We start from the raw sequence: 288358 nt of genomic DNA on the forward strand, positions 1-288358 counted from the left end.
CAGAGCTGGGTTGACCAGGCCGCAGATTGCCATGAACGCTCATCTGCCATTATTCCGCTAAATATTCACACTGTTCATTCCAATCAGTACCTCAGAGTAGGGATTGAATAGCCCGAATGCTATGATGATCCAGTGTGTTACGTACCAGTAGTATCAGAAAATTTATAAACCAGGGGAATGGCATGCTAAAGAAGAAAGTTATCTAACTCCCCAGCTACTTCCCATCAATATTCAGACAGGCTGTTACACTATGTACGACTGGGCGAGTTGACCGTGTGGTTAGCGGTGCGCAGCTGTGAGCTTCATCCGAGAGATAGTGGATTCGAACCCCATTGTCGGCAGCGCTGAAGATGGTATTGCGTGGTTTCCCACTTTCACACCAGTCAAATGCCGGGCCTGTACCTTAATTAAGGCCTAAGGCACTCCTAGCCCTTTCCTATCCCATCGTCGCCATAAAACCTATCTATGTCGGTGCAACGTAAATTAAATAAAAAATACTCTGTACGCAGCAGTAATCCTATCTACCGGAGATGAGGGGCAACAGAAAACACAAAGCACATCACGACAAACAATGGTCAATATAATGTTATTGTTGATCAATGTTATGAGCTTTCTATATTGTAGGCCTTCACATTTAGTTTTCCTTCGACTCTTTGATTTGTAAAATATTTTATACCATAAACTGTAGTTTCTTATTCTTCGACTTTACATACCGATTTTCATTAAACACTGTTTACCCATTTTCTCGTTACTCGGCGCTGATATGGACTTAGTAACAAAAATCCAAATACATGAATATCTTTGTGATCATAGCCAGTACGGTAACAGTGAATAAGACATGAATAATAGGAAATGTAATACCATATAACCTTAGTTATGTAGCATTCATCGATTACACCTCTAATAAGAAATTTTTGTGAATTTCATTTTAGGCCTTCCCCTAAACTACCATTTCACTCAGCGTGAATAAAATAATTTACAGCCTAGACTATAGCGACTTATTTCCTGACTTTGCATACCGATTTTCATCAAGATATGACTACTAATAACAACAATATTTGAGAATTAAATTTTAGGCCTTCCCCTAAACTACCATTTTTCTCAGCGTGAATACAATTATTGATAGCCTAGATTATAGCAACTTATTTCCCAACTTTGCATACCCATTTTCTTTCAAATACGACCACTAATAACATAAATAGTTGAGAATTCAATTTTAGGCCTTCCCCTAAACTACAATTTCACTCAGCGTGAGCAAAATGGTCTATAGCCTAGATTGTAGAGGCTCATCCCCCGACTTCACATACCGATTTTCATTAGACCACTAATAACATAAATAGTTGAGAATTCAATTTTAGGCATTCCCCTAAACTACCATTTCACTCAGCGTGAGCAAAATGATTTATAGCCTAGGTTGTAGAGGTTCATCCCCCGATTTCACATACCGATTTTCATTAAATTCTCTTCAACCGTTTTCTCGTGATGCGTGTACATACATACATACATACATACAGACAGACAGACAGACAGACAGACAGACAGACAGACAGACAGACAGACAGACAGACAGACAGACAGACAGACAGACAGACAGACAGACAGACAGACAGACAGAAATTACGGAAAAGTAAAAAGTGCATTTTCTTGTTACTATGGACATGACCGATACAGAAATACCATTATTTTCAAATTCTGAGCAATGCACAGAAAAAACTCTTATATTATATATATAGATATATATACATTTTAATCCTTTGTTTATTTTACTGTTTTCTCACTCAGTTTTCGTTTTATTGAACCAACAACAACAAGTGCTGCTATCTTATGAGCAGCTGAAGCATTAGGTAATAACACACACACACAGCATAACTTTACGAAGCAGATTTTATCAGCTACACGTCTTAGTTTAGGATTGTTTTGTCGACGTACTCTTTGCAGGCAGCATGTAACTACGTGTCAGGCGAACGTGTTCTAGGGTCGCAGGGAAGATGAAGCTCAAAGAGAAGATCAGTCACTTTATAGATGAGCCCATGCCCAACATGCTTCCTCATCTTTTTCCCAGCAGGTTTCTTTACGTTTTCCTTGTTTACTCTCTTTGCAGCCATGATAAGTGTTTATAAGCGAAGACAACTCGTTAGTATTAGGTCCGTCATACAGCAAAACAGGATCTTGAGTCCACTCACGAGGCTCCTTATCCCAAATATTCTTTACAGCTTTCGCAGCTACATTAACCAAAAATGCCTTTGGTAATGCATTTAACCCTTCTTCAGTAAAAGTGTTTAGTTTCTTTTTGCATGCATAAAACCTTACGATTGCATTTTCAACTGCGTTACACTTAGTATCTGTTAGAAATGACATGATGTCTGTAGTCTACAAATGTTTCTTTTATACTAAGGTTATTTCGACACCGCAGATTACATATGTTGTTCACTTCCCGGCATGCACTGCAACACAACCAATCAAAGAGCATGCATACATGTTGTAAAGACTGTTTACTTGTTTCTCTACTATGCTCTTTCGGAAGAGTTTTAAATGATGGACACCCTAATTCATGCATGTCGATAATTTCACACGATGATGGTAGATACTCACGCAACCATTCTTTCTCTTCACAACCCTTTAGAAGAACAAGATCTGCTCTTGACAAATTTGCATTCATCATTAAAGATAAAAAACGATAAGGTATTCCTTTTTCATCCCACTTCATACCTAAATTGTTTTCGATCCATTGGGTCTGCTTTTTATCATCATCTATTTGCAAACAGTAAGGGATTGGTAGGCTAAATACTAAACTAACAAGTTTTGGTGCCCACAACACACTGCAATCTAACACAACCACCTCTTTAACCACAAATTTGTTGCCGTTTACTTTAAAGCCTTGTACATCAACTATTAATGTTTTCGTCATGTTTGTGCTCCACTCTCTTTCTCTGTATCTCGAACACTAAAGCTTTTAGTCAACGAACAGGTTTAAACATGCACACCTATAATAACGTCATCGCTGCAGCACATGCACACTCTTGCTTTTATGATGCATACTTATTGCATTCCTTACACTTACTTACTCTTAATAAAACGATCACGTCTAAACATGCACAATGACGTCATCACTGCAGCACGTGCTTACTCTAGCTATCCCTATGCATGTTTAAACTTGTTCGATAAAGCTATGCCGTAACAGAGGAAGAGGCTATAACAGCCACCGCTATCTTGTGTAGTAGCCTCTAAGTGCTAATTAGCGATGTAGTAGCCGTAAAGATAGCAGCATGGTACTCTGTTGAATAAAGATGGCTGCTGTCAAAAAAGCACGTAGAATTTTTTTAATTGTCCGCCACCACATTTCACCCTAAACTAGCACCGAGGTAAGCGATGTAAGATGACAGTAGCTAAAGATGGCAGTACGGTGCTGTGTTGATTAAAGATGGCAGCTGGTCAAATAGAATTTTTCATATTATCCGCCACCACATTTCAACTAAAGAGTGCAGCAGTGAGGTTTGCGATGCAAGATGGAGGATGACAGCTGTTAAAAATCATGTGGATTTTAAATTACCAGCAGCGTCGTAAAGAGGGCAGCACTAAGGTTATCGATGCAAGATGGCGGATGACAGCTGTCACGTAGAATTGCCCGCCACCACCTTTCAAAGGTATGTAGCTCTATTGATTAAAGATTGCTGCTGTCAAGTAGAATTTTGCAAATTGTCCGCCACCGCATTTCAAATATAAGTAGCTAAAGAGTGCAGCACTGAGGTTTGCGATGCAAGATGGAAGATGACAGCTTGTCAAATAGAATTTTTCAAATAGTCCGCCACCACATGTTAAAGGTAAGTAGCTAAAGAGGGCAGCACTAAGGTTAGCGATGCAAGATAGTGGATGACAGCTGTTATGAAGAATCTACCCACTACTACGATAAAGATAGAAGCACGGTGCTCTCTTAATTAAAGATGGCAGCTTGTCAAATAGAATGTTTCAAATTATCCGCCACCACATATCAAAGGTATGTAGGTAAAGAGGGCAGCACGGTGCTCTGTTGATTAAAGATGGCAGCTTATCAAGTAGAATTTTTAAAAATTGTCCGCCACCACTGTTAAAGGTATGTAGCTAAAGAGGGCAGCACGGTGGTCTGTGGATTAAAGATGGTAGTTTGTCAAATATAATTTTTTTAAATTGCCGCCACCACATTTCAAAGGTCTGTACCTAAAGAGGGCAGCACGATGTTCTCTTGATTAAAGATGGCAGCTGTAGAATTTTTTCAAATTGTCTGCCACTAAATGTTAAAGGTATGTAGCTAAAGAGTGCAGCACTGAGGTTAGCGATGCAAGATGGCTGATAAAAAAATTACGTACCTTTGTTTACTAATTCAGCTAGTAGCTAAAGAGTACAGCACTGAGGTTTGTGATGCAAGAGGGCGGATGACAGCTGTCAAAAAGAACGTGAGTTTGTGAAGCACGTGGAATTTGCCGCCACCTATTTCAAAGGTAAGTGGCTAAAGAGTGCAGCACTGTGCTGTCCTGATTAAAGATGGCGGGTAACAGCTGTCAAAAGAGCACGTGGATTTGTCTCCAAACAAGAGCACGTGGAATTTTTCAAATTGCCCCCACCACATTTCAAAGGTAAGTAGCTAAAGAGTGTTGCACGGTGCTTTCTTGATTAAATATGGCGGATTACAGCTAACGGAACTCTTCAAATTGCCTGCTACTACGTGCTTAAGGTAGTAGCCATAAAGAGCTCAGCACGGTGTTCTGTTGATTAAAGATGGCGAATGGCAGCTACGAAATTACCTGCAAGATAGCAGCACGGTGCTCTCTTGATTAAATATGGCGGATGACAGCTGTCAAAAAAGCACGTGGATTTGTCTACCGACTCAAATCTCGCGCTAGTAAGGTTAAGTTGGCAGCATTGGAGTTTAGGCCCGTCAAGATGGTATCGCTGAGGTTAGCGATGCGTTGTTGTCGATAACAGCTGTCAAAAAGCACGTGGCTGTCAAAAAAGCACGTGGATTTGATTACCGATTCAAATCTCGCGCTAGTGAGGTTAAGTTGGCAGTATTGAGGTTTAGGCCCGTTAAGATGGCAGAACTGAGGTTAGCGATGCGTTGGTGTCGATGATAGCTGTCAAAAAGCACGTGGCTTTGTTTACCAATTCAAATTTCCCGCGGAAGGAAGAGCGAGTCCCTGGGAAGGCCTCCCGGGAGGACGAGCGGGCCTCTGGGAAGGCCCCCGGGAGCCGGAGGCGGAGGCGGCGGCAGAACCATCCACTATACCTACTTCCAATTGTACGACATAAGAAGGCTCCCTGACGTGTTTGCATTCTGGAAATTTTTGGTAACCTCTTTGCAGAATATCTGGAAGAAAACAAATTCAAAACATGTAAGTACGAAAACTTGGAATAGTGAAACCTTCTCTTAATACTCCACCTCCAGAGCAAGAATGTGCACGTCCAACTCACCTCATTAGTTTAGCCGTGTTTCTTTTCCAGTTAGATTGATCTCTACTCCTCTTCCGACCTCTTTCCTCTGGAGAACATGATTTCACACTTTCTTGTATTTATAACCCTTATTTTGGGGAACTATTTATCTTAATTCAACAACTGATGTTCAGATGAAGCCTTCACCTAACAATATGACATAATCTGTAGCCTAATGTAACCATGGGGTACCCACAATGCACCCGGAATCAAGTATAGCAACATGATTGGTGTAACCGGAGAGTGTGACTTATGCTTAGTGCTGGGAAGTGGATAATGTGAGATTTGCAACTAACCCTGAATTTCAGAATGATTTTATACAAGTAAAATGTTAATTTCGCTACGAGTGTTTCATTGGATATTATGCCCATTAAGGTAGAGAACATGCCTTCACACAGAACTCAATAGGGAAAACATGGAGAATGTGAGGTTTCCTTCTATAACCCCCACATGCAAGAAGCAGGAAACAACTGAAAAACTGCTACAGGATTATGCAATGAGCACTCCTTCTTACACAGTAATGGGTTCCGTTGTAAAGTGAATATTGATTCTGCGAGTCTTGGTACAAAGTTGTTGCGAATTTTTAACCATCCGATGGAAGTACCACACAAAATAACTGTGGAACATATTAGTAAATCTGGGACCATTTTTTCGATTCAGGATGAAACATGGAGCTCAGGTTTCCGGTACAAGTTTCATAATGGTGTATGAGAAATTCGATTAATGTTAAAGCAACATATACCATCTTGCTTAGATATTGGTGGCCATAAAGCCCTAATTATTTACGAAAATCAGCCTACTACGTGTTCGTCTTTTAATGCAGTGGGACACTTATGGGGCCAATGCCCACGACGTAAACAACCCATCCAGCTAACCGAAAAGCTTGCTATTCCCACTTTGGCCAGTGGGAAACTGCCGACACAGCGCTTTCCGCTGCAACCTACGCAGTTGACTCCTGAAGAAAACTCAAACAGATCGTCACCTAGTGACTCACATGAAGCTACACAGGCAACACAAAATGAACACCAGAACTTTATGCAGGCCACTTCTCTGACGCACAGGGAGACAGAATGGTTAGGTCAACAGGTGAGGGATCAGATAACCGAGAACGACAATTCTCATGGGCGCCCGCAAGGGGGGGCAAGGGGGGGCGCTTGCCCCCCCCCTGGAATTCTAAAAAGTTGATGTTCAATTGTTTAATATCATACCAGATTATTTCATAAACTGAATTTACTGACAGTCATCTAGCATCTGTTATATTCGCAAATTTCTGTAAACAATTTAATGTTGCTGACGTTATATTGGTATTTATATTCAAGAAAATTGTTATTGTGCCCCCCCTTGGAAAAGATCCTGCGGGCGCCCATGACAATTCTGATATTAATAATCAACTGCCGCAACCGGAAAGGCTACCTAGGACTGAGTCGGATGCATTACTGCCACCACAGCTACCCTAAGAAATAAATCATAATCAGTTACAGCCTCCACTAAATCAGGATGTGAAAACAGAGGGCGGAGGTGTATTGACACCACCAACATCCGTCAAAGACGGTAACATGCAAAGAAAACGAGTATGTCGGTAGAAGAAATGGAAAATACCGAAACAAAACTACCTCAAGTTAGCCACATGGATCCTAGGATAAAGCGGCCGGGAGATGACAATGGCAAAAAGAAAGGCACTAAAATTATCAAACATGTTCCGAATAAATAACATCAGCACTCGTCTCCACCTCCAAACTCACCATTATTATTGCCGCTGTGTTATTTTCCTTTACCATTCTACTTCTTAATTCTGTAGCATCAGTTAATGTTAACTGCGAGAGAAGTCGCAGGAAACAGGTTCGATTACAAGGTTTTATTAGAGGTTATGATATCCTTTTTCTGCAAGGCGTTAACGTCTTTACTTTGCCTTGTCTTGGGAATAATTACCAATATATTGCTAATCCTGGTGAAGACTCGAGAGGTACTGCAATTATATACAGATCTAGTTTAAACATTACAATTTGTGAAACACACCCTAATGGGAGGATCACGTCAATATTAACAGAAGACAACACGCTGTACATAAACATTTACCTGCACTCTGGAACACATCGTCAAGAGGGAGAGGAATTTCTGACCACACAACTACCATTCTAATTAAGACATAACTACAAAGACGTAATTTTCGGTGGGGATTTGAATTGTGTTTTACACGCAAAAGACCAGAGAGGAGAATTCAACCCTTCTCCAGGCCTTGAAAGGCTATGTCAGGCCTTAGAGCTTCGCGATGGATGGGAAAGTAAACACGTCAACTTCGTACAATTTACATTTTTCCGAGGAGCATCTGCATCTGGAAATGATATATTTTACGTGAACAGAGATCTATCACCCAATGTACATGACATCAGTGTTAAAATAATACCATTCAGTGATCATCACGCTGTCGTACTGAAGATTGAGACCACTAGGAGAATTCCTGTTATCGGGAAGGGATATTGGAAACTAAATAATGCGTTGCTAGATGACGAGCAAGTGAAAGAGAACTTTCAACAGATGTGGTCAGATATGCTCAGTCGTCTCACCAAACAGGGACTTTTAAATGTACACAAATGGTTGCATAAGGTTAAACCGGCGAGTCAAACCTTATTTTAAAAACATGGAGCAGAAAAGGCAATTAACAGACGGCAAGCTCTACACTCTTACTACACTATACTAACTGACCTTCTGGTGCGACAACAAGCAGGTTACAACGTAACCAGTCATATAGCCGCAGTTAAACGAAGAAATACAGTAATTTAGGTAAAAATCCTACAGGGTTCCTTCGTTGGTTCGTGTTCTCATTCACCTTTAGCAGAAGAAAAAGCACAGCTTTATCATGTAGCCAATGGAAAAAGCAACGGGAAGAGCAAAATCGTATCTAATCTTCATACCGATGACAACGGACGACTTTCCTCTACTAAAGACTGTCTAAATGAAACTGAAAAACACTTTAGGGAAACATTCCGGGACTGTGAGAATTCCCCTCTAGATCAAACGACCATTGTGGCTTTCGGCGAAGAGTAACTCAACGATAATGACAGGTAACAGCTCCTGCGTCCAATTGATGAATAAAGCAGATATCAATCAATACCGATCTGCATTTAGGACAGTCGCACAGTGGCAGATACCCTCTCTGTTGTTTCCAAGCTTTTTCTTAAATGATTTCAAAGAAAGTGGAAATTAATTGAACACCTCCACTGGTAAGTTATTCCAATCCCTAACTCCCCTTCCTATGAATGAATATTTGCCACAATTTGTCCTCTTGAATTCCAACTTTATCTTCATATTGTGATCTTTCCTACTTTTAAAGACGCCACTCAAACATACTCGTCTAATGATGTCGTTCCACGTCATCTCTCCGCCGACAGGCTGGAACATACCACTTAGTCAAGCAGCTCGTCTTCTTTCCCCCACTTCCTCCCATCCCAAACTATGCAACATTCTTGTAACGCTACTCTTTTGTCGGAAATCACCCAGAACAAATCGAGCTGGATTTCTTTGAATTTTTTCCAGTTCTTGAATCAGGTAATCCTGGTGAGGGTCCAATACAATTCAACCGTACTCTAGTTGGGTTCGTATCAGAGACATATATGCCCTCTCATTTACATCCTTACTACAACCCCTAAACACCCTCATAACCATGTGAAGAGATCTGTACCTTTATTTGCAATTCCATTTATGTGATTACCCCAATGAAGATCCTTCCTAATATTAACACCTAGATACTTACAATGACCCCCAAAAGGAACTTTCACCCCATCAACGCAGTAATTAAAACTCAGAGGACTTTTCCTATTTTTAAAGCTCACAACCTGACTTTTAACCCCGTTTATCAACATACCATTGCCTGTTGTCCATCTCACACCATTATCGGGGTCACTTTCAGTTACTCACAATCTTGTAACTTATTTTTACTCTATACAGAATATTATCATCCGCAAAAAGCTTTACCCCTGATTCCACTTGTTTACTCATATCATTTATATATGTCATAAAACATAAAGGTCCAATAATACTGCATTGAGGAATTCCCCTCTTAATTATTACAGCGTCAGATAAAGCTTCACCTACTCTAATTCTCTGAGATCTATTTTCTAGAAATATAGCAACCCATTCAGTCCATTTTTGCCTAGTCAAATTCCGTTCATTTTTGCTAGTAGTCTCCCATGATCTACCCTATCAATCGCTGTAGACAGGCCAATCGCGAGACAGTCCATTTGACCTTCTGAATCCAAGATATCTGCTATATCTTGCTGGAATCCTGCAAGTTGAGCTTCAGTGGCATAACCTTTCATAAAACCGAACTGCCTGCTATCGAACAAGTTATTAATTTCGTAAACATGTCTAATATAATCAGAAAGAATGCCTTCCCAAAGCTTACATGCAACGCATGCCGAACTTACTGGGTTGTAATTTTCAGCTTTATGTCTATCACCCTTTCCTTTATACACAGTGGCTGCTATAGCAACACTCCATTCAATTGGTGTAGCTCCTTCAACCAAACAATAATCAAATAAGTACTTCTGGTACGGTACTATATCCAAACTCATTGTCTTTAGTATATCCCCATAAATCTTATCATTTCGAGCCGTTTTTCTAGTTTTCAACTTTTGCATCTTATTACATGTCATTGTTATCCTATGTCAATTTTAATACTTCTTTAGTATTAGCCTCCTTCTCCAACTGGACATAATCCTTGTAACCAACAATCTTTACATACTGCTCACTGAATACGTATGCCTTTTGAAGATCCTTACGTACACACTCCACTTGTTCATTAATTATTCCTAGAATGTCCTTCTTGGAACCTGTTTGTGCCTTAAAATACCTATACATACGCTTCCATTTTCCACTAAAATTTGTATGACTGCCAATTATTTTTGCCATCATGTTAACTTTAGTCGCCTTCTTTGCTAAATTCCATTTCCTAGTAAGATCCTTCAAATTCTTCTTACTTCCACGGACATTTCTATTTCTTTCCAATCTGCACCACCTTCTTAATCTCTTAATTTCTCTATTATAATAATGTGGGTCTTTACCTTTAAAGGTACAAACCTGTTTTCACATTCCTCAACAATTGCTTTAAACCCATCCCAGAGTTTTTTTTACATTTTTATTTACCGTTATCCACCGGTCGTAGTTACTGTTTAGAAACTGCGCATGCCTGCTTTATCTGCAAAATGGTACTGCCTAATAGTCCTATTTTTAAGACGTTTCTTCCTACCACATTTCATTTTTAACTACTACAAGAACACCTTCATGGGCACTAATACCATCTATTACTTCTGTTTTTCTATAGAGCTCATTTGGTTTTACCAACACCATATCCAGTATATTTTTCACTCTAGTTGGTTCGATCATTTTCTGAATCAGTTGTTCTTCCCGTATTAACTTATTTGCCATTTGTTGCTTTTGCTTCCTGTCGTTCGGATTTCCTTCCCAATTGACACCTGGTAAATTCACATCTCCGCTACAATCACATTCCTTTCCATGTCGCTTCCCACATAGCTAATTATCTCATCAAATAATTCTGAATCCGTGTCAGCGCTACCCTTACCCGGTCTGTACACTCCAAAGACATGAAGTTGCTTACTTTAGAAATCAGCCTTACACCTAAAATTTCACGTTTTTCATCTTTAACGTTTTCGTAGCTTACATATTCTTCTTTCACCAGAATGAATACTCCCCCACCCTCCATTCCTTTCAAACTCTATTATACACACTCCAGCGCCGTGAGAACATTCCTGCATCCATTATATCATTTCTCAGCCGTGATTCAACTCCTATTACAGTATCTGTTAAGTGTATATCTATTAAAATACTTAATTATATTCCTTTCTTTACAATACTTCTTTAGTTCAACACTAATATTTTATACCATCCCTACTTGATTTACTATTCCCTGTTCCCATATCACCGCTCCATAGGCCACCCCGTTTCCCTGAATATACCTTCCTATAACCCTTCCACAAAAATTTTCGAACTTATATGTACTACTGCGGTTTAAGTGAAGGCCATCTGAGCGCACATCCCTATCTCCTACCCCACATAAGGATCTAGAAATTTCACTCCCATTTTCCCACATACCCACTCCATAGTCTCATTTAAATACCCAATCACCCTCCAGTCAGTATCCCTCCTACACAGTATTCCACTGATAATAATCTCCGCTTCTTTAAACTTCACCCATGATGCATTTGCCAGATCCCACACATCTCCAACTACGAGGGTAGATCAGAAAATAAGTTGTACTTCCCAGTTATGGCCATTTATTACACCACCTATACAACAGCAACACGACTATAACGGCATACAATGTAACGTCAATTTTCCACATAGTTTCCAAGAGACTCCGAACATTTCTGCGAACGCACAACCAACTTGTAGACGCCGGATGCGGAACAGAAGTTTGTCGGACTTCTACAGTCTTCCTACTTTCTTCCCCCGCGGGAGAATGCTCCTCTCTGACAACGTTTACCAGAGTGGGTTGGTCGGTTTTGGGGGGACTGCCCCAGTTAACAATAGGCTAACCTTACTGGACAAATCAGACAGGTTTTCATGAACAACACTAGCTTCTTTCCTTTGAATGTCATTCAATTTAAGAGACAATAGATCAGTGACCCTATTACAAAAATGAAACAATCTAGCTTGCACACGTTTAAATTGATTTGGAGAAGGATCGTTTTTTCAAAAAATCTAACTACAGATGCTAGCTCAGTAGTATTGTCAGTGATCGTGGATAGAGCGTCGTCAATCTCTTTTTCTCCTAAGGTTGGGATAGTAATAGGCAAATCAAGGGAATCTTTAAGCTTATTGGTGTCTATCGCAACCGTGCCTCCAGATTGAACATTTCTAATCGTTAATTCATAGATCAATTCCTTCTTGCGCAAATAGCCGAGATGGAGGACGTCGCGAGGGCCGGACATGATGACAGAACATTTTTAGAAAAAATAAAAGAAATGCCAGCAACTGAGAAAATTGTTAGAGTTCGAATCGAAAAGCTGGAAAATTTATAATGTCCAATAACGGACCTTTATATTGGTATTATATTGGTATCGAAAACAATGTTTAGCCATCAAAAGGGGCTAAATTGAGACCCATTCAACCACGCTCTGCTACCACTTGTTCCCGTGTTTTGGTGGATCAGCAGAGGTGAAAGAAAGTGCGGGCTGGAATAGGTCTCAACTACAGAATTAAAGTTAATTTAAAACATTAACAAAGGTTATATTTTCTTTGCAAAAGCAACAAATAACAGATAGCAACATTCAACAATTTCCACTAGGTGAAATAACAACGAAAGGCAGGTACAAAATAATTTTTCCCGTTCAGGGTTTTTTTACCAGGTTTTGGGCTTCGAGGCCCACAATCACAATACTTGTGCGATTAGCCCAACTTTACCAAGGTACCAAAATGAACAAAGGGGCAGAAAACCCCATCATGCCAAGGAGCACTTGTTCCTAATTACAATTTTAAGGAAAAGAGCAGACCCGCTCTCAATTTTACAAGCCTATCAAAGGTTACAACAAACTTCACTTCTATCTGCCCTTAAGGCACACAAGGAAACAGGGGTAATTAATACCCAACCTACGGGGGCCTTCGCATGAAGAAAACAAAACATCAGGTTAAGTTACTGGCCCGAAGCAAAGGGGACGGAGGCGTAAATTTGCACTCCTAACTCTACATATTAAAACCTAGGAGGCTCTAGGCCGATATACAGGGGCTAGTCCCAAGCTAAGGAGGTGACTCGTCTGAAAGATTTAAACAATTTAAGGAAGAGTAAAAACGGTTAGAAAAGCGTAGTCACCTCAATTTCAAAATGAAGGGGAGTTCGAAAGGGTGAAGCACTCTCTCTCCCCGAATTACAGTTCAAGAAATAGTAGTTTTTACATAGACAGGAAAAGGGATTTACATATTAAGGAGATGGATTACATATTAAAGGTTTCGAACCTTCTCCGAGAGTTAAACTGCTGAGCTAGCGGAAAAATAAAGAAGTTAAAAGGCCATTACCTTGTAGAAGTGTCGCTGCCCGAAGAACGAGGCGCTTCCCGCCCCCTGCTACATATTCACACACACAGAGTAGATGTTATACTAGTGGCCCCGAGACCAGAGAATCAGCAGTTTTTATACCCTCGTGGAAAATTCGAGACCTTTCAAGAATGAGTAGACACACCCACCCGACTTTATTGGTAGACTAAGCATTACACATGGAAATTTGAAGAAGAAAGCTATGATTGGTGGAAAATTAATTACAGAAAGTCGGGATTGGCTCAGTTCAAAACTGGCGGAAAGAAAGGATTAATATTGCCAACCCATAAACCATTGAACAAAATTTAGTAGAGGAAAAACTTAAGCATACAAAATTTCTGCAAGGGAGTCCATTCCATTGCACCAGAGTGCATTATCATAGTTTTTGGTAGAGATATCTGTTAGAGTATGTCCAAGCTTCTTGATACAAAGACAAATCGAAGTAGACACAGTTCAGAACACTTCAAAATTACAAAATTTACAGTAGTGACATCTTCTGAATAACCGTTGAGTTAATACAGATTTTCAAGTTCAGAGTTTCTCCTGTAGGGGAGTTTCAATTGGCGCAATATTTGAACTCGCGTCGCGCAGGTGTACCGCCCGGTACAATTATTATTATTATTATTATTATTATTATTATTATTATTATTATTATTGATGGTCTGGAACCCACAACAAGATGCAAGACCGCTACTTGGTGGAAAATTACATCCTCTGCCATTGTCATTGCTGACAATGTGACCAGCACCATCGTCGCGCGTAGGAAAGTGCGCGAGATTTCTGGCGACACGAATGATATACTTCCGTGAATTATTTACCTTATTATAGAGGTGATAAATTGCACGGTCAATATCATTCATATGGTTTATTTCAAATGTGTTTAAATTTTTATTTATATGGCAGGAGAATCTACTGTAATCTATCTTTTTGTACTCCAAAGGAAAAGATGGTTCTTGAAAACGAACCCAGGACAGATTAAAAATGATCAGTTTATGATCAGAATAAGTACATTATGAACAGTAAAATCAATTGGTCTCAATTCCTTTTTCACCCCACTGCCGTTAAGTTAATTACACCCCCCCCCCCCCCCCCCAAAGAAAAGGCATGTTTCCTTATGTTTAAAGGAGATTCCAAATACCAATGTTCACGTCTGTTAAGTTCAGTTCTGAGATATAAGTATCCCCATAATGATTAAAAATACTTGTCTCCTTAATAGTAAAGGATCTTCTAAATACCAATCATCACGACTCTAACACCTTCAGTTTTTGAGATATGTGTCCACATAAAGGGAATTCAACTCCTTTTCACCCCGGCCCCTCAATATGATTTCGCCCGAAAACGCTTTATTTTTTGTTTTTAAAGGTGATCCAAATATCAATTTTACGTTTGTAACAACTTTAGCTTTTATTAGATGTAAGTATCCTCATACAATTAATTCCATTAATTTTTCAATTTTTCACCTCCCCCCCCCCCTTCGTTGGATTTTCTGAGAATACGTGTTTTTTAAAAATTTTAAAGCAGATTTCAAATACCAACTTTCACGTCTGCAAAATTTTCCGTTTTTGAGATAATAGTATCCTCATACAAATAATTCAATTAATTTTTTCAATTTCCCTCCTCCCTTTAGGTGAATTTCCGAAAACAAAAAAAATACGCATTCCTTTATTTTTAACGGAAGTTCCAAATACCAAATTTCACGTCTGTAACATCTTCAGCTTTTGAGATATCAGTATGCTAATTAATAGAATTCAACCCCATTTTCAGTCACTTTCACCCCTCCACCCCAAGTGGTTTTTTAGAAAACAAAAAAGTACATGTTTCTTTATTTTCAATAGAGATAAAAATACTATATTCCACTTCGGTAACATGTCAAGTTTTTGAGATATACTGTGGAAATGGTCATTTTAAAATTGCACCCCCTTTTTAGTTCCCCTTAAGTGGAGTTTCCAAAAACAAATCACATATGTTACTTTACTTTTACAGGAGATTCCAAATACCAATTTTTACGTCTGTAACATTTTACGTTTCTGAGATAAACTGTAGATATAATTTTTCTAAAAATTCGCCCCGATTTGTCACTCCTGTTTAAACCCCATTTTGCAGGGAGACTGAAACATGGATATAGAAGAGGGCCTACTGTAAAGTTTGACCTTTTTTTTTTTTTTTTTTTTCTTTACGTCGCTTTATGGCGACAATGGGACAGAGAAGGCCTTAATTAAGGCACAGCCTCAGCATTTTCCTGGTGTGAAAATGGGAAACCACGGTAAACCGTCTTCAGGGTTGCCGGATGCGAGCTCACAGCTGCGCGCTCCTAACCGCTCAGCCAACTCGTCTGGTGTTTGACCTAATAAATACGAATATTTGAGTTTGTAATCGTGTTGCGTTTGGCTCCTCTTAAAAAATCCCTGGCTACGTTCGTGCCCTCAGGAAGCAAATTTAGGCTGAATATGATTACAAATGTGCATTTTAGTGTGGACTAGATGATCTCGACTGAGGAAGACAGCGTTAAGATAAAATCATTTCTTTTGGCTGCATATTGGTTATGTTGGTGACCCTGATTTACAGTTTCCTCTGTCTTCCAATACTACTTATAAAACAAGATGATATATTTAAAGTGTAATTAAACTGTATGGAAATGCGTGTATGTATGATTATTATGTAATTGTTTACGTCTCTATCAATCAACATTTTTATTTATAAGTATCACAGTTGCTCCTTTGACTTAAATAGTCGTGCGCAATACAGATTAAAAAAAAAAAAAAAAAAAAAAGTGACACTTGACATTCAGTTAACAGCAGTTAGCAGTGAGTTGTGATCCTTGTATGTAAGTGGTGTATTTGTGTTGTGTTTGTCGTTCATTCTGAAACTGGTGCATAATGTTAAATGTTAACGCATTTATATAGATTGTGGCTGAATGCCACATGGTTGAATGTGGTAGTGTGACGTGATCTCGATTCGTGTGTTGTGAATTTTCGTGATTTGATAGAAAAACAATTTTGACAGAAGGTGAGTCAACACGGAAGGAACTTACGGGATTCTTCATTTTTATACAGTTACACTGAACAACTTGATTTCTACTGTAATTAGTGAGAATCATATAATTGTCACGATGCAGATACATTTATTTGCAACGTTATTACCGTTGGGAATACTTGTGGCCTATATACAAATGTTACTACAACAGATGTTTCGCGAGACCTGTTTGGAGGATGTTCTGCTGTGTGTTTGCGTAAAAGGTGTTTGCAACATCCTCTGCGTATATTTACACACATTTGTAATTGTATCGGACGCGAGGCAGTTTATTAAATTAATGCATACTGCCTAGATGTGTAATAAAAATTTAGTGAATCTAGGAAATACAGGTAGCATGTTAGGACTTAAAATTGTTAGATTTCTGGGGTATTAATATCATAGGGATGTCCTTTTTGACTGGGAACTAGAATTGTGTACAGACCTAACCTTTTTTTTGTGTGTGTTATATTCTGTTATCCTTTGTGTTTTTGTAGTTGATTTGATGTGAGACAACTTTTTATATTTCAGTTTATGATGAGCACTACGGTTAGCAGTGTCAGTGACACTGCGGCATCAGCATTGCCAGCATCTGTACCTAATTCAAGTGGTAACATTCCTGAGTCTACATCAACCCAGTCACCACCAGCTGAAGTTGTTCAAATATTTTTACAAACGAAAACTGCGCAAGGCATAGCTGGAGCATTTGTTTGGGTTGCCCTCTTCTTGACCTGCCAACAGGTTTGTTTTATTTCTCATTACACCACTTAGTGTTTCATTGTCCAGGTAAAAGGAATAACCATTTATTTATTATGCAGAACTGTAAAATTACTTCCAGTAGATAGGTCTGCATTGAATTTTTACATTAGCCTCAATGAATCTTTATAGCAATTGTTTCTGTAACTTTAGGTTTCATTAGCTGTGAATGTCTTGTGGTATGGGATTTGTTTAAATGATGTTTTTGCCATGTTATAGAAACTGATTGCAGAATAAACGTGGGAAAACTGTTTAACATATTTTTGGTGAATAACATTATCTTTTTGAGAAATTTGTAAATCCAGAGAAAGCTCGCATACCTAGATCGCCTGCTGTATGAAAATTAGGCTAGGCCTATTGCTTCTTGCCATGAAGTACTGTGAGTGAGTATCCTCTCTGTGCGATTAGGGCATGCAAGTGTAAGCTTACATTCAGGAGATAGAAAGTGGGTTCTAACTCTGACTGTTAGCAGCCCCGAAGATAGCTTTCCGTGGTTTCCCATTTTCACACCAGGCAAATGCTCGAGTTGTACCTAAATGAAGATTACAGCCGCTTCCTTCCAACTCCTTTCCTATCCCATCATCGCCATAAGACCTATCTGTGTCTGTGCAACATAAAGCCAATTGTAAAAAGAAGTGTCCTTTCTAGTGAGTTGGTATAATCATTTTTAATGCAACTAAATATATTTTTGTATTGTACCGTAATGATGTTACCTGTCAAACATGTGTACACCAAGATACTCAGATTTGCTTGATAATATAAGATCCAGCGAGTTGAGTTTGCGGTTTGGGTCAAATATCTGTTAGCTTGCATTCAGGGGATATTGGGTTTGAACTCCACTGTTGGAAGCTGTAAAGATGGTTTTCCATGGTTTCTTACTTTCACATCAGGCAGATGTAGTGGCTGTAACTTAATGAAGGCAGTACAATCCTAGGACGGGGGCACCAGAAATTAGAGAATGAGGCTTGGTGTAGACATATGCTCTTTTGTAGTTACCGTACTTCATGAGGGTTAAAAATTCAATTCAGGGTGATGCTCTTCTGTTGTCACTTCACGATAGTGCTGATAGGAGCTTCGATAGGTGCTACCAACTGCTGAAGGAAACGTATACAGCTTTTTATTATTGGTTCGCTCACGTCCTTGCTAGTGACAAAGAAAACATTGGCCTAACAGGTCAGGGGTGTCTAGCACCAAGCCTGCATAGAGGGGGCTTTTGTGTCAGCCTTGGTCCATATTGGTGGCGAATAAAACATATTTGAGGTTATAACTCTCGTGTTGGGATCTGTTTGTGAGGTGAAGTCGGCTATTATATTATAACTGCGTTGAATTATGGGGTCATAAAATGCATCCCATGGTAATGACTGTTGAGCGAAGGGTTGTGGGTAATGGTGTAAGATTTCTGGTAATAAAGATAATTTTCTTCTGAGGCAGGATGGTAGAATTTTAGGTTTGGCAATGAACACTTCTCTCCTGTACAAACATTTTTAGGTAACATTCATATATTTCATCACACAAAGTAATGTGGGCCCTCATTGTAAGACTGTACTGTGTATGTTTTTAATGTTTCTGTAATCAAGCTTAGGCTGCACCTAAAAAAAAGGGGGGGAAAAAAGTTTGCATTACTGTCAGATTAGGCACATTATGTGGTAGGGCATGTGTAGCCCTGTTGTAAATTGTAAAGATTACTGTAGGCCTATACACACCAGTAATTTAATTGCTTGTTTATAATACAGCAGATGTTGCTGTCTGCAGTCTGTGTGGAGCCTGGGGTGAACTCTGCTATTTAGGTGAAGACTGATAGAGTGCAGTACAGGCTTCAATTAGTGTTTACATTTCTTGTGGAATGTGTATTAATGATTTTGACCAAGTTGGAATTGTGTGGCATTGATTCAGTGTGGACATTCACAAGCAGATCTCACGCATCAAAGTGCAGTGCCAAAAACGTGAAAAATGTACCATGAAACCATAAAAGTTGTTGATGGACAGAGGGTGACAACGCCACTTAATAGCGCAGAGGAGAACAACTTCGACTGCTCAACAATTATAAGATGTTTTCTTGAGGGCAACCGGTGTCCGTGTGCATGCACACACTGTATGCATTCGGCTTCATAGTGCCTGATTAAGATCATTTCGACGAGTTCCACTAGAGAATTGTCGTGTTAAAGAGAAGGTGGCCCATCCAACATCTTAATTGGGGGTTTGATGAATAGCGTAATGTCATGTTTGCAGATGAAACGTGGATATCACTTATGCCAGATACACAACGTCAAAAGGTGTGGAGACGTAAAGGACACGGTGGAAAGTACTAGCTTGTTCAAGAGATGCAGGCATTTGGAGGTGCTTATGTAACGTTTTTGTCTGAGATTGTGCATAGTCATTATACATCTTTGATACCAGTCAGGCGATATTAACTGCTCAGCGGTATACCGATGAAATTCTTGTACCATTTGTAAAACTCTGTACAGATGAATATGGTGCAGAACTTATTTTCGTCAATGACACTGCTCGCCCTCATTGAGGTGCATCGGTGAGGAACTCCATGAGAGAGGCAAGTACCAACCAAATGATTTTACCAGCGAATCCACCATACGTGAATCGCATTGGGCACGCACAGGACAGGTTGATTGTCCACTACTTCCACAGACCTTCCGAGGCATCATTAGAGTTGCCTAGATCCAATGGGACCTCCTCCAAGATGACGATGTGCTGCTCGCAAGCATGCCACAGACTTGAACAGTGCCACAGAAGGCCATACACAGTACAAGGCAGTGTGAAGAAGGGTCAACCTTCACTAAAAAAGAACAAAAAAGACCTGTAAACTTTTCATTATTACTGTTTATTTGTGTTAGATATTGGAAGAAAAACATTTCAGTTTGTAAAAGTCTATATTTCTAGGCTGTGTGTCTGATACAATAAACAGCATTTTGTTACTTAGTAATTGCAACATTTTGTAATTTAATGATTGCACAGCATCCTTGACATTTCAATCTTCTTTTTTGCGGTGTATATTTCTTCTCAGCCAGCGACGAGCATGTTTACTTACCAATGTCATCAGGATAGTGTGCTTCAACACTGCAGAATTGCTGAGTAGGTTCTCTCGTTCTCCAAAAAGGATTGTTTGTCTGAAGTAAGGGTCCTTTCTGCTGCCATTGTACATTATTGCATAAATGTGTACATTTTCATTAATGGCTGTACGGTTAGGGTCACGCAGCTGTTAGCTTACATTTGGGAGATAGTGAGTTCAAACCCCACTGTTGATAGCCCTGAAGATGTTTTACCGTGGTTTCCTATTTTCACATCAGGCAAATGCTGGGGCTGCACGTTAATTAAGGCCACGGCCGCTTCCTTCTCACTCCTAGTCCTTTCCTACCCCATCTTCACCATAAGACCTATCTGTGTTGGTGTGACTTAAAGAAAATTCTGAAAAAAAATAATTCTCCTCCAGAAATGCACTCTTCTTTTCAGAGTGGTTCAACTTGCAGCCTCATTTCTAGTCCACAAAAATTAATTTACTTTCTCAGACTTTAACTTCCAGATATCTGCCACAAACTCCATGATTCAGTCACTTAATTAACCTAAGAAATTGATTAACTTTGCTCCGTGGGTACCTAATATATTAACATCGCGCCGGGTGAGTTGACCATGAGGTTAGAGGCACGCAGCTGTGAGCTTGCATCTGGGAGATAGTAGGTTCGAAGCCTGCTGTCGGCAGCCTGGAAGGTCCGTGGTTTCCCATTTTCACACCAGAAAAAATACTGGTGGCTGTATTTTAATTAAGGCCATGACAGCTTCCTTCCCACTCCTAGGCCTTTCCTGTCCCATCGTAGCCATAAGACCTATCCGTGTCGGTGCAACTTAAAGCAAATGTAACAACTATTAACCTTGCAGATTCTGTAGTTGTATCCAACACGCTATCACACGTTACCTTCAAACTTCATAGAATGTGGCAGCTCTGGGCACACACGATGCGAGCTCTGTTGGGGGACAATAGCAAACTGCTTTGCAGCCAATAGGAATACAGATTGAGATACTCTCTGTTTTAATTTTTCTACATAAGTACAGTGTGCTCCTCAGAAATTTTTGTCAGCCGGGTGGCAGGAATGAGTACTAGGTGGGAAATAGTATGTAAAACTTCAGTATTAAAAAATTCAATTAATTCCCCTCAGGACCTTAACAATAATATCAGACAAGTAAACTTTGAACTATCTTAGCGTTATCACGAACAAGACATAACAGAATATTTTTAACTTCTAGTGTTCTATTGCTCGTTCCAAATCATATAACAGCAGGCTTAGGCCTACCATTCGGTTGCTGTGGACATGTGGACTTCCATACGGGTTTATAACGTCGTGCGGAATAGAAGGCTTGCATGCGATTCAACGCTAATCCAGACCCCGCTTGTGCATGACACTATGTGGTGGTCAAGCTAAACTTTTGATCTCTGATGTAATTGATGCGATTATACTGGCAATAATTATTTATAATTTAAGTTAACAGTTTTACAGTACAGTATTTACATGTTAATTTGGAGCACCCAATGACTTAAACATGTATTAATATTATGTAACTAGCACATAATGTGTAGGTTATATTAGTCGGGCGATCTGTAAAAAAGGCAGGGCCCATTAAAAATGTCCTAGGGAGAACACTGAAGTAAGAATACTTTTTGAAGTTGGTTGGTCCCTAGCACTCATAAAAGACAGATATCTCCTCTGTATTGTTTCACATCATTTTTGCATGATATTTTCCTTTCTAAAAATCTGTCCCCACTAGTAAAGTGTAAAGGAACTAAAGGTGATGATGATTTTCATGTTGTGTTATTTAGTTTTTTAAAAGAAAAGAATTTCTACAAGGAAATTTTTGTTGTAAGAATTTATTCAGTATGGAACAGAAATGAAATTAATTTATTGTAATGTTATTTAGTGCCTGAAATGTAGTGCCACAGCCACTACTACCTTCCCAGTCCTCTCTCATCATTGCCAAAAACCTCTGGGAAAAGAATGATTGGCTATTATTTTGCAATTAAAGGACATGAAAAATTTCTGAAAATTAGTGATTATTGTGTTAAGTTTATAGTACTTTTTGTTTGGGATAGTATTGTGAAGTTGTAAATTGATATAAACAATGCACTAAAACTTTATCCAACTAGTATACTTTACAATAATGTTCATTGTAATTTTAGGGTTCCAAAATGAATTCAGCATGTTTATTTAGACTTACTCAGCTACTTCTGGGTTGGCAAGCAACTTTGGATTAAGGCCCAGCGGCCACAGGTGTCTTTCTATCCGTTTAACTGCCGTGGTTTTCAACCTCTTTTATGTAATGCATTATGTTAAGTTGACATGAACATGCAAAGGAATAATTTCCTACGGTAGTTTTAAAAACAGAACGTGTTCCATTTTGTAAGGACAGCAATGGCTGCAGTGTCACATGAAACACATGTTATGACTTGCGACCACACACAAGAGTGACTAGTACAGAAGAGTATTAGCATCTAATGCTGGGTGAATATTTTGGCAGTGTAATATTGTCTGTAGGAAAAGGCCAGCAGTACAGCCTGAAATAGAAATTTTAAATGACTGCAATAACTAGATATTAACACAAATCTCGTTTGGCTCCATGGCTAAATTGTTCTTCGTTCCAAGGAGTCCCGAGTTGGTCACACCATCCACCTTTGCGTGATGCTGCTGACATGGCTTACAACAACTTAACGCTGTGAAAGTTTGGGAATGACTGCTGGAAATACAATAGAATGGATTTATTTTGTCTGGCAAGATTAAGGCCATTAGGCCCTCTCCCCATCTAACCAAAAAATACAGTATCTATATGTGCAAAATAGAAATAAATACACTTACAATTGAAACATCTTGCAACTACTTAACAATACAATATTATGATAAAAAATAAAAATACGAGAATGATGATGAAGATGATTATTTACAAAATTATGACATGATTAGCTAAATTCTATTATCCTTGGTAATAACATTGGGATTATATAAAGTCTATAGTTTGAGGAAGGCTAAATCTACAGTATTTCCATAACATTACTTAGTAGGTAGCGGTGACAAAGTTGCCTAAAACTAGCAGGTTAGGCTCCTCTGACAGAGACTGGTAGTGCATTCCATTGTCGTGCCGAAGAAATAACAAATTAGTTTGTGTATCGTGTGGTGCGGTGAGGTGGAATAGATAAGAGTGCATCAGATTTTGACCGTGTTCCAAAATTGTGATTGGATGAGAGATGATGAAATTGACTGTACAAGTAGGGAGGTGAGCATGAGGGGAGTATTTGACGAAGAAGGCGTAAAGCTATAGCTCATCTAAATGTACATTCATTGTCTGCCCATTTCCACAAACTTAAAGAACTTGTCCCGGATGTATTTGATGTTTGCCTTCTCACTGAAACCTGGCTTCATGATCTGATCCCTTCGAAGACTTTCAACATACCTGGCTACTGTTTACTTCGGAACGACAGAGCTGGAAAGAGGGGAGGAGGTGTAGCAGCGATAGTCAAAACCAGTTTAAAGCCTAGGATAATTGCGTGTTCAGATAACGAATACAATAGACGACCCAAGTTCCTGCTCTTGGAAATAATTGTAGCCCATCAGAAATGTGTGGAGGATGTAGAGAACGCATTGTTACGTGTACTTCCGCAATATGAACATGTAATTGTCATGGGCGACTTTAACACAGACACCGGAAACAACAATGCCGAGGGTCGGCAGCTTATAAGCATGACTACATCTTGCGATATGAGCATTTTGCAAACACTCCCTACTCACCACACCACCACGTCACACACAACAATCGACTTAATGATTGTCAAGAATACAGACAAAGTACTACAACACGGACAGACATCTGTACCAGGAATTTCAGCTCGTGACCTAATACACATATCCTAATCCTTAAAGACCTGAAAGACAAAACCAAGGACTATTACATTCAGAGATCTCTCTAAAATTGACTACAGTAAGTTCACTGAAGACGCACTAGATGTTCCATGGCACAATATACTGACAGTTGACGACATTGACATTAAAGTAAACATATTTAACGAATATCTGACAGCGCTCTATGATTGACACGCCCTGCTGAAAACAGTACGGGTAACGCAAGCCCCAGCACCGTGGCTAAACTTAGAGCTAAAGGAGTTAATGGCAAGACGAGATGCCGCACATAGAAAGTTTAAGCGACAACCAACACAAGACAATTTTGACGCGTTTAAACTGCTACGAAATAAAACATCGCAGGCAGTACGCAACGCTAGAATTAGACATGCACATACCCTGCTAAAACAAAATACTAGACCTGCTATGGCTTGGAAAGAACTAAGACACATGGGAATAGGTAAACAAAGAGACGATCATCCTATTGACATTTCCCTGGACTCCCTCAATACATATTTTACCACTCCCGGACATACCATTGACAGAGAAAGGAAACATAGAACACTATACAGCAATTACAACTCCCCTGCACCTGACAGAGAAAAATTCTACTTTTCACATGTGACACCCTCGCAAGTTAAACAAGCCATATTTAGAATAAAATCGAAGTCCAAAGGGATAGACAACATAGAAATAGAAATTAAGACAATAATTGATATAATTTTACCTACTATAACTCACATATTTAACCATTCACTAATGACTGGCACGTGTCCCTCCTTATGGAAAGCTGCCGTTGTCGTCCCACTCGCTAAAAAATCACCGCCTGAAGACGTAACTGACTACAGACCTGTGAGCATACTGTCGGTCCTTTCAAAAGCCCTAGAATTCATTGTACACCAACAAGTCTCCAACTACTTGCAAATACACAATATTCTTGACGAACACCAGTCTGGTTTTCGACGTAACCACAGCACTAGTACAGCACTACTTAAGGTTACAGACGACATTCGCAATGCGATGGACAAAAGACAAGTTACCATCCTAGCTCTTCTTGACTTCTCTAAAGCTTTTGACTCAGTTGACATAGATGTACTACTTTCTAAACTATTTAAACTCTAGTTCTCGACAAACAGTCTTCAGTGGATGGATTCATACCCCGTGTTCGTCTGCAGTGTGTAAGAAATAACAGTAATGAATATTCATCCTGGCGATCTGTAGAGGTTGGTATTCCACAGGGGTCTGTCCTAGGACCACTTCTATTTTCTGTCTATATCAATGATATATGATATTTCAGTAGAGACTTACAAGAAATCTGTAACTGGACTGACATGCATGGACTTAGACTAAATAACGTAAAATCTTAAGCTATAATAATTTCACATCCTCAGCTTTTTTCAAAAACCATAAGCAACTTCACTTTACAAAAACTCTACCTACAAAATTCACCCATTGATTTCAGTGAATCTGTCAAAGATCTCGGTGTTATTATAGATGAACATCTTTCTTGGAAACAACAGGTTACCAGCATCTCCAGGGAAGTATTTGCGATGCTTAACTCACTTAGAAGATTCCGCAACATATTTTCGTGTATTAAAAGAACGCTTCGTTTGCACTATTACCTCATTTCGACTACTGTGACGCCGTGTACAACGGCTTGACTGCTACTCGAAACGACAAACTACAACACGTGCAAGACGCCTGTGTTTGGTATATATGTGACCTACGTTACTGTGACCATGTTCAACAAATCTTCAACAAATTTATCCCTTCACAACATGTTTTATGATGCAGAAATTGCTAGTGGATTTCATTTACCGCGCAGGCAGTGGATCACTTTGAACAGAGTTCGGACAGGCCATGGAAGATGCAGGAACTCACTCTACAAGTGGAACCGCATAACATCATTAGAATGAGACTGTGGTGCTCCACGGCAAACAGTTGCCCACATTGTCGGCAGCTGCAAGCTACGTGCTTACTTGGGTAGCTGGGCTGATTTCTTGATTCCATCAGAGGCAGTGTTAGAGTAGATGGAAGGGTTGGACATCCTGATATGAAATTGTTATCTTGTTATTGTAATATATTCAATTGTATATATGTACATTTGATTCCATACGCTAAGTAAATATCATTAGAATTCATCATAGATAGGGCCTCATCACAGACATGGTAGGTTCCTATACGGTGTCGACTTGAAAGACCTGCACTAGGCATCTTCGCAGGCCACACACTATCTATATATAATACACAATTGTTTGTATAGTTTATGAAACTGTCCTTTGGCTTAATATAGTGTGAATCCATATTTTCTCCAGGAAGGTCAAGCCATTTTTCTCAATAGCGCCGTTCTCACTCTTGGGTATTTGCGTTTTTGTGACCTTATTGAATTTATTATTATAATGTTATTGTTTTTTGTTTTTCATAAGTTTAATATATATAATCCATTGTTGAGACTTTATTGAAAATAGTTTAACATACATATGTAACACTGAAAGTTTGGCACAACTGGAATCTTAAACATGTTCATTACTAAACAGTTTTGGTCGAAATAAACAGAGATAAGGAAAACAGTAATGGAACCAATGTCCTGTTAATATATTTCAACAGAAATGTCACTAAAGGATATTGGTACAAACAGTACAATCAAGCTGTGATAATATCTAATATAGAAGAGACAACATTCACAGAGACGTTTTATTCCCGTGATGATTTATATTGAGTCCTCTACTTAAACTACTCATTAGTTACTCAGTAGCAGACTCGTTGTTGAAATACTCATCAGTAATATCGGACATCATCTGTATTCCAATAAATTTCAATAAAGAACTATACACATGATGTTCTGTGTATGAATCCTCTGATTCATCAATATTCCCTTGGCATATATGCGCAGGAACATCATCCGTCTCTTCAGACAGCCTCTAATCTTCTCATCTTGAGCCATCGTTCACCACTAAAGTTTCAAGAATCAACAGTAAAACATAAAATCTTTGCCAATAATTGTTGTAAATATATACCATAGTTACATCGTAGGTTGAGGGTGAGCTCAGAGCTCTTTCTTAGTGTACTGTTGACAGAAACATTGTCTTGCTGCTACAAAGTCAACAATGTCACACACCACTGCCATTACTCAACTTTTAAAACCCTAAGTCAGTTACACGGTGATTCAAAAGTTTACCTGCATTTGACTTCATATTACGGAGAATAATATCAAATTTATCCCTTCACAACATGTTTTATGATGCAGAAATTGCTAGTGGATTTCATTTACCGCGCAGGCAGTGGATCACTTTGAACAGAGTTCGGGCAGGCCATGGAAGATGTTGAACTAAGATTAAAGTCCTCTTCTCTGTTGATGTCGATAGAGGTATAGATCAAAGTCCAGTTGTCTATGTTGCTTAACTGCGGTGATCCGTCGAGAACCGGTGTGTTCAACATGGTATGGCCATTGGACAGTTGTCTATGTGATTAAGGTATTCTAGTGGTTGTTTATAACCGGCACGTAATAATTGGGGGATCAAATGTGGTTTTAGTTGGGCTCAGGTTATCTCAGTTTAATGTGGATAGTGAAGCCTAAAGCGAAGAAAGAAGGCTAGTTAGATGAGTACATTACTTTGATAGGGCAAGACAAATTTGTGGCTGTGTGTAAAGAAATATGGGACTCACCTTGTTCATCATGCTTTATTTGTTATAGGGAGAGGAGATGCGGACTGAGCGTGTGGGCATAGATAAGTCAGGTATATGAGAAGGGGAAGGAGAGGGTTGGGGGGTAAAAGGGCAGTGTTTAAGGCGGGGCAGGGGTCTGATATGGTGGTGGCATGCAGCGCGAGAGAGTATTGTGCAAAGCAGAAAAGATCGATCGCTTATTCGTGAACTTAAAACATCACCATATATTTTACTTACCCCTCATTTTTAAGTATGAAATTGTTCTTATATATATATTTTGTATCATCTTGTATGTAGCCTACATTGTTAATTGCAACATAATATGTTACTTGCTCATTTTGCAATTTTAGGCTGAAGATGACACTCTTACGTGTTGAAACTCGTACCATAAATAATAATATGGTGTAAACTAATATTTACATATATTTTGTATTGAATAGGTGGAACCTTGATTCAAATTTTAACATTGTTTTGAATGAATAACAGTAATGCACATTTCATATTAAAGCTTTTTCTTGTGTGTGAACATGTGAAAATTTACTCCTAAAGTCCCTGTATGCTGAGCATATAACTCGTTGAATAATAAAGATGATGATTGACTTTCTCTCTGCTTGTGTGTGCTCAAATGCCAACAGCTGTAGACTGACCATTGCCGCTGAATGACCGCGCTGATAGGAAACCACTAGTGTGTGTTAGGGCTAAGACTGTAGATGGAAATGAAAATCCACAGCCTGTTTCCAGTCATTCAACTGGGTCAGGCACGGAATGAAGCGGCGAGGACAGGAATTGTGCCAGCTGCCGAAGCCTGTCACACTCCTCTGGGGCAATTATTAATGAATGACAGATGAAATGATATTGGATAGTGTTGCTGGAATTAAATATGACTGCAAAAACCAGAGTACCCGGAGAAAAACCTCTTCCACCTCCGCTTTTTCCAGCACAAATCTCGCATGAGTGACCGGTATTTGATCCACTGGAACCCAGCGGTGAGAGGTCGGTGGGCTGCCGCCTGAGCCACGGAGGCTCCACTGTAAATGGATAGAGGTTTATTTATCGGAAACTTTGAGGGAATATTAACGCCAACATTTGATCAGTTCAGTAAGCCAGTAGATGTCTCCACAGTTCGGAATTGAACGTTGTACATTAATGTCTATTAACATGGAGAAAGTGATTACTGAAAATGCGTGAGGGGCACAGTAGCATAGCATGGCTTTCCATTGACACTGTTGAAATATCATGTGGCGTGGTGAATGATCTGGCTTTAAACCTCTGTCCAAAACCTAAATGTGTCAGTATGATTCCAGCAACCTTAGAAACTAGCTGGGATAAGCTGAAGAAAGTTACCTTATTATGTAAATGCAGATTTTTTTTTCTTTTCATATAGTATCAAAAGTAGAACAAATTTTTTGAATGTTATTTCGTTCCATCTGTGAAATTTTATGTAACCTTTGCAGGTATATAAATGATATATAAATACACTATCTGAGCAAAGTAAACACTAGTAAACAACAACAAATGACATATTGTACTTGTATAACAGGATGGTAGGGAGGTTTGTGTTGCTCAGTTCAACTACGGAACAGTAACATGGATGAGTCAGGTGACTATTAACATGGAGTAATCTGTAAGGGACGTTTCTGACCTTATGAAGGTACGCAAATTGACTGTTACTGATGTAATTGTTAAGTGAAAATGTGAAGGTACAGCCACAACTTAACAGAGAACTGGTCGGCTACATATTATGACACCCAGAGACCAGCAAACATTAAAGAGGATGATGTGAGAAAACTGACTGTTGTCTGTAGAAGGAATCCCCAGGGAATTTGAAAATGCTGTGCAACGTTCAGTCAGGAATTACCTAGGGTTTCATGGTCAAGCAGCTGCTGCAACAATTTTGTGCTGGTGTGCTCTGGGTACATAGAAAGGGTTGATGGTGAAGCCAATGGCGTATCTTAGAATGATCAGATTTTCATCAACTAAGGCACTTTCCGCCATCAATCCTCAAAGAGCAAATTCACATCACCTTTGTGGAACACCAGATTTATCATGCAGAAATTGAACACTGTGTATCCATAGTATACCAGTAAGCACAGAGGAGACCAGATTCATAGTAACTGACAGGTCTTAGATTGATCACAAGAAATTAGTAGTTACACAAAAGGATAGAGATAAAAGGAAAAAAAAAAAATCATTGCAATACTTCATAAATAAAGCAAAGTGCAGAGTGAGATTGCAGTGGAAACTTAATGATAAATGCACAATTAGTACTATATAATTCATGGAGTCCAATCCAAAAAGGTTCCATGGATATTACAAATAAAGGTTCAGAAAAAAAGGAACATTTACATTTAAAGATGGATCTGGAATAACAATATTTCTTGATTTATTAAATTAGTGATGTGCTTGAGCCCGGCTCGAGCTGCTCGAACAGATGACGTCAGAGCTCGAGCCTGTTCGAGCTTTGCTCGAGCTTTTGCGCGCGCCGCAACCTAGCGCCTTGCTGTTACTAACACCCAGCAAACTTGAGAAGGATATGTAAGAGTATTTATGCTGGACAGTACCGGTTCGTCCTCTCTACTGTTACTTCCGTGTATTTTGTACATAATATAATTTCGACCCATACCTATATATTGGAGACAGTCAAAATTTATGTTTGTGCGATGATTCGTTACACATGCCTCCATCCGAATAAACCAATTCTCTACTAAAATGTGTTGTTTGGGCCGTATAAAGACAGAAAAAGGAAACCATTCACGTGTCGCAATAGTTACATATTTAAATGGTTACAAGACTAAAAATGTATATTTTACCTGCAGTTGTTGACACGTTTCTCGCTCGGGTGCATGGCTCAATGGTAAGCGTGTTCACCTTTGGTTACAGGGGACCCGGGTTCGATACCCGGTAGGATCAGGATTTTTAAAACCATAAGATGATGTCTTGTTTTATTTGTTCCAGATGGGCTCGAAAACTACTGAACCGTTTGACCTGAATTATTGTAAATGATACAGCTTGAAATAGCGAGTCACGTTTGAGTTTCATATAGCCTATATTTCACGCAATCAGACAGTAACATTGCTGCATCATAATAATATACATGTATTTGGGTATACGATTGATGACATGTCAATCCTTTCTTACTCAAAGTCTTCTATACGAGCAACAAGGGTAATACTCTCCCAAGGAGTGGATTCAAACCCCCCAACATTGAGGACAGAAGGAGAACCTCGCCTGAGGCGCTGCCAGCTGTCTTAGCCGCCCAAAGCATCGCATTGTAAGAATAATATTAACGTATTCATAATTTTGCACGGTCTAGAAAGCCAAGATTAACAGACGAGAGGATCTGTCGTGCTGACCACACGACACCTCGTAATCTGCAGACCTTCGGGCTGAGCAGCGGTCGCTTGGTAGGCCATGGCCCGTCGGGGCTGTTGCGCCATGGGGTCTGGTTTGGTTTGTTAATCATAATGTTGCGTCCAACGTGCAGTTGTTACACGGCACACAGGTACTGCCTTGGGAGGAAATACTTCTGTTAATACGGGGGGAATATTACGGGTACATCCGTCGTCATTTTCATTGCATATTATCATAATCTAAGCCTTCTAATTTTATGGCCAACCTTTATTCCTCACCAGATATACGTCAATGACTGAATGTAGTAATATGTGAAATCACGCACGTTCGTTATAAATATTATACACACACATGTGTGAAAGGTGCTTCACTTCATATGCTGTTTGCTAATTTGCACGTTCTATCTGTAGCCCGAGACAGACTCCGCCTTCGATCACGTGACTGCTCGAACTTCCTTCGAACCTCGGCCCGTAACGGGTCGGCTCGATCCCGCTCTCTACGTGTGTGATGGGCAAACGATACCCGTGTTCAAGCGGGATGGAGCCGACCCGTTACGGGCCGAGGTTCGAAGGAAGTTCGAGCAGTCACGTGATCGAAGGCGGGTTCTGACTCGGGCTACAGCTAGTGATAAGCAAACGATACCCGTGTTCAAGCGGGATGGAGCCGACCCGTTAGGGGCCGAGGTTCGAAGCCAGCTCGAGCTGTCACAAGACCGAAGGCGGATTCTGACTCGGGGTACAGCTAGTGATGGACAAACGATACCTGTGTTCTAGCGGGATCGAGCCGACCCGATACGAGCCGAGGTTCGAGCCTGTTTGAAGCGAGCTCGAGCAGTCACGTGACCGAAGGCGGATTCTGACTCGGGGTACAGCTAGTGATGGACAAACGATACCTGTGTTCTAGCGGGATCGAGCCGACCCGATGCGCGCCGAGGTTCGAGCCTGTTTGGAGCAAGCTCGAGCTGTCATATGACCGAAGGCGGATTCTGACTCGGACTACAGCTAGTGATAGGCAAACGATACCCGTGTTGTAGCGGGATCGAGCCGACCCGATACGAGCCGAGGTTCGAGCCTGTTCGAAGCAAGCTCGAGCTGTCACATGACCGAAGGGTGAGTCTGACTCGGGCTACAGCTAGTGATAGGCAAACGATACCCGTGTTCTAGCGGGATCGAGCCGACCCGATGCGAGCCGAGGTTCGAGCCTGTTCGAAGCAAGCTCGAGCTGTCACATGACTGAAGGGTGAGTCTGACTCGGGCTACAGCTAGTGATAGGCAAACTATACCTGTGTTCTAGGGGGATCGAGCCGACCCGATATGGGCCGAGGTTCGAGTCTGTTCGAAGTAAGCTCGAGCAGTCATCACGTGACCGAAGGCGCAGTTGACTCGGGCTACAGCTAGTGATGGGCGAACGATACCCGTGTTCGAGCAGGATCGAGCCGACCCGATACGCGCCGAGGTTCGAGCCTGTTCGAAGCAAGCTCGAGCTGTCACATGACCGAAGGCGTATTCTGACTCGGGGTACAGCTGGTGATGGACAAACGATACCTGTGTTCTAGCGGAATCGAGCCGACCCGATACGAGCCGAGGTTTGAGCCTGTTCGAAGCAAGCTCGAGCTGTCACAAGACCGAAGGCGGATTCTGACTCGGGCTACAGCTAGTGATAAGCAAACGATACCTGTGTTCTAGCGGGATCGAGCCGACTCGATACGCGCCGAGGTTCGAGCCTGTTCGAAGCAAGCTCGAGCTGTCACATGACCGAAGGCGGATTCTGACCCGAGCTACAGCTAGTGATAAGCAAACGATACCTGTGTTCTAGCGGGATCGAGCCGACCCGATACGCGCCGAGGTTCGAGCCTGTTCGAAGCAAGCTCGAGCTGTCACAAGACCGAAGGCGGATTCTGACTCGGGGTACAGCTAGTGATGGACAAACGATACCTGTGTTCTAGCGGGATCGAGCCGACCCGATACGAGCCCAGGTTCGAGCCTGTTTGAAGCAAGCTCGAGCAGTCACGTGACCGAAGGCGAGTTCTGACTCGGGCTACAGCTAGTGATGGACAAACAATACCTGTGTTCTAGCGGGATCTAGCCGACCCGATACGCGCCCAGGTTCGAGCCTGTTCGAAGCAAGCTAGAGCAGTCACATGACCGAAGGCGGATTCTGACTCGGGGTACAGCTAGTGATGGACAAACGATACCTGTGTTCTAGCGGGATCGAGCCGACCCGATACGCGCCCAGGTTCGAGCCTGTTCGAAGCAAGCTCGAGCTGTCACAAGACCGAAGGCGGATTCTGACTTGGGCTACAACTAGTGATGGACAAACATACCTGTGTTCTAGCGTGATCGAGCCGACCCGATACGCGCCGAGGTTCGAGCCTGTTCGAAGCAAGCTCGACCTGTCACAACACCGAAGGCGGATTCTGACTGGAGCTACAGCTAGTGATAAGCAAACGATACCTGTGTTCTAGCGGGATCGAGCCGACCCGATACGCGCCGAGGTTCGAGCCTGTTCGAAGCAAGCTCGAGCAGTCACATGACCGAAGGCGGATTCTGACTGGGGCTACAGCTAGTGATAAGCAAACGATACCTGTGTTCTAGCGGGATCGAGCCGACCCGATACGCGCCGAGGTTCGAGCCTGTTCGAAGCAAGCTGGAGCTGTCACATGACCGAAGGCGGATTCTGACTCGAGTTACAGCTAGTGATAAGCAAAAGATACCTGTGTTCTAGCGGGATCGAGCCGACCCGATACGCGCCGAGGTTCGAGCCTGTTCGAAGCAAGCTCGAGCTGTCACAACACCGAAGGCGGATTCTGACTGGGGCTACAGCTAGTGATAAGCAAACGATACCTGTGTTCTAGCGGGATCGAGCCGACCCGATACGCGCCGAGGTTCGAGCCTGTTCGAAGCAAGCTCGAGCTGTCACACGACCGAAGGCGGATTCTGACTCGAGCTACAGCTATTGATAAGCAAAAAATACCTGTGTTCTAGCGGGATCGAGCCGACCCGATACGCGCCGAGGTTCGGGCCTGTTCGAAGCAAGCTCGAGCTGTCACAAGACCGAAGGCGGATTCTGACTCGGGGTACAGCTAGTGATGGACAAACGATACGTGTGTTTTAGCGGGATCGAGCCGACCCGATACGCGCCGAGGTTCGAGCCTGTTTGGAGCAAGCTCGAGCTGTCACATGACCGAAGGCGGATTCTTACTCGGACTACAGCTAGTGATAGGCAAACGATACCCGTGTTGTAGCGGGATCGAGCCGACCCGATACGAGCCGAGGTTCGAGCCTGTTCGAAGCAAGCTCGAGCTGTCACATGACCGAAGGGTGAGTCTGACTCGGGCTACAGCTAGTGATAGGCAAACGATACCCGTGTTCTAGCGGGATCGAGCCGACCCGATGCGAGCCGAGGTTCGAGCCTGTTCGAAGCAAGCTCGAGCTGTCACATGACTGAAGGGTGAGTCTGACTCGGGCTACAGCTAGTGATGGGCGAACGATACCCGTGTTCGAGCAGGATCGAGCCGACCCGATACGCGCCGAGGTTCGAGCCTGTTCGAAGCAAGCTCGAGCTGTCACATGACCGAAGGCGTATTCTGACTCGGGTACAGCTGGTGATGGACAAACGATACCTGTGTTGTAGCGGAATCGAGCCGACCCGATACGAGCCGAGGTTTGAGCCTGTTTGAAGCAAGCTCGAGTTGTCACATGACCGAAGGCGCAGTTGACTCGGGGTACAGCTAGTGATGGACAAACGATAGCTGTGTTCTAGCGGGATCGAGCCGACCCGATACGAGCGCGAGGTTCGAGCCTGTTTGAAGCAAGCTCGAGCTGTCACATGACCGAAGGCGCAGTTGACTCGGGCTACAGCTAGTGATGGGCGAACGATACCCGTGTTCGAGCGGGATCGAGCCGACCCGATACGCGCCGAGGTTCGAGCTCAAATACGTCAACCTCTTGTCGGTAGATTTAATGGCACGCAAAGAACTTCTGCTGAACTAACTTCCGGCACCTTGGCGTGTCCGAAAACGGTAAAAGTTGTTAGTGGGACGTAAAGCCAATAAAATTATTATTCTTTTCTTGGCCCTTATATTTTTCTAGCCCGATTTTCCCAGCGCTTTAAAACGAGGATGTAAGGGGTGTTTATTTCCTGTTTGGGGCCATAACCATAGAAGTAAAGAACCCCATTGTTCGTTATTGGCTTTACGACCCACTAGCTACTTTTTCGGTTTTCGGCATCGTTTTCTTTAATTGCCCATCTTCTTCTTCGTCTTAATCTGCTTACCCTCCAGGGTCGGTTTTTCCCTCGGACTCAGCGAGGGATCCTACCTCCACCGCCTCAAGGGCAGTATCCTGGAGCTTCAGGCTCTGGGTCGAGGATACAACTGGGGAGGATGACCAGTACCTTGCCCACGCGGCCTTTCCTGTTATGCTGAACAGGGGCCCTGCGGGAGGATGGGAAGATTGGAAGGGATAGACAAGGAAGAGGGAAGGAAGCGGCCGTGCCCGTAGGTTAGGTACCATCACGGCAATAGCCTGGAGGAGAAGTGGGCAACCACGGAAAACCACTTCGAGGATGACTGAGGTGGGAATCCAACCCACCTCTACTCAGTTGACATCCAGAGGCTGCGTGGACCCCGTTCCAGCCCTCGCACCACTTTTCAAATTTCATGGCAGAGCCGGGAATCGAACCCGGACCTCCGGGGGTGGCAGCTAATCACACTAACCACTCCACAACAGAGGCGGACTAATTGCCAATCAATTAATAAATTGATGGTTTCATAACGTAATGCTTACGCACGTAAAATCGGTATAAAGTGTATACCTCAACAGTAAACTATGTAGACCCTGTCTAGGCGGACATTCTGAACCTTTCGCCAGTCAAATGCGAGCGGCCGTCCACTGTGCTATTCATGAAAAACAAAACGGAACCTATTAAGAATATTTTACCTGCATATGTCGACGTCGTTTACGTGGAGGTGTCTCCCCCTCATTTGGAATGGTGTCATTCGACGAAGGACGAATATTATGAATTTTTAAGTATCTTATCATCGTCGATGTATTTTTACTATCGTTTTAATATTTTATCACATCGAGTGCATTTTACTCGTTTGTCTGGAAGCTCTTCAAAGTAGTCCCAAGTCCATGACCTTTTTCTACCGGCCATTGTCTGCTCTGTCTGAAGTAATAACAAATTCGTCTATTATAATAATGTATTTTCTTTCTTTCTTAATCTGCATACCCTCCAGGGTCGGTTTTTCCCTCGAACTCAGCTAGGGATCCCACCTCTACCGCCTCAAGGGCAGTGTCCGGGAGCTTCAGACTCTGGGTCGGGGGATACAACTGGGGAGGATGAGCAGTACCTCGCCCAGGCGGCCTCACCTGCGTAGCCTTAAGTTAGGTACCATCCCGGCATTTGCCTGGAGAAGGAGTGGGAAACCACGGAAAACCACTTCCAGGATGGTTGAGGTGGGAATGGAACCCACCTCGACTCAGTTGACCTCCCGAGACTGAGTGGACCCTGTTCCAGCCCTCGTGCCACTTTTCAAATTTCGTGGCAGAGCCGGGAATCGAACCCGGGCCTCCGGGGGTGGCAGCTAATCACACTAACCACTACACCACAGAGGCGGACATAATAATGTATTATTGGGAGATAGTGGGTTCGAGCCCCACCGTCGGCAGCCCTGAAGATGGTTTTCCGTGGTTTCCCATTTTCACACCAGGCAAATGCTGGGGCTGTACCTTAATTAATGCTACGGCCGCTTCCTTCCCAGTCCTAGCCCTTTCCTGTCCCATCGTCGCCATAAGACCTATCTGTGTCGGTGCGACGTAAAGCCAATAGCAAATAAAATAATAATGTATTACTAATTATTAATGAGAAAATAATAGCTCGTAGCATACGAAAAACATGTTAACTATCGGTACTTGAAAGTAATGATTAACAACATTAAGCCTGCAAAACACGACAAAGTTATACAGAAACGTATTTCTGAAGACTGGACAAAATGTAAAATGCAAAGGTACATATTAACGAAATAAATATCACCAATCTGTTGTTCGTACTGCCAGAAAGACTTAACCAAATGCTCTTTCCGTTCACTGAGAACGTTGTGTTCACCACCCCCCCCCCCCACACATAAATATACTGCGTGTACCTAGTAGTAATCTAATAGGACGAATTTTCCGTCCGCGCTCCGCTTAGTCGATGTGTGGTGTCGCCTGACAGTTCGAACAGGTTCGAAACGGCATCGAGCCTACGTAGCGTATCGGGCCGACTCGAGCCTGCTCGAACTTCCGTATCATTCGCCCATCACTATATTAAATTAGGTAACAATATGAGAAGAACCTATACAAATAATGTAGCATGCAAGGTAAATCACTCCAAATGAGAAAGTCCTCAGCCATAGTTTCATTGTGGTTCGCCCTGCGACGCTGCTTGGCGGCGAGGCGAGGGAGCGTTATTTCAAATCCAAGCTGTGTCCTCAGCATCTACCATTATTCTTTGAAAGTGGGTAATTGCGTCTGATCGTTGCTTTTTAAAAAGGTCCAGTAACAACAAGATATGTTCTCTAACTTTGAAGAACTCCAGTCCTTCCGCTTGAAGGGAGTTTGTTACGGGTTCTAAAATACCACTGTATTTTGCCATTGCGTCATTGCAACTATAAAGGCAGAGTTCGATGCTGAACAGTGAAGGTTATGTGCACGTTGCCTGGAATAGAAACTTCGCCAGTTAGACATATTTTCGAGAGCCTTCATAATTCTGGAAAAGTTTTCTGAAAAGAGCCTAATGCTTTTGTACTTTGAGGACCATCTTGTTTCACAGAAAAGAGGTAAATTGCAGATCTGCTTTTCTCGGAGTGGACTTTCACGAAAAAAGTTAATTATTTCTTTGATGGTACCTGCTGCATTATTCACAACAGAGTTCGTTAAGGTCGTTTATTACCAGATTAAGTTTATGACTAGCACAGTGACAGAAAATAGCCTTTTGATACCTATCTTGTATTAATTTTGCAACTCCACCTTCAGGGCCTGCCATAGTAGCACAACCGTTGTTTCCTTGACCACATAGTTTGGTTAAATCCAGACCAGAGCTTGTTAAAAATTCAAAATTGAATTTGCTATTTACTTGGCATTCATTTCTTCCAAAGGCTGAAACCCAAGGAATTATTCACATACTTTAAAATCATCACTAGATGTATTCTTGACGAACCGAATTCCAATAGACAGCTGCTCGGTTCCAGATATGTCAGTTGTCTCCTCAGCAATAACAGAGAAAGCATTGCATGAATTTGCTTCCATAACCAGTATCTCTCGTAATTCCTGTTTGCACAATCTTATTTCATTTTGAATTCGATGAGAAGTGTACTTGGCTTTGTGTGTGTGTGTGTGTGTGTGTGTGTGTGTGCAGAATTTGAGGTGTTCTTGTAGTAGAGCATCTTCTGCCTCCGAGCGGAATTCCAATAAATCATGGAAAATTCCGCTGTCTGACGTTTTCCCTCGAAGTGAGATATCATGGGTGCCACAGAAAATGGTAGTTGACAAAGTTGGTTTCACTTCTTTTCATTTTGTTCAAATGGTGGTGGAGACTACTATTTATTTGATCAGCTAGGCCTACCGTGAGTTGCCTTCCTTCATAGATGTTCACAAAGTTTTTCGCCTTTTCTGATGATTCTCTATGCCAATTTGGTTTTATATGGTCTTTGGCGATGGCATTGAAGTCCTTATATTTTGTGAAATGTTTCGTAATTAATGAACCTTGAAGACCTCTTTTAACGCTCGGCTTAAACAGAACACACGTTCGGCATAAAGCGCCCTTCAGTTCACGAGAATAGCATAGCCACGTACAATAATCCTTGAACCACTGCTGTCTGAAAGCGCGGCTGGTTCCAGCTCGCAAATCAACTTTAAAATCATAGGTTACTTGTGGGACCCATGGTTTTAACATTAATTCATTCTTAAGTGTCACATATATTTTTCTGCATTAAGAACATGCCATTGTCTTTTCTGTCACTTTCATCTTTCAGAAACACTTCGTTAATAATCCCCCCTTTAATTTCCGCTTTATCACAGCATTGTTTTATATGTTGTGACGATTCCAGTTCGCGAACACTGCACTCTTTGTTCTGTTAAACACTGTCACTTGACACTTCCAGCCCCTTCACTTAAGTTACTAAGTTTAGCCTTTTTGTAAAACCTTCTTATATCCATTCCTAATGCATAAACGCCGCAAAATCGTTTGATTGTATTAGCAATAATTTATAACCGCTAAGTTAAATAGATAAACATTACTAAATCACTTCTCACTATAATAGCCGCTTTCATAACAACACAAACATCCCAGAATCAATGAACTATTATACAATGATTCGATTGTGGATGATTTAACACTACAAGTTAGGAACCTACTGTACAACAACAATGGCAGGCTGCCATTCTCTTATAGCAATCGTCACTTTGTTCACAAGAAATTAGCCACCGTATTATTGCACGCCTTAAAAATAACAATATACAGAATTTCGCAGCACGAACAAAGATTGCGGTAAGATGAAACGGCGTAAAATTAGGCGAGAGCACAATAAATAATCCGCTTTGTAAGCACGATCTTACGGGACTCATGTCTTACCAGTCAGCAAACACGACCTTAGTTTAGGGGTTGAGCTTCGCTAGAGGTGTGGTAATGTATAAAAATATCCCCAGAACGTGCTTTCCCTTATGGTCATTGCCGAGGCCAAATTCCTAAGGTACCGTACGAGAGGTGGCAAAACTAGTTAGTCGGCACTCATGATGATGGTGATTAATGTAATGGAAACATACGGTACCTAAAACTAGGGTAGGCGTAACCATATTGGAAGCTGAAGCAATGTTTCCTTTAGTAGCCTATTGTATGACATTATTAGAATATTTTTCTTGAATATAATAAATCAATATAACGTCAGCAACATTAAATTGTTTACAGAAATTTCCGGTTATAACAGATGTTAGATGACTGTCAGTAAGTTCAGTTTATGAAATAATCTGGTATGGTGTTAAACAGATGAATATCAACCTTTTCAGAATTGCGGGCGACCATGCCCGCGATATTAATTCCGTCCGTGAAAACATCTGCCTTGCCGGTATGTTCAGACAACACAACCGGATATCTTGGTATTTACCGTCTCACCATGATAGGACGCTGTAATATTATACTCGTATTAAACACTGGAAGACATGCATGTCCTTCTAGATCGTATGAATCTGAGACGCCGGCGGAGCACTAAATTGATTTTGGACGGAAGTAAACCTAATACGTGCTATAAGCTGCACAGCATGCCGTACAGAATCGTAGCTTAGTAAAGCCGCGGCGGAGAAAGCTTACGTGTGAGTGGGAGGTTCGAGTCCGGCGCGAAGATTCCATATTTCTGAAATATTTGTTTAATATGTACCGCACGTAATGTAAGTTCAGTACGCGCTTTCACGAAAATTGTGTGTAAATAAATGTGTTTGTGGTCATAAGAACGGCCGATTAGTTAGCAGGCCGGACACATGCGGACCGGAAATAATAGGAACACAACTGCCCTGATAATGTTTTGTCGCAGCAAGTGCTCGATGTGATGGCCGTTTTGGTTTATGCACATTCGGGCCCACTGTCCAATAGATCGTCTTGCGCGCTGAAGCATTCCATGCGCGATTGCTCGGCAGGCGTCTGTGTTGCCGGAGCTAGTCGGGGTTTTCCGGCACTCGGGTGTAACCGGCGTTCTTCAAATGCCCCCCACAAGAAGTAGTCTAACGGCGTACAATCCGATGATCTGACGGGCCAATAAACAGGGCCTCCTCGACCTATCCATATCCCTGGCAGTTCCTCGTTCAGATGGTTATGAATGGGTCAAGTCGAATGTGGCGGAGCTCCATTCTGTTGCAACTATATTGTCAAACGATCCTGCAAGGGCACATCCTCCAGCAGCAGTGGGAGGTCCTGACGCAGAAAGTGCAGGTAGCGTAGGCCCGACCAATGGCCCTCAAAGAAATAAGGTCCAATCAGGCGATCCCCCAAGATTCCGCAACCACACATTCACTCCCCATCGTACTTGATGGGCCACCTTTTGCACGCGGTGAGGATTGTCTGGACATCAATAGCGCATGCTATGGTGATTGACGTTCCCATTATTGTGGAAGCGCGATTCGTCCAAGAACAAGTTGTGCGATACGAATGCTGCATCATTGTCAAGCCTGTCTAATAGCCACCGACAGAACTTCATTCGAGCTTCGAAATCCCGCCCATGGAGCTCTTGCTGTAGCCCAAGATTGTATGGGTGAAATTAATGTTCATGCAGAATTCGCCAGACGGACGGCTGGCTAGTGTTCGCCTGTTATGCAGTCGCTCTTGTACTGATGTGTGGATTATTACGAGCTGCTTCCAGAACGGCCTCTTCTGTTTCACCCGATGTAACGGGTCTATCGCGGACTGGTGGCTGCTTGAAAATCACGCCTGTGGTCCTTAGGCGTCTTTCTACACGGCGGAATGTCGTAGCAGCCGGGTGTCGCCTGTCGGGATACCGTTCCTGGTACAGGCGTAGTGCCTCGCGTGCGTTTTGTCTTGCTTCCCCCTAAATGCGGAGCTTGTCAACACATTTCTCTGTGGGAAACATGTCGAATGACAGCAAAGATTACAGTACATTCGGGCCCTAACCAGCGAAGTATGCACGGGGCACAAGATGAATAACGGCGTCGTTGTACTGTTTGAATGTGGCAAACTTGGGCCTAATACCGATGCAAAAATATTCGAACGATGCAGGATTCGAACTGCTGATGACACACTCCGTCGATTGCCAGGCTAACGCCTAACCACATCCTCTATACTACACTGCTGGGAGCATGCTGGTCAAGGATCATATAACAGAAATAGATCAGTCACTCCTGTATAATAAAGTTCACTGAGAAAACGGGTCATGTAAGATATAGTGGCCCCCTTTTCTCCGCCATTATAAGGAAATAAATACCACGATAGTACCTCGTAATAAACTTGATAATGACAGTTGTTATTTTGTTAACATTTTAATTGTGATAGAGATAATGATTGCCTTTCGGTAGGAAAGTTGTATCACGAGCTTCTCTCGTGTCTTTGACGTGAAAAGTAAATTGAGATTACCGTATTGTATGTTGGCAATCCTGTTATTACGTTAGCTTGTATCGTTGTTTCACCATTCGCATTTTAATGTAAATTTACATCTATAAAATAATAAATGCAACATTGATACTGTAAAAGTTAATGCAATTCATATAAAACCCCAAAACGCCCATACTTACCTAATCACGATCTGATATAACCTCATTCTTACGTTCGTTCGTTCGTTCGTTGAACCCTTCTCGCGATTTTTATGTATGGAAATTGAAAACAGTAGAAGGAAAGGAAGAAGTAAAAGGAAGTAAAACACAGCATAATGCACGCAGTTAATATTTTGAATTTATTTATTTCAAACAGCAGGTAAAAAGCGCGCGCGCGCACACACGCACACACACACTACGTTTACTCGCAACAGCTACGTAGTTCAATTTGAAGTAACCGAGCTCGATAGCTGCAGTCGCCCAATTGCGGCCAGTGTCCAGTATTCGGGAGATAGTAGGTTCGAACCCCACTGTTTCGCAGCCCTGAAAATGGTTTTCCGTGGTTTCCCATTTTTCACACCGGGCAAATGCTGGGGCTGTACCTTAATTAAGGCCACGGCCGCTTCCTTCCCACTCCTAGCTCTTTCCTGTCCCATTGTCGCCATAAGACCTATCTGTGTCGGTGCGACGTAAAGCAATTAGCAAAAAAAAAAAAAAAAAGAAAAGAAAAAAGTTCATGATCATAATACTAACTGTCCCTGTGGATCAGCGGTGGAATGTCGGCCTCCGGATCCCAAGCTAGCGGGTTCAAACCCGGCAGAGGTAGTCGGATTTTTGAAGGGCGGAAAAAAGTCCATTCGACACTCCATGTCGTACGATGTCGGCATGTAAAAGATCTCTGGTGACACATTTGGTGTTTACCCGACAAAATTAATTAAATCTCAGCCATAGACGCCCAAGAGAGTTTCGGTTTACTCGGTCTGCCCTCTAGTGGGGGCCTAGAGTAAAACGGAACGTCGAAATTGACGAGCAGGCAGCCAGATGGCATCAAATTGAAATGTCTGCACACGGTAGCTGAGGCCATACGATTATTATTATTATCATAATTCTATTACTTCACACTAAGAACGCGTATGATTCTAATTTCACTCCATACTCTCAAGCAACTGGATCAAAAATCTCGTTCAATGCGAAAGAATCTCAACAAATTTTCGTCTAACAAGCACTATTACTTGCCGTACGACCAAGTTCCCTTCGCGCGCAACGATAACGGTGTTGTGTTATGAATTTGCTGTACCGCGCAACTGCATGTGTAATGCCAACCACTGCCTTCTAAATTAACCCTCCAAAAGGGAATTTTAGTTTTCACTAGTTGGCGGAACTACTTGGGACGCTCCCTATGAAGTGTCACCCCCTTGATGCTGGTTGTACGACGAGAGTAGAGTACATACGCCATCCGGTTCTGTGTTTAAGCTGTTAATTACTGCACTGTAGCCTAGCTTTATGCATTGATTCCTCTCTTCGTTACACCCGGTCACGAGGCACGACACATGGTCAAGGGACGTCGCTACTTGATTTCAAGGCGTCATGTTTTGCGAGCGAACGAGAAGCTGTCGGTAGGGTTCAGAATCGTGTGCAAAACGTGCTCACAGTACTGCAGGGGAATAGCCACCTTATAACAATGTCGCACGTCAGTTGGGTTGCATAAAGCTACAAAGGAAGGGGCGGCTGAATCACACGGTATAGTTGGGCCGACGAGAGTTGGAGTCTGACATTTGAACGGCGAAAGCAGTGACTGGGAAGTACGCTGCGTTGTCATAGTTACCTTGGCTAAATGGTTAGCGTGCTGGCCTTTGGCCACAGGGGTCCCGAGTTCGATTCCAGGCAGGGTCGGGAATTTTAACCTCAATTGGTTAATTTCGCTGGCGCGGGGGCAGCTGTATGTGTCATCATTTCATCCTCATCACGACGCGCAGATCGCCTACGGGCGTCGAATCAAAAGACCTTCATCTGGCGAGCCGAACTTGTCCTCGGACACTCCCGGCACTAAAAGCCATACGCCATTTCATAGTTACCTTCATCTGCGGCATCTCGCCCTTTCATACAGGCTGAGTGTTTAATAAACATGTAGGCCTAATGCAGTTCAATAAACTAAGCTCGTGCCAATAATTCTAGCATTTAAGACAGAACACGTCATAGCCGATAAATGAGATTTCATTATCACCAAAATCAACAATATGCACGTGTTAAATACAGAATAGAACTGTACAACTAGCCACTGATTATTTTACATCACAAAGAAACTAAGGACGAAAATAATATTCAGAAATCAAGCACGTAAATACTAACACAGTACCACTCCGAAAAATATCACAAAAGTGACTGAGAGAAAGCTAACCCACGTGGTGATAGCTTTCGTAAATTTGGCATCGCTGGTATCTTCGCCATAGCAACAGACCATTTTCGAGCAGCGTTAGTTAACTTTCTCTCGCCGATGGCGCTAAACGTCGGACTCAAACTCTGGTGGTCCTTAGTATAGGAATTGTTTTTTTGTACTCGACCGTGTGCCAACAGTGGTATATTTGAATACGAAGAGCAGCAGTGGTCAAAAGCAATACAATGACAGTAAAATGCCGTATTTTCTCTTGAACTCCTTTTAAACAGAATTTATTATCCTATTATTTGTCAAGAATTATCACCTCCGTTACATGTACTAGTCAATGTAAATTGAAAAAAATATATATGTGTCACTAATTCTTGATCACTTCTACACACACCAAACGCACCGCTTTCCCTGGCTGGCATTTGCCTGGAAGTGAAAACGGGAAACCACAGAAAACCATTCTCAGGACAGCCGACTGTTTGCAGATATGTGACGGCAAACTGCGTGGCCAGCCTGCTTGGTAAAGGAGTAAATTGACAGTGCCATGTTTATTATTCCTCGTGGTTTGTTTCTACATTCACAACGGTGCTTGGTGAGAGTTGGTTCTCACGCACAATTACAGCAGCCTGCAATTGTTTTCCTTGAGAATTTAGGTCGAATTACTGTGGGTAAGGCCAGGACTTTCGTACAGGTCTGCCTGCAGTATTTAGTATTCAAAGTCAGAGGTGTATTTAAAACATAACCCGTTAATCCAGTGAGACTGAACTTGTGGGATTTCAACAAGAGGTAGCAGATATTTTAGATTCAGGTCAAATGGGCTGTATCACTATTGACCTATCCAAGGCTTTTGATAGGGTATCATGAGAGACTGCTGACAAAAATGAGGGCAAAAGAATGGTTGAGGAGGTGGCTAAGTTTCTGGAAGATAAAATTCGGAGAATTATTGTAACATAGCATTATCTCATCCTGTAATGATTAGGGGGGTGGGACCGCACAGGAGAGTATAGTTGGACCTGTTTTCTTATCTATATATATATATATAAAAGTCATTGTATGTATGTGGGTGGGTGGGTGGGTTTGTACCACATCTCCTCCCAAACCATTGGAGCGATTTCAACCAAATTTGATACACTTATGACTTGGTATCAGGAGACAAACCGCGTGGGGGTAAGACATCCCAAACACCCCTGGGGGCGGGGGGGGGGGGCGAGGTGGTCATATATAAAAATAAATGAAAATATTGTCGAATCCATACTTTACGGGGTCGCTGAGGTGAATAGTGACACTCTATTTTTTTTAAAGTCCAAGTTCAGCCCCCCTTTGGGGTGGGGGCGAGGGGGGAGTGATATATACAAATAATCGAAAATAATGTCGAATACATAGTTTTCGGGGTCGCCAAAGTGAATAGCGACACTCCGGATTTTTAGTATCAGGAGACAAACCACGTGGGGGTAAGACACGCCAGGAAGCCTTAGGGGCGAGGGGGGTCATAAATAAAAATAAACCAAAATAGTGTCGAATCCACACTTTTCGGGGTCGCTGAGATGAATAGTGACACTCCGATTTTTTAAAAGCCCAAGTTCAGCCCCCCTTTTAGGATGGGGGCGAGGGGGGAGTGATATATACAAATAAACGAAAATAATGTCGAATACATAATTTTCGGGTTCGCCAAAGTGAATAGCGACAATCCGGATTTTCAGTATCAGGAGAAAAACCACGTGGAGGTAAGACACGCCAGGAACCCTTAGGGGCGGGGGGCGAGGGGGTCATAAATAAAAATAAACCAAAATAGTGTCGAATCCACACTTTTCGGGGTCGCTGAGATGAATAGTGACACTCCGATTTTTTTAAAAGTCCAAGTTCAGCCCCCCTTTTAGGATGAGGGCGAGGGGGGAGTGATATATACAAATAATCGAAAATAATGTCGCATACATAGTTTTCGGGTTCGCCAAAGTGAATAGCGACAATCCAGATTCAGTATCAGGTGACAAACCACGTGGGGGTAAGACACGCCAGGAACCCTTAGGGGCGGGGGGCGAGGGGGATCAAAAATAAAAATAAACGAAAATAGTGTCGAATCCACACTTTTCGGGGTCGCTGAGATGAATAGTGACACTCCGATTTTTTTTAAAAGTCCAAGTTCAGCCTCCTTTTAGGGTGGGGGCGAGGGGGGAGTGATATATACGAATAATCGAAAATAATGTCACATAGTTTTCGGGGTCGCCAAAGTGAAAAGCGACACTCCGAATTTTTGGTATCAGGAGACAAACCACGTGGGGGTAAGACACGCCAGGAACCCTTAGGGGCGGGGGGCGAGGGGGATCAGAAATAAAAATAAACGAAAATAGTGTCGAATCCACACTTTTCGGGGTCGCTGAGATGAATAGTGACACTCCGATTTTTTTTAAAAGTCCAAGTTCAGCCTCCTTTTAGGGTGGGGGCGAGGGGGGAGTGATATATACACATAATCGAAAATAGTGTCGAGTCCAAACTTTTCGTGGTCGCTTAGGTGAATAGTGACATCCCGGGAATTTTTAAATTCCAAGTTCAACCCCCTTTAGTGTGGGGTACAAGGGGGGAGTGATGTATAAAAATAATCGAAAAGAATGTCGAGTACTCTTCGGGGTCGCTGAGATGAATACTGACACTCCGGATTTTTACTATCAGGAGACAAACCACTTGGGTTAGGGCACCCCAGGAACCCATAGGGGCGGGGGGCGATGGGGTGAGATATAATAATCATCGAAAGTAGTGTCGAATGCATACTTTTGGGGTCGGTTAGATGAATAGTGACACCCCGGGATTTTTTTAAAGTCCAAGTTCATCCCCCTTTGGGGCGGGGAGCAAGGGGGGTGAGATATAAAAATAATAGTATTTAGTGTCAAATATACAGTTTTCGGGGTCGCCGAGGTGAATAGTAACACTCCGGAATTTTAATATCGGGAGACAAACCACGTGGGAATAAGACACCCCAGGAACCATTAGGGGTGGGGGGCGGGGAGCTTGAGATATGAAAATCATCAAAGTAGTGTCGAATACATACTTTTTGGGGTTGCTGAGATGAATAGTGACACTCCAATTTTTTTTGGCGTGGGGGCGAGGGGGAAGTGATATATACATGTAATCGAAAATTGTGCCGAATACGTAGTTTTCGGGGTCGCCAAAGTGAACAGCGAAACTCCGGATTTTTAGTATCAGGAGACAAACCACGTGGGGATAAGACACCCCAGGAACCATTAGGGGCGGGGGGCAAGGGGGGGTCATATTTAAAAATAAACGAAAATAGTGTCGAATCCATACTTTTCGGGGTCGCTTAGATGAACAGTGACATCCCGGGAAATTTTTAATATCAAGTTCAGCCCCATTTAGGGTGGGGGGCAAGGGGAAGTGATATATAAAAATAATCGTGATTAGTGTCGAATCCACAGTTTTTAGGGTCGCTGAGGTGAATAGTGGCACTCTGGACATTTAAAGTCCAAATTAAGGCCCCTTTTGTGGTGAGTGGTTAGGGAGTTAGATATAAAATAATCGAAAATAATGTCACATCCATGGTTTTAGGTGTCGCTTAAATGAGGAGTGACACTCCGGTTGTCGTTTAAGTCCAAGTTGATCCCCAATTGCCAGGCGGGTGAGAAGGAGTCAAGAACAGAAAATATCCAAATGACCGAGATTAAGGATGTTTTTTTGTACGTTCCAGTATAACTGTCAGCAGAACTTAATACAAATATTACCTACTACCTGAAAAAAATACTAAGGGGGAAAGACACCCCTTGAAGCCTTAGATAAGGGTACGAAATGTAATTAAGACTGAAAATGACCGATATTAGTGTTGAATCCATACGTTTCGGGACTACGGGAACAATTTCAAACAAACTTGGTCACTTATGACTTATTATCAGGAGACAAAGTGCGTGGAGGTATGACAACCCTAGCACACCTACGACGGGATGAGATGTAGAAATAATCGAAAATAGTGTCGAATCCATTCTTTTCGGGGTCGCTGAGATGAATAGTAACGCTCCAATTTTTTAGAAGTCAAATTTCTGCCTCCTTTCGCATAGCGGTGAGAAAAAGTGAAAAACAAAATTTCGAAAATGACCGAGAGAATGGACGCATGTGTGTATACTGGACCTACTGCCTGGAGAAATATACGCTAGGGGTAAGAGACTCCTAGCCTCTAAAGTAGGGGCGAAATGTAAATATTAACCGAAAATGACCGAAATTTGTGTCTAATCCATAGTTTTCGGGGTCGCTGAGATGAACTGTAACACTCTGGATGCCGTTTAAGATAAAGCTCAGTCCTACTCGGCAGGCGGATGAGAACTGGCAAAAAATTGAAAACGTCCAAAGGGACAGAGTTTAAGGATGTGTGTATGTTTTAGCATATCTCTCAATCAAACTTGGTATACACATGACTTACTATATAGAAAACATTACTGTGGGGGTCAGATACACTTAGCCCCCGCTGGTGTTGGAGAATGAGAGGGGCTGACTTGCAAAAATAAGGAAAATAACCAATATTAATGTCGAAATCCATTGTTTATGTGTCGCTGATACGAACTGTGACGCTGTGGATAGCGTTTAAGTCCACGTTCAGCCTCCATCGAGGCAGGAACTGAGAAGGGCTTAAAAGTAAATAGTATAAAATGACCGAGATTAGTGTCTACTCGAAAATTAAATAATCTAAAACTTGAAATCAGATACATCTAAATAACTATAAAACTACATGATAAGTCGTAAAATCAACATCTCAAAAATAATTCTATAAGCATTCACTTCACACTCAACTAACTGGTTATACAAATATTAAAGGTAAACATTCAAAGACTATCCGGGCAACGCCGGGTACTACAGCTAGTATATATATATATATATATATATATATATATGATATGGGTAAGGAACTGGAACCACAGATAAGGCTTTTTGCAGGCGATACGTCGGGCTGAGTGGCTCAGACGGCTGAGGCGCTGGCAAGACAGGTTCGGTCCTGCTTCAGCAGTCCGATAGTATTTGAAGGTGCTCAAATGCGCCAGCCTCGTGTCGGTAGAGATACTGGCGCGTAAAACAACTTCCGAAAACCGTAAAAGTAGTTGTTGGACGTAAAAACAATAACACATTATTGCAGGTAATGTTACAAGATTGTGAGTTACTACAAAAGGCCTTGAACATGGTTATGAGGGTATTCAGGGCATGTAAGTCTAACCAGGATTACTTGATTCAAGAAAAATTCCTAAGGAAAGTAGCTCGATTTGTTCTGGGTGATTTTCGACAAAAGAGTAACGTTACTGTGGGGTATGTTCCTAACTGTCGCCGGAGAGATGGCGTGGAATGATATTAGTTTGTGTTTTTAAAAGTAGAAAAGATCATAATATGAAGATGAAGTTGGAATTCAAGAGCTCAAATTGGGGCAAATATTCTTTTATAGGAGGAGGAGATTGGGATTGGAGTAATTTACCGAGGGAGAAGTTCTTTGAAATAATTTAAGAAAGCACTAGGTAAACTATTCAGTGTTCATTTGATTGATTGATTGATTGATTGATTGATTGATTGATTGATTGATACCGACAGTGATCAACAGATGTGCGACGTTAACATTTTTCTCCTCTTCTCCATAAAATAGAAATTCGGCTAGATTGAAATGAAAAACCTCTTTTAGGATAGTCTTCCCGAGGAGACTCGTAGTCATCGCGACGGGTCCTCTCGGTCGTTCTTGGTTTTCTAAGTAGGGACCGCCATCTCACCGTCAGATACAGTAGCTCCTCAGATGTAATCACTTAGGTTGAGTGGAACTCGAAGCAGTCCTCAGATTCAGATAAACATATATCCATCATGGCCGGGAATCAAACCCGAGCTGAAAGGTAGGCACTTCTTTAATCACAATCAGCTATTTATTGTGATCATCTAGTGGTAGAACTCTTCAGCATTCAGGCTAAATGGTCAGTCAGGGCTTATCATTGGGCTGAACTGCACGAGTTAGGGCTAAGCCCAGCTCGGACCATCTAACCAAAGGCCTGATGGCTTCGGACCTTGAATCTGACTGAATAGCTAAACTTATATTAATTTGTGGGCTAACTTCGGCTTTAATTTGAAAAAAGTTTGTTGCCTTGTTGACTAAGTCAATTAGAATTAATAATAAGAACTTTAGCTATAAGATACCCTCAGTTAGCTTTTGGGGGTAGGCCTGTCTGTTTTTCTGTGATTCATTTCAGGTAGTGCTATTGAAAGCTATTCTTATGACATTTCTTGAGGATGCCGACATAATAAAGACACAGTTGCCAACGGATACTCATCATGCAGTGGATTTGTAGCCATAGAATATACAAAGATTTTGGGTTTTCGTGATATAATGGGAGGCAGTACTTCAGCAAGTAAATGGTTTCAGAACTCTTAGAAGAACTATACTCTTCAGTCAGGAGATATTGACAATGAGGCTGGCTTTTGTTTAAAGTAGCTTCACATACCTGGACCAAAAACTGTTCGTAGCCTTCAAGAAAGCTATACAGATTCTTATAAATCACGATAATACCTGAAGGACCAACAGTTCAAGAAACGGTGTCGATGAAAGAGCAAGGGAGAGGAGTGACTCTGTAAGCAGTTCACACCTCCAAAGATGTGTAATGTAGCTGCAATCAGGTCTGAGCAAGGACTATCGCCGTTGCGATAAGAAGATCGAAAGTCAGCTCTGTGAAATGCGGCGAGATTCATCCTCTTGGGTTTGCATGCACACGAAGAAGTTTCAGGATTAGCAACGTGTGGAAGTTCCAACCGCGTCGACATTATTACTTACAAAGAGCATGGAGAAATCTTCCTCACGAACAGTCGAGATATTCTTCTGAAGACGCAGAGCAATGTTCTCTGCGAAACGTAAAGAATTTCACCTTATTTCTTGACACGGTATAAGCCCAAGAAGCCAATATCACGTCTATAAGTACGGGCCGTGAAAACATCAATGGTGACATCTGCAGCATAGCTCAGTAAAAAACATTGTGAACAAATACAAAGTTTTCTGATAATTCCGCTGTGAATATCACACTAGTTTTAACAGTCCATTTCTTTGCTGCCACTATTTTTATTGAAGACTATTGTTGTATTTGAAGTGACCGTTCTTAGCATGCCTCTACATTGATATAATTTAAAGATGATGGCTGTTTGACTTTGTTAAAATTTATAATCGAAAATGTTGGTATTCAAGTATATGTACACCCTAATTTACCAAATACCTGGTAGGCAGTATCCAACAAACTTTTAAATTTATCCTGATCCAGAATAGAATAAACTCGTATACCTTTCGGTAGTTCTGAGATCATTGTTTTGTTATGGGGTTTCTCACATCGATACAGATAGGTTCTATGGCGATGATGGGATAGGCAGGGCTAGGATTGGGATGGAAACGACCGCGGCCATAATTAAGGTACAGCCCCAGCATTTTCCTGGTGTGAAAATAGGAAACCGCGGAAAGTCTTCTTCGATAGTGGGATTCGAATCCAGCACCTCTCAAATGCAAGCTCACAGCTACGTGACCTAAACTCACTCGGTAGTTTTCAGAACAATGGAAATTAATAACTACCACCTGGAGTTCGAAATGTAAATAGCCTACTTCGACCCAAAATGAATCCTCGGTGATGTACGCAGACTTCGTCTCCTTATTTCGGTCCCCTTGTGTAAAAATAGAAAGCATTGCGGGTCGTACGTTGCGGAATTCTGCGTTAGTGTGTGTTCAAAGTTCAACTATGATTAGAATCGTTACTATGGCTGGTGTTTTGCTCAATCAACAGTGCTCTCGCGTTCGTCGATCACTTCGTTGGAATCAAGTGAACGTGAAATGTGTCCCTCTACCGCAGCGTGATCTTCAATATTCAGTTTTCAGAACACTTCACAGAAACAGCTGGTGACTGGGATTGTAGAAAATGTTACTACAGCTTTATAACACACCCTGTAAATTTTGTGTCGTCCTATTTTTACCAAGCCACCGACACCATTCCTTTAAAAGATGTGAACTCGCCATAAGCACAGTGACAGATGGGTCGTGTTATTTCTGTTGATAGGTCTTCACGTTGCACTTTCAAAGCTTTAGACAAAATCTCTGTTCAGTTTGGTTGTACTTTATTCTAAAAATGGCCGTCGAGGTGACTATGTTCAGGCAATTTATTTTTACTTATTTTTTAATGTTTGAAGCTTTAAGCCAAAAATACCCCCGTAGCTACGCCAATGATGGTACATACAAGTGGTGGTCCTAGAAGCGATCGCTTATTACAAATAATGCTTTTAAGGAAGAAAAGAGGGAGACGTTGTGATTACGTTTCCAAACACTTCGAAAGTACATGTTTTCATTCTAATGTTTTAAAATTAGGGCTCGGATCTGATCCTTATCATGTTCTGATAGGAAACTCTTCGATTTTATTGCTGTTCCGTTTGCCGGCTAGCATTGGGTCTTTCTTTGTCTGGAACTCCGGTTCGCCCTTACGGGATACGTAAGGCAATTTCGGCGGTTGGAATCAAATATACTGCTTCTTTGAGCTGACATATTTCCATGGATGTACTAGGAATAAATAATATCCGGGTAAGGCGAGATAATAAGAAAGAGATTAGGAGATAATAAAGTGTATTTTACGGGTGTTAAAAAGGGAAGTGCAGAGTGTGGAGTAGGGCTGTTCATCAGGAATACTGTTGCCCGCAACGTAGTTTCTCTTAGGCACTTAATGAGCGAATGATGTGGGTAGATTTGGCAGTTGGAAAAATTAGGACGAGAATTGCCGCAGTGTATTCACCGTGTGAGGGTGCAGATGAGGATGAAGTTGACAGTTTTATGGAGCATTGAGTGACATCGTAGTCATGGTCAACAGCAGGGATGAGAGATAGTGCTAATGGTTGATTTCAGTGCGAGAGTTGGAAATACAGTAGAACTGAAGGATACGGAATGGTCGTTGGTAAATGTGGGGAAGATATGGAAGCTGATAGGAATGGGAAGCGTTTGCTGGACTTCTGCGCTAGTATGGGTTTAGCAGTTACGAATACGTTCTTCAAGCATAAGGCTGTTCACAGCTGCACATGGGAGGGTAGGGGTACCAGGTCCATAATAGACCATATCTTAACCGACTTTGAATTCAGGAAATCTGTTAGGAATGTGCGGGTTTTACGGGGATTTCTCCATGATACAGACAAGTATCTGATCTGTAGTGAACTAAGTATTTCTAGGCCTAGGATAGAGAGAGTGAAATTTGTGTGCAGACGAATAAGGGTAGAAAATCTCCAGGACGAGGAAATTAGAAGTACATGGATAAGATTAGTAAAAATTTCCAAACAGTGGACATCAAGCAGGTCCCGGTTATAGAAGGAGAAAGGGTGGCATGCAGGGATGCTGTTGTGGAAACAGCAAGGGAATGCCTAGGAACAACGGAGTGTAAGGATGGGAAAAAGCGATCATCATAGTGGAATTATGAAGCGAGAGCTGCTTGTCAACGTAAAAGGAAGGCGTATCAGAAATGGCTCCAAACAAGGACTGATGCAGATAGGTAATTGTGCGTAGATGAAAAAAAAGCAGAGCGAAAAAGTAGTTGTTGAATCCATAAGGTAGTCGTGGGAAGATTTTGATAATAACCTAGATGGGCTTCACGTTTATTGTTCATAGTTTACATGGATCAGTGCTGAAAGGTATAAAGTGGTAGGGAGGGATTCAGTTAGGCGGAAAAGCAGTCTGGCCTATGCTGACGACTTGGTCATAATGGCAGATTGTGCCGAAAGCCTCCAGTCTAATATCTTGGAATTTGAAAATAGGTGCAACGAGTAGGTGTGGTATGAAAATTAGCCTTTCAAAGATTAAATTGATGTCAGTAGATATGAAATCCAACAGAATTGAATGTCAGGTTGGTGATACAAAGCTGGAACAGGTAGATAATTTTTAAGTGTTTAGGTTGTGTGTTCCCCCAGGATGGTAATATAGTAAGTGAGATTGAATCAGTCTGCAGTGAAGCTAATGCAGTGAGCTCGCAGTAATTGCGGTCAACAGTATTCTGTGAGAAGGATGTCCGCTCCCGGAGGAAAGTATCATTTTCACATAGACCAACTTTAGTTTATGGGAGTGAAAGCTGGGTGGTCTCAGGATATCTTATTCATAAGCTAGAAGTAAGAGACATGCAAATAGCGAGAATGATTGCTGGTGCAAACAGGTGGGAACAATGGCAGGAGGTTACTCGCAAAAAAAGAGATAAAGGCTAAGTTAGGAATGAACTCCATGGATGAAGCTGTACGCATAAACCGGCTTAGGTGATGGGGTCATATGGAACGAATATAGGAAGATAGGTTACCTAAGAGAATAATGGACTCTGCTATGAAGGCTAAGAGAAGTAGAGGTAGACCAAGACGACGATGGTTAGACTCAGTTTCTAACGATTTAAAGATAGGAGGTATAGAACTAAACGAGGCCACAGAACTAGCTACAAATAGAGGTTTGTGGTGGCGTTTAGTAAAAATACAGATGCTTGCAGACTGAACGCTGAAAGGCATAACGGTCTATAATGTGTATGTATGAGATAAACACTGAATGCGGATTCGATCAAGAACTTTGCGGGCCTATTCATCAAGATTGCGAAATCTTGATCTGGAAACTCTAGAGTAGAAGTCAACCAGCGCTTTTTTGTTCATGTAACGTGCCGTCATTTTCTTTTCGTACTCAAGATAAATAGTTTTTGTTTTGCGTACCTGTTACGTCGAGCAGAAATTGCATTTGTTTGCTCGATTGTTTATTATTATTATTATTATTATTATTATTATTATTATTATTATTATTATTATTGTTATTATTATTATTATTATTATTATTATTATTAATTTTATTACCGAGCTCGATAGCTGCAGTCGCTTAGGTGCGGGCCAGTATCCAGTAATCGGGAGATAGTGGGTTCGAGCCCCACTGTCGGCAGCCCTGAAGATGGTTTTCCGTGGTTACCCATTTTCACACCAGGCAAATGCCGGGGCTGTACCGTAATTAAGGCCACGGCCGCATCCTTCCGATTCCTAGGCCTTTCGTATCGCATAGTCGCCACAAGACCTATCTATGTTGGTGCGACGTAAAGCAAATAGCAAAAATTATACATACATACTATTATTATTATTATTATTATTATTATTATTATTATTATTATTATTATTATACATACATTACATACATTATCATTACAGACTGGTATGCCTTTCAGCGTTCAGCCTGCAAGCTTCTGTGAATTTACTAAAAGTCGTCACAATCCTCGATTTGCAACTAGTGTTGTGGCCTCATTTAGTTCTATACCTCTTATATTTAATTCGTTAGAAACCGAGTCTAACCATCGTCGTCTTGGTCTCCCTCTACTTCTCTTACCCTCCATAGCAGAGTCCATTATTCTCCTAGGTAACCTATTCTCCTCCATTCGCCTCACATGACCCCACCACCGTAGCCGGTTTATGCGTACAGCTTCATCCATAGAGTTCATTCCCCGTAAAACCCGCACATTCCTAACAGATTTCCTGAATTCAAAGTCGGTTGAGATATGGTCTATTATGGACCTGGTACCCCTACCCTCCCATGTGCAGCAGTGAACAGCCTTATGTTTGAAGAACGTATTCGTAACTGCTAAACCCATACTAGCGCAGAAGTCCAGCAAACGCTTCCCATTCTTATCAGCTTCCATATCTTCCCCACATTTACCAACGACCATTCCGTATCCTTCAGTTCTACTGTATTTCCAACTCTGGCACTGAAATCAGCCATTAGCGCTATCTCTCAACCCTGCTGTTTAGCCTTTATCTCCTCATTCCGAGTACCCTCCTGCCATTGTTCCCACCTGTTTGTACCAGGAGTCATTCTTGCTACTTTCATGTCTGTTACTTCTAACTTCTCATCTTTACACACAGTCGTTCCTAGGCATTCCCTTGCTGTTTCTACTACAGCATCCCTGTATGCCACCCATTCACTTTCTATATCCTGAACCTGCTTACTGTCTACTGTTCGAAACTTCTCACTAATCTTATCCATGTACTTCTGTCTAATTTCCTCGTCCTGGAGATTTTCAGCCCTTATTCGTTTGCAGACAGATTTCACTTTCTCTACCCTAGGCCTAGAGATACTTAGTTCACTACAGATCAGATAGTGGTCTGTATCATCGAAAAATCCGCGAAAAACTCGTACATTCCTAACAGATTTCCTGAATTTAAAGTCTGTTAAGATATAGTCTATTATGGATCTGGTACCCCTAGCCACCCATGTGTCGCGGTGAATAGCCTTATGCTTGAAGAATGTATTCGTAACAGCTAAACCCATACTAGCACAGAAGTCCAGCAAACGCTTCCCATTCCCATTAGCTTCCATATTTTCCCCACATTTACCAATCACCCTTTCGTATCCTTCAGTTCTATTCCCAACTCTCGCATTGAAATTGTCCATTAGCACTATTCTATCCTTGCTGTTGACCCCGACCACGATGTCACTCAATGCTTCATAAAACTTGTCAACTCCATCCTCATCTGCACCCTCACATGGTGAATACACGGACACAATTCTTGTCCTAATTCCTCCAAATGCCGAATCTACCCACATCATTCGCTCATTTACGTGCCTAACAGAAACTATGTTGCGTGCAATGGTATTCCTGATAAAGAGCCGTACGCCAGTCTCTGCCCTTCCCTTTCTAACACCCGTCAAGTACACTTTATAATCTCCTATCTCTTCCTCGTTATCTCCCCTTACCCGAATATCACTTACTCCTAGCACATTCAGATGCATCCTCTTTGCTGACTCAGCCAGTTCTACCTTCTTTCTTCCATGAGCCCCATTAATATTGATAGCTCCCCATCGAATTCCATTTCGTTCGCCAAGTTGTTTCCAAGGAGTCCCTCGCCTGTCAAATGGGAGTGGGACTCCATTACTCCCATTGGTCCGAGGCTTGTTTAAAATGTTCTGAGCTCGGTAGATTCATGAAGCAGGATGCTACCCTACTTGCACATAGTCCAAGTGAGGATCTCTCCTCTAACGGGTTATGGACCACCGGTGGATTGTATAGTTCTAGCCGCCTGAGCACACGGAGGACCAGTACTCAGAATTTGTCCGAGATGCCCACTCCCATTCCATAGCAACTGGTATCCCGACTCTCAGGACCACTTACTAGGCGACTCAGCCGTTGCCCATGGATCACGAACTAGGACGTGACTACAGCAACCCACAAACATGAACCATCATTATTATTATTATTATTATTATTATTATTATTATTATTATTAGTAGTAGTAGTAGTAGTAGTAGTAGTAGTATCTGATTCCTGACAGGCAGGATGAATACACTTTTTTGCTTGTTGGAAAGCTTTTGGGGCTATGGGTATTGAGGTTACCTGAATTTCCTATAGATAGATTCGCCCCAGACAAACCATAGTTGGGACGGGGGTTTCCACTGCCGTCCAGCTCCTCGTAAAATGGTGGCCAGGTAAAACACCAGCCATGCCATTCACGTATTACTTGATGGGACCGGTAGCTGGAAGTCAGTCAGTGAAGAGTTTCGGATGGAGATTTTCTGCCGGCTAGCTCTGCTATCTGATGACTATAGAGCCCGGAAGTTCAGGCATTTATTTCTACTAAAGTGTTCAGGCAAATAAGCACTTCACATTTAGGAAATAGGTAGTAAAATAATTAAACTAGGCATTTATAATGTCTAAAATGGGCACTAAAATAATAAAGATGCTTTAATGTAAGCTACGTAACACACATCTGCATCACATTTTAGTACTTAATCTTGCATTCCTCTGTGGGTGGGGATTATAGAATAACGTCAACGATATCCCCTGTCTGTCGTAAGAGGATGTGACTAAAAGGGGGACAAAGGAGTCCCCTTAGCGGCGTCTTGCGTTGTCTTACCTCTCTTGGTCCACTCTTATTCTTTTCCGATCCCGACGGTATTAGATTTACGAGGCCCAGGGAGCCTTTCATTTTCACTCTTCGTGTTCCTTCCCTTTCTTTTGCCGATAACTTCATTTTTCGAAGTATCGGACCTCTTCCATTTTATTTCTGATTAGAGTTAGGAGACGACGGTTACCAAGTTGCTCTTCCTTTTAAAACAATAATCACCATTACCACTTAATTTTACGTAGGAAGGACGGAACCTAACAACCCTCTCGACCATTTGGCTTGAGCAGTTTTCGGTAGAGGTTCTGTATTATAAAAGTATTGTTTGTGTAAATGTTATATTTTATCTATTATGTTAACATGATATTTGTCGTTATTGATGATGCAGTGCAGTGGAATTGTATATTTTTGTTTCATGGATTAATTTTAATACATAAATAACGACAGAAAATATCCACAACAACTCAAAAAGGCATAAAAGGCATTATACTATCAGATACACTACGGAAGGTAAAACAGGCAAAAAGAGGCAAATAATACCGTAATTAGTCCTACCGTTCCTAAACGTACGGAAACTTGTTTGCCTCTATGTGACACTTTGTTACATCCATCTAGGTATTTTGCCTAACTTCCGGACTCTACTGACGACTGGAGTCCATGTCTTATTTCGCCTCTTTCTCTAACGTTAGCGCGGCATTACTACGGTCGGAAGGGGAAAGTTCTCCCAGCACATAAGGGAAAAGTGGTGTGACCTTGGACGAAAAGAATGAGAGTTGACCAAGGGAGGTGGGATAGGATAGATGAAAGTGACGAACCTGGCACAACTAAGTCGAGACAATGTCAGGACTCAGCTAAGGATCCCTTGGTCGCCACCCCACGCTCCAAAGTTAAGAGCCTCTGGGGCCCCTTAGTCGCCTCTTACGACAGGTAGGGGTTACCGTGAGCGTTTTTCTACCGCCCCGACCCACAGAGGGTTAGGAGTACGGTACCGTAAGTATTTCATTATGATGAATATACACTGAAGAAAATGGAAATTGCAACACCCAGAAGGAGTGCTGCTACATTGCTGCAATTGAACATGCAGGACGAGTGTTCAGTTGTGATTCGATGATTACACTTTCAGGTCCCTCTGACCGCAAGTTTGGACAACAATCAATACAGGATGTGCGTGTGTCATTCCTTGATATCTCCTCTCAACATGAGGGGAAAGGTATGTGCTGTGTTTGGCTGCAGTAACTATGAAGTAGATAGGAGAGCTAGCCGACATAAAATCTTCACTGACTGATTTCCAGCTACTGGTCCCGTAAAGTAATACGTGAATAGCATGGCAGAGGATGATGATGGTGGTGATTATTGTTTTAAGATGAAGTACAGTTCGGCAACCATCCTCTATATAACACTAATCAAAGAGAAAAAATGAAGGGATCCGACATTTCGAAAATTGATGATATCGGCCAGAGAAAGACAATGACCACGAAGAGCCTGAAAAAGGCATAGAGTGCTCTAATACCGTCGGGGTCGGAAAAGAACAAGAGTTGACCAAGGCAGGTCGGATAGGATAGATGAAGGTGAAGAGCCTGGCACAAGTAAGTGGAAGCAATGTCAGACTGAGCTAAGGGCCCTGTGGTCGCCAATCCACGCTCCCAAGTTTAGAGGTTGCCTAGTTGTACTTCCTCTTAAAACAATCACCACTACCACCACTTACGGTACTTCTGTCTTGCTCCTAAAATACTGATCGCTATCATTTTGGGCCACAGAGAGCGATAGTACCCGACTGGAAGGTCAAAGAACAGAGCGCTGTGTGTTGAAGTTCATAAACATTTAATATGAATAAGTTGTGTCTTAATTTGTCTCCATGTACTTGGACGGCGGAAACGAAGACTACTTTCACTTCTTATCGTTTCCTCAATCCTGAAGATCGTAATCTGTGTATCACGGTCCTCTGTCCAGCTCGTCCACTCTCCCTCTTTCCTGGCATGTGACCGGAGAGACGATACTGCTTCTTTTTGGTGCATTTCCTAATTTATTGGAGATACTAGGTTTGGCCGAGTTTTACGGCCGGATGTCCTTCCAGACGGCAAACTCATTTGTGATGGTTAGTGAGGTTTGTTGTATGTATATGCCGAGAAAGTGTGTTGAGACGAACACTAACACACAGTCCCCAAGCCAGAGGAATTTACCATACGTACCGGCAGGGAATCGAACTCAGGGCCCCCTGAACCGACCGTTCAGCCTAGGAGCCAGACATCAGAGACTACTAAATTATAAATTCCAAGTGACTAACCCAAATCGAGGTGAGGTATTTAAGTCTGCTTGGTAATAAATAGTACCCGGGAGTTCAGGCATTGTTTTGGTCAAAATAAACAGGCAAATAGGCACTTAACATTCATAAATAGGGAGAAAATGATCAAGATAGGCTCTTATTAACTCAAATATGCAGTAAAATAATCAAAGTACTGTAGTGATCTAGTATAGGCTACTTAATACACACCTCTATCATATTTGAGTATTTCCTCTTTATTTTCTTGATTTCGTGCCTCAAATTGTTTCTTCAAATTGTTAACCTGTCCGAGAGACGTTTTTCATTTTAAAAACCCGACCGTACCACTTCAACTAAAGTGATTGGAGCATACTTAAAAAAAAGTTTTTTTTCGGATGGACTCATATCACTAACAGATTTCAGAACATTACGAATATTTTTAGGGTTTTCTGTTCACCAACAGTCGACCCTATGTCTCTTGGTACTCTCAGCAGCTGATTTACTGTATCTTCAACGAATCCATAGATGTCACCAGCCTGTCATGACTTGACTTCGAAATTGCTTCCGTTACCACTCCACAATGTGCTGTTCAGATAAAATTGTTGCGCAGATCCAGGTTCTCCCACCTGGTCAGAACCGGTTGTGGAGGTAAAGAGAGTTCTGGTGTTATGTCGTTAAAAAAATCCGGATTCGGGAGAGCGATTTTAGAGAGATTTTCTTTGTGTTGGAAATCAACGTGTCAGTATGTGGATACAACTTTCTTACTTCGGCAGTACCGAGCAGCCCGTGGGCCAGACATGAAATGGAGCATTTTAGGAAAGAACGGTTCCAAGGCTTGGCCGGCTTTTTTCATTAAAAAAGGGACATCATCATAATATTCTAGTTACCTTGCATCATATCGTATTCCATGTGGCCAGAGTAGCGTTAAGGAATTAGCGAACAACTGTGCCATATTTACTCTCTCCATCTCTTCCGTTGTCGTCGTTGCCGTAAGACCTATCTGTGTCGGTGCGACGTAAAGCCAATTGTACAAATTAAAAAAAATCTTCCGTTGTTAAAATAAATAGGGGAGGGTCATTTTGCATTGCTTCCATATTTTTGATGACGACGTTGGCAATATAACGTCCCATTGCACCCGTAGTTTCGTCAGTGGAGATTCAGATTTTCTTTCCCGTAACTTCGGCACGAATCCTCTGCAGGACTTCTTCATAGCAGCCAGTCAAGTAAGTAATAATGTTGTTTTTACGTCCCACTATTTTTTTACGGTTTTCGGGAACGCCGAGGTGCCGGAATTTTGACCCGCAGGAGTTCTTTTACGTGCCAGTAAATCTACCGACACGGGACTGACATTTGAGCACCTTCATATACGACCCGACTGAGCTAGGATGGAACTGCCAACTTGTGGTCATAGCTGATGGTATGGTTCGGGTATGGTCCGGGCCGATGACCTTCGATGTTAGGCCCCTTTAAACAACAAGCACAAGCGGGTATGGTCCTTGAAGCCATGGACCCCAGTTGTCAACAAGGCACCATACAGAATGGTGGTAGCTCCGTAAAACTGTAGGTTGTATTCACGTGGCATGGACTGGATCCGCTGAACAGATCGTGTGCCAGTGACTGCTGCGTTGAACTGCTGGGTGACCTTAATGGACTTTTCGTACTCCTACAATGATGAGACCTCCCGTGATTAGTACACCTAGGTGAGGAACACCATGGGTTTGCGTTGCCAGTGGGTGGCGCCATTATATGAGAAACACCATAGGTCTGCGTTACCTCTGCGACGTTCAGTACTTTGAGTAGTACCATAATGTGTGGAACACCGCGAATCTACGTACTTTTGATTAGTAACGCAACATGAGAAATAGCATGTTACTACTTTGCTAGCGACAAGTATCGTTGTTAGAGGCCGTTGACCTGGATTTTGGACCCCTTTAGACAACAAGCATCATGGATTTAGGATTGTGCTTTGAAAGTGGTCCCTTGGTCAGTAAAACTATTGTTTTAAGGCAGTTTCTGGGACCGAGTGAGTTGGCCGTGTGGTTAGGGGCGTACAGCTGTGAGCTTGCATTCGGGAGCTGGCGAGTTAGAACCCCACTGTCGGAAACCCTGAAGATGGTTTCCTTGGTTTCCCATTTTCACACCAGGCAAATGATGGGGCTGTACCTGAAGGCCACAAGTTGGGGCATTGCGGGTCGAATCCACTGATTGTTTTAAGTTCATAATCATTGTTCATGGTCGTTATTTTTAATTCTAGGTGGTATATCCATTTTGGTATTTTTTAACTTTCAGTGTTGCGAGTTGGATCCGCGGATTATTTTAAATTCATACTCATTCTTCATCACGTTCTCAATTCTGGTCGGTGGATGAATTTTGGGCTTACAAATTGCCATTCCATTTCTTACCATAAGGGGCCAATGACCTAGATGTTAGACCCCTTTAAACAACAAGCATCATCATCACAATGATGAGATATTTCTGCATGATAATTAACCGTGTTGTCGGTTCCAGATTGTCCAGAATTGGTTCGAGGAGCGTCCTGAAGAGTTTCAGCAATTGCTGTTGCCACCTCGTTCGTCTGATGGGTACCCTATTGAGCATGTATGGGACGTGATGGTGAGGTCTGTCTGCATGTACAAATAGCAGGACGCTGTGGGTAGCTCTCCAAACGGCATGGGTCAGATGTTATTCCATTTGTAGAATCGATACCACGACGAGTTGCCGGACTTGGCCGAGCTAGAGGGGGGGGGGGGGAGCACGTGACACTAGACCCCTATCCCGTGACTTTTGGCATGCCATTTTAAGCTCACCCCTGGAGAAATCACTACAAGCTTCTTTTAATACCGTGTAACTTCGTCTCTGGACTTGATACCTGGCTGGATTCAGTTAGGAAGCCAGTCCACAAGGTTGTGAAAGTATTTCGCATCCAGGTTAAGCCACTCGCTGAGGATTTGATCGCTCAATTCCACCAATTTGGGGGCGGGGATGCTGATGTCGGTGTTTTACCCGCTGTTCCAACGTGTCCTACAAATTTTCTATGAGGATTCAAGTCAGGTGATTTTGCAGGCCAATCGAGATGTAATAGGGTCGGGGAGTGTTCATAAAACAGTCACATGTGTGTCCAGCCCGATGAACTTTGCTGTTGTCATCTTGAAAACCGGGGTATCAATAGCATACTCAGCGTGCAGATGTAGACTGAACGGCAACACGTGATCATCCATAATGCTGCTGCATGTTAGTGGCCATCTCATTGAGCGGGCTCTATCCATGATACGAACACCTCCCCCTCCAAAAACAAACAGCACAGACCCGCCTCCGGTTTGAACCTGACCTTGCACAGATCCAGGATGAAATACTTCGGTGCACTCGACGTACGCCATTGGAATACAGACAAAAACGTTATTCGTCAGACCACATTACGTTCCGCTAGTCAGCTACTGTCCATGTTCGGTGATTTCTAGTCCATTGAAGATGTACAGCTTCATGTGGCTGTGAGAGTTATGGCCGCTTGTGAGGTGACAGACTCCCGATGTTCATTGCATGCATTTCCCGTCGCAATGTTCTCTCGCTAACCGGTTGGGATGGACCTTCATTCATTGACTGTAGCAATTCCTGTCGGGTTTGGAAGCGATTTTCATTCACAAGCCGTGAAACGCGTCTTTGGTCCCCCTCGTCAGGATCTTATTCGAACTACAATTCTGACGTCGTGTTTCGTGACCACGTGTAGTGCACCACTACTTGTAGACACGTTGAATAGTCCGCAGCGAAACACCAACAAATCCAGCAACTTCACTCACCGTATGGCCATGGGCACGGCCAAACACGATTGCCCCTGTATACCACTCTGTCACATGTTACCGTACATTGTCCGCTAGAAACATCAATGTCTCACTAATCGCTACTGCCGTAAGTTCACGTAGAGGCAGTGCGCGTGCAGTTGAGCACGGGACTCGTTCGCTGCTACATCTCTACAGGCTTAACGATCCATCTGTGCGTGCGCACTAGGGTGACAATTCGTTTTTCCCGGTGAGCTTCTTTCTGCATTAAAATTCTGTGGTACTGGTTTTTCAGTTTTCAGAAAGGAATTTCCAAGTCTAAGAAAGCTCTGTGTAGATTCCGAGAAAAGTGACATCTGCTGGATGTGAGAACCGCTGTCGATATTATTGATTTTCTGCCCGGCCATTTTTAAAATTTCCTGGTTCATGTTTGGGTCTTCCGAAATGTTGAATTAAAAAGTACTTTTTTCGTGGTAAAGATATTTCTCACACATCTTACAGAAGAGAAATGCGCAATCAATAGCAAGCGTGTCCAAACCGAACTCGCGGACGTAACATTGTAGTTTATTACTCAATTTCGGCATGATAATCTTAGTGTACACTTACACCCTATATGTGTTTAACAAGTTCGACAGTTATTCCACTTGTCAGAGTGCGGTGTGAGAAGAGACTGAGCAGCGACACAGGAATGTGGGTGCGAGGGACAATATTAACGGGACCTGCCTTGACATTCTTCCTCATCCCTTCTCTTTCGCTGGTTAAACGTCGGTCGGGTTGGCATGAGGAAGAGAAATTTAGAACTTCTTGGAAAAATATAAACACATGTATTTGAGGAGAGCAAGACTCCCAGACTGGTATTATGCGTGGTCTGAATATGTCGCTTCATGCGTGTAACTCTTTCCTTTATGTTTGATATATTGAAATTCTTTGTTCTGTTTATTTAAAATGTGTAAATAGTAACAGGAATTATCCACAACAACGCAAGGAGTCCCTCCGTTACTCGCATAGGTCCGAGGCTTACTTAAAATGTTCTTGAGCTCGGTAAATTCCGTGAGGCAGAATGCTACCCTACTTATACATAGTCCAAGTGAGGATCTCTCCTCTAACGGGTTAGGGACCACCTGTGTATTATATAGTCCTAGCCGCCTGAGCACAAGGAGGGTCATGACTCAGAATATGTCTGAAGTGCCCACTCCAACGAGCTAGAATAACATAGAGAGGCGGAAGCGCTGCCTGGGTGAACCTAATAGAACGAACGTCCGCCATGTTTCCTGTTGTCACACAAGCAAATAGGCATGGCCTTTAAATGACGAAAAGTGTAGAAAATGCGCATTTTAGAATCGCTGGGGGAAAATTAAAGTCCGTTGCCGAAAGCTTGAAGCATGAAAGCGAATACCGCCACTTCATCCTATTGCGGCACGAGGCCAACATCACGATCAGTTGATTGTAGGGTAGTTCGAAATCATCGCACACTGACATACGAATAGGCCTCGAAATCGGAACAAGAGCGTTACCCTGCTTGGCTGTTGTGGTTAAGCGTAAATTAGAATAAAAACGATGGACATAAATATTTGACAGGAAACCTTAAAATCATAGGGACCTATAATAGGTTACAACCTCATTCTGTTAATATTTTTAAAATTATTGCATCCTCGTGAGTACTGTGTTCTCTTTTTACCCTCCCGGGTTGGTTTTTCCCACGGACTCAGCGACGGATCCCACCTCTACCACCTCAAGGACAGTGTTCTGGAGCGTGAGACATTGGGTCGGGGGATACAACTGTGAGGGAGGGCTGCACCCGATATGCTGAGCAGGGGCCTTGTGGGGGGGGGAGAAGGAAGCGGCCGTGGCCTTAAGTTAGGTACCATCCCGGCATTTGCCTGGAGGAGAAGTGGGAAACCACGGAAAATCACTTCCAGGATGGCTGAGGTGGGAGTCGAACCCACTTCTACTCAGTTGACCTCCCCAGGCTGATAGAATCCCGTTACAGCCCTCGTGCCCCTTTTCAAATTTCGTGGCGGAGCTGGGAATCGAACCCGGGCTTCCAGGGGTGGCAGCTGCTCACGCTAACCAGTGCACCACAGAGGCGGCCCATGAATACTTTACCACAATAATCGTTTAGTGAAATTATTATTTATTATAATATAGGGGGGATATCATGTTTCTCCCATTACCATATCATACTGGGATTACTAGCGTGAAAGTTGTCCATTATGAAGTGTGGCGTAGTTTTAAAAACCAAGGCAACAGACATCTACAATAAAGGCTGTATACATTTCAAAAATAGCAGTAAAATGATGTATTTATCATACTTGGTGTACGTTTGAACGAAATAAGTGATTTTTTGTGGTTACGTTTTCTTGGTGGTGGGCGTTCCATTTCCTTTATTTGTAAATGTGAATGAAAATTAAATAGGGCTGGAAATGCACAGAGCATAAGCAACGGAATTGAGTGGGATACCATTTATCTCGTTTCGCCCTCACAGCGCATTGTTCAGTTAATTCCTTGTTCTTTAAACGAAATCTGAAACAAAATTCGACAAATAATTATCGTGGCTATCCGTACTTTCGCTAAGTAAACAATAAAATGGATTTAATTACAAACAGAAATTACAAAAAGGAATCTCGGCTATAATTCAGTAATACTTACTTAAAGTACGATATATCCTTGGTTTTATTACTCCGACTAGTACAACCATACGCTGAGCTTACGGCTGGCATTCTTGAAAGCGAGAATCTATCTTTTCACTTCTTAAAACTTAGGGAATTAAATTGGCATGCACGATCTCCCTGTCACCTCAACATATGCTCTCGCGCCAATTCGCTTTGTTTTGACAACCGTTAACATGGCTGCCCCTTATCAACTTGCTTCAAGCAGGGAGCGCTGATCTCAGGTATACAGCCCCTCTATGTTATTCTAGCTCGTTGGCCCACTCCCATTCCGTAGCAACTGGTATCCCGACTCTCAGGACGACTTACTAGGCCACTCAGCCGTTGCCCATGGTTGACGAACTAGGACGTGACTACAGTAGCCCGCACCATGAACCATAGAGCCAAAACAAAAAAGAGGAAAAACAAAAATGGTCCCTACCATTCACAAATATACTGAAACAGTTTATCTAATTTCTCTTTCATACATCAGCGCAGTATTACAGTATAAAGAATGATGCGTAACGTCCAGACTCTAGTAATAAATACAGTAACATAGGCTTTCCGAAACGTGTACAACCTGCACTCGGTCAAACTTCACATTATTTGCATTGTGGACTTCTTTTGCTTACAGAACCGTGCATCAACATATCAAGATATCGGACACACGCCATATCCTTGACCTAGTCCAATATCCTTTATACGAAGACACATTCTAGACGAATTTTGGGATGCTTTTGATGCTAACTCTAACAAGATATTAATATTATACATTATCGTTTGGATTGATGGCTTGTGAAGGAAACAAACTGCTGATAAACTTTTCAGTTTCTCGTTGACTTATGCTCCGCCGTGCACCCCGAATGACCTTCGGAGGATTGCCGGGGAAGTGGACGTTGACACACTCAAGCTCGATGTGGACATTGCGTCATGAAGAGCACGGCGTGAGGTGACTTCACATTGAGAGGCGTACAGGAACAGAAGTTGACGGATGCAGCTTCTCACAAACTATGTTCTCGTTATATTTTTGTTCATCATTTACAATGATTGCCAGGAGATTTGTACACGCATGTTCTGTCCCTGTTACGCCTAGAGTTTCCTTATTTCCAGATGACAAATAAATCGAATCTTCTCTATCTCGCACCGCAGCCATTTAATGAATAAACGAAGAGTCCAAACATATATTAACTAATAAATAACATACCAGTGTAAAATGTGTGTTACAAACTGATAGTATAAACATACGTTTCAAAAGTACTTTCCATTTGAACATGCCATGTAACATTTTCCTATTCAATCAACTTTACAGTTCTCGTCATAGTTCAATGATTTTTTAAAATTAAATCCATACAACTCTTGTTTATTTCATTTCTCCATTTTATCGCCGTTATTGGAAATATACTTCTCGTATATGCATATTTTGGGACAGTGAAAGAGTATACCTACCTCTTGCATATCTTAATTTTGGAGGGCTACTGTTAGTTTTTCGCCATCCTCTCCAGAAAGCAAGATTTGATCAAAACCGCGCACGTTTTTAACAACGGTGCTATGGTCTAAAGCAGGAGATTTTGCTGTACAGAATCCGTTTTTTTTGTTTGTTTTTTAAATTAATCATTGGGCGTTTGGTTTAAACTGTAGCATAGTCCAATAAATCAATCAATACTGATCTGCATTTAGGGCCACGATCAGCCGATGACGGGGTATAGTTCCAAGACGATGCTAGAACATACTGAAGGTGCTAGTGCGTATATGGTGTCTTTAAGGACACTGATACAAGTAAACTATGTTGATATTCAGATTGCAGTATCGGTATACCACAACATCTTACATCAAAATACAGAACAAGATCGATATGATCAAGGTGAACAGTTTTACAGCGAATGGCATGCTCAGATTACAGTCTAAAACCCAACTTTCGAGTCTTCTTAGAAAATAGATTCAAGAGAACTGTTGCTCTTACAGTTATATATCTGCGAATGTTCAAAAGAGGAAACTCATTGAGTCTACTTTCACTTGTTTATTGTCATTTTATTTTTATAAAACTTCCATGGGGGGAGGGGGTTCTAACCCCTAGTAACGTTCACTTGGCTACGCCCCTGGGTTTGAAAGATGCACTGTTCACAAAAGAAAATGTGATAAGGGGGAATTGCTCCGTAAGGAGATCGTAGGCAAATAACGTGTCCGTTTCCCCAGACAATAAAGATGTTTCACTTTTGTGATTCCAACGCAATATTTTATTTATGTTATTTATTAATGACTTTCTGTACATGGCGTGGCTCAGGCTGTGAAGCCTGCTATTGTGTCAAACCATATGCTGTAAGTATACACCTGCATGAACATAACATATTGAGCGTTATAACTACTTAAAATTAAAAGCAAAGTTAACGTAAATTATAATTTAACTGAAATTGAAGTTACCATAAAAACAAATTTTAAAATAATTATCTAAATCTTGAAAAATGTAAACTATAATGTTCCTAACGTTACATTTACATGATATTTAACAATCTAATCTCAATGTAGGTACAAATTCCAACACTTCTGAATAGCTTTAGGTTATTTTAAAAATGCTGTTTGACTTATGAAGATCTTTTGCCCCTACTTGCACCATATGCGAGGAACCTGCGCGTATTATGTAAATGGCGGAAGTGTAAAATGTTGAATGTGAAAACGTTAAGGACGACACAAAAACCCCTGACCCTGCCGGGAATCGAACTCGGGGCCGCTGGATGGCAGGCGGGCGCGTTGTCCCCTACACCGCGGGGCCAGACTAGCTTTAGGTTACTTATGTCTCTAATTTCAGCCGGGATGGAATTCCAGGAACGTGTGGTCCCTGGTTCAAATGAGTTGTCTACTCCAGTGATGAGTGGGGATGGACAGCATATTGATGACCTTGAAGGTGCCTGAGGATGTGTGTGTGTGGGGGGGGGGGGGGTAATTGAAATCTATTGTGAGGTAATCTCGTTTACATGTTTGCAGCATTTTATGAAAAAGAGAAACAGCGTGGCACTTACGCCTATCATATGGCAGCTGTTGCGGGAGTGGGAATGTTTGGATGTTATATTGCTAAGATAACGAATACACGAGGGGAAAATATAGGCCTACTTTCGCATTACAGTCTAGCGGAGAACTGTGAACTCTCGAAGCAACATCAAGCACGGAAATTGTAGGACATTCACTGAAGCATGTCTCTTTTTTAATCTTCTACTTGTTTAATGTCGCACTGACACATCGGACGTTTTCTGCGATGGGAGGATGGGAAAGGGTTAGGATTGGGAAGGTAGCGACCGTGAAGTACAGCCCCAGCATTTGCCTGGCGTGAAAATGGAAAGCCATTGTCAGGGCTGTCGACGGTGAAATTTGAACCTACTATTTCCTGAATGCAAGCTTACAGCCGTGCGGTAAACTGGTCGTGTTGATGTAGTCGTCGTCCACTGTTCTGAGTTCAAATCTTCTCTTACGTTTATTTTTATTTCTTTTAGTTCAGAGTTATTCAAACAGAGCCCATGACTGGGGGCTGGTTCAGAGTTATTCAGACGAGGACTGAGTACGCACGTACAAACTGATGGTCTGTATTTTAAGGCATTCGGTTGAGATGAGTGGCGTGTGGGTGCTATCCTAATATTTTCTTGCACTGATGCTGAAAAGCAACAGACACTCCGAAGAGCCGGTATCTAACCTCGATCTATGATTGGTGTCCATTCTCAGTACGACTACAGCGCGGAACTCATTCGTTCAGCAACGATAAGGTTGTATGAGCAAATGTAACAGGTCAGATTGTAGTAAGATGAGACTGATGGTCGACCCAAAAAATGATGGATGATCAATTTGGGGGAAATAAGGTAATGTAGGAAAAGAGATATCCTTTTATTAAAAATATATTCACAGTATTCACATATTGTCTCTGACGAGAAACAGTGGCGTCTTCACGAAAGCTCTGTGCTATCCACCCCTGGCGTGTTAAGAATAGCCAGGACGTGCGCAAACTAATAGCTTCAGACACTGAAAATTAAATGGAGCCTCGAAAGTGGCCGTTGTTCTTCGTATTACTTACCATCTAAATTACACAGGTTAGGCCATATCAAAATTACTGTAACTGAGGGTAGAACAATAGGACGGATAAGTAAATGGCCATTGGTGCAATTCAAACAATCTCTACCGTTGGTGCAACTCAGGAACTGTGTTCATATGCTATGAGTTCAAACCCATGAAACCCCCTGCGGGTGGGGGACGCAGATGAAGAATACAACCACGGTATCCCCTGCCTGTCGTAAGAGGCGACTAAAATGGGCGACCAAGGGATGATTGTATTAGAACCATGAAAATACTTGTGATTAGTACCACCACGCGGAGAACACCATGGGTCGCTTTTACTGCGCGTAGTACCACTGTGTTAGGTACCAAATAGGTTTGTGATCAATGGCACGCAGGGGCACCGTGCGGTCAGTCCCCCACTTAAGAGTGAACTGTCGGCTTTTACAGTACCTGTGATTAGTACCACTATATGAGCGACACCATGGTTCTGACTTGCCTATGATTAGTACCCACTATATGAGGAACACCACGGGATAGTACGAGTCTCTGTGGTTAGTACACGTTTGCGTTGCCTGTAAATGGCGCCACAATGTGCGAAACACCATAGGTCTGTATTACATGTGCGAATTTCATTACCTGTGAGTGGTACCATAATTTGTGGAATACCGCGAGTCTACGCTACTTTTGATTAGTACCGCACCATGAGAAATACCATGGTTCTACTTTCCTAGCGATAAGTACCATTACGAGGGGCCGATGACTTTGATTTTGGGCCCCTTTAGACTGCAAGCATCATCGATTCAGTATTATCCTTTAGAAGCAGCCCTTGGTCAGTAATACTATTGTTTTACGTCAGTTTCTGTGAATGTGAGGCACTGCGGGTCGGATCTGCTGATTGTTTTAAATTCATATCCATCCATTCATTCTTCGTTCTCACGTTTTGAATTCTGGTAAGTTGAGGATTTTGGACTTTTAATTTGTCATTACATTTCGTGTCGATTTCGTACCATTAGGGGCCGATGACCTAGGTGTTAGGCCCCTTTAAACATCATCATCATCAAACCCATGTATTTCTATGTCTCAAGGATGCTATCATTCACCTTGAGAAAGGCCGACAACTGCCATCGTCTTGGACGAAATAACTATGACCATCAGGGAGCTCAATTTTTATTCCTGTGATGGATCTACGTGGCGACTCGCTAATGCTACATCTCTCATGCTACATGGACGGTTTTTGCTGTGTGCTTAAAATATCTATACTATACGAAACATTAAAATAAATATGACACAATATTCAAGCTCACAGCATATATCGTAAATTCGCAAGCGAGTCTAACATGAAAGTATTAATCTTATCAGCTGATTTTGTGGAAATTACAATAATTCTGAGTTTTTCACAATTACGAAGATATTGAGACCCAGAAATCATTAAGTACTCTTAATGAAGTATTCACATAATAATGGCTGGCAACATTTGTGATATATATACTAGCTGACCCGACAGACGTCGTTCTGTCAAAAATGAATGACAATGGAACGAACTCAAATTCAGTCTGTACTGCACGCAAAAATCAGAATAATGCACGTGACTACATCATCAACATCAAATGAGTTAATTTTCTGCTGCTACCAAAAGTTAGTAAGAAAATACTGGAAAAAAACGTGTTTTCATTACCTGTAATATTAATATCTTGGTTGTGAATAAGGAAATGCTCAAATAGGTCACAGCTTATCACTACCCAGAAATAACCCTGATGAACTGTAACGTATATGTGAAATGTTCCGCGGGTCTTCAAATCCCTCACACAGTCGTAATTATCCCCCGTTGCAAATCACGTAATTAGATAAGCTGATGGCGTGAAGATAATGTGGCAAAACTTACTCCTCTTTCTTCGTAGGAAATAGCTATCATAGAAAACACTGATTCCAATCAACACTATGAAGATATTTTTCATTGTAAAGCTTTAAGGTACACGATACTTTTGTTTGATTACCTGGCGCGTAAGCAAACAAAGTTGATGGTTTTTCCAACACGGGAACAGGCAACATACAATTGGCCATGCGAGAAACATGAGTTTTCAAGATTAATGCCGCAAACACTCAATGACTGCCCCTGGGATTTCTTTATGGTCATAGCAAAAGCGAGCCGCACTGGAAACTGCAGTCGTTTAAGTTCAAATGGTATGTCAGTCGGAATCATAGGGATGCGTGGTATCAAAATGTCTTCTCCTTTATACTTCCCCGTTAGAATGGTTGCTTCGATCACGTCGTTCAGTAATGTTTTCACCGCTAGCCGTGTGCCATACAAAGACGCGGTTGGTTGATATTTCGCAACATTATGACCACTGATCCGACCTTTAATTGAAGAATGTGAGGTGGCAATTCTGGCAAATCCAGCGAGTTCAAAAATTCGGGTGGATAGTTGACGGCATCATCTTGGTTAGTAGCGGAATCAACTGATTTGTATGTCCTCAGTTCACCGGCAGTTTCATTTTGAATTTTGAAATTTAATTCATTTACAGCTTTTTTTTTCAGCCAATATAACTCGTTAACTCAACCAAATACACTGAAGAAAATGGAAATTGCAACACCCAGAAGGAGTGGTGCTACATTGCTGCAATTGAATATGCAGGACGAGTGTTCGGTTGTGATTCGATTATTACACTTTCAGGTCCCTCAGATAGCAAGTTTGGACAACAATCAATACAGGATGTGCCCACCACGAGCTGCAATACATTGATGAATTCGTCGAGGCATGGAGTCAATAAGGCCCTGGATCGCTTCCTGAGGAATTGTGGCCCATGCTTGCTGCACTGCACGCGTCAGTTGTTCCAGAGTTGTGGGTTTCTGAGGACGGTTGGCCAGTTGTCGACCCATCATGTCCCACACAAGCTCAATAGGACTGAGGTCCGGGGATCTGGCGGGCCATTCTAAGGTTGTGATGTAGTGGGGAGCTTCTCTGGAGATGCGTGCAGTTTGAACCCGGGCAGTGTCCTGCTGAAACATCCCATTAGCAATGTTCGCCATCATAGGGACAACCACTGGATTGAGTACCCTATCAACGTACTGTCGAGCAGTCATAGTGCCCTCAGCAAGCACTAATTGTGATTTCACATTAAAGCCAATAGCTCCCCAGACCATAATGCTTGGTGTTGGCCCTGTGTGCCTCTCGACAAGAAGATCTGGGCGGCCTATCTCCCCGATACGTCGGCGCACACGATTCCGGTGATCACTGCGGGCAAGACAGAAGCGCGATTCATCACTAAAGACGACCCTATGCCATTCGTCGACCCACGTCGATCTTTCTCGACACCAGGCCAGCCTTACACGTCGCTGTTGTGGGGTCAATGGAACACCTTCTGCAGGGACACGGGCTCGTAAGCCAGCCAGGGGGTGCCACAGCTGCTCGAATTTGCGCTGCTGTTGCATGGGGTTCCATCCGGGCAATCCGAATGATGCGGCGATCCTCTCCCACAGTTGTCTGTCGCGCTGGGCCTGTGCCTGGTCTACGAGTGTGGGTACCTTCATTTGACCACTGCTGTAATACACGTTGTACTGTAGATGCCTGTCGGCCAACACGTGCAGCGACAGTCCTTAGCGATAATCCGGCCTCATACAGCCCAATTATCCGGGCCCTCTCAAACGGCGACAGTTGTTGATAGCGTGCTCTTCTGTCGTCGAGGCATGTTTGACGGGGAACACGTCACTGCACAGACTGCAAGTCAACTACGCTACGCCAGAGTCCATATACTGGAGTTCATTCCTTCGCGACCAATCACGTGGGGAGACCTGTAGCAACAATCCAATGGGTCTGAAACTTTGATCGTTTACATACCTACATGGCATCGTTCCATATCTTGAAAATCAACACAGACGACCAATGCCTTCATGGTGTTGCAATTTCCATTTTCTTAAGTGTATGATTTCTGTAATTTTGAGCAATGTTTGGGAACACCTCTTGAATGAGTTTGGTTTTGGATTCAGTAAACTGACAAAAATTGTCAGGAAAAGTAATGCAGCCAGTCAGAACGTTTGAAGGGAATTTGCCATTACCAATGTCAATTAGTTGTTTTGAAAATATCTCTTCAGATGGATCATTTTGCAACTCGACACGCATATTCTGGCTAAAATTTGATATTTTGACATGTTTCCACAAAACTGATGATTTTAAACATGCATTAAATTCATCAGCTGGCGTTGGCCGTGGAATCACTGGCAATGTTTGACGAAAATCTCCTGCTAACAAAATTATCGCTCTACCAAATCGGTTTTGATTGTTCTGCAGATCTTGCATGATTCGGTGTAATGCCTCCTAAGACCTTTTATGTGCCATGGTGCATTCATCCCACACTATCAATTTACATTGCTGCAAAACCTTTGCCTTTGCAGAGTTCTTCGATATGTTGCTGGTCGGAGTTTCGTTGCTTTGCATATTCAACGGGAATTTTAGCGCTGAATGGGCTGTTCGACCGCCTTCCAACAATGTGGCTGCAATGCCTGATGAAGCAAGTGCGAGTGCAATTTCATTGTGTGAGCGAATTGAAATTAAGAAATTTTTTCCTGTACCCCCGAGAGCGTCCAAGAAGTAAACCCCTCCAGTTCCATCATTTACAACTTTCATTAGAGTATCAGATACATAATTTTGCTGTTGGTTCAACAGCGGAAGATTTATTCGAACTGATTCTCTTAAAGCATCGAGATCGTACAGTTTTTCGCATTGCAACTCTTGATTAAAAGCGTTGTGCATCGGGCGATTGGGCGCGGCTATGCCTAATTGAGATAATACTTTGTTTGACATTATCAAGCACATGTTCTCAATTGATATCAACGCCTCGTTGTTCATTACTTCTCTGATTTGTAAATTTGGATTTCCTGTTGTGATGCGCATTTGATGCAAGATATCATCACACATATCGTCTTTGTATTTGATCCATAAATCAATTGGTTTTGATGGGCAGCATGTTGATACCATTATAGAAAACAATGCTCGTGTTTGATGAGGTTGTGAAGAAATTACAGCATCATCGAGAGTTTGATTCCATTGAGTGTCATTTTCTAACAGTTGCAAACGTAGACAGGTTTTTCTGTAAGAGCCACGCAATTCACAATTAACAGTTCGTAAATAATGGAATGTTGTTTGGCCTCGAATATTGGTTAGTAGCAATCTATATAAATAAAAATGAATCGCTAAATGTGTTGCTAAGCGCAAAACTCGGGAACGGTTGGACCAATTCGGCTAATTATTTTTTTCAAATAATCGTCGAAGTCCGAGTAAGGTTTTTACGAAGAGAAAAATTGGAAAAAATGGCAGGAAAAAACGTTAAAGCCCCATTTCTCTTTTTTCCATTCAACTGTTCGTCTCTTTCCTTCTCCCACGTTTGCGCTTAGCGCTGTCCTCCTCTAATCCAGCGCATTTGCCAAATGTCCGTAAATATGAATGTTATCGGTTAAAATGGGTGAATATCAGATTATGTACAAAATTTCAAGCCGCATTTGATGCCGTTAACAAAAAAAAGTTCACAAAAATAGTGTGAAAATGTTAATATAATGGAATGTTACCTCAAATGCAAAATCTTCATTGCATAGAACTCATCATGTCATAACTCCTATTTTATATTCACTATATTTGTAATTTTGTCATTGCTGGTAAAGTAACATTTCAGCTCGGCGTAGGTAAGTTTGTTTTTAAATTTAAATGATAAGAACATGCACTATTTGTATTTCTTTTCAGTCATGTTCAGAGATTTTTATGTGCAGGCACGGAAAAGTCAGTCGCTTGCCAACTTCTTTGCTATTGACTTTGCATGGGGGGGTCAAAGCGAGGCAAATGGTCTTCAGGTATGGAAGTTATTTTTAAAACAAACCCCAGGTTCTTATTTCGCGTAGTTCTCAGTTTGTGACAGGAAGAATGTCTCCTTGGGTTTTGGTTTCGCGCGTGAGGCAGGCTGGCTGGCTGTCTGGCTGCCTCGACTGCCGGTACGGATCTCCCAAACATACGCTCTCCAGACAGTCGCATGCAGTGTTGTGTTTTGTTATAGTTTGGAGACCTTTGTCTACCCTGATTGTTTTTAAATCTTCGCCTCTCAACAAACAAGTTCGTCGATTTCTTTGGTTTATTTTGTGTATGCTTCCATATACGGTACAGTATACTCATTTCAAGACTCATGCCGCCTATAAGACGCGGGCGGAGCAACTTCGGTCGAAGAACTCGAAATGCTACATGTCAAGCTAATTTTCAGTCTAATCGGACTGCACACCAACGTGAAGAGCGAAATGAAACTGAAAGGATTCGAATATCACAAACCTGTGGAGCGCGTCGTTCAGCTAATAATCCTCCAAGTTTGAATCGAGCTGCTTTCAGTTACGATGTTTCAATTGACTACAGTGCCTACTAATGCGTTGCTATTGGATCTATGAACTCAATTTGCCAAAATTGTAAGGCATTGAAATACAAAAATGAAGCCGCTGGATTGTGTTGCGCAAATGGCAAAGTGAAATTATTGGTTTCAGGAACAGGAACAGATTCCATAGATTTCCTTACAAATATCCAAAAATATAACAAATACTTTCAAATGGCTTCATTTGGGGCAACAAATGTACTTCGGGACAATTTCATGCCAACTTTCAAGTTTTATTTTTTAGTTTTTGTGACAAAAATAATAAACCTGTCCTTAATTTACAGGTACAAGGCCAAATATATCACAGAGCAGGTTCACTGTTGCCGGTGTTAGATGGCGACTACAAATTCCTGCAAATTTATTTCATGGGCAATTCAATACAAGAAATTGATCTGCGTTGTGCACATAACAGTTCAGTGAAGAGGTCTATTGTAGAACAATTCGCTTGATATTTCTCCATGATGTAGTTGGATATTGGAACGTAGACTGCCTGCTTCTCGGAGTGTACATCGTGCGGCCTGATTATAGACGTACTGATGGTTCCAATATTATAGAATGATCTCTCCCTTTATCGACGGCTAGAATATCTACTTCCCCTGTGGGTGGGGGACGCAGGCGAAGAATACACCCACAGTATCTCCCGCTTGTTGTAAGAGGTGACTAAAAGGGGCGACCAAGGGATGATCGAAATAGAACCATCAACCTTACTTGTGATTAGTAGCAACACGCGGGGATCACCATGGGTCGCTTTTACTTGCGCGTAGTACCACTATGTTAGGTACACAATAGGTTTATGATTAGTAGCGACAGTATGTGAATCAGGGTGTGTTTTACAGTACCTCTGATTAGTACCATGATATGAGCGACACCATGGGTCTGCCTTGCCTATGATTAGTACCCAGTATGTGAGGAACACCACGGGATAGTACAAGTGCCTGTGATTAGTACACGTATGTCAGGAACACCGTAGGTTTGCGTTGCCTATAAATGGCACAGCAATGTGAGAAACACCATAGGTCTGCGTTACATGCGTGTATTTCATAACCTGTGATAGTACCATCATGTGTGGAATACCGCGAGTCTACGCTACTTTTGATCAGTACCGCAACATGACAGATACCAGGTCGCCTATGTGCGTCAGATAGAAAGACGTGCACTTGGCAAGCCGAAGATGTCCTCGGACACTCCCGGCACTAAAAGCCATACGCCAAAAAAAAAAAAAAAAAAAAAAAAAAATCATCAGAATATCTACTCTTCTCGTGCTACCGTTTTCAGCTAAGCAGTTCACTTCTTCAGACACTTCCCACCCGTTATCGCGAAAGGCTTTTGCGGTAAGGCCGCGAATTGTGTGTTGAGTATTGTTAAGCAACGAATCGAATGGACAGTAGCCGAGAACCTGTCCCAGAGTTTCAATCTCCTGGCTTCTACCATACAAGCTTCTTACTGGAGCCACGTCTGCCATCATTTTGATGCTTTCAGTCCACTCTGATGTTGAAAGGCCTACCTTTCCTGCGAACCACTTATTTCCTTGAGGGTGCTGTGCAAAGAGGGCATTTCTTTTACCTTTTTTTTTAAGGAAGGGTGCACCATTTTTTGAACTCCTCATTTGTTAGCCTTTCCCTATAGCTTTGCTATTTGTTTTTGTTGTTTATCCCGCAGTAATGTTCAAATTACGAAAGCAGTCGTCGGCCTTTTCTTTTCATTATTTCTTCCAAAGAGTGCATATACGTTGTTATTAAATTTTCCAGAATGTTCACCACGTTAAGATGTTGAATAAATGCATCCCACTGGGCCTTAACTAACCTTAAACCTTTGTATTTTGTAGGTGAGTAAATCATGGCATCCGGAGTATCAGTAGGAACTGGAAGAATTTCTTTGAGCGCGCTCTTTAAAACTGGTCTACGTCGTTAAGGAATCCTCTTGGCAATTACCGGTATTGTTCGAGCGGGGCATTCTGCAATGGATGCACAAGCGTTGCCCATATGTGCTTATTTAATATCTTTAATTTTTGATCAGCTTTCAGAAGAGGAGTGACGATTAATCTCTCCAGTTTATCTTTTAGGTTATTAATAACTTTATTACGATTTATGCTGATTGTCTTAGAAAAATCCACTTCCAAATAGTTCATTGTTTCGCCATTGGCAATGCTTTTGATCGTTATTTTTCAGATATACGGAGATTTACTTCTTCAAAATTTCCTTTATCTATTATAACGCCGGAACATTTGGATTCGTTGACTTCCAACCCAGTGTTTTTAATAATGAAATACAAAAGAACATGCCTTATATTTTCACGCTACCAAGCATTAAGCGGCGATAGTGCCTACGTGTTTTAGAACACACTCTGTAACACACTGCATAGCCAAATGACTATTCAAGTTTAATATGGAACATATGTTTTGTTTTTCTAATAGTTCAACTTTCCACTAACTCGTAGGTTTTCGGCACCACAAGGATGGGAAAGGTGGTGGTGATCATTGTTTTAAGAGGAAATACAACACCGATAAGAGAGAAAAATGGAAGGGATCCGACCAGTGGCGGCTCGTGACAAAATTTTCAGGGGGTTCGCAGCAACAAATCAGTACAAAATAACTAAAATCATTTCACTAAAGTTTCTTGTACGGTTCCTTCTCCACTCGTAACATGGTACAACCCCTATAACCGAGGATGCATTTTTCCGAGACTAATCAGTGATTGCACAACAAAACTAAATTACGACTGCCGGGCTGAGTGGCTCAGACGGTTGAAGCGCTGGCCTTATGACCCCAACTTGGCAGGTTCGATATTGGCTCAGTCCGGTGGTATTTGAAGATGCTCAATTACGTCAGCCTTGGCACTACGGGACTCAATTCCGAAAACCGTAAAAGTACTTACTGGGACGTAAAAAACAATAACTTTACTATTATTACTTTTAAAATTACTACAACTAAAATGTTTTCATTCCGTACCCTGATGCTGGGCCTCTGAGAGAGCGACGTCCTGGGGGTTAAGAGTAGCTAGTTTTAGGGGCCGAAACGGTGACTTCGGTAGCGTTGTTGATTGCACGAAATCCCGGCGCTGTCGCGTAGATATAGACAAGTCTTCCTTATAGACTTTCAGCGTCGAGTCTGCAATCTTAGGTGTATTAACTAAACGCCTCCACAACCCGCTATTTGAAACTCTCTCTGTGGCCTCGTCTTTTTCCACATCTCTTTTAAATCATTAAAAACTGGCTGGTACTATCGTCGTACTTCTCGTACCTCCCATGACTTAGGTAACCTATCCTCCTCCATTCGTCTCACATGGCACCACAACCGAAGCCGGTTTTATGCGTACACCTTCATCCATCGAGGTTATTCCCAACGTAGCCTTTGTCTCCTCGTTTCGAGCACTCTTCTGCCATTCTGTACTAGTAACCGGTATCGCTACTTCCGTGACCGTTACTTCTAACTTATGAATACTATATCCAGAATCCATCCAGTTTTCACTCACGTGCAAGAATTTCGGCCTGAAAACAGACCGATGTAAAGATAGTTTCGCCCCGGAGCTGACCTACAACTACGCTACCATCCGGGGTGAATACATATCCTAACGTTAAAATAGCCTCACAATATTCGTGCACGCCAGACGCTTTGAAGAACAAGAGTACATTATATAAAGAGACTTTAAATGTATTGTTTCCTGTGGCTTTTTGCTGGCGTGTAAGGCAGACCCTCCGACGAGGGTGAACGGCATCTTCATTGTATGGCAAACTGCGTGTTATTGTGATGGGAGATTGTCTTGTGTGGTGTGTGAGTTACAAGAATGTTGGTGATAGTTCAGACAAGGAAATTAATCGTTTTAAGATAAAAATACCTCCATCCACTGGGAATAGAACCCGTGGCCCCTAAGACAGTGACCACTAAGCTGTGGAGCACATAAAGTGAGGCGTATAGTTTCAAACACGACCAAGTCCATCTTTTTCACGTTCTGATGTTTTGACAGCGGGAACGAAAGTGGGTTTTAAATCCGGCCAGATCACATTTAAAATTGCAGCAAAGAATAAGGTTTCATATCAAAGTCGGCCAAGTCCGTGTTAACCCGCACGGGCCAATAATCCTGCGCTATCCAGTCATGTTTTCTTCCGGTAATATGACGGCCTGAAGTTTGTTCGAGTCACATGTGGTGGTTTTGTTTGCGTGTATTTTAATCAATATTTTATAAATAATAAATATGTACATAATTAATTGGTCGTTTTTAATAGTATTCATATTTGCTGTGCAATAAAATGGAGGAAATTAATAAACGCCGTACCAGACAGCGGCAACGTGATCTTTCCACCTTGAAGCGCATGAGGGAAAAACAGCTGAGAGGAGTACAATCAACAACGTGTTGTTAATGGTGATTTAATCAAGGCTTGGTGATATGTTTCGAAGGCGCGATGGCATTGAATAGGTATAATGTGAAGAATATACATTGAAGTAGCTACATGAATCCATATATTTGCAAAATATACACTATTTAAATGTTAATTAGCCTCTACATTGGTTACAATGTTGGGTAATTTTACACAAACATAATGTTTAAAATAATAATCTTTAAAGAAATTTCTCTAAATCGTATATCATTTTTAATCATATTTGTTCTAAATAAAGTCAAGATGAACACAGTTGGAAAATAGACTTAATCTAGATTTCTTTTTTCTTTAGGCATTAGGCCAAATTTTCTAATCTAAGTTTCAAAGATGGCCAAGTCCTCTTACGTAAGTTTCAGAATCGGCCAAGTCCCACAGTTAGTTTCAAACATGGTCTAGTCCAAATTTGAAATACATTTTTCGATTCATGTAATACATTTAGACTGTAAAAATTGTATGGTAATGAATCAGAAGCCTCTGCTAAGCAACATAAAGATTAAAGTGTCTGAATATATATGAATTAATAACCTAAACGAGTTTTTTGCTTCTCCTGAAAAAAAAAAAACAGTTCAACGGACTTGGCCATGTTTGAAACTGTACGCCTCAAGTGGTCGACATCGTTTCTCTCTTCAACTCCAGGATCCTTACCGCTTTCTTCGAAACTCCGTCAGTCAATTACTATTAGTAAATACATTCTTGATCAGATGTCACCGGTGCCGGTATTAGGTAGTGTGCATACCTTGATCTGACATGATGTTGCCTGACTTAGCCTATACTTGGTTTCATCCCAAGGTGGTTTTGGCATTTAGAGGATGGCCAAATACTGGTCCTCCAGAGCATGTTGGAAAGAGAACCTCTGTTACTGATTGCTTGAATAATAGATTTCACCTTTCCTATTAGTGAGTAATTCTCTACCCGGATCCCTTCTATTCCGGAGAGAAGTTACGAAACGTGACTGGTGTGTAGTTTAGTCAAGGGCACAAAAACTGGTTTCCCACGTCCGCATTTCTTTCAATCGAGCCGCAGCACAGCTTGACTTTGGCATATTTTCCTGTACTTTGTTATGTAGTATGTTGTACGTGTAGCTAGACCGAGCGAGTTATTCTGAAGATGTTTTTGCGTGGTTTCCCATTTTCACACCAGGCTATACATTAAGCTGCGGTCGCTTCCTTTTCTATTCCATCGTCGCCAAAAAACCTGTGCCCTTGCGATATCAATTTTTTTTAAAAAAGAAATATGAAATCAAATTAATTGTGGCTCTCAAGAACGATAGTGATATTATAATATATATATTATTATTATTATTATTATTATTATTATTATTATTATTATTATTATTATTATTATTATTATTATTATTTCGTGTGGCTGTTTCTAGCCTGGTGCAGTCCTTGTAAGGCAGGCCCTCCGACGAGGGTATGCGGCATCTGCCGTGAATGGGAACTGCGTGTTATTGTGCTGGATGGTAGTGTTGTGCGTGGTGTGTAGGTTTGAGGGATGTTGGGGACAGTACAAACACTCAGGCCTCGGACCAAGAGAATTAATCACGTAAGATTACAATCCATGACCCTGCCTGGAATCGAACCCAGGACTCTCCGAACGGAAGGCCACTACGTTGAACATTCAGCTGAGATGCCTGACATCATCGACTGCCTACTTCGTTCTGTAGTTACCTGTACTGCAAGTACTACTTTTGCCGTTTCGCGTTGGAACAGGACTTGAAGGTCGTGTTTTTATAGCCGGTGCATTGCTTCCGGTATCAGCTGTCAGATTGGGTTATCAGTTTTGCACTTCCTATAACTTATTTGTCGGTTTCCTGCATGTTGCTACTGTTACTGCTGCAATACTTTTAGTTTTATATGAATCAGGCGTGTTCAGTGGGTTTAAAATGCGAATATTAGGAAGTAATTAAGAACTAGAATTTGGAATAGTTGGTTCCAAATGGGATTAAAAGTGAAAATGTCGTATTTACGTTCAAGTGATGCTCTTGTCACGGAAGAGTCGTGGAAGTGTTCTGGTAGATGGTTGAAGTGACCATATAGACTGCACAGTTTCATTAAAATTTCTCATACTGTACGAGTTGGCTGCGGGGTATGAATCATGTGACTGTGAGATGGTGGGTTCGAACCCCACTGTCGGCAGCCCTGAAGATGGTTTTCTGTGGTCGCCCAGACAACTAGCGCTGTGCCTTATTGAAAGCCAATCGACGTTATCAAACAATTTGAGATCAGCAAATACTATATAGCATGCCTGGTTGGAATGTATAATAAAATCAAAATTAATATCTTGAAGTAATAGAAATAATCATTAGCAGTTTGGTTCTACAAGTAGAAAAACTCAATGATTTTTGTTTTTATTTAGCTATTTTGCTTTACGTCGCACCCACACAGATGTCTTTTGGCGACGACGGGTTAGTAAAGGCCTAGGAATTGGAAGGAAGCAGCCGTGGCCTTAATTAAGGTACAGCCCCAGCATTTGCCTGGTGTGAAAATGGGAAACCACGGAAAACCATCTTCAGGGCTGCCGACAGTGAGGCTCGAACCCACGATCTCCCGATTACTGGATACTGGCCGCACTTAAGCGACTGCAGCTATCGAGCTCGGTAAACTCAATGTTTCTTTAATACCTAATACACCTCGATATGCGCATCATCAGTGGCGCGATAGGCGTGCTTAGTGTTGTGGCCTGATATCGAAAGCGATCTGCCATTTTCTCGAAGGTGTCTGCGCCATTTCCTGACTGATATGTACATGGGGAACATCGCCACTAAACATCTGAGTTGCCTAACCTTCAAAGATGGACAGATGGGACACTTTTCTTGCAGGCTTGCTGTATGTTGGGATGCATCCCTAATTAAAAATTCACACTTTAAATGCAGTTTTCACATTTAAATGCAGTATTCGAGCAGCTGTCGCAAATGTTAGATCTGCAATGCAACAAAACACATGGATAGAGGTGGAGTGGTATACAGTTTCGACGTCTGTCACACCATTAACTGTGCGCATATTGAGGTGTACTAGATATGTAAAATACATTTTGAGTTTCTCTACTTGTAGAACCAAACCGCCAATGCTTATTTCTATTACTTCTCAGTATATTTTTATTTTATTATGCATTCAAGTCGGATACCCGGCATAAGTCTACTTGGTCTTCTTTATAACAGACCGTATAATACCAAACATAGGGTCTGTATTGTTTCCCATGTTCCTACATTTCCTCGGAAGCAAAACTACTCCCAGTACAGCTTCCACAAGTCTGTCCTGTCCTCTTTATCAGTAATAGGGAACATGTATGATCCGGGGTTTTAATTAAAAATATGCTAATCTGATTCAAAATTTCACGCAGAATTCAAAAATGTGATCAGAATGTACAAATAATAACTCCAAACATGACAAAAATCTAAATTAAAGTACGAAAATGTCACGTCACGCAAGTACGCGATCTCATTGGTCTGACGTCATCGTACAGGTTGACTGAATTAGCAGACGAAATAACACATAGTGTGCTGTGAGAAGCAGGATACACTTAGCGTATTTCAACTTTATGTTAGTGTCTGGTTTGGTTAAATTCGAAGTCTATATATTGGATAATAATCTGAGTGGTATATTTTAGACTTAAAATGAATCCTGCGCAGACAGTGAGGCAGAAAACTTATAACTTAAATGGTGTATAGTTCCGATGAGCAATAGCACATCGCATACCATCCCAAACAAATTGTTTATAAATGTTCCAAAGACGCTAAAACTAGGGAGAAATTGATTTTGGCGAGCCGGAGAAATGCTGGTGATATATCGGAAAAGTCTACAGTTTATTTTTTTAAAGATCATTTTAACGTAAGTTGAATTTGTTTGAATTTTCAATCACTTTTCCATGTCAGCTGTTCTAGTGGTAACACTTTGAATTTTAATGTGTGATGCTTTAGTTAAATGCTTCATTTAGATCTTGGAATATGAAAGTAATAAACAGTGCATTAATTAATGCTGATTATTAAAGTATTCTCCAAACCTAACCTATGTTTTGGGTGATCCATGTCTAGGTAATAAACCAAAGTATCTTGGCATGCGACAGTTATTTATGTCTTTATTGAAGAGCTCACATTTGTAAAGAAATTTAGGCTATAGCTAAATACTCTATAATATAACAAAAAATAGGCGTGTACGTCATGAAAGAAAACAACGTGAATTTAACAAATATGTATGAGGCGTCCAGAAGCAAAATGCTGTGAGTGCACCAGAACATTTTTTTCAGGAAACACGAAAAACGTCTTACTTCCTTTGGCTCGCAGATATGCAAAATTCCTTTTCATTGTAGATTTATATTCACTTACGGACTATTTTTATGACAATCTTTAAAATATTGGGGTTTTACATTTTTAGTTATTACCTAAAATTGTTTGGATTCACCGAGTTTTGCTCCTGTTTTCATGGATCTAGGTAGGTTTGCTTCTGTAGAGATATTATCACAACGTAATTGGAAAGAAGATGCCCTAATGCTGGTTCAAATGACAAAAGAAATTATTTATTGACTACAAGTAAGTGTGATTACATAGTATACGACATCAAATGAAAGTCTAAAAGAAGTAAAAAGGCCGCAAACTTGCAAGTCCTGTCCTGTTCCATCGAAATTACACAGGCAACTCATTGTTTTCTGGATGAATTTCAAACTCTGAGTCCTCCTCTGCATTGTTCACAGCTGTTTGAGAATCCATCAGATTCTTATAGAAAACAAGATCTTCGTTTTCTTCCCAAGTCTCCTCGAAATGCTTTCTAAGCAGAAAATCAATGTCCCTAACTTTCACTTCCTTTAAGGCTCTTCCAATCTGGATAACATTCGGCTTCATAGACGAGTAGGCTTTGCCACGTCTGCATATCCCTCTCCCTTCACCAGCGTCCATCCTGTAGGCCACTTCATCTCTTACTAGTGCGTTTCCGTGTTTACTCCTGGTGATGACAACCCTTTTTACAGAGTGCCACTGACCACAGGGCTTGATGACATCAGCAACTGCATCTTTCCAACACCGATTGACGACATCTGCTCCCAGCTGGAAAACTATTCCGTCATCCTTGAATACTTCATGGTACTCACTCGGTAATATGACAGTAACTTTCGACCTGAGAACTTTTTCTATTCGAACAAAAATTCTATCGGGTGGTAGAAAAGAATGTCCAACCATTGTATAGAAGATCTTCACTCGTTTCACACTGACAGGAGCCTCCTGTGTTAGCCAAAAGCACAGCATACCCAGCATTGTCTGGTTCTTGTTTTGCCCTCCACAACTGTCCGACATTAGGCGGATGGTGTGGATGCCATTCAAATCTGTTGATGTTAACCTGTGATGCACACAGGACAAAATTTCATTAGATCCCTTTGCAAAATCGGTTTCTTTCCAAGTGTAAATAAATGCATTTCCCTGGATTTAACACGCACCTGATGGGCCTTGGCAGATCGTAAAATTGTACACATACATTTTGCGTGTATAATAAGCACTTTGATCTTGCAACTTAGGCAATGTAAGGTATTTCTGGCAATCAAATGTGAAGGTTATTTCACCATTGTCCTCAACTTTCAGTTCATCATAAAAAGCTTTTGACCGGGCGAGTTGGCCGTGCGCGTAGAGGCGCGCGGCTGTGAGCTTGCATCCGGGAGATAGTAGGTTCGAATCCCACTATCGGCAGTCCTGAAGATGGTTTTCCGTGGTTTCCCATTTTCACACCAGGCAAATGCTGGGGCTGAACCTTAATTAAGGCCACGGCCGCTTCCTTCCAACTCCTAGGCCTTTCCTATCCCATCGTCGCCATAAGACCTATCTGTGTCGGTGCGACGTAAAGCCCCTAGAAAAAAAAGCTTTTGTCTTATTTTTGTGCACAAGCTCAGAACTAACATCCACGGAGAAAAAAGCTTGTAAAATAGCATTGTTCAAACGCAGGACACAGTGTTTATTAAGCTAGTTTTGCACCTGCAGACCACCTTAAGTAATGACGCTTGGTCAGGATACACCAAGTTCTGCTTCTTTATGATAAAAATTGATTCACTCAGTTTTGCTTTGCAAACACATGTGGATACACACACTTTTGCATCTGTAGGCTGTTTTCTGGGTGCGATTTAAAGCAGACGGAAGCAGTTTTGCTTGAGTTTTAAGGGTCTAATCAACACACGACAGCATAGAGAACAAAATGGTGGCAACAACTCATTTTCGAGCAAAAGTGGATTTACTGCATTTTGCATCTGGACGCCTCATATGTCTACACAAAACTAATGTTTGTCTGTTGGAGTCTTATAAGTTAACATTGCTCAATTATAATAATTATCGTAATATTAGTGAAATAAATAACATGATTGCACACAGGTAGGGTACACAAGCCAAGTCAATAAACCGAAGGATAAAAATACCGGGCGAGTTGGCCGTGCGGTTAGGCGCACGCAGCTGTGAGCTCGCATCCGGGAGATAGTGAGTTCAAACCCCACTGTCGGCAGCCCTGAAGATAGTTTTCCGTAGTTTCCCATTTTCACACTAGGCAAATGCTAGGGCTGTACCTTAATTAAGGCCACGGCCGCTTCCTTCCCATTCCTAGGCCTTCCCTGTCCCATCGTCACCATAAGACCTATCTGTGACTGTGCGATATAAAGGAAAAAAAAAACAGGTAAAAGTCACAGTACCCAAAGACATTCCTGTATTGAACGACTAAAATGTCACCAAGACACTTTTCTTGCATGATATGCTCAGCTTGTTAAAAGCCAAATGTAATTAATGTTATTGGCATTACGCCCGCTAACTACTTCTACGGTTTTCGGAGACGCCGATGTGCAGGAATTTAGTCCTGCAGGAGTTCTTTTACGTGCCAGTAAATCTACCGACATGAGGCTGACGTATTTGAGCACCTTCAACTACCACCGGACTGAACCAGGATAGAACCTGCCAAGTTGGGGTCAGAAGGCTAGCACCTCAACCGTCTGAACCACTCAGCCCGACTTGTGAAAACTAGATGAAGTCATATTTATCTTTATCTTTATCTTTATCTTTATCATGTTTAACTTTTTCCCTCCACGAAGATATTTAATGTTTCTCTTTCATGGGCCCCGGAAGTGGGTAGGCCAGTTTCCCCAACCATAAATATTTTTTTTCGGGAATGATAGATTATAGACCTATAGTACTATGATCTTTCTTTCTTTCCTTCTTTCTTTTTTTCTTTCTTAATCAGTTTATCCTTCAGGTTTGGCTTTTCCCTCGCACTCAGCGAGGGAATTCACCTCTACCACTTCAAGGGCAGTGTCTTGGAGCCTGAGACTTTGGGTATTATGATACAACTGGTGAGGAGGGTCATTACCTCGCCCAGGCGGCCTCACCTGCTATGCTCAACAGGGGCCTTGTTGGAGGATGGGAAGATCGGAAGGGATAGACAAGGAAGAGGGAAGGAAACGGCCGTGGCCTTAGGTGCCTGGAGGAGAAGTGGGAAAATACGAGAAACAAATTCGAGGATGGCTGAGGTAGGATTCGAAACCCCTCTACTCAGTTGACCTCCCGAGGCTGAGTCGACACCGATCCAGCCCTCGTACTATTTGTTTTCAACTTATAATGCAGAGCCGGGAATCGAAACCGGGCCTCCGGGGGTGGCAGCTAATCGCATTAACCACTACACCACAGAGGCGGACTAGTACTATAATGCTACCTATATGTTTATGTTAGTGCTGAAAGCCCGAAAATGTAATGTTATCCTTTAGTATGGGAATCAGTCTAGAAGGAAATGTTGAGAGTGATGTGATTTCTATCCAGGTTCGTTGTTATCCTAATACTATGAGTTACAATACATTGCACGTATATAAAGATGCCACTTACAAACTTGCTTTTTATCCGCGAATTTCTGAGGCCACAAAAGTCACTATTTTTCAAGAATGATGACATCTACACATGATAGATTGTCTGACTGTGCTGTTTTGAACCTTTCTTCTGTCATTTTGAAGTTATTCGCGATTACGAATAATAAACAATCGGCTTTTAGTAACGGCTGATGCACAATGGCTGGTAGAGCTGCATGCGGTACTGGATCGTGACGTCACAGCGCGCCACTTACGTCAGAGGCCGTTTCACTCGCCTTGCGGAAAAGCACTTTTGAACATTTTTTTAATGGTAGAAAACAAGGCAATTTACCTCATTGTAATACGTTTACGTACTATTTCATTGGTGTACTTTTCAAAAAAAAATATTTTTGAAAATTGTGCATGTTCCCTATTGTGTTAACATTTTACACATGTGAAATACTATAGTGCAATGGTTTTAATCATTTGTTAGTACCTGCTTTTTTTAGATATAGACACATTTCTTTTAAATTAAGGACTATTTTTCCTATCGCATGTGTCAAACATGGAAATATTTCTTTTTGTCGCGTCGGTTTCTCCTGAGACAGATATTAATTCTGATTGTATATCCTCAAATTCAGGTATCAATCAATCACTATCACTACTGATCTGCATTTAGGGTAGTCGCTCAGGTAGCAGATTCCTTATCTGTTTTTTCCTAGCCTTTTCTTAAATGATCGCAAAGAAATTGGAAAATTATTGAACATCTCCCTTGGTAAGTTATTCCAATCCCTAACTCCCCTTCCTATAAATGAATATTTGCCCCAATTTGTCCTCTTGAATTCCAACTTTATCTTCATATTGTAATCTTCCCTACTTTTAAAGACACCACTCAAACTTATTCGTCTACTGATGTCCTCCCACGCCATCACTCCTCTGACAGCTCGAAACATACCATTTAATCGAGCAGCTCGTCTCCTTTCTCCCAAATCTTCCTAGCCCAAACTTTGCAACATTTTTATTTATTTATTTATTTATTTATTTATTTTATGCCTTTGTATGTGGCGAAGTTTTTTGTAACGCTACTCTTTTGTCGGAAATCGCCTAGAACAGGGATTTCGGTGGCACACCACACGCATATTAACGTTTGAATGCACGTCTTGTTCTACAGACTATACATACCTCATGCATCATATATTCATAATGTTTCAGGTTTAAAAAATAAGTACCGAAAATCTAATTTCAAGTTCCATTCAGACGTGCATTATGGCAACACTGATAGAGATAAATGTCAGATGAATTCGCTCACCCACATCAGTCAATTACTGAAGTTTGGCTTGTGTTAGCATAAGTGTTTATCGTTTTGAATTCCGTAAGACAAATAGTTGCTAAGAGATTATCCCTATTTTTAGATTAGGAAAATCTATCGCACTTTATTTCAAAGCCTGATATTGCACACTTGAGTGATATTAAGGTAATTTTTTTTTTTTTTTTTTTTGAGTGGCAGTTTAGAAATGGAGCTGACTGAATTTCAAGATACCAGTCATGGGTGAACAAATTCTTACTGCTTAGTAAAGCATTGGTGAAAATCGAGTATGCTTTTGATGGTGAATACTCTCTCCAGAAACCGGAGAACTTAATACTTGAACAGTGGAACAGCCTCGGCCATGAAGAAACTTGCTACAGCGCTACTTACCCATACACCTGCGAGCTACTATTTTCTACAATGAACGTTGTAAACAGTTAGAAACTATCTTGGTTCAGACCTAAGTGCTTCTTGCTTGTTATTGAAGACAAGAAGTTATGAACCTAACATAAATGTCATCGCTACTAAGATTCAGCAACAAGTTTCACGCTAAATTTGAGAATGATATTTCACTGAAAGTGCTTTGGCAATACTAGTCATCTTGATTTCTATATATAACAATACTTAATGACGAAGTGTGTTACAATGGACACTTAATATATACTTTTTAAAATAATGTTAGGTATTCTTAAATCGTACACATTTAAACATGTATATTTGTAGTATTGGTAAAATACGACCACGGAACATGCAATCAAATGTAGTATTTTACAATGTAATTTACTGAGCTAGAAATCCATATGTAAAAACATATTATGGAACATAACTTGGAATTAGGGATGGAAGTCGGGGAATGTGTGGTCGCGGGTTGTAACCATTCGAAAGGAAAATAACAAGTGGCACAGTAGACAGTTGAGAATAATAAATCAGACTTAAAATGGCACACCAATTGGAAAAGGTTCGCCATCCCTGGCCTAGAACAAATCGAGGTGCTTTTCTTTGGATTTTTCCAGTTCGTGAATCAAGTAATCCTGGTGAGGGTCCCATACACTGGAACCATACTCTAGTTGGGGTCTTACCAGAGACTTACTTGCCCTCTCCTTTACATCCTTACTACAACCCCTAAATACCCTCATAACCATGTGCAGAGATCTGTACCCTTTATTAACAATCATATTTATGTGATTACCCCAATGAAGGTCTTTTCTTATATTAACACCTAGGTACTTACAATGATCCCCAAAAGGAACTTTCACCCCATCAACGCAGTATTTAAAACTGAGAGGACTTTTCCTATTTGTGAAACTCACAACCTGACTTTTAACCCCGTTTATCATCATATCATTGTCCACCGTCCATCTCACAATACTATCGAGGTCACCCTGCAGCCGCTCACAATTTGTAACGTATTTATTACTCTGTACAGAATAACATCATCTGAAAACAGCCTTATCTCTGATTCCACTTCTGTACACATATCATTGATACATATAAGAAAACATAAAGGTCCAATAATACTGCCTTGAGGAATTCCCCTCTTAATTATTACAGGGTCAGATAAAGCTTCGCCTACTCTAATTTTCTGAGTTTTATTTTCTAGAAATATAGCCACCCTTTCAGTCACTCTTCTTTCTAGTCCAATTGCACTCATTTTTGCCAGTAGTCTTCCATGATCTACTCTATCAAATGTCTTAGATAGGTCAATCGCAATACAGTCCATTTGGCCTCCTGAATCCAGGATATCTGCTATATCTTGCTGAAATCCTACAATTTGAGCTTCATTAGAATAACCTTTCGTAAACCCAAACTGCCTTCTGTCAAACCAGTTATTAATTTCGCAAACATGTCTAATACAATCAGAAAGAATGCTTTCCCAAAGCTTACATACAATGCATGTTAAGCTGACTGGCCTGTAATTTTCAGCTTTATGTCTATCACCCTTTCCTTTATACACAGGGGCTACTATAGCAACTCTCCATTCATTTAGTATAGCTCCTTCAACCAAACAATAATCAAATAAGTATTTCAGATATGGTACTATATCCCAACCCATTGCCTTCAGTATATCCCCAGAAATCTTATCAATTCCAGCTGCTTTTCTAGTTTTCAACTTTTGTATCTTACTGTAAATATCATTGTTATCATAGGTAAATTTTAATACTTCTTTAGTGTTACTCACATCCCCTATCTGGACATTATCCTTGTAACCAATAATCTTTACATACTGCTGACTGAATACTTCTGCCTTTTGAAGATCCTCGCATACACACTGCCCTTGTTCATTAATGATTCCTGGAATGTCCTTTGAACCTGTTTCTGCCTTAAAGTACCTATACCTACTCTTCCATTTTTCACTAAAATCTGTATGACCACCAATTATGCTTGCCGTCATGTTATCCTTAGCTGACTTCTTTGCTAGATTCAATTTCCTAGTAAGTTCCTTCAATTTCTCCTTACTTCCATAACCATTTCTAACTCTATTTCTTTCCAGTCTGCACCTCCTTCTTAGTCTCTTCTCTGTTATAATATAGTGGGTCCTTACCATTCCTTACCACTTTTTGAGGAACAAACCTATTTTCACATTCCTCAACAATTGCTTTAAACTCATCCCAGAGTGTGTTTACATTTTTATTTACAATTTTCCAGCGATCGTAGTTACTTTTTTAAAATCTCCCTCATGTCTTTTTTTATCAGCCAGATGGTACTGCCTAATAGTCCTAATTTTAATACCTTCCTTTCTTTCACATTTAATTTTAACTACGACAAAAACAGCTTGATGATCACTAATACCATCTATTACTTCGGTTTCTCTATAGAGCTTATCTGGTTTTATCAGCACCACATTCAAAATATTCTTCCCTCTAGTTGGCTCCATCACTTTGTGAATCAGGTGCCCTTCCCATATTAACTTATTTGCCATTTGTTGGTCATGCTTCCTGTCATTCTCATTACATTCCCAATTGACATTTGGTAAATTGAGATCACCTGCTACTATCACATTCCTTTCCATATCATTTCCAACATAACTGATTATCTTATCAAATAATCCTGAATCAGCGTCAGCGCTACCCTTTCCCGGTCTGTACACTCCAAAGACATCAAGTTGTCTATTATCTTTAGAGAAGAGCCTTACACCCAGAATTTCATGTTTTTCATCCTTAACTTTTTCGTAGCTTACAAATTCTTATTTCACCAGAATGAATACTCCCCCTCCTACCATTCCTGTCCTATCTCTACGATACACACTCCAGTTCCGTGAGAATCTCTTTGCGTCCATTATATCATTTTTCAGCCAAGATACAACTCCTATTACAATATCTGGTAAGTATATATCTATTAAATTACTTAATTAGATTCCTTTGTTTACAATGCTTCTACTGTGTAGCACTAATATTTTTGTCATCCCTACTTGATTTCCAGTTCTCTGTTCGCCATCTTCTTTCGTAAAGCTTTGTCAAATACATTAGTTCCTAGTTTTCGGTTTTCTATTCCTGTTCTATCTATTTACCTGCGCACGATGTGATATTCCTTGGGTCTATCCACTCTTCTTTATTGTATTTCTTTCAACCTCTAGACATTGTGCAACACGTTGTTGAGAAGGAAGCCATCTTTAAATAATGTTATTGTTTTTACGTCCCACCAACTACTTTTATCGTTTTCGGAAAAGCCATTCTTTTCCAGTGTCGACTTAATTAACCCTTTGTTGCCTGACAGTACTTTAAAGTACCATCTCATATTTCATGGCTTTGTAATTATTCAGTAAATCCTATCCTTGTATTTTCCTCATGGTTCTTTCAAGTACCTAATTCTTGAAACAGAGATATTTCATTTTTGAGGGTGGTATTGATGAAAAACGCGGGAGATCGTTTTATTCATAGGAGTGTAGTCATAGTGTTACCACTGTAAACAAATGACATTTTGATTGATTATTTCTTAGCTCCTATTGTTACATTCGACCTGCAAGTGATCTTAGTACATGTAAGTATGCTTCTGTAATGCAATAAAATACTCAAATTGATGAAATTTGCAATTGGTGTGGATATATAGCTAATAAATGGCGAGGTACTTAGAAGTACCGTCAGGCCATATGGAGGGTCTCATGTTAGTCATATCCAAAACCGAAAGTATTGCTTTCCTTCGATGGACATCGGTGTTCTTCTATGGAAAGACAGTAAAGGTGTGTGCTTAGCATCTAATTTCCATGGAACAGAAGCCACAACTGTTTCTAGGAAACAGAAGGATGGAAGTAATGTTACTGTTGATTGCCCGGTTGTTGTGCAAGACTACAATGCACACATGGGTGGATTGGACCGTGCTGACAGACTTCTAGGCGTATATGGTTTAGACCGTCGATCCAAAAATGGTGGCATAGATTATTTTGGGGAATGATTCAGATAGCATTTGTCAATGCCTACATCATATACTGTAACGTGCATGAAAAGTCCCTCTAATGGCATTCCGGAGTAATGTGGCCCTAGGACTGATGAACCAGAAAGAAATTCCTCTTCCAGGAAAACTTTCACATGATATGAGGTCACCAAAGTCACCAGAGCAAACTTGTCTACCAAAAAGGAGGAAAACAGAATATTCTGTGCCCAGTGATGTCAGACTAAGTAATCGTGGAAATCATTTTGTTGTTTTTGTTAAAAAACGTGGTCGATGTGAGGTGTGTTCGAGAAAGAAGGTGCAGTCAAGACCGCATTCAAAGTTTACTACATGTAGTGTTTTTCTTTGCTGCAATGAAAAAAAGAACTGCTTTGCAGAGTATCATAATGTGTCAACTGTATAGGATGTATGCAAGATGTTCTACATATGAACAATAATATTAGGAAACTTCAATCTTATTACACATATTTGCTTTAAATTTTGCTTTTACATTTTTGTAATAGTTTTAGGTATGAAAAACATGTTCTAATAATATTTTGAGACAATAAATGTGATATAATTCCAAAATATGAACATTCTTATCTACCCAAATATGGAGCCTCCTATATGCTTGACGGTACTTAAAAGTACCAGGCCCCAAAAACATAGCAAAAATTAAAATTATGATTTGAAAGTATTAGCATTTTCTATTTGAACATATTCCATTAGAATACGGTGAAAAAATCTAGTATACTTATTATTTTTCACTATTCAGGCAACAAAGGGTTAATATAACTTCTAAGTATGTGAATCTGTCGAAGCACGAATTATAATATTAGAACACTGTGGCATACATGTTAACAGCAGAATGGTATGGTTTCGTTCTACAAGAATATCCTCAATAATTTGACAGTATCTGAGGATGTTTTTTGTAGAACGAAAAGTGTCATTCTGTTATTAATACGTTCTTTTACCGGTATGTTAGTGTTCTGTTTCGTGTTTTGACACACTGAAAAACTGAAGTTATATTAACACTTTTAAAAATAATATTCCTTTATCTTCTTTTTCTTTAACTTCTCTTCGTCCCATCTCTTTGCTTTCTTCCCTTTCTTTAGTTAACTCAGTGAACTTTTCAAAACCGGTAATTTGTGATTGGGAGTCCACATCTGTTACTGGGTTCGAACACACTATTTTTGAATCTGGTATCTTCCGGCGTTTCTTCATCTTGTTCTTGTATACATCTTATTTAAGCCAGCTGAATTCTACCTGTGGTGTTATTCCCTAGAAAAACCGCGACATGTTATTTCAGCTTAAAACTCCGACCAGAAAGGTTCAGTATTGCATGAATACAATAACGAATTTTCGTTCTGAGTGATACATGTGCTGCGGGTCAGTATTTCTCCCCTGAACATTGTCACATAGCGGTATTTCGAGGCGCAATTAGGATATACTCCTTGAACGTAACGTAACCTTATCTTTTTCCATCTAACACCCCATTCCAGTCTCCCATCTCAGTTTGGTTTATTTTCTCCTTTTCCAGTTTTTTCGATCTATTTTGCGTCGCACCGACACAGGACGATGATAGGAGTGTGAAGGAAGCGACCATGGCCTTAATTGAGGTACAGCCCCAGAATTTGCCTGGTGTGAAAATGAGAAAGCACGGAAAACCATTTTCAGGTCTGCCGACAGTGGGGTTCGAACCCACTATCTCCCGAATGCAAGCTACGTGATCCAAACCTCACAACCACTTGCTCGGTTTTTACCGTTGTATTAAATCTTCTATTTCTTCTCGTATTCTTCGACGGATGTCGAATTCGTAGACAGATTGACCCACATTTTTGTAGTGATTGTTTTCTTTTTTTTTTTTTTTTTGCTAGGGGCTTTACGTCGCACCGACACAGATAGGTCTTATGGCGACGATGGGATAGGAAAGGCCTAGGAGTTGGAAGGAAGAGGCCGTGGCCTTAATTAAGGTACAGCCCCAGCATTTGCCTGGTGTGAAAATGGGAAACCACGGAAAACCATTTTCAGGGCTGCCGATAGTGGGATTCGAACCTACTATCTCCCGGATGCAAGCTCACAGCCGCGCGCCTCTACGCGCACGGCCAACTCGCCCGGTGATTGTTTTCTTGACAATCCATTCGTTGTATTGCTGAAAGTGACTTACCTACCTGTTATCTTATTTTCTCATTCATTGAGCCAACTTCACAATTTTCCCAATTTGATTTTGTGTTGATTTCTGTTGTCGCTTGACCAAAAATCCTGCTTTTCGTACGTTCACATCTCACACTAACATCTAACTTTAGTCCTTCCATTTCATATTTCTGATTCTCTAGACTTCCAGGACGATACAGATTTCTAACATTCCACAGTGAGTAGATACATAGACTCGCAAAGCTCATTTGAATTCGCCTATGAAATGATCTGAGTGGCTAACTTCAGCAGGTGATGAAATGAAAACGGTGCAGATATCGAATTCTTTTTTCAAATTATTTATGAGCATGACCAACTGTCTAACGCTCATGCATTCGGTTCACGTTGTTTCCCAGCGTCTGTATATATGCTGTTTTCCATAGTTTAGCTCTGAGTGAACTACGTACTTCGACGTGCGAGCAAGATATCGATGTCAGAGTTTTATAATGTTTTGTCGTAAAATAAGTATGTTGGGAACCGTACTTGAGCCGATGAGCGCCACTAAAAACATGAAGAATACTATTTAGACAGCGCTTGCGAGAACAGTGTTTAACATCTCATTGTAAAGAGGAAGGACCAACGTACGTAGCAGCAAGAATCTGACCTCAATAACACTGCTATCTTGGTACTAAAATCGCCGTTCCACGCGGCTATCAGGTTCGTTCACGTGTCGTTTGATACGTCTCTGTGTAAGTACACGGTAAAATAATCAAATAGAGAACGTTTGAAAATGTCGTGATGCGAAAAAGAACGATAATGCTTTTCTTTCGCAAAATGTCGTAACGTATGAACAATACATGGTACAAAATGATCGAAAACTCATTCGGGAGGTTTCAAAAAAGTTCAAAATCTCCAGTGCAGAGCATTAAAAAGCGTCTCATATTAAGGCGGGCAAGCGTCGTAAAGAGTTCCGCGCTTCTGGAGCCGCAGTGGTGGAAATCTGAACTGACACGCTGTAAGCTTCATGCATGACATTGTCAACAAACATGATTCGCTGTGTACATGCAATCTCTAGAAGTAAAGCTTGATTAAACTGCGACTGGAGACAATTGCATTGTCAGGTCAGAAACACCTTATGTAGCAGAATGTGTCGCTGTCTGAGACTTCCGTTTGTTTTAAACGTGCGGTTACGGACCTGTGTGAGAATCGGCAGGAGCATTTTGAATATGATCTTCATCTGACATAATTTGTTGGTGGTATTAACGATCATTAGTGACTTTGACTCTCTGTCAGTGAGTGAAGGTTGACATATGAAACGGATAACATTTTTATGTTTGTATGTCATTTTCACAATCGAAAGATAATACTAGTAATCAAATTGAGATGCTGTTTGTTGGTTTAGTTGGTTGTTTCGGATATGCTCGAAAACTGCTGATATTTGGTAAGACTATAGCTTGAAATCCTGAGTCACACAAGGGGATTTTGATATATTTCACAGCTTTGAACTAGTGTGAGTTTTACAAGGATATGGCATCACATTTAGGCAATTTTGTCAAACATCGACGAAATAACTTATAAACAGTTGGCCCTACAGAAAAATGAAGTGCATTGTGTGGCCTTGAAATTCAATTTCCTGTAAGATACATCATAAGCATTTTCCTCATAACTCTAACGGTTTTCGAGACAATTCAGCTTTCCTTTGTTTTTGGTTGTAATCGCCTTCGGCAGTGAATAGGTTAATTATTTCGCGCGTAATTAGACATTAACGTGAAGCCATGTTCGTCATCATTCGTGTAAGGACGTTCGTTAACACGCCAGCTGAAAAATGATCATTTACAGTCGAACCTCGATACGAGCCTCCATTACTCGAATTTTCAGTATCTCGAAGTAACTTAAATTTCCCGGCCGATTGTCCTATTCTTCACGTGTATTTATTTCTATTGCTCGGAATTCGGTTTCACAAATTTCTCGATTTCTCGAAGCAGACATTTCCTCCCTTGAAGCAAATAATACTCTAACTCGAATTTTGTGCAACATTAACTGTGCAATACGGCATTCGTGGTTTGTAAGGAACAGTTAGCAAGTAAAGAAAGGTTGACGGTAATGTTGGGAGCTAATATAACGGGAGCCGAAAATCTAGAACTTCTAGTGATCAGAAAATCGGCGAAGCCTCGCTGTTTCTCGGGTGTGAATTAATTACCGGTCACGTACGAAAGCAACCCCCGAAGTCGCGGATGACAAGCTCCATTTAGGAATCTCGGCTGCGTGGTGTTGACAAGAAGTTTCAACGTGAAGGTTAACAGTAACAAACAGAAGAGACTAACGGATTTTTTACAAACATGTTAACGGAGGTATGTTTCTTGTTTCACTACTGTATCCTGTCTTCTAAAAAGTAAGGGTTAAAGTGATGCTGTAAAATAGTTTGTGTATGCTTCGAGTATGTGCTATACATGCTCTAAAACGGTATTTTTTATATCTCAAAATTTCGATAACTCGAACTAAAATTTAGCTCCCGAGGTGATTCGAGATATCGAGGTTCCACTGTATATTGCCGATAACCTCCTGCGGCTGAAGAGGGTAGAATAACACCCACGGTAGCCCTGCCTGTCCTACGAGGCGACCAAAAGGTTTCCCAGGGCTCTCAGTTTGGGAGCTTGGGTTGGCCCTTTAACTGAGTCCTGGCTTTGCTTCCACTTACCTGTACCAGGGTCCTCATTCTCACCTATCGTATCTGACCTCCCTTGGTCAACTCGTGTTCTTTTCCGAACTCGACGCTATTAGGTACCGAGGGTAGGGAGGGATTCTTTCATTTTCACGCCATTAATGGCTTTTATCTTTCTTAAGCCCATACCTTCAATTTTCGAAGTGTCTGATCCCTTCTATTATTTCCCTCCGATTAGTATCATATAGAGGATGGTTACCCAGTTGTACTTCCGCGTGAAACAACAATCACCACCACCACTTTATTGTAGATAGTGCAAAGCGTTCTTACGCGTATTTGAGAATTACTGTGGGCTGTATTTATTAAGCCATTTTCATTATCAGTCATCGTATTGTGTCTCTATCTTTCTAGTATTGTGTGGATTTAGTGGGTTTATAATTAACATTTCACTTAGCGTCATTATCATCGTTAAGGTTCGTCATAGAGCTGGGAACGGTAGGAGCGGAGCGGAGTGTTGTTTCCGCTCTTCCTGCGGAGACCTCCAGTAGTCCTCCGATTGAATTCACTGGCGGGAAATTCAAATGCTCTAATGTGGGCAATATTGTAACGGTGATCTTGGGTGGAATTACAATTTAGTTTTCAGTACTAATTCCACAGATGCATGTGTTTTCCTATGTTTGTCATTCAAATGCTGCAGTCGTTTCAAGATTGTGCATAGTTTGTTATGCTGTGAATAACAGATTTTTATCTGTTGAAATTCAGTTTGCAATAGGTGCAGGTGGATAGAACAATGCAGATTTAATATTGCCATGTATTGTACCCTTGTAAATGCATTTAATATTATTAATAGTAACTGTTACGGGGTTACCTGTGGATGCAGAGGTAAAAGAAGGTGCCGGGGTGAACGGGTCTAACTACAAAGTCAAGAATGGAATTTAAAACTTTAACCAAGGTTATATTTTCTTTTTCTTTTTTAGAATTTCAAACTTAACAATCTTTCACTAAGTGAACGCAATAATATATCAGGTACAATGACAAATTAGAAACAAGACAAGAAAGATCCCAATTTTATTGATTTTTACACTCTTGGGCTACACGCCCCTAATTTTACAATATTGAGCTCTTAGCTCAATTTTACCAAAGCACAAATTTTAATGCAAGGGCAGAAACTCCCCAATACATGGAGCACTAGCTCCAACAATGACAATTTCAGGCCTCCCAGAGGTACTATTACAACACTTGAAAAAGAGGTAACGTGCTCTCAGTTCACAAGCCTACTCAAGGCAATATCAGACTTTACAATTACTTGCCATCAAGGCACAACTTACACAAATGAAACGGGGGTATCTCGTACCCAACCTACTGGGCCTTAGCAGAAAAAGAGCAGGTTAAGTAAATGGCCCAGAACACCAAGTTAAATGGAGGCGTGTACTTGCACTCCTAAATATGCATTCTTGAAACCTAAAAGGCACTAGGCCGATGAAACAGGGGCATTTCCCAAACTATGGAGGTGACTCGTATAAGAATAATTTAAGACATTACAGATAGGAAGAAAACCAGTTACAAAACGTAGTCATATCAAACCAATATGAAGGGGAGCTCGAGAGGGTAAATCACTCTCTATCCCCGAATTACAGTTGCAAATTTTATGAAGTTTTTACATAAGCCGGCTGAAAATTACATTTTTAGAAAAGTAGGTTACATGGTAAAAGTTTCGGACCTTTCCCGCGGGTTAAACTGCTGAGCTAGCAAGAAATAAAGATGTTAAACGGCCATTACCTTGCTGAAAACCTGCTGCCTGATGAAAGTGGCACCTCCCGCCTCCTGCTTCACATACACATACTTAGTTAGATGTTGATCAAGTGGCCAAGAGCCGTGAAAAACCGCAGTTTATAAACCCTCGGGGAAAGTTCGAGACCTTTTATGAATAATCAAGACACACCCACAGAATTTTATTGGAGGATACAAAATTTACACTCAAAATTGAAGGAGAAATACATGATGGGTTGGAAATCAATTACAGAAATTCTTGATTGGTTAAATTCAAAACAGGCGGAAAGAAAGGATAAATATTGCCAACCCAAAAATGAATGAACGAAATTTAGTAAAGGAAAAACTTATGAATACAAAATTTCTTCGAAAAAGTTCCTTCACTTCGCACCAGGGTGCATGATCATAGTTTTTTTTGTAGTGACCTCTCTGAGAGAATGTCCATATTTCTTGATGAACGGAGAACAAAAGAAGTTGAAATTCACACAGTACTGGCAACTGCATAATCACAAAATTACGGTAGTGACATCTTCAGAGGAAACGTTTAAATAGGTCTAGTTTCAAGTTCAGTGTCTCTCCTGTAGAGGAGTTTTAATTGGCGCTAGATTTAAAAGTGCGGCGTAGAGGTGTACCTCCCGGTACAGTAACAATGTTTAAACAATAATTACATTCCATTGCATGTAAACATGTATTATATACGATGCTCTTGCATGAATTATACTCGTAGTTCATTTATTACTGAAGAGTAGGAACCGATTGGAATTGTTTATATCCTGTACTGGACTGAGTAGCTCAGACGGTAGAGCGCTGGCCTTCTGAGCTGAAGTTTGCGGTTTCAGTTTTGACTTCGCTCGGTGGTCTTGAAGGTGCTAAAATGCGACAGTAACATGTCGGCAGGTTTACTGGCACATTAAAGAACTCCTGTCGGACAAAATGCCGGCACCTCGGCGTCGCAGAAAAACCACAGAAGTGATTAGTGGGTCGTACAATAATAATAATAATAATAATAATAATAATAATAATAATAATAATAATAATAATAATGAAAGTCCACAGCCTGTTTCCAGTCATTCGACCGGGTCAGGAATGGAATGAATGAAGCCCCATCTAGCGGCGAGGATGGGAATCGTGCCGGCTGCCGAAGCCTGTCGCACTCCTCTGCGGCAATGATTAATGAATGACGGATGAAATGAAATAATATTGGAGAGTGCTGCAGGAATGAAATATGACAGGGAAAACCGGAGTACTCGGAGAAAAACCTGTCCTGCCTCCGCTTTGTCCAGCACAAATCTCACATGGAGTGGCCGGGATTTGAACCACGGAACCCAGCGGTGAGACGCCGGCGCGCTGCCGCCTGAGCCACGGAGGCTCTGATGATAATAATAATAATAATAATAATAATAATAATAATAATAATAATAATAATATAATTCTGTCCGTTTGCCCTCCAGGGTTGGTTTGACCCTCGGACTCGGTGAAGGATCCCACCTCTACCGCCTTAAGGGCAATCTCCTGGAGCGTGAGACTTTGGTTCGCGGATACCTTTTTTTTTTTTTTACAATTTGTTTTACGTCGCACAGATAGGTCTTATGGCGACGATGGGATAGGAAAGGCCTGGGAGTGGGAAGGAAGCGGCTGTTGCCTTAATTAAGGTACAGCCCCAGCATTTGCCTAGTGTGAAAATGGGAAAACCACCTTCATGGCTGCTGACAGTGAAGTTCGAACCCACTATCTCCCGGATGCAAGCTCACAGCTGTGCGCCCCAAACCGCACGGCCAACTCGCCCGGTGGTCGGGGAGGAAGACCTGTACCTCGCCCGGGCATCCTGACATGCTATGCTGAACAGTGGCCTTGGAGTGGGGCGGGGGGAATAGTACGATGGGAAGGGATAGACAAGGGAGCGGCCGCGGCCTTGCGTTAGGTACCATTCCGGCATTTGCCTTAGGAGAAGTGGGAAACCATGGAAAACCACTTCGAGAATGGCTGATGAGGGAATTGAACCCTCCTCTCCACGAACCTGCTACGCCAGGTGATACTCCCACGTGGCGCGTCCCAGGTGGCGGATAAGGGGGTCCTAACCGGCTTGCCGGCGGACTTGAGGGAAATAAAATACTTCTCGCGGACCAAACACACTAACCCCTGCGGGTGGGGGACGCACATGTAGAATACACCCGCGGTATCCCCTGCCTGTCGTAAGAGGCGACTACAAGGGGCGACCAAGGGATGATTGAATTAGCACCATGAAACTACTCTTGATTCGTACCATCATGCGGGGAACACCATGGGTTGCATGTATTTGCGAGTAGTATCACTAAATTGGTACGAAATAGGTTTGTGATTAGTTGCAGTAAAAAGCCTGGCCTAGTGGATTCCAGTACCCGTGCGTTGTACCCATGTGAGCAACACCGCGGGTCTGGGCGTAGCCTTTGAGTTGTACCGCTATATGAGCGGCACCGTGGGTCAGCGTTGCCTGTGATTGGTACCCACTATGTGAGGAACACCACGGGAATACCGGCGCCCATGACTAGTACACGTAGGTGAGGAACCTTACCGGTTTGCGTTGGCTATGAGTGGCGCCATTGTGTGAGAAACACCATAGGTCTGCGTTCCCTGTACGAATTGCAATACTTGTGAGTAGTACCATCTTGTGTGGACCACCGTGAGTCTTCGCTACTTTTGATCAGTACCCCAAAATGACAAATACCATGGTTCTACTTTACTCGCGACATGTACCATTCTGTGGGGCCTTAGACGTGAATTTAGCACCCATTCGGACATCAAGCATCATTGTGCTTTATGAATGGTCCCTTGGTCAGTAATACTCTAATTAACTACCTTCTTTTTGAGTCTGATCCATTGTTTTTGTTTGTTTGTTTGTTTGTTTGTTTGTAGGTTCATGTCCATCCATTCATTCTTCATGACTTTTTAAATTTTATTTTGGCCAGTGGATGAATGTGAATTTTTTGTTATTTCATTTCGTACCATTAGGGGCCGATGACCTCGATGTTAGGCCCCTTTAAACAACAAGCATCATCATCATCATCATCATCATCATCATCATCGAACCCTCCTGTACTCACTTGACCTCCCGAGGCTGAATGGACCCCGTTTCAGCCCTCACACCACTTTTCAAATTTCGTGGCAGAGCCGGGAATCGAACCCGGGCCTCCGCGGGTGGCAGCTAATCACAGTAACCACTACACCACAGATGTGGACAATAATAATAATAATAATAATAATAATAATAATAATAATAATAATAATAATAATAATAATAATAATAATAATAAAACACTGACGATAAATGAGAATGTATATACAGTATTTCATATATTCGCCTTCTTCATACTAATAAAGCAGTATTTACTGTCGCTAGCACATCCGTTGCGCACCACTACTGGAACTGCAAGCGAGCACACATTTTCAGTACTGTTGCTCCGTCCTCCGCTCGGCCTCTGTTTTTTTTTTTTTTTTTTTTTCCGGTGGGTAGGGGAGGAAGGAGGGGCGAAGCCTGCTCCTCCCGCGTGACCATCGACTCAGTCTACATGGCCTCCGACATGCTATTAATGCTAAAGAAGGAAGAGATTACAGGGAAGAGTGGGAAGTGATACAAGGAGTATCTGCCGGTTTCCTAGTAAACTCGCTACCACGGCAGCCTGTTTCCATGTCAGACACGTTACCGGCCGAGTTCGTATTGGTAGGATGATGTTAAGGTGTGGTATTGAAGGGCCAGGGAAAAACCACATAGGCAGAAAAGAGAAAGAGCCTACGTGTAAAACCTGACATCTTGTGATAGCACATGCAAGGATGTGGGCTGGAAAAGGTCCAATGGTAGTGTTACTTGAGAAGAGGTATCATGCACCAGCCATGAACCATAGTCTCGCCGTTCCATCTGCTAGGGGATCAGTCCGTCTGGGCACTGCCGTGACTAGCGCGGGTCTTGCCGGTTGCGGAGCCATGCGTCGAGTACCACTAGGACCCGCCGCACAGCGCCACCTCCTTGGGGTCCCTCGTACCCAGTCTCCGATCCCGGAGAATGAGGCCAAGCCCGCCGAGGCGGGGGCCTTCTGGAAGGTGGTGGGTCATGACGCCGGGCCTCCTTCCTCTCTGCCCGCACCATGGACCGGTAAACAGGGCAACTGCGATGGGAGGCCGGGTGGCCCCCGGCGCAGGTGGCGCACACCGGTGCCTCCTTAAGCGTTGTGCAGGCCGTGTAGTGGTGATCACCACCACAGCGGTTGCACTTAACTTGGAGCCCACACCTCTCCTGCCGGTGGCCCCACCTCAGACAGCGGAAACACTGCAAGTGCTGCTGAGGGGGACGTTTCAATCTCACCTGACTGCCGCTACCTGCTGAGGTCCTCTCCTGATTTGCTCCTCGGTAGACTGGTGTCCTAGGTGCAGTCCTGGGTTGCGGCTAGGCGGCCCTCTCCTGATGGGCCGGCGTCGTCTTATGCTTCCTGGTCCGGCGTCATTTTCTTCCCGGGGCTTCTTCTCGGCAGGAGAAGAGGCCTCGTTCTGGTGGCCTCCCCTCCCGGCCTATTGACCCCGGGGTTGCGGGTGGCTCCGCTGCGTCGCCGTCTTCTTCCTCCTGGCTGGCGGCGGTGGCGTCGCTCGGCGCTAATACTCGGCTGCGTTCCCTGTCCTGTGGGGCGCACATCGAGGTTTGCAGCTCGACAGACGTGCTGGCAGGCTGGGCCTGGACAGCAGCCTCTCAGAACGCCAGGGGGCGTCCTACACTGCTGTGCTGCCATCCACCGTCACGGGAGCTTTCCTGGGTTGCGCCCGGGTTACAGGCCCTTCCTGGTAGGCGTGGGTCTGCGTCCACTTCGCCCTGGCAGGTGGTCGACGTTCCTGGTTGGCGGCCTTGTTGGTCTGCGTAAAGTACAGCGGTCCAACTGGGGTCGCTCCGTCGCGGTGCTCGGGAGCGCCGCCGTCGTCCCCGGTCCTCGGCTCCGTCTGCGTGGGTGCCTCCTGGTAGTCTGTCCAGATGCTCCCTGACTCCTGGTAGCCGGACAACCTGGTAGTGCTGGGACTCCAGCTCCTCGTAGGCCTTGAAGCGGGCTGCGTCCTTGGAGCGGATGATGACCGCCCAGCCAGGGATCACCTCGGCGATGATCTCGATGCTCGACTCTCCCATGAACTCGGCAGCCGCATTAAGGAGGTCGAGTATGCGGACCGTCCCTCGGTTGGTGCGCACCCCCCAGTGGTTGTACACCAACAGCGACGGGAGTCTGGACGTCAGGGGCGACCCCTGAGCTGAGCTCCTCTTGTAGTCTCGCTAGGGCTCCCCTGTAGTCGTAGCTGGCCGGTGTCGCTGGTAGGCTTAGCTTCTCCATCCTGGTCCTCGTGAAAAAAATCCTGAAAGAGAACAGAAAGCGAGCACTGAGAAGTGCTCAGCTCTGACAAAAGCTCTATCGAAGTTGTACTACAGCTGCCTGACTAACACTTGAAAAGTACAGAGCGCCTGGCAAGGAGAGGGACAGCAGAGCGACAGGCACGTACGTCCTTCTGCTACAACAGTCAGCTCGTCCTTCCTCGCCCTCTGAAGCACCGATTGGTTTCTAAGCAACAGTTTACTACCGGAGAACACCGGATGGAGCGCTGCACTCGCACTACCAATTGCAGTCATGGGAGCAACTGCTCCGTTCCCAGCTCTAGTTCTTCACTTCCTATTAGAGAGTTAATAGTGCAGTTGCGAACAGAGGGGGTAGTCCATAAGAAAAATACCCGAAACTGTTAAGAAACCACAGTCTTCTGTGCAGAATGTACTAGAAACTAGCCACAAACGCGCCGTTTTGAGGTGTATAAGCTAAAATCCGAAGATGAGTACCCCACAGTGGGCAGTCATGCGTGAACGGGATTACGGAATAAACCTAGTAGCACAAACCATCCGCAATACAATTTAAAAAGCTGGATTTAATGGTAAGGTTTCTCGGAAAAAGCCCTATGTCAGTAAGGTCAACCGACAGAAGCAATTAGCCTCCGCATAAGAGCATATCAACAATCCACAGGCCTTCTGGGATTCAGTGATATTTAGCGACGAAAGCATCTTTAGGACATTCGCCTTGGGTGGCAGAGTTATGGTGTGGCGGAGACCAAATCAACAGTTGCAGAGACAAAATCTGACACCAGCAGCGATGCATAGTGGAGGAGGTGTTTGTGTCTGGAGTTGCACGAGTGCTACTGGCGTGGGAAACCTAATGTATGTGGAAGGAAACGTGGACTGGCGGCAGTATTTGGACATACTGAAACAGAATCTTCTCGCGAGTCCCAAAAAAGAACTCCATTTGAGAGAGTCTTTTATCCTCCAGCAGGATAATGACCTTAAGCACACAGCGCTGAATGTGAAGCTTTACCAGAAGACAACTTCATTCACTCCGACAATCACCCGCCATGAACCCCATAGAACTTTTATGGGGGGAACTAAAAAGAAGGTTGACGCCACATGACATCAGGAACAAGGAACAGTTAAAGTTGGTGTTGACAAAAGAATGGAATAAAATCGAGCCTGACACAACTCGGAAACTAGTCACAGCTATGCACAAGAGAATGAGGGACATCATTAAGGCTAAAAGAGGCCCGACGGATCACTAAAACCGTGAAGAATGTGAACTGAAGTAATGCTCAGTGACGGAAAATTCAGTGTACAGAGACTGATTTTGTCTTATAATCTGTAATATATGTTTTGTTATTTTATTTTTGTTCATAATATGCGTTATATTTCAAGATGTTATAAGTAAATTTCAGTGGACCAATTACTAAACTTTTATAGATACACCATGCGTTGTGTTGGGATGTGTTTTGTATATAGGGAATTTTGTGAAAGTACATTAAAGGGCAATGTACGGAAACTTTTTTACTACCTGTATTTGTGTACCCGATGTGAAGATGGTAAATATTGTCTAAAAGAGCGTGTTTTTGAGAGCCATCTTTATTGAACCACTTCAATCCGTGCGAAGGACGGGTACTTTAGCTAGTTTCGTATACATACCAAACCAAACCCCATGGCACTACAGCCCTTGAAGGGCCTTGGCCTACCAAGCGACCGCTGCTCAGCCCGAAGGCCTGCAGATTACGAGGTGTCGTGTGGTCAGCACGACGAATCCTCTCGGCCGTTATTCTTGATTTTATAGACCGGTTGGTATACATACCATTATGAAATAAAAGGGATCACTATTTAATTTCCCATGCTAAAGAGAATGCAGTTTGCTTTATTAGGATTGGCAGATCCAAGCTGAAGTGGGCATATAAAATAGTCAAATAAAGAAATAGGCTGGACGAAAAAGGAATTGTGTAGGAGTGGCGGAAAAGAATGAAGGATGGAAGTGCTGACCCCACATAGAAGTGCGAAAATGCTCAGTAAATTATTATTATTATTATTATTATTATTATTATTATTATTATTATTATTATTATTATTATTATTATTATTATTTACAACATAATGTGTAAATGTATAAAATGCTATTTTATTTCGTTATTATACGACTTTATTTATTCAATAAAAAGGTTTCCTGGACATAGCCATGTGGTCGCCGAACTTGCTGCTGCCCTTAAATGCGTAGTGATTTTTAGAGATGCAGATCTACATCATTATATTTCAAAGCACGTATAGTTCATAGCTGTATACCTGTGTTGTCTTCTCGTAGAAATATGTATAGTTTCTTTCGTAATCGATTTCTGAAACATCCAATCGCGTTTCATCGCTCTTTTGTTTTAAATTGGCGGTGTACAGGTTGTATGCGAGCTATGCGGTTATGTGTTGTATTGTGCTGTTTTAGGAGGAATGCTTCCCTTAATTTAAGAAAGTTAGCTTTACATAAATTTTTATTCTCAAGATAGTAAAGGTATGTACTTCATTCTAGATGCGTGTATTTAAAATATTAGCTCAATTACTCGTTGAAATTTGGATTATTTATATGATGTAGTAATACACCACCATATACTGTGGGTACTATCCTTTGTATATTTTTGTAGGATGGCTCGTTCATTACGAGAAAAGGATATAGAGCAATTACTTGCTGATCTGGAAGGTGGATGTATTTCTGAAGATGGATTGGATGATGATGATGATGATGATGATGATACACAAGACGATTTCTACATGAGTGATAATCAACTGATAGAAGATTTACAGGACGATCAGAGCTGTTCGAATGAAGAAAAATTCCCACCGGAAGTTGAAGAGCAGCCCACAAATTCATCTTGCCAACCACCAGTATGTACTGAAGAGTTCAATAAGAAAAAGTTGGTTTGGAAGAAGGCGAATTTAGTTTACACTGACGCTGAAATTACATTCCAAGGCAGTACTGTAATGAACCCTGACAAATCTAGATTCTCCATACAGGTGCTTGCTTCACTTTTTCACCCATGATTTCATTCAAAGAATTACTGATGAAACCAATCTGTAATCTACCCAGAAGAATCCTCAAATCCATTTGTTGTGTCAGCAGGAGATAAATAATTTTTTGGGAATACTGATATTTTTGTCAGTTCAGAACTTTCCAAGTGTTGAGATCGTTTTGGTCCACCAAGTACGGTTATGATCCAGTGAAAACGGTCTTGCCAGTTAATCATTTCGAGAAAATTCGTAACATACTTAATTTCAATAATAATGACCACCACCTACCTAAGGAGCGTCCAGACCATGACACACTCCATAAAGTGAGACCAGTTATTGAGCACCTGAACAGAAGATTTTCTACTATCCCTCTTGATCAGAAGATTTCACTTGACAAACAGATGTGTGCGACGACCAAAAAGTCCCATTTTCTAAAACAATATCTGGCTAATAAGCCCCATAAGTGGGGTTTCAAACTGTTTGTACTCTGTAGTTTGAAAAGTTATATACATACATTTGAAATTTATTGCGGTCAGGAGAATAAGATAGAGAAGCCTGTAAATGAGCCTGATTTAGGAGCAACAGACAATGTTGTCCTCCGTCTAGCAAGAGTAATACCACGAAATGGAAATTATATTATTTATTTTGATAACTATTACACCTCTTTATCCTTTGTTCATCACATAGCTAAAGAGGGAATTCATTGTGTTGAGACAGTACAGCAAAATAGATTGCCTAATTGTGACTTGGCTGGTAAAAGCACTTTGATGAAGAATGTTTCTAGAGGAACATATGAAGAACGGGTTGCTGAATGTGAAGGGGTTACTTTATCAGCAACAATGTGGACAGATAATCACTTTATCTACCATTGTGGGAGCTGAACCTGCTACCAAGGTTCATCGGTATGATAAAAAGTTAAAACAAAAGGTAGAAATTCCTTGTCCGCAAGTAGTACCGGAATACAGTATGCATATGGGTAGAGTAGACCTTATGAACAGTATTTTGGGACAATATCACATACCTGTAAAGAGTCGGAAATGGTACTTGCGTTTATCCCCTAGTATATCTTGCGGTGATAAATTCTTGGTTCGAGCCCCACTGTCGGCAGCCCTGAAGATGGTTTTCCATTTTCACACCAGGCAAATGCTGGGGCTGTACCTTAAACAAGGCCACGGCCGCTTCCTTCCCACACCCAGCCCTTTCCTGTCCCATCGTCGCCATAAGACCTATCTGTGTCGGTGCGACGTAAAGCAACTTGATAAATTCTTGGGTTCTGTATAAAATGAATTGTGATGCTAACAGTGTTGCCACAAGACAGCAACTAAGTATGGGTCAGTTTAGAAATGAAGTGGCCTATTCATTGTGCAATGTAGGTAGTAACTAAGAGGTCAAAAGAGGGAGACCAAGTAGTGGCTCACTTGAAAATGAAATACAGGCAGAGAGAAGGGGTCCTGCACATCCGTTGCCTTCCAAAGACATTCGGACTGACAATTTTTCCCATTGGCCAGTGTTTTCCAACCGTTTGCGTTGTAAAATGTCGGAGTGTACTGGAACTACTCAGTGGTCGTGTGAAAAGTATAATGTTCAACTTTGTTTGAACCAAAAGAACAACTGCTTCAAAGCATTTCATACATCGTAAACAGAGAATGTGAAAAGTATGGCCCTCCTTTTAGTATCTGCTGCTGTTCCTGAAGCTATGTCTGTTTTGCATGGTGATGTAGATATGCACCATACACATTTTAGTAAATAACAATGATTCTGTTGAACCTAGAATTTTTAAATTATTTTTCTCTGATTCTGAGGTATTATTTGCTTTCAGTTAATTAATTTTATGAAAATTTAAAAAAAAAACATGCATTTAAGGGTTTGTCATCGGCACTGTATGCTTTCTAGTGATATTTGACCTTGGCATAACTAGGTTAGTGTACGAATATAGACCAGTCCATGAACCAGCATTGCCGGCATGTGTGGTCGTACCTTCTGAAATCGTAGTAGACCCTAAAGCTAGCAGACCAATTTCTGCATGGAAATGTAGCTGCCATAAATTATTTCCATTACCCCGGAATGCTCTGCTGTGAAAAGCATTTCATCTTAATGGTAAACGCAGCGTTCGTATCTAGCAGCTCGCGAATCCTCTCGGAATAGTGTTTTACGAAAATACGGATCCCAGATGTGTCCAGTGACGTGTGTACGTTCCAGCTGCTGGATGGACTTGACTGCCTCCTTCTTGCGTGCTTCAGGTTATGCCGTCACGAGGTACATAACTGGTTGAATGAGAATGGTTCCTCACTTATGAATCGCCCGTCACGGCCCAGGCGTACCTCCAGTTGCTCCATGTACGGTAGTATTGCCAGCCGCGTCTCTGCATATAACGGGAGGCCCCAGATTAGATTCCCGCTTCAATTTAGGATTAGAACAGGGTTCACTCCGCCTCGTGAGGTCATCTTAGAAGCTGAGATGTAACAATAACAACCGTTTAACCTTCGTTCAGTTGATATAGATTTTAAGAGATATGCTACTTATTTTATTTCATAGAGATAATGACAGTGTTATTGGATTTATACGTCCCACTAATTAGTTTTACGGCTTCCATGGACGTCGACGTACCTAAATTTCGATTAGCAAGAGTTCTTTTACGTGTCAGGCGTGTTTGAGCACCTTCTAATACCACCAGACTGAGCCGGGATCGAACCTGCCAACGTTGGTCTCTGCTGCTTGATCCACTCATCACGTCTGTCGGTAGACTTACTGGCGGCCTAGGGAACTCCTTTTCAGCGGGTAATTGTGGCGTCCCTGAAAATCGAAAACTGTTGAAGGGATGTTAAACATATTTATTTATTTATTTATTTAATTTATTCATTCTTGGGTCAGAGGGGAAAGAAGCGGTGGGTTTAGGCAACTGAACAAAGAAAGCACGAAATTTTAAATTTCGATAATATTGCCAAAATCTTGTTCTTTCTTTTTCTTGACTTTTTCTTCCTTTCTCAGAACCAAAACAGGAATGAGATAAGGAGTAAATATTTGAAAACTTAACCATATCTTATCAGGGGAGACAAGTTCCCGTCTTCCTCGTTCTTTGGTACATAGCTCCGGAAACATTTGCTTCCATTAACTTCAAGGCAGTTCTTGAGACTTGCAGTCTCTTCAATGGCCCTAACTGTGACATGCCTAATAAGAACGCTGAAATCTTCCCGTCGCCACACGCAGATAAGTTCGCATACACTGCCGAAAAAAAAAAAATAGTACACCCTCTAAGAGTTTTCCAATTCACTCAAGATTTATTGTTGAAACAGTGCATATGGAGTGCATGAAATGATTACATTTACAGATCAATAGCTCAGGCGATACTGAGGTACCAGGTGTCGATCCATGCTGAAACACCCATATTAGTACGTGGTGTATCCTCCACGGGCGGCAATGCAGGCGCTGATTCTGGCATCCATTCGATCATACAGATGGCGAATACTGTTTTGTGATACCTTATTCCACGCCTGTTCGACCTGTTCACCTAATTCTGCAAGAGTTGTGGGTTGACGAGTCGCACGTGGCAGTTGTCGTCCCATTATATCCCACACGTGCTCGATGGGAGACAAGTCCGGAGATCGTCTGGCCAGGGAAGTTACTGCATGTTGAGTTTCACGCACGTGTGTGCGAGCATTACCCTGTTGAAAAAACACATCACCTTCCTGTTGCAAGAATGGCAAAACAACGGGTCTTACAACATTCTGCACGTACCGAGACCATTAAGGCCTGGGGTGGGGCCAGTGTATCTTAGACGAATGCACTCTACGAGACAGCGCTCGCCAGGTCTACGTCGTACGCGCAAACGACCATCACTTGCGTGCAGGCAGAATCTGCTTTCATCGTTGGAGACCACGGGCCGCCATTCCATATTTCAAGTAATCCTCTGACGGCATCAGTCCAGCCGTGCACGTCGATGCTGTGGCCGAGTGGAAGACGGGCTAGAGGTATGCGTGCCCGTAGTCCCACTGCTAGTAACCGGTTGGCAACAGTTCATGTTGACACTTCTGGTTTCACAAACGCTCTAATCTGTGCTGTGGTAGCTGTGCGATCTGCCACTGTTGCCCTTACAATACAACGATCTTGGCGGACGTCCAGAACCTCATCTATGGGTGTGAGAATGTTCACGTGATCATTGCAACCAGCATCGTTGCACAATTGGCGCAGCACGTGCAACTTGTGTGGCAGTTCTCCGAAAGGACCATCCTGCCATTCGGAAGGTCACAGTTTGACCCCTCTCAAACTCGCTCAGTTGGCTGTAGGAAACACGAGTGCGTCTCCGTGGCATGGCGCCTGTTTGCTTCACTCGTTTACATCACACTGAGCCTTACAGCTGTAAACATTCCCTATTGAAAGGTACACGCAGATGGCAATCTGGCAGCTATGTCACTACGCTATCTGTTGGGGGACGACGTTGAAACCATTATCTGTACATCTATCCTCCAGGTGGTATCTGCCGTCATCGGATCAAAATCGATGTCGTCTTTCCAGGTGTACTTTCTTTTCCGGCAGTGTATTAGGGAAGACTTGCCACTTACCTTAGATACTGTCCCAGCTCGCCGTAACCTTTTGTGAGGGGAACCTCACTGTCCGTCGCACAGTTAGTTAGATCCGAAGATGGTCATAAAGGTAAAGATAACCAGTATTTACATAGACGAGCTGGGCGCTGATAGGTGGACGAGCAGGCATGGCAACTTAGAAACATTAGAATACACCTCTAATGCCAATACACTAACAGGAGCAATACTCTACTAACGCATTAATTCACCAGTTTCCTAGGTGTCACTAAAAACAAGAAGTAGAGACTTCTGTTCATACATTAGATAATTAAGAGCTCTGTAGAAGTTTCAGCTAATTTCCGTAAGAGTTCACTGCTCTCAGGGGGAGGGCGCGCAGCTGTGAACTTGCATCCGGAAGATAGTGGGTTCGAATCCCGCTGTCGGCAGCCCTGAAGACGGTTTTTCGTGGTTTCCCATTTTCACACCAGGAAAATGCTGGGACTGTACCTTAATTAAGGCCATGGTCGCTTCCTTTCAACTCCTAGGCCTTTCTGTCCCAACGTCGCCATAAGACCTATCTGTGCCAGTGCGAAATAAAGCCACTAGAGGAGATCATGAACGTTAGACGAGCATGTATTTTGACACAGTCCTGATAGAACACCCGTGAGACCGGTATGACTGGTTTCAGTAGACTACCGGCGTGGGAACTTAACTGAAAATAACACAAACTTGCAGCTTGCCATCATTTTCTATGATGAAGTAAAACATGTGTAAACCAAGAAATATAGTGATGGGTGGTGTGGGTTGCACCATACCTCCCGTATTTATTTATGTATTTATTTAATAATTCGTAGTGATTTAACGTCGCACTAACACATCGAAGGTTTTCAGCCATGCAAGGAGGCAAAGGGCTATTATTAAGGTACATCTGCCTGGTGTGAAAATGGGAAACCACGGAAAACCATTTTCAGGGCTGCTGACAGTGGGGTTCGAACCTACTATCTCCCGAATACTGGATAGTGGCCGCACTTAAGCGACTGCTGCTATCGAGCTCGGTACGACGAGATTCGAGCCTGCCATCTTCCGAATGCTGACTAACAGCTACACGACCCGAACCGCGCGGCTGAGCGTTCGTGCCTCGATGCTTTCACTCGTACAAGTTCAAACGGGTTTTTAGTCGTGGTAGCCTATGGTTAACTTTATCTACTACTTCAGTTGTCAGCAACGTTTTCTAACAGACTCGTACAAGAAAATCTCCCCCCAGTAACGTTTGCTAAGAATCTGCCACAGACGTTCGTTGCGTCTAGAGAAACCCATTCTTGCTGTACGTCTGGAGAGCGCTCAGGGAGAAGGGGTTATGGACTTGGTGCTCTCGTGACTGGTCACGGCGCCACCCTTCCAGCATCAATCGGGCTGTCCTAAGTGACCACGCAATGTACCCCCGGTAACACATTTTCAGAACAGACTTTATCATCTTGGAGTATCGTAACATCGTCTTTATTTGGGGTTCGGATCTGACCTTCCCAGTTGCGAAAGCTCTGTTCCTTGGAAGATGTGCTGAGGGGAAAAGACAGATAGATAAAAGCCTCCGTTATCCGTGGCGAAGTTACGGCTCATGGCCCTCTCTTACACTTAACCACAAGATGGCTGTTCTCATACTACATTGTAATATGCGTATCATTAGAAAGTGGCTTAAATCCAGGTTTGAGCATAGCCATCTTATCCATCTCATATGTATGTCCTGTATGGATTTATTGAATATGTCTCACCGGGCGAGTTGGCCGTGCGGTCAGGGGCACGCGGCTGTGAGCTTGCATCCGGGAGGTAGTGGGTTCGAATCCCACTGCCGGCAGCTCTTAAGACGGTTTTCCGTGGTTTCCCTTTTTCACATCAGGCACATGCTGGGGCTGTACCTTAATTAAGGCCACGACCGGGGTAGGAGAGGGCTAGGTGTGAGAAGGATGCAACCGTGGCCTTAATTAAGGTAGAGCCTCAACATTTGCCCGGTGTGAAAATGGGAAATCACGGAAAACCGTCTTAAGAGCTGCCGGCAGTGGTGATCGAACCCACTATCTTCGGAATGCACGCTGACAGGCACGTGACTCAAACCGCACAGCAACTCGCTTGGTAGAAAACAATGAGTAAGAATGCAAAATTACTCTACGTTCAAAACGGGACATACCATGGATAATTAAAAGGGACAGGAACAAGAGTTAATGACACAAATCAAAGATAAAGGAGGCCGTTAAAAGTTAACTAACTTCCCAATGGGTAGTGGATTTTTTATCCTACAGTTCCCAATGTGTTCATAATCATGATACATTTGCATTACTTCCTGTGTGTATACAGTCATGAACAAATCTAAGATACACAATCAATCTGCATTTAGGGCAGTCGCCCAGGTGGCAGATTCCCTATCTGTTGTTTTCCTAGCCTTTTCTTAAATGAAGTGAAATAACGTAGGGCCTGTGGCATTTAGTGCCGGGAGTGTCCGAGGACAGGTTCGGCTCACCAGATGCAGGTCTTTTGATTTGACGCGCGTAGGTGACCTGCGCGTCGTGATGAGGATGAAATGATGATGAAGACGACACACACACCTAGCCCCCATGTCAGCGAAATTAACCAATTATGGTTAAAATTCCTGACCCTGTTGGGAATCGAACCCGGGACCCCTGTGACCAAAGGCCAGCATGCTAACCATTCAACCATGGAACCGGACTTCTTAAATTATTTCAAAGATATTGGAAATTTATTGAGCATCTCCCTTGGTAAGTTATTCCAGTCCTTAACTCCCTTCCTATAAATGAATATTTGCCCCAATTTGTCCTCTGGAATTCCAACTTTATCTTCATCTTGTGATCTTTCCTACTTTTATAAACGCCACTCAAACTTATTCGTTTACTGATGTCATTCCACGCCATCTGCCAGCTCGGAACATACTACTTAGTCGAGCAGCTCGTCTTCCTTCTCCCAAGTCTTCCCAGCCCAAATTTTGCAACAACTTTGCAACAATTTTGTAACACTGCTCTTTTGTCAGAAATCACCCAAAACAAATCGGGACCGTTTTTAATAAACGGACCTTCGGCTTGATACCAAAAAAATGCAATAGATTAACTAGAAAAAAGTTAAGTTTAACACACTCAGAGCTTCAAATCAAACAAGTCCGTGAGTAACTTGGTGGTTTGAGTGAAGTCTTGAAAGGTTTGTCCTGTAGCGTAAACAGTTCAAAATTGAACCGTCCACAGCATTGCACAGATGTTGAGAGGAGATCGAGATTTTAAATAAGATCATTAGCTGAAAATAATGTAGATGTAATAAAACCACCCGCCTGTGGTTAGCAGCTCGCAGACAGGCATTCTGTATTACGTTTAACACTTGATATTGGTGGACAAATATCGTTCAATATAAGCTTGAGTCCCATGTGGCGATCAACGCAAGCTATACCGCCCCCGACATTGTTACTTCTAATAAGAGAAAGGGAGGATTCGAAGAAATGAAACTTAGGAAGTATCAGCACGTCTCCATGCCCAGCATGCTTCATAGCAGATATGGTGATGGGTATTATTATTATTATTATTATTATTATTATTATTATTATTATTATTATTATTATTATTATTATTATTTCTTAACCGAACGTTGATATAATATGACCATACAAATATACATAAATGCAAATATACATAATCATAACATACACGTTACATTACACAAAATACCCGGCGCTTGACAGATATCATTTGTTCGGTCACACGGAGTCCATCCAATAATCGACAGTAATTCCCTTTTCGATCGTTTGAACGCGGTCTTGAAGTGTACATTGGACAGGGCATAATTGACATTGTACATGTTTAGTGTACCGTAGTTTGTTTTCCCTCGCAATCACAAAGTTCTGTCTATTTTCCTAAATACCCTAATTTCTTGAGCTTTTCCCTAGATCTTCCAGTACCAGTCCTCAAACGATTAGGTGACCTCCAAGTAGCCCAGCTGAGTTGGTGTCCAGGAGGTGGAGATTCATGAGGTACCATCCACTCCGAATGTATTGTATTCTGCTTTGCCACAAGTCTCGGCGCGCTGTTGCTGTTGATTTGTTTAAAGTGGTAAAGATGTTGAGGAAGATCTTTCTTGATTGTAATCTTTCAGGAGGCGATCGAGTCCTAATAGAGGGTGGCTCCTGTTGTTCTCAGCCTTTGTCCTGTCATATCTTGCCGTCACTTCCCTCCGAATATCAGGGGGAGCGATTCCAGCCAGGCAGTAAAATTTCTCAGTAGGGGTTGCTTTTAGGCATCCTGTAACTACTCTGCAGGTTTCATTCAAAGCTACAGACACTCGAATTGAACCACACAGTGCACACAGTTAATGGGTAAAAGATAGTGGTGGAATCAGGTAGTTTGGGTCAGGGAAAAACCACATCGGAAATAGTAATATAATGATACAAAAAAAAAAAAAAAAAGTGTGGACGGTTAAAATTAAACATCATTTAGGCACGCGGGAGGAACCGAAATACAAGGGTATGGAATCTTGCCATGAACTGCTGATAGGAAATTACCTCAGTTGATAGCCCATTTGGTAGCCTAAAACAGTATTGCAATAAATATTACAGCCAGCAGTGTAGCCTACATTCCTAGTAACAGGAAAATATGCAAATATTAGAAAACTGTGATACATTACAACAGTATGTCCGCCTCCGTAGCGGAACGGTTAGTGTCCTCGGGGCCCGGTTTCGATTCCCGATACTGCAAGAAGTTTAAGAATGGCAGGAGGGCTGGTACGTGCTTGAGATGGTATATTACAGCTCACCTCCATTGGGGGAGGGGAGGGGCTGCTTGAAAATGGAGCTGCACTACCTCGGGATGAGGACGCGAGTTTATTATTATAATAGGGTGATACACATTTTATATAATAATAGTAATTGAATAAGTTATGTACATTTTGTATTACTATTATCAAGAAAACCGTGTCTAAATGTTAAAGAATCTGAGAGGTCATTAATTTACATGAATTTACAAAACAAAAAATTAAATTATTGTCCGCCTCTGTGGTGTAGTAGGTAGTTGATTGGCTGCCACCCCCGGCAGCCCGGGTTCGATTCCCGGCTGTGCCACGAAATTTGAAATGTGATACGAGGGCTGGAACGGGGTCCAGTCGGCCTCGGGAGATCAGCTGAGTAGAGGGGGTTTTGATTTCCATCTCAGCCATCCTCTAAGTGTTTTTCTGCGGTTTCCCACTTCTCCAGACAAATGCCGCGATGGTACCTAACTTAAGGCCACGGGTGCTTCCTTCCCTCTTCCTTGTCTCTCTCTTCCAATCTTCCCATCCCTCACAAGGCCCCTGTTCAGCATAGCGGGCGAGGTCGCCTGGGCGAGGTCGCCTGGGCGAGGTTCTGGTCCTCCTCCCGAGTTGTATCATCCGACTGAAAGTCTCACGCTCCAGAACACTATCGTTGAGGTGGTAGAGATGGGATCCCTCGCTGAGTCCGACGAGAATAACCAAGAATGGCAAAAGGATTAAGAAGGATTATTACACTACATTACCATCCCAGTATACAAGCATTGAAGGCAGCCCTCTTTCGTTCGGGGCCTGCTTGATACACGATAAAGATTTCGGAGTATTAGGATAGTCGAAAAGTGTATGGATGGCATTCTATTTTAGCAGCTTTCTTCCATCTGCTGTCTTTACTTCGAATTGACATTCCTCAAAACGAAGCTGCAGGGTAAGATTATAATCAAAATATAGTCAGTGAAATATACCTTGATAAGCGAGCTTTTTACAAAAGCAAATAGAATAAACTTGATCATTACTCCTTTTTTTTCTCTAGCAAAATTCACATAGCTGTGTGAATGTTCTGTTGGCTGCCATTTATGACGTCGGTAATTCAGCATCTATTTTTCCGCTCCTATTCTTATCTTTCGGGAATCGAAATAATCTAGACTATTTAGATGAGTGAATTTTACAATCGGGAGCGACACAATAGCCCAAGCGATTCCAACTGAGGTGCTCCCACGGCCCCGACCGGCCCCGGCAGCAACCCCGGTGCTGTGCTGTAGCACCGTTGAGGTGGTGGGGAAGGAGGGGAAGTGGCAGAGGCAGAACCACAGGTCGTCAAGTCAGCGCGCAGCTTGTGAAAACATTATTATTTATGACAGTTCTGTGAACACGTAAGAACACAATTTATTCTATACATACTTCGCGTTTGCCTTAATGTACATTTAGCGTTTAAGTCGATTGTTGACATCGAATTTACCAATAATGGGTACAATCGATTTGGCAGTAGAAATTCTAAGTACAGCCTCTAAGTCCGCATCAGACAGAGACGTCCTAGTTCTCCATTTATTTAAATTCAGAATTGAAAACATCTGTTCGCATGCATACGTTGTACCGAACATTGATGTAAATTTTAAGGCAACTGTTTGAAGTTTTAGAAATTCTTGTGGTTGGACACCTTTGTAAAAGGATATTAAACCACCGCTGTAGTGGTAGTACCTGTCCTTTAGGATTGCGTCGCACTGTAGTTTTATCAGCTCTGTTTGGAAACATGATAGTGATTTTTCAAGACGTGCTGAAAGTGGGGTCATAAATATTTCAAGTTGAGGTGCCATATCATTTATTTCTTTGAACCGGGCATTGAGTTCAGAGTGCAAAGTCTGTAACGACGTCTGATAGTCTCAAAGATTTTCATAAGTAGACAAACGTAAGTTCCTGTACATGACGAGAGATGGTTTGTTTTGACAAGCTTACCGCCTCAAAGTGAGCCACAGCGCGAGGACCCAGTACTTCCGAGCACTCTATTAAACATTCTTTTACAAATTCACCATCAGTGAAAGTTCATCCTCTTTTTGCAATTTTCAGAGCAACGATAGCCCACAACGTGCTCGAATTGTGCCTTCTAAAGTGTTGGGTTCAAGTATCTGTGAGACAGGGAGATAAATTAATTAAAATAATTATCTTTGTGGTTTTTTGCAATAGGTCTTAATGGCGACGATGGGATAGGAAAAGGCTAGGAATGGGAAGCAAGCGGCCTTGGCCGTAATTAAGGAACAGCCCCAGCATTTTCTTGGTATAAAAATGGGAAACCACGGCAAACCACCTTCAGTGCTGCCGACAGTGGGGTTCGAACCCACTATCTCCCGGATGCAAGCTCACAGCTGAGCGCCCCTAACCGCGCCGCCAACTCGCCTGGTGTGTTTTCTTAGCAGCACATCTAAGTCTAATTCTAAACAGTTCTTAATACAAAACCAAAAACGAAAACAAATCTCTAAACTGCATGTAAAACAATTCCTAATGAGTAAGTTATTACTTATCTCTGAAGTACTTGGCAATTCCGATTTTAACTTAACAATTTGTTCGGTTCTTGCTGCGCCAACAATGTCATCATAGGTGGAAACATGTATATTGTGGTAGTGTCGTCGAACGGTTGAAGACTTTACGCTTAAAATAGCATGACAAATTAAACATTGAGCTTCTCCTTCGGTATTGAGAACAAAATATGAATCCACCCATGAAGGCTTAAACGACATTTTTAACGAAGGGGAAACCAACTGCTCCGCTGTCTGTTCTATCGAATAGATTCTACTGAGAATGACACACACACACACAGACACACACACACAGAGAGAGAGAGAGAGAGAGAGAGAGAGAGAGAGAGAGAGAGAGAGAGAAAATGAATGTACTGTCTCTTACGTACACATGCACCGACCACTGTGTGAAGTAGGTGTGGAAGAAGGGGAACGGTGCTGATGAGTGCAGCGCTGGTGCGCCCCGACGCTAAGTGCTCGAGTTGGAAAGGTCTGCAATAGCCCATTATAATTTTAATATCATTGCATTGGCTAACACGCAAACGACTGCAAGTAGAGCGCTTTGATATCAAAATGGACGTTGCCGCAAAGAATAGTGGGAGTGTGACCAGACCTGTGTACATAGACTTTGACTAGCGTGGGCCTTGCCGGGCATCAAGCCATGCTGCTAGAAATCCTAGGACCTGCGACACTGGCTGATCTCCTTGGCGCATCTAATACAGAGTCTCAAATCCCGGAGAATGAGCCCCCCCGCCGAGGCCGAGGGCCTAGTGGCGGTGTTGAGCCTCCTTCCTCTCTGCCCCTGCTATGGCCCGGTAATCGGGACAACTGCGATGAGAGGTCGGGTAGCCTCTCACACAATTGGCTCACACCGGCGCCTCCCAGCAAGCTGTATAGTGGTGGTCACCAGAACAGTGGTATCATCGAAACAGGAGCATCGAACCAGGAGCCCATAGTTAACCTGGCGGTGGCCCTACCTCACACAGCGGAAACACTGAAAGTTTTGTTGAGAAGAACTTTTATTTCTTAAACGACAGCAGCTTCCTGCTGGAGTCCTCTCCTGGGTGCTCCCTCGTTCGACTGCTTCCCTGGGTGCAGTCGTAGATTGTGGCTGTGGACTATCATGTTCCTGGCGACGATCTGTCTTCGATAGGGAATGAGGCCACGCCCGGATAGTGCCTCACTTCACGACCTGGGAAGCGCGAGAACACGGGCAGGTCCGTTCTAGCACCGCCATTCTTCTTTTTCTTCTCCGTGGCTGGTGGCGGCAGTGGGCGCTGGTGCCCTGGTGTGATCTCTGTCTTGTAGGGCACATTCAGGCGTCTGCGTCGTGGAAGTGGTGCCGGCAGGTCGTGAAGCCTGGGTAGCAGCCACTGAACGCCACTCGTGTTGCCGTCCTTTGTCCGGGGCGGCGTCTTGGATTGCGCCCGGATGGTAGGTCCTATCTGGGTGGTTTGTGCAGGTGGTGGACTTTCCTCCTGGCGAGCGGATTTGGATGTCTGCGTCCACTGCGAGAAGCAGGGCAGGATGACTTGAGTCGCGCCGTCGCGATGCTCGAGTGCGCGTCGCCGTCCATTCCAGTCCTTGCGGCCGTGGGCTATGTGACAGCCGAGGAGCAGAAGTCCGTGTCCACCTTCTTGTGCTTCTGCCCGGTCTGTGTGGCAACGCTCGGTTTCTCCGTTTCCGTGCTCGTCCCGGAGCAGGAACCCATGCGCGGCAGACGGAGGGTCTGCCAGATTTGCTCCAGCTCGATGAGAGAGGCGTCTGTGGGCCGGATCACTGCGATGGTTCACCACCACCTCACGCTTGCAAACCGAGGAGCAGAGGTACGGTGCACCGTGCATCGGTCGGACTCGGCTAAGCTCGGATGGTAAGGAATAGGGGAGAGACTGCACTCTGGTCAACCTAGCAGTGTCGTCTTTTGCACGGGTGCCTGCACCTTGAGACCCCTGTGGGTGGGGGCAATAGAATAACACCCACGGTATCCCCTGCCTGTCGTAAGAGGCGTCTAAAAGGGCCCCAGGGGCTCTGAACTTTCGAGGGTGGGTTGGCGCACGGGTCCCTTATCTGAGCGCTGACATTGCTTCCACTTGTGCCAGGCTCCTCACTTTCATCCTATCCGACCTTTCTTAGTCAACTCTTGTTCTTTTCCGTCCGCGACGCTATTAGGTTTCTAAGGGCTAGGGAGTCTTTCATTTTCACGACCTTCCTGGCCGTTGTCTTTCTTTGGCCGATACCTTCATTTTTCGAAGTGCCGGATCCCTTCCATTTTTCTCCCTGATTAATATAGAGGATGGTTACCTAGTTGTACTTCCTCTTATAACAATCATCACCACTACCACCACCACCACCACCACCACCACCTGTACCTTGATTGCGTCTGGGCTAGATAGTCCATGGTGGTGGCGAAGTCCGGGCGATATAGTACAGATGATGATCCTGGAAGCCATCTCCACCGCTCCCGGTCAAGAGAGTGATTTCCTTGTTACCTCTTACCTGAAGTTAAAAATCTGAAAGAGAGTAGCACTTGAAAGTACTTGACAAATGGTCCTTATAAGTACACTCACACTGACAATTCGCCCTGGCGAAGAGAAAGACTAAAGAGTACGTCCTGTCACTTTCAGTGTCGGCTTGCTCCTCAAGGCGAAGTGCCATCGCTCCTCTGCTTGTCTTGGTAAGGTCGGTGTGAATTACTCGAGCGTTTAATTGAATATATTGTTGATGTAACTTTTTTTAATAAGCTGCTTTACGTCGCACTGGCACATACAGGTTTTATGGTGTCGTTGGGATTGAAAAGGGCTAGGAGGGGGAAGGAAGCGGCCGTGGCCTTAATTAAGGTACAGCCTGAGCATTTCGGTGTGAAAATAGGAAACCACGGGAAACCATCTTCAGGGCTGCCGACAGTGGGGTTCGAATCCACCATCTCCCGAAAGACCTAGAATAGAGTACATAGAATTGGATGAAATAAGGAAAGAAAGAGCTTAGACGTGTTGAGATAGTTCGTTTTTGCGGTTTGAAGTTATTTTAGAATAATAATTAAAGTAATAATTAACTTCATGGTTACACAGATACTCTGTGGACAACACGAGTAAGGCGCTTGGCTGGCACCGTGTAAGCTAGTGGTATGTGATAGTCCCAGGCGTGTATCCATCCGGCTACTAACCACGCCCAATGTTGCTTAGTACATAGTAATGAAGAATTTACCCTGGCTTTAACTTGGAGATTGTAATTGTAACTTATTCTTGTTTAGCGCAGAATGAAGTAACACGTGACTGAACATTTGAATTACTGACACGTTCGTTAATAGTTTAGAAAAAGTGAAGTGAAGCTGCAATTTCGGCAGTACCCGTGGGCACCGCCTCGACTTTCCCAATTTATTCCAGTGCTTCTTGAGTAGGTTCTGGGTATGGAGTGGGCGAGGCTGGTAAAGTCTGGGCTTGAATTGGGACTAGTCTGGCGGCTGGGGGATAGGGGAGAGAGATAACGGCGAGGGGCAGGTACGTGCTGTGTGTGTATGGAGTAGCGGCGATTGGGAATTAGAAGGGGGTGGGGGGTGGAATAATGTACAGAAAACAATAAGTACCCGGGTTTGTGGGATAGGGCTGGGGGCGAGGGAGGGTCGGGGTATATACATCAAAGCTGAAAAAAGAAGCCACAAAATGGTACTTTTTTGTTAATGCTCCCTGAGCGAATTTCGACAGGGGGGTAAAGGTTGATACTTCACTTTCCACCGAAGGAACAATATTACACATGCTTTACAATTAAATAGAAGTACAGTGTGATTATACAATTAAAGTATCAGATACTAAACAGGCTGCCAGACTGACGAATGCGCTCTGTTAGCGACTGAATCATACCTCAGTGTCCATGACCTTAACAAAAATATACCCCTGCTACCCTTCCTCACAGCACATGCAAAGTCTCCACTACTTGCTGTGGCGCTGTACAGATCGCTTAGCCACGACGAACTACGGCATTTTGTGGGTATTTCCGCTAATACTTTTGTGAATAATTAAAGAAAATGAAGGAAAGCATTAGCTGAGAAAACAACAGGGCTTGTACAAATTGCTTGTTTATAACAGTTCCTAGTTTCAGGCGGCTAAAATGGAATAAAAATGTAATGTTTTTTCCACAAAGTAGGGAGGGGGTGTGGGGGGGGGCACCTCGCTCCAGCTAATCGACGCTACTGGGGGAGAGGCGTAAGGTTTTATATACGTTATATGACGTAAGAAGTGCTTGGATGGGCATGTGTAGTGGAGAGATTATGTTCCATGACGACGAAGGCTGTTGAGTGGATTGTGAAGGACAGCAGAGGCTTGCTGTGACAGTCCTCATTCCGAAGGCTGGTTGAATCCTCAACAGTTCCATAGTTGGCCTAGGCGTCGCTGAAGAGTTCACTGCAATTCGTAGACGGGTAACTCTCACCATTGGCTAATGATGAGAGTGGACAGCAAAATGAAAGTAACCCATACCACTGGGCTCACTGTTGATCGTGTCGACCTTGAGTCTCTCCACAAGTGGTCACTCGTCCTACTTGTGGCAGGTACGACTGCCCTTCTCTTCTCACTCAAGGTATAGTATTTCATTTTGCTAGGCGTGAGGAGTTTTCATTCTTGCATCTTTCTTTTCTCTCCTTTTTCTTTCTTTGGTATGCTTATTCTTCGAGGACTTTGAACTGTTCTCTGACCTCTTTCGATTAAGTCAAGAGGAGCTGGTAATCTCGTTTTCGCCTTTGAAACAATGTAGCTTGCCTGGTAGCGTCGAATATTTATGGTCTGCCACCGTGATTGTCCGGTTCGAGTCCCGTTGGTGGAAAAAGGCCGGCAGGGCAGGAGAGGTCATCATCATAGTTGGTTTTCCCTTTCGGCTGTGACTTCGATATCTTATTGTCTTGTGTCCTTTTCTGTACTTCTGCATATCCTTCCTTTCCTTTACTGATGTCTAATAGCTGATATCGCCTCCTTCCCCTTTTACCATCCCTTCCATTGCTACTCGCAATAAGGAACTATGTCGTAGATTACAACCTATCTATGTTTTTCTTTTATTTTTCGAAGCACAGGTAGCATGCGTCTTCCGCTCTTCTAGTGGTATACAATGTGTAACCACTAGCTTGCGTGCCAAAAACCTCTCCACAGTGTTCGTATGGAGTGAGGGCATACGCCACTGTTGACGTTAAGACTTCAGCAGACTCCGTGGTGTTAACATTCGACAGGAACTGGCTTTCACCTTCTCCCTACCACCTCCTTCTCCCACATTCAGACACAGAGGTCGCCCATGGGTGTCAAATGGAAAGACTTGCATCGATCGAGCCGAACATGCCCTGTAGGCCGCCCGGCACTAAAAGCCATACACTAAACAAATAATGTATTGTTATTGTACGAAATTGGTCTAAAGTCTGGCTCCTTGGCAGAGTATTCAGTGTACTGGCCTCGTGTCTCTAGCTCGGGGGCTAGGTGTTTTGTGTTCCTGTTAACACACATGACACGACAAACTATCACAAAAACATCCCTCTGCATAGGGTTTGCGTCAGAGAAGGCTTTCCGATCGTAAAACTGGACTAACTACAAAGTGATAGCTACGGGTAATTGGGAAAGGAGTAGGAAAAAAAAAAAAAAGACGCATGGTGGCGGAATTTTGTCGTACAGGACTTCTCTTAAGTGCTGGTAAATGTGCCGAGACGAGGCTGAGCCCGGATGGAAGATTGCGATAACCACGTTGAACCTTCGATACAGTTTATTACCCGATACCTCATTGTAACGGTTACGGCTCTCTTTTAATTTACACGTCGCTCTCACAGTGTGTACAAAATATGTTCATAAAATTCCATTACCTTTAACACAAACATCAGCTTATATTCTTTGAACGTTTGTACAAGGCATGTCATGTCATTGAATACAGTAATAAATGTAAACGAAACCAATAAAGAATCAAAATGTATGTTTGTATACGTCACAGCATTACCCTACTATATTTGTAACTACGTATAGCGTTCAGTCGTCCTCGTAGTCTAGGTCACGAAATGAAGAATCTTCTGCTAGAAGTTCCTGTTTCTCTTTCTGTGGGTTTTTTATGGTGACCTTGTGCCTCTGTACATTCTTCTTTAATTCGTACTGCAGATTCTCGATAGGATTTAAATCTGGAGGCTGTGAAGGACTTTCCAGTGTTTGTGTGTGTGTGTTTTTAAAAAAAATCAATAGTTGCTTCCTCGCTACCAAAGTTTCACCATGCTGAACGTCTGTCCTTTGTTTACTTCTCGCGGCCTTCTCGCGGAGGATGTATTCGGGCGGTGCCCAGGGCTGCCAACCTGTTTTAGGAACTAAGCCACCAGTAGAGCCGCGAAGCCTGAACAAGATCATTAATCTGGACTGGCTAGGGTAGGACTTGGACAAGACCAGTGATATGGGGATAAGCAAAGGGTGTCTGGGGGCGTAAGCCCGCCCAGGCTAGAACCGCGAAGCGGCCATAGGCCTGGAGTTTACTGTGGAAATACCATTGGTCTGGACTGGTTAGGGTGGGGCCTGGGCAAGACGATTGGTCTGGATAGATTAGCGTAGGGCTGGACAAGACTAGTGATATGGGACAAGCAGATGTGTTCTGGGGGCGAAAGCTCCCCAGGACAGAGCCGCGAAGTGACCGTAGGTCTCTGGTTTCTTGTAAAAACACAGTTGTTTTGGAGTGGTTAGTGTGTGACCTGGACCAGACCTTCAGTCTGGATTGGCATAGCGCATTCTGTTTAGGCTAGTTGTGGAAAAGTGAATTACAAGTTCCTTCCGTACTTCCTTCATGACACAGATTGTCCTAAGGCGATACGAGTGCATTCTCTTCTCTCTAGCCTAGGGCGATAGTAGAGCATTCTATGTGGTCCACTTCACAGCCTTCGACTTTCTTCCTTCTTATGTTCCATTTATTTGTGGTTTTCTTCTACCTGGGTTGGGTTGGTAACGGAATCTCATTACCATGATTAACGGGAATGACGACACGTGGCAATTTACGTTGGCCAACAGGAATGAGAGTACCTAATTCAGCAATGAAAATGACTTGTAATGTTCTTCATTAGGTTATAAACGTAAATGTACTTCAGGGGGCGGTATGGTGAGTTCCTGGACATCGCATTGAACAAATCACTGCTCCGACACTCCATTCCATTAATTTCTAGCTCTTTATAATGTCACAAACATGTGGACACAAGGTCTCAACTTTTCCCCAACCCTACACCATGACGGAGCCACCTACATGTTTGACAGTGGATTGCAGAGTCTTCTCTTCTAGGGCTTTATTGTGTTGCCACCGTATACATCGCAGAGTCAGTCGGAGCCGAAATATGTTAAATTTCTTTCGTCTGTGAACATGACCGAATACCCACAATCAGGATACTTAATATATTATTTAGAGAACATAAGTTCCTTTTGGGGATGATGTCTTATGTCTTCTGCTTATTCTTCTTTAAAATCCAGCTTTTCGTAATATTCAACGAAAAGTTTCCCAGGAAACGGATTTTCCTATCTCGGATATAATTTTCGCGATAAGTTTTCGTACATTTTGCCGTGGATTCCTTCTCACTTGTTACACATTTCTCTGATCTCTTTACCCCCCTGTGGGTGAGGGACGCAGACAAAAACTACACACACAGTATCCCCTGTCAGTCGCAAGAGTCGACTAAAAGGGGCGACCTAGGCGCAGAAATGGATTGTGGCTTTTTATACCATGGATTGTACCCCTTGTGGAGGGAGGGGCTGAATACATCCACAGGTAATCCTGCCTGTCGCGAAAGGTGACCAAAAGGGTCATGTATCCGTCTTTTTTTGTACTGAAGGTTAGTTGTAGACCGAATCAAAATTTGATGTGCTCGAAAGCCTTGACACTATCCCCAACCCGTCGGGTGGGAGCACCATGTACCCAGCAGGTCCCCGCACAGACCAGTGCCAGAAGAACATATTTTTTTATGTATACTTATTATTCTATATACGCTATGGTGTACATGCTATTAAGGACATGAAGAAGCATGTCCTGGTGCTCATTGCCTCAGTCAGTTCATGTTAGGCATCGTCCAGCATAGGAACTCAGCCAATATCTGATAAGTCCAGGTGGGTATTGCCTTGGCTGCTTGATTCGTCTATAGAGACCCCTGATCGGAGTAGGAGTAGGATTTTTCGTGCATGGCTGGAAATAAACGTTATAAGCCAGTCCAGAGTGGTCTCCGCCCAAGTCTTTAATATTTGATTCCGGTTACGTGAACGAATCGTATCCATGACATTTCATTGTAATTTTTGTCTCAAATGGAGGATAATTGCTTTCACACAAATCAACAGTAAAATTTGCGGTAAATTAATAAATACCATTATTACTAGAGAAATATAGATACGTAATTACGCCGACTCTTCTTCAGCAGCATTCCGCTTCATCGTGCCGTCTTTTGTTTCCTTCTCGAGGTCCAGGGCTAGCACCAACGAATAGAAGTGCTTTCTCTGTGAATTCTCAATATCTTTGTTCATCATGACTAGCGCGGGCAGTTCAAACGAACAGGAGGTGAAAAGTATACCGCAAGTAATACAAAAATGATTTTTGTTGAAAGAAAAATAGCATGAACCCTGGACTGATAATTATATTAATTAATGAGTTATGGACACAAGTCAACAACTCGCCCCCACCAAATAACATGAAGCAAAGCAAAGGAGTTCAAAGAAGTTAAGTGAGTAAAGACTGAACACACATAAGTGTTACAAAAACAAAAGACATACTGAAGTGCAGTGATGTAGTAGAGTTTATAATCGTAATGTAGCAAAGTGTGCACGTATATATTTCTCTAGTAATAATGGTATTTATTAATTTACCGCTAATTTTAATCTTAATTTGCATAAAAGCAATTATCTTCCATTTACGACAAAAGTTATAATGCAATGTCATGGATACGATTCGTTTACGTACCCGGTTACTACCAGAACCGACGGCAAGATTTCAAGCTGGTTAAATCCATTCTTTTTAGTCGACACATTGGAGAGGTGTATACGGCGAACTTGAGGATCTGAAGAAAACGCACAATGGTGGTTTGCTCCTCAAGACGCGCACTGCACTCCAAGCAGATCGGCTGCTCAAATGCGACCACTTTGGTGAAATCCGCGGAGTCATCTTTCACCGCGACCTCATCTTGAACACCGACGATGAGTTGATGGAAGACATGAAGCACCGTGCTGTGGGAAACGTCCGGCGCATTGCGCGCGAAGTCAACGGTGAAGATGCACCGGTGCTTTCATAGTCTTCTTAAAGTTGTCAGTGTTACCAGAAAAAGTCTAGGTAACAACGTGTCGTTGCTTCCGGTGGCGATGGTATTTCCACTCTTTCTGACATCTAATGCGGAGCTGTTCCATTAAGAACCCAGCTGTATTCAGTAGTAGTACGTGTTTCGTTGCCTGTCATAACTACAGTTCGCAATGTTTATTTCCCAACAAGCCAGTCCCTTAATATCATTTATGTAATTGATCTTATAGATCAGCTCCCACCTCCTTTCCTCTTATTGGATGATTTTAACGCCCATCACCCATTATGGGGCTCTGAAATGCCTTGCTCCAGAGTAAGGGAGTTGGAATGGTTAATAGGAGAGCTGGATGTTTGCATTTTGAATACAGGGGAACCAACACGTTTCAACGTAGCGCATGGTACCTTCTCCTGCATTGACGTTAGTCTGTGCAGCCGTGCGCTCATTTCCCTGCTTCGGTAGGATGACCTCGGTGACAGTGACCATTTCCCCATTATTCTTACTTTGTTTAAACAGAAATCGATAGAGGCTCCTCCAGGATGGATTCATCAACGTGCTGATTGGCCAAAGTTCATATTACTAGCTGTCATTTAACAACGCGAATAGGTGGAGCGTAGATGACGATATAACACCATAAGTTATTCTTGCTGCTGCTGAGGAGTCCATTCCATATTTTTCTGGGACTCCTCCCCCTCGGCGAAAACCCGTTCCTTGGTGGAACGAAGAAATTGCAGCAGCTATAACAGACTTCTCACTACGGCGCGAGTTCTTCTTCGACAGAGAATAAAAGCTTAATGGGGCAGATACAGTATGTGTAGTTCACGGCGTCACATGCACCGTCATCTCAAGTATGGACTAAACTTCGACGCATTTCGGGTGTACAAGGAGCATCCTCATTACCGGTAATTTCCATTGCAAGCAGTATTGTCACTGATCCACCCACGATAGCTAATCGTGTAGCAAGTCATTTCGTAGATGTGTCTCGTTCCGGGTATTACCATGCTAATTTCCTGGCTCTGATGCGAGAGTCAGAACGTCATCATCTTAGTTTTACCCCTTCTTTCCTAAAGCCTGACAAAGATCTTAAGTGTGCAGGAAGTTGCATACCTATTTGTCTCACTAACTGTCTATACAAACTATTTGAGAGGATGGTGAATCGTCGACTTGTGTGGTGTTTTGGAGAAAAGAGGACTTTTGTCCTAGTACAAATGTGTTTTTCGAGCTACCTGCTCCCCCGCTGGCAACTTGCTTCGCCTGGAGAGTTCTATGCAGGACGCATTTTTCCGCATTTGGTGGCTGTTTTCTTTGATTTAGAACATGGCTGTGAAACCACGTGGCGATATGGCATCCTTTCAGTCCTGTAACAATGGAATTTCCATGGCAGCTTGCAGGTTTTTACTGCGATCTTTGTCCTAACACAGCACAAAGCTTATTCACTGCCTCGTGGCGTATTCTTGCGACGATTGTGTGGATATGTTACTCATTTATGGAAAAGTTAGACAGAATGCATACCAGGCACAACGCTTTGCGGATAGGCAACCGACGGGCATGACATTTTGGAGTGTGGAAAGACGTCTGAGAACTACTGCGTCCCTGGAAAGGATACTGCCTCTCCGAGATCATCCCGCGACGTCTGCTATCAGTAAAGAGGTTGTATTGGACGCTCCGAACGTCTGTCAGGCGGATATTGCATACCTATCGGCTTCACTCGTATCATCTGCACTTAACCAGGAGTTCCATGGTCATGATTTCGAAGCCCGGGTGGCGTTCTGTCAATGAACCCTGCAGCATATGGACACTGATCCTGCCTGATCCTGATTCCACGACAATGGAACCGTTAATCTCCATAATATGCATCACTGGAGTGTGGATAATCTCAGGCAGCTTTTCAGATACAGAATATATGGTGTGGCACCGTAGGTGATCGTCTTATTGGTTCCCATTTCTTTGAGGGACCTCTGACAAGAGAACACCGTCTGCGGTTTCTCCAAGATGAACTACCACCGTTCTTGTAATATGTGCCACTCCTTGGTCGCTGCAGGATGTTGTTTCAGTACGACGGAGCCCCACTGCTCGCAGCGGTGGTCGTGTGGTACCATATCCATGTGCCTTATCTTGATAATGGATAGGAAGGGGAGGACCTATCCTCTGGCCCGCCAGATTTCCCAATCTTACGTCTCTGGATTTTTTTCTGTGGCGCCGTGTAAAACAGCTGGTGTATGCACAGGAGACAGCCAGTCCCGGTCACCTAGACAACTGATCACCGAGGCATGCCGATCCGTTAGGCCGGAGATGTTGCAACATGCCAGACGGTCCTTGCAGCATCGCGCGCATCTCTGTATCGACCACGGAGGTCATCAGTTCGAGCAGGTGGTGTGTTAAACGACGTAGGTAACTGAAATCCTGTCGCATGTTTCCTACCCTCTTCCAACAAAGCTTCAAACCATATGCCACCATTCCAGCGGCCGAGGTACAAATATACTAATCAGTTTGTGGAAACTGTTAAATATGCAATCTTGCCACATCCCAGGCAACCGGCTGTATATACAGAGTAAAGCGTAATTCGCGCACTCGGGCGTCGCAGCGCGACTCCTCACATGCCATCAATAAAAAAAGTATCTTAGAAAATTTCGTCTTGCGAGTATATCCGGTAGAAAACGGACGTTAAAGAGTAGCAATCTGGCAACACTGTAACCATATGTAGGGTAACTACCGCTGTCAGCACGTTCACGTCGTGCTGTACAGTTGGTGCAGTGGTATAGAGTTTTTGGTTGGCAAGTAGGTGGTCGATGGTTCGATCCTGGGTTGAGGCGCATTTTTTATTTGCTAATTTCCATCTGACATTCATCATCATCATCATCATCTGTTTATCCTCCAGGTTCGGCTTTTCCCTCGGACTCAGCGAGGGTTCCCACCTCTACCGCCTCAAGGGCAGTGTCCTGGAGCTTCAGACTCTTGGTCGGGGGATACAACTGGGGAGTATGACCAGTACCTCGCCCAGGCGGCCTCACCTGCTATGGTGAACAGGGGCCTTGTAGGGGGATGGGAAGATTGGAAGGGATAGGCAAGGATGAGGTAAGGAAGCGGCCGTGGCCTTAAGTTAGGTACCATCCCGGCATTCGCCTGGAGGTGAAGTGGGAAACCACGGAAAACCACTTCGAGGATGGCTGAGGTGGGAATCGAACCCACCTCTACTCAGTTGACCTCCCGAGGCTGAGTGGACCCCGTTCCAGACCTCGTACCACTTTTCAAATTTCGTGGCAGAGCCGGGAATCGAACCCGGACCTCCGGGGGTTGGCAGCTAATCACGCTAACCACTACACCACAGAGGCGGCTTTCCATCTGACATTACCTACTGTAAAACAGTAAGACACCGTTTCTGAGGTCACATGTATCCTACATTTACAACATAATAATAATAATAATAATAATAATAATAATAATAATAATAATAATAATAATGCATTGAGATACGTACTAAACAGCATGTGGTTACCAGACGCAGTGTTGAAAGGCAGAATTATTGGGACCATGGTGATAACACATACAAATTGTAACCGAGTTTGGACATTATTCGCAGAGCACGTTCCTAGGCCTACTGGTAACGTAAGGCCCTAACGAAATGTAATGGATCTGAACGAGGCAAGAATAATAGTTGGTACTAATCTATGGGACCATTGGAGGAGGGTACAAAAGAAAACAGGTTTCACATCTAGTAAAGTGGTGCCTTTCAAAGCTGACCAATGAAAACGATTGTTCGTCCATTTCTAGGATCGTAGTATGTAAGTGCAAATGGTTTCTAGAGGACCCTCTGCAATCGCTGTTGACGATTAAGATGCCAGATACCATACCACCTGGACTACATTTACGAAATAAAAAACATACGCCTCAACCCAGGATCGACCACTCGACCTCCTGCATGCTAACCCAAAACTCTACCCATTGCACCAACTGTACAATACGACTAACTTCTGCTGACAGAGGTAGTTACCCTACATGTGGTTACAGTGTTGCCAGATTACTACTCTTCAACGTCGATTTTCTGCCGGATGTACTCGCAAGATGAAATTTTGTAAGAGACATTTTTTTATTGCTGGCATGTGAGGAGTCGCGCTGCGACGCCCGAGTGCGCGAATTACGCTTCACCCTGTATAGAAATACAAAGAGAAATAATATTTGCGTGGGTTTGGAACCTTCTAAGCCCCGAGCACTGTTTACTTAGATCTCTGACCGCACCCCTGCAAAGTGAGCTATTGCGAGGCTCGACGTGTAGCGGGCGGTTCCCAGCCTATACAGTACCTTTTCTTCGTCTGTGTCCGCCTCTGTAGCGTAACGGTTAGTGTTATTAGCTGCCGTCCTCGGGGGCCGGGTTTGATTCCCGGTACTGCCAGAAATTTAAGAATGGCAGGAGGGCTGTTATATGGTTGAAATGGTACATGCAGCTCACCTCCAATGGGGGTGTGCCTGAAAAGAGCTGCACCACCTCGGGATGAGGACACGAGTTTACTTCTTCGTCTGTGTGTGTGTTTTCTGTTGTAAGGCACATTTTCTTCGTATCTGTGCTAGTTTTACGGTTTTATTCGGGGTATTCATAATGAATTAATAGTGGCGCTCTCGATTCTTGCTGTTTTCTATCCCGTAACTACACATCTCGATGTATTTGAGAATGGTTATTTTAGTACACGTGGTGGGTTGTATAAAACTAGATCGTAAGGGTGCGGGGGAACCAGCCTCATCTCAGAAACAATGATCTGTGACTTTTCCATGCAGAACCCTGTGGCATGTTGTATCTACACTGTCAAGTACGAGTGCGTTACAACGCGAGCTCTGTACCAGTACCAGTATTAGTAGGTACTGTCTGTACGGTGGCATCACGAGTAGAGTTAATCCCATGAATGTTGAATGTGAAAATGCGATCGGGGTCGAGGATACAGAGTTGTATAGCATAATAATGCAAAATTATAATGGGGATTACATATAAATGCATGACGTTACGCTGGATAGATAAAGGGCCTAACAATAAGGCAGGCTAAACTTTCAGGGCACATCCCTGACACGTGGAAGAAGAAAATGTTATATGGACATGGGTCAGGAAACGTTCTTTTTCCATGTTAGAACTCATGTTCTACAACTCCAATCATGGGAAACACACAGGGACAGAACTTCCCAACATATCACATAGACCTCTTTTTTATATGAAGTGTTCAAAATACTCTCCGTTGGCATTGGTACGTGAATCAACCCGCCGTCGCATTGAATCTCGGATACCCTAATGCACTCACGAAGTGTTCCGTATGATCTCTTGGCGATTGACCTGTTACAAACTAAACGTACATTAGAAGTAAATCAAATTACTAGTTAATTTTAAATTGTGTGTCTAGCAAACGACGGTAAGGATTTCACTTCAAAGCGTCTAAAATGGTTGACCTGGACAATTTCAAAGAATAGATTACATTTTATTGATAATCGTAAGGCTGAACATGGCATTTCATCCAGGCATATTACTCCACTCGCCACATGTAAGGACGTGGAAGATCATAGTATAAGTCAGAAGGCACAAGAGTTTGTGGAGGAATTGAACTGATTTATAAGATAGGGGAATGTGGGCAAAGAAAATGTGTGGAACAGTGACCTAAGCCAATTTTATTATGAAGTGTCTTCAAGGTCATCACTATCTCCCTGACGAGAGAAGACTACAGATTGTGTGTTGCAGTCTGTACGTCACATTGAGTGGCTTTTATCAATAAATAGTAAATTAGCTAACAAGCTGTATATCTGTTATCAAGAAAACTCAATTACGGCATAAATATTTCAAATCAACTTGAAGCAACACGTCCACGAAACATTTGTGTGGAAGCAAGGAAAAGTGGAAAAACGTCGAAAGAGCATATGAAACGGTCCCACAGTATGTGAACGGACGTACTCGGTTAGTGTTTTGATTATTTAATGAAATAGAGGCACCTTCATGGTTGCTTCTGCTAAATACCATGAATTTGGTTTTCGTGTTATTAATGTTTAGACATCCTAATCCACTGAGTAGATTCCTGGTGGAAACATTTATTCTGATGAATAAGGAGCTGTTAAGATGTAGAGAAGAATTATTCCTGTCTTCTGACTCTCAAAACCATGTCAAGGTATAAATACATTTCAGACACCTTTGTCAACATTTCCACTTGATGTATTAAAAAAAAAAAAAAGTTCCTATTAGCACGGGGAATTGTGGAATGGAAAAATTACAGCTAAATAAAGATCAACAAAAGATGCCTACTAGATGGAATGTCAAAAAAGAAAATACAACCATTCGTGTATTCAAAAGCCGTTACTGATTTCAACAGTGAGATTTTTTTCTATCAACCTGTAATATAGATATGGCCTTTCTGATAACATCTATACATAGGGAACGGATGAATACATTAATATTGAATTCTGAAAAGTATATGTCCTTTCACAATGGTATCTGTATTGTTGGTGCTTAATTTAAGGACTTGGGGCATTTGATTAGTTCCGAGGTGCCTAAATCATTACGAGGATTTCCGTCTGGGGATGTTGGGGATACGGAGAATATCGATCTCCGCAAATGAATGTCCAACAGTTGCTTCAGTGATTATTTCCAGAATCCCTTTTCTCAGTATTGCTATTCAGTTTGCACGTGTCCTTGATGTTTACTGAGGTCATAATTTTCCACCATGAGAATATTCTCTAGCTGGTTAGAATGTATATAGGAATGAACTCATCAATGCCGTCAACAGAAATACAGTCGAACCCTGGATATCTCGAACCTCCATTACTCTAATTTTCAGTATCTCGAAGTAACTTCAATTTCCCGGCTATTTGTTCTATTCGTCACGTGTATTTATTTCTCTATTTCTCGAAGCAAACATTTCCTCCCCTGAACCAAAGAATAGTCTGTAACTCAAATTTTGTGCAACATTGACTGTGCAATACGGCATTTGTGGTTTGTGAGGAACAATTAACAAGTAAAGACAGGGTTACGGTGATGCAGGGAGGTAGCATAACGGGAACAGAAAAACTTCTAGGATCGGAAAATCGGCGGAGCCTCGCTTTTCCCCGGGTGTGACTTAATTACCGGTCGCGTACGGAAGCAACCCCCCTCCATTTACGAATCTCGGCTGCGTGGTATTGACGAGAAGTTTCAACATGAAGGGAGGAAATGTTAACCGTGACAAACAGACGCGATTAACAGATTTTTTTAAAAAAGATGTTAACGGAGGTACGTTCTTATTTCACTACTGTGTGTACTGTATACTGTCTTGTAAAAAGTTACTATAATAAGTGTTATAATTAAAGTGATGTCGAAAAATAGTTTGTATATTTGTAAGTACTGTTAAAAATAATGTATTCAGTATCGGCTAAGCCCGTAGATACATATGATTCAGTTATGTGTTATTCATGCTCAAAAACGGTATTATCTATATCTCGAAATAAAATTTAGCTCCCGAGGTGATTCGAGATATCGAGGTTCCACTGTTTAGTGTCTGGTGGACTTTCCACAAGTTTAGTATTCGCTGTTTTTAACGACATGTAACTCCACCGTTTACGTCAACACGTTGTGATAAAACAATGGATCTGTTGGATTAAATCCTGGAAGCTTATCTCTACATTCTCATTTATCTCAAACCGTATCTCATACCAGGGTTGACCAAATAAAAGGACCGAGAGAGTTGTTGGCCGTGCAGTTAGGGTAACGTAGCTGTGAGCTTGCATCCGGAAGATAGTAGATGGGAACCCCACCGTCGGCAGCCCTGCACATGGTTTTCCGTGGTTTCCCATTTTCACTCCAGGCAAATGCTGGGGCTGTACCTTAAAGTCACGGCCGCTATCTTCCCAATCCTAGTCTTTTCATATCCTTGCGTCGCCGAAAACCGTCGATATTTTAGTGCGACGTTAAACCACTTGCAAAAAAAAAGAAAAAAGTACCGAAGGCTGCGTTGAACATAAATAAGCTTCTTTTTACAAGTATCTGTACGTCGCACCGACACAGATACGTCTTATGGCGAGGATGGGAGAGCATGGGTTTTGATACTAGGCGGCTCATTTGCCCGGTGTGAAAATGGGAAACCACGGGAAACCATCTTCAGGGCTGCCGACAGTAGGGTTCGAACCCACTGTTTCCCGAATGCAAGCTGATAGCTATGTGACGCAAATCGCGCAGCCACTCTTAGGTTGAGGGAAGCGCTTATGGCATGAATCTTCTCAGATAGGAAAGGATGATGGCGATCGAGGGCTAGGAGGGTGATGCAGGTCTCAGATGTGTTATCAGAACGGGAGCCGGGACAAATCGTAGTTTTATGAAAATAAGTGATGTATAGAGGATGGGATTGGAAAGTATGACGGCTGCAGACAGTGGGGTTCGAACCCACTATCTGCCGGATGCAAGCTCACAGATGCGCGCCCCTAACCGCACGGCCATCTCGCCCGGTCCATTATCTTTAAAAATCTTGTCAGTGGATAAATCTTTAATTTTATACTTCGTTTCATTTCGAACCACTAGGAGCGATGACCTAGATGTTAGGTTCATTTAAACAAGTATAAGCATCGTCATCATCATCAATAACTACTTTCACGGTTTTCGGAGACGCCGATCAGTGATCAATCGCCCTCTTTGCTTAGCCCGTCACCTCCCTGGTGCATTAAATAGCTTGCATTTACTCTTGAATTGGCGGGTGGGTGGGCGGTACCTAGGGTGTACTTCGGTTTTTATCGGCATTAGAGTGTGGCTTTCCTGCTTGGCACCTCGGAAATAGTACACATTCCTGCACCCTACCACCATTAGGATTCTGTTTATATTGGTACAGTCATTGTGATGTTAAAATAACGATCAGTACAGCTGTACAGCTGTTGTGCAGACCTCCGTTGGGGGTGTGCCTGAAAAGAGCTGCACCGCCTCCGGATGAAGACACGAGTTTACTTTTTTAGTGACGGCTGGTGGTATCTGAAGCTGGATGTTGCACCAACATTTTCAATGTCACAAGAAACTCTTATTATCTTTAAGTAATGGACTATATTCCATTTGAAACTGAAATATATTCGGGAATTGAAACACAGGCTAATTATGCAATATAACTACAGTTATTCTTACCTCACTTGAATTTAAAATTTGCCGTCCTGCTTTTCATTTATGCAAAAGGTTGGTAATATTGCGGATGGTGCGGTATGGCTTACCCTAGTGGCGTGGAACAGAAATTACTGTTGCTAGAAGAGAGAGAGAGAGAGCGCAGGAATTAAGTCATCTCCGCAGAGTGGTGCAATCTAACGGGAACATTTGTAATTGTTTCTCGATAGGGAGCTTGCTGGTGTCGTGCAACGCCCAAGGACATGTACTATACTGAGAGTCAACTCAGGACCTTAGCGTTTCCTTTGATGTTAGTCAGACTTCTGGTCGGTGAAAAGGCTTCCACAGCGCCAATTAGTTCCCTAGGTTTGTTACTTGTTCCTGAAGGCAGGAGCTTCCTTCAGTTAGGTTAGATAATCTGGTGAACTGACTTGACGAATTAAAATGTTTTGCCCTGTATAAATATAGAAAATATATCACAGGTTGTATGTTATTCGGATTCGTTACAAACTCTTACATTTCATACGTAGATGGCTATGAATAGTTACTGTTCTCAGTGGTGTATGTAGCAAAATAATAATATGATATTGATATCTTATTGCACTGTGTACTTACTAAGCTTTCTTCGAGTTCATTCCATTGCTGATAAGTTCGCATAATATGTGCGACGTTGAAGATGGATCTAAGAAACCTGTTGGCAATACTGGCTGCAACAGCTTGTTCAGTATTCATAATGGCTGCCAGCTGTGAGCAAGACGTGTTTGATGCTGTGACGCTTGAGTCCCCTGTGAAATACTTTAAAGCTAACAAAAGTGGAGACAAATTACGTAGGAAATCTAAACCAAATTGTTTTAAACGTTTACAGTAGCCTCTGAGATGAAAATTCGCTGTGGACTGTGGAAGATGTGGTGAAAAACACCGCGCAGCTGACCAGTGCTTATGTGTGCAGTGTTTACGCCGCTCGCGTGGAATTTAAACTGCACGGAAAATCCAAGTCTCCAGCGAAGCTCGATGTGTCAGCTCAGCACTCGCTGTAAATAAAGCAGGAAGGGCCTTAACACGGTATGGGAATAGGATCCTTGGCGTATTCGATGATGATGATAATAATAATAATAATAATAATAATAATATAATAATAATAATAATAATAATAATAATAATTTGCACTTTGCTTTATATCGCCCTCTACCTGCAGAAATGTTGTCATGAGGGAATCATGAGTTCGTTTTTACCTTCCGAATGACGTTACTACAATATTTACAACATCCCTGTAAACATTGTATTTGGCAATCCCACTCACAGGTGTTTTTTTCAGCTTTTTGAACTGTGAGAAGCTGCCACTGACAGTCGTTGCACGAGAGCGGAATCGTATAACGGTACTTATATTGTAAGTCCCCATGTGACTCACACAAATTGCATTATGAAATAAAAATGAGCCTTGCTTCCCTTGCCTCGGTATTCGTCAGTAATCTGTAGGTTTTACATGGTCAGTAAATAGGTATGATACATAATCAAAGTACAGCTATGTGAAAGGATGTGATTTCGTTTGATGCTTCACTATTTCAGAATGAAGTACTTTTCAGATGGACGCACGGGGTTAATAATAAGCTGGTTGTGGCGGAGATGGAGAAGGGTCGACGGGAAGGGGGAACAGGGGACGTACTCACGTGCGGAAGGATACTTTTCCTAAGCTCTTGAGTTGAATTTCAGTATAGCGACCATGCTACCTGATGCTATGCACAGGCTTTTCGGCTTGTCCCTGGTGAAACTATGTACATCGCGCCGCGTTATCCGCTTGGGAGTTGCCGTAGGAAAGCACACCTCCTGAGTTTGATTCGAAGTCGACAGCGTTTATTGGTCCATGGTGAAGCATTAGTACATCGAACGACCTGAGATGCTTGATTTTAAAATATTGTAGAATATATGTTACGTTTATGAAACAAATATATATATAAGAAAAGACGACAAATGAAGTGTACAATTATTTATTTATTTATTTATTTATTTATTTATTTATTTATTTATTTAATACATGTGCCACCAACAGAGACACGCTCTAATTATAGGTGGCTTTTACAAATTGGGAGTTATGCAACATTGCCACAATACCACGCACTGCCCCTGCCTCACGTTATCCTTATCTGACTTCATCGCTAAATTCAGTTTCCTTGCAAGTTCCTTCAGTCTCTCCTGACGTCCACAACCATTCCTAACTCTCTTTCTAACCTGCATCTCATTCTTAACTCGTTATTTTAATATAGTGGGTCTTTAAACTTTTACCGCCTTTAAAGGTACATAACGTGTTTTCACACTTAACAGTAAGGCGCACCTTGCTGTGATGAAAGGAACTGTGTCCGTCTGCTGCCTATGCGGTAAACGTGAGAGCTTCACTCCGTACTGAAGAGGAAGCAAATGAAAGACTTGGTTCATTTACCCACCGTTCGATGGTAGCAGAGATCGGGTCAAGGTTGTGGTTCCGTTCTCTGCCGTTCGGTTGCATCAGGTACATTTAGAAGGGGAACGACTTGCGGTATTATTGTTGGTGTTATTCTTGGAAGTATTAGTGGAATAATTTGCTAAGAATGCCTATTAAAAGGTAATATAATGCGAGTCAACACAAACGACGAAAAGTAACAGTAGCACGATTGCTCGGTTAGCCCTTCACTAATTCTGCAGGAAATAATGTACCTGGACAGGCTGTTGGCAATAACAATGGGGAAACACACACACAAAAAAACTACTATTTCATCTTGCTTCAAGCATTTTATGCCAGTTAAAAAGATTTATGGAGGCGTCATAACGAGTCATTCTTTTTTTCAGATGTCGAATGAAATGTTTTACCCGCATTGACGGGACAGAGCATGCGGGAATTCCGGCTGATTCCTTAATGTAGCAGATAAAATTTCCCACGAGCTGTATTTACAAGAACGGATTGTTGCTAAGGACGTAAAATGGCGAAGGTCTAAGAAAATTGTGGGGGTGGGGGTAGGGACAACGAAATTATGAGGAGGCCACATTTATTTCAGTGTTGTGTAATAGCTGATGGTAAGAATATTAATGTCTGCAAACAAGCTTTATTTAAACCTTCATGCTATCACAGAAACGGTTATTCCATATGTCGATATTGCTTCCTGACGAAGGCAACATTCTGGTAAATCAACGTGAAAAAAAAATCCACTCCTAAAATTCCTGTAAATGTCTTAAATATGATGCATAAACACATTGATTCTTTCCCATTAAAGCGTGCCGCTACGCATTATGGTGGAAAGAAAATAAAGTTCTCCGATGCGCGTTTGTATCTAAAGATTATGCATGATGACCTTTTCCTCTAAAAGCAGCCAGATCTGGATACAAAATATTACTTCAACCCGTCGTACACTACCCTTCGGTCGTCCTCAGACTGATGTAGTGAGTGACAGGACCAGAAACCATATTTAATAGTATATCGAACAGCAGCACAGGAGCAGTCCAGGCAGAACTTGATATTCACAAGAACAAGACATTTTGTAATTCTCTGAGTGGAACTGAGGCTCATTGTTTGACAGAAAATTACGCTTCAGGAATATGGTTTTGATTTTATGCAGAATTTACTCCTGCCGAAAGTGCCTGTACAGGAAGCAGTCCACTGCACCCGTACCGCGAGAAAGGAGAAAACGAGGTTCATTCGTATACCATTATTGAACCCAAGTTTTGTCCAAAGAACAAAGGAATATCTCAACTTAGTTTCAGACGGAGCACCCGGGCAAAACAGAAATACATTGATAAGAATGTGCTTGGGGATGACACAAGTCAGTAATATCAAGACATGGAAAGAAGAAAGAAAAAAAAACCGTGCTTACCGATTTTCAGAGAAGCCATTCCTTTCTTCCATGCGGGCGAGTGTTTGGAGCAGTGACGAATAAGGGTGGAGAATCTTCAGGAGGAGGAAATTAGACGGAAGTACATGGATTTGATCAGTGATAGATCCAAAGAAGAGATAGTAAGCAGATTCAGGACATAAAAAGATGGGTGGTTTACAGGGATGCTGTAGTAGAAACAGCAAGGAACAACTGTCTGTAAAGGTGGGGGCGGTAGAATAACACAGACGGTATCCCCTATCTGTCTTAAGAGGCGACTAAAAAGGGTCCCAGTGGCTCTTAACTTGCGAGAGTGGGTTGGTGACCATGGGACCCTTAGATGAGTCCTGGCATTGTTTCCACTTGTCCCAAGCTCTTCACTTTCATCTATCCTGTCCGACGTCCCTTGGTCAACTCATGTTCTTTTCCGACCCCGACGGTGTTAGGTTGCGAGGCTTAGGAAGTCTTCCATTTTCACGCCCTTCGTGCCGTTGTCATCCTTTGGCAGATACCTTCATTTTTGGAAGTGTCTGACCCCTTTAATTTTTTCTCTTTGATTAGTGTTAATAGAGGATGGTTGCCCAAGTTCTGATTTCACTTAAAACAATCACCACCACCTGAAGGGAAGGCAACTTGTTAACGTAAAAAGAATGCGTGTCAGAAATAGCTCCAAACAAGGACTGATGCAGACAGGAAATCGTACGTATATCTATAGATGAAGGAAACAGTGAAACAAATGAAATCGAATCCAAGAAAAATTAGTGGGAAGATTTCCGTAATAACCTGGAAAGGCTTGGTCAGGCGGCTGGGAAGCCCTTAGATGGATAGATAGATAAAAGCATTTATTTTCTGTGGCGAAGTTGGCCCTTTCTTACACTTAACCACAACTTGTTAATGCAATGGCACTGATTAACTTAAAATACTAAGAACTACAAATAACACTAATTTCTAAGACAAAAATATGAATATGTACACGCAAAGATGACAGAAAGAAAAAGGAACTGCCTACATAATACAGATTTGAAAAAAATACTCATTTCAATACACAACGAAAGAAATACAAACGTAAAAATACTAGTAAGCTTAATGAAAATTTAAAATGAAATTCAGCTAATTGTATCCTTGCAATACTACATCTAAGTTAAATTCAGTTATTACTAGCTATGTTTAGGCTACTTCTACTTCGTAAATACAGTACGGATGTTTTTAATTCTGGACAGTAATAAAAAATCTTAGAAAGGGAGGGTAAAAAGGAAATGAATAGAGTTTTGGGTAAATCGAGTGAACTCGTAGTAGATCCCAGGGAATCGCACTGGACGGGTGGAAGGCATATTTTGAAAATCTTCTCAACCTAAAAGGAAATATGTCTATTTCTGGTGACGTCGCGAACAAAGTTCACGGGGAGGAGGACGTTGAAGGGAAGTGGAAAAGATAAATAAATTCCATTGTCATTAAATTATACGTGTATATGGAATTAGATCTGAATTTGTGAAATGTAATGAGAAGAGTGATGAAATGGTTTCACAGAGTAAAACGATTAGCATGGAATGTTAGTAAAGTATCTTCTGATCGAACGAAAGCAGTAATTGCAGCCATCTGTAAGCAAGGGAACAGGAACAATTACAACTACCATCGAGATATTTCATTGATGAGTATGTCAGGCAAGATGTTCACTGGCATTTTGGAAGGGAGGGTTCGATCAATGATTGACAGTACCGGTAAGTTAGTTGAAAACCAGTGCGGTTTCAGACCACCGTGTGGCTGCCAGTATTCGCCGGGTAACAGAAAAATGTTACGAGACGAATAGACAGTATTCTTTGTTTCGTAGTCTAGTGAAAGTATGTGACAGAGTACTGTCAGAAAAGATGAGGTGTTATGGGATTGAGGGTAGATTATAAAAAACAACCAGAGGCATTTATGTTGACAATTGGGCTACAGTGAGAATCTATGTTAGAATGAGTTCTTGGTTCAAGATACATGTAGGGGTTAGAAACGGCTCTAATCTTCCACCTTTGTTGTTCATTTGTTGAAGCGAATAAAGCGACAGGGAGGGATTCAGTTAGGAGGAAGTGTAGTAAGCAGTTTCCCGCTGCTCTTCGGGGTCGGGTATGAAGTGAGGTGAATCTTCGTAGCGAGTTTTTACGATCGGATGCCCTTCCTGGTGTCAACATAGGTGTTGCGAGTAGGCCTACATGAAAACAAGGATTTCCAGGACTAATGTGATGTTAGTAGGGAAGATGTCAGGTTGGGAATACAAAACTGAAACAGGTAGATCGTTTCAAGTATTTAGCATGGTAGTATAGCAAGTGAGATTGAATCAAGGCGCAGCAAAGCTAATACAGTGAGCTCGCAGTTACGGTCTACAATATTCTGTAAGAAAGAAGTCGGCTTCCGGACGAAACTTTCTTTACACTCGACTGTTTTCAGACAAACTTTCCTCTACGAGAGTGGAAGCTTGGTGGACTCAGGATATCTTATTCATAAGTTAGACATGAAAGTAGCGAGAATGCTCGCTGGTAGAAATAGGTGGGAACAATGGCTGGAGGGTACTCTGAATGTGGACATTAGGGCAAAGTTAGGAATGAACTCGATTGACGAAACTGTACCCATAAACCGTATTCGGTGTTGCAGTAATGTGAGGTGAACTAAATGAGGCCACAGAGCTAGTTACAAACTCACCGGGTGAGTTGGTCATGCGGTTAGGGGCGCGCAGCTGTGAGCTTGCATTCGGGAGATAGTGGGTTCGAACCCCCATCGTCGTCATAAGACCTATCTGTGTCTGTGTGACATAAAGCATATTTAAAAAACGTTACATATAAAGGATTGTGGAGGTATTTAATTCAGAGGCTTGCAGACTGAACAAAAACTGCATAATTTCTCTGATGTATGTATATAATACAGTATGTACATATTTCATAAGAAGAAAATGCAGAAAACTGATCAAATATATGCCCCAAAGGATTATCTGTATATATTAGTCAAGAGCTTGTTCACTGTCAGCTGTGATAATGGTGGAAACAGGAATGATAATGAATTTTGGTCAATAGTGCCCTCATCACTACATGTTGTCTCAAGAAACAGCAAAGAGTGGTATTCCTGGAAGTGAGGAACCGTGCCAACATATCCCACCCACTTCAAGGAATTTCAGTATTGCACTGACAAGCCAGGCATAGTTAGAGCTCTTCCATACATTCACAATTTCATTAAGGCCACATTTCGCCTGGCCAAGAAACACGTAATCTACTCCATGAACCTGGCAAACTCACCTCCTGTTAGAAAAGTTCCCATTTATATAAATGTAATGGAGGTCATGCAGAATCTTTTCAGATACATACAAGGTGAAGAAGCAAGGTTATTTTATGACAAAATAAGGAAGTGGCCTACTATCTGCTGCAGTGCTGATACCAGTCGCCCCAGACGAGTTGGCCGTGCGGTTAGGGGCGTGCAGCTGTGGGCTTGCATCCGGGAGATAGTGGGTTTGAACCCCACTGTTGGCAGCCCTGAAGATGGTTTTCCGTGGTTTCCCATTTTCACACCAGACAAATGCTGGGGCTGTACCTTAATTAAGGCCACGGCCGCTTCCTTCCCGTTCCTAGGCCTTTCCTGTCTCCCATCGTCTCCATAAGACCTATCTGTGTCGGTGCGACGTAAAGCAAAAAAAAAAAAGGGACCAGTCACAGAGTCTCTGGAGGGATGACTGGTGAATTGAAGTTGATTAAGAAACATGGGCTCTTGCTGAAATGAACCTCGAATATTATGTTGTATCAGTATCTCAGATTGATTAATGTAATGTTATTAATATGCTAAACAAGGTTTTAGTTTGTTTTTTCTTGTTCAAAAGCTACTTCCAATGACACGTCTTATATAGATCTGTGAAACAGAACTCTTAATGCCATCATTCTGTTAATTTTGCATCTTATATAATGTGATTGGTTAATAGATCTCTTGTAGTATTTAAAAATGACTGCTAGTGAGTGGAGAAAGGAATTAAGTAGATTTCTTTTAAAATGTTATTTTGCAAAAGTGTTACACTATATATTTTTATTTAAAACTGTTTCTTTATTAGAATAGGAAAGCAGTTGACATAAAATTATGAGGACACAATTGATATACTTTGGTAGAAAAACACTTATTTCCTTCTCCTGAAAAATGAGAAAAAGTAACCTGGTCCCGTTCTCCACCGACCAATTCAGTTATTTTTTTAAAGTCCGTCATATCTGTCTTAACGATAGCCTATAGTACTGCCTAATAGTCCTACTTTTAAAACTTTCCTTTCTATCGTATTTATTTTTACTTATCCAAAAACAGTTTTGCAAATACCATCTATCATTCGGTTCTTTATAGAGCTCATCTAGTTTTATCGATGGCTTGTATTAGAATATTCTTCCTTCTAGTTGGTTCCATCACTTTCTGATTCAGCTGTCCATCCCAGATTAATCTACAATTTGTTGGTTATGCTTTCTGTCATTCGCATTGCTTTCAGAGTTAACATCTGGTAAATCAAGGTCGCCTGTTCCAATCACATTCCTTTCTGTGTCATTTTCCACATAGGTGATTATCTTCTTAAATAACTCTGTGCCAGTATCACCCCTTCCAGGTGTGTATACAGTAAAAAAAACACAGTTTCCTATTATTTTTTAGAGATTAGTCTTACATATTTATAATCCTCAACCTTTTCTTAGCTTGGAAATGCTTCTTTCATCAGAATGAATACTCCTCGTCCCTTTGCTTCTGTCTTGTCTGTTTAACACTCCAGTTCCTGAAGAAAATGTCTGCATCCTTAATGTCACTTCTTCAACATGATTCAACTCCTATTACAATATTTGGTAGTTGTATACATCATCATCATCATCATCATCATCATCATCATCAATGTCTTGCTCCATTACTTCTGGCACATCCAATCCAGCTTCTCTAATGTCCTTCCAAATCTGATCCATCCACCTTCTTCTCGGTCTTCCAACTGGTCTCTTTCCGTTAACTTCTCTTTCCAATTATTTATTTATTAAATTACATAATTATATTGTTTTCATCGAGCCCATGGCTGTGTGGTTTGGGTCTTGTAGATATTAGTTTGCATTCAGGCAACCCTCAAGATGGTTTTGTGTGGTTTCGGATTTACACACCAGGTAGAATGTCTGGGGTTTAATCAAGAGGCCTGCGAGAACGCAGTCGTCGCCCAGGCTCAAACGAAGAAGTAGGGTAGTGACCTATAGCTTGTTTGCTTTTGGTGAGGATGTGATGTTAGTACAGTAGAGTCTCGCTTAACCGACCTTCGCTTATCCGACACTCCGTGTTATCCGACACTGATAGTCTTGATTTGATCTTTAGGTGGATGCAATTCTGGGACACGGGGTGTGGAGGGTGCGACTGTGGGACAAGCCCTGGCAGTCATGCGGTAGGATTGTTCAGTGTAGTATTGGTTGGGTGCGGATGTTATAGTTTTCATATCCTCTGTGAGTATGGCGAGTAAACGTAAGAAAGTGATTGTTTCTGTGGAAGACAAGTACAGTGGGTTAAAGAGACTGGACAAAGGGGAAACTCTTTAAAAAATGGCTTCAGATTATGGTGTTGGACGTGTTACAGTGGGAGACTGGAAACATACGAGGGGATAAATTGAAAAGTGGTGCTCTACCAGAGCAACAAGTGATGCACTGAAAATTAGAAAAAAACAATGAAAAAAGTGAGTACGAAAAAGTAAGTACGAAAAAGTAAGTGAAGCACTATTTCTTTGGTTCACTAAAAACCAGGAAAAGGGCTTGTCAATATCTGGCCCCATTCTGCAAGAAATGGCGGTGTATATCCAGAAGGAGTTTAATAAAGGGACCCTAATTTTACTGCCAGTCCTGGGTGGAAAAAGCGGTACGGCATTGGGCAGCTTAATATCTGTGGAGAAAAACTGTCAGCTAAATCCGTTGAGGTTGTGAAATTTAAAAGACAATTTCAAGAAATAATTCTTGCTGAAGGATTATCCGGTGATCATATTTTTAATTGTGGTGAGACTGGGCTGAATTTCAAGATGCTGACATCAAAACTCTTGCAGCCCAAGCCAAGACGTCTGCACATGGCTACAGGCGTAGTAAGAAAAGAGTACTGCATCTACTGTACAATTGAATTAATAAGTCAATAAATAGAGTCCCGTAAAACATAGTACATAATACAGTATATCCTTCCTGTTTGTTTTAGTTCATTTTCAAAGTTATTCTGTATTATCCGACATTTTCGGTGATCCGACGTACCCCAGGTCCCATTTAAGTCGGATAATTGAGACTCTACTGTATCATGCATTCAAAACAGGTACAGGAATGTGATATTGATCTGCAGCATGCACGATTCAGACAACATTGATGAGCTGTCTGGTCACATGAATAAATCATGTGTTAATACATTTTACAACCTAACAAACGGTGGGGTGGACCTGTTGGACAAACTGAAATCCCAGTACTCAGTGGAAGGGATTTGTTACCGATGGTCGATGGCCTCTTCGCATATTTTGTACTTTGATGGATTTGGTGCAATAATGCCCTCATCTTTCTTCAGTGTAACGTATCAGAATATATCCCTCAAAGGAAATTTCTGAAAACATTAGCATTGGCTTTTGTGAAGAACTACCTGATCACAAGAGCCTCATATAGTGGCATTCACTCCGAATCTTAGGTTGAAAATCCAGTGAAATGTTGGCTTGCCTCATGAAGAGCCAGAAGTTCAGCCTCGATTAATGAGTAGGCTAAGTACAGGACTCAACCTGTGAATATAACATCTCTCTGAATGATGTCACTTCCACATTAGATATTATCACCATTTGATTGTTGTTTATATTACTATTCTGTTGTAATATCATAATATGATGTCAGTTCAGTTATTTTGTTTCCTATTGTTTGTTTTTGACCAAAACTGTCATATAACTAACACGTTTTAAGTTTCAAGTTTTACCAAATTTTCACTGTTATGTTATATGATATGCAAGTTAAGAGTATTTGAAAGTCTCATTATTGTATTACATTGTATTATATTATATATATTAAAGTTGTGGGGAAAAGCAATCAAAAACAATAACATTTAATAATAAATTCAATAAAGGTAACAAAAATGCAGAATACCCAAGAGTGAGCATGGTGCTCACCTTCGACAAACAGTATTACGAAGGCTTGAGGAATAGAAGTTTAATTTTGATCAAGAATGTATTTTTCTTAGGAATGTTAATGACGTGTCTTATATTCTTATTGTTTTATTTATATTTTGTACCAATTCATAATGTAAAATGTTTACCATTCGTGTCTCTTCTGTTTCAGATTTATCAGCATCTGAGATGGTATACAAACCCTGCAGAGCAACGTTGGATTGTTCGAATTTTGTTCATAGTTCCAATCTATGCATTCTATTCCTGGGTCAGCTTACTCTTCTTCCATAGTGAGAGTTACTATGTATACTTTTTCACCGTTAGAGATTGTTATGAAGGTAAGTATCTGCCATTCCCTTTTATCTTAAACCCTGATGTAAAACAGTAATCATCATCATCGTCATCATCATCATCATCGTCATCATCATCATCATCATTGTTGTTATCATCATTTCCACTTGTCTTGATCTTTCCAGGTTGGTTCCTCTCTACTATTCTCAGTCATTCAGTCAGTCCAGTCCAAATTTTGTTTTCTAAAGCTGTTCTTCACTAAATCCACCCATCTCATTTTTGGTCATCCTTGACCTCCCTTCCCGTCTAGCTGCAGTTCCAGACTCTGTTTTGTCATCCTTTCATTGCTCATCCATTTGGTGTGTCTGAACCATTTGTCCCTCACTGTTTTATCCATTTCACCTCTCCAATTTATTTGCTTTCCATATGTCCTCTTTTTTAACTATGTCCATTCTCGTCTTCTGAATCATGCTTCTCAGAAACTTCATTTCAGCTGTTGTGATAAGGCTTTCATCTCCTTTTGTCATAGGCCGAGTGTTTGCCCTGTAAGTTGGTATATTGTGCCTTCATTGATGTATCTTTATTCTTACACTGTGGTAGAAAGCACTCCTGATTTCCACATTTGCCATTAGTTCACTTAAAGTACTCTACTGTTTCTAGATCGTTGCCTCTAATGTTTATTCCTCCTCTTTTCCTCTGGTCATTGCTAATGTTTTATTCTTCTGTGCATCAATGTTCATTTCCATCTCTTCCTGTACATTGGTATTCCTTTCCCTAGAGATCACAATATCATCAGTAAACAGCATTACATTATTTTCATTGTTTTGTAGGCTGTTTTTGTGTCCTACATTATCTTGTCCATTATCAATGTAAATTCACAAGGTGACAAAACACTTCCTTGTCTCGGTCCACAAGGTGCACTTAAATTATGTAACAAATACTGAATTTTGTTTACTAGTTTTTATAGCAATATAATACAATGAACTTGTAAATAAACTAGCTGAAAGAAATTGCAACACTTGACTGTATATGTTGCTTTATTTACAATTCAACTCGAGGTAATGTAGCTTGATGATATAAGATCAACAATACAGATCAAACCAAGCATGATGATATAAGATCAACAATACAGATCAAACCAAGCATTCTGTACTACGAGTGTGGGCCTACTCACATGACCACTGTCGATAACATCTCCACACTGGGTGCATCATGACCAATGCGTGCAGCATTCCGTTGAAATGACCATCTCGCCTCGCAAAATCCCGCGATATGACCCCTCTCAAGTGTCTGTAATTGCATAACTGGAGCACCTAACAATCTTTGATGCATGGCTGTAGCTTGACTGTTACACATGTAAACAACATCCAACCTTCCAGGCACACACAGTACTGTCTGGTGTGTAGGTGGACACAGTGCAACGAAGTGTTGATTGATGCCCTCCAAAACGTTCATCCTCCAGCATGCAACTGTTGTATCAACACTCTGTAGAGTGTTGCAATTTTTTTGTGGCAATGTGTGTCAAATATGAAACATATGATAATTATAATTAATAACAGGAACTTTTAATTTGAAGGAGATTATATCCAATTTCTAATATTATGTATTGATTTATTACTTTTCCAGCTTTTGTGATCTACAATTTCTTAAGTCTTTGCTATGAATACCTGGGTGGAGAAGGAAACATCATGAGTGAAATTCGAGGGAAGCCAATCAGGTACTGGAATTGCTGGTTAATACAGGTACCTTACATATGTAGCTAGTAAAGTTTGAGGGCAAGTTACTTGTTTCTAGGGATTATCAGTACTGCTAATTGAGTTGTAAAAATGTGAATGATTGTGACACCTTTTGAACTCGTGAGTTCTGACAGTAGGCCTACTTTCTGATTAGTATGTTGGACTGTTACTTTGTTTTTAATCTAAAAAACAGATATCGCTGCCCTATTTTTTTTTATGGCTCATCACTGCTGCCAACTTAACTAGTTACATATTGAAATCACGGGACATAACCATCAACAAACTAACCTCACTTTAAGTATCAATAATGAAGGTTTCCAAATAAATGACCAATCAAGATATTCATAATTAAATCGGTTTTCAAGCTCATTGAGAAATTAAGGAAATACACACTCTCTCTCTCACCCTCACTTAATGTTTTATACTTATGCCCTTATGTTGATACATGTTGACGCTGTGTTTACATAAGACAGTTAACTCGGTTCAATGGGTTCAAGTTAAATGTAATCAATTGGTTAATTAATAAGATTAAAATTAGGCTATCTTCCAACCTAGTCCCAGAGAAATCAAAGATCAACAGCTACTCCACATTTACGTATAATAGTCCGGCTATCCATCATATCACTAATATTAAAAAAAAAAAAAAAAAAAAAAAACAGCGTCAACATAGCCTTCAAGACAATAAATAATAATCAGAACATATTCCTCAACCACAGTTGAGTCAATAATAATAACAATATTTATTCAGGATCTGGTTTTTATAGGTTAAAATGTGCCCAATGTGAGTTAAAGCAGTTGCACCTTCATAGTCGAGCAACAATTTCAGCTAAACTTTATCGAGAACTTGTTATTCATTCAATTTATCACACATGGCAGGAAGCTGGATTCATCTAACAAATACGTTATAACAACTGTAATTTTAACGTCAAATTTGACTGCAACCTAACCAATCATACAGCATAGATTCAAATAATGTCTCCACGATTAATGGTTTATAATAGTCTGACATTTTCCACTTGTGATTGAGTTCACATTAGGCTCTGGAACCAACTAGTAATGCTTTTTCCTGAAAGAACAAGTCATCAGACAAATGACTACTAACGTTTTCAAGCAGCTCATGCGTAAAAAGGTTTAAGATCCATTTTAGTCATAGACGTTCTAAGCTTCACAAGAGATAAGAAAGGAATGATCAAATTCTAATTTTAGAAAAGTTTCTTTTATCATTAAGCTTTGCTTCATTAGAAATCATTTGTATCAACCATAATTTAAGATGTTTTTATTGTATCAATTTCAAGATATTGTATAAGTACAAAATAATAAGAATTTTTAATCGTTGTTAACACATAAGGATTATTCAGGATCCTGACCAATGACTTAAGGTTTGAGTCAAGGCTGATGATGCCCCTGAAGGAGGGCAAAACATGTACCGAAGAAGACTTTATAATATTATGTAAATCTTAACTACAAGAACTTGTTTTGTATTGAAACGGTGGTCTTAATAAACATTTTTGTAATAATCTTGATAAACATCACATTCAGTATGGGCCAAACATGAGAATTATCACATGGAAGTGGTATGTTCCGAGCTATCAGTGGAGAGATGACGTGGAATGACATTAGTAGACAAATAAGTTTGAGTGGTGTCTTTAAAAGTAGGAAAGATCACAATATGAAGATAAATTTGGAATTCAAGAGAACAAATTGGGGCAAATATTCATTTTTAGAAAGGAGAATTAGGGATTGGAGTAACTTACCAATAAACCAGATCAGTATTGATTGATTGATTGATTGATTGATTGATTGATTGATTGATTGATTGATTGATTGATTGATTGACAGCTCAGAACATACTCCTTAGTCAAGTAGCTCATCTCTTTACTCCCAAGTCTTCCCAGCCCAAAGTTTGCAACATTTTTGTAACACTACTCTTCTGTTGGAAATCGCCAGAACAAATTGTACTGCTTTCCTTTGAATCTTTCCCAGTTCTCAAATTAAGCAATTCTAGCAAGGATCCCATACACTGGAACCATACTCTAATTCGGGTCTCGCCAATGTCTTATGTGCCTTCTCGTTTACATCTTTTACTACAACCCCTAAGTACCCTGAGAATCATATGTAGAGATGTGTAACCTTTATTTGGTGATGGTGGTCCATCCTCTAAACCTGTATTATAATCCTGTTTATGTGTTTACCCAGTGAAGATCTTTTCCTTACATTAAAATCAAGATATTTAGTGTGATCCCCATGAGGTTCTGGCTGATCTAATGACTGTGGTCCAGGGGTTAAATTTACAAAATCTGCAACAAAATTCACAACTGTTGTACCATATCTCGCTCGCAAGTGAACTCCCACATTTTAGATGTGGCAGTAGGATATCTGAAATGAATTTCCAGATCTCAAATGTAGAACAGCCTATATAGAAAAATCTTGCAACAAATTTCAAATGTAGGTCAGAACCTAGATAATCTTTGTAGTAAGATATCACAAGTGAATTTCCAGCTTTCTTATGTCAATAATTAGCTGACAGAACAGATATCCGACGTTAGAGTGAAATTAGGACAGGTTGAACATATTGAAAGCTAAGTAAAATAGTATGTAAAATGATTGTGTGTCAGGAAATGATGCAGTAGATACAGTACAGTATTACCAAATCAGATTTATTTGCTATTTCTTCAAGAAAGTTCCTTCTTGTTCACATCCTTGTCAAGTCAGCAGTGTCATGCTATTGTTTATAAGGAGTCAGCTGGCGACCACTTCTCACCTTGTTCCAAAGAAACTTACTGTAATCTGAAAGTGAACCAAAAACAGTTTTTCTAGAATCAAACTGAATGCAAAGCAATGTAGGTTACTGTAAAATTAATGAAAAACTTTTACCTCTAAATGTTAAATCTCTCCTCAGCTGGGACACATTTGATGGCTCATATGTCGTCCTCATCAGTATCATTTATATCTGTTTCTTCCCACGTGTACGTCCATAACTGCTATCAAATATAGTTTATGGTCATTTGAATTAACCTATTGGTTTTGGTTAAACTGATTTTCAGTGGCAGAGATTCAGTTAATGCAGGTTTTACTGTACACTGTTGGGATCCATGAATTTATCCTTTTTATTACTGTCTGTGGTCATTAAACATAATTTTCTATACTTCTTGTATAACAGAATGGAATTAATTTCATTAAAAGTGTAAGGAAGCCACACTGTTCATTAACTCTGATATGTCGAAATGTTCTAGGTCCAATTGTATGTATGGCACCTGTTGTCTTGTGGGCAAGACGTATACCATTGGATTCCTAAGGTTCTGTAAACAAGTAACTCTACAGTTCTGCCTGGTGAAACCTGTTATGGCATTTGTCATAATATTCTTACAAGCCTTTGGACACTACCAGGATGGAGACTGGAGGTATGTTAATTATCTATCAGACTGTGTACGAGACACATGTATATCCTTTGCCTTGATGACAGATTTAATAGAAAAATAAAGTACTGTATTGAGTAATTCATAAATTCTTAAAAGAATAAACTGGTGAAACTCAAGGCATATATAGAAAGATAGGATCATTCTATTATGGGTTCCTGTGTTTATCTGGTTTTCTTCTTATCCTGCACTTCCCTGAAGATGTCAGAATGGCCGATTCTCCTGATGATGCTGGAAAGCAGAAACAAGCTTGTCGGGAGCTGAAAAGTAATGGATGTAAGAACTGGGAACCAATCTGTTTGAAAATGACAATGTATAGAGTTGTGGAGATAGACCTTCATAATTCTGTTTCTCCCTCTTCCAACACTTATGTCTTATTATGTGTTCCTTTTGATGTTCCTAACTTTCTGTGTATGACTTAATCTTTAATAAGTCAGCCAATCAATACTATGTATTACATATGACTTCTGCATACTTGCTATGCCCTGTTGTAAATAATTCAATTTTAACAGAAATATACATTGAATAAGTTCAATCATCATATATAAAGTATTGTGTAATGAGAAGTCAGTCTAATTGAAAGTCTTTAAAAGCAAATCAAAATTAAACTCAAACATTTTAAAAATAGAAAACTTAAATACTATGTAATTCATGTCCTTTAGATTCCATAGTCTAAAATTTCATATATTTATTGAACTTTACGTCCAAAGATGGAGTTTGATTTAAATATTTGTAGTACTTATAAACTATTCTCTTGTCATTATTTTAAAAAATTGTAGATGTCTTTCTTTTCTGTACCTTTGGGTCTGTTTGGTATGCTTTGTACATACTTCTCTAGTTGGAGGAAGCAGAATTTAGAAATACATTTTTTATTATTGTATGTCAAGGAGTATGAGTCATTGAAATGCTAACCAAATGTATGCCATTCACAGTGCTATAAACTTTCTGACATTGGTAGAGAATTACTTCAGGTGGTTACTTTCAAAACAAGTATATCTGTTAAATGTACAGTAAAGGGCTGAATGCAGGAATGGTATTTATCCCTTCCCCATTTAAAGGTGGATGCCTGGCTGTAATTACCGTGTTTTCTGACAGAGTCCTTTAAATCCCAATAGGCACATCAGCATAAATACCACCCTTTAAAAGAAAATGACTAGAAGTCAAACAAAAAAAGATATAAATGTAATTTCTTTTGCATTTCATTCCTAAATGACTAGTGTGTGTACTCACCCTAATTTTGAATATCCACATTTTGCTCCTGATGATATTCCAAAAAGCACCCTGTCCTGCACAGTGGTAGATCACACTGCTTACATTTGAATGTTGTTTGCCTTTCCCAGAAGCTGCCCTATTTTTCATTTGTAAACACAAAGCACACACTTTGGCACGACCAGGTATGTTCACAAGAGAATGAAATAATTTAGGAGATGGACAGCCGATGGGTGAACTTCTTTTCCTGCCCGTATGTTTGCGAGATGTGAAGTTCCTGATCAGCTGTTGCACCAAGTTGTGCTGGAATTCAGCTGTCTGTTTCTATGAGTTGTGACAGCTGGTCAGTTGCTTATATCATAAAAAATGAAACTTCACAATGCACACATTGATCAAAAAAATTCAAAATGAATTTCCACAATTTTTTTAGACAGTTGCTCACTCCGCAGTATTCTCTTTTCTGATCACTGATGTCCACGCCACCCGTATGTTTATGACAGCGCGAGAACATGCACTCAGTGTTGCCAACTTAGCGGATTTTCCACTAAATTTGGCGGAATTATAAGACGGCCGGCGGAGAAATGTATCATTTAGCGGACAGCGGATTTATTGGCAGAATTCTAGATTTTAATAGAGGAATTTAGTGTTTTTTCTCTATTTTACGTTTTTTTTAAAATTTGTACTCCAGTCTGTCCCCGAGCTATTCCGTATTTCTTCTCAGGAGCTAGCAGTCACATGAGGAAAACATGTTATTTGGATTTGATGTTATGAAATCGTGGTATCATAAATTCGTAATGCGTGGGGAATGCGTAGGCTTGCTTATCTCTTAGTTGACGAATGACGACAGAAAATGAAACTGTGAGAGAGTAGCATTTATATTTATGCTATGAAGGCAGATCGTTTAATGAACTGGCCTGTTCTGGTGTGGCCCTTGAGGTAGGGGATTCACCTAATTTGCACCCGGCAGTAAAACGCCTACAAGTTTTAGCTTGCCGGCTCGCAGACAGGGGTTACCCAGTGAAACTCACAGATCAGGTGAGTGCAGATATTTACGTTTATTATTATTATTATTATTATTATTATTATTATTATTATTATTATTATTATTATTATTATTATTGCTCATTTTAATGCTCATTATTTGAGATCGGATTCTTGGCGGAATTTTAGCGGATTTTTAGTAGTATTTAGCGGATCTTGAAAATATAAGTTGGCAACACTGCATGCAATTTGTATTTCTTCATTGCCTTTACCAGTCTTGCATCTCACTGTACCATCATCTCAGAATCTGAATTTGTTGACAGCATAAGAACCTTTTGACACAACTCCGCGATTAGACGATATGGTGTGAACTTGAACAAGAATAATCTCTAACTAAAGACTATGTTTATAAAGTAGGTCTGCTTGGGAAATATACACAGGAAATGCTGTCAACAAGGACCTAACAGCTTGCTGAGTCAGGGGAATACAGTATGGTTTCATAAGACCCTTCAATATTTCTCTCAGCACACTTCTAATGAGTGTGATGAGCGCTTTGAAGCGTTCAGCAGGGCAGGCGGGTGATAATATTGAAGCGCTCTGGAGCATTAGGCACAGCAAAGAGTTACACTATGTTACACTATGTTACACTATGTTTATGGTTTAGATAATGCTCAAGTATGGCTGCTGCATTGCAAAGAAGTTATTTATCACATAGACACTATCTAAAGTTGATGTTTAAGAGACTGTTTAACCTTTTCCGGTCCGATGTCGAGCTCACCTCGACATTGTTTCGTTCTACATGAGAAGTTATTTATTGAAGTTCTTTGACCTGATTGAGGTCGATCGATATCCCTGGAGTTTCTAGAGCAAAGTTTTGTGCACAAAAGAAGCAGTTCTGTTATCTCCATGGATATAATACGAGATATATGTAGCCGTATGTCGTCATGGTTACTCGTGGCCTGTCAGCTGTGTTTACAGTAAATAGTGCTGCACACGTGCTGTACTAGGCATGTTTATCTGTGAAAGGGAATTGTCTCAGTTGAATTTGCAATATAAAATCGGCAAATATGAATGAAGAAGAAATATGTATGCACGTTTATTTAGACAGCAGTGACTACGATTATTTATTTGAATTAGACGAGTTTAGAGAACTGTGAAGTGAAGATGAAGGTGTAATGAACTCCAGCATTGCAAGTGAAACTTTAGCGACTGGACCTGTGCGTAAAAAAATGCGGAATGATCCTGGACAATCTTATGCTGTTTCCAAAGATTCAGAAGAGGAAGTTCCAGTGACTGCTACAAAAGCAAGAAGACGCGCTAATGGGCTGGGGCGGAGGAGGGGATACGACACACGGCAATGATGACGCTTCTCAAGCCAGGGTTAGTAATTTCAGTAAAAGTGATGAACATACTTCTGCACATACAAATGGGAATGCAAACGGCACAAGTGTTTACTGGAATGTAACATTTTCATGATAGTGAACCACCTAGACTAAGTTATTCATCAGGTCAGAAAACTATCAGTTTATTACGTTGTAAGTTGCTTTTTACTCCTGTACTGATGACTAAAATTATTATGGAAACTAATTCCTATGCAATGAATGTACGGTAATAATCATAATATAATTATAACATACATACATACATACATTATCATTATAGACTGTTATGCCTTTCAGCGTTCAGTCTGCAAGCCTCTGTGAATTTACTAAACGTCGCCACAATCCTTGATTTGCAACTAGGGTTGTGGTCTCATTTAGTTCTATACCTCTTATCTTTAAATCGTTAGAAACTGAGTCTAACCATCGTCGTCTTGGTCTACCTCTACTTCTCTTACCCTCCATAGCAGAGTCCATTATTCTCCTAGGTAACCTATCCTCCTCCATTCACCTCACATGACCCCACCACCGAAGCCGGTTTATGCGTACATCTTCATCCATCGAGTTCATTCCTAAGTTAGCCTTTATCTACTCATTCCAAGTACCCTCCTGCCATTGTTCCCACCTGTTTGTACCAGCAATCATTCTTGCTACTTTCATGTCTATTACTTCTAACTTATGAATAAGATATCTTGAGTCCACCCAGCTTTCGCTCCCGTAAAGCAAAGTTGGTCTGAAAACAGACCGATGTAAAGATAGTTTCGTCTGGGAGCTGACTTCCTTCTTACAGAATACTGTAGATCGCAACTGCAAGCTCACTGCATTCGCTTTACGACACCTTGATTCAATCTCACTTACTATATTACCATCCTGGGAGAACACACAACCTAAATACTTGAAGTTATCGACCTGTTCTAGCTTTGTATCACCAATCTGACATTCAATTCTGTTGAATTTCTTACCTACTGACATCAATTTAGTCTTCGAGAGGCTAATTTTCATACCATACTCATTGCACCTATTTTCAAGTTCCTAGATATTAGACTGCAGGCTTTCGGCACAATCTGCCATTAAGACCAAGTCGTCAGCATAGACCAGACTAACTGAATCCCTCCCTGCCATTTTATACCTTTCAGCAGATGATCCATGTAAACTACGAACAGCAAAGGTGAAAGATTACAGCCTTGTCTAACCCCTGTAAGTACCCTGAACCAAGAACTCATTCCACCATCAATTCTCACTGAAGCCCAATTGTCAACATAAATGCCTTTGATTGCTTTTAATAATCTACCTTTAATTCCATAGTCCCCCAGTATGGCGAACATCTTTTCCCTCGGTACTCTGACTGTAAGGCTGATGATATACAATGTTCTGAAAGGAAACCCCAAATAAAAAAGAGACCCAAATACCGAATTGGAACTATGAACATTCTATCATTAACTGGAAAGTTAGAAGAACTCCTAGACATGATGGATAGAAGAAAAATATCAATATTGGGATTAAGTGAGACCAAATGGAGAGGAATTGGAAGTAAGACACTTCGTGGAGGTTATAAATTATACTGGAGTGGACAGGAGAAGGTAGCGAAAAATGGTGTTGGATTCTTAATTAACGAAAGGACTGATGCTACAGCTGAAGTTATCTGCAGAAGTGATAGAATCATTAAAATGTTCATGAAACTGGAGAACACTAAGTACACCATCATACAAGTGTATGCCCCACAGACAGGCTGCAGTGAGGAAGACAAAGAGAAATTTCGGCAAGACCTGGAAGATACAGTTAATGAGGAAAATGTTATTATTATTGGAGATCTAAATGCGCAAGTTGGGGTAGACAGACTTGGGTACGAGAACATCATTGGTCCACATGGATTTGGACAAAGGAACCCAGAAGGAGAACAACTATTAGATCTGTGCAGAAGAAATGATCTTATAATTAAAAATACATTCTTCAATAAAAGAGACAGTCACAGAATAACAAGGTACAGTTGGGATGGCCAGTATAGAACATTGATTGACTACGTAATCACAAATAAAGATGGTGGCAGGTACATCACTGATGTAAAGGTCATCCCTAGTGAAAGCATGGACAGTGACCACAGATTGTTGGTAGTAGACTTCAAACATAAGGCAAATGAAACGCAGAAACTTATTACGAAAAAACCAAGGGTTAAAACTTGGAAGTTGCAAGAAGTCCAAATAAAGGAAGAATACAAACTAAGGATTCAACAGAGTTTGCCGAAGTGTGAAGTAACCAGCGTTAATGAAGAATGGAAGGCCTTCAAAGACACCTTTGTGGGAGAAGCCAAAAACCTATGTGGAGTTACAAGTTCTATCAAAAGAAAAAAGGAGACACCATGGTGGAATGATAGAGTGAAAACAGCAGTGAAAGAAAGAAACCAAATAAAGAAGGCACTGGACCAGGAAAAACAAAAACAGGAACAAGAACGAAATGAACAAGAAATACAAAGACTTCAAGGAGTATACAGGAACAAGAAACTTGCTGTAAAGAACATTGTAAGGGAAGAAAAAGAAAAGAAATGGAATGAGTTTGCAGACAAACTGGAAGAGGACAGTAGAGGAAATATGAAATTGCTATACAGAGTACTGAAAAACAAGCGAAGGGATCAAGAGACCATAAAAGCAATAGAACGTGGTGATGGAACTCTGGCACAAGAAGAGGGAGAAATTAAACAAGAACTCAAGACCTATTTCGAAAAGCTGCTGAATGGAGATACAGAAAACATAACAACGGATAGAGGAGAGCCAAGTCGAGGAACCACAACTGAACCACCAGTTACATGGCTTGAGGTTGAAAATGCGCTCACGAGCATGAAGAAAGGAAAGGCAGTGGGCACAGATGAACTAAGTGCAGATATGCTGAAAGCAGCAGGAATTCAATGGCTCTACAGATTGCTCAACAAGATATGGGAGGAAAATGCTATTCCTGAGGACTGGAAGATGGGCATCATTGTACCTCTGTTCAGGAAAGGAAGCCGACGAAAATGTACTAATTACCGTGGTATCACACTACTGTCTCATGTCCTGAAAATATTGGAAAAAATAATAGAGACCAGAATCAGATATTGTTGAACCAATTTTGGAAGAAGAGCAGTATGGTTTGAGACCAGGAAGGTCAACTTCAGACCTTATATTTGCAATTAGGATGCTAATGGAAAAATACTGGGAGAAGAATAAGCCTTTATTTCTAATATTTTTGGACATTGAGAAAGCATACGATAGTGTACCAAGGGAAAGAATTTGGCAATGCATGAAAGAACTTCAAGTGCGAGACAGCCTCGTAGACAAAGTGAAAATGTTGTATAGTGGGAATAGAAGCTGTATTCAAGTAGGATGTGATTTTTTGGACTGGTGTGAAACAAAGAGAGGAGTGCAGCAGGGCAGCTCATTGTGAATAATTTTTGGCTTACACGTCCATCGTAGCCTCTCAAAAGGGGTTCTTTTTTCTGCCAAGCATCGCACAGTGATTTGGCAGACATGAGAGATGATGGTCAGACTCGTTTGTTTTGGTCTCCTAACAAATCATTACGTTGCTTGTCTCAGGAGGCGGGGTATTTGTATTCCGTACGTCAGAGAGCGATCCTCTTCCTTAAGTGTTCAATCTGTAGATTGCTTTGTGGCAGCTTCCAGTTGACCCTATTTTCCGTCCTCTTGAGTTCCGCATAGCTGCCACATTTAACGCCTCCCATTATCTACTGAATATACTGGATATGGGGTCTTTCTCGGTACTTCTTCCCTTCAGTCATTCTTTCTAATATCAGTTTAAGCGATCAAGGTAAAGAAACTGTGGCCATACAAGATGACTACCATTCATAAGTTGCAGGAGCTGGATGGAAAAAAAAAAAAACCAAACTCCATTTGCTGCATATAGTTCTTGAATTTTACTGTACAGCTACTGGGAATTCTGACCATCACGTAGTTCACAGATGAGGCCTGGTTCCATTGGACTGGTTACATGAATTCTCAGAATGCATTAATTTTTGCCACACGCAGCCCACATGTTATTCGTAAAAGATCTGTGCACCAACAGCCCCTGTAACTGCCCCGTCCCTGTTAGTCCTTAAAAATAATTTGTAGCTTAGTTTCTTCTGGTTTTTATCTTGAACATAAATACTGAATTTCACAAATTCATGTGCGACTGTTTTCCCCTGATGGTGTTGAAGAGAGCCATTCGATATGGCAACCCTGTTGTCATAAGAGCAATATGTTTTCTTAACATGGAATGAACTATACATAGCAACTCACCTCAGTACATTCCTCTAAATTTCACTCTCCTTTCATTACTGCAACACTCATACTGGCACTACCATTGCTATTCTTCTTCACCATTCATCTACGTATGACCTGTTCTAGACTTTGGAATTCTCTACCATTCAGTGTCAGCGACAGTGATTTGTTACCTAAGATCGTGGTGACTGACGTGTGCGCTGCACAGCTCAGTGTGTGAATGGCGACCATGACAAATAGCTTAATATGATAATAGTGGAAACTCTCCTCACTTAACACGTAGAGCAGGGGTGACAGCGCATAGTGCGGCCATCTAGTGGCTCAAAGATAACACTGACACAATGTGCTATTAAAATACTACACATTTCGACTTTGATCTCAACGAAATACAGATTTTAAGCCGTTTGCGTAGTTCTTGTAACATAATATAGGGAAGGAAAATGATGGATGTTGATCTGAAAGAAACAGTATAAGAATAAAACATATGTATTATCAAATTAAAACATTCGATTGTCATGTTATGACTAGGGCCTACAATCTCCAAGAGCAAATCACACATGCAATATCTTTTTCACAACTTGGTAATTTTACTGGCAAGATTTTTCTGTATTGAATCATTGGTTCTATACAATATTAAATAGAAGGAAGTATCCACCTTAAGTTGAACCAAATAGAAGTTACAACCTGTTCATCTGGGACCGGTTTCAACACATTTGAAGTGTCATCATCTGCCAGTTAGCAAAGCAGAGCAAAAAATTCAATCATAACATTCTAAAAACACATAATACAATGATCACAGTCAAAAAGAGTACATAAAATAATTAACACTATTTCGTGTTGAAGCAATTCCAGTTGATGTTCATAACACAATGATCACAGTCCAAAGAGTAAAAACATCAACACTATTTTGTGCCAAAACAGTTCCAGTTGAAGTTCATAAGCAGGTCTTGTACAATCTTGTTGTGCTGCATTCAAATATGAAGACGTTGTATTAAAGGTCAGTAACGAGTTAAAGGACTTGTTCTAAGATGAAAATTTGAAGGATAACTCGTTATGAAATTGAACTTGTGATATGCAGTTATGTATACTTGTTGCTAGGCAAGGTCTTGTAGGCATTTGTTTATTCAGCCAAAGAGTGGAAAGCAATGTAATAGAAGTCTTAGGAATACAGTGTAGTACTTAACGTCAACAATTCAAAGCAGATATATAAATCTAAAAAGAATTTGAATCATTAGAAAAGAATAAAGCCAAATAAAAATATTTTAAAATAGGAAGAAAATTTAAAAGAATTACAATATGAGGCTCAACTTGAGCAGCTTGCTGTGATGATTGATAAATGTATGGGAGACCATAGAGAAAAGGGTGGGGAATAATGAGCGCTTATTAGAGGGTGGGAGGGAAAGGAAACAAAGGGTGGGAGGAATATCTAAGGAGGATCATGGGGGCATTGTGGAAGGGGCAAGTAGCATGAGAGGGTATTGTGTAAATTGTGAAAGATCGATTGCTTACTTGTAGACTTGAGGTTAGTTAAAATGGAGATGAGAAAATCGAGAAGGGCATTAGGCTTCTCAGAAATAACATTCAGGTTAAGGTTTGTATTAAAAAACTGGTCAAGGTGTATAAAATCATTTTCAGTGATGTCTAGGAGAGGGCCTTTATAAAGAGTGCTGAGAATTTCAGTATCCTGGTCTATTGTAGTGAAAATATGTTTTGTGTCATGTATATGTTGCCCCACTGCCGAAAATCTGTTGTATTTTATTGCATTAACGTGTTCATAGTATCTAATTTTGAAGTTATGACCAGTTTGACCTAAGTAAGAAGACTTGCAGTTGTTGCATTTAAAATTGTATACGCCTGACTTAGAAAAGACACTGGTTTTATTTAAGGAGTTGGAGTTATGTAATAATTCAAGGTTTCTATTATTAGTACAAAAAGAAATCAGTATTGTTAATGTCTTCAAAAAACACACCATGATTTCTTTTGCTGTCTCTACTTCCAACCATGTCAGACTAGTGGAATTTGTGCTGCCAGAATCATAAGATTCGTCGTCTAATGGAGTGACATTTTCATAACAGTTCAGCAAAGTTTCAAAGTGCCTTTGGAACTCCTGTAATATTTTGGTCTTATCCCTAGTCACCTCACCATTAGGAAGTTGTACAGATTGGATAGATTCATTTTGAGTTGTTCTATTCTTAACAATACTGTATAACAGTTTTGTATTTCCATCCTGGTAGCCAGATCTTCCTTGCATTTCTGCTTTTCAGCTACAACCGTTTGACCTGTAATTTTTTTTTTTCTGTGAAGTGACAACTTCTCCTCTATTTCATGTTGATCTCCCCATGTTCTTGCTTGATATAAGGATCTTCTTGCATGATTTCTGTTGTTGATAGCCTTTTTAATATCATCATTCCACCAGGCAGTTTCTTTAGGTTTTCTTATTTGACTCTGTCGTCCACATACTTTTTCTGCTGTACCAACCACAACCTTCTTTAGAGTATCCCATTCTTCATCTACCAATTTCAGTTCTTCTCTCGGCAGTAACCTGCGGATACCTTCCCTGAATTCTTCCTTTACACTTGGCTCGGTTAGTCGCCAAGTTTTTATTTTTGGGACTCTTTTGTTACAGACTTTGGGAGGTCTTTCCTCTGCAATAGCTGCAACCAACAGTCTATGGTCTCCACCAAGGTCTTCACTTGGAATGACCTTAACATCATTGACACTTTTCCATATATTTTGATCTATCAGAATATAATCTATTACTGTACCTATTTTATCATCCCAGCTATATCTTGTGATTTTATGGGAGTCCCTTTTCTTGAATGAAGTGTTACTCACTATCAGGTTGTTTCTCTTGCATAGATCTAGCATACATTCTCCCTCTTCATTTCTGTTTCCCATTCCATGAGGGCCCATTATGGATTCATATCCTGTTCGTTGGGAGCCAAGTTGTGAATTAAAATCACCCATTACAATTAGATTGTCATACTCAGTGTGTTCTTCCAAGTTATTACGGAAGTTGGCCTTTTCCCCTTTTGAGCATCCTACCTGTGGAGCATAGACTTGGATCACATTGTACTTTTTCCCTCCTAAGTTCACAGAGAACTTAATTATCCTTTCACTAACAAACTGAACTTCACCACAAGCATCTATGTCTTTATGTATTAAAAATCCTACTCCATTCTTAGACTCTACTTCATTTCCAGACCAGTAGAGACTATAGTCCAATCCGATATTCATTTTCCCAGTTTTCTTCCACTTTGTTTCACTCAGGCCCATGATCAGAAGTTTCCTGCTTTCCATGAGGTCAACCAGCTCTTCAGTTTTGTTTGTCAATGTCAGGATATTTAATGTTCCCACTCTGATATTTTGTCTTCGTTTGGTTTGGGTAGCTGGTGTAACATCGGGCTGTAAACTGTCATTCGCACCAAACTGATGTCGTCGTCGTTGTGAATTCCTACATCCGAGGCTCGTATTATTCTTAATTGTTGGATCCTATCCCTTAACCGCTTTTAAAACTTCATCCATTATGATTATAAAGAGAAGTGGTGCAAGACAACTTCCTTGTTGGACTCCACTCTGCATTTCAAACCAACCTGATTTTTCTACTCATCACCAAGCCAACTGTCTTCGTTTTCCTGATTTTGAGACCTAAGGTTCGAAAAGCTTCATGCCAGAGATCTAATCTAGTTTGCATTCACATATGAAGACGTATGAAGACGTTGTGTTAAAGGTCAGTAATGAGTTAAAGGACCTGTTCTAAGATAAAAATTTGAAGGATAACTAGTTATGAAATTGAACTTGTGATATGCAGTTATGTATACTTGTTGCTAGGCAAGGTCTTTTAGGCATTTGTTTTTTCAGCTGAACAGTGGAAAGCAATGTAATTGAAGTCTTAGGAATACAGTGTAGGACTTAATTTCAACATTGCAAAGTGGATATATGAATCTTACAAGAATTTGAATCATTAAAAAAAGAATAAAACCAAATAAAAATATTGAGGTGACTGGACACCAAAGGCTAAGGGAGAAAACCCTGAAAGAAAATCTCCGTCTGTGTTAAGCTCAGCAGGTCAACAGAGGGATTACTGAAGAAGTTGCTTTCAAGAATAATACGAGCCTCGGATGTAGGAATTCACGACGACTACATCAGTTTGGTGCGAATGACAGTTTACAGCCCGATGTTACACCAGCTACCCAAACCAAACGAAGACAAAGTATCAGAATGGGAACATTAAATATCCTGACATTGACAAACAAAACTGAAGAGCTGGTTGACCTCATGGAAAGCAGGAAACTTCTGATCATGGGCCTGAGTGAAACAAAGTGGAAGAAAACTGGGAAAATGAATATCAGATTGGACTATAGTCTCTACTGGTCTGGAAATGAAGTAGAGTCTAAGAATGGAGTAGGATTTTTAATACATAAAGACATAGATGCTTGTGGTGAAGTTCAGTTTGTTAGTGAAAGGATAATTAAGTTCTCTGTGAACTTAGGAGGGAAAAAGTACAATGTGATCCAAGTCTATGCTCCACAGGTAGGATGCTCAAAAGGGGAAAAGGCCAACTTCCGTAATAACTTGGAAGAACACACTGAGTATGACAATCTAATTGTAATGGGTGATTTTAATTCACAACTTGGCTCCCAACGAACAGGATATGAATCCATAATGGGCCCTCATGGAATGGGAAACAGAAATGAAGAGGGAGAATGTATGCTAGATCTATGCAAGAGAAACAACCTGATAGTGAGTAACACTTCATTCAAGAAAAGGGACTCCCATAAAATCACAAGATATAGCTGGGATGATAAAATAGGTACAGTAATAGATTATATTCTGATAGATCAAAATATATGGAAAAGTGTCAATGATGTTAAGGTCATTCCAAGTGAAGACCTTGGTGGAGACCATAGACTGTTGGTTGCAGCTATTGCAGAGGAAAGACCTCCCAAAGTCTGTAACAAAAGAGTCCCAAAAATAAAAACTTGGCGACTAACCGAGCCAAGTGTAAAGGAAGAATTCAGGGAAGGTATCCGCAGGTTGCTGCCGAGAGAAGAAAGGAAATTGGTAGATGAAGAATGGGATACTCTAAAGAAGGTTGTGGTTGGTACAGCAGAAAAAGTATGTGGACGACAGAGTCAAATAAGAAAACCTAAAGAAACTGCCTGGTGGAATGATATTAAAAAGGCTATCAACGACAGAAATCATGCAAGAAGATCCTTATATCAAGCAAGAACATGGGGAGATCAACATGAAATAGAGGAGAAGCTGTCACTTTACAGAAAGAAATAATTACAGGTCAAACAGTTGGTTGTAGCTGAAAAGCAGAAATGCAAGGAAGATCTGGCTACCAAAATAATGCAGGATGGAAATTGAAAAACTGTTATACTGTATTGTTAAGAGTAGAACAACTCAAAATGAATCTATCCAATCTGTACAACTTCCTAATGGTGAGGTGACCAGGGATAAGACCAAAATATTACAGGAGTTCCAAAGCCACTTTGAAACTTTGCTGAACTTGTTATGAAAATGTCACTCCATTAGACGATGAATCTTATGATTTTGGCAGCACAAATACCACTAGTCTGACATGGTTGGAAGTAGAGACAGCAGTATCTAACCTGAAAAACAACACATCAACTGGATCAGATGAATTAAGTGTTGAGATGATCAGTGCACTAGGAGAGGTAGGACAACAGTGGATGTACAGGGTACTAAATACAATCTGGAAAGAGAATGTAATACCCAATGACTGGAAGCAAGGAGTCATCATCCCATTGTTGAAAAATGGTGATGGAAAGATATGTACCAACTACAGAGGTATAACTCTGCTGTCACATGGCCTCAAAATCTACGAATCCATCCTTGAGAGCAGGATTAGAAAATATGTTGAACCTACACTTGAGGAGGAACAACATGGATTTAGACCTCATAGATAAACTATAGGCCTCATTTTTGCCACCAGAATGCTCTGTGAGAAGTATTGGGAGAAGGGTAAAACACTTATAACTGTTTTTCTGGACATCGAGAAAGCATATGACCATGTATCACGCAGGCATGTATGGGAAAGTTTGAGACATAAGAAAGTGTCCGATGATATAATAGCGCGAGTACAACGATTATATGATGAAACCAAGTGTTGTGTCCAGATCCAGGATGGAAGATCAGGTTGGTTTGAAACGAAGAGTGGAGTCCAGCAAGGAACTTGTCTTTTGCCACTTCTCTTTATAATCATAATGGATGAGGTTTTAAAAGCAGTTAAGAGAAAGGATCCGAGAACTAATGCCATGGTTTTTGCTGATGTAATGGTATGGGGTGAGACAGAAACTGAAGTACAAACTAGACTAGATCTCTGGCATGAAGCTTTTACAACCTTAGGTCTCAAAATCAGCAAAATGAAGATGAGTAGAAACCCTCCAACTGTTCATCTAAGAATTGGAGATGAGGAGATGGATATTGTAGACAACTTCCAGTATTTAGGTAGTGTTCTGTCATCAGACAATACCATACATCAAGAGATTAGTAACAGAATACAGAAAGCTTCCAAATTTTATCACACTGTACGTCAAATACTTTGGGACGAAACAATTCCGTTAGCTTCCAAGATCAGCTTGTACAAAATATATCTAGTACCTATATTGGTGTATGGCCTGGAAGTAGCAACACTTACTGGACCAACAAAGAGTCGTCTTCAGGCAACCGAAATGAAGTTCCTCCATTCTTGTCTATAAAAAACAAAAATGGATAAAATAAGGAATGTGGAATTCCGACAAGAGCTTGGATTGGAAAAAAACTTGCTGGAGACTCGAGAAGTGAAGAGATTGCAATTGTATGGTCACATGAAAAGAATGAGCCCTCACAGGACTCCTCTAACATACTTTGAACACAATGTTCCTGGGAAGAGACCAAGAGGAAGACCTCGTGATGTTTGGGAAAAACAGATAATGAAGGACCTTGAAATTAGAGATGTGAACTGGTGTCACTTATGTGAGCAGCATCTGCGGATGGATAGAACAAACTGGAGGAGTCTCGTACACAACCGCACCCGACTTGCTGGAACGAAGAAATGATGATGATGATGATGATAAGCACCTAACTTTCCCCCACAAATGTTTGGAAACATCATTTTAGAATTATCATACTTCTGCATTTCTGTGTGCAAATTTCCCATGCTATAATCATTATCATAAGATGACAATACATCACTATTCTCAGCACGAGGAAACTTGTTACATGCCTCATAATTTCATCTATATCTTCATGGGTTTAATAATAGCAATGTTTTAAAGAAAGTACATTCACATAAATAGAAAAAAATACAGGCACGTAAACATTAACAGGTAGGCCTATACTCGCAGCACTTTCTTCTTAGGAAATCTGCTAAATGACTTGCGATCACTTTGTCTTTTGTAATTAAAACACCCATACATAGCTGAACTCAGATGGCCTTCACTTAAACCGCTGTGGTACATATAAGTCAGGAAATTTGTTTGGAAGGGTCATAGGGAGGTATATTCATGGAAACAGGGTATGCTAGGGAGCGGTGTTAAGGGAACAGGGAACTGGAAATCAAGTAGGGATGACATAAAATTGTTAGTGCTCAACTGTAGAAGTATTGTAAAGAAAGGAATAGAATTAAGTAATTTAATAGATACAGTATATACTTACCAGATAATGTAATAACAGTTGAATTTTGGCTGAAAAATGATATAATGGATGCAGAAATTTTCTCACGGAACTGGAGGGTGTATCGTAGAGATGGGATAGGAATGGTAGGAGGGGGAGTATTCATTCTCGTGAAAGAAGAATTTGTAAGCTACGAAAAAGTTAAAGATGATAAGCACGAAATTCTAGGGGTAAGGCTCATTTCTAAAGATAATAGATAACTTGATTTCTTTGGAGTGTACAGACCAGAAAAGGGTAGCGCAGATGCTGATTAAGAATTATTTGATAAGATAATCAACTATGTGGGAAACGATAAGGAAAGGAACGTGATCGTAGCGGGTGATCTCAATTTACCAAATGTCAGTTGGGAAGGTAATGCGAATGACAGGAAGCATGACCAACAGATGGCAAGTAAGTTAATATGGGAAGGGCACCTGATTCAGAAAGTGATTGGAACCAACTAGAGGGAAGAATATTCTGGATGTGGTGCTGGTAAAACCAGATGAGCTCTATAGAGAAACCGAAGTAATAGATGGTATTAGTGATCACGAAGCTGTTTTTGTGGTAATTAAAAATAAATGTGAAAGAAAGGAAGGTCTTAAAAGTAGGACTGTTAGGCAGTACCATATGGCTGATAAAACAGGCATGAGGTTTTCTTGAGTAACTATGATCGGTGGAAAACGGTAAATAAAAATGTAAACAGACGCTGGGATGGGTTTAAAGCAGTTGTTGAGGAATGTGAAAATAGGTTTGTACCTTTAAAGTTGGTAAGGAATGGTAAAGATCCACTATATTATAACAGGGAAGTAAAGAGACTAAGAAGGAGGTGCAAGTTGGAAAGAAATAGTTAGAGAAATGGCTGTGGAAGTAAGGAGAAATTGAAGGAACTTGCTAGGCAATTGAATCTAGCAAAGAAGTCAGCTAAGGATAACATGATGGCAAGCATAATTGGTGGCCACACTAATTTTAGTGAAAAATAGAAGATTATGTATAGGTACTTTAAGGCAGAAACAGGTTCCAAGAAGGACATTCCAGGAATAATTAATGAACAAGGGGAGTGTGTATGCGAGGATCTTCAAAAGGCAGAAGTATTCAGTCAGCAGTATATAAAGATTGTTGGTTACAAGGATAATGTCTAGATAGAGGAGGTGACTAATACTAAAGAAGTATTAAAATTTACCTATGACACCAATGACATTAACAGTAAGATACAAAAGTTGAAGCCGGGTTGAGTGGCTCAGACGGTTAAGGCGCTGGCCTTCTGACCCCAACTTGGCAGGTTCGAACCTGGCTCTGTCCAGTGGTATTTGAAGGTGCTCAAATACGTCAGCCTCGTGTCGGTAGATTTACTGGCACGTAAAAGAACTCCTGCGGGACTAAATTCCGGCACCCCGGCGTCTCCGAAAACAGTAAAAGAGTAGTTAGTGGGACGTAAAACAAATAACGTTGTTGTTGTTATTATTATTATTATTATTATTATTATTATTATTATTATTATTATTATTACTACAAAAGTTGAAAACTAGAAAAGCAGCTGGAATTGATAAGGTTTTGGGGGATATACTATAGACAGTGGGTTGGGATATAGTACCATATCTGAAGTACTTGTTTGATTATTATTTGCATGAAGGAACTTTGCCAAATGAATGGAGAGTTGCTATAGTAGCCCCTGTATATAACGGAAAGGGTGATAAACATAAAGCTGAAAATCACAGGCCAATCAGTTTGACATGCATTGTATGTAAGCTTTGGGAAAGCATTCTTTCTGATTATATTAGACATGTTTGCAAAATTAATAACTAGTTTGATAGAAGGCAGTTTGGGTTTAGGAAAGGTTATTACACTGAAGCCCTACTTGTAGGATTCCAGCAAGATATAGCAGATATCCTGGATTCAGGAGGTCAATTGGACTGTATTGCAATTGACTTTTCTAAGGCATTTGATAAGGTAGATCATGGAAGACTACTGGCAAAAATGAGTGCAATTGGACTAGAAAAAAGAGTGACTGGATGGGTGGCTCTGTTTCTAGAAAATAGATCTCAGGGAATTAGAGTAGGTGAAGCTTTATCTGTCCCTGTAAAAATTAAGAGGGGAATTCCTCAAGTATTATTGGACCTTTATGTTTTCTTATATATATATATATCAATGATATGTGTAAAGAAGTGGAATCAGAGATAAGGCTTTTCGCAGATGATGTTATTCTGTACAGAGTAATAAATAAGTTACAAGATTGTGAGCAACTGTAAAATGACCTCGATAATGTTGTGAGATGGACAGTAGGCAATGGTATGATGATAAACGGGGATAAAAGTCAGGTTGTGAGTTTCACAAATAGGGAAAATCCTCTCAGTTTTAATTACTGCATTAATGGGGTGAAAGTTCCCTTTGGGGATCATTGTAAATACCTAGGTATTAATATAAGGAAAGATCTTCATTGGGGTAATCACATAAATATGATTGTAAATAAAGGGTACAGATCTCTGCACATGGTTATGAGAGTAATTAGGGGTTGTAGTAAGGATGTAAAGGAGAGAGCATATTTGTCTCTGGTGAGACCCCAACTAGAGTATGGTTCCAGTGTATGGGACCCTTACCAGGATTACTTGACTCAAGAACTGGAAAATATCCAAAGAAAAGCAGCTCGATTTGTTCTGGTCAATTTCCGACAAAAGAGTAGCGTTACAAAAATGTTGCAAAATTTGGGCTGGAAAGACTTGGGATAAAGGAGACGAGCTGCTCGACTAAGTGGAATTGTATTGAATAGGTGGTAATAAATCTTAAATATTTTCCTACATATTTTACGAAAACTTTCAATACAGAAAAAAAATGATTTTCATCACTTGTAATAAGTGATATGTTCCGAGCTGTCAGTGGAGAGATGGCGTGGGAGGACATCAGTAGACGAATAAGTTTGGATGGTGTCTTTAAAAGTAGGAAACATCACAATATGAAGATAAAGTTGGAATTCAAGAGGACAAATTGGGGCAAATATTCGTTTATAGGGAGGGGATTTAGGGATTGGAATAACTTACCAAGGGAGATGTTCAATAAATTTCCAATTTCTTTGCAATCATTTAAGAAAAGGCTAGAAAACAACAGATAGGGAATCTGCCACCTGGGCGACTGCCCTAAATGCAGATCAGTAGTGATTGATTGATACTTGTGATTGATACAGCTGACAGCAGTAGCAAGTGATGTAGATGTTGATTCCCATAGGGAACCTAAAATATTTGTCCTGAATGAGTAAATTTATAATACCAATATAATGGTCCGTTATTGGACATTATAAATTTTCCAGCTAACTCATTCTTGGTTGCCTGCGTTTCGCCCTCGTGTGCTAAGTTAGGCAAGTGTCGTTAGATCTTCGAACCGCTAGATGGCACGCAGAAGTGGTGTCGCCAGTTTCTCGCTGGACTTTCCGCTATTATCATATTAAGCTATTTGATGACTAGAGAGAGAGGGGGGGGATTTTTTGTGAGTGCTTTTTTTTGCACAATATTATTTCATATTTTTTATTGTGCAATATACTATTTCAATTCTCTTATGCATGTGAGTGTGTTAGTAAATGCAACTCTGAGATAATGTATCTGCAGATAAATGTTGTAAATGTTGTAAATGTGGTTAAGTATAAGAGAGGGCCAGGTGCCCTAACTTCGTCACTTAAAAGAAGCCAAATAAATAAATAAATAAATAAATTGTCTAAGGCTGAAAACTAGTTACTGTTTCTGCAGTTAGCCTTTGGTTGGATTTTTATGTAGGTAAATTAAGGTAATTGTTTAAATGCTGACATGGTCGGCATTGTTATTGTTGACTCCCAGGTTATTTGAGATAAGGTATAAATGCTTTTTTCTTCATGTATGGGGCTGATGACCTAGATGTTAGGCCCCTTTATGCAACAAGCATCATCATCATCATCACCATCATCATCATCATCATGTATGACAATGTGAAAACTATTCTTTTTATGTTCTTTATGAGTTCATCTGTGAATATCTGGGAATAAGTTTGAATATTTGTTAAACATTGAATTCTATATTGTATTGTTCCAGCCCTGATGGAGGTTACATCTATGTCACTATAATATACAACATTTCTGTTAGTCTGGCGCTCTATGGCTTGTTCTTATTCTACTTTGCTACCAAAGATTTGTTAACTCCATTTGAGCCTGTCTTGAAGTTTTGCACCGTTAAGTCTGTAATCTTCCTCTCATTCTGGCAAGGTAAGAATAATAACTTATTTTACTTAATCAGTTGACCAAGAACAAAAATGATCCTAAATCCAAAGTAAAATTATAGGTACAGTCCCAGAGTTGCTAAATGTCATAATTATTGTTTAACAAGATTAACAACCTGCTGGTATATTATAAAAATTGTTCAGAAGCCCAGCTTATTGGTTAAGCTGTTAGATAAATTGTATTAATTAATAATTTGGCCTATCAGAAATGAACTCTAATATTATATGCATGATGAAAACTAGCTCAGGAATGTAATATGTGTAACTCAAGTTTATTTAAATATTGTCATATTTCTTTTGAAATTGTTGCTGTAGACTGTTTGCAGACTAACATGACAGTTGGTTTTGCTGCATCAAGTTAGGCTCTCGAAAGACTGCATTTTAAATGGCTGGACAGTCGAGGAATGTGTTTCTATAAAAAACAATATTTGTGATACCATGTTTAATGCACCCTCCATTGCTGTAAAAGTTAATACTACCGAGCTGGATAGCTGCAGCCGCTTAAGTGCGGCCAGTAGCCGGTATTCGGGAGGTAGTGGGTTCGAACCCCACTGTCGGCAGCCCTGAAGATGGTTTTGGATGGTTTCCCATTTTCACACCAGGCAAATGCTGGGGCTACACCTTAATTAAGGCCATGGCCACTTCCTTCCCGTTCCTAGCCCTTTCCTATCCCAGGGTCTAATTTCTCCCGGCTCAAGCACAAGATTTAATATTTAATGTAGTAACATGTCCTGTCACTAGAAATAATTTGATAGCACTTTTCGTTATGTTTTCCACAAATCAAGGGTGCAATTCACAGAAGTGAAACAATGGGCCGCAGAAAGGCTAAGAGAAGACGAAATAGGTGAAATGGAAAACTCTGATGGTAAAGTAGATTAATTTGGACAATACTACTGGTGTGTGTAATTTCAAGTAGCCCTAAATGGTTATGTTTTTAAATATATCTTCAAAGTTTAGGTCTAGGCTTTGTAATTAAAATGTTGATGAGGGACAGAATTTACCTCAGCAAGAAGAAATGATACCTTGTAAAATAATGAAAATGAAAAATTAGTTAATGTGTAGCTAATATTACTTTCATAATCTGTATTTTGCATTAATAGGGTGAAATTTCTGTTGTTTTTTTTTACCTTAGTAATAAAGAGCAAAGCAATACGTATTCTAACCATTCAAGCTCGAAGGTTAACTGTAACCATATTTTATCAAAAGTATAATCAGGGGTTTGAAGAAATATTGAAGATGTGCCTTGGCATTACTCAACGGTGATACGTGAGGTTCCATTCGTGGGCGTTAAGGTTCAATTAGGCACCGGTTACAGTTCATGGCAATCATCAGCACGTTAACATTACCATCATTAGAATCTGTATCATATCTATTTGAGGCTGCTATAAATCCTAATATATAAATGAAAATACTGAAAATCGATTTCAATTGGAAGGATGTTCCATTTTAATTATGTCAATTCATTGATAAAATATAATTAACAATAATAAAAAATAATATCTTGCAGCATGGGTGGGATCATTCTCTCGCTCATATGGCACTACAATATTATTATGATTCAAACAATGTTGGCAAACCGATCTGATATGTTAAATACAAGCAAATAAATTATTATTGCCAACATGAAAATCGCTTCAGGCTTACACATACAATTAGTTTCAGTTATTTCAATTACCTATTTTATCCGCCACAAAAATAAAGGATTTGCTCGTATCTATTTTAACCGTCGCATAAATCAATAAACTCTAATTGACAACTTGAGTATTCACTACATAAATACGTGCAACACCTTGGAACCTAAAAGAAAATCAATCACGGACACTCATATTAAGTTCTGCAGCTGACCACGGGTAATTAATTGAAAGACATGTCAAATAAAAGAACAACATAATCCTGATGTCCTTGAGCTGCTGCACCTAAATAAAATAGACATTCAAATTTACATATTACCATGATACATAATCATGATTTGAAATTATCAAGACATAATATCTGGATCCGTCCACAGGCTTTCCTCCGGATAGCTGAAATTCTACCAATATCTACAAGCACATACACTAACACTACTGCTACTCCACAGGAAATAACTAGGTTGTGCGTTGGGTAGTATGACCCTAACTTTGCTTCCAATCATAATGCAACTCGTACGTCTTATTGGGACAACATTATTTAGAAGATTTTCATGTTTTATGTATCTATTCATATAAAATTCGCCCCATAATCACATCTCGCATTAATATCATTGATGACTATTCACATGTTCATTACGAAAATATTCTTTGGAAAATAGTACCCTCACGGTATAATTATCAAACCCTAATCGCTTGTCTATTCTGCAGTATCACTTAAACATTCACATGATGAGCATTTCTTTTACTATATTCCAATATCAACATTCCTGAGATTTCTCGAAGACAACATTACATCACAAGTAATGCTTATTTCCCCACAACATAACCATGGCGCACAATATCATTATAAATTACTTTGACGATCCTAACATTGAACCATATCATATCACTCCGAATCAGCATCATGTCTTTCAAAATCTTTCATTCAAATATACAAGCTCATAATTGCCAAAGAAAACTATTTCAATTCCAAATACATGTGTACTCTACCATCTATACCAACACTGTCTAAAAAATATTTCTTTCATGAAGACTCATTCACATTATATGAAATATTGATTTACAAGGAAAACTTCCAACCTTGATGACACAATAAACACACTCTAATTATTCCAATAAGATTTACTCATAACTAGATTGGCCTATTAAATTAATTGGGAAGACTGTATTACAGAAGCGATCAGTTAACTCCTAATAAAATTCCCATATTACAACCCATGATTGTGTATTCAAAACCAAATGATATTGGCACATTACTGATAAGAATTCCAGTCATGACATTATTTAGGAGGATCAGTGCACTCCATGAATACTATAAGATGCTTAGAGATGAATTTGTAGCGTCGCTCAAGTTGCATTTATACATGACACTTTATACTCATAAACGTGAAAGAAAACGTACATCTTCAAAATGCACAATTTGATAGAATAGAAAGGACAAGTTTTTGTACTCGTCTTATTGAGTTCTTGAAGACACAGTCCAATCATCCTGGTCCTTGGAATATTATCATTTACTCGTGTTAACACATTTTCCAGACCCGCCGGGATTCCACCCAGTTTAGGCCTGCACGACCATACTGGCGGATCTTTCGTTATAACAGTTCTCCAACTGATTTGACATCATGAATCCTGGAACTTACATAATTCAATTAGTACAGTATTTTACATCAAAACAGGTATATCAACGTTTTGATACAACACTCGCCTTGTTGTTTTCCTAGTAACAACTATGCTTTCTACTCTTACAGTTTACTTTTCTTATTAGCATACAATTCAAACAGATTCAACTGGTCTGCGTCTAGCTTTCATTTCATTCATGTATGTCGATGCTCAATCTCTTTCTTTAATTGTTCTGTATAAAACAAAACCTAATTCTATAATGACAGTAATATAATTGTGTGCGTTTCAATAATTGAGAATAAATCATTGCCATATAACCTCTTTTTATAAAATTTCTGAAGATCTAGGAACATTCTCCTCGACATGAACGATCTCATGAGCGGGAATGCTAACAATGGAATGCGCCCAATAGTTTATATCGTAGTTTCTCCAATTCTGCCCTAATTGATAGTTTCCTAAACGAATTCTCGATCATCTGTAGATGTTCATAGCAATTAAATAATGCATGACTAGTGCAAATGAAGGTGAAATTGACATATATCATTCATAATATTTAACTCAGTCAGTGGCCTGCATCATATAAACTGTTATCGATATTAAACATTACGCATGAGAAATCAATTTACTCTCCCATTGAATGTAGTCCTCTTCGCTCAACAGTAGTCTATTTTACTTCAACATTAAACTTCTGGACATGAATTTACTAGATACCACAGGGTTGTGAGCTTATGAATTATCATATATTGAATATTTATTTAAACTTTACTCAGTTGAGCGAGTTGCTTCAAATTAGCAATGTAACCAACATAAATTGACTAGACGTATACTTTTCACATGATTTCAACCAAATTTCATGCTATCATAAACTTTAATGATTCCTTCATGTTTGACTTGGAATCCATTGAAAGGTTATAGTATGTACTATTCAGAATATTTGAATGCAGTAAGTAGGATATAAATATAGAAGAGTGTACCTTTCAGATGATATACACTTAAGAAAATGGAATTTGCAACACCATGAAGGCATTGGTTGTTTGTGTTGATTTTCAAGATATGGAACGATGCCATGTAGGTATGTAAACAGTCAAAGTTTCAGACCCATTGGATTGTTGCTACAGGTCTCCCCATGTGATTGGTCGCGGAGGAATCAACTCCAGTATACGGACTCTGGTGTAGCGTAGTTGACTTGCAGTCTATGCAGTGAAGTGTTCCCCGTCAAACATGCCTCGACAACAGAGAAAAGCACGGTATCAACAACTGTCACCGTTTGAGAGGCTCGGATAATTGGGCTGTATGAGGCTGGTTTATCACTAAGGACTGTCGCTGCACGTGTTGGCCGACAGACATCTACAGTACAACATGTATGGCAGCAGTGGTCAAATGAAAGTACCCATACTCGTAGACCTGGCACAGGCCCAGCGCGACAGACAACTGTGAGAGGATCGCCGCATCATTCGGATGGCCCGGATGGAACCCCATGCAACAGCAGCGCAAATTCGAGCAGCTGTGGCACCCCACGTTACACAACAAACAGCTGGTAATCGCCTGCGTGTGTCCCTGCAGGTGTTCCATTCACCCCACAACAGCAACGTGGAAGGCTGGCCTGGTGTCGAGAAAGATCAACATGGGTCGACGAATGGCATAGGGTCGTCTTTAGTGATGAATCGCGCTTCTGTCTTGCCTGCAGTGATCGATGGAATTGTGTGCGCCGACGTACTGGGGTGAGGGGCCGCCCAGATCTTATTGTCGAGAGGCACACAGGGCCAACACCAAGCATTATAGTCTGGGGAGCTATTGGCTTCAGTGTGAAATCACAATTAGTGCTTGTTGAGGGCACTATGACTGCTCGACAGTACGTTGATAGGGTACTCAATCCAGTGGTTGTCCCTATGATGGCGAACATTGCTAATGGGATGTTTCAGTAGGACAGTGCCTGGGTTCACACTGCACACATCTCCAGAGAAGCTCTCCACGACATCACAACCTTAGAATGGCCCACCAGATCCCCGGACCTCGGTCCTATTGAGCATTTATTGGACATGATGGGTCGACAACTGGCCAACTGTCCTCTGCCACCCGTGCTACCCACAACTCTGGAACAACTGACCCATGCAGTGCAGTAAGCATGGGCCACAATTCCTCAGGAAGCGATCCAGGGCCTTATTGACTCCATGCCTCGATGAATTCATCAATGTATTGCAGCTCGTGGTGGGCACATCCTGTATTGATTGTTGTCTAAACTTGCGGTCAGAGGGACATGAAAGTATAATCATCGAATCACAACTGAACACTTGTCCTGCATGTTCAATTGCAGCAATGTGGCACCACTCCTTCTGGGTGTTGCAATTTCCATTTTCTTCAGTGTATCACAAGTTAAGATCCATTGAATAGGCACAGAGAAGGAATTTTGCCTGGTTTCTGGGAACAAGTACAAAATATGGGCTTAGTCCTGATACTTGACAATTTTGCTCTAGAAAGGGATTTTTTAATAAGCCAGTTAATCCAACTAATACGAGGTGCTCTCTCACTCTCCCTCTGCAACTGATTGTTCTATAATTGGATTTTGTGACTGTCATAAAAGAGGTGTGCAACGTATGCGTATTAATAGAACAGTATATGCCTTGCTTCATTAATCTTCAGATTGGTGTTCTTCCAGTTGTACATGTATTTTGAAATTATTGTTTATGTTTGCAGGTGTCCTTTTGGCTGTGCTGGAGAAAGCAGAGATTATAGATCCTATTTATGACCGCAATGGCCAGCCAACTAGTGCGGGTACAGTGTCTGCTGGTTACCAGAACTTTCTTATCTGCATTGAAATGTTCTTTGCCGCTATTGCCCTCCGATATGCTTTTCCATACCAAGTTTATGCCCAAGGATGCATCACTGATTCTCACGGACGAAGTGTTACAATGCAGAGTATTTCTAGTAGTTTAAAAGTAAGTATAGCCCCAACAGAAGAAATATATCTCAAAAGCCCTTGTACCAAACTCATGTAATGATTTCTGGATAGTTCTGTATGTAACAGTTTGACTGTTGTATATGCCTAATCACTCATACTTAATACAGTGAGAATTTTTTCTCATATGGTTTAGAGACCATCTGTGGATTGGGCAGTCCTAGCCACCTGAGCACAAGAGGGCCATGACTTAGAATATCTCTGAGATGCCCACTTCTGTTCCATAGCAACTGTTATCCTCACTCTATACCACTTAGCTGTTGCCCATGGTCCATGAATAGGACATGACTACAGGAGCCCATACCATGGATCATCATCCTTGCCTGTGAACAATGTTACCTTGGGATGATGGGAAGGTTTGTGCCTCCCAATAAGCCATAGGTGCAAGCATATATAGTGTGAGTTTCATTTGAGTTATTCCCTATCCTGGGCAATAGCCACCTGACCCATATAGCTTGCCAAGTCGGCTAGTCTGCGATAAGATTCCATACAGCATGAGTTGCTTTTTTATACAGCAGTATTGATCGGTGTAGTGTGTTTCTGGGCTTTTCAGCTAAGTGTTAACAGTGCATTTTAATGTGCTGTAGATGTTTAAAACTCAAATCTGCTGGGAGAGGAAGAAGAGAATTCTGTAAACATTGTCCTAGAGTGCAGGTGCCATTACGTTACGCAGTTAAGAAAATTGTGAATAAATTCAAAACTGTGGGTTCAGTGTTAAACAAACACAAAAGGAGTTAAACAACCAACTGACATAAATGAAAAAAATCAGGATATTTGTGAAGAACTTGAGCGACCCCCCCCCCCCCAAAATCCTTTTAGGAAACTGTCTCAGCAAAGTGAGGTGTCATATTCTTCTGCACGGTGGGCAGCAAGAAAACTGAAAACAAAGTCGCAGAAGTCCAAAGTTTAAGCTGAAGAGATCCAGCCACAAGGAAACACCAGTTCAGTTGGTTTCCTCACTCTGTCAGCAGTGCTGAATTCAATCCTGAATTAGTGCTGCTTTCTGACGACGTGTGGTTTTATTTGCATGGACATATAAATTCTCAAATTAACACGTTCGCGGCCGCTCGGATACCGTCACCGTGGTACCGTAATACTTTTTTTGTTTAAAGGAGTTCGTTTCTGTGTACTTATGCATGTTAGATTATTATTTTAATTATTTCAATATTATTTTTGTGTATACGAGCCGTGACGCACACGCTGCGTCAGCGGCACTACCGATGAGTTTTTCGCCTTCGGTGCCGTTTGACGCAGCGTGTCCGTCATGACTGGTAATGAAGTGGAACGAGGAAAAGAATGTTTTGTTCGAATATAGAACTTCTTTACAACAGAAAAATAAGTCTTTGAACATTTCACACAAAAATACTGTGCAGTAGAATCATTATTGCTGTGTGAGTAATGTATATTTGCATTACTACATAAGCCGTGCAATGTAACTATTCAATGCAGTGTGCTACTTTTCAGTGACATTTCCTCGCAAAAATGACTCTTCTGCAAATGCTTTACCTTCATTTACAATGTTATTCAGCAGTTGTCATCTGCAAGCAAGCGAAAATAATCAATAGGTTTCGCGTCACTTGGCAGTGGAACCTTCATTCCCGGCCGACCAATCAAGTTTACTTCTTTTATTGAGGACGAATGTGAACTCAAGAAATGACCCCTGAAATATTGCCCATGTTATTTGGCGGGACGTTCGGAGATGAGATATTACTTAAGTCTTCTGTAATGTGAGAATTTGGAGTAGGTGCTCAACACACACATCCGTGATTAACATTCTCACTCAGGTAGCTGGAGTCACTTTTCACTTTTCACACTGTCATCACTTTCATCACTGTCGTCACTATCAATGCTGTCCCTGTCACTAGCATTCAGGAGAGCTTCCAGACTATCATCGTTAATTGCAAATCGCGTGTTTATCCTGCCAAGACGGTGCTTCTTCCAATGAGAAGGTTCTGAAACTTCCCTTGACATCACAGAAATGTATGCCGACTCGTAATGGCTGCAGAGATTGTAACTAACAATTGATCTGATGCCCGGATGGCGCATACGTTTAATAACACTTTAACAATATACAGATAAGAAGTCTGTTTGTTTACATACATATTGGCGGAAATACGAGCTTTAATATTTGGCGCGGAGTGTGACGCACGTGTCGTCATCGGCACTGAGTGAAAGTGGAGTCATGACGCATATGTGTCGTCATCGGCCGCGAACGTGTTAAATGGTATTGGTCTTGTATCAGTCCAAGAATAATTCACGAAACTTCACTTCATAACCTTAAAATACATAGTGTAACAGTTAGCACTCTTACCTGCCATCCTCGGAGTCCCGGGTTCAATTTCTGGTTCTGCCAGAGTTTAAGTTTGGCAGGAGGGCTGGTGTATAATTTAACAATTTAACAATTTAACACATTCATGCCCATCATCTGAGCGGGCTATTTAAATGGCTGGTCCAACTATTCCAGCTGTTAGTGGCACAGCAAACAACAACTAATTGTTTTCACAATAAGTTCTAAACTAAACAAGATATGGAAAAAAAAAAAAAAGAATTTGCACATACCTTAAAGGTCCTCCAGTATCTCTGGAAGGTGTGGTAGCTAATGTTACACCTTCAGGTACTGCACTTTCTATCACGTGTCCAGAAGAATCTTCTTCACTGTCATCATGGTCACTTTCACTTAGTTCAGGATTAGTTCATCACGTGAATCATCATTGAATAGGATGTCTGTAATTTCGTCAACACTTATATTGTCCCTAAGCGCCTTGGTTACACTTCAGAACTTGACTATACACACGCTTGTGCAATGACAAACCAACTACGCAGCTAGCTTAGCCAGCACTAGCCTTCGTTCAGAAACGGAATTTAAAAAATGCATTGGAAGGGAAAATCTCCATGGCCATGATATTTCTGGTGAGCAGAAGCAGGTAGAAGCATTCATAAGGGTATAACCCTCATTTCTGTTGCACATATTTGTGACAAAAATAAACCACAGCTGTGTAGGAACGGCTACAATTCAAAGTTATGCTTATCCAGGTTAACTCAGATACGGTCCAGAGCATGGACACGTGCTACAGGCAATAACTCGGATACGGGCATCAATCTGTTAAAAGATACATGCAGCTCTTCTCCATTGGAGGTGTGCCTGAAAAGAACTGCACTACCTCAGGACGAAGGCATGATGATGACCACAATTCTCATTAGTCCCGGGGGACCGATGAGTGATTCTAGCCCGTCGACCTATAAAGGCCTTGAGTGCTATTTCTTAATGAATTTTGACTAGGACTGCATTGTTGTGGTAGTTTGTGGACTGTTGTTGTGGGATCAAATTGACCAGGGTATGGCCTGTACCCCGAGGGGTAGGATGATGTTAAATTACATTATGTGGGTTGTCCGTGGGACTGTGGTAGCGAAGAACTTAGTTTGGTTTATTTAGGATGTCCTTAGGTCTACGATAGCGCAGTCCCTCGGTGTCATAATTCCCCAGGCTGGAGATGAGGGGGTTGGTGCTCAGATGGAGCTTATTGTAGAATTTGGTGGCTGCATGATGGATCCTACAGAGGATGGTGGTTAGTTGGTATCGATCATGCAGATCAATATTCCTCTCAAACCATTGGGCACCTGATAAGGAGCGCAGGGCATGCTTTTGTACACTTTGCACTGCTTCCAGGTGTGTCTTGGCTGTGCCCCCCCAAATAGGGCTGGCATACTCTAAAATGGGCCTAACCATTGATTTATATAACAGGAGCCGGTTTTCTAATGTGAGCCCATTATCGGCTTTTATCATAGGAATAATTTGGAAAAGACGCACTTTAGCTTGCGCTACAATGGATTTAATGTGGTCTGCGAAAGTAAGTTCTCTGTCTGGGGTGACACCTAGGTATTTGGTTTTATTAGTCCACCTGATGACTTCGCCAAAAAACATCAGGGGCTGTGGGGGATCAGGACGGCGTTTGGTGAATAGTGTAGCACTGCTTTTGTCTACATTAATTTTGATTCTCCACTTTTCGAGTCAGGGCTCTAGAGTGGAGATAATCTTTAGCTTTAGATGTCTGCCACGAGACAGAGGAGATTGCTGTGTCGTCAGCATACAGGTATAATTTCCCGTGCGAAGGTTTGGGCATGTCAGTCATAAAAAGATTGAAAATCACTGGTGAGATCACGCTGCCCTGCGGAACTCCCGTCTCTATAGGGCGAGAGCTCGACAACGCAGCGCCGACCTGGACCTGAAATTTTCAGTCAGCTAGGTAGCTCGTCAGTAATCGTAGAACGTAGGGAGGGAAACCTAATGTCCTTAATTTGTAGACGAGTCCATCGTGCCAAACTTTATCGAACGCACGGGAAATATCTAGAAAACAGACTCCGGCGTGTCGGCGATCGTTAAAGTTTTTGGTAACTTCCTCCGTTAGGCGGGTTGGTGGACAGTGGAATGGCCTCGCCGGAAGCCGAACTGTTCCTCGTTCATAAGTTTCTTGTCGTCAATAATAATATTTAGTCTGGTTAAGAACAGGATTTCAAATAGTTTAGAAATAATACTGAGGAGGGAGATAGGTCGGTAATTTTGCGGAAACGTTTTGTCTTTCTGTGGTTTTGGTTCTTAGCATTGAAGTCCCCAGCCAGAACAGTCGGAACATTCAAATCGATGATACGGTCCAAGTCTTGCGGGTCGAACGTGGCATCTGGTGAAATGTAACACGCCAATAAGTTGAAAGGTCCCTTCCGGGTGTAAACCTGGATTGTCGTGGCTTCAAGAGTAGTGAGGGTATTGGGGGTGGGGATTCTATGGTGCGTGAGGTTGTGCCTCACATAAATACTGGTGCCGCCGTGAAGACGGTTGGGCCTGTCATCTCTGTAATTGATGAAGTTATTGATATGAGCCGACAATCCAGGTTTAAGCCAGGTTTCGCAGACGAGGACGATATCGATACTCTCGTCTGCTAGGTATTCTGAGAGTTCGTAGGTGTCCCTTTGGATCCCCTCTGCGTTCCAGAAGAGAACTCTCAACTGTTTAGGTTGTGTTGGTCTGTTGATGTGGGCCATTGATCGCAAAAAGAGAGAATAGCAGACATGATAATTTCAATTTTATCAGCGGGGGTGGGGGCTTGTTTGAGCTTGAAGTGTAGTTTTAATATGATGATGTCTCTGAACGAGGGGTCTTTGAGAATTTTAAAAAGCTCCATAAGGTCGGAGGCTTGTGAAGTAGAATTGGGAGGGGGTGCTTGCTGAGGGAGGGAGGATGAAGTTAGGGGGAGATCTGGAAAATTTTCGCTTGAAAGAGCGGGCGGGGCGGAGGAGGAGGGAACAGCCGGTTGTTGAACCTCTGGCCCTGAGGGATTCGCAGCGCTGGCGAATGTGACGTTTGCACGTAGCTTGGCGGGTCGTGTTATGGGGGCAGGTCCTGCGGCACTTTTCCTGGTAGAGGGCAATCTGTTCTGCTGTCGGGCCAGGAGGCGAAGATAAACAGGGCAGCCCCGGTAGCTGGCTGTGTGCTGCTCATTGCAGTTGGCACAGCGGGGTTTATGGGAAGCATCGCCTTTACGGGGGCAGTCCTGAGAACTATGTTCCCCGCCACATATAACGCATTTAGATGCGCAGTGGCAGCCACCTGAGGTATGGCCAAAGCGTTGGCATCGGTAGCATTGAGTAGGTCCATCTGGGCTTTTGTATCGTTTAATTTTGACTATGGTGTCAAGTAGTGACTTGACATCGAAAATATTCCTGTCCTCGGTGGCGCTGCCACAGTATGTGACGAGCAACATAGGCAGTTTATTACGGGTGCGGGTGGAGGTGAGCTGAGACACCGCTATTATCTCAAAGCCCATGAATTTACATTTTTACCTTAAATAGGAGTTTTGTGCACTGTTAGTGCTGAAAGAACTTAAAGCTAATTTTTTTAACAACACCCTTAATTCTGACTAATGCGTAGAATTAATACTGAACAAGTTCTTTCCTCAACTGACTGAACTGGAAAGGTTACTCAGATATTTCCAGCTATTACAATTACAGTATGTTTAGAAAAAGTCCACCTTAGTTATATTTTATTAAGACTTAACCTAAACTCACCTGATGTGATGAATCTAGCATTCGTCAAAGAATTGTAATACTTAGTGTGATGTCATTAGGGTGCAGTTTTACTTTTTAAGGTTTTCAACTCATGTTTTTCACAATATCACCATAATGGTTAATAAGTGCACTATTAATTTTAAAGAATGAGTTTTATCGTTTTTTTCATGGATACAGTAAGTTCAACATTTATTAGTTTTAATTATAAGTGGCTGAGGATGACCCTGCATATGGTGGAAGCTAGTTCCACAATGTGATGTATATGTAATCACAAATTAAAATATGTATTGATTAGACCTTTTCTCAACATATTGTAATTGTTAATCAGTATGGACCAAACATGAAAATAATTTCACATGATATTTCCAGGAAGACAGTGCTATAGCACATAACACTTGTAATTCAATGAGTGCAGTGCGCAATGTTTTCAGGGACAGCATAATTAGTGCAGGTTTATGACAAGCTCAGTCTCCTGAATTATTGCCTTGCGACTTCTACTTATGGGGTAGTTACAAAGATAGAGTGTGTAGAAGTAACCCCCAAACCATAGAAAAAACGGAAAAATTCAATTTGCTCCAAAATGTTGAAGACTGATAAGGCTGAATTGCAGAGAGTGAACTGGAATATTGCCACGTGCCTGTTGATGAGGCTGAATTGCAGACCGTGGACCAGAATATAAATGCAATAAAAAACTTTCCAGTCTGTCAAACACACAGCAATTACAATATAAATTATAACACTATAAACAAACCTGTAAAATACACACTAATATACAAAGAATGAAATGTTTCGTTCTAAAAGAACATCCTCAGATTCTATCAAATCACTTAAAACATGCTTATCTATGTACAGTATTGTTTACATTGTGTAAACTTGTCAATAATAGAGAGTTTAGTGATAACATGAACCAGTAATGACAAAAATAAAAACATATATATACAAGTATTAATATAATGGAAAAACTTGCATACTTATCAAGACTGCCGATGCTAAGTCCGTTGTCATCAAACACCATTTCAGGACTGTGGCCATGGAAAGTTTGGGTAAAGCACACTGCTCGCGGAGAGGGGAGGAATGGCATGGGAAGGGCCTTGTGGAGTGTTGTGGATCTCTTCTATTGGATGATAGACGCAAGTACACTGTACCATGGAGCAAGTGGAGCGCTGTGGAAACTTCCATAAACATTGGAGAGGGGAGAGTAGAGGAGGTTATTGACCTACTTCATGTTATAATGTACTTTTATGTAATATGGATGAATGCAAATTAAAGATTTTAGGTTAAAAAAGTAGGGAATTGAAATAGACACTAACTATTAAATGTTATTATTAAGAAAAAGGCTAATTTAATGAGAGAGTTCTGTACAGATGTTATGTGAGTATGGCGAAGAGGGGGGGGGGAATTTTTTAAATGTGTATGGTCATTTAGGTTAGTTACATTAGCATTTTTTGCGATGTAAATTTCTATTGCTTCCTTTATATTCAACAATTTACTTTTATTTTCGATGTGTAAAATTTTTAGATCAGTGTTGATGTTTGTGAAATGGTGTGAACAGTCGTATATGTGCTCCCCGAAGGCTGAATGCCGATTATATCCGACCGTGTTTTTGTGTTCTTTGTTTCTTGTGTGGAAGTTATGTTTGGTTTGACCTATATATGTGGCATTGCAGTTAGGTTCTTGACACTTGAGTTCATATACTCCTGACTTTGAGAATGGGTCCTTTAGTTTAGGTTGCACTTGCTGATGTGTCTCTGTAGTGTGTTATTCGTTCTAAAGGCTACTTTTAAACCTTGTTTCTTGAAAATATTAGCTACCTTGCATGTGTTATTGTTAACATATTTGTGAACCACGTATTTTTCTTTGTCATATGTGGTGGTTTTCCGGCGATTTTTCTTATGTTTATTTAATAGTTTATGTACTGTGCTTGGAGGGTGGTTGTTTTCCTTCACAATTTGTTTAATGCTTTGTACCTCTTCATTGAAATCCGTTGTGCTCATTGGTATGGAAATAGCTCTGTGTATCATTGTATTCAGTCCTGCTATTTTGTGTGTGTATGCAGTCTTCTCCCCAGAAATTTTTGTCAGCCGGGTGGCAGGAATAAGTAGCTGGGTGGGGGAATATTACTTCAAAAATGGGTGATAAAATTTCAATAAATAAATTGTTTATTCCCCTTTGGTTGATATAGGTGGGGCACATGCTTGGATTAACAATAATATCAGAGAGGTAAACATAAACTGAAAAATTGATTTCACTGTTATCACCAACAAGACAAAATCAGATATATCTTTTTCTACCATTAAAACATTGAAATTTACTTTTAGCATGACATTTTATATGTTGATTCTTCTTTCCTTCATTGAGGCCCAGTTCTCTGCAGCCCTTACATAATTGAATTCTGTTGAGTCTGGTCCCTCTAGTGAAATCAGCATCAAATTGTTGAATGTGCTCTGCTTCATATAATTCCTCAAAGAGGTTTTAATTCTCTTCAAAGCCGAAAATCCCCTTTCACATTCAGGTGTGCTCACTGGTATGGACAGTCCAATAGCAGCTAGTCTTGCTAAATTTGGAAAAGATTTCTTAAGCTTGCATGTTGTTGCAAACTTCATCATTATTTGTTTAGGTCTTAATCCAATGTAGGACTCTCCTTGGAACATTTTTGATGCAACAGACCATTCCAGTTTAGCGCTATTGTAATTTATGACTGGAGGACTTCCCATTTTAGAGTGGAAATCAAGAAGCAACTCAGAAGCTTCATTCTGATCTTGACGTTTTGCATTAAACACTCTTGAAAAGAAGGAAAAGATGGGCATATCTGGAAATCTGTGTTCTAGATGTTGGATAACAGTATCTATGTACTTTTTATAAATTGTTGCCTTGAAGGTCACAACATCGACATCTGAATAACTCATGTGGAAATCTGACCATTCACCAGCAAGATGATGACTCAGACTATGAAAATGATTTCCTGGAGTGTCTTTCAATTGTAAGACGCTGAGTTTTGTGGCTTTTAAGATTGGCTCAATTTCTGTCAAGTCAATATCTTGCGTTTGCCAAGCTCTAGACAATGTGCACAGAAGAGGTAAGATATCTGAAAGCATCATTATTGCAGCTAAGAAATTGTATGTCTTCATGTACTTGCTTAAGCCTACAGCTGTAATATCATTCCTTTCAGTGGCCTCTCTTTCAAGTGCAGCAACAACACTCACCATAGATCTTCTTAGAGACTGTACAGCAGAGTCATGAGACAACCATTTAGTATCACTGGCCAATTTTAGTTTAATTTGAGGGCTGTCCATGGTATTCTGGATTTTAGTTAAACCAGGTATCCTGACTGAGTAATTTTGAAAAAAGAAAAAGAGTTGTTTAAAATGTCATTAAACTTCGCTAAATAAGGCACATCAGCTGCTGCCTGGGCACTAGCAAGTGCCAATCTGTGGTTAATGCAGTGACAGTTTACCATGAGTCCATTTGTTTTCTCTCTTAACAGTGTTGCTACTACCTTTTGCTTACCAATCATGACAGCTGCCCCATCAGATCCTAGACCTACCAAATTACAAGTTTTTAACCCTAAATTTTCAAGGATTTCAGTTAGTTTATTTGTTATTGTCTCAGCTTTACCATCAATGATGTTGCAGGTTGACACAAAACTAACATTAACCTCTTTTTCAAGTTGGTTGACATATTTTATGTACACAATAAGTTGCTTCAGTACGGAAATATCTGTAGTTTCATTACACAGAACAATGAAATAATCTGCTGAATGTATGTTTTTTAATATCTCACATCTAATTCCTGAAGCTATAACATACAAGTAACTCCTGCATTATTCTTTTTGAAGTATAATTAGCATTATCACCAATAATAAGACGCTCTAGATATGTACAACCCATAGCCTCACAGTGTTTGAGCAATTTTCTGTATAATGTAGTGTGTGGTATCTCATTTTTTGCCAACCAATACATTGATCTTAGGGCTCAGAGAAAGCATCTCTCTATAAATTGTTTAAAATAGATACTTGGACTGTGCGAGACCAAGAAGAGGGGTACAGGGGAGATCCCTCTGAGAGAAGGATACAGGCTGTATTACAGCGGAGGACCTGAAGCAAAAAATGGAGTGGCCATCATACTTAGAAGAGAAATCCAAGAATATCTGGAATATACAAAGTACGTCAGCGATAGGATGATGATGATGAGACTCCAGTTTGAAAATGGCGTGAAAGATCTATTTCAGTTGTATGCCCCACAAACTGGTTGCATAGATGAACATCTAGAGGACTTCTTAGAGGAAGTGGAGAGACAGATAGAAGATAAGGAAGTGCTATTGATGGGAGATCTAAATGCACAATTTGGAATGGAAAGACAAGGAAAGGAAGATGTTGTAGGGCCCTTTGGATATGGAAATGTAAATCCAGAAGGTGAGTTGTTGGTGGATTTTTGCATGAGGAATCAAATGATTGTTGGAAACACCTGGTTTAGGAAGAAGAACAGTCAGAAGATTACAAGGTATGGCTGGGGAGACAGACGGACAAAGACCATGATTGATTATATAATCATAGAGAAAGAACACCGGAAGAACCTTGTAGATGTAACAGCCATGCCTGAAGAAGCCTTTGGTGGAGATCATAGAGTTGTGATAGGAAAATTGAAAGTTGGAAAGATTGAAAAACCCCAATTAAGAAGAGAGAAAAGGATTAAAGTATGGAAGTTGAAGGAGAAAAGCATACAAGAAGAATTTCAAAGGGAAATAATACCCTTGGTACCCAGGACAAAGGTGGGGAATGTTGAAGAGGAATGGAAAAGATTTAAGGAAGCACTGGTTGGATGTGCAGAAAAGGTGTGTGGTAGAACATCAGGAAATGTGAAAGACAAAGAAACACACTGGTGGAATGATAGGGTAAAGATTAAAGTGAAGGAAAAGAAAATGGCATGGAAAGCATTGAAAACATCTAAGACTGAAGAAAGTAGAAGAAAATATGTGGAGGCAAAGAATTTGGCCAAGAAAGTAGTGGAGGAAGAAAAGAGGAAAAGCTGGGCCTTATTCACACAGACATTGAGAGATGATACGCAGGGCAGCAAGAAATTACTGTATGGTATCTTAAGAAACAAAAAGAGAGATCAAGTAAACACCAGATTTGTGAAGGATGAAGGTGGCATAATTTTAACAAAGCCAGAAGAAATAAGAAATAGATGGAGAGAGTATTTTCAGAAGCTGCTGAACATAAGAACGGATGACAGTCATTCAATGGACGACCAGGAAAGGCAATTAGTTGACGAAGAAATGGATAAAGAAATTACAATGAATGAAATTGAAATGGCAGTAAGAAAGATGAAAAATGGAAAAACTGCTGGAATAGATGAAATTTCAGTGGAGATGATAAAGGCAGCTGGAGCTGTAGGCCTGCAGTGGACATATCGGATTCTCAGGAATGTCTGGGAGAATAAGGAGGTCCCTGAGGATTGGCAAAAAGGAATAATCATCCCAATTTTCAAGAAAGGTGATAAGAAAGTTTTGAAGAACTACAGGGGAATTACTCTAATATCCCATGTTGCTAAGATAATGGAAAGGATACTGGAAAGTAGAATAAGGTTGAGGGTTGAGAAGCAGATACAGGAAAATCAGTTTGGTTTCAGAAGTGGAAGGTCAACAATAGAGCCCATTTTCATTATGAGACAACTAATGGAAAAGCATTGGGAGTACGGGAATGATATGGTGATGACATTCATTGATATTGAAAAGGCATATGACAGTGTCCCTAGGACGAAAGTTTGGGACAGTCTGGTGCAAAAAGGAATTGGACAGGGATTAATAAAAATGATCATGGCATTGTATAAGGAATGTTTGTAGTTGCGTGCAAACACAAGTTGGCAGGACAAGTTGGTTCAAAATAACTAGTGGGCTGAGACAGGGAAGTGTTCTATCACCAATCCTGTTTACAATAGTAATGGATGACATCATGAGAATGGCAAAAGCAGCATATGGAGGAAGAGAAATGAACATGATGTTATTTGCAGATGATATTGTGATTTGGGGAGAAGACGACAGGAAGGTTCAAGAACAGTTGAATGTGGTGAATGGGAAGATTGAAGAATGTGGATTGAAAATAAGTGTAGAAAAGAGTAAAACTCTTGTTATGACTAGAGGGGAGAAAGAAGGGAAAGGTCAGATTAGACTTGCAGACAAGTCCCTGGAAGTAGTGGAAACGTTTAAATACCTGGGGAGTGAATTAATGGAGAATGCTCGACTGGATGCTGAGATTAGTAAAAGGATTCAAGCTGGAAGTTGTTTCTATCATAGTGTAAGAAATATGTTATGGGACAAAGATGTGCCAATGGAAGCAAAGGATACTATGTACAAGATGTATTACGTACCCATAACAACTTACGGAGCAGAAACTTGGACAGTGACAAAGAAGGATGAGAGTCGAATACAGGCAGCTGAAATGAAATTCTTGAGGAGTATGATACAGAAGAGTAGAAGAGACAAAATAAGGAATGAGAAAATCCGGGAAGAAATTGGAGTGGAAAAAATGAATGATAGAATAGAGAAGAGCCGACTAAGATGGTTTGGGCACATAAAGCGAATGAGCGACGAAAGAATGCCAAAAAAGGTGATGGAAATGCAAATTCAAGGAAGGAGAGGCCGTGGACGACCACGATTGAGATGGAAGGATACCATCCAACGCAGCATTATAGAAAGAAACCTGGACTGGGACACAGCGTTGGAAGAGGAGTGGTGTGGAAAGACCGAAGAAAGTGGAGAGGAACCATATTTGCCCCTACCCGGCTACAGCTGGATAAAGGGAAATGATGATGATGATGATGATGATGATGATAAACTGATTTTTCTATTTTTCTATTTGCCCAAATCCAGTTTCTTCGAATGCATGTCTTTCACTTAAGTTTGAACAAGAATCGGTATGCAACTTGCTTTGTTCATGGTCAACTAAACTCTCCTTTTGAAGTCTTGCACACGGTATAGTCACCCAAGTCACTTCCTTCTTTGTCGGTTTCTTCAATGAACATTTTATACATGTGGAACAAAATATACCATTTTCTTTCACAACTAACCACGTAAATTGCTTAAACCAGTCATTGCTCATGCCCGATAGCGGTGTTTAGAAGAATGTTTCACTTGTGGTTTTTCATTTTGAATACTTTCCAGTTCACCAGATGAGCCGGCCTCAGCAATGCCCTTTTTGGAAATCTCTCCTAGTGTTGAATTATTACTTTTACTAGGCTCTTTCTTAAAGAAACTTAGAAGAGTAGATGTTTGACGAGATTGCCTGCTCATTTTGAGAACACAGAATTTGGCGTCAAAAAACACGAAGAAATGAAACTGGCAGTTCATTTAGGTACTTCCCGCCAAGAGATTGAAAATAATACCAATATTCGTGATGAATTAGAAAGTAAAGCACAAATGGAAAACATTGACAACAATAGTTAAAATGTAATTAAATCGGAACTATAATTCAACTGAAGTCCATTGTTAGCAGTAGTAAATGTTTAAGAAACCAAAAGAACACCGAACAAACAGATTTGCTTCGAAAACAACTAAGTTCGTGATACTGAACACCAACACATACTCTATCGATTCGTATGTTTCATATTCGATTGTAGATCGATATTTTCCGTCAAAATGGCTGCCATAGCAAATGCACAATACCAAATATTGTATTGAAGTATTTGGTAAAATGTTGTGATAAGCTAGCGATGGAGTGGAGTCGAGAAAGTCTGTCTCGAGTTGAGTTCTATGCCTGGAAATGGACACTGCGCCGGAATCGAGTCCATGGAAATATTACATAAAATCAGCTTCATGGTCCGTATCGCACTTCAATAGATTCACAATTAAGTATTTATTTATTTTCCACCTAGTCGATACAATGATTGCTTAAGGCAATTTTTAATGGTCAAAAGTGGTACATGTTTCGTATATTATCAACATCTTCAGCCACATAACACTGTTTAGATGAAAAATATATAAAATTGACAAAGTAATGCTTTAGAGGAAGTGTCCTTAAAATTAACATAAGATTGACAAGATTAAAACAAACAAATAACTCAAGAGTATAAATTTAATCTGTCTGTCTGCAAACGAATAAGGGTAGAAAATCTCCAGGACGAGGAAATTAGACAGAAGTACATGGATATGATTAGTGAGAAGTTTCGAACAGTAGACAATAAGCAGGTTCAGGATATAGAAAGTGAATGGGTGGCATACAGGGATGCTGTAGTAGAAACAGCAAGGGAATGCCTAGGAACAACTGTGTGTAAAAATGGGAAAAGGCGAACATCTTGGTGGAATGATGAAGTGAGAGAAGCCTGTAAACGTAAAAAGAAGGCTTATCAGAAATGGCTCCAAACAAGGGCCGAGGCAGATAGGGACTGTACGTAGATGAAAGAAACAGCGCAAAACAAATAGTTGTTGAATCCAAAAAGAAGTCATGGGAAGATTTTGGTAATAACCTGGAATGGCTAGGTCAAGCAGCAGGGGACTCCTTTCTGGACAGTAATAAGGAATCTTAGGAAGGGAGGGAAAAAGGAAATGAACAGTGTTTTGAGTAATTCAGGTGAACTCATAATAGATCCCAGGGAATCACTGGAGAGGTGGAGGGAATATTTTGAACATCATCTCAATGTAAAAGGAAATCATCATGGTGGTGTTGCAAACAGCCAAGCTCATGGGGAGTAGGAAAATGATGTTGGTGAAATTATGCTTGAGGAAGTGGAAAGGAAGGTAAATAAATTCCATTGTCATAAGGCAGCAGGAATAGATGAAATTAGACCTGAAATGTTGAAGTATAGTGGGAAGGCAGGGATGAAATGGCTTCATAGAGTAGTAAAATTAGCGTGGAGTGTTGGTAAGGTACCTTCAGATTGGACAAAAGCAGTAATTGCACCTATCTATAAGCAAGGGAACAGGAAGGATTGCAACGACTATCGAGGTATCTCATTGATTAGTATACCGGGGAAAGTATTCACTGGCATCTTGGAAGGGAGGGTGCGATCAGTCGTTGAGAGGAAGTTGGATGAAAACCAGTGTGGTTTCAGACCACAGAGAGGCTGTCAGGATCAGATTTTCAGTATGCGCCAGGCAATTGAAAAATACTTCGAGAGGAATAGGCAGTTGTGTTCATGTTTCATAGATCTAGAGAAAGCATATGACAGGGTACCGAGGGAAAAGATGTTCACTATACTGGGGGACTATGGAATTAAAGGTAGATTATTAAAATCAATCAAAGGCATTTATGTAGACAATTGTGCTTCAGTGAGAATTGATGGTAGAATGAGTTCTTGGTTCATGGTACTTACAGGGGTTAGACAAGGCTGTAATCTTTCACCTTTGCTGTTCGTAGTTTACATGGATCATCTGCCGAAAGGTATAAGATGGCAGGGAGGGATTCAGTTAGGTGGAAATGTAGTAAGCAGTTTGGCCTATGCTGACGACTTGGTCTTAATGGCAGACTGTGCCGAAAGCCTGTAGTCTAATATCTAGGAACTTGAAAATAGGTGCAATGAGTATGGTATGAAAATTAGCCTCTCAAAGACTAAATTGATGTCAGTAGGTAAGAAATTCAACAGAATTGAATGTCAGATTGGTGATACAAAGCTAGAACAGGTTGATTATTTCAAGTATTTAGGCTGTGTGTTCCCCAAGGATGATAATATAGTGAGAGAGATTGAATCAAGGTGTAGTAAAGCTAATGCAGTGAGCTCGAAGTTGCGATCAGCAGTATTCTGTAAGAAGGAAGTCAGCTCCCAGACGAAACTATCTTTACATCGGTCTGTTTTCAGACCAACTTTGCTTTACGGGAGCGAAAGCTGGGTGGACTCAGGATATCTTATTCATAAGTTAGAAGTAACAGACATGAAAGTAGCAAGAATGATTGTTGGTACAAACAGGTGGGAACAATGTCAGGAGGGTACTCGGAATGAGTAGATAAAGGCTAACTTAGGAATGAACTCGATGGATGAAGATGTATGCATAAACCGGCTTCGGTGGTGGGGTCATGTGAGGCGAATGGAGGAGGATAGGTTACCTAGGAGAATAATGGACTCTGCTATGGAGGGTAAGAGAAGTAGAGGTAGACCAAGACGACAATGGTTAGACTCGGTTTCTAACGATTTAAAGATAAGAGGTATAGAACTAAATGAGGCCACAACACTAGTTGCAAATCGAGGATTGTGGCGACGTGTAGTAAATTCTCGGAGGCTTGCAGACTGAACGCTGAAAGGCATAACAGTCTATAATGATAATGTATGTATGTATGTATGTATGTATGTATGTATGTATGTATTGCGCCGTTCCCGCGTCCAGGCATGGACGCAAGAGATCCAGGCTAGCTCTAAGTACAACATTGATTCGATGGCTAAGATGTATGGGTTATGAGTTCCGTAAGAGAAAAATGCTCTGGTCAGTTAATGGCAGATTCTAACCAACGTTTTAAGACGTCTCTTACCCGTTACCAGTTAGATACCATATCCATATTAGTCATTAGAGAAATCGTTGTAGACTTAAGATAGTATGGTCTGACATCTAACACTTATTCTAGGAAGACATAGAAAGAGTAATGAGGTTCTAATATCCCACATTTATTAAATTATTAAGTCAGACAATAAAGGAAAATTCATCTTAAATTCAATCGAATGAATATTTCTTGAAGTAAATAACTCTGTATTATTCTTAAAGTCTGTGTTCATCACCAATGTTCTAGAAAGTCATGTCATCTGACCTCTACTGAATCATTAATTCACAGTACAGTGTCGTGACCTCGTTATATCAAAGGTAAGAATGGTTGAACCTACGAAGTTACCGTAATATAAACGCATTCTAGGGCTCCATCACTCCATTTTATAAGTCCTTTGGTCCCTCAAAACCATAGAATATTAGAAGCAAAGTATTGTACAACATTAGGGAATTATTTATAAAATTAATGGTTTCATTCAAATGCAATTCACCTAATAAGTTTGGTAATATAGAATTAAATTAATATAAATGAAATTAAAACATTCGAGTGAATGGTATTGACAAGAAATGGACATTAAAATCAATAACTTTAAAAGTGTTGGATGCATCCATTAAAATAAGAAATAAAGAATTATATCGATTACTATTTACAATGTCTCCGATTAAACTTTCTTGAGAAAAATAAAGAACGCATTTGGAATCGTCAAGTAAGTATTCAGATAAGGATTGGAGTCTATGTTGCCTTGATATCGGTTATTCTTCGAATAAATGTGAAATTCAGTTCATTAATACCTACTCCCTACTCATTAAAATGATGCATGTTATTTAAGTTACACTAAATGTTTGTATCCATACAGGTTAAAATTCTCAATGAAAATCATCACAATACTTCTCATGACCTGGATTGACTAGTACACTCTCATATGCTTTGCCGTTTAAATATTCATATTCATATGCTCAATTGCCTCTTAGTCACTCATATTTCCTTGTGTTATTCACCGTAAGTTAAGCTATGTCCACTGGAAGTCTTAATCACCCTCAAAATAATGTTATCGTAAGATTTAAATTATAGACTTAGGATAATATGACCTTAATTCAGGGATAAATATTAATTTAAGTGCGTATTTGGTTGTAAGAAACGTCATCACACATATCCTACTAAGTTATTATCAAACATACTCCCAGTGTAAAATCTAGTTGGTTGGAAGACAGTATCTTCGACTAAAAATCCTTGTGTGAATATATATGTCACCAGTGATCTGTCTAGTAGCTTGAATATTATCCGAAATGAGGTTATAAACTGTGAGAGTTGTCAAAATTATCCGAAAAAATTCAGTGAAGGCCTAAGTACAACCATGTTTACCTGCATGATTATTCAGATGATCTCAACATGGATAATAGCGCTGCCCATCAGCGTCTAGATCGTATCCTAAGCTACGTGATTCTGCATACGATTAAGAACTACTGTTTGGAATTGGCAAAGATTCAATGACAATCTCAGAAAACATCACTTGAAAATCACTTCATCTCACCTGTGACAACTGTGACTATTCACTCGAAGAAAAATAAATAAATATGACCGTCATAAGTCACTATCACCCTTATACCATTTCTATAATATGTCAGTTATCACTCTTACTTCACGTATAATAAACCTCTCACTATATTATATGCATATCAATTCATTAAACTGCATGCACAATGTGCCACGACATTCTTAAAATATCACCTTTCTTCCTACCGTCATAGTGTCAAATTTAACATAACTCTGAGCAGTACAATGCCTTATTCCTTCATAAACACTTCCTATATACGATCTCGTACCATGTGACCTTAATTATATTAGTAAACACTCGTATTAATACCAACACACTTTACTCTTCACTGATAATAATGACAACACTAGTCATTTACTCTCGCATATCATTGGAAACATTACGATCGAAATATCACTTGGTGACCACGCCTACTAATGGATCTGACATTACACATAGATGAGTACCTACTTCCTACAACCTCACCTAGACGTTTGTCTACGCACTGTCTTCGCACAGAAGTACACATATCAACATTTAATTATAAAAAGGCAATGTTCTCTTACTTACGAAAACGACTCAGATAATGGACTTAACTTGTCTTAAGGTGGTCTCGATGTCTTCTCATCTCCGGTCATCTGAGATTAGGATCTCGTCATCTGGTTCCTTCACGAGTGATCGGGTTCATCGTAGCTCCTCTCAGCTGATTACTGGTCATCTGGGCTGATCAACATCGTATCGCCTCATCAAGGTCCAAGTAGCGTTGCCTTGCTTCTTTACAGGTTCATAGTGGAGTCTCGTATGTATGGAACAGAGCAACAACAAAATATGTGATTCATTGCAGTCATTCTTCAGTTAATATATCTCTTGGGAAGCTTAAATTGTGTAGGTTCTGTTATGGTACAGTTTAGTTCAATATGACAGCTTCAAATCGGCTAGGATAATTGCTAAGTGTTTATTCTGTTTGGAAAATGAAGTTCGCTCCTCTATGTTTTTGTTAGTGCAAGTGCACTTGACAGCTGATCAGTATGTATGCTTTTTACTATTGAGCGGTATCCGATAAATTTATATATGCTCTGCGTCAATTCATGACGTATCTCTATTATAATCTGGGTAATCTCCTTTTTATTGTGTTTTAAATTTCGCGCAGCGATTAGATCTTGATAACAAATGTTATGCGTGTAGCCGCGAATTATATTTTCTTCTAAATTACGTTGTTTGCTTCAGATAAGTAGATTCTTTCAATCTAGTTCGATGGCTTCTTGCTGCTTCAAGGTCTGATTGTGTAATGAATGATGAGAGAATTTTTTTTTATAATAATAGGTTTAAATAATGTCCATTTGTCATTCTTTCCCTGCGCCTTCTAGACATGGTTCTTTCTGTAACCAACCGATGAAAATAACTACATTTCCGTCCGTATTGACGTTAAATGCATTCACATTAACATCTTAATCGCTGGGACTCCATATTTGTTCCCACCAGCTCGCATAAAGAACTGTGAAACGGCACATTAACTTCCCCTGCGTTGAAAGAAATATATGGCTTGCTATATATTTACTCTATTCATTTTTCTTATTATAATGGGACTTTTCACTGTTCTTTATGAGTTCTCATTCATATCATTGCACATTTCTCCAGATCAGTCTGCTCGTTCACAATGTAAGTGGCTTCAATACATACTTCTTGGCTTCGCCATAACATAGGATGGTCTGTAATTTCTCTATTCCTTGAAATACAACTTGATGTTGAAAATGTTATGTACTCCTTTGCTCTTTCTGTTTAAGTTGTGTATTTCATATGCATTATTTCTAAACGAGCGGTTTATTATAAATGGTCCTTCGAATAAATGCTAGAATTTTGCGAAGATTTTGTTCGTTACACTGGAGATTGCAGGTTTCTTTATTAACACAAGGTCGCCTTTCTTCAACTCAGGTTGGAATTTCTTATGCTGTACTCTCCTTAACCTCCTCTGTGCTTGTCTGTACATTCTTTCTCGAACCAGTTTGTTGATTTCGTTGAGATCTAAGTTCTGTTCAGTAGGTAGTTGAATAATCGCATCCCAAGGTCTCTCAGGTTTAACATTATGGTGAATAGTTTTGGGTATCTGCCTGCTGGATTCATGTATCGTGTTATTTGTGCTGTCCTCAATTATTCCAATTACATCTAACCACTTCCAGTGTTGGTTCGGACAATAGATTCGGCAGAACTACGCTATTTCCTTCATACATCTTTCAACTGGATTGGACGCTGGGTGTCTCACCGAGCAAAGAATGTGCTTAATTCCTAACTCTTCCATGGCTTCTGTGAACTGAAGCGACGTAAATTGTGTTCCTCTGTCTGACAATAATTTTTCAGGCTTTCCCATACTAGGTAAGGTGTACTTGATTAAACGTACACCTGTTTTGTGTCAGCGCGTTGGATCGGTTGTAATGACACATACTTAGAGAAAACGTCCATCACTACGACTATGTATTTATGTCCCTTTCTGGCGGTTGGGAGTCTGCCAAAGATGTCTATAGCATATAATTCTCGAGCTTTCTGCGGTAGTATAGCTCTGGGTTCATGCCTTACTATACAACTGCCATGTTTGACTTTCTTTTTTTTTTTTTTTTTGTTAGGGGCTTTACGTCGCACCGACACAGATAGGTCTTATGACGACGATTGTTTGACTTTCTGGCATGTGTCGCACATTCTTACTGTATTCCTCACAGTTCTTCGAATACCTTTCCAAGTAAATTTTAGCCGAAGGTGTTGTGGGTTTAGCTTTTATGGGTATGTACTTACGAACAAGCTTTAATTCTAGACATTCCGTATTAAAAGTAATCGATTTGTCAATGTTCATGATTTTCATTATAAGTGATTTGAGTTTTTTGGCTTCATAATTTGCCTGACTGGCCTAATAATTTGTCAAGAATAAAGCCATATTTTCCAGTGTCGACTTAGTTAAATGCAATAAAAAACTTTCCAGTCTGTCAAACACACAGCAATTACAATATAAATTATAACACTATAAACATACCTGTAAAATACACACTAATATACAAAGAATGACATGTTTCATTCTAAAAGAACATCCTCAGATTCTATCAAATCACTTAAAACATGCTTATCTATGTACAGTATTATTTACGTTGTGTAAATTTGTCAATGATAGAGAGTTTAGTGATAACATGAACCAGTAATGACAAAAATACAAAATATATATACAAGTATTAATATAATGGAAAAACTTACGAACTTATCAAGACTGCCGATGCTAAGTCCGTTGTCACCGAACACTATTGCAGGACTGTGGCCATGGAATGTTTGGGTAAAGCACACTGCTTGCGGAGAGGGGAGGAGTGGCATGGGAACGGCCTTATGGAGCGTTGTGGATCTCTCCTATTGGATGATAGAGGCGAGTACACTGTACCATGGAGAGGGGAGGGTGGAAGCAGGGCAGAGCAAGTGGAGCGCTGTGGAAACTTCCATAAACATTGGTGAGGGAAGAGTAGAGGGGGAGCACATAAAACATGCTTATATATGTGCTGTTTACGTTGTGTAAACTTGTCAATGATAGAGAGTTTAGTGATAACATGAACCAGTAATGAGCACATATGACTGTTCACACCATTTCACAGACATCAACACTGATCTAAAAATTTTACGTGCTGGGGCTGTACTTTAATTAAGGCCACAGCCGCTTCCCCAACTCCTAGGCCTTTCCTATCCCTTCGTGGCCATAAGACCTGTTTGTGTCGGTGTGACGTAAAGCAACAAATAAATAAATAATTACACATAGAAAATAAAAGTAAATCGTTGAATGTAAAGGAAGCAATAGAAATTTACATTACAAAACATGCTAATGTAACTAACCTAAATGACCATGCCCATTTAAAAAATTCCCCCCTCTTCGCCTTACTCACATAACATCTGTACAAAACTTTCTCATTAAATTAGCCTTTTTCTTAATAACATTTAATAGTCTCTATTTCAATTTCCTACTCTTTTAACCTAAAATCTTTAATTTGCATTCATCCATATTACATAAAAGTACATTATAACATGAAGTAGGTCGATAGCCTCCTCTACTCTCCCCTCTCCAATGTTTATGAAGTTTCCACATCGCTCCACTTGCTCCGCCCTGCTTTCCCCCTCCCCTCTCCACGGTATCAATCAATCAATCAATCAATACTGATCTGCATTTAGGGCAGTCGGCCAGGTGGCAGATTCCCTATCTGTTGTTTCCCTAGCCTTTTCCTAAATGATTTCAAAGAAATTGGAAATTTATTTAACATCTCCCTTGGTAAGTTATTCCAATCCCTAACTCCCCTACCTATAAATGAATATTTCCCCCCGTTTTTTTGTCCTCTTGAATTCCCACTTTATCTTCATATTGTGATCTATCCTACTTTTATAAACACCACTCTGACTTATTCGTCTACGAATATCATTCCACGCCATCTCTCCGCTGACAGCTCGGAACATACCACTTAGTCGAGCAGCTCTCCTTCTTTCTCTCAGTTCTTCCCAGCCCAAACTTTGCAACATTTTTGTAAGGCTACTCTTTTGTCGGAAATCACCCAGAGCAAATCGAGCTGCTTTTCTTTGGATTTTTTCCAGTTCTTGAATCAGGTAATCCTGGTGAGGGTCCCATACACTGGAACCATACTCTAGTTGGGGTCTTACCAGAGACTTATATGCCCTCTCCTTTACATCCTTACTGCAACACTTAAACACCCTCAAAACCATGTGCAGAGATCTGTACCCTTTATTTACAATCCCATTTATATGATTACCCCAGTGAAGATCTTTCCTTATATTAACACCTAGATACTTACAATGATCCCCAAAAGGAACTTTCACCCCATTAATGCAGTAATTAAAACTGAGAGGACTTTTCCTATTTGTGAAACTCACAACCTGACTTTTAACCCTGTTTATTAACATACGATTGCCTACTGTCCATCTCACAACATTATTGAGGTCACGTTGCAGTTGCCTACAATCTTGTAACTTATTTATTACTCTATACAGAATAACATCATCTGCGAAAAGCCTTACCTCCGATTCCACTCCTTTACTCATATCATTTATATATATAAGAAGACATAAAGGTCTGATAATACTGCCTTGAGGAATTCCCCTCTTAATTATTACAGGGTCAGATAAAGCTTCACCTACTCTAATTCTCTGAGATCTATTTTCTAGAGATATAGCAACCCATTCAGTCACTCTTTTGTCTAGTCCAATTGCACTCATTTTTGCCAGTAGTCTCCCATGATCCACCCTTTCAAAAGCTTTAGACAGGTCAATCACGATATAGTCCATTTGACCTCCTGAATCCAAGATATCTGCTATCTCTTGCTGGAATTCTACAAGTTGAGCTTCAGTGGAATAACCTTTCCTAAAACCGAACTGCCTTCTATTGAACCAGTTGTTAATTTCGGAAACATGTCTAATATAATCAGAAAGAATGCCTTCCCAAAGCTTACATACAATGCATGTCAAACTTACTGGCCTGTAATTTTCAGCTCTATGTCTATCACCCTTTCCTTTATACACAGGAGCTAATATAGCTGTAAATTTTGAAATTTAAAAATATATTTCAAAAAATAAAAATCTGTTTTTAAATACCAAAAAAGTAATATGTTCTTTAGTGATATTGTTGTTCAGTCATTCTGAAAATAAGAGCATTTAATTCTGTATAACATGATATAATTTTGTTTTTTGTATTCTTATTTAGTCATGAGTTATAGCACCTGACGTAAAGAACTGTACACGTACCTTCCGGAGTCAGCATTTGTGTTTTGGAAAACATTCTCCTATCATCAGTAGGCCCTACCTGTAAAATCCGAATCACTCTTCTTCTTTATCTACAGCTTTTCCCACACCTGTGGGGTCGCGGGTGCGAACTGTGTCGCACATGTGGATTTGGCTCGTGTTTTATGGCTGGAAGCCCTTGCTGACGCCAACCCTATATTCGGGGGAGGTAATCACTATCGCGTGTTACCGTGGTAGTTTGTAGTGTAGTGTGTTGTCTGAATATGAAGAAGAAAGTGTTGGGACAAACACAAACAAACACGCAGGCCCCGGGTCAGAAGAATTAATCAATGGCGATTAAAATTCCCGACCTGGCCGCGAATCAAACCCGGGCCCTCTGAACCGAAGACCTCAATGCTGATCATTCAGCCAATGAGTCGGACTGAAATACGAATCAATATCGGCTATAAGGTCACCGTCATCGTCTAAAGCATCTAAATAATCCAAAACATCCGAATTATTTAGCCTAGAACTTGGTCCAGCCATGTAAAAAAATTAGGCCTACTCGTGGCACGAAAATCTAATAACACGAAATGTTACTAAAATTCACTTTACAACACCGATAAATGTAGAATATAAACAAAATATAATTAACAATAATCTATTATTAAAATTTAAACAATAAAACGAAGGAAAACATGTATTTTGAAGCTTAAATGAGACTGTACTCGCAAGCAGCACACTTCAACTCGCCATGCAGTGAACATACGCAGTTCGATAACTTAATTTGTTCCAAACATTTGAGCTTAGTGTCTCTATCTCTCAAGAAAAGTGTAAACTAAATCCAAAAGCTACTATTGATGTCTTTTCTTGACATCTGGAGGGTCCATTAAGGTACTTATACAGCCATCCGAACACAAAGCCGATAAATCGGCACGCTGAGTGTTTCAAGCAATACCACCCGAGCCGATCTATCGGCTCGCTGAGCGTATAAGAGTTAAAGGTACAAACCTATTTTCGCATTCCTCAACAATTTCTTTAAACCCATCCCAGAGTCTGTTTACATTTTTATTTACCGTTTTCCACCGATCATAGCTACTTTTTAGAAACTGCCTCATGAGTGCTTTATCAGCCATATGGTACTGCCTAATAGTCCTACTTTTAAGACCTTCCTTTCTATCTCATTTATTTCTAACTATGACAAAAACAGCTTCATGATCACTAATACCATATATTACTTCAGTTTCTCTATGGAGCTCATCTGGTTTTATCAGCACCACATCCAGGATTTTTTTCTCTCAGGTTGGTTCCATCATTTTCTGAATCAGCTGTCCTTCCCATATTAACTTATTTGCCATTTGTTCGTCATGCTTCCTGTTGTTCGCATTTCCTTCCCAATGGACATCTGGTAAATTCAGATCTCCCACTGCAATCACATTTCTTTCCTTGTCGTTTCCTACATAGCTGATTATCTTATCAAATAATTCTAAATCCATGTCAGTGCTACCCTTTCCCGGTCTGTACACTCCAAATATATCAAGTTGCCTATTATCTTTACAAATGGGCCTTACACCTAGAATTTCATGTGTCTCATCTTTAACTTTTTCGTAGCTTACAAATTCTTCTTTCACCAGAATGAACACTCCCCCTCCCACCATTCCTATCCTATCTCTACGATACACACAACTGACGAGCCTAACTTAGCACACGAGGGCGAAACGCAGGCAACCAAGAATGAGTTAGCTGGAAAATTTATAATGTCCAATAACGGACCATTATATTGGTATTACACACTCCAGTTCCGTGAGAAAATTTCCGCATCCATTATATCATTTCTCAGCCATGATTCAACTCCTATTACAATATCTGGTAAATATATATCTATTAAATTACTGAATTCTATTCCTTTCTTTACAATACTTCTACAGTTCAACACTAACAATTTTATGTCATCCCTGCTTGATTTCCAGTTCCCTGTTCCCTTACCACCACTCCCTAGGCCACCCCGTTTCCCAGAATGTACCTCCCTATTACCCTTCCAAACAAATTTCCTAACTTGTACGTACCACTGCGGTTTAAGTGAAGGCCATCTGAGCGCAGATCCTTATCTCCTACCCACCCATTAGGATCTAGAAATTTCACTCCCAATTTCCCACATATCCACTCCATAGTCTCATTTAAATTCCCAATCACCCTCCAGTCAGTATCCCTCCTACAGAGTATTCCACTAATAACAATCTCTGCTTTCTTAAACTTCACCCGGGCTGCATTTACCAGATCCCACACATCTCTAACTATGGTGGTACTTATATCAGCTTGCCTTATGTTGTTGGTACCAACGTGAAACACTACCATCTTCTCTTTCCCCTCCTCCCTCTCTTCTACTTTCCTCAACATCTGCCTCAACCTAATTCCTGGATAATATTCTATCCTGGTTCCCTTTCCTCCACACACTTTCCCCACGTGTCTAACGATGGAATGGAATCCCCCATGACCAGAGCCTCAACCCTACGCACCTCATTTGATCCCCTCCCCTCCTGGTCAGCCCTATCATTCCTGATAGCTGCAGAAGCTACTTCCTCCTCCCTTTTCTCTTTCCCTTGACCCTATTCCACCTGTCTTTTCCTATCCTCTACTCTACATTTTCCTTTCCTACCTTTTCCCTTCCTCCTACTTCCACACATCTCAGCAAGAGTTCCCTGTCCCTCATCTTCCCTCTGTTGTTCTACCTGGAGTGACTCGTACCGATTTTGCACAGACACCTGTCCTGAATTGTGATCCTGAATAGAGTCCTTAGCCTGCAATCTCTTTCCCCTTAGAACAAGCAGGAATCGGTGGTTAATTCATGAGATACTAGAGCCGATTGATTAATGGCAAAAATACAAGAATGTGAGAAATGAAGACGGCGAAAAGGAACATAGATGTCTGAAGAATGAAGTAGGTAGAAAGTGCAAGATAACCAAGGATGAATGGTTGAAAGAGGAGTGTAAAGATGTCGAAAGTAGACATGATATGGGCTTTTGGGCTCATGCCTTGTCAAGAAAACTATGTGAAACTCTTTACGTTTCACAGAGAACTTTTCAAATGTAAAGAATTTCACCTTATTTTCCCGACATGGCATACGCCCAAAAGCTCATATCATGTCTACAAGTATGGACCGTGAAAGCATCAATTTTAACGTGTTGAAAGTAGTATGATTGTAAATGCTGCATACATGAAAATCAAAGAAATCATCAGAAAAAGGAAAACTAGATACATAAATATTAAGAGCTGTGATGGAAAACCACTTAAAAAAGGCAGAAAGATAACAGGAACATATTAGAAAACTGCATCAAGGAAATGAAGTAGGTGATAGTGTACTGTATTGGAGAAAGGAGGAGGAGGTCACATTTGACAGAGCACTCTGATTTTTAAGAAAATGTTGTTATACCTGTTCATAAGAAAGAGTGCTAAATGGCTAAATGATTAGCGTGCTGGCCTTTGGTCACAGGGGTCCCGGGTTCGATTCCCGGCAGGGTCAGGAATTTTAACCATTACACTAGCCTGAAAAATAAAACTTTTTTTGTGTGGTAAAAAGGAAAATAGGTTGGTTTCATGAATTTCTTAACGCAGAATTCGAGAAAAAATTTAGTTTTGGCGTATCACGTCTGTTTTAGTGGCAATTTTACAAAATGTTATTTTGTCCTTACGTAAAATTGTTGATACTTAGTATTGATTAAATTTGATATATTAATGTAAATTTCAGCTTGCAAAATGTAATTATATTTTGCATGCATTAAGTACACATAAATGCTGCTTTGTAAGCAAGTAGATGGTTTGTATTATATTTGTAATGTTTATTGAAATTCGTGAAACTGAAGCATAAAACGTTTATTTAGTTTCAGCTGACCAGTTGCTTTTAAATTAATATAACCGTACCTTGAATAAAAATTACGTGGTTAAACATACATAGTTTTGTTACTTACATTGTGTGCAGGTTGGATTCACACCTCTGTCATTTGCTGTTTTCCGTGGAATTTCCGGGTTTTGAAGTTCTTGAATGATCTCTAGAAGGGTCGTCTCATGCAGTCGACCAACAGGAATCGGCCATCATATTCACATCCCAACGTCCCTGATAGCGTCGTTCTGCATGTTTGAGATCTTGGTGAAACCTTTCACCTTGTTCTTCACTGACAGCTCCTAAATTTGTAGGGAAATAATCCAGATGTGAAGCTAAGAAATGAAGCTTAAGGCTCATATTACAACCAAGTTCCTTAAACTTTACCAACATTTTCCTTATAATTTCTTTGTATTGAGGGTCCTTAATGTTGTCAAGGAATTTAGTCACTACATCTTTAAATGCGTTCCATGTCTCTTTCTCAATTTTGGTCATCGTGTCTGTGAAATTTTTATCCTTCATCAGTTTATGAATCTGTGGTCCATCAAATATGCCTTCTTTGATTTTTGCATCTAATAATGAGGGAAATTTAGTGGATAAATATTGGGAGCATAGGCTACTTTTATCTAATGCCTTGACATACTGTTTCATTAATCCTAATTTGATGTGCAAGGTTGGAAGTAGATTTTTTTCACGATTAATAAGACTTGCATTCAAGACATTTTTGGATCCTGGTTGTAGTTTTCTTTCTGGCCAATTCACTCTATCCCAATGTTTATCCCGTTCCCTGCTATCCCATTCGCATAGGAAACAGGGAAGTTTTGTATAGCCTTTTTGTTGTCCCAGCAACAATCCAATGATCTTCAAATCACAGCAAATTTGCCACCCATGCTCGTGATATTTAATTTTTTCAAGCTCCTACTTTAAGGTCTCGTATGTTTCAGACATTTTTGTGGAGTGTGCAAGTGGTACGGATGCCAGAACATTTGTATTATGAAGCAAAACAGCCTTTAAACTTCTTTTGGAAGAGTCAATAAAAACACACCAGTAACTAGGATCATACTCTTTCTCTTCCAATTGACTTAGAAGATTTGAAACATTCGTACAAAATACACGTTCATCTTCTTGAGTATAATACTTTCGGAATTCTTTGTCACGATTTCGGTACCAGGAAAATATAACACTGTGTGCCAACATATTCTTTTCGCACAATCTTGAACCAAGTAATTTACTTTTTTCTTTGGTCAGCTCTAAGTACCTTATCAGATCATTCAATTTGGATTGCGTGAATTTGTCTGAAGGTGTCATATTGATGTGGCTCGAAATCTATTTCTTCATTGTCAGATTGCAATGAACTGCTACTTTCCTCACTCAAGTGAGTAGGTTGAGTAGGTACAGGTAAGTCAGGTCCATGAAGAACTGGTCGAAGAGCTGACTTGAGATTCAGATATTTAATTTTGTTTTTACTTTTCTTATTGTAACCGACGACATGGGTCAGACAAAAATAGCAGTCGTCATGATGGTTCTTTTGCTCTCGCCATTGCATGGGTATAGCAAACGGCATTGAGTTTCATTTGCCCTCATACCAGTAACGTAGTCCCTCGGCACAGGTATTGTATGCAATATGATGTGCGAAAGATTCGTCTTGATCCCCAACTTTCAATTTGAAGTAAGAAAAACAAAGTTTCTTTACAAACGAGTCTATTTGACGCACCTTGGAATCGAACACACAAACTCCACAAATGTAACAAAACTTTTAAGGACTTTGTTTAAACTGTCTTTTGTGCACCCCTGAAACACTAGCCATGATGGTGTTAAAACACTAGAACTTCACTTAATAGTGATCAATTTGAAATTAAATTACATTAAATCTCACGCACAAGATAGGCCTTCAATTAAATGAATGTGAAATTTAAAAGACGCACTAAACACGTACCGGTACTTCTTGGAGCTCGTCTCAAGCAACACTGTTATCTTTGAAAGGAAACTGCTTTATCAGTCCATCATAAACATTGCATAAGGGCTGGGGCTTTTAACACGTCTGTTTATTCAAGTGTTCTAAGATGAAAGACAAACGCTCAACTGTCTTATCTTCAATCGTACATACCTCGCAGTCTATTGCGTATCTGGGGGAGTTTGTTATGAATTTACGAGGAAACCCCCAACTACAAAATGAACATTTAGACAGCAATAAACCTATAATAAAATGCAAACAATAACAAATCAAATCACATAATTGTATTATAAAAAATGTTCTGCGAGAACATCTCTCAACATTACATTTTACGAATTCATGCAGATACTAAAACACCTAATTGCGTCAAAACTATACATGATAGGAAAAAAATAGAATTATTTTCAGAGTCAGGGCAGCAATTTCCATAAGAATTACATATTTTCTATTTTACCGCAAAATCATGTTGGCTAGTGTTACTGGTTAATTTTGCTGGGGCTGGGTGTGTGTGTCATTTTCTTCATCGTTTCATCATCACGACGCGCAGGCCCCCTATGGGAGTCAAATGAAAAGACCTGTACCTGGCGAGCCGAACATGTCCCCAGCCACACCCGGCATTTCATAAAGAGTGCAAAAAAAAAAAAATGAGAACTACTGTACCAATCTCATGATTGCAAAATTTTAACACATTATTTACAGAAGAATTGATAGACAGGTTGAAGCTTAGCTGGGAGAAGATCAGTTTGGCTTCAGAAGAAATGTGAAAACACGCGAAGCAGAATTAATTCATTAATTTATTTATTTAGCTTCCATAGACTGTATAATTACATATTTGAAATATGCCGGCAGTGTAGGAGTTTTTTGTTTTTTTCCATACAGTTTTATTTTTTATATTCCACCTATTCAATACAAAAATAAAAATTGTATGCAAATTATAGCGAATTTCAATACGGTCTAAACATTGGAATAGTTACATGTAAAGTTTAGAAGGTGTCGAGTGATTTCTTAATATTAACAGTAATATATGCACAATAATGAACATTTTGAAAAAGAAAAAGAGAAAACAAGAACACCAAATACCTCAATGTTAGGACAGCACATCCTCATTTTTTAAAATAATAAATAATATTAATAATTCAGTGAATACATTTTAATTCTCGCCAATAATTCAGAACATAGAACTGGCTTGTATTTCAACTGAATATCTGAGCTTCAATACAAAATTTCTCCTGAATTGTTCAGTGAGATTACCTATTAGCTATTATTTATTTATTAATTGTCATTTTTAATATAAATACAAAATATTTCAACAACCTTTTTAACTTTGCTCCAGCTCGAAAGTCTAAGGTGTAAGATAAAAGACTTCGTCCAATGGAGCGTTATCTGGAAAAGTGCCCATAACGCTGGGAGCATTTCCTCGCTGGATAGCAATTCCTATCCGCTGTCTCAGGAATTCTGTTGAAGAGGAGTCTCCAGTGATTGCTGTTATCTGAAATCAGACTTTTAGCTTCTTCCACGTCCCCATCGTTTCGACTGTGAATACCACGAAGATGTAGTTGTCCGTTACTGCTCTGTAATTCGCCCTTTTGTTGCGCACGGCCAATTCTGCAGCAGAACCAGCAGCCTTGCAAGTGTGAGGCAAATGAGATGGTGCTAATGTATCCTCACACATGGCATCCCATAGGAGAGATCTGCCTTTGTTCCATGGGAATATTAATATTAATAATTAATATTTACAAGACAAAATGAAAATAAAAATCTATGAGTGTGGTGTTAACAATATGTACATAATCACTGTGACATTAACCTATTTTTAAGGCTATATACTAGATATTAAGGACGTTTACAAGTTAATAATAGCACCATTACCAGCACTTATCATATATTCTTCTGTACTATAGAAGCAGCTACTTAGCAGGAGATTTTTTTAAAGCTGTGGTAAATGAACTGATGGGACTAATATTTTTAATCTTATTTGGAAGCTTATTACATAATATGATTCCAACAGAGTCTACATGTCTCAAGGCAATGGTTTTACTCTGGTGCTCAATAAAAATATTATTTCTTGTTCGTGTCTGGTAATTGTGATTGTCAAAATTCTTTCTGAAGTGATCAATATTGTTTTTCACGTGTAGAATGCATTGCATGATGTATATGCTTGGTACTTGGAGTATCCGCATGCCTCCCTATACTTCAAGATCCCCAATCTACTCTAATCTTCCTCTCATATCTTGATCTAGTCCAACATTTCTCTCAAAAACTACCTGAGAAATCTTGGATATCTCAAGATGTATTTCATCAAATCTCGCTCTTCCTCTGGTCAGATTTTGACAGATTGTTCTCTTCTCTCAGATCAGTTCAGTATCTCTTATAAGGCTCCTCTACTTACCTAAGTCTCCAGAAACATATTTCTAACATGCATATCTGTTTGATGTGAGCATATTTCATTTCTTACGGAAAGGCTGTCTTGTTTGTGCTAGTCTCGCTTCGGTATTATTATTATTATTATTATTATTATTATTATTATTATTATTACGGGAATATCGTGGAACAGAGAGGTGTAAGAATGTGCCGGGGCGATTGGGCGGACAAGGAAATAACCCAAGCATAAGTCAAAGCACTAAATTTTGAAATTCCCCCTCTCCCTTTTTAAATTTTAAAATTTGATAAATAGAAGATTTCAAACAAATAACAGTTAAATAGAATAACAAATGAGCTCGTCAGCTCTGTTAACAACAGCGGACTCGTAAGTCCAAAAATCGCGTACTATATCTGGATAGAATTATCAACAAGATAATGTATAAGGATGAGCATTACAGCTCTGAACAGGTACACTGTTTTATAAGAGCATGTTTGCTCCACTCGTTTACATCCTAGGAGACTGTGAGCTCCTAAAGGTTACTGTAGTCCAGACCCTCAGAGGCACAAGCTTCTTACAAAATTATGCCTGACAAACTTCAAATACTGTGTTTATAGTCAGTTCTGCTCAGTAGTCTTTCACACACTCGTCTATCAATAATTACAGTTTACACAGGGGCAATGAGTGCCCATTCTAAATGGCCTTAATGAGAAAAGGAAAGGTTAAATATGATTGGCCATGAACAAAAGGCTGGGATGAAACACTTGCATTCCTTTTATAAAAGCTCTTGAAACCCTAAGTGGGCTTATGGCCCGAAGTTGCAGAGGCTAAACCTATTCTACAGAGGAGTGACTAAACAAGAAATATTAAATGCCGAAAGAGTGTTAAGAATGTAGAGGTTTAGAAAATTTTTATCACCCCATACCAAGTTGAATAGGAATCAACAAAGGGTGATCACTCTTTGTTCCCTTAATTTACGTGTTTCCCAGTAGGGATTTGAACAGAGTCCTCAGACTTGCCAAAAAATCTACATTTAAAACCTTAAATTAGGACTTTACATAGAATTAAAGAAGTTTGAAAGCTTCCCCTCAAGCTATCTGCATGGAGCTATCACATGTAATTAAATTTCTGCCATTAACTTGAGTTGTTAGGCCTTATGAATGCCGCCCTGCAGCCACTGCCTCTGAATAACATGCTGCACTCAGTAGACCGGAGTGATGAAGATGACAGTACGACGCTAAAGCGCCCAGTTTTTATAGCATTCCGAGGCAAAGTTTCCAGAACTCTTTGCAGATAGTCAGGATGCCTGTACACACCGCCAATGTTACGTGGCTAGAGAAAATATACACAAAATTCCTGACTGGTTAATAACTAAGGAAGAAGGAAGCTGTAGGAGTGTTGACAACTTTGACACATGAACAAAACAATCTTCACAAACTTAAAGTTTGCCACCTTCAAAAAACTGAAATTCCCTGAAGAATTAATTGAGGCATCTAGTATCAGAACCAGCCAAGTCACTGAAGGCACATTTTTCAGTATAGATAAAAAAACCTGTAGAGACAAAGCAATGATAGCCACAAAAGATTTATATTAACAAAAAAGATTTTTGACTTGGCCGTTTTTGTTGCAATTTTGTATAATTTTAGGCTTTTTTCTGAAATTGTATTCAATTTAAACTCCAAGCCCTTGTGAAGAAAGGCAATTTAATGAAAATAAATTGACATTGTAATTACTTTTCTTTATTGCAATTTAAAAAAAGCATTTCAGCACACATGGGATAATAATATATATAGGAAGAACATCAGAAAGCTGAGGAGAATACAAAATAGGATTTCTCTCACTAAACGTTTGTAGTTCACTTAGATCTTGAACACAGTAAAAGAAAATGATCAGCAATAAGTCACTTATATTAATAGAATCATTATTAACCCTGACAGTAACACGTCTATAAATATCGCTTTAGTTACACCACACGTTTCGAAGACGTGTCACTCAAAGCCTATTATTTAAAGTTACATTAATGTTACCAGATGAAATGAACAAGGAATAGAGGTGGTGGAGGGGATAACTCTCCCCTCCTTAAGAGGAATAGATGGCATTCATTCACACAACACGTCAGAAAAACGTATGGTATTACTGTCAGGGTTAAGATAGGTACTGGTCACACATACTAAGTAATATTCTTGTTTTAAGCCTTCAATTTGCTCTTATTTATAATACAATGTCAGGCACTTACATGGACTACTGATGCAGACTTCAGAGACGGTGTTGGAACTCTCATGAACAGTGAAAGCTGTTTCACTTGCTAATATTATAGTTTTATTAATCTGCAGTGATGGATGATCTTGCCATGTTGAGACGAAGTGGTTCTGCAAGGGATTTTTTATGTCTTGTGTTTTAGAGACAGGAAGAGTAATGCCTTTGATCACTGTGTGAGGTGTCATTTGAACCAGCGATTTTCCTCTATTACACAGACTTTGGTACTTCCCGAGATCATTATTGTAAAATACCTCACCTTTTACACGAACAGAATTTTGTGTGAGAAACTTTATTATTCTTGCCACTCTCGCTTTCGTTTTTGTGATTTCCAATGTGATGTATCTCTTGTTCTCTTTCTTGCACTTGATCTGGGGAGTTTCATCTATTGATGTTTCCATTATGTACGACAAGGTATGAAAATAAATTTTTCAGTTCATCACTTGGAAAAATATACAAGTTATACTATACAATAATGATAAAATACGACACACAGGAAATAGGATTGCTTTTGCGCAAATGACGTTAGAAACCTGCGAATACGTAAATCAGTGTTGCAAACGAACAAAATACGAAATATTATGACTTCAAAGAATACACTGTACAATATAAGGAACGATTTTGCTTGCTGATATTATCACATTGTTGCATAATATAACAACACAAGATTCCAGGGAATAATGGTGTAACATGACATGGCCGGTTTTGAATTCACTGCCTGCATGACTTGGCCCATTCTGTTGCACGAGCAAGAATTCAGTGCTCTGTAATGTGAAGACATGGACGATTTCAAAGCATATACTTCTACTTCACATTGATAACCTTAACTCATTTTCGTAGATTTTGTGACTTGGCCAGTTTTGATACTAGACGCCTCAATTGTCCTTAACCTGCCAGAGTGGGCACTAACACCAATGGTAGAGAAATCTAATGGTTGAAAGTCCAAGTATCTTGTATTACACTAGTTCCAGTTTCATGACACAAATGGCCTTATAGCAGGCGCAGTTTAACAGAATGGAGATGTACCCCGGTACAGACCTCCACCCCCTAAAGGTTTTACCACAGTCAGAACAGTTTTTAAGTTTTGCATCATGGAACACAGAAATTAAAAACAAAAATATCTTGATATAAAATCTTGATGTTATTTGCAAAGTAGTTGAAGTCCGGCCAGTTGCATCTAAAGTTGATGGCAAGAGCGGCCACCACCGCTGATGTCAGGATGGGGTCCCCTGGACCCCCAAGGTTCCCTGAGATATCATCGTCCCGTATGTAGAGAGGAGGAGCCAAGGCGATTGTCACCAAGGACCAAGTAGCATAGTTCTGCCTAACATAGAGAGGGCGGTTGGAGTCCAGCTTCCAAGCTACTCCCAATGATCACAGTCCCCAAGTCAGCAGTTTAGAAGACTTGGCCGGAAGGAGGTGGCCCCATACCCCGCGCCAGCATCCCTCGACAGTTGACACGACGTGGTCTCAGGTGAAAGTAGGGCATTGTAACAATCGAATTTCTGGGTGACAGTAATTGGCTTATAGACAGTGTTGCATGTGGTGCTGTTAAGTTTGGCAGTTTTGTAGGACGAGTGCACAGAATTTTTTACTCAGGTTTGGAGGCAGAAAGGTAATAAAATTATTGAAGGGAAGGTTTTCACAAAAGGATTTGAACAAAATAACTTAAATACCTACAATTTTCCACCACCCACAGGGGCAGAAAGCCTGCTTATTTAACCCATTCACTGCCAAGCCTGTATATATACGTTATTGAACGCCTTGCCTCATCCGCCAAACCCGTATATATATGTTTCGGAGCAGTGTGTCTTTCACTGATCTCGCAAATGAACGGGATATAGTGTCATGCTTTGAAATTCCGCGGAAATGATCAAAGAAGTTCTATACGGCAGATATACCACTCCATTTCGCGTGTTTTGAAAGCGATCTGTTATTATTTCAGCTTTGTTGGAGTGGAACATCTTTCCCGCTAACGTGTAGCCATCATGGCGTCTTGAAGTATACATTCATCTCTTGTTGACGAAAAAATTGAATGTTTCCTCATAAATAGTGATTCTGGAGAGCTGTATTTTGATAATGAAGATGGAGAAATATAGGGGGCAAAATTGAACTACAAGAAAGTGCGAGACAAAGTAGTAATGATGAGTCTCATGCGGAATTGTCACCCCTTCCTTAGATAAATTCTTTTTCCCCAAATGTAAATGATTTTGATAATACCAGTTCTTGGATGAACTATTTTATAGTAATTTTCAGTAATATTACTAAGCACAGTGGCCGTATGTGTTAACATGCTACCGCTATGGAGCCAAGCCCTGCGTTCAGCAGGCGAATGGGTTCGAACCCCACCGTCAGCTGTCCTGAGATATATATGTATTTTTTTTTTTTTTTTTTTTTTTTTTGTGGTTTCCCTTTTGCACTCCGAAGCAAATGCAGGGACAGTTCCTATTCATAAGCCACAGCCGATTCCTTCCACTTCCTTACCCAGTTTCATTTACCATCATTCATTTCATATTCATTATCTTCTCAACTGAGGTTTGCATCAGGAAGGGCATCCAGCCGTAAAAATATGCTGTAAAATATAATCTCGCTTCATCCCCGACCCCGTATTGGGCTAAGGGGATGATATGCATTCCATTAATAGTGTCAGTAAAAATGTATCTGTAAAAGTGCTTCTCCCTTAAAAAAAACTCAGCCCAGAGGGTTCGCCTGGTCATCAAAACTTGACAGTGAAAAGGTTAAACTTGCTTCCCTGAAACTTAAACTAATAAGGTGCTAAGGAAAGAAATGTAATTAAATCCACAATGCCATCAGTTGGTGGCCTATAATGAAAAGCAACATTGTCACACAGGTTTTACTTGAGACAGATGAACATGAAAAATCCTTTCTGTTTCAGGGTTACTCACCAAGAGGGTGACAGGAGTAAGGAAATCAATACAAGGTCCATGAAATATGGGGCGAGCTTGCATGCTGGAAATTGTTTTTTTAACAATAACCTGATCTCAGACTTTTAAATTGGTGGGTCTCCGTCCACGATCATACCTCACTTTTACTCTCTGATGAGAGGCTCAAAGATTATTTTTAGCTTTTTCCCACTAATCCCGGATAATCTCTGGGTCTATTGTGTCTGATAAAAGCTCATTGATTGACCACAAATTGGACAGTGTTGGGAACAAACTTAAACATAAGAGATGTGGGAGAAAACTTGTGTGACTCGTGAACAGCCGAGTTAATGGCTAATGATAACCAGTGTAAGGAAGTGTCCCAACAAGAATGATCTTCGTGGTGGAAAGCAATCGGGGGAAGATCAAAGATTACTATTAAACTGCTCAGTTAGGGATGGCTGTGCCGGGCTGAGTGGTTCAGACGGTTGAGACACTGGCCTTCTGACCCCAACTTGGCAGGGTCGATCCTGGCTCAGTCCGGTGGTATTTGGAGGCGCTCAAATACATCAGCCTTGTGTCAGTAGATTTACTGGCACGTAAAAGAACTCCTGCGGGACTAAATTCCAGCACCTCAGCGTCTCCGAAAACTGTCAGCTTCAAATAAAAGCTGTACCATTACTTTCAGTACAGTACAGTACTTGGAAAAGATTTCAGTGTAGTACAGAGTTGGAAATGAAAGCAATTAATAAGAAAAATGTTATAACATAAACTGCTATTTGATTGCAATTACATTAGTATTAGTTGGTATGGGACTTCATAAGAGTGATAGCGTTACCCAACTGATGATATCATTCTGTGATTACAATAATAGATGTTCATTGCGTTTATATTTAATGTCACTGATGAAACCTTCTATATTTTCAGGAAACTATGAATCCAAAAGATATAATGACTGATGCCATTCATAATTTCCATCCTCAGTACCAACAATATACGCAGTATAGCTCAGGTAAGGGATTTGCTGGTTATATTGCATGTGTACAGTAGCTTACTGCTCTCTTGTTGAGTGTCCATCTGAGCTTTTCAATTTAATATATGCTTGCATTATTGTCATGACATATTTTAAGGTATAAATGAAAACAGCAGGATCAGTTTAATCTTTTGATATGGTGTGTGTGGTGTGTACCCCACAGCTCTACAGAAAAATTGGAAAGAGAACAGTATCTTTTTTTGTAAACTCTAGTTTCATTTTAACTCTGATAATCTGCCATTAAATTTTCAAGAGAGAGGAGGTTTCCACCTTCATTAATGAGTTAGAATATTATCTTTCTTCCAACTGTTAAATTTAGCCTCTTCAAATGCTACATGTTCATGTGAGTTTATACTTTATTCATTTTAAGTTGATGTATACCTTGTACTGATTTGATTTCTAACCAAAGTGGCTGCAGGCCAGTGCATGTGGGATCTTTGAAATGAAGAAGCAATTAAGATCTATAAGGGAGCCTTATTTAAATATGTTAGTGGAAAAAAAGATGTGAAGAGTGTTGCTAGCAGTTATTTAAATAGGATTTAACATTTTGATTTTTAAGACTGAATGTCAGTGGTCTTGGATCTTCATATGAAAGATAAAAGGTAGACAAGAATGAATTTATGAGAATGGTTTTGTCTTTGAGCCTCCGTGGCTCAGACAGCAGCACATCGGCCTCTCATTGCTGGATACCGTAGTTTAAATCCTGGTCATTCCATGTGAGATTTGTGCTGGACAAAGCAGAGGCGGGACAGGTTTTTCTCCGGGTACTCTGGTTTTCCCTGTCATCTTTCATTGCAACAACTCTCCATTCTCATTTCATAGCATTTATCAGTCATTAATAAATCACTTTGGGAGTGGCGACCCCATCGTACTAATAGCCTATATATGATTCATTCATTACATCCCTGACCCGGTCAATGACTGGAAAACAGGTTGTAGGTAGGTAGGTTGGTTGTAGATTTTGTCATTAGAAACTAAATAGGATGAGTACATATCTCTTCTCAGAAGCCTTTTATCCTTGTTGCTGTAAGGCCCTTATTAAGATCACATAAGAGCAAATGAAAAGGTAAATATGAATGCAGTGATCACAACTGATGCCACGAATGATATTTATTTATTTATTTATTTATTTATTTATTTATTTATTTATTTATTTTATTTATTTATTTATGTTACAGTTGACAATAGACTATGTACAAGTTCTTAACAGGAAAAAAAATACAATTAACTCCACATACATAAAAAAAAAAAATATACAAAGTATGACCTGAGAGGTGATCACACTACAGTTTATGTGACACGTTAAGAGAAATGAGGCTTTGATTGTGTAGGATAGTACAGAAGGATATATATGACCGTGTTTTGGCCTTGTGTGCTGTCTTTGCACAGCATGTATGTTGAATGATAAGAATTTCATTTGGCCCTTATTGAACTGAGATTATAATTAAAATTAAAATATATTGTGGTTCCACCTATTCAATACAAGAAAACTTATTAATGCAAGGTTGCATTATAAGTCAATGACGATTTATTTATATTATTTATATTTATTATTATAATCACGAATTATTTAGTTTTGTAAACCTGTGATAATGTTACCTTTACTGCACAATTAATAGATTAGACATGTATGGATTTTTATACTGTAATATTTTTTCTGACAATCGTTTAGGGTGTGTCATAAAGACTTCTGTTTTATACGAAAATAATATTATTTAATTAACAGCAGAATGTAAATAAATCTGAAATTTGGAAGCAGTCTCATGCATATGCAGAATTGTTCCCTCAATTTGCAAGTGGCAGCTACATCATGATTGACTTATAATGTAACCTTGCATTAATAAGTTTTCTTGTATTAAATAGGTGGAATCACAATATATCTTTATTTTAATTGCAGCATGTGTGTATTATCCAATTTGATTGCATGTATGCTAGTTGCTAGTTTTCTCTATGTTAAGTTTTCTTTACTTAATTTTTCTTTCAGAGGTCAATTCGAATCAGCCATACGAGAAACTATGAACAAATGTTTGAAGCTTGTGCTGCATCACATCAAGAATGCCATTTTGCTTGTTGTTTTCAAAGCATGGGAACGCATGATAAGTGCATGAAATTTGATGAACTGACTTTCAGAGTATTATAATATTTTATCTGTTGCTAGATTCCCTACTTAATTATTTATGGACTACTGCATAATATGCTGAGCTTAGTGCTAGAATTATTTACTTCTGTAAGCCTGTGATAATGTTACCACTACTGCACAATTAATAGATTAGACATGTATGGATTTTTATATTGTATATAAAAGTTCCTTTAGTAATACTTTTTCTGACAATCGTTTAGGGTATGTCATAAAAAAGACTTCTGTTTTATATGAAATCTATATTATTTAATTAACAGCAGAATGTAAATAAATCTGAAATTTGAAAGCAGTCTCATGCATATGCAGAATTGTTCCCTCAATTTGCAAGTGGTTATTATCACTTATCATAACACAATGTGCAATATCCATAGATTGCTCTTTCATTGATTATTCTGTTAACATTATTAAATTTCTAAACTTTGATATAGACATAACTATGTCTTATTTGTTCTTCACATTAAAATAGTTCCTTTTGCCCGAACAATGGTGTTCGAGGAATTAAGATTATACAGTAATCTCAAATGTTCAGTTATTATATCTTTGGACAGTCCTGTAGTTCATTAATGCCTTCAGTTAGTGGCTTTATTTTTTAAGTACCATTTTTCATAAATTAATTTTGTTAATTACATATTCATACCCTGCAGTTCTTTTGTACTCCATTATCTCCCAAGAGGTTCACCAAATCGTCAATCATGTTCATTCGATTTGAAAGAATCCTAAGTTTTTGAGATGAAAGGACCTTTGGAACGAGTAGTAGAACTTACGTCTTTAGAATCAAAAAGTTTCTGCACAGAAACATTTTTTACTATCGGCACAGTATCTATATCAGTTACCATTTTCTACAGAGTGGTCCAATGTAGCCATAAAATTTAAAATAAATAAAAAATAAAATTATTAATTTTCTAAAAATTGTGATACAGTTTATGGATGAAATATGAAGGAAATGTGAGCCCTGGTTACACATTTGTGTCTACATTCCTTTGGAATTTGCTGTGGACACTTATAATTTTGTGTTTGCTATGAACCTGTTGCTTGGGAATATTGAAGGTAGTCTAATCTTATCACACCTTTCATATGGGTTTGTGATATAGGATGACATTTTTCTGTAAAGCATTAAATAATTTGGAACATACGATCAATTTAGAAATCATTGAGTTCAACATTTCTAAATCCAAAATTGTGCAGTAGGTTAAATTAAAAATAAAATGCTCTCCTTGTTTCTCATGCCAATGATGATTCTAGAAAGAAAAACCTGTGCAATTTAATTCTTCAGTTTTACCAAATTGACCATAGTCCTCATAAATCTTCACATTAGTGGCTATTTTGTAACTAACACAGGTTGTATATTTGGATTGTGCAAGATATTAATAACTATGTCATCATATACTGTATTTTCTTTGTATTTGACATGGGCAGTGCTTCACATTTCACATTATTTTATTGTATTTCTTCATGTGGCACTATTTGACATTGACAGTGCACTATGCTTAATTCAATTTATGAAGCAAATGAAGTCACGAGATCTTGAATTTTTGGAAATAATATGAAATCAATGCTAATAAAAATAGTAATGCTTGGATTTGTCCATGGCTGTAGAATATTAGGTACCTTTAAAATAAGAGGACTTTAGGATTTGTTCTACCTCAACTGAAGTGAAGGCTATCACGGAGAGTTAAGAGTTACCAAATATCTCAATGGGTATGCACTCATCAGCTTGTCTTAGTTAAACCTGGCCGTTGAAAATATTGTGTTGTTTAATAACTGAGCATGCGAGTTGATCCCTTCAGCAGATTGGTGTAAGAATTTGAGGAGAGTGTGCGTGATTGATACCTTTTGCTGGTAACATTATGTAATACTAAGATAGAAAACTAACAATAAGGAAACAGGTGCACAGTATTAAGTGAGAAGAAACAGAGATTGATACATTTTTCATTTGTGGAAAAGATAAGAAGTTAGCTTATATCTGGATGCTGCTGAGGTTGATTAAAGGCAAACAGAAGTGCTTATTTGGCCTGAGTCCAACTTGAGTTTTCTTATGATGAAAAAAGAGGAAAGATGGGTGACCTTAGATGGAGAATCTTGTTCACAAGTGAGCTGAGGATGTGAATGAAGATAGAGATTTTCAGATAGGATAAGGATTACATAGCCATGTGGGTTGAGTGTTGTTGTGGATGGGTGGGACCTGCTCTGAAGTTGATGGAAGACGAGAGGTCAGTGCGGTAGAGGCAAGAGAATAAGGTTCATAGTTGTTTCCTCCCATCCCCGGCAGAATCCAAAGGAGCCACTCTCCTTATCTCCTCTGCTAGTAGAATTTGTGCTCAACATTCTGAATCAGTGCAATTTCTTTTTCTTCTCACATGTGTGTGCTATTGATTTTGTTCTTGTTTGTCAGTCTGTTTGACAAGTATTTCTGCATCCAGATAGACAAACTTGAATGACTTCATAACGTCTCCAATCACAAACGTAACATTGGCCACTTCAGAAATGTACTTACAAATTAATCTTAAATTGATCAAGAAACTTGAATAATGATTGGAAATTGTCAAAGTGATAATGAAAATTGAAGTACAAATGAGAGCAGTGTTTAATGTGGACATTTTAAGTTTCTTGTTTAAGTTATATTAGGTTAACATGTAAATATATTGCATCTGTACATAAGTCATGACAGGGATCAGGTATATCTTCAAGACAACTGACTGTCCTTAAAGGAGAGGTGGGGTTACCGTAATACATTCATTCCTTTTTCCATAGCATGATGAATATTTGAGAATTTTGCCATTAATTTGTAAATACAATGTAAATGCAATAATAGGTGTTATGCATCCCTATCCCCAATCCAGTTCCATTCTTTTTTGTGATGACATTTTTTACTGTAATTTATGCTTTATTGTGAATTTTTATTTTTTATTTAATGGAATAAAATGGATTATTTTAATTTTTAGTTACATTGTTTTTCCTTTCCTTTGAATCTCTGTTCACTTGAGATCTCCATTGCTAAGTTGAGATAAATGATTCAGGGGAGGGAAAGAAATGTTGTTAGCATTCAATAAACAATCTATAAGGAAATGTTCTGGTTCAAATCCCGGTCACTCTATGTGAGATTTGTGCTGGACAAAGTGGAGGCGGGACAGGTTTTTCTCTGGGTACTCCGGTTTTCCCTTTCATATTTCATTCCAGCAACACTCTCCGTTATCATTTCATAGCATTTATCAGTCATTAATAAATCACCTTGGGAGTGGCGACCCCATTGTAATAATAGCCTATATATGGTTCATTCATTACATCCCTGTCCGACTCGTTGGCTGAACAGTCAGCATACTGGCCTTCGGTTCAGAGGGTCCCGGGTTCGATTCCCGGCCAGGTCGGGGATTTTAACGTTAATTGGTTAATTCCAATGGCACTGGGGCTGGGTGTATGTGTTGTTTTCACCATTGTTTCATCCTCATCACGACGCGCAGGTCACCTACGGGTGTCAAATAGAAAGACCTGCACCTGGCGAGCCGAACCCATCCTGGGATATCCCAGCACTAAAAGCCATACGACATTTCATTTCATTACATCCCTGACTCGGTCAAAGACTGGAAAACAGGTTGCAGGTTTTCATTTTCAAGGAAATGTTCAGTGCAGTGTCTGCAAAGTGTTTAATCTTCCTGACCATGTTTGACAATTTATTGCTTCTACTTCATCTCCTTGAAGACTAGTGCTCAGATGTAGGAAGCACTTTGATTTACATCCATGAATAAAGAAAAAAGAGATTGCCCTCATCGTGGCAGGGTCCGCTATCTGGGTGTCATCATCAGAACATTGTCACTTGGGTTGTCCATTAACCCTAGAACTGTGGACCATCTCCCAGTGGTGTACTGTTCCATCAAATGCGATCGTCGCTCTGAGAGACTGTCTCGAAATTCAAACTTATGTTTATTGTAAATCACCAGATGGCATTCGTGTCAAGTCATTCTGGTTCTGGGTAGTTTTATCTTTTGTTTTGAAAGCCTTTGAGAAACAAATGACGATCTTAGGCTATTTGTTGGCTGCAGAAGTGAAAGTACTTCACGTTAACATTGAGGTTCCATTCAGCAAAATGGGAGCCAATACAATGTTTTTTTCTGAACTAACAGAAATTGAACAGGAATGATTCAAAACTGGTTTCTAAGTAATGAAAAAAGATGCTTGAACTTCACGATTATCATGCTTTTGAAACAAAATGCATGTGAAAATATCCTTTTTTTTTTAGTGCACGAGTCAGTAACTTTTCATTAAAATCATTTTATAAAGAACATTTTTGTAATTAATTCAAAATAATGACTCTTTAAAAATCAAAATTATAATCAGTATTTCAGCTTTATATTCATGTATGATAAGGTTATGATTACGATATGCATTCAGACACCATTTTCTTTTATTCTGTGTATTGTGGAAAAATCCTGCAACATTTGACAGATAAACCTGAAGCAGTTATAGGGTTAATGACTTCCAGTATGTATGTATGTATTATTATAATAGTAGGATATCGTCATCTTCTTCTCCTAGCATTGTTTTTTTTCCACAATCTGATGGGATTGTTGGTGCAAACTGTGTGCCCTGTTTTATGGTCGGTTGCCCTTCCTGATGCCAACCCTATCTGGAGCGATGTATTCATTATTGCTTGTTTCTCTGGTGGTTGGTAATGTGTTGTGAATCAGAGTCCTGCAGTGAGGCCCACTGCGCAGCACTCGCAAACCCACAGACTCTGGCAGCCCAGCCCGTACAGCGTCGTGCTCCACTGACGCGGCCACTTACTCGCCCACAGCACCGGTCCCACTCGGCCCACCGCACTGGGCAGGCTGATTAGTATACCTTAACTACTTCCTCACAATAACTCATGCGCCATGTACAACTAAATGTTTGTTTCACACTTCGATTCAGATCGCTACCTATATGAATTCCCGTACACTAATGACAAATTTTAAAGTACGCTAATCACAGTTTGAAATAAAATGATAAAAATAATAACAATGATGATGATCATCATCATCATCATAGAACACAAACAGAAACTTCATTAGGAATTTTAATGTTCGTCTACAATTGGCATCAGGTTAACTGAAAGTCAATCTAAATAATACGAAGCATATTCAAGGTGATGGTGGTGATTGTTGTTTTAAGAGGAGATACAACTGGGCAACCATCCTCTATGTATGTTAATCAGAGAGAAAAACTGGAAGGGATCTGACAATTCAAGAAATGAAGATACCAGTCAATGAAAGGTAGGGCCACAAAGGGCGTGAAAATGAAAGACTCCCTAGGCCTTGGATGCCCTACTACAGTCGGGATCGGAAGAGAACAAGAGTTGACCAAGGGAGGCCGGATAGGATAGATGAAAGTGAGTAGCCTGGCACAAATAAGTGAAAGCTATGCCAGGACTCAGCTACGGGCCCCATGGTCGCCAATTCACTCTCCCAAGTTAATAGTCAGTAGGAGCCCCTTTAGTCACCTCTTACAACAGGCAGGGGATACCGTGGGTGTTATTGTATCGCCTCCACCAGCAGGGGGTACATATTTAACTCGTTTAACTCAAAATGAACAAAAAATACAAACTAAAACGACATGAAAAAACCTGAACATGGCTTTTACTTAGCTGATGTACATAGTTTGTCATTGATTAATAGTGGTGGAATTGCTGTGAATTAAAAGAAGAGCAACATTGTCTGGGTGCAGAAAAGACCACTATGCGCTGAGAATGAAGCCCACTGAACTGAAATTTCTCTCTGAAGCTGAACTTGGCGCTTGCATATATTTTAACTTTCTTGGCAGTCTGGTGAAGTTTTGGATTGTTTTGTCTGTTCGTCCTCCATTAGGATGTTATATATTCTTATATTGCACAATTTTGGTATAAATATCTTGCCAGCTCATCTGCTGGAATAGGACCAAGTCCACGAAGCAAACTTCATTCATTACTTTGGCAGATTATGGCATAGTCATGGAGTTTGATGACTCGGGAGATTGGTATGTTCGTCACTCATACACGCCTTGTTCAGATCGTTCAGTACACAAAATGAACGTTTTTCCCATCACTGTCAAGTACAGGCTTGAATATAGACTTTTGATGTTCGGATCCAGTTCAGAAATCTTGTACTGTCCGGTTTCTAGTTTTTCCTTTGCTTCACATTTTCTTGCCAAGGTTTGTTTTCTTTTGAAGCCACAGTCCGCATCCATTTCCGAAAACAGGATGGATGGGGAAGTCAAATAGAAAACCACAGCAAACGTCACCGTCTCCACTCGACCGTAATGCAACATACTCCGGTGACGGGCAGTACGCTGTACTCCAAAATATTTGGGTGTCACACTTGACAGATCCTTAACTTATCGACAACACCTGAATAATACAACAGCCAAAATCCATTCCAGGAACAACATCCTCCAAAAGCTGTGTGGTACTACATGAGGATCATCAGCTGTAACACTTCGTTGCTCTGCACTGGGACTAGTCTATAGTACAGCAGAATATTGTGCTCCAGTCTGGCTGAACAGCAACCATACCAGCAAATTCGACATCCAGCTCAATACTACAATGCGTACAATCACAGGTTGTCTAAAAACTACACCAACATTTTGGCTCCCAACTTTAAGACACATTCATCCACCTGCACTGAGAAGACAGGATGCTTTGTTACGTGAATATAAGAAAATATTGGATCCCCCAGACCTTCCAATTCATGGCTACATTCCATTCCAAATCCAGACATCCAGCAATTAAATCTGCTGTTGAACTTTTCAATACAGGCTTCAGTATAAATGATCATTGGGAAAAAAATTGGATTCAGCATGCACCACCAGACATTATAACTGTTTTAAATACCCAAACTAAACCAGCTGGTTTTGATCTGCCTCGACGTACGTGGAAAACTGCCAACAGGATTCGTACAAACCATGGAGTATGTAACGACTTCCTCCACAAATGGAACAAAATTCCCGATCCATCTTGTGTTTGTGGAGCGACTCCCCATACCATCCAACACATTGTGCAGCAGTGTAGTATTACGTCATACTTGGGAGATCTGAAGGACTTTCTTTCGTTGACTCCAGATGCTGTTAACTGGATAGACAAACTGACTCTCACAATATAAGTGTATTCACTGTCATTGTATACTCTGTTTCATGTCTAATAGTAATAAGGCCACAGTTTTTCAGTATATGATTTATATATTGTTGTATATTCCAATGTGTTGCCATATGCTAAATAATAATAATAATTGAAGCAGTCAGCCCATAGAACTACCTCAATGCTGTCCTTGTATCACCCCATATGAACAACGTAGCACTGCCCAGCCCAACCCGTGCAGTGACGTCACAGGCTTTTTATGTTCGAGCCTTTTAAAGCCTGTTGCCATCTATTGCCGAAGCAGCTCATGGGCTGGGCCGCTGTACAGAAATCCGTTATGAATATGAAGAGAGGGGTGTTGAGAAAAAACCCCAGTCCCCAGGTCAAAGGAACTAACCAAACTCAATTAAATCAATCAGTCACTACTGATCTGCATCTAGGGCAATCGCCCAGGTGGCAGATTCCCTATCTGTTGTTTTCCTAGCCTTTTCTTAAATGATTGCAAAGAAATTGGAAATGTATTGTACATCTCCCTTGGTAAGTTATTCCAATCCCTAACTCCCTTTCCTATAAACGAATATTTGCCCCAATTTGTCCTCTTGAATTCCAACTTTATCTTTATATTGTGATCTTTGCTACTTTTGAAGACACCATCCAAACTTATTCGTCTACTGATGTCCTCCCATGCCATCTCTCCACTGACAGCTCGGAACATACCACTTAGTCGAGCAGCTCGTCTCCTTTCTACCAAGTCTTCCCAGCCCAAACTTTGCAACATTTTTGTAACGCTACTCTTTTGTCGGAAATTGCCCAGAACAAATCGAGCTGCTTTTCTTTGGATTTTTTCCAGTTCCTGAATCAAGTAATCCTGGTAAGGGTTCCATACACTGGAACCATACTTTAGTTGAGGTCTCACCAGAGACAAATATGCTCTCTCCTTTACATCCTTACTACAACCCCTAAATACTCTCATAACCATGTGCAGAGATCTGTACCCTTTATTTACAATCATATTTGTGATTACCCCAATGAAGATATTTCCTTACATTTATACCTAGGTATTTACAATGATCCCCAAAGGGAACTTTCACCCCATCAATGCAGTAATTAAAACTGGGAGGACTTTTCCTATTTGTGAAAGTCACAACCTGACTTTTATCCCCGTTTATCATCATACCATTGCCTACTGTCCATCTCACAACATTATCTAGGTCATTTTGCAGTTGCTCACAATCTTGTAACTTATTTATTACTCTGTACAGAATATCATCATCTGTGAAAAGCCTTAACTCTGATTCCACTTCTTTACACATATCATTGATATATATAAGAAAACATAAAGGTCTAATAATACTGCCTTGAGGAATAACCCTCTTAATTTTTACAGGGACAGATAAAGCTTCACCTACTCTAATTCTCTGAGTTCTGTTTTCTAGAAACAGAGCCACCTATTCAGTCAATCTTTTGTCAAGTCCAGTTGCACTCATTTTGGCCAGTAGTTTCCCATGATCTCCCTTATCAAATGTCTTAGATAAGTCAATCGCAATACAGTCCAACTGACCTCCTGAATTCAGGATATCTGCTATATCGTGCTGGAATCCTACAAGTTGGGCTTCAGTGGAATAACCTTTCCTAAACCCAAACTGCCTTCTGTCAAACCAATTATTAATTTTGCAAACATGTCTTATATAATCAGAAAGAATGTTTTCCCAAAGCTTACATACAATGCATGTCAAACTGACTGGCCTGTAATTTTCAGCTATATGCCTATCACCCTTTCCTTTATATACACGGGCTACTATAGCAACTCTCCATTCATTTGGTAAAGTTCCTTCATGCAAACAAAAATCAAACAAGTACTTCAGATATGGTACTATATCCCAACCCATTGTCTTTAGTATATCCCCTGAAACCTTATCAATTCCAGCAGCTTTTCTAGTTTTCAACTTTTGTATCTTACTGTAAATGTCATTGCTGTCATAGGTAAATTTTAATACTTCTTTAGTATTAGTCACCTCCTCTATCTGGACATTATCCTTGTAACCAACAATCTTTACATACTGCTGACTGAATACTTCTGCCTTTTGAAGATCCTTGCATACACACTCCCCTTGTTCATTAATTATTCCTGGAATGTTCTTCTTGGAACCTGTTTCTGCCTTAAAGTACCTATACATACTCTTCCATTTCTCACTAAAATTAGTGTGGCCACCAATTATGCTTGCCATCATATTATCCTTAGCTGACTTCTTTGCTAGATTCAATTTTCTAGTAAGTTCCTTCAATTTCTCCTTACTTCCACAGCCATTTCTAACTCTATTTATTTCCAACCTGCACCTCCTTCTTAGTCTCTTTACTTCCTTGTTATAATATAGTGGATCTTTACCATTCCTTACCACTTTTAAAGGTACAAACCTATTTTCACATTCCTCAACAATTGCTTTAAACCCATCCCAGAGTCTGTTTACATTTTTATTTACCGTTTTCCACCGATCATAGTTACTCAAGAAAACCTCATGCCTGTTTTATCAGCCATATGGTACTGCCTAACAGTCCTACTTTTAAGACCTTCCTTTCTTTCACATTTATTTTTAATTACCACAAAAACAGCTTTGTGATCACTAATACCATCTATTACTTCGGTTTCTCTATAGAGCTCATCTGGTTTTACCAGCACCACATCCAGAATATTCTTCCCTCTAGTTGGTTCTCACTTTCTGAATCAGGTGCCCTTCCCATATTAACTTATTTGCCATCTGTTGGTCATGCTTCCTGTCGTTCGCATTACCTTCCCAATTGACATTTGGTAAATTGAGATCACCCGCTACGATCACGTTCCTTTCCTTATTGTTTCCCACATAGCTGATTATCTTATCATATAATTCTGAATCAGCATCTGCGGTACCCTTTCCTGGTCTCTACACTCCAAAGACATCTAGTTGCCTATTATCTTTAGAAATGAGCCTTACCCCTAGAATTTCGTGCTTGTCATCCTTAACTTTATCGTAGCTTACAAATTCTTCTTTCACGAGAATGAATACTCCCCCTCCTACCTTTCCTATACTATCTCTGCGATACACCCTCCAGTTCCGTGAGAACATTTCTACATCCATTATATCATTTCTTAGGCATGATTCAACTCCTATTACAATATTTGGTAAGTATATATCTATTAAATTACTTAATTCTATTCCTTTCTTCTACAGTAGTGCACTAACAGTTTTATGTCATCCCTACCTGATTTCCAGTTCCCTGTTCCCTTAACACCGCTGCCTAGTGCACCCTGTTTCCCTGAATGTACCTCCCTATAACCCTTCTAAACAAATTTCCTAACTTATATGTACCACTGCGGTTTAAGTGATGGCCATCTGAGCGCAGATCCCTATCTCGTACCCACCCATTAGGATCTAGAAATTTCACTCCCAGTTTCCCACATACCCACTCCATAGTCTCATTTAAATCCCCAATCACCTTCCAGTCAGTATCTCTGACCAGCTGGGAATCAAACCCAGGACCCTCTGAATAGAAGGCCTCATTGCTGACCTTTCAGCCAAGGTGTTGGACTATAATGAAGGCTACGTACTGTACCCTTGAATAATTGAGGTTGTGATGTCTGGATGTGGGTTTAGCCTTGGTGCTGTAGAATACTTACTGCTTGTTGACTCACTCCTCAGGGGCGATCAGTTCGGTGTCTTTATATTCTCGGGTACGTAAGGGAAACCTACTCTACGGGCTCATCTACTAGGAATAACGTTGACCAGACTGATTTTAAAATTATTAATATATTAACAAAGAATGTTAATTGAAAATCAAGATAATTAATTCAATAAAATCATCAAAATTAATCAAATTTCATAACTGAACTCTAGTTTATATTACATCTGAAAGAAAACCTCCATTACTACCTCACAAACACCATCCTCTCTCAAACATCATGATTAATTACATATAATTAATAATTCAATAACATCATAATTAATGGACTGACATTGCCTCTACAGTTGAGTTAAGCTGTCAACTAACATTATTTATTAAACTTTATTCTGAGCAGTGTTCTAATCTCTTATATCACTTTGAAGATGTATATACATTTTTTTTTTTTTTTGAAGTGCTGTAATTAAAGATTGCAAATTAAGACTGTTCCACAATAAACACAAATTCCCTTTGAAGATGCATTAGTCAGGGAGTTGCTGCTTCCATTATTATAATAATTTATGGCAGAACATCAATTTTTGGCCTACTGGCTTTTCATGGCTCGGTGTCCGATGGACTCACTGTAGGAACAGCATAAATTTATAGCCATGATTTTACTTGCAAAATAATAGATACGAGCACAGTGATTATTGCATGGATTACTGAAGGTTGATTACCTCTATTACACCTTATTTCGATGAACTGAACAGACCCATCTGACACATTACACGTTGTACATTTAATTACATTACCCCAACCTAACTTATTGGATCTGTAAATACCTATTCTCATAAGTTATGAATTTCATTATGGTCCATATTGACAATCGATATCACTATCAAAAGGTAGAGAAAGTTCCACTTATTCTATACCATTAGCTGTTACTATATAACTGGTACTAGTTTCGACCCTATGTACCTTAGGTCATCTTCAGCCATGATCTAATTGAAAACGTATGTTTATATACAACTAACAACAAGAGAGAGAGAGAGAGAGAGAGAGAGAGAGAGAGAGAGAGAGAATCCACAAGGGATAGCTGCCCTAGAACAAGGGGTACCGTACGGTAACAGCATCAAATTACTATCTATTTTCGCACTATTTATCTTAGGATAAAATGAGCTTAATTTAAAATCTAAGTCTAAAACATTGATGAAGTCAGATTACACATTTAAAATTGAAACTAAAATGATATAAGGACATTGACATAGTTCAACACCAACCACAACAGTTTTAATGTGTCATGTGTTAAAATATATACCATAGTACTCCTGTATTGTGCAAGACATGTAGAATAAATTTTTTGACCAGTTGTGTCTCCTAATTTCTCCTGATTTTTCCTGATTTTCTTATCAAAATCTCCTGATTTTCTTTTTTTGTTTTGTAAAGTTGGCAGGTACGCATGTGGACTTTTATCTTTCTCTTATCATCAACATACTATTCTTATGATCCCTTCACTTTGATTTCTTATAATTATCTTATATTCTTAAGGTCTCTTCACTTACATTTCTTTTATAATATCGTAGATTAACTTTCTATTCTTTCTCATAATTACTCAAAGACATTGGCTCCTCCCATTCAAGAAGCATGATCCATAGTTTCATCAGGCTGTACATTATCTCCAGTAACCCAGTATTCCTCACTGGTATGGAGATATAAACTCTCCTCCTCTAGCAGGGAAAATATCAGAATTCAGGACAGGTGCCTGTGAGAAATCGGTACAAGTCGCTGCAGGTAGAACAACAGAGGGAAGATGAGGAATAAGGAACTGTTGCTGAGAAGTGTGGAAATTGGAGAAAGTGAAATGTAGAGTAGAGGATAGGAAAAGACAGGTGGAACAAGGTCATGGGGGGGAAGAAAAGGGAGGAGGAAGTAGCTTCTGCAGCTGTCAGGAAAAGATATGGCTGACCAAGAGGGGGGGGGGGGGGGGGGTCAAATGAGGTGGGTAGTGTTGAGGCTCTGGTCATGGGGGATTCCATTGTTAGACATGTGGGGAAAGTGTGTAAAGGAAAGGGAACCAGGGTAGAGTGTTATCCAGGAATTAGGTTGAGGCAGATGTTGAAGAAAGTAGAAGACAAAGAGGAAGGAAAGGAGAAGGTGGTAGTGTTTCATGTTGATACCAACAACGTAAGGCAAGCAGGTATAACTGCCAACATATTTGGGGCTGTATGAGATCTGGTAAATGTAGCACGAGTGAAGTTTAAGGAAACGGAGGTTATCAGTGGAATTTGTGTAGGAGGGGTACTGACTGGAAGGTGATTGGAGATTTAAATGAGACTATGCAGTGGGTATGTGGGAAACTGGCAGTGAGATTTCTAGATCCTAATGTGTGGGTAGGAGAGAGGGATCTGCGCTCAGATGGCCTTCACTTAAACTGCAGTGGTACGTATAAGTTACGAAATTTGTTTAGAAGGGTTATAGGGAAGTACATTCAGGGAAATGGGGTGGCCTAGCGAGTGGTGATAAGGGTACAGGGATCTGGAAATCAAGTAGAGACAACATAAAAATGTTAGTGTTGAACTGTTGAAATATTGTAATGAAAGGAATAGAATTAAGTAATTTAAGAGATTATACTTAACAGGTATTGTAATAGAAGTTGAATCATGGCTAGAAATGATATAGTCTAATGGATGCAGAAATTTTCTCTCTGAACTGGAATGTGTATTGTACTGTAGAGATAAGATAGGAATGGTAGGAGGGGAAGTGTAGAAGAATTTGTAAGCTATGAAAAAGTTAGTCGACAAATATGAAATTCTAGGTGTAAGGCTCATTTCTAAAGATAATAGGCAACTTGATGTAGTTGGAGTGTACAGACCGGGAAAGGGTAGTGCTGACGCTGATTCAGAATTATTTGATAAGGCAATCAGCTATGTGGGAAATGACATGGAAAGGAATGATTTGTAGCGGGAGGTCTCAATTTACCAAATGTCAATTGGGAAGGATATGTGAACGACAGGAAGCTTGACCAACAAATGGCAGGTAAGTTAATATGGGAAGGACAGCTGATTCAGAAAGTGATGGAACCAACTGGAGGGAGGAATATTCTGGACGTGATGCTGGTAAAACCAGATGAGCTCTATAGAGAAACCGAAGTAATAAATGATATTAGTGATCATGAAGCTGTTTATGTTGTAGTTAAAAATAAATGTGATAGGCAGGAAGTCCTTAAAAGTAGGACTATTAGGCAGTACCATGTGACTGATAAAGCAGGCATGGGGGAGTTTTCAAAAAGTAACTATCATTGGTGGAAAACAATAAATAAAAATATAAACATATTGGAAAGAAATAGTTAGAAATGGCTGTGGAAGTAAGGAGAAACTGAAGGAACTTACTAGGAAATTGAATCTAGCAAAGAAGTCAGCTAAGGATAACATGATGACAAGCATAATTGGCAGTCATACAGAATTTAGTGAAAAATGGAGGTGGATGTGTAGGTACTTTTAAGGCAGAAACAATTTCCAAGAAGGACATTCCAGGAATAATTAATGGACAAGGGGAGTGTGTATGTGAGGATCTTCAAAATGCAAAAGTATTCAGTCAGCAGTATGTAAAGAATGTTGGTTACAAGGATAATGTCCAGATAGAGGAGATGACTAATGCTAAAGAAGTATTAAAATTTAGCTATGATAACAATGACATTTACAATAAGATACAAGGTTGAAAACTTGAAAAGCAGCTGGAATTGATAAGGTTTCTGGGGGTATACTAAAGACAATGGTTTGGGATATAGTACCATATCTGAAGTACTTATTTGATTATTGTTTGGTTGAAGGAGCTATACCAAATGAATGGAGAGTTGCTATAGTAGCCCCGTTGTACAAAGTAAAGAGTGAGAGACATGAAGCTGAAAATTACAGACCAGTTAGTTTGACATGCATTGCATGTAAGCTTTGGGAAAGTATTCTTTCTGATTAGTGATTATATTAGACATGTTTGTGAAATTAATATCTGGTTTGATAGAAGGCAGTTCGAGTTTTGGAAAGGTTATTCCATTGAAGCTCAACTTGTAGGTTTCCAGCAAGATATAGCAGATATCCCGGATTCAGGAGGTCAAATGGTCTGTATCGCGATCGACCTATCTAAGGCATTTGATACGGTAGATCATGGGAGACTACTGGCAAAAATGAGTGCAATTGGACTAGACAAAAGAGTGACTGAATGGGCTGCTATATTTCTAGAAAATAGAACTCAGAGAATTAGAGTAGGAGAAGCTATATCTGACCCTGTAATAATTAAGAGGGGAATTCATGAAGGCAGTGTTATTGGACCTTTTTGTTTTCTTATATATATATATATACGCACATATCAAAGATTGTGTAAAGAAGTGGAATCAGAGATAAGGCTTTTCGGAGATGTTATTCTGTATACAGTAATAAATAAGTTACAAGATAGTGAGCAACTGCAAAATGACCTTGATAATGTTGTAAGATGTGCAGCAGGCAATGGTATCTTGATAAGCGTTGTTAAAAGTCAGGTTATGAGTTTCACAAATTGGAAAAGTCCTCTCAGTTTTAATTACTGCATTGATGGGGTGGAAGTTCTTTATGGGAATCACTGTAAGTACCTAAGTGTTAATATGAGGAAAGATCTTCATTGAGTTAATCACATCAGTGGGATTGTGAGTAAAGGGTACAGATCTCTGCACATGGTTATGAGGATGTTAAGGAGTTGTGGTAAGCATGTAAAGGAGAGGGCATACAAGTCTCTGGTAAGACCCCCAAATAGAGTATGATTCCAGTGTATGGGAATCTCACCAGGATTACTCGATTCAGGAACTGGAAAGAATCCAAAGAAATGCAGCTTTATTTGTTCTGGGTGATTTCCGACAAAAGCGCAGTGTCACAAAAATATTGCGAAGTTTGGTGTGGGAAGACTTGGGAGAAAGGAGATGAGCTGCTCGACTAAGTGGTATGTTTTTTAAGAATTATCAGAATTTATTAGGATCAACCTATTCAATACAATAGAATAGAATACAATAGAATCTATTCAATACAATAGAATAGAATACAATAGAATCTATTTTATTGAATAGGTTGATCCTAATAAATTCTGGTAATTCTTAAATTGATGTACATTTCAATACGGACCAAATTTGAAATTTGTAACATGTAAGTGGTATGTTCCGAGCTGTCAGTGGATAGATGGCATGGAATGTTATTAGTAGATGAATAAGTTTGAGTGGTGTCTTTAGAAGTAGGAAAGATCACAATATGAAGATAAAGTTGGAATTCAAGAGGACAAATTGGGTCAAATATTTGTTTATAGGAAAGGGAGTTAGGGATTGGAATAACTTACCAAGGGAGATGTTCAATAAATTTCCAATTTCTCCGAAATCATTCAAGAAAAGGCTAGGAAAACAATAGATAAGGAATCTTCCGCCTTAGCGACTGGCCTAAATGCAGATCAGTAGTGATTGATTGATTTATAAGATAAACAACATTTCGTGTTTTACTTGTATATTCAAGCTGCTGAAGTCGTCAAGCATGTTCCACGGCTGTCGGCAGGCATCCTGTAGTAATTTAACCCTTGGTTGAAATGCTGGTCTTCATTGTGAATTTATACGTCTATCCAGATTTAAAATAGTTAGTGGGACGTAAAGTCCATAACATTAAGTTCATTGTCATTTATATTACATTAACAGTCATTACACTTTGTCCAGTATGGAGGGAAGTACCATTTACCATTATGAGAAGGAGTGTCATGCCATTGCCAAAATTTAGCTGTTGAATAGTTACTGGTGGACTGTTTAATGCACTGCTACTAATGTCACAAGACAACTGAGGAATGGTGTATTCTACATACAGAGAAGTGTTTGATGCTGAAATGTTTATATTTCCACATATTTACATGGCTATAATCTGTTATACTTGATATGGTATCTTTTTATAACTATTTTGAGGCATACCATTTTTGTGGAATACCTTACTTACCAGTGCTCGAATAATTATTGTGCCTGGTGGATGCAGTGAATGCACAGAATTGTCACACATGGGGTTCGACTCCTCCAAAGGTTGTGCAGGAACAACCATTGCATTCAGCTTACATGACTGTTTGGTGTGGTTTTACAAGCTCCTTTGTTCTCGGTCTGTTTTTCTTTGAGGAGATGTTCGCTCATGTGCCTGTTGGGTGTACAGTGACATCTTGTGCAACATGTGATTCCAGCTTTTCAGGAACGCAACTGTGACCACACCGTTACAACACCACATATTGCTCGCCAGGTAAAAGAATTGCTTCGAGAAACCTTCAGTAATGACCGCATTATCTCGAGGCATTTTCCAGATGCATGACCTTCGAGGTCCCCTGATCTAAATCCATGTGACTTCTGGTTGTGGAGATATTTGAAAGATTGTGTCTATCAGGGACCTGTCCTGTCTCTGCCTGATCTAAAGGCTAGCATACGACGACATGTCGCTTTGATTTCACCTGATATGCTGCGGGCAACTTTCGACCATGCCATATTACGGATGCAGCTAATAACTCCCAGAACCACTGTTATCATGTGTTTGATATTTCCTGCCTTTTTTCTGTGACCCCATTGCTTACAGCGCCATATTTTCACCTGGCGGAAAAACTTGGAACTAATAATTTTTGTGGCATAATTCGCGAGCACATTGCTTAGTTAGCATATCTACAAAATTTCTGATTCCAGTGATCATTACAGCCTGTGCTGTGCTGCACTGAATACCGTAACTTTATACAATGTCAGTCAGTCAGTCAGTCAGTCAATCAATCAATCAATCAATCAATCAATCAATCAATCACTACTGATCTGCATTTAGAGCAGTCGCCCAGGTGGCAGATTCTCTATCTGTTGTTTTCCTAGCCTTTTCTTAAATGATTGCAAAGAAATTGGAAATTTATTGAACATCTCCCTTGGTAAGTTGTTCCAATCCCTAACTCCCCTTCCTATAAATTAATATTTGCCCCAATTTGTCCTCTTGAATTCCATCTTTATCTTCATATTGTGATCTTTCCTACTTTTAAAGACACCATCAAAACTTATTCATCTACTGATGTCCTCCCACGCCATCTCTCCGCTGACAGCTCGGAACATACCACTTATTACATGTGATAAAATTCATTTTTGGGTCCGTATTGAAAATATTTGTATTAAAATAACACTTGTATGTTTTAATATTCATCCACCTATTCAATACAATACAATTTAAAAAAAATTAGGTCATTGTCCTTATTAAAATTGTTGTCATGAAATTAGTATATTAGATGGTACATGTTTCGCCCATCAATAGTGGGCATCATCAGCCATATTTTCCACCTTAGAATAGATCAGGTACCTGATTGGAAATAATCTATGAATGCTGTTAAAAACTATGCCGTATAAAATATGTTGGAGATTGTTAAACAACTATTACAATATAAAATGTAGTATGCTGTTATTTGACAATATTAGTGATAATGTTGGAGTCTAAAACATGGCAGTTGTTTAAGGATTATGACATAATAAAAGATATTACAATGAAGATAAAAATGAGAAAATACATTCCATTTAGTTGTCAAATGGCATATTGTTAAAAAAAAAAAGGAAAGTTAAGCAATGGTAATGGTCGTTGGTTCTTGCAGTTAATAAATGTTGATTTTCATTTATTTGCTTATAGATTTTTGAAGAGTTGTTTCTATGGCCTGTTTCTTTTGAGATTATATTAGTTGGAAATATTGGTGCTGTAGGATATATTGAAATCTTTGTAGGTGTCATTAGACCATCTTCTATGATGTGGTAAGAGTTTGTGATGTTGCTATTGAGCGTGTTGAGCAACCTGATTCTGAGAAGCATGTAACTCTTCCAAAGAACACAGGCAGTGATGAAAGGCAACAAATACAAACTGTAAACTACTTAGAACACTACAAGAACAAACTGATAATATAGAGAAAAAATTTAGCAGGGAATGTGACAAAAACAATTTCGTTAATGATTTCTCCGTCTTCCTCAAAGGCTTCATTGACTTTTCTTCTGGGTCAGAACTCTCCACCAAGAAATATAGCAAGATTGTGTGCAAATAGGAATGTGAATACAGAAAGGCCCGTTGAGCCCAACGAAAGCAACCCGTTGAGACCAGGAAAAAAAGGAAAGAGCAAGTATCTATACAATACAGTTTAGTATCGATTTTATAACCACGTAGAGAAGCTGTCTGAGCAGTCTTAGGCAGCAGAGCAGAGCTCTGCAAGCTGGAAAAGAATGAAGTACAGAGCGTTCAGAACCCAGAACCTAGGCTGGGCTATGCATGGTATCTAGCAGTTGACCACCAAAGTGGCCAAGCTCTACCACACCATCTGTTAGTTGCAGCTGAGTGGGGCTATATGAATATGTTAGACGTGTGATAGCAATGGTGTGATCCACTAGAGCAGCAGATACTTCTCACTGAGACATGTTTTTTAAAGAAGTAGTCGTATGAAAAATGTTTACCGTATGTGAATTTTACCATTGTTGTCTGGAGGGCTCGTTGGCCATAAAAAAATACTGTAATGGGGTTGTTTAAGAAGTGGCTCTGTTCTGGCTTGTAAGAAACATGGTCTTAAATGAGCTCTCGCCGAGGAACAGCTGCAAGATATTCGAGCGAGGATAGAACTGAGTTTGATCCAGCTGCTGTCCCAAGAATGTGGCATGTCTATAGGTTCTGCCTGTATAGGGCCCTAAGATGATCAAGCAGATAAGAAATAACTTTCAATGCAATAGTTTTCAGTCAGCCGCCAGCTCCCTCTACGTGCTGCCTCGGTGAGGCTGCCCATATTGTCTGCTAGGAGGCAGAACATGCATTCTGAACATTCGGTATTTACACACTTCTCAAACCTCTTTTGTACCCTTACCTCACATGGAACTCAGTCCTGTGATCTATTCTACAAGCTACACAAGATGCAACAATTGTCTACTTAGATGCTAAGAAAGTATTCAATAACATTGGTCATGGCCACTTGAGAAGGACTTGGAACACCTTCCAATACTTACCAGGCTTGCCAACATCATAGCATTGCTGCAAGAGAATAATACAACAAGAATTGAGATGAGTAGTAAGAAAACCAGTGTTAGTCTTAAGAAGAGGGGGTCATGTGGGGGTCTCCACCCTGTATGGTATTGGAGCAGATTTCATCTTCCATCAGCTGAAGAACTCAACAGAATGGCCATACAAAACTTTGAAGAAATTGCTTCATTCTTCAGCCTCAAAAATACATATCAGGAAATCTTACCAGTAGTGACCTGTAGGAGTGCCACGATTGTAATGTAAAATGTGTTTCTGCAGGCAAAACTGGGAAGTATTCTGATGTCAATTTTTGTGATTCACTTGTCTTCATTCCCCAAACTGTTCTTTGTGACCTCAAATACAAACTAGAATCACCCATGTCCTCTCCACTTCTCCAACCAGACCAGAAGTTTTGGATATTAAATACCATAATTTGTCCATCTGATATATTCCTTACAAATGGTAGCAAGCAAAACAATACCACGATTCTTGGAGGGCACAGTAAAAAAAAGAAATGACCAAATGTATACTGACAGAAATACTCTGCTTACCATCTGACACACCCAATGCAATGCTCTACAGTCACACTAAATTCGAAGGTCTGGAAATGTTGAGAAACACATGGGAAACCTTCCTTCAACAAATACGTTCACATAAATGTTTACACATAACCAACAATCCTTACATTGCCAACACAAGATGACTTCATGAGGAAATTATGCCTGTGATTAGTACCACTATGTGAGGAAAACCATTGGTCTGGGTTGCCTGAGAGTAGTATTGTTATGTGAAGAACACCATGGGTTTGTGTTGCTTGTGGGCGTTACCATAATGTGTGATACACCGAGGGTGTGCATTGCTTATGGTTAGTACCACTGTATGAGCAATGCCGTGAGTATACGTGGCCTGTCATTAGTTCCACCTAGTGAGGAACACCACAGGAATACATTACCTGTGATTAGTATCACTGTAGGAGGAACAGCATGTTTCTGCTTCACTAGTAATTAGTACCATTGTGAGGGGCCGGTGACCTAGGTTTTGGACCCCTTTAGATAATGAGCATCATCCCAGACAAAAAGACATTCTGAATAGGATACACTGATTGTTTCTATTTTCTCATCACCATTTGTTTCAGATTCTAGTCAGTGGATACATTTTGATGTTTCAATTTACATTTTGTTACATCTCGTACCATTAGGGGGCCGATGACATAGCTGATAGGCCCCTTTAAACAACAAACATCGTCATCATCATCATTCATGAGGAAAATATCCATTGCCTTCAGGAACTGCAAGTAGAACACAACAAAAATCTCTACAATAAGAACATAAATTTTCTCCATGCTAGAAAAGTACACGGTGCTCTGAGAAATGCAGAATATGGTACATGGTGCCATCGACCTCAGAAAGGTAAAGGAGCACACCCAAGCCAATAAATGGGTTTGAAACAACAAAGGACTCACTAGCAGCAAATGGTCTCATAAAAAAATCTTTAAAATATGATGTTAGGAAGATCCACCTTGCTGATACACTTTATATTAATGAAAGTCGTAGAGGTTGTGATAAAAATGAACATCCTCTTCTTCAACAATAATATAAACATTTCATCCATCAAAGACTAACTTTAAAACAGAACTTTTATATAATGATTTATAACATCAATGAATAAAACAATGTAAGAGTTTTCACTAGATTATAGCTCAAGAATGAGATTAACTTTCTGTTTCTCAAAAAATCCAGACTTAATAATAAGTTATATGAGTTACATGTACTGATAACTGAATCAGCATTAAAAAATCTACCATTAACAAATTATTTATTCACTGGTATTATATGTCTTGATATAATAGTCCTTTTAAAATTAGATTGAATAAATGAACATCTTACATTGTTTTGTTCATTGATGTCATAAATCATTATATAAAAGCTCTGTTTTAAAGTTAGACTTTGGCAAATGAAATCAGTTTATATTACTGCTGAAGATGAGAATGTTTGTTTTTCTTGAAACATGTACACTGTTTTTATATGAGATCATACAAGTCAATATGGGAATAAATAGCACCTATTATGGTAAAATTTATCAGCAGCAGCAAATGGCACAATGCTCTTAAGATGGTCGCAACGAAGCAGGAGTACAGGTCCTGGACACCTGCCCCCACGTTGTAGGACACTGCATACACGATGAAAATCTAAGTAATGCCAGACTCCATCCTGGCCAAAAGTAGTTCAAGGCATCTCGACTGCCGGTAGCACTCGTCGAATAGACATCCTCACCTTCAACAACAAAATGAAAAGCAGGTGTATGATCGACGAATGCAACACAGCCAGTAGAAGTCGACAAAGATGGAAAGAATACATACGACTATCTTGATAAATTACCCCGAGCGAGTTAGCCGTGTGGTTAGTGTTGTGCAGGTGTGAGCTTGCATTCGGTAGATGGTGGGTTCGAATCCCACAGATGGCAGCCCTGAAGTTAGTTTTCTGTGGTTTACTATTTTCATACCAGGCAAATGCTGGGGCTGTACCTTTATTGAGACAACGACTGCTACCTTCCTAATCCTAGCCCTTTCCCATCCTTCTGCTGCCACAAACCTTTGATGTGTTACTGCGACATTAAACAAGTTGACAAAAGAAAATACCCCCTTAAAAAACCTGAACGTCAGAGGCTTATGGTCAGAGCTTGGAGTACGATTACATCTTTCGTAGTCTACTTCAGCAACAGACTCACAATCAACAAAGACATCATCACACAGCAAAGGGACCAATCAGGGACATCATCATCTTGCATCTTCATCTTAATGCACCCTAGTGGTGCAAATCATAATTCTCTCTCTCTCTTTAATTTTGATATTTCACCTACATTCATAACAGCTGTAGGCTATTAATGTATGAACTCTCTGAAGTATTCTGGATCCTTATGGTCACCTGAAATTTCAGTATGCAGAAATATTTGTAAATACTGTATTTTTAAAGTTGTCCTCTTGTTCCTGGAGCATCCTGTACATTTCCTGCTAAAGCTATGTGGTTGTAGCTGGCCAAGTCCTGTGTTGTCATTCCCTGTTTAGTTATAATCACCATTCAAAGGTAAGTACTAGATTTTATTTTCTACTCTTGAAGGAGCTGATGTACCTGCACTGTAATTACAGTCCTCTCTCCTCACTAAAAGCTAACTTAAGATATCTTGATCTTTTATTTTGTATGTTTGGCTTCATTATCTTGCACATTCAACACTAAGGAATTTATAGCAGATAATGTGGTGATGCTGAGAAGCAGATGAATCCAGTAGGCCTAGAAGACAATACCCAGAACGGGATTAAGTGGAAAAAGATGTAAATCAGTTAGGTGTCACGGGAGATTGGGGGACATGGAAGCAACTTGTCATCTTGCATGCTGGTGATTATAGAATGACTAGCTGATGTACCCGTGCTTCGCTAAGGAATTCTAAATTTTATACAGAATTCTAGGTTAGGTAGTGTAAATCTTGTGAGCAAGATTGTATTAAGTTGCATAGCTGTTAATGTTGCCCTAGAAGAACGACGGTCAAGTCACCAACGTCTTTTCTGATATCAAGACTGGGTTAGGGAATTTTCATTGTAATGGTAGGCCAGCTTGCCTACCGTCAGTCACAATCAGGTTGAGGAATTTCCATTATAATGGCAGACACTCATTCTCCGCCTGCCTTTATAGATTCTCAGAAAGACTCTCTTAGTGGTTTTCCCAACTGAAATGAACATGGGTCATTACAATGACGTCGGTAGGAATGGCGCGATTAAAAGCAATGCCTTCATATGAAATACTCGATCAAATGAAAAACCACACATGTTTTCACTTTTAACGAACAGTACTGTGCTGCCGAACTAACAGTCCAAAGCTACAGAGCTGGAATGACCAAGACGCAGATATCCATGATCCGTGAACAGTTGTCATCCTTTTTTTCGGCGGGGGGAGGGGGGCAGTGTGTGTTCAAATAGTGGATAGTCCCAGGGCAAAAACTATGCCCGTTTACTTATCGGCTTCCTGGGAATACCCTATGAGTCGGAAAATCTCAATTCACTACACTGGCGAGGGAAAGAACTATCAGACGTGGAGGCAGTTTTTCCTCCAAGCCAGAGAAGAAACCACATCTTCGCTGCTAATTTGGAATAAAATTAATGTAGATTTAATGAAAGTGAAGAGGAAGAAGCTTTTCCTAAGAAACGGCTCTTTTCAAGGTTGAATTTTGAGTTATTTAGAGAATTCTGGTACTATAATTTGGAATAGGGCTAAATTGTAATTCCAGACCAGTTCATACTACTACTCCTACTACTACTAACTGAGCGTCTGACTTAAGTGCGCACACTGTTCATTCAAAACAGCGCGTCAGAGTAGGTATCGAATAGCTGGCATACTATGATGAACCAGTGTGTTACGTACCAGCAGTATCAGAAAATGTATGAACCAGAGGATTGGCATGCTAAAGAAGAAAGTTATCTAACTCCTCAGCTATTTCCCGCCAATATTCAGTTAGGCTGTTATACTCGGTACGCAGCAGTAATCCCATCTATCGGAGTTGAATGTCAGCATAAGAGACAAAGAACATTACAACAAACAACGGTCAATGTAATGTTATTGTTGATCTATGTTACGCGCTTTCGATATTGTAAGCCGTCACATTATTGTCTTCTGGTTCTGAAATACCACTCTTATCATAGTCGGTACGGTAAAACTGAATAAAACATAAATGATCGGAAATTATATTCTCTATAACTTTTGTTATGTTGTCATTTTCCATAGGACCAAGAACATAGGTATTTCAAAATTAAATTTTAGGTGCCTTCCCCTAAAATACCATTTTACCCAGGGTGAATAACATTGTTTATAGCTTAAACTGTAGTTTCTTATTCCCCGACTCTATATACCGATTTTCATTAAATTCTGTTTACCCATTTTGTCGGGGCTCGGCGTTGATATGGACTTGGCAACAAAAATCCAAATTCGTGAATATCTCTGTTATCATAGCCAGTACGGTAAAAATGCATAAGATGTAAATGATCAGAAATTTAATTGTACGTAACTTTAGTTATGTAGTATTTATCGATATGACCACTAATATAAATATTTGAGAATTGAATTTTAGGCCTTCCCCTAAACTACCATTTCACTTAGCGTGAATAAAATAATTTATAGCCTAGATTGTAGCGGCTCACCTCCCGACTCTACATACCGATTTTTATTAAATTCCCTTCAGCCGTTTTCTCGTGATCCGTGTACATACATACATACATACAGACAGACAGACAGACAGACAGACAGACAGACAGACAGAAATTACGGAAAAGTAAAAACTGCATTTTCTTGTTACTGTGGACATGATCAATACAGAAATACCATTCTTTTCAAATTCTGAGCAATGTACAGACAAAACTCTTATTTTATGTATATAGATGAAGAAATAGCAGACATTTCTTTATTATTAAAAATTAAGTTAAATGGTTTTGTTGAAGTTGGAAATTTATCAAGCGTCTCCCATGGTAAATTATTCCAATCCCTAACTCCTCTTCCTATAAACAAATATTTGCACCAATTTGTCCTCTTGAATTCTAATTTTATCTTCATATTATGATCTTTCCTACCTTTGAAAGCTCCATTGAAGCTTATTCGTCTACTAATGTCATTCCACTCTCTCTCTACTGACAACTCAGAACATACTCCTTGACTCCTCACTCCCAGGTCTTCCCAGCCCAAAGTTTGCAACGTTCTCATGACACTACTTTTGTTGGAAGTCATGCTGCTTTCCTTTGGATCCCTTGCAGTTCTTAAATCTAGTAATCCATACATTGGAATCATACTCTAATTGGGGTCTTACCAGAGATTTATATGCCCTCTTCTTTATATCCTTACTATAACCCCTAAATAATCTCACAACCAGGGCCTGGTTTTAATGACCTAAAAGTTCTGGAAAATGACAATATATGACTTAAACTCCTTCAAAAATGTATTTCAATGTGTGAGAAAATGGCCCAAAAATGTGTGGAAGGAAAAAATATATTAACAAAAAATAGTAAACATTTGCATTGTCCATGTTACCTTCAACTTGTAATGGAGTGAATACATTTAATCAGTGTCATCAGTAATAATATTAATAGACACAGAAACATCAAACCAAACCCCATGGCGCAACAGCCCCGAAGGGCCATGGCCTGCCAAGCGACCGCTGCTCAGCCTGAAGGGCTGCAGATTATGAGGTGTCGTGGTCTGCACAACGGATCCTCTTGTCCGTTATTCTTGGCTTTCTAGACCGTGGCTGCTATCTCACCATCAGATAGCTCCTCAATTGTAATCACATAGGCTGAGTGGACCTTGAAGCAGCCCTCAGATGCAGGTAAAAATCCCTGACCTGCCCGGGAATCGAACCTGGGGCTTCCGGGTAAGAGGCAGGCACGCTACCCCTACACCGCGGGGGCTGGCACAGAAACACCAGAGAGAATAATATTTAAGTCCTTTAAAAAAATTCCATTCTCACAAGCAAAATAACTGAGGATATAGATATCGTCCTTATGAAAATGTATCTTGGTGTGAAACTGGACAGAATACCACACAAAAGGTGTGCGCTAGGAATAATATTATTAGAAAACTAACAGGCACATCTTGTGGAGCATACCCTTATGTCCTACGCACATCTACCCTGGTCCTCTGCCTATCAGCTGCAGAATATGCATCGCCCGTATGGAGAAACTCTGCCCATGCTAAGCAAGTAGATATTGCTGTGAACGAGACTGGTTGCATAATTACAGAGTGTCCAAGACCAACTCCGACAGAAAATATCTATCCTATCGTAGGAATTGCCCCTCATCACATTAGAAGGGATGTAGCAGCGGAAGTTGAATGTCGGAAGCAAGCAACCGAATCACGTCACCACCTTTATGGCCATCAAATGCAAGTCGTTAGACTCAGGTCAAGAGAGAGTTTTTTTAAGAACAACCATACCACTTGTTGAACGAAGCATGAACTGTGGCAACAGCATGTACATAATCCATCCCTGAGTTTAAACGAAGAACTTTCTGAAGGTTTTCACCTTCCGTATCCCATCTGGAAGACCCTTAATCAATTGCGGACAGGTGTTTCAAAGTGCAAGTCTAACCTAGTTAAGTGGGGTTATGTACAGGCAAACATGACCTGTGATTGTGTACTACTGCAGGATGAACACCACCTTCTGGTTTGTCAGCATTTACCATCACCGTGCACAAAGGACGATGTTTTACAGGCCAATAATAAGGCTGTTCACTGTAGCCGAACATTGGAAAAACGTTATTTAGCAGCGTATCTGGACACGGAAAATAAATAAATAAATGAGAATGTAATGCAATCCGCTGCTATTCTGGATATGATGTGTGTGTCGCATACTTCATGTTGCCGAATAGTAAAAATTTTATCTGTTGTGTTGCCCTTTTCATTTTGCATGTTTCTCAGAAAGATAGAAAAAAATATTCTTGCCGAATTTTGAAATTTAGTCATTTTCTTTCAGTGGATATTTTTAGATGGTTTTATGTTCAGCATTTTAATATGTCTTTGAAATGAATTGCAGAGGAATAAATAAAACTTGCATTGTGTATAACTAACCTAACAAGATATATACGTATGTTAGTACTCGAGCTCATTGTCATCCCTAGCCCATCCACATGTCGCTGCTCAGTTAAGGGTTGTAGAAGGTTAAGTTACTTTATTTCACAGTTTGTGAACTGAATACCAGGCCTTTTGATGTTTGAGTAGGTCTATTCTTGTTTATTGCAACCTCAAATGATATTGACATATTTTGATCACCCAATATGAAGACAAATAACTGAATAATGAAGCAGAACAAAGAAAAATGACTTAATGACAATAAGTAAATATAACGAATTGCTAAAAATGAAAAAATAATGAGGTAAAAGTGAAAGAAATGACCTAGAAGTAAAAAATGACTTAATAAATACACATTTCAGTATTCAGGGGCCGTAGTAAGGATTTATATACAAGGTGCTCTGAAACAACATGAACTGGGTATGTGAGTGTTAGAGAGTTGGTCATGCTGGTAAATACTTTGAAAGAAATAATTCAATACCTCGCACCGTTGTCATTTTATCAGCCAATCAGATCACTTTGTGGGCTTTGCGTGGCAGTGTTGCTAAACCTGTTTGTGGCTTAAGAATGGCTTGAAAGCCAAGCAGCATCGAACACAAATACACCGTTGGTTTTAGCACGATCCTGTCAGCTCGGAGGTCTCCCCTTCCACTGGTGTGTTTGTCCGGCACACTTGTGAAACAGTGTGCTTTGACTGTACACAGTTTGTGATGCAAGGCTTAGGGTGAAGCTCTAGACCCCACTTACGTGAGCTTTGTTTGTTACCGATAAGGTCCCTAACCAGTTGATGCCTCCGTAGCTGTTGGTTGTGCTGATCAAACAAGTGTCGACCTTCTTCTCGTAAGGACTGTTTAACTGGTGTGCTGATTACCAGGATTTCAGTTACAAGATGAACATACTAGGCAGGGCTGGCCATGCCAGATGCATACCAATCCAGCTCCTCAATGTGCAACCATGGACCTCCAAAGCGTACCATTTTCCAAGTTATTGTACTCTCTGACACCACTGGAATGGGTTAACTATCTAGACTAGGTTTAAATCTATATTTGTACAGATTATTTGCATTGTATGTTTCTTTTTATATTATTTTCTTGGAAGTAGCAGCTGTTTGTGTGAGTTATTCAGTGTCCTTTTACCAGGTGTATTCATAAGTTTTTGCTGGTTTTTGTGGTAAAGAAAACACACGCAATTTACAAGGATAATTCATTTTTTGCTTATTCAAAATATTGGCCATCAGCTTCTACACACTTCGCCCATCTTTCAGGCAAGTTATGAATACTATGCCAGAAAAACTACTTGTCTTTTGTGGCAAACCATTCATCGAGCCATTTACCAACTTCTTCGAAATTGCTGACGTGCTGCTCTGCGAGTGCGAGCCCCATTGATGCGAAGAGGTGATAGTCAGATGGCGCCAGGTCGGGGCAGTATGGGGGGTGCGGAAGGATGTCCCATCCAAGCGATTTCAAGACGTCTTTTACTGGTTTTGCTGTGTGAAACGGCGCATTGTCGTATAACGAAATCACTTTGCCATGTCTTCTGGCCCATTCCAGTCATCTCTTGATGATTACATGATTTAAATTAATCATTTGTTGGTGATAGCATTATGCATTAATGGTTTTGCCAGGCTTCAACAGTTAATAGAGTCTTTGCACTCTTGTGGTCTACCAGAGCGCACACTGTCTTTCACAGTAAAATCACCATGTTTAAATTGTCAAAACCATGTCTCACATGTTTTAATCGATGGAGCGTGTTCACCTCATGTTTCTACCAGCAACCGATGACTTTCCACTTTCCACAATAAGAAAAGCAATGCATGCCACAAATGTTCTTTTTCAGGCACAAACGTTGACATGATCACTGAACGATATAACACAGACGCTAGTGTTTGGCGGACTCAACTTTTATGTGTTGGTAGATTAATGTCAGACGAACAAACTGACGTGTGCATCAAATTCATACGCAGCACCATCTCTTAGTGAAACCGGAAAATACTTATGCATACACCTGGTAGCATACTGTTAAAATAAGTACACAGAAAGTGGACTCGTGGAATGTGCACCTGATACATGCAGAACATGTATAACAAAGTGTTTCTTTAGGAGAATATGAAGTTCAAATGATACAAGGAATTCACGTGTAAATGTATAGAGGCAGCTGGTTATTGCAGTCGACGGTCTGATATGGTGAGTATTGAGAAACTTGTTCTTAATATCTTCATCAGTACTAGTTCCATTCTCATAGTATTTGGTTTGCAGTGGGCTAGGTATTGCAACGCCCAGTTTCCTGTTGGTGATGAAACATAGGCAGTGGTGGTGGGATGAGAATCCTCCTCCTGGGGAAGTTTTGATTTCCTGAATAAATTTTTAGGAGGGGCAATTTTTAACTCATTTTCCTTTAATAACATGTTTCATGTGTTTAAACAGGAAAAGGCCTATGACCTAGATGGTAAGCCTCATTAAACAACGATCATCATTAGATTCACAAATAATGCTACTGTATGTATGAACCTTATTACTGTTACCTTAAGGCCTACATTGCTTTTATAAAATAGGCATCCTTCTTTATGGATCCTTAATGTGCATCATGACTTTGGGAAATAATAACACACTACAGTAGTGTGGTGCTGCTTGTGGTGGTGAAGTAGAGAAAACCAAATGAATGAGAAGGAATAAACATGACTTCATTTAACTACACTCAATTACTTTTGTTTTGGATTTGTTTATTTTCATTTTGTATTCCTTCTCCAATACTGTGTCCATACCATTCAGCAATTTCTCCAGATCTTCTGCAGACCCAGGTAAAATAACAATATCATCAGCAAATCTCAGAGTCTTGATTTCCTCTCTTAGGATTGTGATTCCTTCTCCAAATTCCTCTTTGATTTCCTTTACTGCCTGTGCTATGTAAACATTGCAAAGGAGACGAGAAAAACTGCAGCCTTGCCTCACTCCTTTCTTCATTCTTGCTTCTTTTCCATAGCCTTCGATTTTATCTCTGCAGACTTACTTTTGTACAGATTGTAGATGATTCTTCTCGGTATCTGATCCTGATCATCTTCATAATTTCAAATAGCTTGGTCCAATTAACATTATCAAATGCCTTTACTAGATCTATGAATGCCACATATGTGGGCTTGTTTTTCTTAATTCAATCCTCTAAAATCAGGCGTGTGGTCATGATTGCTTCACGTGTTCCTACATTTCTTCTGAAGCCAGACTGATCTTCTCCCAACTCAGCTTCAACTCGTCTTTCCATTCTAGTCTAAATAATGTGTGTTAAAATTTTGCAATCATGAGATAATAAACTAATGATGCAGCAGTTTTCACACTTGTCAATAACTGATTGTTTGGGAATGAGTATAATAAGATTCGTTTTAAAACCAGATGGCACTTGTCCTGTATCATATCTTATACACTAAATGGAATAACCTCACCTTGCAGTTTTGTCCTAAGGCAATCGTAATTCTGAGGATATGTCATCAATTCCAGGTACCTTGTTCCTATTTAGGTCTCTCAAAGCTTTGTCACATTCTGACCTCAAAATTGGGTCTCCCATTTCATCAGCATCGACAGTCTCCTTTTATTCCAGAACCTTATCTTCTACTTGAATTGTTTAATAAGTTCCTGCCATTTTTCTGCCTCATATGTCTAACATATTTATTGCAGAATGCACTTAATTGCCACTCTGCATTGTCTCTGACTAATTAGAAGAACAATAAATTTTCACCAAAATCTCGGCCCTAAATACAACGATCTCAAATAGCTTGGTCCATTGAACATTATCGAATGCCTTTTCTAGATCTGTGAATGCCACATACGTGGACTTGTCTTTCTTAATTTGATCCTCGAAGATCAGATGCAGATCCTCTGAGATTAAGACAGATGTTCTGTAAAATGTCATTCATGAGTGGAAGAAACAGACTAACCAATAATTGTATTAGGCCAGGCACTGGATCCAAAGCAGTGGACATCGCTCACCTCTAGGGTGCACATCACAAAAAGCAGTTGAACTTCTAGGTATCCAGATATGTTTTAAAAAACTGAGATTATTATGTCTAATCATCATAATACCACTGTATTTTTTTGGTACCAAATATGAAAAAAATCCAATGCTTCCTTCATTTTAAGAATCTTGAAGAAATTATCTCCTTTAATACATCAGAGAAAGAAGCCCTGAAATATCAGATCATCTGGAAGAAAACAGCTTTTCACTGCTGTAAACCCATTTATCAGTCCAGATCAATCTCCTGGCAGGCCAAATACAGCAACTACACCTTGATGTTATGTCTTAGTAAGATAGATTTGCTTTTTTACAATTTGCTCACTGATAGCAATAGGTGATAATGGAATAGGAAAGGTCTAGGAGTGGGAAGGAAATGATTATGGCCATAATTAAGTTACAGCCACAGTATTTGACTGGTGTGAATATGGGAAACCATGGAAAACCATCTTCCGGGCTACCGAAAGTGGGGCTCGAATCCACTATCTCCCAAATACGAACTGGCAGCTGTGTAGCCACTCATTTGGTGGTGAGATAGAGAGGATCGAATTGAAAGAGAGAATCCTCTTCCCATGTGAAAATCCTGAGGATGAATATATCTTGAGGTCAAATGCAAAGCTGTATTCAAAATTCAAACAGCTCTCGTTTGTTAGCACCATCTTATGTTTCACAGTCATCTTTCTTAAATGCCTAACATCAGTGCATCTCGAAGAATTCTTAATCTTCTTGTGTCTTAGAAATATACCACTCCATGCGCTACTACAGTGAAGGAAGATCTGAGACCCTGGTTTAAGAAAGGTGCAAGTTCATGACCTAGGATAAATGATCTTCTGCTAAAAGTGATTAGAAGAGCTGGCACTAAGTAATCTGCATTCTTCACAAAGGTGGAATAATGGAAATCTAGGAAGGCTGGTAGTGTTAACTATGGTCCTAAGAGGCCAAAACATTAGTATGGAGGCAGCCTGTGTGGGGATATCTTTCCTCTGATTCCACCACTTGACTAGTCCTCACCAGATTTTCAGTACACGCTATGAGAAAAATCCACAGTTATGGGTTCGTTTCTTAGATCTAGAGAAGGAAAAAGGAGCTGACCACGCTGAAGGTTTTTGGGACTGGGGGTAGCGGGCTGCAGAATGAAATCTTGGTTTGAAGTAGGGCTGTACTTTTTCATCTTTTTGTTCAATGATTATTTACTGGGGAGAATTTGGTTGGATGTAGCTTGTGCCAGAGACACTGATGTCTCTTGGGAAGAACCTAAAAGGACTGAATGCCAAGCAGATTATTTCAAGTATGTAGGATGTGTCTTCTCCCAGGATGGTAGTGTAGTGAGTAAAATTGAATCAAAGTACAGCAAAACTAATGCACTGAGCTCACAATTGCAATCAATGGTAAAAAAAAGAAGTCAGCTCAGACAAAATTATCTTTGCATCACTCGGTTTTCAGACTCAGGATACCGTATTCATAAACTGGAAGTCTTCTTCTTTAATCCGTAGTTGTGAATGGCTGGGAGGCAGTACACTGGATCTAGACAATGTACATGACAATCTCCATTCCTTACATCCTCACAGTGACACTAATGTTCAGATAGTACTCCTCAATGTTCCTGAGACAGGTTTTCTTTAAGGGCCATTGTTGGTTCATTGTTGCCAAAGGAGTTGGTGCTCTAGTCAAGTCGTTTTCAGTTGACAAATATGATCAAAACATTGAGTGTATTGATGGATGGGTGTATGGTGGTTGTTTTGAACATAGTCACATTTAGAAATCCTTAGCATCTGACGTAGGAACTGCTTGTGAGGATGTGTCCAAACAGATGTGAATTATTTCTGGTACTAATGGTAAAAGGGCACTCACAATGAGGCTAAGTAAGGATAGAATTCGACAGACAGCGAGGTCATATATGGTGAATGGGTTATGGATGGAGACAAGGCGATGATGGTTAGATAAAAGATGTGGAACTAAACAAGTCGCAGAACTAGTTGCAATTAGAGGATTGTTAACTGACAGAGGCTTGGGGACTGAATGCAAAGTGTATTTTATTTATTCCAACCATTATGTTTGTCTGATGGCAGTAAAATATTCTTCTTCCAGGTGGTTCTCATTCTCATCGAGGGATGCGGGTGGGAAGCTACGATCCTGACGACCCAACTCAAGGCGGCGGAGGTATCCAGAACGTGAAACGCCACAGCTCCCTGCCAAATCAACGTGTGTCAACCATTAGTCAAAACTACAATGAGAAGACAATGTTGCTTAGTTCTGATGATGAGTTTCAGTAATGTATTTCTTATTTGCTCTTTGGATTGTGTCATGATTCAGTTGATAACATGGCACAAAGACTATTGATATTTCTTCCAATGAGCCGTGTTCCTATGTCGCCCAGGTTAAAAACAACAAACTGTATGTGATAAGTTATATTATTGGTCACACATTCCTATGGTAATGTTTAAATTACCATATTTGTTATTGTTTATTTCAGTAACCATTTTTTATTTGTTTAAGTAAAGATTGAATCTCTGAGAAGCCAAATTCTCTGCTGATGAGATTCTATAGTTTTGAATGAGGAAGGATTTTGAGCCAAAAGAGAGAGAATCCCTTATTGGAAAGCAACTGATTCTGATCTCTTTTATTTGACAAGGAATATAGTACAAGTTTAGAACGTATTGGAGTAGATGAGAAAGAAGGAATTTATTTCTTAATGCTAAGCACAACATTTGTGTGTAGTAGACTTGACATATCCATGTTACTATCTAATGAAAATGGCCAGGGATTGTCCCAGAGTGTAGAATACATTGCGTGGGTGTTTGAAACAAGTGGATGCACACAATTTAGGATTTCATTTTGCCTGGGCTCTTCTTTCGCAAATGTTATCAAATCACATTATTTCTCATTTCCATCGATTTGATTGCATCTTCCCGAGTGTGTTCGAGCCTATCTACCCCATAGGGAGCAGCAGACTTACCTTGTACATAGGCTTTCTTTGCTCTGATTCCTCTCTACTCATTTTTCGTCCTTGTTTCTGTTTGTGGTAGGGTGGAACTTTATTTAAACTATGATTTTGAAACATTCAGGAAATTTTCATGAAGTTCACAACTATTTCACTATTTTTCAGTGCCTAATCAAGTTTTCTCAGAAATATTAATAGTGATATCCATAGATCTTGCGAGGACAAAATGAACAAGACTTGGTGGTAAGTGATATCTTGTTGCAGTTCTGAGTTCTATTAATGTTACTGGATGCTCTGCTCTCCAGTTTCATTACAATGAATAAATTTCATTTTTTCTTCTGTACTGACTTACAACTTTAAGATTACAAAACTTTTTACTTTCATTTACAACAACAAGTTATATCATATCACAAACATTTCCAAAAAAAAAAAAAAATTAAAAAAAAAATTGAACATTACTTTCAATCATCATTATTGTCATCGATTTTACAGTTTTAGTTTCCCAGATATTGTTGGCGAGCCTCTTCCACTCTGTCTTATTCAGATACATTCTGTTTTTAATGACATCCGGTAGTGTCCTTCCCAAGTCTGCAATGTCCATCTTTATGATGTCCATCCTAAAGTAATTTCTTTTGAAGAAATTTTACATAACTTGAGTGTACCGTAAGTCAATATGCACTAAATGTAATTAAACCTTAGAGCCATCTGTGAAGGCAAGTTGCGTGTTTGGATAGCTCAGTTCTAGCAATGTACCATTACTAGAGTTCCTTGTTTATCATGGTGTGATATGCCCAATATGGGTTGGCTACTCTCTCAACATCAACATTGTGTTCATCAGTTCTAGTCTTTTTCTGTTCCCACTTGAGGACTGTGACCTGCCTCTGGTTTGTTGTATGTCCAGCTAACTTTGGAAATCATATGTACTTTGAAATTATTTAATGAAGAGAAGAAGTACAAATCTTAGAATAGAATTTCATCAAACTATGGTATTTCCCAGAGCATAGGGTAAGGATTTCAGGAACAGATTTTTCAAAATATTTTCTCTTTTCTTGGGCCTTCCCTCCTTCTGTTTATTTCACTCTTCATTGCTTTTCTTCTACAAGGAAATCCGGTCTCTAGTCTCACCAGCTACACTCACTCTCTTAATGATTGTTCTCAATGTTCTTTGAAATGTTTAACAAATTTATATAAGAGAGTGCTATGTCTGATGGTTGGTCAAACAGCAAATAATTTTAAGGTAAAGTGTTTTTTCCACAAGTACTCGACAGCGGACTGGAAAGATCAAAATTATATGCCTGATTCATATGGACAAAAGATTGTTCAAGCAATGAGGAAGCATTGTTATATCTGAGCTAAATATTTAGTTCTCTCTTGTTTTTTAATATTTTTGGGAATGATGATGTTTTCAGCTGTGGGAAACAGAAGGAAGTAATGTTGTCATTGATCCTTTCACGGCCTGTACTTAATAGACATGATATAGGGTTTGGGCTTACTCCTATATCATGTCCAGAAGGAAGTAAATTCATGTCATTGTCCTGAGGTGCTGCACGCCTCCAGTTGAGGTGAGCTGCTTGTACTTGTGTAGCAGCCTGCAAGGGTGGCACCTAACAGTTCCACTAACAAGTTTATTTTTTGTCTTTTAAAAAATTACTCTTGCACACTTGATTTTCTTCACTTGCAGTTTTTTTATACTCCTACATATTCATTATAGACTGTTATGCCTTGCAGTATTCAGCCTCTGTGAATAAACTAGACATCTGCCTCTTTTTGCTCCACTCCTCTTACCTCAAACTCTCTCTCTTCTTTTTTTGGCCAAGTTGCCGCTGGCCTGTCAAATGGGAGTGAGACTCCTTAATTTCCAAAAGCCTGAGGCTTGCTAAGTATTTTGTGATGGTGAAGTAGAGTGCTGGCCTTTCTAACACATTTTCCACGGGCGGGGGATTTGGTAGTCGTCGCGTGAAGACAAGGAGTGCCACGACTCGTACCTCGAAGTAACTGATATTTGTTCTACTTACTAGGCCATGAAATATGACGTCTCTACCATACCATAAACAAATTTGCCTGGAACCAAAATTCTTTTTCATTTTTAATGCACAAAGAAGTAAATCTTGTAATCACGATAATGATTCCCGCCTCATCATCTACTCCAATCTTCTGTCATTACTGGAATAGAGATCTCATAATGCTCTCGTACCTTATCTGCCCAAGTGCCACCAAATGTTATAATTTTCAGATGATTCGACATGTTAAAATAGTTTATGTAATATGTACATAGTTGCTGGTGTGTATGTACAGATAACAAATACTCTATTTTAATTGGACCATCTTCTTCCACTGTCATTGTAAGATATTTATTTCACTTTGTATGTAGACCTGATGGAGCCAAGGCAAGTAACAGACTTTTTAACACCATACAAATGTGTAACGAATTGATTTGGCACAAATCCCCAACAAAACTTTTGAGATACTGAAGGAGCTTTCTTTTGCACTATCAAGAAATATGAGAAGTTACCAAGATATAAAGATTGAGTGCAATGCATTGCTCTACTAGGAGCGGCACATTATGGCAGCTGTAGGTACATTTCTCATAACATGACCAGAAGGAGAACCATGCAACTGATGTGTTTTGTCTTGTTTTCACGCATTACACTGGTATATTAACTGTGGCCCACTTACCTGCTATGCACTGTCTTCACAGAGATAACAAATAATAAGAGAAATTTACTGCGTACTACATTAGATTTGTTTATAACTAAGAAATCATTACGTAAGACATAAAGAAGAAATTGGTATTGTCATAATTAGGGCCCAGATGTTTATGACATGTCATATTTTATTTCTTTATATTATTTTCATGGAAAATACAAGTTAAGCATGATTTTATCTATGGTGACTAAAATTATGCAATTTTTGTGGGTCATATAAAGTCATATTTTTTGCTTTTTTAATGTTATTGTCATTTTTTGGTAATTTTTCATATTATGGTCATATTTCCCCATGAATTTTTGTGTTTTTGTCATATTTTTTATCCTTTTAATCCATTTTCACATACCTGCTTTCAAGTCATGTCAAGACGGATTTTTCGCATCCCCTAATTGTTGACTAATTTTTTACAATTATCTTTCTTAGAAATATATATTTATGTGAATTAGGAGGGTAAACTGTATAAAAAGAGACAGATGCGTATAAAGCGACAGAATAGTGAGTCTCAATTCAACTCTAATGATATGACGTATTTTGAATATGGACCAATAACATCCTGCGATGTTGAGCGGATTTTTTCCTGTTACAAGTCAATGTTGCTTGAAAATAGATCGTTCCTATTTAAAAACTTTAAAATATATGTAATTTGGGTATTGTAATTCTTTCTGATCGCCCATCGAAAATGTGACTTTCATTTCATTCTGTGAAGAGTCGAGAGTTACCTCTAGATTCAGTAATGAAATAAATTAAAAATATAACAATAATAATAATAATAATAATAATAATAATAATAATAATAATAATAATAATAAATATTATTACTTATTTATTATTATTGAATGTTCTAGATTTTAAAAGTATACTTTCAATATAATGTTAATTTAAACAGTGACAACATTTTGAAGATTTCGAAAATGTGACCAAAAATATTTTAAGTCATATTTATTGTCATATTTTAACACCTTTTTAGGTCATAAATGCTTGCATATTTCTAAGATTTTTAGGTCATAAACATCCGGGCCTTAGTCATAACCAACAAAGTGTGTCAAATTAGCCAAGTTTGCTAGAGGTCATGAATATGACACATTATGTTTTTTGATGAGTAGGGAATTAGAATACAAGAATATTGTATGCAAGGGGTATCTGATTTCTATGCCAGTTGGTTTCTAAATACTGATACATGCTGATTTTCTCCAGTAATTCAGAGCATTTTATTTGTGACTTAAGAATAGATTTTGATTGAAATTAATATCAAAGTTTTACTTTGTTCTTGAAGTTCAAAAAGGTCTCCATTGCTTTATATTCCATGCAGTCATATGGAATACCAAATCTGTACGACAAAATAGATAAAAATTTATGTAGGGCAGACTCTATTATATATCACTATTGTTTTATATATATGCATACCACAACACTTCTCTCCACAGTACACTGTAGGCTGAAGATGGTAAGACACTGACGAAGGAGACAGATGTAAGATAAAGGTGGAGAGAATATTGTGAGAAATTAACAGAAGCTGAAAACCAAGATGGAACATGTGGAAAAATCAATATATAATATATAAAATGAATCAAAAATACTAAAAGATGAAATTCTAATAGCCCTTCAGAAGCTGAAACCAGGAGAAGACAATATTGTAGCAGAAATCATCACTAGTATGGCATTAGAAATCTTGGGGTACACAATCTATCAAAAAATCTGGAAAACTAATAAATGGCCATCTTTTTGGACAAATTACATCTACATTCCAATTCACAAAAAAATGACCTCAGGACAACTGCTAAAACTGCAGAACACTAGCCTTGATATGCTCTATTCATCCTAAAGAGAATCAAGACATATCTTCTGCCACAAATACCACCAGAGTAGACTGGATTCATGCTAGGAAGAGGAACTCATGAACAGATCGTTAATATCTGACAACTTTTCACTTTACAAAGTTAAAATTAAGTGTATCCTCCTAATTCAATACATCATATAATTCCGTCATTAGATGGAGTATTCAAATTCAAGCATGTTTCGACTTGTTTGAGCCATCTTCAGTGAAAGGGTGGGGGGGTTAAAGTAATTTACATACTGATTGAAATGGGAATACCACTTCAGCAGGTCAATTTTATAAGATCTTTGTATGAGAACAGAGCACTGGTAAAGTCAATGTTGTCAATAAACTGAGTACGCCCTTCAAGATAGGAAAATTTGTCTGCCAAGACTGTGTACTGAGCCCAATTTTTTTCAGCATCCATGGAGAATGGAGAATGAGGAAAGCAACATTAATAGCTTCCTGAGAAGTTGAAATTCAGTCTCATTCTCAGAGTTGGAAAGGTAAGCGATGACATGGGCTTACATAAAGACCAAGGCACCTGGTCAACACAGTGGTGTTCTCCATTTTCCTGTACGCATCTGAATGTTGGCCGCTGAAAAAGATCAATCTTCATTATGGTCAGAAGAAAATGTCTGCCAATCTCTTCAGTGTCTGCGAATGAGAGTGAACTTTGTGTAAGAATTGAGCATTACGGATCAGTAGTAGTGTGTCGGCCCCTGGATTACAGCAGAGATTGACACGTTAAAGGATCCCAACAAATTTTATTAAAATTCATCAACAGTGTCTCTCTCTATCTGATGGAGTAAAGGTGAACATCAAAATTGATAAGCAGGCAACCTAAGACCGTAGTATACAGTGGACTGAATGTGTCTGTTTCACTGGGAGTCCATCATTTGCAGAATTAAACCTTTATGATCCAGCACAGCCAGTCGAAAATCAGGTTCACCACTTGTTGAAAGACAAATCTGATGTTCTGCTTCTAGCAACTTCTTCAAATATAACCACCCAATTTGAGAAGTATGCTTATACAAGGACCACAAAGAGGTTCTTACATTCTAAAGCAAAACTACCAGCTCATCAATAAAAATTGAATGTTATTTTGCAGCAACAGTCATTTTCATTTCTCTTTTTTTCTGTACTGCAGGAACCAGCAAAAACAAGATAATTTTTTTGTTAATATCGAGTATTTCTCACTTCTATCTCCTACAATTAAACTTCGTATGGGTATGCTGCATTTATAATGTTTTAGAAAAAGTTATACATTTCTGCATTACCTTTCCACTCTGTTGTCAGCAATTAGAGCTGTTTGCTGTACAGTTAACTAATTGGATGCTGGTAATATAGCACTGCAGCTCAGTGTTTCTGTCATCAGATACATTATTTTGAATCCTTAATTGCCATGAGCGCGAACTGTATTGACAAAATAATTCAGTGAACTGTTCTGGAAAACATATTGCATAAATTCTGTCCGTTAGATCTTGAAACAGCACCTGTGATGGCACTGCCAAAATGAGATGTACTCATAGTTTGCCATTGAGTGCCTGTGAAGAAACTCCAGTTTGCATGCTCTATATATACAGTGCCTTCAACCCACAGAGTACTGCGTGCTTGTAAAGTCTCTGTGGCCTGCTTTGCAGCTTTCCCTGCTTATGTTCCATGCGCTTGTTCTCCGTCTGGTGCCTTCTTGACAACTTTCTCTGTTCCGCTAGAGCAATCCCCCAACGCTGCCTGTTAGGATGTGGAATGCACCTGCAGTTGTATTTAAATCAGTGGCATGCGACCAGATGAACCTGCTCTCTGCAGAGAGAATAGTTGAAGGCACAGTAGATGAATCACTAATTGCAAACTATGAAAACACTGGGAAATACCAGCTTTAAAAGAATTGTTTTCAGGAGCAACAAATTGAATTATTGTGATCATATAACAGTTTCCCTCTGGAGGACGTGATTGCCACAGCGCCAAGAAATACCACATATTAATCAAAAAGAGCATTGGGTCTTCAACTACTGGCCATAATCAGCTAGAGTGGCTCTGGCAATTCAACAAAAACTTGGAATATGCAAAGAAAACTATTTTTTAATAACTGCTTCTTTTTCATACCCATACTGTAAACTTGTATAGTAGGTACAAGTAAAGGTAGAGTTACACTGGGCACGTTAACTGGCAAGTAAAGTAGCACGTGAGTGAGCTAGTTGCACAGCTAATAAACTCGCCCAGACTTCAAGCACAAATAATGAAACAGTACATTCTAGAGGAGTTACTGTGGCTGTCAGGATTGCCATTTTCATTATGGGATCTTGTTTCTTGCAGTAAAGTATTGAACTGTTTTAAAAATATTCCACTAGGCTCTAGGATCTTCATCCGTCAACTCTTTTAGTAAAATATTGGATGCACGATATTTTCCTCATCTTCTTAACTAACATTTTACCTTTACTGTTCTAGATTTCCCCTTTTTCCAACTCCTCTTGAGATGCAAGACATTTTGACAATTTGCAACCTCTAAAAACACACACTGATTTCACAAGCCAGGTATTTTGAACAGGGCAAGTTTTGCTGGACAGTATAATTACTTGGAGTAAATTTAGTAGCTAATAAACTCACACAGTTTAATTGAGGCTTTGTTTCCTTTATACACAAAGATCACTTGGAGTCAAGACTTGGACCCTTTCATCAGCAACGTACTTGCCTTGGATGGGATGGTGTCAAGTTAGTTGAGGTGACTTTGATTTAACAGTAGTTCATTGAGTTATGTGGTCATACAGTTATAAACTATTCGTTGCTTAAGAATAGAGACCTTGTATCTGCAATTTTTGCAGTTAGATGAATCCTTTGGGTCATTCCATGCAGACCATGCAACAAAATATTCAATAAAATTGGTTAAGATGAATCAACACTGCCATCTTTTGTATTATGACTAAAGGCTTAGATAATTATGTGCTTAAATAGTTTTTTATTGAACTAAATATATTTATTTATTTATTTATTTATTTATTTATTTATTTATTTATTTATTTATTTACACATTTTTGCAATTTATAATTAAATACATATTCCGGCATATTTATTCATAATACAGGGTCTTTATTTATGCTTGGAAGGGACTTTCTCGCTCCACCTTGGCCGCCAGTGATGGTTCAGTTGCCGGCTACCGCGCGTGCATATGTACGGCAGAATACGGTGCTCAAAATCATTGTTATGCATTTTACTCACAATTTTTAAAGTTTATGCTGAAAATGTTCCCCATGCGCTGCCTAAATAATCGGCATCACCTAATGAAGTTTTTGGTTACTCTACCAAGTTCTTCAGCACTGATGGATGCAATTGCAACTCGTATATTGTCTTTAAGTTCATCTAGTGTGTGAGGGTTGTTCCCATAAACTACATTTTTTAACATTCCCCACAAATAAAAATCACATGCCATTAAATCTGGGCTACGAGGGGACCACAGATTTTTACTTATGATCCTCGTACCAAACACGCTTCAGTAAGGAGATAACGACCTTTACGTCTATTTTTATTGTTTACTGAACCTGTAAGTTTGAATCTCTTGGCCAGTTGTTTTATTGTCCGATTGACGGGAATGTGTCTCCCTGGAAATTTCGCTTGAAACTTTTGTCTTGTCCTAGCGCACGATTTTCTGCACTTAATGTATGTATTATGCAGATATACACGTTCACATAACAAATATTTCACACATTACAGCACTATACACAATCACAATAAAACACTGTACAATACGACATACAGTACGCAGTAGCTTCATTGAACACCCTACTATCTCGGAGTTCAGCTCTCAACAATTGCCGGAAACCACACGCGCCACCAGCCGGTAGTGAACTGTCATTGGCAGCCCAGTTCGAGCGATAAACTTCCTTCCAGGCATAAATAAAGACCCTGTATTTCATACATTCAGTGGTATGTTCTACTTCTTAGATGTCTCCTGCCAAAATTTATACTTTGCAATTCTAGCAATTAGCTCCCTGTTTTGTCAGTGCACACTTGTCATTCTATTCCAAGACAGGAATTCCCTGGTAATTAAAGACAGCAGGGGGCTGGAGCTGTCAGAGTCTCACTGAGCCTCCTTTGCCCCTCCAACAGGCAGTGGTCTGTCAAACTTATAAGTCATAGACTGACAGGGTGGAGTTCTTGTTTCAACGAATAAGATGTGACCCAATATTGTGATGAGTGTTACTTTGAACTGTTTTGTGCAGGAGTTTGGAGACATTTTAAAAACATGTGAAATGTGCACGAAGCTGACACAGTATTTGCTATCCAAAATGCAAGATGCGAGATCTGGTACAGCAAACTGCCAGTTCTCAGAAGATATTTGGCAAGCATATCTTTCGGGTGAAATACTGCTTAAAAAACTGCAGCATCCAGTGCTGTGTGAAATGTTAGAGAAGTATGTGGAACTTCCTCTCCGTGACGAGTCAACTATACCACAACCTTACTCTGAGACAGTACTCAGAATTTGAGGTAAAATTGGTGAGAGCGCAGTATGGATTACAATGGATGAGATATGATGCTGTTACATAGTCATCGTATTAAAATGCAATCCATCACTGTCATTTTTTACTGACAGCAGGTCATCTTGGAAAAACTAACAGTCATACACTAGTTAAAGTTTATGTGGCCTGATGTGATCTGATATGATAAAGTGTAACTATTAGTTACAGACACTGCACCTTACCTCGTTAAAGCATAATTCTATACAGCAAGATGATTCATTTAACTTGTTTAGCGTGCAGTATGCACCATGTTGCTGAAACAGTAATTAGTATTTTCCCAAGTGTGAACAGTGTAATTGCACCCTTGAAGAAAGTGTTCGTTAAAGCACTCAGTTGTGTGAGTTTATTCAAACAGTGTGCCACTGATTTGCCGCTATCTCTCAACCAGTGTGCAGCAGGTAGGGTATTTGGCTGGATGCGGCGTGCTGTTGTGAGGACAATTTTGAGCTTAACAAACATGATGCTGTGTGCTTCAGTGAGTCTTTAGAAACTGTGCGTGCAAAGAGAGTTCAAGGAAATTTGGTACACATTAAATCTAACTATGCCTAACCATGAAATCTGAAAAGAAAGACGCACCACTTTTGTTAGCTCTGCACGACATTTGGCAAAATTAAGGAACATCTTATTAAGCTTTTGACAAGTGTGCACGGCATATGCCATGCAATAATGACTGCCACATCCGAGTTCGTATTTGACCGGTCAACCTCTGGGCAGTAAGAAATTTTAAAAAAATTACAATAAACTTATTTATTATAACTTTGAGAGACATGAAAACACATTTTGGATTGAAAAAACACTGTCATTTCAAAACGTTTTTAATGTATGATACTGTTCAAAGCAAGGCTGTATGCAGAGAGCGACCTCACAAGTAGAACACTCGTAGCTTGTTTCTTTCCTCTTCTGTCCTGATCGGGTGGTGTGTTTACACACATAGCATTGCCTGACAAGTTTACGCTTCTTTGATTCACTTTGACCTCATAAAATGGCGACCTTCAAGGTGTAATGGATCTTATGTGCCACCTCCATTCCTTCTGTTGTTTTTAGCAGTAAAGTGTTTCTCAAGCAGTTGTCAAAAATATATTCACAGTTATATTTACAAAAAACAAAATTATTTACAGCTGCGAAGAGCACAAACAACTATCCACCTCAGCTGTAGCTAACGCAGAGACCACTACCGTACAGTACAGTGACACTATTTGAATAATCTTTTTTATTTTTATTTTTAATGTGTTTTTATGTCATATAAACCCATGTCAGCCATTTTAAATGTATTTTAAGGCAGATTTCACATTGATTGTTGTTAAGATCCTTTTGATTTATTTATTTACTGTGAACTGATGATGATTCCAAAACCGTATTTTAAATATGCACCAGTAACCTCATCCAATACGGAGAGAAGTCTTTCCTGATACAGAAACTGTTTTAGCTGAAAATAGGTAGAACTCTCTTTTTGAAACCTCGAAAATGTTTCTTGTAGTAAGGCTAAAGCATAGACTGAGGCGTTGGCCTGTGTAATTTATTTCTTTGTTTGCATTCAGAAAGACAAAAAGGGTGTACTTCTTTTCATTAAGCATGGCTTCATTTGTGAAATCAGAGCAGTTTGTTCTTTCTATGTGTACATGTATGTTAGACACAAGCAAAATGCTCCAGTATGAGCAGTTTCGAGTATGGTGCAGCGTGGCACAAATAGTGTGTTTTTCTTTTGTGTTATTTTGCTCTAGACATTGACAGCCAGCTGATGGAATTACTGGTACATTCTTTATGTATATGTGACCACTTGGATACTGTCAAATACTGTCTGTTTGAGTGTGTATGTTCTATTATTATTTATAAGCTTCATATCCGTATTGATTGGTATCACTATATAGAAATAATATGAATCACCACCTTATCAATACACTATTTTATTTACTACCAAACTGGTAAATAGGGTCAATACCGGTTTCGACCCCTAAGGGGTCATCCTCAGTTGACACATATAAATATCTATAAAAACATCACATATAATAGTTAAAGTTTAAAATTCATATGTCATTAGTATACTGGTAAGTACATCTTAGTTTGGATATGCATATATTATGGAATTTATAAGTTTGTTCTATTAGAGCTATTATGTAGGTTTTCTGTTCCTTTGTATACAGTGTCAAAAGTATTGTATTGGATGTAATTCATCCATTTGACAAAATACTAGTGGATTGAATATGTACATTTACAGAGAGGTACATGCTATTCTATTTTACAATTTTTGTTTTACACAATATGGGGTAAAATTATTACATTTGCACACGTATGATGATATTAGGTACAATGTAGGGTCTTAAAGATGTACTATTTGGATTTTCAGTATCCTGATTACATTTCATGTAGTGGTTGTAAGGTTTACTTATTCACTTGTTTAGTTCAGTTAAATACATAAATGACCTTGTTGGTTTGAATTCTTATGATTAAAATATTGGTATGTAATACCTAGTTAACATGAATTCTTAATACTAATATATAAGTTTGTAGCACCTCTTATTCCCGTTTTCCGTCTTAAAATAGAATTGTGTCTTGACACTTTATTTTGTTAGGCATATAAAAGTCTTGTTAAAATAAAACTTTGGGGCTAAAACACCGGTATGAAATACCTGTTAAAATACTTTAGATAAATGGTATTGATATGTGGTGCTATGTGCATATTCTAGAAATATAAATGAAATATAAATATAGATTGGTGACAGTACTGTAGGTTATTGTGTTGTAGTTTAATGGCTGGTCCATTAGAAATATATAAATGTTTACTTGAATAGGATCGATCACATGTTCATGCTGTACGCGTTACGAGTGAAATTGCATAATATATGATAATAATAACTGGTAATTTTGTAGGATACTGCTGTTGTAGCTGGAAATCTTGAATATCATTGAGAAAACGTTCTCATCTTGTCGCGTGTCGTATACAGGTTGAATAGGTGACCATTAAGAGATGAAGTGCATATTGGATGTCGTATATCTAAATTGGGTTGCACGTTGGTTGTATCGTGAAGGCGTGTTGTAATTTAATATATGTTAGCTGTTGGGATCGTACGCTCTGTATGGCTGTCTGTTGACATCTCAACAGACAGCCATACGATACAACCAACGTGCAACCCAATTTAGATATACGACATCCAATATGCACTTCATCTCTTAATGGTGACCTATTCAACCTGTATACGACACGCGACAAGATGAGAACGTTTTCTCAATGATATTCAAGATTTCCAGCTACAACAGCAGTATCCTACAAAATTACCAGTTATTATTATCATATATTATGCAATTTCACTCGTAACGCGTACAGCATGAACATGTGATCGATCCTATTCAAGTAAACATTTATATATTTCTAATGGACCAGCCATTAAACTACAACACAATAACCTACAGTACTGTCACCAATCTATATTTATATTTCATTTATATTTCTAGAATATGCACATAGCACCACATATCAATACCATTTATCTAAAGTATTTTAACAGGTATTTCATACCGGTGTTTTAGCCCCAAAGTTTTATTTTAACAAGACTTTTATATGCCTAACAAAATAAAGTGTCAAGACACAATTCTATTTTAAGACGGAAAACGGGAATAAGAGGTGCTACAAACTTATATATTAGTATTAAGGATTCATGTTAACTAGGTATTACATACCAATATTTTAATCATAAGAATTCAAACCAACAAGGTCATTTATGTATTTAACTGAACTAAACAAGTGAATAAGTAAACCTTACAACCACTACATGAAATGTAATCAGGATACTGAAAATCCAAATAGTACATCTTTAAGACCCTACATTGTACCTAATATCATCATACGTGTGCAAATGTAATAATTTTACCCCATATTGTGTAAAACAAAAATTGTAAAATAGAATAGCATGTACCTCTCTGTAAATGTACATATTCAATCCACTAGTATTTTGTCAAATGGATGAATTACATCCAATACAATACTTTTGACACTGTATACAAAGGAACAGAAAACCTACATAATAGCTCTAATAGAACAAACTTATAAATTCCATAATATATGCATATCCAAACTAAGATGTACTTACCAGTATACTAATGACATATGAATTTTAAACTTTAACTATTATATGTGATGTTTTTATAGATATTTATATGTGTCAACTGAGGATGACCCCTTAGGGGTCGAAACCGGTATTGACCCTATTTACCAGTTTGGTAGTAAATAAAATAGTGTATTGATAAGGTGGTGATTCATATTATTTCTATATTGTGTATGTTCTATGCGTCTTTCATGTGAAAATACCATTGTTTTTTCTGTATAATTGTAAGTTGCTGATAGAAAGCAAATAGCGAATTTTAGTGCATCCGAAGGCTATTTATGGATAAAGGTGTTGCTCTGTTTAACTGTGTGTGTTTGTGTGTGCATACCAGGGGCAAAATTTAAAACTTTCTATGTGAATTTAGTATATTTATGTACTCTAGTAGCAGTATAACACGTGCTATGAAAAGTTCTGCAGTGACCTTTTCTTCCACTCTTTAGAATGAAATTCAAAAGCAGCGTGTACATGCTTTCGTATCGTTCGTCTGTAGTAAGTACTGTAGGATTCGGAAACCATGGGAAGTGCTGGCCTGTTAAGCAGGAAGTATGTTTGTTGGAAATGTACTGTGGACTGGTTTATTCAAGCAGGTGGACGTTTCAACTATATTTTTTAGTAAATGAGGGATAGAATATATTTCAGAAACTTAATGATGTATTTTGCTCTTTTTAAGCACATCCTCCATATTTATGAAAAATTAAGCACATAATTATCCAAGCCCTATATGATACTTGTGTACAGATATCTCTAAAATGCAAAACAAAAGTCTGTACAAATCAGTATGATTATTATCAGATTTGTAACTACGTACAAGGCCTTCATTCTTAAGCAACTTTGGTTTCTTGTTGTCACTAATTATAAAACTATTCTGTTACATTCCTAAATATCTAGATATACCTACTGGTTAGAAGATACTGTCGTGTATGTGAGTGTGGTAATGGTAGTGATTAGAGAGTCAGAAGAAGGAGAAATTGCTAACATATTTCAAATTAGTCATGAGCTTATGTGATACATCACATTTCTAATAAAAGAAAAGTTTTATCATGTTGTTATATGCTCCCATTTGTGATGTTACCATTTAACTGTAGACTCTTCCTGTAAGTTCTGATAAATTAGAAATCTGGGGATGTTAAGTCAGGTGCTCTGGATACTATGGTTATGAGAAATACGATGAAGTAAAGGTCACAATGCTAGTTAGCCTCTGTGATGGACGACTTCACTGGACTTGGCAGAATGCTATACAATGCCATCTTTGGGCTCAGTGAAGAAAGCAGTGGCACGATATCGAAACCTGCTGTCAGATCACATCCACCACCTTCAGCACCCTGCGGGAAACCTACACCTACAGCAAGATTATGACACCTGAATTGTGGCCGTGGACATGAGGATGCTTCTCTGACGTCTGACCTCACTCCTATTGAATACATCTGGGCTGCTGTTGAGAGGGATATGTGTACCCTGGAAACTGTGCATTGTGGGAGGCTATGCAGTGGTCCTGGATCTGGATGGCTTTCCAACACTTCCAGAGTCTTTTCGAGCCCACGCCACCCTCATGAGGACGAAAGGTGGTCCTGCATGCTACCAGCCAGGTATCTCTAATTCAGTTGCTCATTAGTGTAGTTTTGAGAGAACAATTTGTCATGAGACATTTAAAAGCAGTCAGGCATCTGCTAGTAGGTTATAAACTATATTCTGTTCTTCCTCATTCCTGTGGTGCAACAGCCCCTAAGGGCCTCAGAGATTTTGAAGTGCAGTGTGGTCGGCACGACAACTCTTCTCGGCTGTTATTCTTGCTTTTTTGTGAATAAGTTGTTATTATTTTATTCTTAAGTTCTAAGTCTTTTAATGTAATAAAAAGCAAAAGACAGCATAATTCAAAGGAAAAACAACACTCAGATTTTATTCAGCTTAATTGCAAATAACATGTAGTCTATTTTTAAGAAGTTATAAGCTGGTGTTAGTCCGGCTCTGCGGTGCTTGGGACAACGCGTCCGCCTGTCACTTGGCGGCCCCAGGTTCGATTCCCAGCCGGGTCAGGGTATTTAATTGTAAATTATTAATATCCCTGGCCTGGGGACTGGGTGTTTGTGTCGTCCTTAATGTTCCTTTCCTCACATTCAACACTTTACACTTCTGCCATTTACATAATACACGCAGGTTCCTCACATATGGTGTAAGGTCGACGCCCCGAACAAATAGCATTGTTCCATTTCATTACTTATTGTTGCAGAATAGCAATTAGTTAAAATAAACAAAGACAGGACTTTCAAGGTAAGAAATACTAAAAAGATGTTGCGACATATGGTCCTGTAAAACAGCCTAACGAAGATAGCGCTATTCACTTTGACTTGAGATTCTCATCCCTACTTTTATTTATGTGCAGACTAACAACTACCAACGTCAAACAATGGTGTGTCTACCATAGGGTTTATACAGGAAAATGAATGCGAGACCACTCAGCATGTTGCTTGGGACGGCACAAGAATGAACCCATGTTCATGTTGTTTGAAAATGGTGATTGGTGCATGTTTCACACTTTATCAATAAACATCCAACAGAACATCAAATAGTGCACTAAATTACAAAAGAGGTTCAAATTGTTGACGTTCAGTTTGATTATAGAGCATACATCAGTGTGCAGAGTTTGGAGTATTATCAAGGTCCTGAAACACTGAGCTCACAGGCCAGTCAGCTTGACATGTGTAGTTTGTAAGCTCTGGGAAAGCATTCTTTCAGATTATATTAGACATATTTGCAAAATTACTAACTAGTTTGATAGAAGGCAGTTTGGGTTTAGGAAAGGTTATTCCAGTGAAGCTCAGCTTGTGGGATTTCAGCAAGATATAGCAGATATTTTAAATTCAGCAGGTCAAATGGGCTGAATTGCTATCGACTTATCAAAGGCTTTTGATAGGGTAGATCATGAAAGATTACTGATAAACGTGAAGGTTATTGGACTAGACAAAAGAGTGGTCAAATAGGTGGCTACATTTCTAGAGAATAGAACTCAAAAAATCAGAGTAGGTGAAGCGTCATCTGATTCTGTAATGATTAAGAGGGTGGTCCTGTAGGGCAGAATTAATTGGACCCTTACATTTTCTTATATATATATAAATGATATGCACTAGCCATGTGTCTTGGTAGGTGTGCTATTTACCAACTGAAGAGCCCAATTTAGCACACTCGGGTGAAATGCTGGCCACCAGGGACGAGTTAGCTGGAAAATTTATAATTTCCAATAACGGACCAACTATATTGGTATTATAAATTTACTCATTCGGGACAAATATTTCAGGTTCCCTATGGGAATCGGCATCTATATCATATGTGGTGTGTTACAATTGACAAATTTCATTGTAGACGCACATCAGTACTCTAAAGAACACGTTGACGCTTAGCTCAGGAGGCAGTCAGCCATAGGGAGGAGTTAAAACAGGACCTTCTTATTGATCAGATTTCTTTTCGAAAGCTTCCTACGCTCAGGCAATTTGACAAAACCTACAGTCAGCGAGGTCCCACCTCCAGAGCTACAGCTCAACAATAGACACATAATCAGTACACTGAAATTCAAATCATCTACCATCACCCACTAATTGTTTTTAACAAAGTCTTTACAAAGAATTATTGTACTCTAGTTGTTCTTTTAAGTGCAGATTTTAAAATAATCTTAAGACATTTTGTAGAATGTAACCAAAACAAACTGTTACACAGACATTTTCTAAAGATTTTCTCAGAAGACATGTTGGTGTACTCAAGAGTATTCAATGTATTTAGTGATATTCAATAGTGATTTTACTTATAAGTTATTTTTAGTAAGATGGTACGGCTGAAGAAGTCTTCCAGTAAGATGAAACGTGTACCATATTACACTTAGACATTAAAATTAATTTACATGTATTTTCACTGGTGAAGTGATGTGTATTGATTAAGTGGACACTTTAAATAAAATACAGTTCTTATGTGGTATGTTTCGAGCTGTCTGCAGAGAGTTGGCGTGGAATGACATAAGTAGAAGAATAAGCTTGAGTGGAGCTTTTAAAAGTAGGAAAGATAAAGTTGGAATTCAAGAGGACAAATTAGGGAAAATATTAGTTTATAGGACGAGGAGTAAGGGATTGGAATAATTTATCAAGGGAAATGTTCGATAAATTTCCAAGCTAGGAAAACAATTGATAGGGAATCTGCCACCTGGGCAGCAGTCCTAAATGCAGATTGATTGATTGATTGATTGATTGATTCTCTTTTGTAATCTAATGCACTATATGATGTTCTGATGAAGGTTTTCTTTGACTTACTGTGGAATGTGCACCAATCACCATATCCAAAGTGATTTCAAACTTTGACACTCTACAGCTTCTAGAGCATGCATATTTATTGAAAAATTATAGGTTGGCCTTCCTGGACAACATACGAAGTGCTGTCATGTTCCTTCTGAAGTGAAAAGCTTGAAAAAATATTTCTAGAAGCCACAAAGTTGTTTGACCTTATTGTCACATTCCAGCTGTGAGGTGGTGGTGGTGGTGGTGATTATTGTTTTAAGAGGAAGTACAACTAGGCAACCATCCTCTTCCAGCTATGAGCTTCTCTGATTTGAAAATTATCAATGCAAGTGCAAGACAGAATTCTTGCATACTTTCTCGTGGCAACTGAGAAAATAATATTCTGAGCAACTTAATAAGAAGGCCAAAAAACATTATCAGTGCAAAAATTTTCCACATCTTTCTTGAATAAAATGTTAATTGAAAATCAAATTTTTTACAATCACATTAACTTCAAACTGATATGTTTACATTGTGTACATACCGTAGAGAGTCAATGTCATACCATTACAGCAGAATGAAGAATTACTGAGAAGAGAGTTCACTTAGCGAGGAACCACAAGAGGAAGCTGGTAACAATTATTTTCAAATATCACTTGTCACTGCTGCTATCATGAAGAAGTAGTTATTTTGATTCTTAACATTTATCAGCCACATAAGTTGGACCCTGTACAACATCCCTAGATTTCTTCACTAGAATAAGAGACATGTCCAAACAGCAGTTAGATTACCAATGCAGTGACAATCAATACATAACAATAGGAAGCATAAACTTCATGTTCCATATCTCATGAATTTGTCAACAAAAGATTATATCAGCTTGTTATTCTCATAACAACATTCAATACTCAAACTTTTGAAGAATACTAGAGATGTTGTAAAGTGAAGTATTTTACAGAACTGTCTAGCCTCACCTCCCTTGAAGAGCTGCTCACTCTCTAGAGCACAGACAGCAAGAAGTTTGTTCTCGATGTGGGCAGTGTAGGGAAGATAAACACAAGAAAAAGAGATGAATACAGGAGATAAAAGATGAGGAACACTGGAGGAAAGAAACCTAACGGGTCACATCTTTTCCTTTGTTTGTTCAACAAGGACAAACATTTGAAGATCTGGGCGAGATGGCCCCTCGAGTGTTGAAGCTGGTGTACCTGGGAAGTAGAAATGAGCTCATCGGAGGCTGAGAAGAAATGGATGTACATGAGGAGATTGTTTTTGCTCCCTCTTCTGACAAAGACCTGCCCTGTTATGTGTATATGGCTTGGTTTTCTTTTCTATTACTAATAGAACATATTATTTTCTGTTGATCTCTAGAAGTTTGAGTCTTGAATTTTGTTACACTCAGTATTTCCTCTTAAAGAATCAATTAATATGTGAAGATAAACTTGTTCCCTCTGAAAGATGAACAAACTATATTATCCTATAAGGACATGTACTTAATTTATTATATGAATGTAAAGTTACTGACAATGTGAGTGTCCAGGGTTCAAATCCTGTGACTTTGGACGGGGTTTTCACTAGGATCCACTGGCTAAAACCTATATTTAAAAAAAAAAAAAACAAGAAATACCTACTCTAAGTGTTAAAGTCACCACGCACATTTCACATTCCACAGGAAACCATTTCTCCCAAATTTTAATCACTCAGACTTGTTACCACAATTTATGATGACATGAGGAACAGGCAAGGAGAAGTGGAATGATGTACTAGATGGGATGTATATGTCTTGCTGCTCATCTTAAAAGAACCAGCATTTTCAGCACCAAGCTGAACAAATAGGGCCTTCGGTGTTTATTTGAGATCCTGTTTAGCTCTCCCATTGTCTTGATGTAGACTGACAAATTTAAACAGTTCTTTTAATGTCATCTTCCCACTTTATATGCGATAAAAAGAGTGACAGGCTTAGGATTTGGTCATTGTATCAGCATCCATTGATTCTATTGAAACACAAAGCCAGTGAGATACAAACCTGAGACATTCAGAATGCCTATAATGTACATTTCTTAAATGGAAACAGTATGAATTAAAAGTAAATGTCATTTGCTTGTCTTAAAGTATGATTTACGGAAATCCACAAAGGGCCATTATGTCTTGTGAGATTTTAATATGGTATTCTTTTCCAATAAAATTGCTTTCTTTCTCAAGAAGGATGAAAAATGATGTTAGAGATTGGACCTTGTTTCTGTTACAAACATTCACTGTATAGCTATCAAAAGCCTTCTTCTTTATCGTGTTTTAATATAGTAACAAGTACAGTTCAGAGTGATCCTGAAGTCATACAATCCATACATTAAATTATATAAGAGACAAACAGACTTCTAGTCTACAGTAAAGGCTGGAGAATTCCTTCATTAGCACCTGTGGAGGAATCAATGCATTTTGCTGCAACCTATTATTGAGTCACTGCACTAACATGATCCACCTGAATTCAAATATAGACATTCTCTCTTGGTAACTATTAAAGGAAGAAGTTCTAATGACCACAATATGTAAGAACTCTTGCAGCAAAAGCATTGCAGAATTTTTTGTGTACTCTGATCCTACATCACATTTGATCTTTCGCACCCCGTATTCCTCAAAATAATTGTATGAAAATTTGTTGACTTCTTTGGCATTTATGGTAATGGATATAAGAAAGAGAAGCATGTCTGAAAGTGAAACAATGAACACCTATTGGGTTTGCTACTGGCAGATCATGTCATTTACCTGCATAATTTCTCCCTCTTAGTTTTTAGACACTTATGTGTTTACAAAGTATTGACTTTGATCTTGGAGATGGTATATCCTTGGGCAAGAGTTCTGAATCAGCATTTCATTATAAATTATTCCAAAACTGTATAGTGTATGATATGATCTTTGTGTTGGCAAAGTTGTTTTCAACATGCATGTAACAATTTTATTTATAAAACTGGTCTGTAGGGAGGTCTAGGGGTAGCGTGCCTGCCGCTCCCCCGGATATCAGGTCAGGGAGTTTTACTAGGATCAGAGAACTGGTGTGAGGTTCACTCGGCCTATGTGATAACAATTGAAATGAAATGTGGTATGGCTTTTAGTGTTGGGATATCCCAGGACGGGTTCGGCTCGCCAGGTGCAGGTCTTTCTATTTGACACCTGTAGGTGACCTGCGTGTCGTGATGAGGATGAAATGATGATGAAGACAACACATACACCCAGTCCCCGTGCCATTGGAATGAACCGATTAAGGTTAAAATCCCCGACCCGGCCGGGAATCGAACCCGGGACCCTCGGAACCGAAGGTCAGTATGCTGACCGTTCAGCCAACGAGTCGGGCGTGATAACAATTGAGATGGTGAGATGGGAGTCCCAGTCTATGGCCGAGGGGATTAAAAACACCGACCACGTGTTATCTCATATTTGCAGGCTTTTGGGAAGGCATCGTCATAGAGGAGTATGTAGGAAGTATAAGAGTTTGTATAAATGTGCATTATATTGTTCATGGATCCCAAGATCACGCGTAGAGATGATTGGAGTTTTTAATTGCCACTCCATATCAGAAGTAAAAGATCTCTGGTGACACATTTAGTGATTACCCGACAAAATTATTATTTTTTAAATTTCAGCCACAGATCACCCATCTCTGCTATCTGGTGGAGTAAAACAGAATGTCAAAATTGACAGGCAGGCGTCCTGCACACTGTAGCCGAGGCCCTATTATTAGTTTTGTTTCAAGCATCTATGGGTTGTGATTACACCACTTCCATCATTATTTTTTCAAGTTCTCTCTTTCCTCTTTCACCAATACCCCTTTGTCTGGCGGGTTACTTGTGTTCGTTCTTCTGCCAAGAATACTCTGTTGTTTCTCATTTTCTCGTCGGACAGATCCTTCACCTCCGCAAGTTTTCTTCTGAAGACTTCTCTGTTTTGTATGTCTTCTGCCCTGATTTTACACTTTTCTAGATACAGGTAAATCCCGTTATATACGGATTTGTTATTCGCGTTTATGCATATACATGATTTTGGTTTTGAGTCTAGTGCTGCCATTTGTTAACAGTACATGGAAACTGTAATGCCTTAAGGCAGGTACAGACATGTGTTCTGAACTGTGTAATGTACACTACATTGCACACCAAGATTAAACAGGGCAAGCGCATCTTCTGTTGTGTTTGTCGAGACGTGAATTGTCAGTCCCAGTCAGTAGAGCTGTGAAGTTGCACTTGACAGGTTTCATATTTAAAATGCCAGGTAAAAGGAAAGAAGCATGTACGAAGGTCGTATTCGTTAGAAACAAAGTTAGAAGTTCTGGATCTCTATGAGAAAGTTGAGTGTATTGTTTACATTCAGTGTGCTTTGGGACTTAGTGAATCCACTGAAAGAACTATTGGTGACAAGGCAAAATCAATTTGAAAAACTGCTCAATCTTCTACTAATGTAAGTGTGACTAGAGTGACCAAATCTCACTCAGAAGTGATAGTAAGAATGGAAAAAATGCTAAGCCGTTGGATTGAACATCGCAATCAACAACACGTGCCTCTCTCTGGAGATGCTATTCAAGCTAAAGCCAAGAGTTTGTACGCAGAGTTTAGTTTATTATTGTGTGCTTCAGTGTTACATTTTTAAGTGTATACATTTTTCATTAAAATGCATTTCAGAAACATGATAATTGTTAGTTTTTAAAAAATATTAAGAATCTCTGCTATTTTACCCTTTATAAATATGTGAGTAAATGGAAACCTAACCCTGTATTTTACATATAAAATAACTCTTGATTTACATGAATTCGGTACGTGCGGCAATTCCGTGGAACGTATCGCATATAACGAGGTCTACCTGTACCAATGGACTCCTTTCACCCATGGAACTTACGTTTTTCTGTTCTCCGGGAAAGTGAGAATCTTGTCGGCGAGCCTTTCTGGTTCCATCTTTTTAATATGTGTATAGCCAATCTCCTTTCCTTCATTGTGGTTGTGATATTTCCAAATCTTTGGTATAGTTCTTGGTTTGGTCCTAAGTGGAAAGTAAATTCATCTCTAAGGCACTTCCTTTCCTTGTTTTCCTCATCTCTAAGTCCCTTCCTGGCTCTTGTCTCAGCTGTATATAAGTATTTAAGTTACTATAGTACTGCAATGCCTGAATTTGTAAGTGTTCTGACATTGTCCGAATGCCGTCTCCATCTTTCTCACCCGTTCTTCAATTGTTGCTTTTTCATTGATGTCTGGAGTCAGAATCTCACCTGAATTTCTTAGTTGTTTTGATGTCACCCAACTTGGTCTTCATTGCCCAGGATGGATCTGCAGCATTTATGTTCATATACTCCGTCTTTTCAAAAGATATTTGCAATCCTGCTTTTTCTGCTGTTTCCTTGAGGACTTCAAGTCTGCTTAGTTGTAATGTGTAGGTTCTGTGCAGAAAACTTTACATCATCAGCAAATCAAGGCAATCAAATTTAAGCCTGGTTCTTTTGTGACCTATATTCTAATTCCATTTGGAAAGTTGAACTGACTCATTTTTTCTTTTGCTATTCCCTGATAACGTTCTCTAAAATACAGCTGAACAAGAATGGAAGAAGACCATCTCTTTGTCTTTAACTTGTATAGATTTCAAAGGGTTTAGATACCGGTAGTTCTCCCAAAAATTTAACCTGCGATTATGTTTTTATCACTGTTTGTTGGTTAAGTGTTCTAGTCGTATCATCTATTCCAAATTGTTTAAGCACTTCTATTGATGTGTTCCAGTCTATGGAGTCATATGCTTTTTTTTTTTCACAACTTGCTTTACATTGCACAGATACAGACAGGTCTTATATTGATGGTGGGACAGGAAAGGGCTAGGAGTGGGAAGGAAGCAACCGTGGCTTTAATTAAGGTACAACCCAGCATTTGCCTGGTGTGAACATGGGAAACCACGGAAAACCATCTTCAGGGCTGCCGAAAGTGGGTTTCGAACCCACTATCTCCCGATTACTGATACTGGCTGCACTTTAAGCGACTGCTGCTATCGAGTTGGGTATATGATTTTGTTTAAAGTCCACAAATGTCATGATCACTTCCTTGTCTCCTGCTAAAGTCTTTGTTTGATTAAGATCTTGGTGGTAAAAATCTATTCTGCACATGACTGTCCTTTTCTAAAGCTATCTTGGTATTCTCCTAGTTGTTGATCTATGTACAGTATTTTTCTATCCTACGCTGGAGTGCTATGGAAAATATTCAGTAGGAAACTGGTAGAAGAGATTTTCCTCTGTAATTATTGACATTCAAGATTATAGTTATTGTGTCCACCTTTTCACAATAATTTTTATCTTGAAATGTTTTACTTATTGTATCTTCAATACGGACCAAAATGAGATTAGTTACTTATCATTATTGCTCGTGAATTTTTCCAAAAAATAACCTCTCATCATTCCCTCCGGTTTCATGTTTTAGGCAGTGAATTTTTGAAAAAAGTAAGAAGAAAAATGACATGAATGGATACAGGGTTCTCATTTAATAACAACAAGCAGTTTAATGGGTTGTGTGACTTTTAGATCTGTAAGACACCAGACAAGACACACAAGTGTATGGTGTTCTGTGATTTGTGACTTTTTAACACTGAATTGGTTCTTACTCTAGGACTGACATACCTACTGAAAATGCAAATCTGTCAATATAAGGGACGGAAGTTGATACATTCCATTGTGTTACCTTCTGATGTAAATATGAGTATTTAGCCTGTGTTATCTGCAGGATACTGATCTTAATGTTGATATTGCTGTCATGTTTGTGAGTTATGATGCTAATTATGTAAGATTAATTTCGTATCTGTGATTCATAGAGACATTTATTGCACGTAACTGTGAACAATTATTTATTTTTAGAATATATACATATATATTACTGTAAATATTTTAATGTTGACATTTTGTTGTTGTTTGTTTTCAATTTCATTTCATGTAGATGTAGTTACCAATTTACTGGACAGATGACTCTGAATATTTCCTCCACAGCTCAGCATTTACAGGAAATACGAGAGAAGGTACTGAATACTCCTGTTTATAGAAATATTGGCTGCATTCATATATTTTGATATGGAAGTTGTTTAGAAAACACTGAATAAATAGTTACATATAACTCTGATTTTTAAAATATTTTTCACACTGAAAAATAATTATTTCTTTGAAGAGAGATTGGAATTTTATTCATTTATTATGTACAAAATATGGCCTTATGTCCAAAGCTTCATAATATTATGTCTGAGAATCATCTCTTCAGACAAGTTGGAATGCATGTACTTTTCTGTCAACATTTCTCAATAATATGTATGATACACTGTTCTTGCTTGTATTGCATAATAATGTATTTTAAATAAAAAAGAAGGAAAACTATTATTCAAGGCTCTTCTTTATCTTTCCTACAGTTCATTCATTCATTCATTCATTCATTCATTCATTCATTTATTTCAATTAATTCCAACGAGCCTGCAGGCTCATACATAAAAATTGTACAGGACATTACATACTGGCGGGCACTCACACATCAAAATATAGTTTGTGTATATAAAATTATTAGTAAATGGTTGAGCATATAAACACATACAATATATAAAATATGTACATCATCAATATGAGGATTACAGAGAATTATTTCTGACTGTATTTACATTTACATAACATGAAAGTTGCAAAGGTACAAGAATAGATTACAGAGTATTTTCATTTACATAACATAAAAATTGCAGACGTACAAGAATTGATTACAGAGTATTTACAGTACATATACATAACACAGAGTTGCAGAGGTACAAGAACAGATTACAGAGTATTTACATTTACAAAACATAGAAGTTGCAGAGGTACAAGAATAATTCTGGGCAGTTTGCAAGATTGTTTGGGAGAATGACTTAAATGACAACTGATATTTTGATTTAAACAGCACTGTACCTTTCCCAAAAATAATGCTTGACCCTTTGTTTGAATTTTGCCAAAGTTGGTGCTGTTTTTACCTCCACAGGGATGTTATTAAATAACTGGATCGCAGAGAACTTCAAGCTGTTTATACCATATTTATAAGAGCGAACATTATATAAAGCAAAGTCATTTGCGTGCCTAGTACTATATGGATGGTTGTCAGAATTCAGGGTATATGTAGTGTTGTGCATGGGGGCCCACATGACAGTTTCTAGAGGGGGGCCCAGACCTGGGGGTACGAGTAATTTTAATATTTTGGAAGATAAATGGCGATTTGTATTCTGCAGTAGAATAACCCACGGTATCCGCTGCCTGTTGGTGGTGGGCGGTACTACTACTTTTACGTAATACTGACTTTTAAATCTTTTTCTTGAAAGGAAAACACATGACTACACTAGATTTTTGCCTTTCCCTGAGAGCTAGAGGGAGGCCGCGTCCCCACCTTGCCCCCGGGTATGGGCGCCCTTGGTGTTGTGGTGTATAAATTTATGTTTTATTTTATGCATGAGTACAGCTGTATTGAATTCTGTACTCATGCTTAGGGGTGGTATTTTAGCACTTAGGTATAGATATTTTATTGGCATTAAGTAGGGAAGATTAAGTATATTTCTAACAGCTCTATTTTGTACTACCATTAGCTCATTCAAGTCAGACTTCTTACAGCGCATCCAGATTACATTCAAATATTGTAGGTGACTATGAATTAAAGAGTAGTAGATCTGTTTTAGAAGATGTTGCAGGATAAGATAATGAAGTTTCTTTAAAATTCCTGCAACAGGTGTGATCTTTTTAGTAATGTATTCAACATGGTCTGTCCAGTTCAAGTTCCTATCAATCACCAACCCAAGATATTTGACAGTACTAACTAGTTTTATTTCAGTATTCTGCATATATATTTTACTGTGTGGGATTTCATTCTGACCTTGTTTTGTCATTATCATATAATTAGTCTTTTGCACATTAATTGTTAATTTATTTGCTTGAAACCAAAAGCACAGAGTATTGAGGTCTTCCTGCATATCTTTAACAATGGAGTCTATATTGCAACTAATATAGAACAAGTTTGTGTCGTCGGCATATAGTGTGATACGTCCTTTCAAACGGCAAGTTGCAATGTCGTTGATGTAGACGAGAAAGAGTATCGCCCCTAATACCGACCCCTGTGGAACGCCATGGGTTACCCTATTTGCTGACTTCCTACAGTTATTCAGCACTACATACTGTTTTCTATCAGACAGATAATTATCAAACCACTTCAAAGCAACACCACGAACTCCTGCTGTCTCTAATTTAGCTAACAGTCTTTCATGGTCCACTGTATCAAAGGCCTTCTTTAGGTCTATAAACAACCCACCAGCAAAATTATTAAAATCTCTTGACTCTTGCAGCAGATTTATGAGATCTACGGTTGCTATTTCAGTGTTAGAGTTCTCACGAAAGCCATATTGTGCATTGTAAAATAATTTTTTTTTAAAGTGAGAAGTCTCTTTTTAACAATAGTTTCTAATATTTTGGAGATTATGGAGAGAATGCAGATAGGCCTCTAGTTACTAGGATTCCTCCCATCCCCACCCTTGAAGACAGGAACTACTTTAGCTACTTTTAGCTCACTAGGTAATGTACCAGATGCCAAGGATTCATTAATGATCTCTGTTAGCATCCCGCTTAAAGAATCCTGGCATTCTTTTAGAAAGTTGGCAATTATACCATCCTGCCCACAGCTACTCTTGTTTTTTAGATTTGATATTATAGATCTTACTTCTGTTTCATCAGTTGGATATAGGTAAAATGAGTTCAAGTAACTAGGAACCCCACGTGTTTCAGTGCTCTGGGGAGGGATTGCTGAAGCCAGGGTTTTAGCAATATTTGAAAAATATAAATTTAATGATTCACATATTTCCTGACTGTCTGTAATTATCTTGTTATCTATTTCTAGAGATGAACAATTATCGCCTTTTATTGTTTTTCTGTTATGTATGATTTCATTGATTATTTTCCATGTTTCCTTTGGGTTCTTGTTATGAATTCTAAATTTTTCAGAGTAATATTTGTTTTTTAAGCTCCTTTTTAGATTTGTTACATTGTTTCTACACCTGCGATATTCCTGATTGAGATTGATGTTATTCTTTAGGGTGGGATTTTTAAGTTTCACATGTAAAATGTCACGTCGCTTAATAAGGCTGAGAAGTTCAGAAGATATCCATGGCGAGCTACCAGTTCTTTGTGTTTGATGACTTTGTGCTTTCTGTCTTTGTGTACTAAGTGGTAGTTGGTCAATAAAGTAATTATATATTATGTCAATCCTACTAGTAGTGTTGTTTATGACTTTTGTGTTATGTTCAGTGATATTACTACTTTCAGGTCGATCATCTTTTCAGTCTACATTAGTTGCTTTCAGCCTCTTCAGTTCAAGCGATTGTGATGGAGATTTAGAATTTGGCAAAAGAACATCAAATATTAATATATTATGGTCACTTATATAGCTACCAACATTTGATAAATAATAATATATTCCAGAATTATTTATAGACACATGATCTATTAAAGTTTGATTGTGCTCAGAACTACGTTCAATAATATCTGAAAGAAATACACAGATAATTAACACATTAAAAATAACACAAAGTCGAGTCAATAAATTCCCTAACCGGACTCATAAATAAGACATTATTCATCTCCATCACCTTCAAAACTGTCCCCTTTTGAGGCTTCACTTTGCTTCCCATAGTGCTGCCATGATCGTAAGCATTCCAGGAAGTCATTTTCTCTCAGCATGTTTTTTTTTTTTTGCAAGTTGCTTTACGTCGCACCGACACAGATATGTCTTATGGCGACGATGGGATAGGAAGGGTCTAGGAGTGGGAAGGAAGCGGCCGTGGTCTTAATTAAGGTACAGCCCCAGCATTTGCCTGGTGTGAAAATGGGAAACCATGGAAAACCATCTTCAGGGCTGCCGACAGTGGGGTTCGAACCTACTATCTCCCGAATACTGGATACTGACCGCACTTAAGCGACTGCAGCTATCGAGCTCGGTCTCAGCATGTTCACAACAGACTGTTATTCCATTTAAACTTCTTCCACTGCTTGAAATCTTTGCTCCTTCAGCTGCATTTTTCAGTTTTGGGAATAGGGAGAAGTTATAGACCAAACGTTTGGGCTAATACAGAGGAGTATGGGATGTGGTCATAAAGGCATTTGGTCACTGCACATGATAATGGAGATGTTAAAAGGGTGCAAGCAGGGGCATAAAAGTGATGGCATATTTAACACTTGTAAGAACTCAACTGAAGTGTGGGATCCATATCAAGATTACAGAGAAAGACAGGACCACAGAATAATTTGGACTTGAGAAAAGAACAGAACTCAGAGAATTAGAGTAGGCGCAGCTTTACCTGTCCCTGTAATAATAAAGAGGGGCATTCCTCAAGGCAATATTATTGGACCTTTATGTTTTCTTATGTATATTACAGATATGTGTAAAGAAGTGGAATCAGAGATAAGGCTTTTTGCAGATGATGTTATTCTGTACAGAGTAATAAATAAGTTACAAGATTGTAAGCAACTGCAAAATTACCTCGATAATGTTGTGAGATGGACAGTATGATGATAAACGGGGTTAAAAGTCAGGTTGTGAGTTTCACAAATAGGAAAAGTCCTCTCAGTTTTAATTACAGCATTAATGGGTTGAAAGTTCCCTTTGGGGATCATTGTAAGTACCTAAGGTCTTAATATAAGGAAAGATTTTCATTGGGGTAATCACATAAATATGATTGTAAATAATGGGTGCAGATCTCTGCACATGGTTACGAGGGTATTTAGGGGTTGTAGTAAGGATGTAAAGGAGAGGGCATACAAGTCTCTGGTAAGACCTCAACTAGAGTATGGCTCCAGTGTATGGTACCAGGATTACTTGATTCAAGAACTGGAAAAAATCCAAAGAAAAGCAGCTTGATTTGTTCTGGGTGATTTCCGACAAAAGAGCGTTACAAAAAATGTTCCAAAGTTTGGGGTGGGAAGACTTGGAAGAAAGACGAGCAGCTCGACTAAGTGGTATGTGATATAGATGTTGATTCCCATAGGGAATCTAAAATATTTCTTCTGAATGATTCAATTTATAATACCAATATAAATGGTCCATTATTGGACATTATAAATTTTCCAGCTAACTCATTCCTGGTTGCCAGTGTTTCGCCTCCGTGTGCTAGGCTGGGCTCATCAGTTGGTACCTAGCACACCTACCAAGACGCTGGCTAGTGCATACCGTGGAGGCCACTGCATAGGCTAATTGTAGCCTCCGGCAGTTCCAATACACTATGAGAGACCTTGTCTCATTACCAAAAATTGATGCCTGCTTGGCTATCAGATGGTATAGATGTTGATTCACATAGGGAATCTAAAATATTTGTTCCGAATGAGTAAATGTGTAGGCGTAGGTGTGCTAGGTTTGATCATGAGTGCAAAATAACATTAAGACAGTGGCACAAGAACTTGGGGAAGTAGAATGGAACAGCTTGCTAAAGGACAATTTTAACCTTTTCCTAAAAGATATACAATCTTTCAACAATGGAATGAGGCCATTGCAGGTGGAATTAAGAGTTTGGCAAGAGACAATACCATGAGCAGCCTAATTTTAGATTTTTTGTCATGATATATGCAAATATGCGTGTGTTTGTTGTGTAATTCAGTGTGATTTTGCCACCAGGAAATATGCCTCATTTGCACAATAGATGTTCTGATTCTGATATGGCACAATGGTCATGTTGTTCTTGGCCAAAAACCATCCGGTGGAATAGCACATGTTTCGCACTGATCAGGTCTCTTTCTACAGTAGACATTTCAAAACTTTGAGGAGAAAGCAGCAGTAATGGTTTGACTGTCTATGGATGGTATGATTGACTTTTGCAACCGTTTATGGTATTAACGTAGACACAGGGCGATCAGGGAGCACGTTATCATCAATCGATATTCTATCCCTCTTAAAAGGGGAAACCACTTTAATATTTTGGAATACCCCCAAAGCTGTTTCAGCATTTCAGTGCATTCTGAAGCCATTTTCCCAAGCCTGAAGGAGAATTCGATGCAAACATGCTGTTCTCCTAAATCCTCAATTTCACTATTGATGATGATGATGCTTGTTGTTTTAAGGGGCCTAACATCGAAGGTCATCAGCCCCAATTTCACTATTAACGGAGAGCACGTAGCTATAAGTGAAGCGTCACTCCAGATGCCCAGAACAAGCTGACTCCTCATAGCACAGTGGTACTGCGTGCGAAGTACAGTCTTACCATTCAGTGCTTACTCAACAAATTTAATTAATAATGGTCTGATTTCTGTTTTATGGTAGAGTGAACACACAGTGGTAGGTCAGTGTGGACAGGGGAGACAAGGACAATGTCCACGTCTTCGTACACACAAACAGACTTTCTCATTAATCCCATCTCTTCTCAGCCCCCGGTGAGCTTGTTTCATCAGGATGGCGGACTTCAACATCGAGGGGCCACCTTGACAGATCTTCAGTCCGATGCAGGAAGTGTAGGATACAAAGAAAGTCAGATAAACAAAGGAAAGGGTAAGTGACAAAGATAAAGAGAGGTAAGGTTTCCATGGGTA

The 288358-nt window shown here is 40.0% G+C and overlaps 1 protein-coding gene across 2 annotated transcripts; it reads left to right on the forward strand.

Moving 5' to 3' along the window:
- Window positions 1-16286: 16286 nt before the first annotated feature.
- On the forward strand, window positions 16287-226059 carry Tmep (Transmembrane endosomal protein). 2 transcript variants are annotated; one of them, XM_067147831.2, is made up of 9 exons: window positions 16287-16515; window positions 17050-17259; window positions 151631-151796; window positions 153376-153466; window positions 156719-156886; window positions 176429-176598; window positions 182558-182799; window positions 220873-220957; window positions 222963-226059. In XM_067147831.2, the coding sequence occupies exons 2-9, from the start codon at window positions 17053-17055 to the stop codon at window positions 222995-222997; spliced, it is 1164 nt and encodes a 387-aa protein (XP_067003932.1). In that variant the 5' UTR covers window positions 16287-16515; window positions 17050-17052; the 3' UTR covers window positions 222998-226059. The 2 variants fall into 2 exon arrangements, with proteins under 2 accessions (XP_067003932.1, XP_067003933.1); XM_067147832.2 differs by lacking the exons at window positions 16287-16515; window positions 17050-17259 and adding an exon at window positions 101145-101199.
- The last annotated feature ends 62299 nt before the right edge of the window (window positions 226060-288358 follow it).

This window comes from Anabrus simplex, chromosome 5 (assembly GCF_040414725.1).
Source record: "Anabrus simplex isolate iqAnaSimp1 chromosome 5, ASM4041472v1, whole genome shotgun sequence".
In the NCBI taxonomy this organism is placed as follows: domain Eukaryota; kingdom Metazoa; phylum Arthropoda; class Insecta; order Orthoptera; family Tettigoniidae; genus Anabrus; species Anabrus simplex.

What these genes read in the sequence shown, in the direction of transcription:
- Tmep (XM_067147831.2), top strand. Translation starts at nt 17,053, where the DNA reads ATGATGAGCACTACGGTTAGCAGTGTCAGTGACACTGCGGCATCAGCA. An exon ending in CGTTAGAGATTGTTATGAAG is followed by an intron (nt 151,797 to 153,375) that starts GTAAGTATCTGC and finishes TTACTTTTCCAG; the next exon opens with CTTTTGTGATCTACAATTTC. An exon ending in ATTCGAGGGAAGCCAATCAG is followed by an intron (nt 153,467 to 156,718) that starts GTACTGGAATTG and finishes GAAATGTTCTAG; the next exon opens with GTCCAATTGTATGTATGGCA.